Below are 287,416 nucleotides of genomic sequence, written 5' to 3'. Positions count from 1 at the left end.
TACAGGTCATATGGTAATTCTATGTTTAACTTTCTGAGGAACTACCAAACTGTCTTCCACAGTGGCTGCACCATTTCCCATCTTATCAACAGTGTACAAGTGTTTCACCTTCTCCATTTTCTCACCAATGCATATTATTTTCCTTTAAAAAAAAATGATGGCAGCAGGTGTAAGGGTAGTTCAGTGGTGGAATTCCCATCTGCCATTTGGGAGACCCAGGTTCAATTTCTGGCCCATGCACTCTCTCCCCAAAAGTAAAACAGAAACAAAACAAGCAAGACAAAACAAATGAAAAGCCACACCAAAAATTCAACAAATGGTACTGCAATAAAGGGGTACTCATATGAAGAAAGAATGAAATGTGACCCCACCATACAGCATACAAAATAAAAAATATCATGGCTATCCTAGTGCATGTGAAGTGGCATCTCATTGTAGTTGTAATTTGCATTTTAATGGCTATGTTGTTTATCATATTTTTTTATACATATTGGCCATTTGCGTGTTCTGATAGTTAGGTTCAGGTGTTGCCCTGGCTAAGTGATAGTGCCCAGCTGTTCTTTTGCTGTGGACTTGAATCATCAGCATGTGAATTTCATCTATGGCTGATTACATCTGTGGTCAGCAAAAGAGAGAGCCTTCCTACAATGAGTGGCATTTAAATTAATCAGCTGGAGGCTTAAACAGAGAATTCAGGAGAGAAAGAGCTCAGAGCCAACATAGACCCAGACACTTGGAGATGCAGAGAGGAAACACCCACAGAGAAAGCCATTTGAAACCAGAAACTAGGAGAGAAGGGCAGTCAGACATCACTGTGTGCCTTCCCATGTGGCAGAGGAAACAAGATGAAAGGTAGCTGCCTTTCTTTTGAAGAACTGTAAATTTGTGCAGTAGTTAGATTGAGGTGTCAACTTGGCCAGGTGAAGGTGCCTCGTTCTATTGCTGTGGACATGAGCCAATGGCATGTGAACCTCGTCTGTTGCTGATTACATCTGCAGTCAGCTAGGAGGCATGTCTGCTGCAATGAATGATGTTTGATTTAATTGGCTGGTGGTTAAATGAGAGAGCGCAATGTAGCACAGCCAAAGCAGCTCAGCATACCTCATCTCAGCACTCACAGCTCAGCCCAGGCCTTTGGAGATGCAGAAAGAAATCACCCTGGGGAAAGTTGTTGGAACCCAGAGGCCTGGAGAGAAGGCCAGCAGAGATCACCCTGTGCCTTCCCATGTAAGAAGGAACCTCAGTTGAAAGTTAGCTGCCTTTCCTCTGAAGAACTAATGAAATAAATTCCCTTTTATTAAAAGCCAATCTGTCTCTGATGTGTTGCATTCTGGCAGCTAGCAAACTAGAACAATTTGTAACTAAATAAATCCCCTTTATAAAAAGCCAAGCCGTTTCTGGTGTGTTGCATTCCACCAGCTTTAGCAAACTAAAACAGATTTTGGTGCCAGGGAAGTAAGAGTGCTGCTGCCTTTGTAAATACTGAACATATTGGAATGGCTTTTTAAATGGGTAAGGGGAGGAGTCTAGAGGAATTGTGAGAAGCCCGATGGAGAAAACCTAGATTGCTTTGAAGAGATTGTTGGTAGAAATATGGACACTAAAGATGTTTCTGTTGAAGCCTTAGATGGAAATGAGGAATGTATTGTTGCAAATTGAAAGGAAGGCAACACTAGTCTTAGGGTGGCATAAAATTTGGCAAAATTGAATCCTGGTGCTGGATGGAAGGGAGAATTTGAATTTGATGATCTGCATGTGAAAAATGCAGCCTGGTTTCTCCTTGCAGCTTGTAGTAAAATATGACAAGAATGGGACAAGCTGAAAACTGAACTTTTGGGTACAAAGAAACCAGAAATTGATGATCTGGAAAATTCTGGGGTTCCAGAAAATGAGACCCCAGGGAAAAGTGCTCCTTGTGAGGTTTAACCAAACATGGAACCAATCAACCATTACAGGACAAGCCAGGATTGGAGGTGAAGTTATTTAGAAAGGATTTGCTGAAAGTCCTGTTGTCTGATGGCTTTGATCACTTTATGCTACATGCCAAGTTAACAATTTTTTTGTAGACCTGTATAAATGGAACTACTGCCAGCCTGGATTTAAAGGGACAGAAAAGGGACAGATTGAAGGCTTTGAGACAGTCTCTTTTTTGTTGAGGATGAAGCACTCGGACCTCTAGCTGTTTTCAAGCATTTTTAGGGAAACATTGGCATAAAATAAAAAAATTATCTGTACATGACAAAAGACTTTAAATGGCCATGGATAACATTACTGTTTAATGAAAATGAAAATTCTAGTGAGAATTCTTTGCAAGAATACAAGGAACTTTGGTTGTTTCTGTGGCATATAACATTCCTAAGAATAACTGAAGTTTTGATTGATACACTATATTATTATCTAATGTCATGCAAAACAGCACCAGGACATAATCACAAAAGTGAGGACATTGACAAGTTTCTAGGAACTTCATATACTTTCTGAATTGTTTGTATTAATAACTCATCATTATGTTACTCATACAAACCTAACCAACAGAAGGTTGAGCATCTCTTTTACTTTGACGACACTTCCATGTAACTCAAAACATATTATATAAACCTGATTCTTTCTGGCACCTCTCTTTTTATAAGTTAAAAGAATGAATCCTTTGTCAATAGGAAGGCACATGGCGACATCTGCTGGCCTTCTCTCTCAGCTTCTGGTTTCAAACAGCTTTCTCCAGGGTGTTTTCCCTCTGCATCTCCAAACAACTGGGTTTCTGCAGGCTCTGAGATCTTTCTCTCTCATCTGACTTCTTTTTAGCCTCCAGCTGATTAATTTAAATGCCACTCACTGTGGAGTCCAAGCTGAGATTCCACATGAAAACTTCCAGCAAAGCAAACTTAAGAAGATCTATATGCTAATATCATCCTTGCTGTACCTATGTAAATAATCAGGCCAAATCTAAAAAAAAAGAAAAGAACAGCCTTATTTTATGATCAAGATGAATCTTTCTTTGGGATTATTTTTGATCAGAAGAAGGTGACCGTAGAGAGGAATTTTGTGTTTCAATAGAAATCTAGAGCACACTCCAGTGGGTCATCAGTTTCTGTTCCTGTTCATTTTCTTTGAGCTGTTTTGCATCTCACTTAAATTGCAGATAATTGGTGGTTTTGTGACCTACCTATAAATCGAACTGGATATTGTCAACTTGCACATATTGTCACCCCTTACCAATTTTTCATTTCTTGCAGTTTCCTTCAATAGCAGGCTATACTTCTCCAAACTTACGTTTCCAATTTTTTCCCCACCCTCCTAATTTGGTGACACTGAGCACTAAAACCCGACTTCCCAGACCCTTATCGGGTGTCTCGGTTGGTCGATAGGTGGCTCCTGCCACCGCATCTGAAGAAGTGCCACAAGATAGAAGATGAAGAATTGGAACCACGGGGCGGGCAGCCTCACGGACAGCATCAGCATCTTAGCCTCAAGAAGCTCAATGAGGTGGGCTGTGTAGTTAGAAGATTTTATCCTAAAACAACTGTCACACCTCTCAAAGGAGAGTCAACGGATTGTGCAGGGGCAACGCCTGCAACATTTTCAGGAGACTTCTTAGGGTGACCATCACTCGTCTTGAACAAAACAGAGACTGACAATGTCAGCAGTACCTGAGCTCTGTGGCCCCGGAAAACAACAAAGGTTAAGAAATCACCCCACCCACTATTTTCTGGAAAATGGCTTACTGCAAAGAACCACTGTTCCAGGATGCCTTCGATAAGATCACCAGTGCCCCTTGTTGAGCAGGACAAGGCCAGACACGGATCCTCGGCATTGCCACTCTTTGCCTCCTAAGTGATGAGCTGAACTGCTTGTCCCCACCAATCAATCAGAACAAAATGCTTGCTAATCGAACTGTGGTTAAGCTTCTCTTCTTGCCCCAGGCCGCTGGGTTTTAAGGGCCGTCCAGAAAATAGGCTGCGTCAGCACAAATATGCTCAGATCTATCTGATCAACACACCATTTCCTCCCACTTTCCCACAGGTAGTTCTTGCTATAAAAGAATATTTCTTTTTGCTTAGTTCTTGAGACATTTATGAACCTTGTGGTCAAAGTGTTTTCCCTATTGGAACAGCTCCTTCCCTCCACTGCAACTGTCACTTCCCTCTATTGCAATGGATCCTTTTTTTTAAAAATTTTTTAATTCTATTTTTTTACATACCAAAAAAACTCCGAACAAATGCAAACATTCCTATTTTGATCATTCCATTTTACATATATAATCAATAATTCACAATATCATCACATAGTTGCATATTCTTCGTCATGATCATTTCTTGGGCAATGGATCCTTTTTCCTTTTACAATAATCCTTTTCAAATAAAGTCTCTCCTTATGAAGTCTGTATTTGTTTGTTCTTTGTAATGCACACACACACACATATGACCCAACAATGTCACACAGCAAATATTTAGAAATTAGATCAAAAGAAAAAAAAAGATTTGGGGGAGACAAACATTTTATCACCAACGTTGCTCAGAATTGCCTGCACATGGTGCTAATAAAAGGCAGATTGACTTTTGTGAGTTGCAGAATTGCTTTAAATTATTTAGGCAATGCATACCCTCAGTACCAGTTCTCAGGTGGCTGCTCCCTCTGGCCCGTCTCTTAGTGCCACCACCTCCTCCCAGCACACATGCACCTGCTTTTCTTCCTTCCCATGCAATGGCCCAGGCTTATGCTCCCCCACCTCTAGCTGCCCCAGCAGGGACCCCATGATAGGACCGTACCCCACACAACTGCAGAGCCCTTGGCAATTTTCTCAGTATGTTCACACACCCGGGCTACATTTAGTCCCCAGACCACACTGTAGTCCCCGTCACAGTCTGATTAAGTGGGTACTACTGTGATCCCATTTTATGGAAGGAATAACTGAGGCTCTGTGAGGCTGTTATTTGCCCAAGTTCACACCAAATGCCGCATGGAGCCGGACTTGCACCCACATCTGGGCTTTTTCTGTCTCGGTGCTTCTCCCACCAGCTGCCTGCTGAGCCCTCAGGAGCCTCACTCAGTGGTGATTAATTTAGTGAAAGTAGGCCAGCATCGGTCCTTCTTTTAGGGGGTGCACGGCACTCATGTGCTGAGTCCCGGGGTGCAGGGATGGGCGGTGGATGTGTGCACCCTCTACCCCCATTGGCCCATCCTGTGGGCCACGTTTGCCAGATGAGCCACTTTAAGGCTTCTGCCTTTGGAGCAGGGTGTCCTCATCTCCCAGGAAGACACCCCATCCAGAGCCCCCTTCCTGCACTTTACTGGGGGGAAACTCAGGAAAAAGGGAGGCTTCTGGTATAGGGTTGCCAGATCTAGCAAATAAGAAACAGGGTGTTCATTTGAACTTCAGATCAACAATGAGCAGATTTTTTGTTATTATAACTGTATTCCATGCAATATTTGCATGTACTTACACTAAAAGTTGAATTTGAATTTAACTGGGCACATTGCATTTTATCCAGAAAAAAGGTAAAGGCACAGGTCCGATACTCAAGGAGCTTCTAGCTTAAGAGTGGACGAGGAGCTGGCTAGCAGAGGCCCCCAGTCCCAAGGGGATACAGTCCCTGTGCTGAGAGCTTACAGTCCGAGGACAAGGGGACAGGAGGAAAGCACAGGCTCAGCATGCGGGCAGGGGCTTAGCACCGGCGCCCCTAATCCTCCCTGGGTCTCTCAGGCCCCTCCCCTAAACCGGCCTGCAGTCTGCCTGTGCCCAGCACATAAGTCCACCTCTCTGCAGTCCTGGGAACCCACTAGCCAGCTTTCTTCAGATTATCCCAATAGACAAGAGGACAAGGGAGAGGGCAGAGAGAGGAGACTCTGCTTGGCCTCTCTCTTGTGCCCCGGAGCCCGGGCACCCAGTGGGCAAGAGCTGGGGGCACCCAACAGCCTGCCTTGGGGGAGGAGAGGGAACGAGGCCTTGGGTGGGGGGACAGGGTGCTCACAGGACACACACACTTGTCCACATCATCCGCACATGTGTACACTCATAACACACGTGTTCACGCTCACAGGGGCACCTTTACTATACACTAATTCACACACAGATAAGCCGGCCCACCCAACCCACCAGCAGGACAGACAGTCCCACACCAAGACACGCAGCCTGAGTCCACACAGCTGTGGGCTCACTGCATACTCTCAACCCTGGACCCAGCAATGCACAGATCACAGTTACAACAAACCTGTATGTGTGTTTCTCTGCTTTCTCTCCTGGTGTCTCTATCTGGGTATCTGTCCCTCCATAACCTTCTAGCTCTTTCTGGGTGCCTCCCCCCCCCCCCACCGCCCATCTGCCCCTCTCCCTGCAGTAAGGCTGAGAAGGGTGGGCAGCCTGGTCTCCATGACAACCAGGGACTCTACCCAGCCCCCCGGGGCACCATTAGCTGGAAGGAGGAGGTGCTGGGCAGCAGTGTGGGCTTCTGCCCAGGCCTTTCTCTGAGTGGGACTGGGCGTGAGGGCAGTGGAAAGAGTGGGGGGCCGGGACGAGGGACGGGGTGGCCATCTGCCCATGAGAGAGTGAGCTGCAGGCACCGCCCGAGCGCTCCAACCTGGCAGATGGGCCTCGCGGTGCCTGGAGGAACCGAGTGGGGGGCCAGCCTGGCCTGGCACATGCGGGAGCTCCCCTGGCCCCCAGCCCAGGCCTTCCCACCCCACCTTCACTCCCTGAGCAGGGCTGACTGAACCTGGGGCAAACCCTCTCCAGCTTCCCTTTGCTGGGACCCAAGCAGTACTGGGGGGGTGTGGGGTGTGAAATTGTGCTAAAGGGGGGGTCACAAAGCCCTTAACTATCATGCAGGCCCGGGACCCTTCATGTGCCATTGTCTTGGGGGGAAATGAGGCCCCTCCTGCACTTCCATTTGGACCCAATCCCTGGGGCCTGGGGGCTGGAGGAGACTATGCTAGCTGATGGGAAACCCAAGAGTGGGTAATTTTCCCAAGTCCCACAACAGGGTGAGGGGCTCAGGGGCCCAGGTTTCCCTGGGAGGTCCCGGGGACCCTGGCTCTCCCCTCACGCTGCGCCCCTTAGCAAGAACTCAGAGGGGGCGTCTAGGGAGGGCAGAGAGTAGAGAGGAGGAAGCCGGGTGACTGATGGAGGAGGGTGCTTTGAGAGAGGGGAGGCTGTGCACTGCTCCCATTTTCCCCCAAGAAAGAACCTGCAGGGCAGCTGCAAAGAGTGCATTTCGCGGAAGGCCTCCAGCACCCACAGGTCCCCCACAACTGATGCCCCACTTTCCGGGCAGCCCCAGCCAATGACTGAGCCTGGCAAAGGTGCAGGGGCCCGGCCGCTCCTGCCCGCCGCGGGACTCCTCAATCACGCACTCTCAGTTCAGGAGCTCTCGGTGGAGTCGGCAGAGACTTTTGTCAAATCTGCGTCGCGGTCTGAGCCTCCCCATGCCCAGTGCTGCTTCCTCCCTCCTTACCTTTCCCTGGCGAACACTCCCATAAACCTCTTGCACTCCTAACTCTATCTCAACAGATGCCCAAAGCCCTAATCCTCCTCCTCTCTCTGCCTATGTGTGCTGCAGGCACAGGGTTTCTTACCGAGCCCGGAAAGGTTGTGGGCAGCCTCGCCCTCTGGTGGAAACTCCTTAGAACTACACCTCCAGAATTCCGTGGCGCGGTCTCATTGGCACCTCTAGCTCAGACACCGCTTCCTGTGAGAACCTCACAGATCACTGTACAAATGGGGAAACCGATCCCCAGAAAAGAAAAGGATTAAAGATAGAAAAATACGTGATACTTCTTTATCAGCAGCCAACGCTGATTCCTCGGCTCCTCATCTCTAATCCCGTAAACTCTTCTCCCAGGAGCTGGCGTAGTATCAGCATTGCTCCCTGCCCCTCCCTTACCCTTTCAGTGGCCAGTTCCCCCTCGTGCATGCGTCTCACTTCGTCCCCTCTTCTTTTCTACACTGTCCTTCACCAGGACCACGGCACCTCTCCCTCACAGGCCCTTTTGGTCCATCCAGCTCTTTGCAGCCAGAGCAACTTTTCAGGCACACGAGCAGACCCTGTTCCTTTCTGACGTAAGGCTCTGCTGTGGCGGCCCCACCTGTAAGGTCCTACCTGTTGGGTCCCACCTCCCTCGGCCTAATTCCTCACCCTCATCCAGGTGCCCCCAAGCCCTCAAAGACTGCAGAAATCTCCCTGCTCCCACTCGGTGAAGCCATTTTCTAGGCATCCCCCACCTCTTCGCCCTTTGCTGGAGCTTTCTGTATTGACAATGGGTGCGTTCGTTTCCTAAGGCTGTAACAAATTGTCACAAACCTAGGGGTTAAAACGACACAACTTTACTATCTTACAGTTCTGGAGGTCAGAAGTGCAAAGTCAGTCTCACTGGACTAAAACTGCCGTGAAGCGGGGTCACTCCTGGAAGTCTGGGGGAGAATGCATTTCCTTTCTCTGTCAGCTTTGGGAGCTGCCTGCTATCTTGTTTCATGGACCCCTCCTTGGAATAGCCTCACTCTGACTCCTGCTTCAGTCATCGGAACTCCTTTTCTAACACTGACCCCCACCTCCCTCTTCTGAGGTCCCCTGCAATAACCTCAGACCTACCTGGCTACTCCAGGCTACTCTCCCCATCTCAGTTCCTTCTTTTGGTCACAGCTGCAGAGGTCCTTTTACCAGAAAAGTAACATATCCCAGGTTCCTGGGATTAAGAAGTGGGCACCTTTGGCGGGCATCATTCAGCTCCCCAAAAGCAGTAAGTTTCAGTCTGTGCTTTCAGAGAGTCCGATCGGGGCAGGGCCTTGATTTAATTCTTAAATCAAATCTGCCCTTTTTGAGATACCAACCAAGATTAGTAAGCACCTGGTCACTGACCCCCTCCAAAGACCACCAGAAAACACTGAGCAAGCAAAGCCCAAATTTATTAGTCCCGCTGCAGTGGGGACAATCCACCTTGCCAGACTCTCAGCAGTGTTTCAAATGAAGAAATTGGGGGAAAAGATTGACAGGGTTTGGGGGCCTGGGTTAAAGCAGATCTTGCAGGGCATTAGTCGGGGTTGGGGGAGCTCCTTGGAGCTTTGGATGGGTGGGCATAGGGGATGTGAGGATTTTGAAATGAGTTTTGATGAATTGTAACCTGCTGAGTCAGCTCGCTGTCTTCATTGCCAGGAGCAGCTCTTTCCTGGAGCAAGCAGCTGAGTAAATTTTGCTTGGTCTCAGGGTTACTTAACACAGGCGGGGGAATTGTGTTGATTTCAGCTCTCACTTGTGAAAGGGCTTCGGTTGCCTCAGCTTGCTCCCTGAAGCTGCCCTGCCCCCCTGCCGGATACTGCCTTTCCCCCTGCGGGGGGCTGTAGAGACCCCTCCCCCTCCTGAGAGGGGCCTGCAGGACCCACTGTGGGGCTCTCCCTCAAGGCTGCACGTTCAGCCCCCAGGCCCTGGCTCCTGGGGCTTCTTTGAGGGAGGCAGTGCCTGGATGCCACTGTCCCCAGGCAGGGCCACGACCTGCTTCAGCCCTCACTGCTGTGGTTCAGCCCAGGCTCAGGGGTCCCCACACCGCCAGGATACCCACCACAGGCCTATCACCCTGACGCAGCAGGAATTCTCAGACATCTGGATGCTCAAATGTAGATGCCCGGGCTCTGTCACCACAAGTATTAATTCAGTAGACCTAGACATGGGGCCTGGGAATCAGCTAAAATAGGTGTTCCAGCTTATGCAGACACGTGATCTTCTGGCCATACTTTGCGAAATAGTGACCAGGACTTCTAGAATGAATATGCATGCTTATGTTCCTCAAACGCTTTTAATTTGTTTGGGACAAGGGGTCCCAGGCTCCCCCACAGGCTGCCACCCGTCCTGCCATTGAGCGGAGGAGATGTACCAGTTTATTATTTTCCCTTATGCAACTGCTCTAGGCAAATCAATGTCCAGGTACTTTCTGCATGGAATTATGAATAAAGTTCTGATGCCCCTGAATTCTGACTGCTCATTGTTCCTATGTGCTGCTTTTCTGGGGAAGCAGAGGCCACAGCTTGCCCATGTCTACCTACTTGTGCTCCCCTTTTTAGGTACATAGATTCCCACCCAGCAATGGCACAACTCAGTACATAGTTACATTATATTTCCTGGACATTTATGTAAACTCTGTGTGCTTCAGAACGATAATGAAAACAATACCCCCTGCCTCCTAAGTCACCCACAAGTGCCCGGAACAGTGTCTGGCCCATAGTGAGTCCCCAAAGATGTCAGCTCTTTTGGTTATGATGTCTCCTGACTATTGTCAAGCCAGGCATAGCCAGGGCGCATCTATGTTCAAATCCCTGCATGCCACGTTCCAGATGTAAGGCCTTCGGGAAATTAGCCCCTGAACCTCAGCTCCCTCACATGCAACCCCCTCTCGGGCTTCTGTTTAGTATTTAACTTCATAGTATCACATCCGTGCACAGTGTTGGAGAAAAATGCAAGTGGGACAAAACCATTCATTGACCTATGTATTTCTGTCCCCCCATTTCAGTGAGGTGCTGGGAAGCAGAACCCCACGTCTTAGGGAATGCTTATGGCCAGACCAAAGCAGAAGTTGCCAGCAAGAGCCATGCCCAACTTCTTGGCTTTTGATTTCCAAAGCCGGAAGCCAGAGAAGCTATGGGTCTACCAGTTGTCCTTGAGAGAGGCCAAAGGGGGCTGCTTCTGAGGAGGGACGGGGAGGGGATTCTCCTGAGTGTTCTCCTCCCCAGGACGGGGAAAGTGTGGGTCCCTTGCAGAGGCCTCTGGGAAGGGGTCATCATCCATGGGGTGGCTTCATGCCCAGGGCTCCTTGAGCTTGGACAGTGAGGACGTCAGCAGCCACTCACAGGGCAAATGTCCAGCCCTGGATGCTGGCGAAATCCTGAGGAGGGAGAGGATCCGTCACCATAACCATAATGCACTTTTTTACCAGTCGGGTGGGGAGAGCTCCGCAGAATAAGGAGCATTTAAGGAGATAAACTAAGTTCCAACACACCGAGTTCATGGACTGAGATGCACTCTACTGTGCAAACAAAGCACGGGGTTGATTTTGGAGGCATGTTTGGGTGTTTTTTTGACCTCAATACCTCTGGCTTAAGCCACGTGGGTACTGACATTATAAACCTTCCACTTAGGGACACTGTGAGCAGGGTGGTCCTACATGGGAAGGAAGGCTCCCCCGAACACTTACACGGCACGTCAGCATGGGGAACAGCTGATGGGATGGGGGGCAATGGGTGGCAGCATTCTGGGTGGGAAGGGGGCTGGGGGGGTGGGGCACGACTTCCTACGACAATCGCGGCCAATGGTTCTCTGGAAGCCTGGTTGAGTCCTCCTGCCTTTTCCCCCTGAATCTGGGCAGGGTTCAGGGAAGCATGAGCCCACACCTTCCCTGGTGGTCTCAGTTCTTGTCCCTCACATCTGTTACCCTTTTTCTGGTCTCTTCTCCCTTCTCTGTCCCTGAAGCCCTTCTCATCTGTCTTTTCCATGCTACCCTGTGGCAGGCACTGGGGCAAGTGCAAGGGTCAATGGGCTGTGCGTGAACTGGATATCCGCACGCAAAAGAATGAAAGAGGATCCATATCTCACACCTTATATTAAATTAACTCAAAATGGATCATAGACCTAAACATTAGAGCTAAGACCATAAACCTCTTGGAAGAAAATGTAGGGAAATACCTTAAAGATTTTGTGGCAGGAGGTAGCTTCTTAGACCCCACACCCAAGTGCAAACAATGAAAGAAGAAGTAGATAAAGGGATCACCTCAAAACTGAATACTTTTGTGTGTCAAGGGACTTTGTCAGGAAAGTAAAAAGGCAGCCTACTCAGTTGGACACAATAACCGGAAATCACACTTCTGATAGGAGTTTAATATCCAGAATATATAAAGAGATCCTACAATTCAACAACAAAAAGACAAACAACCCAATTGAAAAATGGGCAAAAGACATGGATAAACACTTTTCTGAAGAAGAAATATTAATGGCTCAAAACATACAAAAAGATGCTCAACTTTACTAGCTATTAGGGAAATGCAAATCAAAAACACAATGAGATGTCACCTCGCACCTACAGGAATGGCCACTACCAAAAAAAAAAAAAAAAAAAAACCAGAAAACTACAAGTGCTGGAGATGATGTGGAGAAATAAGTACACTTACTCACTGTTAGTGGGTATGTAGAATGGTGCAGCCACTCTGGAAGGCAGTTTGGCAGGAAACTTAGCTTAGTAAAGCTAAGCACAGCATTACTGTATGATCCAGCAATCCCATTTCTAGGTATATATTTGGAAGAACTGAAAGCAGGGACACAAACAGACATTTGCACACGGAGCTTTATAGTAGCATCACTCATGAGATTTCCAAAACACGGAAACAACTCAAGTGTCCATCAACTGAGGAGTGGATAAACGAACTGTGGTGTATTGTACATATGATGCAAGGTTACACAGCTGTAGGATGGAGTAGAATCCTGAGGCATGCAACAAGACGAACTCACAAAATAAGCCAGAAACCAAAGGACAAATACTGTGTGGTCTTACTAATACGAGCTAACTAAAATGAGCAAACGCTATTAAATTCGAAAGCACAGGTTATCAGGAGATAGAAAATGGGCAGAGATTGGGCAACTGATGATTCAGGAGTACAGAATGTTCAGTAAGGTTCATTGTAAAGGTTTGGAGATGAACAGCACAATGCTGTGTGATGGTAACACAACACCAGAAGTGTGATCAGCAAAGCCGGAGTGTGAGTGTGGCTGAAAGAGGAAGGCTAGAGTCATGTATACCACCAGAAGGAAAGACAGAGGATAAAAACTGGGGCTGTATAACCTAGCAAAACCTAGAGTGGACAACGGGGGTAGTTAATTATGTAAATATAAGAGAGTTCTTAGATAAACTAGAACAAACATCCGCCGCTATTACAAGGTATTAATAATATGGGAAAAATACAATGAATGTAAACTAAGGTGTGGGCCAGCAGGGCCCAGCACGGGGAGGGTGCGCAGGGAGGCAGGAGAAGGGGAAAGCTAACTGCCTGCAGGGGACCCAGCTGGCAAGAGCCAGAGGAGGGGACCAAGCGGCCGTCCCAGATGGGCAGGGAAAAGTGCCCTGCTCAGTGTCTGGAGGCCTGGGCTCACTTTTTAATGCAAACCTCCAATTAGCTGTGCGACCTTGGGCCAGACAGCCTCTCCAAGTGCTCTACGGAAGGGGCTCCAGAGGTCATCAAGCCCAGTGGTTCTCCACCCTGCATGCCCACTGGAATCACCTGGGGACTTCTTTAAACAATGCTGATGCCGGAGGTCCTGAGATTCTGGTTTAATTGACCTGGAGACAAGACCCTGACATCTGCACTTATTAAAACGTTTCCCAGATGACACTGATGTGCAGCCAGGGTTGGGAACCACCACGGTCTAATCCACCCCCTCCTGTGGAGACAGACCCCGGGATTCAGGCTTATACGTTTTGAGTCAGACAGGCCAGGGCTCAAACCCCAGTACTGCCACTTCCTGGCCGAGGATGGGGGGACCTCCTTGTCTGACCCTGCCCCAAATGCCTGGGGCATCTTTCTGAGGCCTCTTCCCAGTTTTTGTGACCCTGAGCAGCTTACCTGTCAGCTTACTCAGCCTCTCTGAGCCTCGGTTTCCTCATCCAGAAGGTGAGAGGAGACCCTCTTCATAGAGTGGATGAGAAGATGAAGCCAAGTGATGCCAGTGAAATGCTCGGGCCCTGTTATTTGTGGATGAGGAGAGTGAGGATCGAATCCTTGACTCGTTCCCTTGGGGTCACCAGGTGACTTGGTGTCAGGTTTGTATTTGAGTCATCATCTCGCCAAAGCTCACTGCCCCCGACCCGCTCAATTTCCGTTCGTCGCGCCTCAGGTGTGGGGAGGGGACACCAGGAGCTCCTCTGTCCTAGCGAAGCCCCGGGCTGGTGAATTGAACAAGTTCCTCATTTCCAAACAGGTTCTTTGGTTTCTTCAACTTCCCTCTGCTTTGTTAAAACAATATCTGCTTATTGTGGAAAATCCAGAAAATTACAGAGAAGCAAAAAAACTAAACAAACAAAAACACGCAAGCCAATCGACGTTTCCTTTTGGCATATTACTTTTAAGTTCTTTCTTTGCACTTTTCTTGGCAGAGTTAAGTATATGCAATGAAGACAATTTTGCATGATATAAGTATTTTATCTTTTGAGCATTTTCTCACATTACTGATTTTGCTTTTTGCAAATCCCTTTTTTCTTAAGATCTTGTGCTATTTCTCCTGGGGGGGGGGGGGTCCTGAATCCTGCAGCTATTGCCCTGTTGTGAGCCATGCGACAGTACACATCTCTCATTATTTCCTTAGAACAAATTCCTAAGAGAGAAATTACTAGGCAAAAGGGAATCAGCATTTTTTAAACATCATATTCTCAAGTTGCTCTCCAGACACATTTCACTAATTTTCTCTCCAAATAAATATACTCACCATCATTGGCTATGGGGAGGTTTTGCAGTTTAATTGACATTTCTTCGATGCCTTGTAAAGATGAGTGTCTTTTTCAACCTGTTTCCAGCCATTTGCCATGGAGCCTTCCCAACCTCTAGCCCAAGACTGGGGTCACACCAGGTGCAGAGGGGACCCTGGCCCTCCCTTCTACCTGATAGTGGGGGGAACTGGGAGAGGCAGGGAGTCAACAAGTCTCCAGCCCAACATTCCCCAACCAAAGACGCTGCCTGTGTTTTCAAAGGGACTTTGGAATAATGGAAGTGGGGGTAGGAAGGCAGGGTCTTATCACCAGGAGCCTAGACAGATGCCCATGCCTCACAGATAGCACAATCACAGGGTCTTAGGTTCCGTATGCTTCTCCTGAGAAAAGGAAGGTGTCTGGACAGGAGGACTGCCTGGGGGAGGAGGTAAAGATCTGTTTAGATCATGGCAGCGTAGGTTCTCCACTAGTTTCCACATTGGCATCTCCTGATCTCTTGAGGATTTTTCTTGGGCCCTTGGCTGAGCTGGGATGGAATTTGTGCTCATTCCACGCTGAAGGTGGGAAGCCCTTGAGGAACCTTCTTCAATTGCCTCTGAGTCTTGTCTTCTGAGCTGCTCTGGCCACTCATCCTTACTCCCCAAATATGGCTGGTGGCACCACCCACTGCAAAGCCAAAATCTCTGCATTATTTGGCTCTTCTCCCTCCTTCTCCCCATATTCATGTAGTATCAGGCCATCCACCTGCTGAGCTCCCACACCCCCGTCGCCCCCTGACCCGTCACTATGAACTCATCTTCCTCCTGGATTACTGCTCAGCCTCCAGCTTGGTCTCGCCACATCCACTTTTGCTCCCTGCAGCTTTTCTCCATTCGGAAGCCAGAATGACCTTTCTAGGATGGTGATGTGGTCCACCATTCCCTGCTTATAATTCTCAATTGATCCCCATTGCTCTCAGGGAGATTTCCAAACTCCTTACTTTGAAAGGCTTATGTACCCTAGAAATATCATGTTTTAATCCTGATCCATCTTGTGGAGGCAGCCCTTTCTTTTAATCCCTATTCAGTACTGTAGGTTGGAAACTTGATTAGAGTATCTCTATAGAAATGTGATGCCCCCAATTGTGGGTACTAACCTTTGATTAGAGGAAGATGTGACTCTACCCATTCCAGGAGGGTGCTGATTAGTTTATCAGAATCCTTTAAAAGAGGTAGCACTTTGAAAAAAGCTACAGAGCCCATGCAGCCAGAGACCTCTGGAGATGAAGAAGGAAATTACCCCCAGAGGACCTTCATGAAACAAGAAGCCTGGAGAGAAAGCTAGCAGACGTCGCCGTGTTCACCATGTGCCTTTCCACTTGAGAGAGAAACTGAACTTCATTGGCTTTTCCCGAGTGAAGGTAACTTGGTGGTGCTGTCTTAACTGGGATATTTTTTATAGACTTGCTTTAATTGGGACATGTTCATGGCCTTAGAACTGTAAATTAGCAACTTATTAAATAACCCTTTACAAAAGCTGTTCCATTTCTGGTATATCACATTCCGGCAGCCAGCAAATTAACACACAGAGCTTGTATGAATCTGGCCCCTGCCCTCCTCTCCATCCTCATCTCTGACAGCTTTACCACCCCCACCCCCCACCCCCGCTATAACCCTCGGACCTTCTGCACCACTTATAGGGCACTAATTCTAGCTTCTGGCTTCCGCTCAAGTTGATTCTTCTGCCTCTTTGCTAAACTCACTCCTACTTATTCTTCAAAACTCTGTTAGAAGATATAGGCAATGTCAAGCAGGGGAGATTTCAGACTTCAGAACCAGGTAAACCTGAGCTCAAATCTCTGCTTTGAACCTTGTTAGCTGATGACCCTGAGCAAGTGCCAATTCCTCTCCACATCTCAACTTCCTCATCTGTAAAAAAAAAAGGGCTAACACTGCTCTCCTCATATAGTCATTTTTGAAGATGTGAGATAATGGATGCAACATGCCTAGTTCAGTGACTGATACATAACCAGGGGGAAAAAAATTAACTCTGCTATATATCACGTCCTCCCAGAAGCCTTCCCCTTCTCTCCCCCAGTAGGGATGAGCCATCTCTCCTGTGTCCCGCATTTCCCTGAGGTCTCCTCTTTCCTGGAGGACATTGTACCTGACTGTGCGTTTGCTTGCCTGCTGCCCTGCTAGGCTGGGAGGCAGGTACTGGGCTGGCCTATGCACGTGCCCAGCCTGGCATGGTGCCTGAAATGAAACCAGAGCTCACTGGACGTGTGTTGAATGAATGAATGTTTGAATGAATGAATGGCCCTCTCCCCGCCTTCCCTGGTCACCCAAAGACCAATAGCTGGAAGCTGTGATCCCAGCAAGTCACCAAGTTGGGGAAAACCTTAGAGTAAAGACCTGAGATAAGATCTAGGATGTTGCAATCAGGGAGCCTGACGTTTTGGGGTGGCTGAAGCATGACATTCTGTGATAAGGAATGAAGGAGATGGCAGGAAGTGAGGCAAGAAAGAGTCTTGAGCAGGCTTCAGGGGCCCCAAATATCTGCAGGGGGCAGTTCGTGATGGGGGAGGAGGTGGCTCCAGACAGCTGGTGCTGAAAAGACTCATAGGCACACACTTCGCACACAGCCTCCCTCTGATGGGCTGTCACCCAGGCAACAGATGAAGATGGTTGCCCAGCAACAAAGCCTCACCCCCAACCCTTCCTCCCCTGACCACTCCTGCCCCTGGGAGCTCTGTGTCCTTTCCAGATTGCTCTAGCATTTAGGAAGAGCACAGTTTCATCTGAGTCCAAATACTAACGGTAGCAGAAGAAAGGGGAGTGCTTTTGTGATTATTATGGTCAGGGATCTTGGCTTAGACCAGGAGAGCTGAGATGTCCTAGGTGAGGAGAGGGGAACAAGGGGGTGTTCTGGCCTCACTCTCTCCTAGGTGCTTTTCCTTTCCCATTTTTGTTAAAGTGAAGCAGGAAGAACATTTGCCTGGGAGTCAGGAGACCTGGTTTGGGACCTGACTCTGCCTCTCACTTGTTGGATGTTTTGGGCACATGACTTTCTCTCCACAGGCCTCAGTTGCCCTATCTGTCAGAGCAGTAATTGAGCAAGTGCTTACCGGGGTCCCTGCCCTGACGTCCTGTGACTCAGAGCCTCAGAGGGCAGAAAGCGGCAGGAGACCTCAGACCTCCAGGCTCCCTGATGGGTTCCTGCAGCCTCCTTCCACCCACTCTACCCCACACAACCCTGGGCACCTCGGGGTTTGATACATCAGGGTGGCGAGTGGGGAGCATTTGACTCTGGGCCTCACATGAAGGTCCCCAAATCTAGACTGTTGACATCATCACTAAGAATATAAAAAGTCATCATCGGGCAGTGCGACGGTGGCTCAGTGGCAGAGTTCTTGCCTGCCATGCTGGAGACCTGGGTTCAATTCCCGGTGCCTGCCCATGTTAAAAAAAAATAAAGTTATCATCATGTTTTATAAATGAAAAGCATTAGTGTGTAGTCATAAATATTGAAAATAAACTGCGATCTTTGTAACTCCAATTTGCCATTTTTCATTTTTTTAAAATATACCTTGGTCTAAAAAATTGCAAGTGGTCCAGGCCACTGGCCCCCCAGGCTCCAGGGGATCTGGGGGTCTGGGTGGCCCTCTGTGGAAGATGGAAGATGGCAGGGTCCTTCAGAGGGAGGATGGTGGTTTGCGAAGCGACGAAGAGACTTGCCCACTGGGTGATGAGGAGATGCTCTGCTGAGAGGAGGTGGCTGGAGGCAGAACCGGGGACAGAATGGCCCAGGCTTCCCTCTGCTCCCTCTACTCCCAGAGAACTGCTGAAGGGAAAGATGCCATGAGGGACGCCAACCTCTGCATGGCCCAAGAGAAGATCTCAAAGATGAGATAAGCTTCCTCCAGTGCCAGGCTGGGCCTCGGGCCCACAGGGAGAGACCTTGGGAAGCCACCTGCTGGTCCCCCAGCCCTCAGCCCCCGGACAGCCAGGTACCTGGGTGCGGTGGGCTGGGCGTCCCCCGAGCTGCCTCTCTTTGGGATCATGCCTTGGGTTCCCCCAGCTACATCCCTCTCCACTTTGGCAAATGACTGCTGGGAAAGGCTGAGAGAGGACCTCAGTTAGGCTGCCTAAGGGGCATCTCACCTGTGCAGTCGGGAGCTTCCTCTCCACCAAGGCACACGCTCAGCCTGGTTGCGGGAAGTCAGTTGTTGCAAGCTCTTTGAGCAGGCTCTACCCACCACAGCCCCCACTCTTTCCAGGTGGGAGGAGACTGGAGGTGTGGGGAAAGTAAGGGGGCCCCACCTGGGAGCCAGGGGTTCCTGTCCTGGTTGCAGGAAAGCAGTGCGCCCTCCTTGGCCTCAAGGTCCCCTCTGGAAAATGAAGGGCTGGGACTCTCCAGAGCTCCTTCCATCTCTGATGTGCTCTGGCTGCAAAGGGAGAAACCTTCCCGTGTTCTGAGACGCCCACCTGCTGGCCGTTCGGGGGTAAGACGCCGTCCTCGCCAAGGTGACCGCACATTCCCAGCACTCAGCCTCGACAGAAACGTGGTCGTGTCAAGTACTTTGTGCCCGGATCATTTCATTAGAATTTCTCAGTAATCTATGAGATGGGTGCTGTTTACATTCCAATTTTATAGATTATGAACCAAGCTTCTGAGAGGTTCAGCAGTTGCCTAAGCTGACCACGGGTGGGTTGGACAGTCCAGCAACGTCGTTCTGACCTCACAGCCCCTGATATTGCTGATCAGGCCCCCCAGGTTTTCAGAAAGGGACCCTGAGTCCCAGAGTAAGTGACAGAGCGGGGAGAGGACCTAAATCAACTGGAGAGAGAGAGCATTTCATCCCCGTGGTATCCTTTGAGCTTATTTTTGGGGGCTGTGTGAGTCAGACTGCATTTTCATGCTGGTAAGAAAGAAGCAACTTCAAATCCACCTCAGGCCAGTGGGTCTCACCGTAAACAATCCCCGGGTTCCCAGGTTCAACCCGAGGCCTGGCACCTCTCCCTTCTACCTCATGGCAGACCCCACCGTCTCCCGGGCATGACGACCTAGCACGTGCAGCCACAGCAGGAGGCAAGGAGCCTGCCAAGGTGCAGAGGAGCTAAGTGATCTGTCCACGGTCACCTGCAAACTCAAGGAGGAGCTGGGGCTAGGATGGCCCTTGTGACCAGCTCAGGGATTTTCCTGTCCCCTCCTCCCTGTGAGTCCCTTCCCCCTGCCTCAAGGAAGGCCCGAGCTGGTTCAGCCAGGGGCTAGCCAGGGGCAGAGAAATTGCTGGAAGTCCTTGCTCAAGGCTGCAGGAGATTTAGGTGCCACAAGAATAGACAAATTAAAAGCAACCAACCACAAAACAGACATAGAACCAAGCAGAGGGAGCCCAGATCTTAAAATGCCAGGAAGGGAGAGCAAACGATTTTCAAAATGCTAAATCAGACACTTAGAGAGTTGTGCGCTGTGCAGCAGCTGCCCTCTGGGGCGGACACCACGGCCCGCTGCGAGGAAATGTAAACAGATTCATATAAACAAAGACGGGAAGATAATATGCCAACATACCAACAGTGGTTATTTCTGGATGGTAAGATTGTAAGTGGTTTTTTTTTTTTCTCCTTGATTATATATCCTTAAATTTTTTTTTGCAAAGAACATGCATTGCTCATGCAACAAAAAAAAATTTGTAAATGGGAAGCAAGGAAGAGAGTATGTTTTATGATTTGGGGAGGAGAAAGAAAGATTTCTGAAAGAAACTACAGAGAGCATAAACCATAAAAGAAAATATTAATAAGCCATCCGTATAATAAACAAGGAATCAGGAAAACTCCTATCAACCAATAAGAAAAAGTTAAGTAGCCCAAGAGATAAATGGGCTAAGAGTTTACAAAAGCCCGAATAAAATCCCAGAGTGATTTGAACAGTGAAAAAAAAAGGGTGGGAGAGGGGGTGGGGGAAGGGTGGGGAGGGGGATGGGGGTGGGGGCGCGCGCTGCTTCCACTGTGGCAGGCAGCAGCAGACAGGAGAGGCAGCACGCAAACCCCAGAGGGCCACGCTGCGTGTTAACCATCTCCCCGCCAGGCCGCAGATCGAGACCCGCTGGCTTTGGGGAACCGACGGCCACTGGTGAAGCTGACCTGGGTCCGTCTCTAGGTGAGTAAAACTTCTTTCCATCAGAGCCTGTGCGAGTCGCGCTTTGGTTGGCGACCCCAACGCACATATTGGAGTGCCTCTCCTTCCGACTGACAAGGAGCTCTCAGATACTGCTGAAAGGAGAGTAAATTGGCAAGGCCACTTTGGACAGAAATTTGGCGTATGGTAACGTTGAAAGTTCCCATAGCTTGTAACTCAGCAGGTTCACTTTGAGACGGACGTGTGGAGCAGTGCTCCCCGATGTGCGCGGGAGGACCTCTCCTGCAGCCCTGAGCTGGGGCTTGCTTGAACCGCTGGTTGGAGCGGATGGAGCCCAGCATTTCCCGGCTCTGCATCCAGTGACATCATGCTGCTGGCTTGAAATCAGTCAATGCAGGAATATCTGCACCACAGAAATTAGTAAACACCACAAACCAAGGGTGGGAGATAAACCCCACAAAAGTGCAGGGATGTGCTGCTTCGGTAAGTTCTAGGGGGTCAGTGGTGAGAAGGTGTATTGAGATATCTCCACCCAAGTGAAAAACAGATTGCTGCATCTTGCATCCCCAACCACAACGAAGGAAGCCCAGCATCTGATAGGCCCCTTTGCCTTCTGGAGGGAAGACATTTCACTCCCAGGAATATCGCTACAGCCCATATCTTGGGTCCCTGAGAAGACAGACAGCTTTGTGTGGGGTCCTGAGAAAGCAGGGGCTCTACAGCAGTTCCAGGCCATGGTCCAGTCAGCTCTGCCTCTTGAGCCATTGTGGGGAAAAGATGCAGTTGGAGCTTACGGTGAATTCCAGTAAGGGAATCAAAAGGCTGGTCTCGGGGATTCTCGAGCAAGTCCATGCAATCCACGGCGGAGAATTTTACAACTTTTGAGAAATAGCTCCCGACATTTAGCTGGGCCCTAATCAGTGGCGTCTTTGATGCTTTTTCCTTCAGGGTTTGGACAGATTTCAACTCAAGTCCATAAGCTTCCCGTACCCAGCCAGTGAGTGGTCACTGAGGAAGGTACAAACAAGAGAGAGTTCACTCGTTCAAATATTGAGCACTCATATGTGCCAGGCATCATAATACTTCTTTCAAGCCTCACAATCCCTTGTAAAAAGGACCTATTATTCCTACTGTTTCAGAGGTGCAGATGATGAGTCATAGAAAGGTTGCAAAACTAGTAGGTTATTTAACCGCTGTGCTTACCACCTTCAACAGTTATTGAGCTCCCGCCGTGGGCAGGCACCAGAGGGCACACAAGGATGTGGAGGGTGTCACTCCCATCCTTGGAGAGCTGAGGATCAGTCTGGAGTGTGGTGTCTTCCCTGTTGTCCACCTGGGGTGTCACCTGCATTTGAGCCAGTGCAGGCTTTTCCTCCCGTGCTGGAGCCCCTTTGTCCTCTCCTCCGTGGCAGCTGGCCCCATGTGTCTGCGCACTCATGCCACGCAACAGCCACTTGTTTTTTTAAATCTGGTTCTCTCCGTAGTTTAGGGACGGCTCCTTGAAGGCAAGGACTGAGTCCTAGGCATCTCTGGGTTCCTAATTCCCAGCTCAGAGCCTGGTAAAAGAGAGGGGCTCAGTATAGAAAAATGACGGATGCCATTGGTGCTGCATGTTAACAACAGTTAACGTTTAGCCCGCATTTATGATCCTCCAGGTGCCTCAAATATTTTCTCTCCATTGCCTCTCCCAACAACCCTCTGAGGAAGGCACCGTCATCGTCTCCCCTTCCCAGGTGGGGAGACTGGCCCCAGAAGGACCACTAGCCAGTTGCTCAGGAGATGCAGAACCAGGATGTGGAGCCCATGGCCGGATGCCAGAGCCTCTGAGCAGTTGACTTTTTACACTGTGGCCCTGGACACTGGCTGCTGTAGAGCTTAAGGAGGCTTGGAGTGGGCTGCTTGGATCGCAGAGCTTGGGTCCGAGATGCCCCTTCAGCAATCAGAGAAAGGGCTCAAATGGAGAGGCTATTCCAGGCAAGGAAGTACATGGTTTGTGTGGTCTGAAGAGAGCATTTGGGTTAGGGAGCAGTGGGGGGCGAGGGTGCAGAGTGACAGTGGGCGTCATCGTGCTGCCTGGGCAGCCGTGGAGGATGGAGTGGATGAAGCCTTAGCTGGGAGGGTCACTGGCCATCACAAGCATGATGGATGAAGAGGGTGGATGGACATGCAAGGCAGGGAGGACAGGCGGGAGATTTCTACGATTGTCATGGGAAATGTCTACCGTTGTCTTGGTGGGGAGAATGGAAGCCTTGAGCTCAGATGCTGGCACAGGGGCTGCAAAGGAGGTGGTAAATTCAAGTTATCGCAAGGAGAGGCCCCTGGGAAGCAGACGGAAGTGCCTCTCTGGGAACCAGGGAGCTGCCCCTGGGAAATTGACATTGCTGGCCTCAGAGCCGCATTCTTTGGTTGTTCTCACAAGCCCCTGGGGTGGCAGGAGGAGGAAGGGAGGGGATGGGAAGATGGGGTGGGGGAGGGACAGCCCCTCGGATGCCCTTGTCTCTGCATCTCTGCAATGTCAGCTATGGGCTCAGACACCAAGATAAACAACTCATTGGCTTGGCCCAGACCTAAGGATGCTCTTGATAGAGACTGTGAATCAGCTCCAGGCTCCAGTCCAGGAGAGAAAGGCAGTTCCCAGCCAGGCGGGGGTTGGGGGGTGTGAACAGGCTATCCACTGCCCTGGAAATTTCTACTCCCATTGTCCCATTTTTACAGAGGAGAAAGCTGAGGGCTACAAATGGGACATGACTCGTTCAAGATCACAGAGCCAGCTAGTGGCAGAGCCAGTGTGGGGAATGGAACCTCCCATGTGTAATCCCACAGCCAACATGGGGAGTGACTTTTCCGGGTTACACAGTGCCACCCACTGCAGGAAGCCTTCCGGAGTTATCTGCACCAGTCCGACTTGACGCCTTTTGGATTTGCCTTGCCTTGGCAGCTAAGAGTTTTTCTTTGTTCTGCAATAAACTGTGACCCCCCCCCGGGAGAAGCTTGAGAAAAGGCATTTCTCATTAAATATGCTGGGGGAGCTGAGCATTACTCAACAAGTGGTACACTGATCAGTGAGCATCAAAGAGGGAGCAGAGGTGTCAGTGAGACTGCGCAACACACAGGTAATCATTAGGGCTGGTAAAAAATATTCCATTTCCCTCCTACTCTGCACATGGTAGCTTTGCACATCTCTGTCTTCTTGCAAGTGCAGAGACAATGAAATGTGGGTAGAACTGACATATGTCCCTCTTGAGCAGAAGCTTTAAGCACCTGAGATACACAATGAGATATGTCCCCTTCCTGCTCAACTACTGAGGAAGGAGGTGTTGAGATGGGGCCTCAAATGGCCTGGTCGCTTACCCACTGGACATGCCATGTGGGCCAGAAATAAACTCCTGTTGATTTAGGGGTGGTTGCTTGTTAGAACAGCTCAGCCTAGCCTGATCTGAATGACATAGAAATTTATACTTATAAAGCAGGGTGCTGCTGAAATAAAAATAACCTAAAAGATGCAGCACTCTCTTAGGGGTTCAGAGACAAGTGGTGGGGAAACATGTTGCAGGCTGGAAGGAATCATCCATGCAGCAGGAGAGAAGCATTTGGTAAAGCCATCCCCTGTGAGCACCTGCAAGGCAGGTCACAGGCCGAACGAAATTGTAGCTCTTGGGAGAGAAATTTGAAGAAAGAAAGCTAAGAGTGTGTATCACTTGCTGTTGGCTGCCACAAACATGTGAACTCAGAAATTAATTGGGTCCTCCACTTTTGGCCAAGAAGAATGAAGGGACTTGATTTACTGACCCACCTGAAACAATAGAAAGAAAAAAACAGCAGACAAAATAGATGAAACAAGACACTGTACACCCACAATGAAGGACAGTGATCCCTGAGATACAACCAACAACGGAGGCAAGTCCTCTGACTGCCCCAAACTGCTGCCTGGCGAGAGTCCCCGGGCTACGGTGCAGGGAAGAGGACACAGGCAGACCCCTCAGCAGTCTCCCTGAATCTCAGGAGACCAAGCAGCTGGAATTCATAGGGCAGAGCCCTGGAGAGCAGAGAACCACACAGGGAAAAATGCCAAAGTTCTGCAGAGAGCGCCTCAAATATTCCACCGAGTCCTGATCAGCACCTCCATGCAAGGAAACAACCTGAGCCAGGGAGAGAACCACCTGGAAGGATCACAGGGCACAGAGGCTAATGCAGAACTAGGAATGAGGCTTGTTTCCCAGCCAGGCTGGAACACCTCTTCATTTACAGGGAGTCGGGATGCTCAGAAGGCTCTTACCTCAGAAGTGGGGGATGATTAGGTCTAGATGATGTTATTTTGCTGAAAGCAACGTAACACCAGCACCGTGATTATGGTGCCACCTGTAACGACGTGGGTTCCTTTGAGTTCAGCCTATTGTCTTGGGCCATGTGATGAGCCAAGTCTCTCAAATGCCTGCAAAGCTTCTGCTCATATGGCACATTTGACGTCACTGTACTTTCACTTGATGTGAGCTCATCATTTATCTACCATATACTCTTCTGTCCTTGTTTCACTAGTCCTTAAAAATAAAACCGTACTACTAGTAGAAGTATTTTTCAAAGGAGTTTAAAAAAGTATCATAAGTTTATAAAATCTTTCATTTAATTAATGTAGTACATGCATACCTTTCTAATACTCTGTATGAAAAAACAGGAAATATGCGTAAAATGCTTCCGTGGCATACTAAAAGTACAGTGGGTATCTATCTAGAAGAAAAGCACTTTTGTGATTGCTTGAGTTGTGAATTAAACTAGTCACTTTTTTCATGGAACACCACTCTTACTTAAAGGAAAGACAAAGTATAGTTATTTAGACTTGAGAACTTGGCAGGCATTTTCTTTAAAATGAACAGAGTGAAGTTTGTCAAGGAAAAATAGCTGACAATAATTGTTACTGATGGCAAAATTCAAGATTTCACGTGGAAATTAGAATTTTGGAAAACTTGTATTTGCCACTATGAGACTGACAGCTTCTCACTGCATCAGCACTTTTCTTCTGTACTCAGTGGTGATATTAAGGAATATGTATGTATGCATGTATAATGAAATGCGTCAGCATTCTGAAGATCTGCATAACTCACTGAGCCAATATTTTCCAAATGATCAATGCCTGATGTTTCAAAACCATTCATGGTTAAAAGATCCATTTAAAGTGCAGGGATGATAAATGAATTTTAGTGTATTAGGGTGCGAAAGGGTCATTGATATGGTTTCAGATTTCTCATTGCAACTAACCTTTAAGAAACTGCCACGTGTTGAGTTTGGTTGTCCGGTCAAAGAAGACTATCCACAGTTATCTTAAGAATCTATAAAAATACTCCTTTTTCCAATGTGTTTAAAGTCAGATTTTCTTCATGTACTACAACCAAAACAACCAAACATTAAGGAGATTTCCACAAAAGTGAAACAATGCCACTCTTCTCTGTAATTTTAATCATTTTGGAAAACGTAATTATTTTCACAAAACCAGCTTAATACATAATGGTTTTACTGTTATTTTAAAATAAATGAACAAATAAGCATTTCAAAAATCTCTCCATTTTTTACGATGGTAATTATGGGTATATATCACCCATCTGTACCAGATAACAATCTATTTGACTCAACCCCAAACTCATCATTCATTGCCTGTTCTGCAAAAATGGAGATGGACTCTTTAAATATTTTCATTTGCCAACTGGCACAAAATTAAGCTTGGTCAGTAGAGATGTAGGAGGGACACTGCAACAAGAAGGGTTTTCCTTTAGTCAGCTCACCTGATCAGACCAGTTGAGACCTAGTTCCTCGAGATGCAACAGGTTGCTGAAGTGACATCTGGCCACTCCTTGGCCACAGTATGGTCAGTGACCACCCAGGGTGGGGAGAAGTCCTAATTTCTCCTCTTCTCTCCCACTGAGTCAAGGGAGGTTGGAAGGTGACAATAAAATTGACTTTGGTTGTACTTGAACTCTGTGAGTTTCCTTACTCTTGGTAGAGAGAGGCTTCTTGATTGATAGGAAATGTGAAGACGAGGCTGTAATCAAAATAACACAGACAGCAAGAACCAAGGTGGAGCCAAATCGATTGGGATGATGTGGGCTCTGATTGTGGAGAAATAAAGGGAGAGCTAGCCATGATTTACAGCTACTACAAATTCCTGCAGTGAGTGTTGGGTCAACACCCAGTGCCTCCTCACGGTCTCCAGCCCAGGAAGCACCCAGCACCAGCCCCGCTGCAGCTGAGATCAACAATTAGAGAGCATGCTGCATGCATCCAAAGACCTACCTCTCCCCTGGCTGCCACACCCTGTATAATTTTACCTAAGGAATCCAAGCATCGCTTTTAAAAGACTTGCAATTACTTTATGCAACTAAAAATTATTGGGGTAAAAAATCAAAATGTATAGTTTCTTGCCTTTGCTGCCTAATGGATAGTAACTTGAAGGAGATCAGCAGATTGAGTTTTGGGGAAGGATATAATGATATATTTCTCTGAACATCTGAGAGTAGCATAAGTAGACCTGTGGCCCCACTACCCTGGTATATGCAAGGCGTGAACGAGGCTCCCCACCTCCCACCAGACAGCTGAGATTCAGCACACACTGATGAAATGGAAGTTACTGAACTCGGACCATGTGCTCCATAGCAGGAGTTGGCAAACTTCTTCTGTATAAGGGCCAGATAGTAAATATTTTAGGCTCTGCAGACCACATATGTTCTCTGTAGCAACTACTCGACTCAGCCATCACTGTGTGAAAGCTGCCTTGTGCAATGTGTAAACATGGCTGTGTTCAAACACAAATTTATTTGCAAAAACAGGTGGCAGGCCAGTTTGGTAGTTTGCTAACCCTTGCTCTGAGACATAGTAGCCAGAGGAAAGGAAAGCTACTTAAGCTCAGAGCTCATCTTCTCCAGAACGTCTTTCCTCTCGCCCCCGTGTAGCTGCCGATACTTCCTTCTACAAATGTCTAAACTCCTTCTCCTGGCTCACAGGCTCCTTGTGGTCTCACCCCTGGCCTCATCTCTCTGACCCCCATCACCTCCCCCTTCAGCCTCCTAAGACACTGTACTTCCTCCTCTTAGCTTGGAGGGCTCTTTTCCTCCTCCCCACTGTTCCTTAGCTGTTTTATTTGTACTTATTTTAAAAATCCCAGCTCAAACGTCCATTCTTCCCTCATTAGCTCAGATTCCCTTGCCATGCACTCTCAGAGCAACCTGACTTGTCCTTTACAACAATCATTTGTAATTGTACATTCGTGTGATGGCATGATTAAGGTCTCTCTCAGTAGACTGTAAGGCCTCTGAGACAGTCCTATGTCTATTTAGTTCATTGTGATTGTATGACTACGTGTTAAGGTAATGTGAGTTGGAATTCCATGTGAGTGCTAGTATTAAGAACTTGAACTAACAGTGGCTTCAACAAGGTTGAAAGCTTGTTTCTCTGACTAGTTGAGGAGGTCAAAAGCAGGCAGTGCAGAGCTGGAATCACAGCTCCATTATGTGAGAGAATAGGATTTTTAAGTTATTCTGCTTCTCTGTACTCAGTTAATGGCTTGCATTCTCAAGGCAATCTTATGGTCCAAGACAGCTGCTGGAAAGCCAGTCATCACACCTGCAAAACATAGCATGAAGCAGGAGGAACGTAGGAAGGGCAAAAAAGGCCCATTTCAGATGTAAATTTCCTTCTAAAGACGATGTCTGAGAAGTCTCACCCAACAACTTCTGCAAAATCTCACTGGCCAGAACTTAGTCATCAGGCCACACCTAGCCACAAGGAGGGCTGAAAATGCAGCCTTGAAGTTAAAAATTGCAACTCGGAGTTGAATTGGGATTCTGTTACTAAGAATGGAAGCAGGGATATTGGGTGAACAACTACCTAGCAGCCTCTGCCACAAAGTTAAAAAGAAATCCTTCTTATAGAGTCAAATAAGGTCTTTCTGTCTCTCTGCTGCCTTCCACGTGCCTTGTGGTGTGATGAAAGCAGGCACCCTTGGGGTTGGATCATTCATAAGCCCTCAGGCTAGGCCACTGGTATTCCCTTCTTAGCTACTCACAAGGCCAGGAGATGCTGCATTCCCACTTATTGACATCCATCATGCATTGTTCATCTTGAGTTCTGCTCCCCACCACCCTTGAGGTGAGACTCCCTCTCCCCACCACCTCCCTTCCTTATCAAATGCCATTGATGGGCCATTTCCCTGTAAGGACTTTTATTGCAACTAACCAAGAGGAATAGACAAGGGATGATAGAGTCACTGGGAAGTGACCAAAGTTCTTAAAATCACGGAACCTTCTTACAGGCCACGTTCGAGAAAAACACAATGCTCTTACAAGCCACAGCTCTAGGATCACATTTTCACATGGTCAATGTTATAAAATGGCTCAACATTTGTAAAAATCAGTGTTGCCAGTCACGTTACTATAAGCCAACTTTCTAGATCCATGTACGATGTTCTTAGAGATGTAGCTTCTAGAATTACACAAGATTCCTAGAGACTTATGTAATCAAATAGTGCAACTTTGTAAAATCATTTATTAGCACTATTATAGGTCAAGTTTTGAAAATCATATACTATTTCTAGAGGTCAGAGTTCTAGAATTATAAAACATTCTTACAGATCTAGTATATCACTCAGACTTAAGTCAGGAAAATAGAAGATGTTGATGCATTATGAGTATGAGGGATTTTTAATCACAGAATTAGAGGCTCACCCAAATGTCGGAAAGGTTGAGGGAGTAAAAGGGAGCGCTGCCATGACAATCACTGCCTGCAGCCCCTGAGTGGGTGTCTCCAGATGCTCACCTGGAAGCAGCTGTGAAACTCAAGTGCTTCTGGAAAGTTCCCATTGAGTCTCTCAGCCCTGGCACTGGCGAGAGCGATTTCATGAATTTCAGCAGAAGATCCTTTCAACCTCTGATGTCTACCAACATTAATGTCTTTTGCTGTCTCTGGAGAATAATGGAGACTCCTCTTCCACCTTCCAAATCTCGCCTGATGCCTCTCATAGGCAAACTCTAATATAAATCATCCTTAAAGGAATTTTGACGAATGTAGTTCTTGGTTTCTCCTATTCAAGAAAGTGGCAGTGATGCTAAGTTGACAACAGACAATTTAGTATACTAAGGTGTCTGAACCACATAAGAGTCTTGCAAGCCATTATCCCAGAATGACAGAAACTGAGTCTTTAGAACCACCTGCTGTTCTTACTAAATAATCGAGTAGGCTTACTTGAGAGTGACACAAAATCTGAAATAAAAGTATTTCGAAAAGACACTTTATCTCTCATATCATGTGTCAGTGAGTGGGTAGGGGGTGGCTTTCCACTGTGTCAGGAGCTCAGGTTCCTTTCATTTCAGTGCTGCACCATTTGTGGCTTTCCTGCCAAAGTTACCTTATAAGTCAAGATGACTGCTGGAGCAGGGTCCCTGTCCCAGCCAGCAGGGTGTAGAACGAGTAGAGGGAGGGCACACCCTTCTCCTATGCCTGCGTCTCATTGGCCAGAGCACAGTCTCAAGGGTACACCCTGCAGCAAGAAAGGATGAGAAATTTTTTATTCCAGATGGCTATGTGCCCAGGTGGTCTATAACTAAGGAAGAAAAGAAGAATAGATAATAAGACAACCAGGCAGCAAATATCCCAAGATTGCATAATCACACTTCATAAAGGGTGAGGTTCTGAAATCACACCTTATTTCTGTAGACCAGAGACACTTACTCACACGACATTCTTACTGGCCAAGGTTCTGAAAAGGTGGCATGATTAGGCCACAGATTCCGAATGACATAAGATTCATATTGGCCAAGGTTCTAGAATTAGATAGCATTCTTTCAGACCAAGACTCAAGATTCACGTAAGAGTCTTACAAGCCAAGATTCAGAAGCACAAAACCCAGTAGACCAACCTTCCCAAATCACATGAGGTTCTTTTGATGAAACATCCGTTATTACATAGAATATGTATGGAACAAGATTTTTTTAAAAATTTATTTATTAAAAAATAAAGAAACAAAATAAAACAACATACATAATCAGTAATTCACAATTCATCACTTAGTTGCATATTCATCATTTCTTAGAACATTTGCATCGATTTAGAAAAAGAAATAAAAAGATAACAGAAAAAAAAAAAACGATAACAGAAAAGAAAAAGTTATACATACCATACCCCTTACCCCTCACTGTCATTGATCACTAGCATTTAAACTAAATTTATTTTAGCATTTGTTCCCCCTATTGTTTATTTTTATTCCATATGTTCTACTCCTTTGTTGACAAGGTAGATAAAAGGAGCATCAGACACAAGGTTTTCACAATCACACAGTCACATTGTGACAGCTGTATCATTATTCAATCATCCTCAGAAACATGGCTACTGGAACACAGCTCTACATTTTCAGGCAGTTCCCTCCAGCCTCTCCATAACATCTTGAATAACAAGATGATATCTACTTGATGCATAAGAGTAACTTCCAGGATAACCTCTCGACTCTGTTTGGAATCTCTCAGCCATTGACACTTTGTCTCATTTCCCTCTTTCCCCTTTTGGTCAAGAAGGTTTTCTAAATCCCTTGATGCTAAGTCTCAGCTCATTCTAGGGTTTTTCTCAATCCCTTGATGCTGAGTCTCCATTCATTCCAAGATCTCTGTTCCACGTTGCCAGGAAGGTCCACACCCCTGGGAATCATGTCCCATGTAGAGAGGGGTAGGGTGGTGAGAATGCTCATTGTGTTGGCTGGAGAGAGGGGCCACATCTGAGCAACAAAAGAGGCTCTCTTGGGGGTGACTCTTAGGCCTAAATTTTAAGTAGACTTGACCTATCCTTTGTGGGGTTAAGTTTCATATGAACAAACCTCAAGACTGGGGGCTCTGCCTATAGCTTTGGTTGTCCACACTGCTTGTGAGAATATCAAGAATTCAACTTGGGGAAGTTGAATTTCTCCCCATTCTCACCACTTCCCGAAGGGGGCTTTGCAGATACTTTTCCACTCACTAATCGAATCACTCTGGGATTCATTGGGGCATCACTCTGGACAGACCAGCAAAATCTCATGTCCTACCTGAGATTCCAAGTACTTATGGCGTTCAATCAAACTATCTACATAAGTTATATTAGGAAATGCACTAGTCAAAATATAAATTTTGTAACAAATAAACATTTTTTGCTTTAGTCTCACACAGAAGGTGACATTTTAAAATATTAATTACCATCTATTTTCAGTACCCTGCAATAATGACATTCCTTTGTTCTTCTTCATGCAAAAACATTATTAAAATTGTAACTTGGAACAAGATTTTTGACTCACACAAGATTTCTAGAGGCTAAGGTCCATAGATTCCAAAATTACACTCAATTTCTTGTAGACTAAACTTCCAGAATCATACAGTATTTTGGTAGAGTATGTTTATGAAATTACACAGTGGTATTACAGTAATATTCTCATGGCCAGGACCCTGGAATCACACATATTTCTTTCAGGCCATGTGTGCTGGTTTGAAAGGATATATGCCCCCTAGAAAAGCCATGTTTTAATCAAAATCCCATTTCATAAGGGTAGAATAATCCCCATTCAATACTGTATGTTTGAAACTGTAATCAAATCATCTCCCTGGATGATGTGATTTAGTCAAGAGTGGTTTTTAAACTGGATTAGGTGATGACATGTCTCCACCCATTTGGGTGGGTCTTGATTGGTTTATTAGAGTTCTATAAAAGAGGAAACGTTTTGGAGAGAGGGTGATTCGGAGAGAGCAGATAATGCTGCAGCACCATGAAGCCGAGAGTCCACGAGCCACTGACCTTTGAAGATGAAGAAGGAAAACACCTCCCAGGGAGCTTCATGAAACAGGAAGCCAGGAGAGAAAGCTAGCAGATGACGCCGTGTTCGCCATATGCCCTTCCAGCCGAGAGAGAAGCTGTGACTGTGTTCACCATGTGCCTTCTCACTTGAGAGAGAGGAACCCTGAACTTCATCGGCCTTCTTGAACCAAGGTATCTTTCCCTGGATGCCTTTGATTGGACATTTCTATAGACTTGTTTTAATTGGGACATTTTCTCGGCCTTAGAACTGTAAACTAGCAACTTATTAAATTCCCCTTTTTAAAAGCCATTCCATTTCTGGTATATTGCATTCCGACAGCTAGCAAACTAGAATACCATGTTTCCAGACTCATCTTTTTTGATGGTTCATGTTTTTATGGACGTGTTTTAAAAAACCAAGTTTCCAGATCACATAAGTTTATTACATGTCAAGTTTCCAAAAAATGCAAAGTTATGAACTGGCATAGCATTATTATAAGCCAAAATGGCAAATCACATATTATTCCTATAGACCAATGTTCCAGAATTATCCAAAGTTCTTTTCAAGCCATTGGATCCAGAATCACACAGCATTCCTGGAGGCTAATGTTCCATACCTACATCTGATTCTCACAGACGAAGTCTCCAGAATCATGTAACATTCCCAGAAGACCTGGGTTCTAGAATCCCACATCATTCTTTTAGATGACCTCCCTGGTCTCTGGTTCCTAAGTTGCCCACTGAGCTAGAAATTGAAGTTGACTGTATCTGCTTCCAAGTAAGGGGTCCCAAACATTGCCCCTCCAATTGACAATTATTCTATCTCTACAGATACCTCCAGCTGTTGTATAACCCATAAAGGATTCTAGAAGTGTTTGTATATTTGTGAAAGGCAGGACCAGAGTGAGTGGTGACATTATAAGCATAAGGAATTTTAATATTAATAATAATTAAGACAATATCTATTGAATGCCTAACTAATATCTAGATATCATATTTATATAGTAGATAGTCTCATTTAATCCTCAGCATTCCATAGTTAAATTATTGATATACTAAACATCATTAAAAGTTATCATTAATACATACATTTCATAGATGATAAAACTCAGCCTTAGAAAGGTTAAGTGACTTGTCTAAGGTCATACAGCTATGAAGACGCAGATTCAAAATTAGAACCCTGGTTGTTGTTTCCAGAGCTGTGGGGAGATGCCTCTAGAACCATGGGAGAGCAAGGAAAAGGCCATCCCAACTTTTGAGATCAAAACCACTAACTTTTAACAGGAAAATGATAAAAGGAGCTCTCTGCAGAAATGTTCTCTCCTAGGAGTGGGGAGAAGGTGAGCCCCAGGTTTGACTTCTCTCTTCTCACTCTAAGGTAGTGGTTATCATTAGTCAGCTGACATCTAGTGAGCCAGCTCTTCTGGATCTAGTTCCATAGTCTGCCTAGTGGACTGGTGAGTCAATACCAGGTTCCTCTTAGCCAGGTTCATTTGTTTATTGGTTCATGCTTTCAATCAATTTTTTTGTACACATATTACATGCCTGTTTAATTGTACATCTGTTCATCCATCTCAAATTCCCCCAGCTTAAATGAGAGTTTCTGAGTTAAAATTCAGCACAAAATTTTACTATTCCTGCCCATGAGAAAGCAACATCTTACCTTACCAAAACAATCAACTGGTAAACTGATAGCAAGGTATTAAACAACTGTTTTCAGACCTTGGTTAACAGGCACACGAGAGTATTACCCCTGAGAGAAGGGAAGTACATGAGATGAACCCAATGTGTGTAGCCACATTCGGGACTGTGGTGCTGGGAGGAAATCTCCAGCGGAGCACAGGGCTCTGGTTAAGTTGAGGAGACATCAGTGCTCAAGAATGGTGAGGAGGATGGGCACGTGGCTAGAGTTCTGGAGAGGGAGGACACATGAACTGCATCAAGATCCTCTTGAATCTTTATTGAATTAAAAGTTATTCAAGTTGTAGTAGGTTGAATAGTGTCCCCCCAAATTCATGTTCACTCAGAACTTCTGAATATAACCTTATCTGGAAATAGGATCTTTGCAGACATAAGTAAGTTAAGAAAAATTCATACTGTTGGGTCTGAATGCCAATGACTGGTGTCCTTAGAAGAGGAGGACATATAGAGACAGAGATGAAGACAATGTGAAGACAGAGGCAGGGAATGGAGTGATGTATCTACAAACCAAGGACCCCCAAGTATTGCCTACAACCACCAGAAGCCAGGAGAGAGGCATGGAAAGGCTTTTTCCTCAAAGCCTCCAGAAGGAACCAACCCTGCAATCACCTTGATTTCATACCTCTAGCCTCTAGAACTGTAAGAGAATAAACTGCTGTTATTTTAAACCAATCAGCTTTTGATATTTTGTTATAGCAGCCCTAGGAAACTAGGCACATTTAGGTTAAAACTCCCTGAGGTCAGACAGAGAACAACTATGGATTTGTAAATTGACTAATACTCAAGAGTTCATACAGGTGAAGAGATGTTTGTGCTCCAGCCAGGTAGAGTAGAAATTTCTCACTGATCACCCGGGGCACTCAGCTCCAGATCCACCCTAACAAAGATTTAAGTGGGCTTTGAGAAGATCAAGCTAATTCTTTGTCAGTTTGATTTCCTGACATAAAAATCCCAACATTCTTTACAAGAAGACATCAAAATATTCAACATCATAATATCTACAATGTCCAGCATTCAGTTAAAGATTACTAAGCATGCCAAGAAGCAGTATAGCATGACTCAAAACCAGGAGAAAAATCAGTCAATAAAGGCTGTAATGATTAAGTTCATGTGTCAATATTGCTAGATAATAGTACCCAATTGTTTGGTCAAGTAAGCACTGGCCTGATTGTTACTGTGTAAGTATTTTATGGATTTAATTGAGTGCATCTATGGATGATTACATCTCCAATCGACAAAGAAGACTGTTTTCAGCAATGAAAGAAGTTTTACACAATCAGTTGGGGGACTTTAAGGATAATTTCAGCAGTCAGAAAGAATTTCTATCCAAACTTCATCCATCCACCTTTTGCTGAGGAATCCATCAAACTCTTCACTTGATTTCCCAACGTGTGGCCTGCCCTTTGGAATATGGACTCACCAATCCCCACAGTCACATGAGCCAATTACGTTGATAAATCTCATAATATTTGCATACACATATATCCTGTCCTGTTTCTCTAGAGAACCCTGACTTATGTAGAGGCAAAAACAGAAATGACAGGTGATGGAATTGTCAAATAAGCACTTTAAAACAGCTATCATAAATATACTCAATGTGTTCAAGGATTTAAAGGAAAATATGAATATAATGAGAAGAAAATCTAAGGTTAAAAAATAACCTTATGAAATTTCAGAGATAAAGAAATACAATAAAACAACATGTGAAATGAAAATTTTGCATGGGATTAAGAGCAGATTAGAAGAAAACATCAATGACCTTGCAGACATAACAATAGCAAGTGTCTAAACAGAAACACAGGCATAAAAAGACTTAACAATAAATAAAAAGAGCTACTGTGATCTATGGGAAACATTAAGCAGTTTCATATACACATAGCTAAAATCTTGGAAGAAGGGAGAAGGGGCAGAAAAGTATTTAAAGAAATATTGGGCAGAATTTTTCCAAATTTGATAGAAAATATAAAACCACAAATCCAAGAACCTCAATGAATTCCAAGCAAAACAAAAACAGAGAAAAACAAAACAAGTTACGTCATGACCACATTGTTGAAAATTAGTGATAAAGAGAAACTATCAAAAGCAACTAGAGAAAAGAGGACGCTTTTATGTCAGACAAAAAAATGATAATACCACAGCTTCCTGTCATGAACTATGCAAGTCAGAAAACCGTGAAAGACATCTTTAAAGTGCTGAGAGAAAAAAACACGTCAGTTTTTTTTTAGAACTATAAATTTGTGAAAATTGCCTTCAAAATGAAGGCCAACAAAAGACTTTTCAGAGAAACGAAAGCTGAAAGGATTCAATTGCTAGAAGATCAACACCTAATGAGAAAGATTAGAGGAAGTTCTCCACCCAGAAAAAAAACTCATAACTGATTGGAATGTGACTCAATAGAAGTGAGTAAAGAGCGTCAGATATAGTAAATATATTCGCTAACAGAAAATGTTTTCTCTTATTTTGAAAGTTCTTTAGAAGGTAATTGAATGAATATGTAAGAATAATCGCAAAAATGATGGGATGGGGAATGAAAGTATAATGTAAGGACCGTACATTGCATGTGAAAGGCTGTAATTGTATTTAAAGGTAGACAATGATGAGTTAAAAACATGTATTGTAAGCCATAGAGCAACCACCAAAAAAATAAAACAAAGGGGTGTGCCTAAGGTTTCGGGAATGTTATCCTAGTGCGCGGAACCTTTGTAGAATCTTCTATAATGCCCTCAGTGTTCTTTAGAATTGGCAGGAACGGTTTTGGTTGGGATTTGGCAAACTCTGATATGTAGCAATGTCTAACTTCAGCTTGCATAAGGGTGATCTCCAGAGTAGCCTCTTGACTCTATTTGAACTCTCCCAGACACTGATACCTTATTTGTTATACCTCTTTTCTCCCTATTGGTCAGGATGGCATTGTTGATCCCATGATGCCAGGGCCAGGCTCAACCCCGGGAGTCATCTCCCATGCCACTAGAGAGAATTTCACTCCTGGATGTCATGTCCCATGTAGTGGGGAGGGCAATGATTTCACTTGCATATGAGGCCACATCTGAGCAATAAAAGAGGCCCTCTAGAAGTAAGTTTTAGGCATACCTATAGGTAGGCTAAGCTTCTCCACTACCTACATAAGCTTCACAAGAGCAAGACTCATGATCAAGGGCTTGAACTACTGATTCGGGTGTCCTTAATGTTTGACACAGTATCAGGGTTTCCTTGGTAGTAAAAGTGTAATAGTTCCATATTTTTTGCTTTTTGCGGGGGAAGCAGGGCATGGGCAGGCACCAGGAAATGAACCCGGGTCTCCAGAACGTCAGGCGAGAATTCTGCCACTGAGCCACCATTGCACTGCCCTAGTTCCATACTTTTTCTCCCATCCCTCAAGGGACTTTGCCAATACTCTTTGGCTATCTGCTCAATATACTATGGGATGTATCCAGGCATTCTATTAAGCTAAACAGGATTAAAGGCTCTCATTCTTATTCTGGGCTTCTTGTGTTTCGATTGTTTAAATGATCTATCCAGACAAGTTGAGTTAGATTACGTGCTATGGAAAATTTAGGTTCTGGACAAATTAAACCTTTCTTCCTTTGGTCTAAAGAGTAGGTGAAGTTCTAAAATACAGACAATGTCTTCCTTACCCCTGTGTTCTGAATTCCCTTACTCCCGCCCTGATCAGCTTTGTTCTTATCTCTAAATACCAGGTTGTGTTTATATAAAATAGCCTCTCAAACTCCAGAAATAACAATTGCCACTCTAGACTAAATGTGAATGCTACAAGAGTTTACAATCTAGGCCCTTGTTTTCTTATAAGTATTTATAAATGGGATACAATATTTGCTCCTTTGTTTCTGGCTCCTTTTGCCTCACCAAATATCTCAAAGGTTCGTTCACAATGTTGCATGCCTCCCAACTTTGTTCCTATTTGTAGCAGCCCAATATTTGACCATATGTATACACCATCGTTCACCAATCTACTTTTCAGTCAGTGCATCCTTCAGCCATCTCCATCCACTGGGCATCATGTATAATATGCAAAGTCAACAGTCCATCAACACTCTCAATTTTAGATAATTTCATTGTTCCCAAGAGAAAGATAGTCAATAAACATAACCTCACCAAATAGAAAATCCAAACCTTCCCTTAACTCTTGTCCCTCCCCACATTATTTATTCTTGTGTTGCTGTGGTACTACTGATGTTTTCCTGTTAAACATAGCCCATAGCATGTGAGAGCAGTTTTCTCCCTATACCCCGAACTTATGCAGTTTTTGTACAAGATTGGTACTTTTGCAGTAGTTCATGCAAGAACTTATTTATATTTGTAGTGTTAATCTGTGGGACACATGAGTCTATACAATCCACAGGGATTTAAAAAAAAATATATTAACATAAAATTGTGGGATACTGATATGGGAATGCTTAACAGGAAATTTCCAGCTTCAAATCCTTATTTTAGAAGGGGTATTTTATCAATATTTAAAAGTACTATCTTAAGAAACTAGAAAAGGAAGAGCAAATTATATCCAAAATAAGTGGAAAGAGAATAAAGAGCAATAATCAATGAAATTTAAAATGAATAAACAATTGAGGAATTTAACAAAATAGAAAACTGACTTTTTAAAAGATCAATAAGTTGAAAAATTTCTAGAAAGATTCATCAAAAAAGAGAAAAGATACAAATTCCTAATACAATGCCTGAAAGGGAGACATAATTATAATTATAGATAATTGTCTAGAGACAATAACAGAATAATAAAGGAAAATAATGAACATCTTCATGCCAATAAAATAAAAACTTGGGTGAACTGGCCAATTGCATGAAAGACACAAATTATTAAAGAACTAGAAAAATCCAACTCACCGTATATATATTACAAGTATTTGTTGAGTTTTGTAAATGTTGCCTCATTCTTAGAGTTGTTTGTGTTACCTGCTATGACCTAATTTCACCTGCTTTGACGGATGTGACTTGTGTCATGTGAAAAAACAAGAGCAAATAAAATGCTCTGGCTACTTCTTCCTAAGTTGGTAACCATATTTGAGCAAAATGCAATGAACAGAGTTATGCTTGCTTTCCATCCTATTAAATAATGGAAGCCTACTAATGAAAAATGCTGTATGTCCTGACTAATCACAGTTAGAGCACACCCAGAGAGTCAGGGAAGGAAATCCCAGCCTGCCGTGTCACTATCAAGACACTTCTCATTGAGCAAACACATATGCTTGGCTCCCTGTGTCACAGCAAACTATGACAGAATGCTTCAGAGGCCACCTGCAGGTGGTCGAGGTAGAGAGAAAGACTAGCTCAAACATTCAGGTTGTCTACCTTTTTTGGCCATTTAGCTTATAAAGGGAATAATTGTTTGTATTTATGTATGTTTAATTAAGTCATTTGTATGATTTCTTAGTTCTGCTTCTGTGTGTGGTTTTTGCTATAATCTGAGCAAAATTGAAATTTAAATGGAACTTGGAAACTCAAGCACAACACTTATATTCATTAAAAAAAATTTGAATTCACAATTTAAAAGCTCCCCTCCTTGCTAAAAACCATACATCCTCATATCCAGATGGCTTCACTAGCATATTCTAACAAATATTTAAGCAAGAAAAAATACTAGTTCTAAACAAACTCTTTCAGATAAAGGAAGGGAAGTGAACATGTGCCAACTCCTTATGAGATCAGAACACCCTATCCAAGCTACATAAAAACATCACAAAAACAGAAGACTACAGACCAATACCACTCATGAACATAGACTGAAAAAATCCTTACAAAATATAAGCAAATGAAATTGTCAATATTTTAAGGAATAATACACCATGCCAAAATTGGGTTTATTGCAAGAGTGCAAAGTTGATTTAATATTCAAAAATCAATCAATGTAATTCACTACATTAACAGAATAAAGGATAAAAACCACATAACCAATAGATGTAGGAAAATATCTGAGAAAATTCAATAGCAATTTGTGACTCAGATTCTCAGTAAACTAGGAATAGAAGAGAATTCCTCAAGCTGATAAAAAAGGATCTATGAAATTGTCTTTATTCACAGAGAAATAAAAATGTAACTTAGGAAAGCCTAAGGAATCTATTAAAACAAGTGGCTAAACCCAATAAGTGACCTTAGCAAGGTCACAAGATGCAAGTCAAATGTCAACTGAATTTCTCTCCTAGCAACAGCAGTTAGAAATAAAAATTTAATAAAATATACTTATTATAGTATCAAATAATAAGAAATACTTGGGATTAAAGAAGTCCTAAATAAATGAAGAACTATTCTATGATCATGGATTAGAAGAATTAACATTGTTAAGATGTTAACCAATGGCATATTGATCAACAGATCCAAAACAATCCCAATGAAATGCCAGCAGGTGCTTTTTTAAAAACATTGACAAACCCATTCTAAAATTTATATGGAAATGCAAAGGACTTAGGATAGTCAAAACAACTTTGAGAAAGAAGGACAAAGTTGGAAGACTCATACAGCTTGGTTTCAAGATTTACTATAAAATTAAAATCATCAAGAGAGTATGGTACTGGCAAAAAAAAGTAGTCATTTAAATCAGCAGAGCAGAATAAAGAGTCAAAAATACTCTCAGACATAAATGATAAATTGATTTTTGGCACATTTCAACATAAGGGTAATCTTTTAACAAAAATGGTACTAGAATAACTAGATATCCATGACGGCAAAAAAATAAACCTCAACTCCTACTTCACATCATACACAAAAATAAACCCCAAATAGATCAGAGACCTAAAGGTAAAAGATAAAACTCTAAAATCTAAAATAATAGGAGAAAATCTTTGTGACTTTGGAATAGACAAGGATTTCTTAGCTATGAAAGAAAAAGCAAAAACCATAAGAGTATATTTGTTACATTGGTCTTCATTGAAATGAAAAACTGCTTTTTGAAAATCATCATTAAAAATGAACAGGTAAACCACAAGCTTGGAGAAAATATTTACTTTACATATATCTGACCAAAATAAATTAGATCCAGACTATAAAAGGAACTCTTAAAAACCCAATCATAAGAAAACAAAACCCAAATTTAAATGTCTAATAATGGCCATATGGTTTTTGCCAAGGGAGCCTACTATATTCTGGGGAGAAAAAATGGTCTCTTCGACACATGGTGCTGGGAAAATGGGCTGTCCACATGCAAAACCATGATGAATCCCTACCTCACGCCATATCCAAAATAACTAAAAATGAACCAAGAACCTAAACATAAAAGCTCAAACTGTAGAACTCTTAGAAGAAAACAAGAGAAATCTTTACAACCTTGGATTTGTCAATGAATTCTTAGATACGACTCCAAAGTACAAGTAACCAAAGAAAAAACAGGTAAATTGGATCTTATCAAAATGAAAAACTTCTGTGCATCAAAGGACATTATCAAGAAAGTGGAAAGACAACCTACAGTATGGAAGAAAATAGTTGCAAATGATAGGTCTGATAAGCATTTAATACTGAGAATATAAAAAGAACTCCTCTGATGCATCAACAAGAAGACAAACAACCAAACTGTAAAATGAGCAAAGGACTTGAATGCACATTTTCCCAAAGAATATATACAAAAATCAACTAGCCAATAAGCATGTGAAAAGACACTCAGCATCAGTAGCCATCAGGGAAATGCAAATCAAATCCATAGCAAAATACCACTTCACATCCAATAACATGACTATTATTTTAAAAAGCAATAACAGAAAATAGCAAGTGTTGATAAGGATGAAAAGAAATTGGCACCTTCGTACATTGTTGGTGGGAATGTAAAATGGTGTAGGCGCTACAGAAAATTGTTTGGTGGTTCTTCAAAAAGTTTAACAAAAACTACCATAGGGCAGGGCAATTCCACTTCTAAGTACATACCCCAAAGAATGAAAAACAGAACCAGGAACAGGTACTTGTACACCAATATTCATAGCAGCATTATTTACAATAAAAAAGTAGAAGCAACCCAACTGTCCATCAACAGATGAATGAATAAACAAAATGTGACACAGACATGGTAGAAAAGACAAAAAGCTGGTGGCGATTGCCTGGGGCTGGTTGTTAGGAAGATTACAACCAGAAAAGGGCGTATGCAAACATTTGGAGGTGAAGCAACTGTTCTATATCTTGATTTCTTACTATTTATATGGGTGTAAACATTTGCTAAAAGTCACTCAACTATACACTTAAAATGGGTGTGTTTTACTGTATGCATCATATACCTCAATAAAGTTGATCAAAAAAATGCTTGACTGTTTGCCCAGCATCCCATCCTATAAATAATGCGAACAGCTTTGACCCTCTTCATGGGTTGCAATTTCTTTGCTGAGGACAGAGGTAAATTAGGCTGAATTCGAGACAGAATTTTAGAGATTTTCACTGAATGAGCATATAAAATAAATTGCATTCCTACTTTTTTTAACTGACCAGTGATAATTTATTTTCTATATGCAATACATATTTCCTTATTCATCAAGAAAAGGCATCCTAAAAATCTTACTTGTATACTGTTCTAGTTTGCTAGCTGCCAGAATGCAATGTACCAAAAATGGAATGGCTTTGAAAAAGAGGAATTTATGAAGTTTGCTAGTTTACAATTCTAAGGCCATGAAAATGTCCCAATTAAAGCAAGTCTATAAAAATGCCCAAATTAAGGCACCAACAAGAGGTTACTTTCACTCAAGAAAGGCCGATGAAGTTCAGGGTTTTTCTCTCAACTGGAAAGGTACGTGGCAAACATGACAACGTCTGCTAGCTTTCTCTCCAGGCTTGTTTCATGAAGCTTCCCTGGCCAGGGGTGTTTTCCTTCTTCATCTCCAAAGATCTCTGGCTGCCTGGGCTCTCATGGATCTGTGGTTCTCTTGTGACTCTGAAGTCTTTTCCAAAATGTTTCCTCTTTTAAAGGATTCTAGTAAACTAATCAAGACCCACCTGTAATGGGTGGAGTCACAACTCCATGGAACCCATCAATCAAAAGTTACCACTCAATAATTGGGTGGGTCACATCTCCATGGAAACAATCAAAATGCTCCCAGCCAGCAATATTGAATGAGGATTAAAGGGCAGGCTTTTCTGGGGTCCACCACAGATTCAAACCAGCACATACACCAATATTCATAGCATTATTCACAATACATATGAGGTGGAAACTACTTAAGTGCCTACTCACAGATGAATGCACAAACAAAATGTGGTATATGCGTAAAATGGAATGTTATTCAGCTGAAAAAAACAAGGTTCTGGAACATGCTACAATACAGAGGGAATCTTGAAGACTTCATGTTGTGTGATATGAGCCAGACACAATGAACAAATATTATTATTACACTTATATGAACTATCCATTATAGGCAAATTCATAGACAAAGTCGATTAGAGGTTACCGGGGCACAGGGAGGTGCAATGGGGAGTTACAATAAAAATAACCCATTTCTGATCCTATAACCCCAAATTATAGGTCAGTTCATCAAGATGCTGCCCTGCCAGCAATCCGACTTCACTGTCACCAGATTTACTGCCCGTTATTCCTCAGGTTAATTCTGCAAACCAAGAGTTTTAGAGAAAGCACAGAGACATCTTAAGCCAGGTAACCCTAAGCACGAATGCTCCCAGAGGCCAACATGACCCTCAGAGTTTGAACACCGGACTTATGGCCAAATCAGGCCACATGCCTTTTTAAAAAGTTTTATTAAAGGTCTTTATAAAGCAACATCCAGGCTCCAGCTGCCAAGGAAAGCTTGTGATGCAGCGGGGCCTGGCTGGGTCATGGCAGGTGGCTGTGGCTGCCCACCCGACTGCTGAGAGATGGCAGTGGTGGGCAGGATCTCATCTTTGGGTTCCATGATGTTCACACGGTCAGGCAGGGGCTCCTTAGGACCAGTCTTACTACTGGGGTCCCAGGGCAGCATAATCTTCACATTGACACCTGGCATGCCCTGTCTGAGCAGCACATGGTGCACGGTTGTATGTATCAATATAAAAGTTAACAGGATCGCTACTGTGGACCATTAGGCCACCCACAACCTCATGGATTTAGCCGTCCTTATCTACTTGGAGTTTCCCAGACACTACAAGCTTGCAGCCCTTGGCCCCATTCTCCATGATAAAATGCAGCATACCATAAAGGCCCTCCCCCCAAGCCCTCCTAGCAGTTTGTAACGCAGAGACTCTGCCTGGGCGATGGCACAGAGGTCTCCTGTGGCTACCTTTTCAGCATAAAGCTCTACACAGCGCTCAGGGAAGCCAAACCTCTTCTGAACTACATACAGCAGTCCACTCCTGGATCCACTGGCTTTTCTCACTGAGAACATTCTGTGCCCTGGTGGCCAGAATAGTGATCTCTGTCCTGGCTGCTGTAGTTCGAACCTCAATGCCAGAGTAGCCATCTTCAGCTAGTTCCCGAGTGACACTCACTCAGTTCAGCTCTGAAGATGCATCAGCAACAAACTTCCTCTTCCTGGGAATTTGCACCGCCATCTTGCTGCCGCATGCCGCTGAAAGGAAGGGAGCATTCCTGCCATTGAACAAGTGAAAAATAGTCTCCCCGAACCAAAATTCTCTGTCAAAAGGCAAGGTTAGTGTCAGCCAGTAATTTGCAAAGGCTTGTTGAGTCCTCGCCTGACCCAGAATGAGGGGAAGTTATCCTTTTCCAAATTTTGAGCTTACCAGTAATTTGCTTCAACATGTCTGTAGTCATTCTTTATTTTTTCAGCAATGTTTCACAGACAGCTCTTCTTTTCTATTCAAAATGCTTCAGAATTTACTTTGAAAATTAAGATCACATAACCTCCAGCCTTGGAATTCTGAGTGACTTATTTTAGAAATGGCTTCAGTTTACATGCCTGTCATTTTAGACCATAATAGATCCCATGAACTGTTAAATGATGTCAGTTTGCTTTATTTTTGTTATGTTCATTGGCGAAGCTGCCTGTCTGATAGGAGCAGATTTGGCTGACTTAGTTATGCCCAGATGTGCTTAAATGCAAGACAGAAGAGAATAAATACTGAGTAAGAGTTTTAGTAAATTTATGCTGTATTTCTCATAAATTCCTGTGGGTTCCTTTTGGCATGAGCATTTAATTTATCATCCTCGGATCCTTTCTAAATAAAATCTGATGCAACAGCTAAGGCCAGAGTCAGGCTGGGAGCCTCTGCCTCTGATGAGCTGTTGCAAAACAACATAAATCAATTCAAGTATTCCTTGAGCATCTATGGTGTGCTTAGACCTTTGGTGAGGTCTACAGAAAATTCAGGAGTTTCTGGTCTCTCAGAGCCAACAGAATAAAGAAACTGAATGGTGGCTAGTCTTTGAACCTGAAGAACCAAATATTAATTAAGGTTCTTCTAGTTAATTAGCAGAATGAAGAATTCATTTAGCTTCTTTGTTATACGAATTTTAATGGGCTTTAGTGACTTTGTTTATAAAATAAGAAAAATTATCCCTATGCATTCCACAAGATTGGGGTGAGGTTTGAAGAAGGTAATGCTTATGACAGCACTTTATAAAATAAAAATGCAATAAAAGTGTAAAGTTCATTTAATAGAAAATGATCGGGGAGAGATGTCTAAGTGCATAAAAGTATTTATGATTTATTTGCTTATACACCCGTGGAACAGCAAAAAGGGACTAGAGAAAACAATAGATTCAGTTAAATTGAAAGATATTGAAATTAGATTTAAAAAGGTCAAGATTTAGACTTCCTTGTTTAGCTATGAGGAAGCAACTTGCATCAGACTCAAGTTTTCACTACAATCAATTAGAAAAGCTGGATAGCATATTTTGTAAAATCTCTTTGGAGAGATTGTGGCACTCCCAAGGTAGACAGTATTCAAGAGGCCAAGATCCTGGGGGAAAAAGGAAGTTCTTTGAAAGATGTCAATATTTCATCATAACTCTCCCCCTCGGGACAGCTGATGAGTCTCGGTACAGGGTGAGAAGCTGAGAAGCCTGGCAGAGTTTACCCACAAAGAGAAAGAGAAGGCAGCTGAGCTTTAGGTCTCCTTGCAGAGCTGGGGAACAAAAATTATGGTTCCAGTCAGCCAAGGCAGCCAGGGCTTGGGGATGCAAGATCCAAAGACAAGGAGGCACAGAGAAGTAAGCTTCATAATCGGCAGTTTTCTCCTTGAGACATTTTTTGTCAATTCTTAGCTGGGCAGGGGGAGAGGTTAGGAAGCAAGGCAAAAGGTGGCTAAAAGGTAGAGTGCAGTTTTTGGCAGTTCCTTGGTCCCTAGGAGTCAAAATTTTGGCTTTAGGATTTGCCGAGGATGAAGAACTCAAGGAACACGTGGGGTTCTCAGCTGGGCCCACAGGACGGCTGTTCTATGAGCACTCTGCGGAAGATGAAATCTTCTGAAGACTGCAGCTGTTTTTTTCTTTTTTTGGGGGGGGCATGGTCCAGGAATCGAACCCAGGTCTCCCATAAGGAAGGTGAGCATTGTATCACTGAACCACCTGTGCACCACAGCTGAGCCTTAAAGCATTTCAACCCTTGATTGGACTGAGGTGGACAGTCGCTGCTCTAACTGCTTGCCAGAGCAGAGGGTGAATCCTCTGTAGAGGAAGACAATATCATCCAAACTCTCCTCAAGTTTTAATAGAATCCCTCCTGTAGTCAATCAAAACTACCAGACACACCAAGTTACGGGCCAAGAAGGAAAATACATTTAAAAAAAAGCCCTATAGATAATCTACATAACAGGTTATCAGACACCAGCTTTAACTGTATTCATAAAAAGGTATGACAAGACAAGATGGAATATTTTACCAGACAGCTATAATCTATACAAAGGAATTAAACAGGGGGTGCGAGGGTAGTTCAGTGGTAGAATTCTCGCCTGCCATGCGGGAGACCCGGGTTCGATTCCTGGCCCATGCACTTCCCCTCCCAAAACAAACCAACAAGCAAAACAAAAAAACAAACAAAAATCCAATAAATGGTGCTGCAATAACAGATACTCACATGGAAAAATAATGAACTGTGATCTCATGATACAGCATACAAAAAAAAAAAGGAAATAAACAGATATTCAAAAACTGAAAAAGAATGTAAGTCATAAAATTGAGTATTCAGTAGATGGTTCAATAGCAGATTAGAGCAGCTGAAGAGAATTAGTGCATTCATTCTTAAGTCATTAGAAAATTTCCAGTTAGCAGTTCAAAAACCAAAGAAAAAGATGGGAAATATTGAAAAAAGCATACGGGACACAGTGTAAAGTTAAAAAATACATAGAAATGGAGTTTCAGAAAAAAAAAAAAGAGAAGTCTAGGGTAAAGAAATAATGGCCAAAATTTTTCCAAAACTGACAAAAATCATCAAGGTAGAGTTTCAAGAATTGCTGCAAAGTTCCTACCAGATAAATACAAAGAAAATAACACCTGGGAATAGCAAGTGAATCTTTGAAAACCAAAGAGAAAGAGAATATTCTTAAGCCTCCGGGGTTAAAAGGTACATACCTTCAAAAGAGCAATGAAGAGGTGACAGTCAGAGGACAATGGAATGGTATCCACAAATTGCTAAAAGAAAAAGTTATAACTGACAACCTAGAATTCTATACCTGGTGAAAATATTTTCCAACAATGAAGACAAAATAAAGTTATTTCCAGATGTGCTGGTTTGCATCTGTGGTGAATCCCAGAAAAACCGTGACTGTCAATCCTCATTCAATATTGCTGGCTCACTCAGTATTTTTGATTGTTCACATGGAGATGTGACCCACCTAATTGTGGGTGGTAATGTTTGATTAGATCACTTCCATGGAGATGTGACTCCACCCATTCCAGGTGGGTCTTGATTAGTTTACTGGAATCCTTTAAAAGAGGAAACATTTTGGAGAGAGTCCCTTTTTAGAGCCACAAAAATGACGAGAGCCAGAGCCCACGCCGTCAAAGACATTTGAAGATGAGGAAGGAATACGTCCCTGGGGGAGCTTCATGAACAAGAAGCCTGGAGAGAAAGCTAGGAGATGTAGTGTTCTCCCCTGTGCCTTTGCAGTTGAGAGAGAGACCCTGAACGTCATCGGCCTTTCCTGAATGAAGGTAACCTCTTGTTGGTGCCTTAATTTGGGCATTTTTTACAGGCTTGCTTTAATTGGTACATTTTTATGACATAAGAAGTGTAAACTAGCAACTTAATAAAGTCCCCTTTTTAAAAGCCATTCTGTTTCTGGCATACTGCATTCCGGCAGCTAGCAAACTAGAACACCTGACAAACAGGAACCAAGAGAATTCAGTGCCTGCACTAAAATAAATACAAAAGGGAGTTCTTCAGTGAGAAGTAAAATGATCTCAATTGGGAAAAAGGATTCATAGGAAGGAGAAAAGAGCGATAGAAGGGTAAATATGGTGGTAGGTCTAAAAGAATATTGATTTTGCAAGATAATAATGTAATGTGAAGTTTGAAATAGTTATAGACTCAAAATGCATCACAACAGAATGGGTTGTTCTCCTCCCCACATCAGCCTCCCTCCTTCCCCATCTTCTCTCCCTCCTTTCTCCCTTCACCTTTCCTTTTTCTTTCTTTCTCTGTCTCTCATTCTCTATTTCTCTTTTTCATCTCTCCTTCCTTCCCTAAAAATAAAAAACTAAAAAACATCAAGTAAAATTAAAAAGTCAGTGTCTCCGTAACACTAGCCCCATTAAAAAATAAAAATAAAATAAAGTAACACAGAAAGCAGGAAAGGAGTAAATGGAGTTAAAGTATTCTGTGTTTCTAACTCTAAGGACTTATGAAAGCACTACTTTATGTTACATTTTCAAATCTATTCTAGGGCAATCTCCAAAATAATAACAAAATAATGTAAAAGTTAATGATATAGATGGGATAATGAAAAATATTTTATTCATCTAAAAGAGGGCAAGAAAAGTTAAAACGAACATAAAATCAGTAAGAAAAATTAAAAACAAAGAGTAAATAGTAAAGAGAGTAGATATAAACTGAAATATATTAGCAAAAGAACTAAAACTTCTAATAAAATGTAAATAAACTAGACACTCTATTAAAAGGCATGTGTGTGAGACTAGGTTTTCAAAATATGCTACTTATAAGAGACTCACTAAAATATTAGGTTGAACCATAGGAAAGTACCAGTATTTAGCCATTTTTTGACTTATAAAAATAGCAGTTTCCTATGGTTCAACCTGAAATGAGGACATGGTAAGGCTGAAAGTAAAATGATGGGAAAATATGCTGTTCAAATAGCAGCCAAAGGAAAGCTGTTGTCACCATACTAATATCGGACAAAGTAAACTTTAAAGCACAAAACATTCCTGATGTCAAAGAGAGCCACTCATAACAGTAAAGTGCCAACCCATCAGGGAGATACAAGCCTTCTAAATTTGTGTGTCCCAAATGACAAACTTCAAAATATATGAGACAAAAACGAGCAGAATTAACAGTAGAAATAGATAAAATCACAATCATCTCTTGGTAACTGATAGAACAAGCAACAAAACGAAAATCTGTAAGGATATAGAACAGTGCAATTAACAAAATTCACCTAACTGGCATTCACAGAGTCTGCTTCTAATATCAATGAAAGACACATTTATTTCAAGTGCACGTGAAATGATTATTGACATTGACCACGTGTTGGCCGATAAAGCAAATCTCAACAAATTTCAAATGGTGGAAATGATTCAAAATATGTTCTTTGACCACAGTGGACAAGATCTAGGAATCAATAATGAAAAAAATAAACAATTCCCAAAGGTTTGGAAATTGAGTATGAACACGTCAAATAATAAATGGATAAAAAAAAACCCAATAGAAATTAGAAAATAATACGATAGATCGAACCTATGCAGCTAAAAGCTATATGTAGAGAGAAATGTATGATTTTAAATTCATATATAAGAAAAGAAGAATGGCTGAAAATCAGTTATTGAATCATCCATCTCAAGAAATTAGAAAAAGAATTTTTGCATCTTCTCTTTGTGCCTGAGAAGATGGCTGTACAGCCACCCAAGTCGGTGCTGTTTGTACGTCTATATTGCCAAAGAAAACTTCACCACAGTTGGTTATATACTGTGTATGGCTGAAAGCAGTCTGAGACATTTGAATAGTAGAGGAAGTGAAGTTAAAAACTGCAAAGCAAAAATTGAACTACTTGGGAGCTATGATGCACAAAAACAATTTATCATTGAAGATCTCTGTTAGGAGAATGACTCCCACTTGAGGCTATGTACCAGCAGTGTCCTCAGTGCTGCAAAGCACTTTTTGAGAAGTCACAGTAAAGCTACATCCATCTACTGCTGAAGGCCAACAGTGATATACAACTTTACAATGATGTTCTAGCTTTTCAATCAGTGTGTTAAAAGTGTAGTATTTCCCAGCTCAAGGCCACAATTTTTCTTCAATTGGCTTGTTGTTTATCTTAAAAAATAACTGTAGATGGAAATCAACGTTGTATTTGGCAGAAGAATTAATAAAAAATCTTTTAGTCAGACAGTTTATGGGGTTCGTTAAATGTCCTTAAACAAATTGGACTTCTTGTCATGACCCAATTACAAAAATAGTGAAACAAAACAGTAGAACCAAAGTAAAATGTTTGTTTGTGCTTTGTAACAATCATTTCTTTCCAATGTTTAGCCTTAAGGTACTATCCAATGACAGCTAGCCTTCTAATATGCTTAATTATGATCTTAATAAATAATTAAAATATCACGTTCAGGCCCAAGTCAATATCTGAGCCCACTGAGACTTTTAAATAATCTACCTCTTTAAGTCCATATGTACAACTTGATGGCCAAAAGTTCTCTGTTCAACTCTACCACCTCTCTCTCTACCTCAGGGCCTTTGATTGAATTGCATTCCCCTAGTCATAGGAGTTCACAACCTTGATTGGAAGTATTTTGATTCACACATACCCAGAGTGCACACTTATATGTTAAAAGGATAGGAACAAGAATCATTTATGATATAAGTCTTTAGAATTATTCTTGATTTTTGTTTACCTAGTTTATTTCATGAGTAGGTCAACTTTTTCTCCCATTTGGACCACTTTGCCTCTGAAAATTTAATTATATCCAGAAAGGACATGGTATGCTGTTTCATTATATGCTCACTTTGACAAATGTGTCTGCTTTTTATGCACATATAACCCAAATGTCAAATATTATATATTGGCTTAGATGGGAAAAAATATTTTAAAAAGCAGGAGAAACAGAATTCTATTATGTTGAATTCCTTAAATAATATGTTCAGTGTTCTTCTATCAGTGTTTCATTTGCAGGAGAATATAAATAATTTCTGTGGACTTTGAGATAACTGTAATTTCAAATTCATTTGAAAATATATTAGAAAAAGTTGTTGTGCCAGTCTGTATCTCTTGTGTACCCAGAAAAGCCATGTCCTTTAATCCTCATTCAATATTGCTGGGTGATATCTTTTTTATCGTTTCCATGGAGATGTGGCCCACCCAATTGTGGGTGGTAACTTTTAATTAGATGGTTTCCATGGAGATGCATCTCTACCCATTCAAGGTGGGGTTGCTCACCGGAGCCTTTTAAGAGGCAACCATTTTGGAAAAAGCCTTAGAGCCGACACACCTAGAGACCTTTGGAGATGGAGAAGGAAAATGCCTCTAGGGAGTTTCATGAAACAAGAGACCAGGAGAGAAAGCTAGCAGACTTCACCATGTGTCCTTATAGCTGAGAGAGAAATTCTGACCTTTATTGGCTTTTCTTGAGTGACAGTAACCTCTTGCTGGTGCCTTAATTTGAACATCTTTATAGTCTTGCCTTAATTTGGACATTTTCATGGCCTTAAACTGTAATCTTGCAACTTAATAAATTCCCCTTTTTAAAAGCCATTCTGTTTCTGGTATATCGCATTCCGGCAGCAAACTAGAACAATTGTTTTCAGAATAAACTGGGGAATATAAAAATACAATTGAAGGTGCATAAGTGGTTCAGTGGAAGAATGCTCACCTGCCATGCAGGAGACCCAGGTTTGATTCCCGGACCATGCACTCCCTTAAAAAAAACAAAACAAAACCAGTGATGACACTTTGTTCTACAACTAATTGTTGTGATGTGCTTTGAAATTTATTGTTTAGTGTATATGTTATTTTTCACAAAAAAGAAAAAAAAGTCAGTTGTGATGATAAAAAATGCACTTTGAAATTTATCACATTTTTGTATATATGTTATATTTTACAATAAAAAATGTTTAAAAATGCAATTGAGATATAAAAAACAATAGCAAATTATACCCAATGTAATAGAAGGGATGAAATAGCCAATATTAATGAAATAGAATCTACGCAATAAAAAAAAAAATCAACAAAGCCAAAAATTGGCTCTTTGAAATACTAATGAAATTAATAAGCTCTAGAAAGACTCATCAAGAAATAAAGAGGGAGAGTACAAGTAATCAATGTCAGGAATGAAAGGTGAATATTTGAAATGAATTATACAGGCATATAGCAGAGTGTTTAACAGTGGAGCCTCAAAGTCCCTTGAGAGACTGGAGAAAGAATAAGAAACTATTAAACTTTCCCACCTGGGAACCCCTGATACTCTCTCAAACACTAGAACTCCCAAGTTAATAGGCCAAGCCCTTGATCTTGAGACTTGCTCTTAGGAAATTTATTTCTGTAGCAGAGAAGCTGAGCCTACCAATAGTTATGCCTAGGAGTTACTTCAGAAAACCTCTGTTGTTGCTCAAATGTGGACTCTCTTTCTCTAAGCCCAACTTTGTAAGGAAAATCATTACCCTCCCCCCATGGGACATGGCATCCAGGTGTGAAAGTCTCCCTGGTAATGCGGGAGAAGACGCCCAGGGACGAGCCTGGCGCTGGTACTATGGGATTGACAATGCCATCCTGACCAAAAGGGGGGAAAAGAAATGTAACAAAATAAGGTATTAGTGGCTAAGAGAGTTCAAATAGAGTTGAGAGGCTGTTCTGGAGGCTACTCTTATGCAAGCTTCAGCTAGGTATTGCTAAGTACCATGGTTTACCAACCCCCAACCAACATCATTCCTGTTAGCTCTTAAGATCAGTCGGGGCTCTATCTGAGCTCCTACAAAAGTTGCATTCACTAAGTTTACTTTTCAGAAACCTAAAACCTTCAGATGGTTCCTAGGCCAGAGAAGTCCTGAACCACAGAGGATCCAGTCTCTCCAAGAACATCAACCAGTTCCATTCCCCAATCCTCTCTTGTCAGTACCCTTTCTTAACATGAAAAAGTTGTGTTCTAGTTTGCTAGCTGCCGGAATGCAACACACCAGAGATGGATTGGCTTTTAATAAAAGGGGATTTATTTCATTAGTTCTTCAGAGGAAAGGCAGCTAACTTTCAACTGAGGTTCTTGCTTACATGGAATGGCTCAGGGTGATCTCTGCTGGCCTTCTCTCCAGGCTTCTGGGTTCCAACAACTTTCCCTGGGGTGATTTCTTTCTGCACCTCCAAAGGCCTGGGCTGAGCTGTGAGTGTTGAGATGAGGTATGCTGAGCTTCTTGGGCTGTGCTACGTTGCGCTCTCTCATTTAAGCACCAGCCACTTAAATCAAACATCATTCATTGCAGCAGGCATGCCTCCTAGCCGACTGCAGATGTAACGAGCAACAGGTGAGGTTCGTGTACCATTGGCTCATGTCCACAGCAACAGAACTAGGTGCCTTCACTTGGTCAAGTTGACAACTGAATCTAACTACCAGAATGGGCATAACTCATATATCTCTAAACGTTGCGAGAAAGATCAAGGGAGAAGGAGGAATTATAACAGAGAAATCAGGATTTAACAGATGAGTATGACCGCTGAATCATTGTATTGGTATTTCTTTTTAGTCTCCAGTGTCTTGGAGCAGCTGGAAGAAAAAACCTGAAATTGTGAAACTGTAACCCATTGGCATTGACATCTGTTCTATAATTATTTGTTAAAACGTACTTTGAAATTTATGGCTTTTTTGTATAGATGTTTTATTTTACAATAAAAATGTTAAAAAAAAAAAAAGAGCAAAACCTCTAAAACCAGACCACCTAAACCTTTCAGGTTTAAAATACAATAAATAATATAGAATTATACTACATGACACTTCTGGAAAATTTTTGGCCATTGTCTTTTCAAGGGTGGCTTTTGTCCCTTTACTCTTTCTTGTCCTTGAGGGATTCCGGTCACACCTTTCATGGCTGTGCTCGTGTGCATTTGTACACTTTCTGAAGAGTCGGCTGTCCCAGGCCTTTGTCTGTCCAGGCCATTGTCTCTGCAGGCTACTGGGACTGGGTTTCTCGGGGGCTCCCTCTGCAGGGGTGTTTGGAGACAGCTCTGGCCTTGGGTGACCATATTAGCAGCAGCAGCAGCAGCAGTTCTGCTGTCATGACAGCCCCCTCAGCCCTCCCAGCCCTCTAGCCCCCTTCCCCTCATTCCCCCCACAGGCACAGACCTTAGTCAGGGGCTCTCAAAGCCCAAAGCCCTGGGTGCCCTGCCTTTGCCTCCCCATAGCAGGCTCAGACCTGGAGCTGGAGAGCCAAGGAGGGTTGTTGGTTATCAGTGCAAAGGAAAGACGCCCAGCCCAGGCCCATCCCCCGAGGGGAGGTCATTCCAGGGCCCTGAACCACGGGTCTGAGGCCCCAGGTCCAGACTGAGAAAGCTCAGCGGGCACGACCTCTCCAAGGTTCACACTTAGAAAGAGGAGACCTCACTTTTGTTCAGCCATCCCCACTCCCGCCCCAGCGGGAACGAGCTGGAAGGGTCACCCCAGGAGTGGGGAGCCTCTGAACCCCTCGGCATGGGCATGGGCCACAAGTATGTTTTCCAAGCACAGCTGTGGCACGTGTCCAGAAAGTCCCTACTCTAGGGGAGACGGCAGGGCTTCAAGTAGAATTCCCTGGGCTCACCCCACTCCCCACGGGAACAGGAGACTGGACGCTGCTTTCTGGGAGCGAGGTGGGAGAATGCCCAGGGGAGGAGAGAGAAAAGGATGACAAGGGAATGGGGAAGGAGGACAAAATGGGGATGGAGTGGGCAGAACAGTAGGGAGGCAAAGAGGACAGAGAGAAAAGGAGAAAAGGGGAGAAGAGCTTGTTCCTACTTCCCTGACACCCACCTCTCATGTGCTGGCTAAAACTGATCTGTATTTTGTCAGGGATGTTGCCTAAAATCCTCAAACATGAAGCCCTAAGAGTGAGATTTCGAAACAGGGGCTCTCAGATGCAGAGGTGCAGGAGACTCCACTCAAGTCACAATTTGTAGGCCTCTAACTTCCCTGCCTGTGTTTAGGATTCATTCCAGAAAGCTGGAGCCCAACCCCTGGGCAGCTCAGAGCTAGAAACGGGAGAACCTTTTCCACTGTGTTTATAAAAAATCATCTGCTCTTCAAAACACCTTCTTTTCAATGAGGAACTTGAAAAATCCAGAATCACTCCCAAGAAAACAGAGCCACTCCCCCCAAATAAAACTGCCCCCCCTCCGCAAGCCTGCGTTCTCTAGATCACAAAAGCTTCTTTCCTTCCCTTGGATCTCAAGCTGAGACACCCCCTCCTCCACTCCCATGGCTTTGTGAGGACACAGGCAGTTTAAGGAGTATCATTGCAAAGTTGGGTCGGCCAAATGGATAATAAATCACGGTCCAACATGTATGGTTTGGCTCGGCGCCATTCTGGGAAAGGGGAATCGGGCAGAGGAATCTGCCCCCGTGGCTTTTCCAAGGCCGCAGTACTGGGCTTTGTCCTCAGACTCGGGAACTTAAGGCCACCTGTGACCTGAGCAGCAAAACCACCCCACACCAGGCCTCAGCTGCCTGAGAGAGAGATGGAGTGGACAGTCCCTCCCGGCCGGGTTGGAGAGGCCAGGCTACCAGCTGCAAAACAGACAGCTCGACACAGGTCCTCGGGCCAGCAAAGGGAAGGTTGCCTTCCAAGTGGAAAGCAGTCAAAAATATGTTGGAATTTGCCTCTAGAGTCATGGAATTTTTTTTTTAAATGTCCTTTTCAAACACATCCTTAGAAAAAATATTTAAAGGCAGGGGAAATTACTCAGGGCCTCTGCGCAGCCGTCGCCTTCCAGAGATTTCCTCCAGTGAGGGAAGTAAAAATAGAACCTGCGAGGGTTTGAAAACGCGAGGCAAACAGAGTTCGTATTTAAGACCCCAACTGGGCACGGCCACCCAAACAGGCAGAAAGGAGCTAATTATTTCCATTGCTGGGGAGGGAAACTGCGGCAATCCCCCGCGGCCCCTGGCGACAGCCGGAACACTGGAGAAAGCCCCAGGGGGCTGGGAGGAGAGGTCTTTCCAGGGACAGGCCCTGAGAATAAGCATCATTACTGTCCTAATTCTGTCACTGAGGAGGGGCAACGAAAGCAGGAAAAGAGAAATGGGAGAAAATCCATTTTGAAGATATTAAAAATCTCTTCCACTTATGCAGCAATTTGACCTTTTCAATATATTCTTCCACTCATTTGATCCTCAGCTACCCCCAGGCCGTGGGCTCAGTAAGAGATTTCATTTTCTGCAAATAAGAATGCTGGATAAGTTCAAACTCACACAAAGCTGTCGTCTGCAGGCCACAAAAGGTCCAGAAATCAGGAGGTCTGACCCCTGACCTGGCGAGGTTTCAGTGCCACTTAGTGGTTTTGCCCGGGCTTTGGAGTCAGGCAGGTTTGTGGTTAAATCTTGTCCCAGCCACTTACTGGCAAGTCACTTCTACTCCCTGAGCCTCAGTTTCCTCTGGCTTTTTTTGTTTGTTTTAATCAAGAAATAGAAAATATATACAAAAAAGCAATACAGTTCAAAGCACACTGCAACAATGAATTGTAGAACAGATTTCAGAGTCTAGTATGGGTTACAGTTCCACAATTTTAGGTTTCTCCTCCTAGCTACTCCAAGGGAGACTAAAAGAAATATCAATATAATGACTCAGTAGTCATACTCATTTGTTACATCTTACCTTCTCTGTTATAACTCCTCCTTCTTCTTTGATCCTTCTCCCAATCTTTAGGGGTATCTGGGCTGTGGCCATTATAACTTTCGTATGTTTGAAGAGGCTGTCAATAACATGGGGTAGGGAGATGGAACTATCTGATGTTCTGGAGAGGCTGGCCCCTCTGGGTTTCAGGGCTTATCTGGTCCAGGGACCCATCTGGGGGTTGTAGGTTCTGGTAAGTTACCTTACTGCATGGAGCCTTTGCAGAAGCTCAGATAGAGTCCTAGGTGTTCTTTAGGTTGGCAGGAATGGTTTTGGTTGGGGGTTGGCAAACCATGACAATTAGCAATAGCTAGCTGAAGCTACCATAAGAGTTGCCTCCAGAGTTGCTTTTCGGCTCTATTTGAATGCTTTCAGCTACCGATACCTCAAACCTCCATTTTTAAAGTCTGTCATGAGGATAGCATGAAATGATGTGTATGAAGGACTCTGCACAGTGCCTGGCAAGTAGGAAGCTAAATGATCCAATATGGTTATGCTGTGACGCCAACAGCAGGAGAATATTTCTGGAGGAGAGAAGGATGAGGTGTCCAGTGTTCAGGCACCAGTCCCGAAATAGGAGTCACGTGATTGCTGAGTCACGTGACTTTGGGTGAGTCATGTGATCCTCAGTTCTCAGTCTCTACATCTGTATAATAGGGATGACAACACATTGTGCCGCCAAGCGATGCTATGGGCTCCCCATCCCTTTTCCTCTTTCTGGGTTCCCAGTAGAACTACAGCTCCCTCACAGTTCGACTGGGGACCCCGCAACTGAGTTCCTCCCAGCAGGATGGAAGCAGTGGAGAGGGAACATATTTCAGACTTGTTCCTTACAAACATGCTCCTGATCCCACAGCCCTATTTTTTCCTTCTGTGGAGAAAAAGACGGTAGAGCTACAAGATGGAGGCAGCCTGGGTCCCTGAGTCCCTGAAGAGACAAAGCCACCATGCCATATTGATGTCTGAGGGGAGGGAGGAGAAAGCCTCTGCTGGGAGTGGCCACTGAGATCGGAAGGATTAGGTGTTGTTTTAGCACAGCCCATCTTATCCTGACTAAATACCGCCCCTGCTCATTTCCTAGGTTCTGAGGAGCAAATGGAATCTTGTCTGTGGACGGGCTTTGTAAATGTGGATGGGCTAGGGTGCAGTGCCGGGAATACCTGGCTCCCACAAGTGGTTCTCCTGGGCTCTTTAGCATGAAATGCCAATATTGAAGAAAGCTGCCATCTGGTGAGCAGGTGCTGTGTGCAAATCCCCAGGTGACACTCAGGAGGGCACCTGAGTAACGACCTGGGAACCACGCAGCCGTGAGGTGACGCCCCACACCTGATTTTCAGTGCCACTTCCCACAATTGACTTGCCCTCTTTGTGCCCCAGTATCCTCATCTGCACAAAGCTGGAGGGTTTAAAGGTTGGGTTAAATGGGAAGCTTAGCTCATAATTACGTTCCTCAAATATTGTCAGTGTTTGGCTGTTACTGGTGTTTCCTTTTGCAGAGCCTGCTTACCCCCAGACACATATCTAAGAGGAAGCTGAGCCAGGAATTGAGGCGTGTGCGGCTCCAGAACCAGTACTTGTCCCTCTGTGCTTGCAGCAGCACATGCCCCATGCCCCCGTGAGGCTCCAGGAGAGGACAAACCTCCTCCACCCTCCTCTCTATCACCACCACACCTGCTTTATAATAGCAGCTGACTGTTTCCACAATAATTTCCAACATTTTTTTTTCTTGCTCATCCTCACGGATGTGCTGATTCACAATTTACAAACAAGAAAACTGGAGTTGGGAGAGGGCAGGTGACTTCCCCAAGATCATCCGTTCTGTGGCGGGAGATACAGCAGCCCCCACTGGGTAGCACGTGGGGGCACCTTCAGGCTTGGGCCCCACGGCCCACCCGTCTCTTTCCGGGATGGTGCCTGGCTCTGGGTGAGTTGGGCAGAGCTGACTCCCAGCAGTGCTGTGGTGCTGTGTTGGGGAGCAAAGGGACAGGACCCCCAGGGCTTGGAAGGGAGGCGCTGTGAGGCGGGCAGGGCCCAAGTTGCTCGGAAGGATCTGCCGAGAGCACAGCTATACAGATGGCCGGAGCAGAGGCTACCAGGCCCAGGGGACAGGCATGGAGCACTCTGCTGGGCCTCGGGTACCAAGGGCTGCTCGTGGGGACCAGGCCGGAGCCGGGCCCACCTGGACTGCTCTCTGCTCCATGGCTCCACCCACCCACTGACTCCCAGCTTCACCACGGACACATCTCAGCCCGGGCCAGGCTCAAACCAGACGCAGGCTGACTCCAAGCCGCAGTCACAGGCTGACCATTGGCCCAGTCACTGACTCATCCCTAATTACACTTACGAGACCAACCCTGTACACGAGCCGTGCGTAAATATTGACCCCAACCCTCAAAGACTGCCCCTAACTCCCATGAATGACCCACTCGCTGACCACAGGCTGACCTCTAACCCCAGCCCCAGACTGGCTTATTCCACCCTGGCCAGCCTAGCCTTAGAGCAGCCAGATCTTGGGTTTGTGCCGTTGGTCATATAAGTAAGTAGAGGGTGCAGGGGGGCGGCCCAGTGCACCTCACTTTCGCTCCTAGCAGGGTCAGGACGGGGTCCTGGGTCATGTCTGCAAACACCCGTGATGGGCTGCAATTTGCACATCATTTCCATTTTGTAGTAATCGGCCCCTTCCTTGTATTACCATGTTCCGTCAATTCCAAGAAGCACGTTTTCCCCACATTTTAATATTTCTGAACTCAGGATGTGTCTGTCATCCAGGGAGCCTCACGAGTTGCCTTTGGCCAGGTGGCTGTCATGATATAGTTTACACATATGAGCTCGGCCAGGGATGTGCACACCGTGCGTTGTTCTGTACTGTTGGTACCACGTATGTTCAGTTTAATTACTCTTTGAAGTCTCTTAAAAAAAGCAAACAAAGAGGGACAACAGCAGCAACTATGATTCCGCATTGAAGCAAAAATCTGCACACACAAAGCCACAGAAGAGCATAGCAGATGTCAATGTGATATTAGTGGAGGAAATTGGAAGAATGAACATACATTTCCTAATTTGTTTCACAGTCACTACCAAATGCTTTACAAGATGCTAGAAAGGAAGACACCCACGTGTAGCTGAAGCTGGTTTGTGTTTTGTTATGGAGCTACCCGCCAAAGCGTTGCTTATCTCATGCCAGGTGATGTTACCGAAAGCAAGAGAAATTGCCAACTCCCCCCGCCCTCCGAATGGATGAACGTATGTTGGCCAAGGCATAGCCTTTGGGCACAGTGCCTGCCCCCAAGGGCATGTGGGCCTTCAGGGACAGTCATTGCTTTGCAATAAAACACACCATTATTAATATTTTTCGTCCATGTAGAGCTACGGATAGAATCTAGGAAAACCTGAATTTTATCACTCTTTCATTGTTTCGGTTTTTCCTCTGAACTGTTTGTGTCTTTTTGCTGCCTTTGACTGTTTTCCATAAGTACTGACAAATAATAGCTGGAAAAGGGGCCTCAAATAATCTCTAAACCATGTAGTCCATTTTAGAGACCCAGACCCAGAGAAGGGAAGTGACTTCCCCAAGGTCACACAGCAGTAAGTGGCAGAACCTGGCTTGAACCTGACTCTGAGTCCCTGGCTCCTGCCCTGAGCCCCCTGCCCAGCGTTGGGTTTTGCTGCAAAAGGAGGCTGCTCCCAGGGGGCGCTGCTGCCTGTTTGGTGACTCATGCTTCTTTCGGTCAATATCTCTGTTAGCAGTCCTGGTGAACTCGCTCTGATAAACTAGGGACAGGCTCAAAACCCATGTAGAACCACAACCCTGAGGGGCCTTATTTTATTCTTGGAGGAGAAGCTTGATTTGAGGAAAACACGTGGTGAGATGAGCTCAGCCAACTTCTTTAGGCCTGGGTAGCACTAAAAAGAAATTTTAGGCCTGGGATCATCCTAAAAGAAATCCTAATAGAAAGCAATAAACCTGCCTAACTCTTTTTATGAGGCCATTGTAACCTTGCTTTCAAAACTCTGTAGACAGTACAAGGAAAGGAAATTACAGACTATTTTACTTATTACCATAGTTGTTAAAATCCCTTACAAAATATGAGCATATGGAATTCAATAAAGTGCTTTTAAAATAACGTGTTGTGATTAGATTAGTCAGGATTCTACAGGGAAAGAGAACCAACAGGATATATATATAGTGAGACTTATTATAAGAATTGCTTCACGTGACCGTGGGAATTGGCAAGTCTGAATTCTATAGGCTAGAGAATTCAAGTCTGAATTCTCCCCAGGCTACGCAATGGGAGCTCTGATGACAATTTCAGTGAATTCCCCGGGAGAAACTGGGGTAGGGATGGAAATTATTCTTTCTGACTGCTGAGATCATCAGCTCTCCCTTTACGTCCTTCTACTGATTAAATGTGACTTCTCTCCTTGCTGAAGGTAATCTCCTTTGTTGATTGGCGATGTAATCAGCCGCAGATGCAATCATCTGACTAATGATTTAAATCCATGGACTATCCTCAGAGTAACAATCAGGTCAGTGCTTGCCGGACCAAACAACTGGACACCGTAACCTAGTCAGGTTTACACGTGAACTTAACCATCACAATGATTATGGAGGGCTTTTCTGAAGAGTGTAAAGATGGTTGAGTATCAGGAAATCTTACTACATTAATGCAATGAAAAAACACAAGTATCTCAAGATATGCTTTAAAAAGTATTTGAAAAGCTTAGCCTCTCCTTATGATAAAAATTTTCAGATACTAGAAATAGAAGGAAACTTCTTTAACTTGATAATGACTCTCTACTAAATCCTACAGGAAACGAACAAACAAAAAATCATTTAGATACACATCTCCCATATTCAGGTATAAGATAGGGATGCCTGCCATGACTATTATTGTGCAACTTAGTATTGGTCAATGCAATAAGATAAGAAAAAGAAATGAGGATTATAAGATAACTGTTGCAATGGAAGAGTTAAAACTATCACTTGTAGATAATCTGATTGTCTACAAATAAAAATGTACAATCAACAGACAATCTAAAAGAACTAACAAATATATACTTCCTCAAGATGGCAGGATATAAAATCAATTTACAGAATTCATAAGTTTTCCTCTAAATTAGAAGTAATCAACTGGAAAATATAGTAAAAAAATAAGCTTCTCTTCACCATAGCAACAGATCAGAAAATCATTTAGGAATTAATCAAGTGAAGAATTAACTAGACATTTGTGGACCAAGTTGCAAAAATGTATGACAAAGGTAAACACCCACTGGATGCGAAAGGTAAATCTGTAAAGCCTAAAGGATATCTTTTGACTGTGGGGTAGGGACTGATTTGCTAGACAAGGTTCCAAATGCACAGATCTTAAAAGGGGAAAGTTTTTATCCATTTACTTCAAAATTAGCAATTTTTATTTAATAAAGGGTATAATATCCAAAGTTAAATGGATGATAAACTGGGAAAAATCACTTGCAGTGACTAACACTGACTAAGTCTAGAAAGATACTTAAGGAGCTTCTGCATAGCAACAAGTTAAGACACTAACCAATTCCAGGTGAGACATTGGCAAAGAAGATAAATAAGCAATTCATGGAAGAAATATACCAAATGACTAAGAAGGATGTGAAGGAATTGCCGAGTCCATGGCCCTCAGAGAAGTGCAAAGTTAAACAATTATCACATGTCCCCTTATCCCCATAGAGCGGCAAGACTTGGAAGGATATACCAACCATTGTTGGAGAAATGGAGCCACAGGAGCCATCGTGCACTGCTAGTGAGAGTACAAACAGGAGCATCTTTCCCGAGAGCAACAGGCAACACTTAGTGAATAAACTAACAGACCAACAATCCACCTCTGGGTGCACCATCCAGGGAAATGCTCTCACAGGTCCATGATGAGTGAGGATGTTCATTCAGGAATGTCAGCAGCTACAGAACATCGGCGGCAGTCTTACTGTTGAACTTAGATGGACGGATGCATCAAATGTGGTCCATGTATACTGTGGAATCCCATGTAATAGGCAGGTGCAACCCACTGGATGTACACATAGCAATAGTCATAGGTTCTCTAAAATTTAGTGTTGCGTGGCAAAAGTAAGAAAGCGTGAGAGCAAAGGCACAATAACATTTATGAAAATTTAAAACATAGACAGCCCATAAAGGCATGGTATGTTTTCTCAAGACATGCCCATAGATATAGGGCATATATTAAATCTATTGCAGTGAGGGAGGGGAGCTGGAATAAGATGGGGAGGTGAATGCAAAAAGTAAAACAAGACAGGGGCAGTATTAGTTTTCTATTGCTGCTGTAACAAATTATCACAGATTTAGTGGCTTAGAACACATTGATTTATTAGCTTATAGTTCTGGAGGTTTGAAATCCAAAATGAGTCTCACTGGGTTAAAGTTCAGTTGTCAGCTCTTTCTGGAGGCTCCAGGGAGAATTGGTCTCCTTGCCTTTGCCAGTTTCTAGTCTACAGGCCGCCTGCATTCCTTGGCTCGTGACCCGTTCCTCCATCTTCAAAGTCAAAAGCATAGCGCTGTCACATCTCCTTCACCGAGGCTGCCTCCCTCATCACATCACCGTCCATCTCTGACTCTGACCCTTCTGCCCCCTCTTACAAGGACCCTTGTGGTTACACTGGGCCCACTTGGAAAATCCCAGATAACCTCCCCATCTCAGAATCCTTCACTTAATCACATCTGCAAAGTCCCTTTTGCTGTGAAAGGCAACATATTGGCAGGTCCTGGGGGTTAGGATGTGGATACCTTAGGGGGGCATTATTAAGCCTACCCCAGGGGTCTCTTATTTTAATGGCTGGATGATGGCAGGATGCCCTGAAGTGAAGAGAATCCTTTCGTCTCTCTGTAATTCGGGTTTTAAAGAACAGTGCTCTGAAGAAGTGTGATGTGCTGGGAGAGTATGTCTCTGGGTCTGTGTCCCTCTTGGAAGGTTCAGGATGGCTTTTCTAAGGGTGTGACATTTGAGCAGGTCTCTTGTGGACGTGAACCCCTGCAGCAGGGTTGGGTGTGTGACAAAGAGGTGGGTCGGGAGGTTGCTGGGTGCGAGCCTCTCTCAAGGCTCTCTGCTCCCACAGCTCTCTGCTCCCAGCCGGGCTGCCAAGGTGGGATCACTTGCTCCCGGGGCCCTCTCAGCAGCTGGAGGGGGGCCCTTCCTAGTCGAGCTGCTTCTCCTCCCTCCCGTCTTCCATGGGCTCTTTGGCAGAAGGTAACTTTCTTCATCCTTTTTCCTGTGTTCTCAACTTCTCCTCCTTCTTCTGTTGACCATGCAGCTTGTTCACATCATTCCTATTTTCAAAATGAGCAAACAACCCTCTCTTCCATTCCTCATTCTACTCCACCGTCTATGAATGCTCTCTCCTCTTCTCTCTCTGGCCCAAATTCTGGAAAGAGTTGTCCACACTCACGGTGCTTACCCCCATACTCCCCACTGCAGGCTGGCTTTTGCCCCCTCCCCCTTGTAATAAAACAGCTTTGCCCAAGATTGCCAATGGCCCCATTGTCGATAAAGTCTGGGGGGTATATTTCTTTTCTCATCTTGCTTGACTTCACAACAGCATTTGACACTGCTGGCCCTCTCCATCTTTTCAAATACTCCTTGTGTGGCTTCCTTGAAACCTCTTCCTGTGGTTTCCCTCCTCTCTCCCTGGCCACTGTTTCCTTTTAGTCTCCTCTGCAAGCTTATTTTCCTCTTATCATTCCTTCAAATTTGATATTTCTCAGGGTTCTGTCCCAAGCCATTTTCTCATCTCTCTCTTTGGGAGCATCTCCATGGCTTCCATTTCTCTTTCTATGAGAAAGATTTCCAAATCTGCATCTGCAGGCAAGTTCTCCAGGGATCTCAGGACCATAGATCACCAACATTCCATTTTCATGCCCCTCAGGGATCCCAAACTCATGGTGACAGAAATGCTATCATCTCTTCCTCCAACCACCCTGTGGCCATATCCCAAACCCTGGGGTGGTTCTTGCCTCCCCCTCTCTCCCTGTTCCCTACATTTAACCAGGCACCAAGTCTCCTCTATTCTTCCTCCTAAATGGTTTAGGAATGATCTAATTTTCTCCATCTGCCCTGCTGCTTTTCTAACCCAATTTACCGTCATCTCTTGACCAGACCATTAACGTTAGTCTCCTAACAACCCTCTTGATTCAGTGACAATGGCCATCATCTATTGAGCATTTACTCTGTGGCAGGCCCCATGTTAGGTCCATTGTCCACCTGCAGTCTCAGGAGCTTTTGCAAATGCAAAATGGACCATGTTACTCCTGACAGTTAGAATGAAGTCTGAATTCTTTACATGACACAATTCTAAGTTCATGAGAAAGAGAGATGAAAAGCAAATTTGCAAATGAGCTGATGCAATAATTGCAGCTTATGATAAGTTATAAATAAAAGACACAGGGTGATGAGATAGAGTAACGAGGGACCACTTTCCTAGTGTGGCCATGAACAGCCTTCTGAGGAGGTGACAGATACACTGAGGCCTAAAAAGTAAGTGGAGGAAGCCATCAGGGGAGAGAAGGAGAAAAAGCGGAGGCAATCACAGAGAGGTAGGAAGAGAGGGAGGGCATACAGCTGCCGACTAGTGAAAACCATAGCTTTTGTTCAGTATTCCTAGTTCCAGGCTTCCGATGCCATGAGAGCCAGCCTCCCTTTCTGCATTTGGGTTCCATGTGCTGCCTTTGTATCTCTCAACCCCTCCGCACCCCCATGCCAATCACCATCACCAATCTTTTTATTTGAGTTAATTTGAGAAACTCTGTTTCTACAAACAAAATGGCCTTGATTAGAACATCATCATTTAGGTCTCAGCTTAAGTGTCACTTCTTCCAAGAAGCCTTCCGTGATGTGCCTAGTCTGGGTTGGGTACACTTTTTCACAGACTCCATAGCACAGGCAGCACTTGTCATACTGTATTGCCACCATCTCCCCCACTAGAATGTAAACTCTGGAGAGCAGGACCATGGCCATCCAGCTCACCATCACATCCCCAGGGCTGGCACCTCATACACAAAACATTTCTGGAATGAATGAACGTTGACTTGATGAGTAAATGAGACCCTGTACCTACTGTACCTGCTTGCTCTTTCTTGCCTTACGTCACCTGCTGGGTTGGATTGTTCATTCCTGGTGTATCTGCCAGATACCACCCGCCTACAGGGGTGGACAGTAATGGTCACGGCATCTAATTTTTGTGACTTCAGACTGGTCCTGCCTAGCAGCCACCCAGGGGCAGTTGGCAAGTATGAGCACTGTGCAGTTGTCCCCTAACCCACCCTTGGAGGCTGCAGCCAGCGCTGTACACCCTGTTAGTCCACCTCATGTGGCTCCAATGATCCCACTGCATAGGCTCACCATCCCAAGGGGAGGGCAAATGGAGTAGCCAGCACCCTGAAAACCTCCTCTGCCTCCTGATCCAAGAGATTCTTCACCCAGACTCAGAGGTGGGGCAGGCAGGAGGGGGTGGCAAAGAAAAGTAGGGAAAAACAAATTCCCTCTAGCTGGATCTAATTTAGAAGCTGTGAGTTACTCTCACTGATGTCATCTGTGGGGGTGAAAACCAAGGGGCATCCAGCCTGGCCCCACGTTAACTGCTCATTAGGTTTGTAAAAGGGGACTTGGAACTCTTTCCATGACACTGTAACTGTGAGTGTGGACAACCATAGGAAGGAGCTGATATTTCTCTTGCTCTAGAAGTATTACTCCCCTCAAATTACTGGTGCTGAGGGGGTGGCTGAACTAAATTATATGTAAAGAAAATACAGGTATCACAGGGCCCTCGAACCAAAGGAGCACAAACTCCTGCAATTAATTGGCACACCAACAGTGGACACTTACAGTCACATGATCTCACTGATCAATTTCTCAACGTCTGTGTGGGTGGGAGAGCAGAATTGTATGCAGGCAGCTTTGAGAGCAGAGAGGCAAGTGGCTTTCTTAGAACTCACCCCAAAGTCAAAGGCGAAACTGAACTGTCTCCCAGCTGCCGTGGTCGCAGCAGCAAGAATTGGTTTCTCATCCATCCAGTAGAACTCCAGGCCCTGGCGACCCCCTGGAAGGTGGAAGAGGACTCAGTAGGCCTGGCTGGGACAGCCGGGATGCAGAGGATGCTGGGTGTCGGAAGTCAGAGGGCCACTGCACACAGGAGATGGAGGGCCAGCCTTGGAGCCTGCAAATGTCATTACCCAGAAAAGACGTGTCTGGCCGTCCGGACGCGCCAAGCCTTTTGATGAAAACCAACCTGCTAAGGCTTCAGGAATTTGCTGGCTGGCTCTGGAGCAGTCTCTCCCTCTACTTCTCTGGGGATGGAGTTTCCACTAGAACCAAGCCAAATGTGGGGCAGCCAGAGATGAAAGAGAGACGGTTCAAGGAGAGTGAGCTAGGAGGGGGGTGGGACAAAACCTCCGCGGCCTGGCAAGGGCTCCAGGGCCTTGGAGTGGACTTAACATCGACCTGAAGCGGGCAAGTAAAAATCCACTGGCGATATGCAGAAACCCCAAATTCGGTGGGGAAGAACGAGGAGGAAAGGTGCACGAAGACGTTAAAGGTGAGAACCGGGGCCTGTGAGCAGCGAGGATGGCAAAAGGTTTCCAGAAAGCCGTCGTGCGTTTTCCTTCCTCTAAGGACTTTGCTCTGTGCTTCTCCTGCTCTGAGAAAGCTCAAAAGCGTCCCCCTCCACGATGACATCTGTCCTTTCTCCAGAACCTCCCCGCCGGCCGGTGCAAAGCCTCGGGAGCGAGCAGGATGGTTTCCGGACAGCACCTCCCACGGGGTTTTATCCACCGCCCAGTAAACACTTGACCAGCCCCATGGCAGAGTCTCAAGGGTAAGCCCACTTTCTTCTCAAACCTGCAGCTTCTGTTTGTTCTCATCCCCCCAAAACCCATCCCCTCATCTGCTCAGAGCAGAATCGCACTCCTCACCCCAGTCCTGCCAAAAGCCTCAGTACCCTTCAGTGTGCTCTGTGATCTAGTCAGGTTAGTACAATCGCCGTCTCTCTGGTGTGTGTCCAGTTAGACAGAACCACTGCCGACCCCAGTTCACAGTCCTAAGGTCTCCCTGACTTTGAATTGCCCTCCCCTTCCCCGTCCCCATTTCCTGACTCCAAACCCTCCTGGGGGGCTGTGGTCACCCCCTCCCACAACCCACCTCCCGCACCCACACACTGCATGCTATCCTGCTTCCTGCTGGGTTGGTCAGTGGGAATGAAAAAGCATAGCCAAAGTGATGGTGTGTCACTCCCAGATTTGGTTATGAGACGCTATAGCCTCTGCTTTTGCAACTTCTCTCTTGGTCTCTGTCTCCCTTTTCTCTCTCTCTCATCACTCGCTCTGGCGGAAGCTGTGTCAGCCTGATGGAGAGGCCCACGTGGTGGGGAAATGGAGCCTCCTGCCAAGAGCCACGTGAGTGAGATTGGGAGTGGATCTTCCAGATGCGGACAAGCCTTCAGATGACTGCTGTCCAGCTGACAGCTTGACTGCAACCGCTAGAGAGAATAAATTTGGGGTAATTTGTTACACAGCATTAGGTAACTGATACAGGGGCCCTTGATTGGATGGGGGAGCTCACGCCTCAGCCGCTGCCTGTATCCAGCGATGGCAGCAGGCAGGGAGAGGAGACTTTACACAATCACAGGACTGCCTGAGAGGGAAGAAGGAGCCTCAGGGTCAGGCCTGTTTCTACCTAAAACCGCTGTCACCTCTGCAAGGGCATGCCCCAGCTGAGTAGGTGGGGCCTTTTCCTGGATGGGGCCAAGCTTCCCATCACATCTCTGTGGCTAAAGAACCCCTGTCACATGCTCAATAAATTGTAGCTGTTACTGTAAGTGACTGTGCCATGGTCTTGGCTCTGACCCCACTGGAGATGTCCTTTGGTAGGAAGGTGTCAGGTCTTGTAGATTTCAAAGGTCCAGCTGTTGAGAACACGCTGTGGGGGTGTGGCTGGCATGAGCTGAGCAGGGCAGGTATTAGATGCACAGGGCACTGCAGGTCGGGACAGTGAGCCTGTCTTCCAAGTTAGCAATGGGTGAGGGAAGGGAAGGCTGGGGTCGCCCACCTACGGGCAGGCCCACCAGGCCGCTGAGCACTGCAGAGGAGCTCACCCCAGTGCTTACCTGGTACCGTGAGGATCCTAACAGATACACTGCCTGGATCCATAGCTGTCCGTTGTCATGGGTGAAGGGGGCTAGGGGCTGTGGCCAAATAGAGATAGGGCCAAGTCTCTATTTGGCCACAGTCAAATACCAAATAGAGAGAGTATCTGGCCGTATGGATGGTTCTAGCAGTTCTATCTAATTGTCCAGCCTTAGAAAATATTCCCTACCACGCACCATGCAGGGAGGACCCTCTCAGATGCAAGTGGCAGAAACCCAGCTAGATATTGCTAGTTAATATTGATAACAGCCAAAGCTTATTAGTGCTTGCATTTGCTTTCTATTAATCAACTCACTCATCCTCATGCAACTCAATACCTGGGACCTGCACCTTGACTGAAGGGATCGTTCCCAAACCAAAGTTATATAGAACTAGAAAGAGGTAGGTGCATTCTTATCCTAATTTTGCAGATGAGGAGTATGAGGTAGAGGGAGGACTCACCCGAGATCCCCTTGTTGGTAAGCGGTAGAGCCGTGATGTATCCTAGGCAGGCTGCCTCCAAAGTGAAAATTGCAAAAGATCCCTCCTTCAGGTACGGTTGCATCCAGAAGCTCAAATAGCATCTCTGTACCCCTGTGCCCTCGCCATCTCGCAGCCTGGCTCATGGGTTGGCCTTACACTCAGCCAGACCTCTGCATGTGGTGGCCACTGGCAGCTCACGATGTGCTCCATCCCACCGCTCCAACACAGGTCTCAGAAGTGAGTCTCGCTGGCCTAACTGGGGTCAGGTGCTCACCTCCCAGCCACCCTCTGCGACCCAGGGGATCCAGTGCTCTAACGGGCAGGGCTGGGTCATAGAACCAGGCGGGGAATCAGAATCCCAGAAGCCTGTGGACTGAGAAAGCGGAGTGGGGAGCAGGTGCTGCACAGGCAAACACAGCCAGTATATCTAAAACAGATTTACTGCTAATGGTTTTCCATGGTAGGCAGGAAATGGGGTCTTATGACTCCATTAAGAAAGTTCTGGAGACACACACACACAGACACACACACACACACACCACCAACACAACCCAACACACAGGTTGCCACCAACTTAACACAAGGACTGTTTCCACTTTTGCTTACTACCTTCCAGGTCTTCTCCTCCCACGTCCGAGGGTTTTTAAAACTCAGTCACAGAGACTTGCACAGTTCTCCTGCCTGCTCGGAAGGCCTTAAAAGACAAGGGGAGAGCGTGGGGGTGGTGGGGCTGATTCTTCTCATAAAAGATGCGAAGGATTCCTGTCACTCTGGGCCTCTGTCTGCAATCCTGTTGTTTTCTGGGTGGATTTTGATTGGTTGGTTATTTTTATTCTTGACATTGGAATCCTGTCCTGTGGCTGTGTGGGAATGAGGGTGGGCTTTCTGGGGTGCTGGGTGCATGAGACCAGTCTGTCCCAGGCAGGAGCGCTGGCCCTGCCTCTCCTCGGCTCCTCGGCCCTCCACCCTGTGCCTCACAGACAAGTTTTTGCGGGAGGCGGGAGAGGCCCTTGCACCTGGGCGCATTCCGGGGCGGGGCGGGGGGGGGGGGGGGGTGGTCCGCCAGGAATCCCTGTGCAGATGGCAGCTGCTCACCCTAGGCCAGGCTCCTGGCAGCGCCTTTTACACATGCCCTTTCTCTGAAGTCTCATAATAGCCCTCTGAAATGGGCTCTATTATTCCTCTACCTCACCCTTGAGGAAGCTGTGGTACAGTTCCCTTAAACGGTCATGCAGTTAGGGGAACAAGATCCCTGATTCAAACTGCAGCAGGCAGACCCCATGCCCACAACCACTTCGAGAGGAGACAGCAGAGGTTACAGGGCACCGATTCTGGACCCAGACTGTTCAGAGTTAAATCCAGGCTTTGCCGCTTACTGGCTGTGTGGCTTTGAGCAGGTTACTTAATGTCTCTGTGCCTTAGCTTCCTCATCCATAAAGTGAGATCACTTTAGTACCTACTTCATAAGTAAGGTTGTTATGAAGGTATATAAGTTTATGCCCATAAAATGCTTAGACTCTGACAGGCACATAGTGTGTACTCAGTAAATGTAGCCATTCTTTTTACACTGAGGCAAAAGTCTTGAAAGAAGAGTGGGGCTTCACCAAGAGGACTAAGTGTCCAGTCCAGACAGGAAGGTCACTGGGCTTGGTACCGGGTTGGAGGTGCAGGAAGACAGGTAGACCCAGATGCAACAGGGACATAACAGGTATGTACAGTCAACTCTCAAACAAAGCAGACCACAGTTCGTTCTAACACTTCTTATAACGGGGTGGTCCCAGACAGAGGTGTAATTGCTGAATTCTAAGTGGAAATCTAGAAAGGCTTCAAGGAAGAGGCAGCTTTAGATTGGACTTGAACAGAGGCCGAGACCACGTGGGCAGATGAGGAGACATTTTAAGCAAAATGGTAAGGGGAGTGTGAGGTCCTGGGATGTGACTGGAAGGTCAGTGCCAGCACTGAGGAGGGGGAGGCGAAGAAGGAGAGCGCAGGAAGGATCCAGGGTGCCTGGCAGGGGCCCCCAGGAACTCAGGGAAGGGTTTAGTCGGGGAGGTGGCCTGCCTGGTGGCAGTGCAGCGTGCTTCTGACACCCCCCCCCCGTGGCCTGGGGCTCCCCTCCCCAGCTCTGCATGCTCAGGGCCGTGGCAGTCACAGGCCCCTCCACCGCCTCCTGGGTGGGCCGCACTGCTTGGCACAGGACCCCCGCCCACGCAGACCCCAGGAGGGACAGTGCTGGCTTCTCGCAGACATGATGCCTCTAGCAGATCCCTTCCCCGAACAAAGCCGGCATTTAGGGCTCACCGGGCGGTCTATGACTCGGGAGAGATTTTCCTGGAGAGCAGAAGCCCCTTTCTGTCCTGTCTGAAAGCCATCGGGGCTTTTGGAAAGGGTCTGGGCGATGGCATTTTGCCCTGAAAAACACTGCAAAGACCAGGAACGGAAAAGAATTCCGGTGAAGTCATTTGTCCCTCCCAAGAGCTGTTGAGGGCCCTGACGGGATTCCCAGGTTTCAGAAATTTGGGAAGACCTCGGGAAGTGGCAATTTCAAGTCAGAAACATCTGCGCCCAGGGGCCTGGGGGGCCTCACACTGGCCCAGGCGCCCCCCCTGAGGAACGGGGCAGGTGAGGTAGCCGAGCCTAAGGCCCTCCTTACGCGGATGCTCTTCCCTCTTCTGAAATCCCTTCAGGCCAACAAGGGGAGGGCATGGGGGGGCCTCCAGCCGCCTCCACTCTCCTTGCTAAAGAACCCGAGGCTATCCCTCGGGCTCCAAGGCCCAGACTTAGGGCCCCAGACTGTGCCATGCCCCCCCACCACCCTGCACTACCCAAGAATCCCAGGTCAACCAGAGAAACGGTGACCTCTAGCGGGTCTGGCCCTCCCCAGGGGATGCCCCAGGCTTTCACTACCTCCTGCCGCACAGCGTGTCTTGAAGGGCTCCAGGAAGCCCTTTTCCTGTCCCAAGTTATTCCTGCAACCTGCCACGGGCCTGCCTTGAGGGCCGAGGGGCTTTCATGGTCAGAGTCATAGCTCAGGCTCAGGTATTGTGTCTCCAGAAGGTTCGTCTTGCAAGGTAGACAGGTAATGCCAGAGACGGGGAAGAGGCCTGGGAGGGTTTGGCAAACTCAGGAACATAAAGGTGTTGGCAGAAACCTTTCAGCCAGAGTTTAAAACCTGGCAGGATGCTGAGAAGCAAAGAAGAAAGGAGTGGAAGAGAGAAAGGAAGCAGGGAGGCAGGGAGGTGAAATGAGGGAAGAGGTAAGGAAAGGCAGAGGGGCTGAGGACGAGAAGATAGGGGCAAGGAAGAGGAGAGAGAGTTGAGAAGGAGGAAAGGCAATCAGTGCATTTATTTCTCCCATTTGGAGAGGAGGATGGGGCACTGTCCTTCTACAGAGAGGTTCTAGGTGGCAATTCTCACCTCTCCATAGCTCTCATGTCTCATCTGAAGGCCCGAAAATCTACCCTTAAGTCTTTTGGTCTAAGATATTACGTCTTACTAATATAAGTATTTCTTATTAATATAAGTATTCCCAGGAAAATAGAGCTCATTAAGTCTTAGAAACTATTAATCCTGGGGCATACACTTGATTACCCATCCAATAGCTCCCCCACCCATGCACTCATGTGCACCCCTGACACCGTGATGCCCAGTATAGTAGCTGTCTGTTCATGACTGCCAAAGCCCTGGTTTTGTTCAAGTCCTCACCTGTGTTCTAGAAGGCGACACCCCGGCCCCACCCAAGGGGCCAGTCCATGCCCCTTGCCAGTATGTAGGTCTAGCCTGGGCTTGTGGTGCATCCCTGTCCAATAAAGGGAGCCTGGAGGAGGAGCAGAGAGTAACTTCTAGAAAAGCTTCCTCATTCATAAGAAAGGACACCTGGTGGGAAGTGTCCCCTCTTCGCCGAGCTCTGAGCTCCCTGTGCGATTCCCCTGAGCTGGTGCCTCCACCCTGCCTCTCGCTGATGGACGGTGACGTGAACCCTGAATCCCCCAGCTCTGGAGCTGCTGGGCTGCTGGTGATAGGATACCACCTATCTTCCTCATGCTTTAGCTATGAATTCTGTTACCTGCAGCCAAAAGTATTCCAAGAAATACAACAGTTTTTATGAAATCATTTCTGAGCTACCTTCAGAAGGCCGAGAGAGCTGTAGAAACGCCCGTGGGCATCTGCACGGAGAGGCAAATATTCCACACTGGCAAACGGGAGAACACTGAGCTTCACGTGAGGAGAGCTAAGAGCTGGGACTGGACCTTCCGTCAGCTCATGGCATGACCTCAGAGCCTCCAGGGTTGGTTTTCCCATCGGAGAAGTGGGGAGAATGATACAGCCTTCAGAGAGAAAGGGGGGCCGCTCTGAGACCATGGTTACTGTTGCTGATATTCGTAATAATCCCGTTCATTTGTACAGTTGATAAACCATTTTGGTTGTCGGATCCATAGAAGCCCTTTTGCCATAGGAGCTACTGTCCCCATCTCAGAGGAGACCAATCAGCAAGGCCCATGGTGGCTTAACAATTTCCGCAAGGTCATGGCTGGTGAGTGGCACAGTGGGGTTTGTGCCTAATGCCAAACCCAGGGCTTTGTCTCCCCTAACCTCTGAGGGCCTTTTAGCCTGACTTCTCTTCAGATTCTATCCAAATGATGGCTGTCGCTAAAACCCAGACTCTAGGAAAGAAACTCAAGTTGGAGAGGGGAACAGGAGCTTGAGAGGCCCGGAAATCTGGCCTGGCTCTACGTGAGGAAAGCAGGCAGGTGAGGGTAGGTGTCCACTGCATTGGGGGTAGAGGCGGAACATTCAGAGGTGCTGGGTATTTGGGGAAAGAATCCTGGCTGAGGCCTTGGGAGATCTGGGTTCAATTCGCAGCACTGTCCTTTCTAGCTGTGTGGCCTTATGCAAATCACCTAACCTCTCTGAACATCAGTTTCCCCACTTGTAAAATTGAAACAATAATCCTTGCCCATCCCATATTAAGAATGAGGTAAAATGAGATGTTTTTCAAGCTGTATAGCATTAAAGAAAATCAAGCAGTTGTTTTAAGGGGGAAAAGAGAGTTGAGAAAGAAGGCCCATATATATTGGGAGAAAAGCCACAAGAGCTCTTATAGGGTGAGTTTGCGTCCTGCTTTGGGGTCACTTGGTCTTGTCCCAGCACCAGGAGACACAGCAGCTTGCCTGGAAAATGCTGACAGAAAGCCGCAGCACACCAAAGGACAGCTTGTTAAAAACCAAACCGGTGAGGTTTGGTTCCCCATTAATGAGGTGTGATTCTGAAAGGGCAAGACCTGGGTTGATTCTGTAAAAAGCCTGTTGGCTTTGATCCCTTTTTTTCCCAATAAAATGCTGTTTTTTGCTCTCGGCCTCTCAAATTCCTAGACTGACGAATCAGTCTGGGCTGCCCACGGAATCTGAAAAGAATAAGCCTTCAAAAAACCACACTTGGGAACAATGGTTACCAGAAGTGTCTGGATCTCAGAGGGAAAACAAAACACTCTGATCCCAGCTCACCAGTGTTGCCCAGATTTCCTTCCACCACCGGACATGAGGTGTGGAGCTACTTCACTCTGTGCTTCTGAGGCTGCTAACTAGAACATAAAGACCTAAAAATAAAACTGACCAGAGGAATGAGAAGCTCTGTGCCCCCACAACCCGCAAGAACTGGCAGAAACATCTTTCTAACACCTCCAGAAAACAAGCAAAGGATTGCAGTAACAAGGCAAGTGTTGAATCAAGAAAAGGGCTACTTCAGAGCAGTGAGAATCTCCTGGTACCCTCGCCGGCTCCTCCCCATCCCTTCGCTGGCTCTGCACAGAATGAGCCCAGATACTTAGTGCAGATTTCTGGTCCTGCTTTCAGAGGGAGCAGAGTTACCATCGTGCACGGACTGGGAGCGTGTACATCTGTCTCAGTCTGGCGGTGTCCTGAGGGGCTCACTCTCCCAGAACTTGCCCGGCACGTGGAACACAGCTCATGGAGCAACTCTGAAGAAGTGGCCGCCTGGGCCAAGGGACTGTGGCTGTTGGATATGGACATACAGTGCAGAGCCCCAACCCGTGAGGAAACTGTTTCCTAGGGAAGAGGGGATATCCATATCCACATAAACAAGGGAATTCCAGGACAAGAGGCATTCTTTTTTATTTATTTATTTATTAATTTAAAAAATTTAAGAAACGAACTAAAACATTAATATGTGATCATTCCGTTCTACGTATATAATCAGTAATTCACAATATCATCACTTATTTGCATATTCATCATTTCTTAGAAGATTTGCATCAATTCAGGAAAAGAAATAAAAAGACAACAGAAAAAGAAATAAAACGAAAACAGAAGAAAAAAAAAGATTATACATACCATACCCCTTACCCCTGGGAGTCACTGATCACTAGCATTTCAAACTAAATTTATTTTAACATTTGTTCTCCCTATTATTTATTTTTATTCCATATTTTCTACTTGTCTGTTGACAAGGTAGATAAAAGGAGCATCAGACACAAGGTTTTCACAATCACACGGTCACATTGTGAAAGCTATATCATTATACAGTCATCTCCAAGAAACAAGGCTACTGGAACACAGCTCTACATTTTCAGGCAGTTCCCTCCAGCCTCTCCATTACATCTTGAATAACAAGGTGACATCTACTCAATGCGTAAGAATAACCTCCAGGATAACCTCTTAACTCTGTTTGGAATCTCTCAGCCATTGACACTTTGTCTCATTTCACTCTTTCCCCTTTTGGTCGAGAAGGTTTTCTTAATCCCTTGATGCTGAGTCTCAGCTCATTCTAGGATTTCTGTCCCACATTGCCAGGGAGGTCCACACCCCTGGGAGTCATGTCCCATGTAGACAGGGGAAGGGTGGTGAGCTTGCTTGTTGCGTTGGCTGGAGAGAGAGGCCACATCTGAGCAACAAAAGGGGTTCTCTTGGGGGTGACTCTTAAGCCTAAATTTTAAATAGGCTTGACCTATTGTTTGGGAGCTTAGGTTTCATATGAATGAACCCCAAGACTGCGGGCTCAGCCTATAACTTTGGTTGTCCACACTGCTTGTGAGAATATCAAGAATTCAACTTGGGGAAGTTGAATTTCTCCCCATTGTCACCATTCCCCGAAGGGGACTTTGCAAATACTTTTCTACTCACTGATCGAATCACTCTGGGATTCATCAGGGCATCACTTTGGACAAACCAACAAAATCTCATGTCCTACCTGAGATTCCAAGTACTTATGGTGTTCAATCAAGCTATCTACATAAGTTATATTAGGAAATGCACTAGTCAAAATATAAATTTTGTACCAAATAAACATTTTTTGCTTTAGTCTCACACATAAAGTGAGATTTAAAAATAGATGGTAATCTATTTTCAACACTGTGCAGTAATGACATTCCTTTGTTTTTCCTCATGCAAAAACATTTTTAAATTTTGTACATTTAGTCACTATTATTATACACTCTAGGCATTCCTAGATTATACCATCTCAATCTTTAATGTCTATCTTTCTTTCTGATTTCATTTATGCCTCCAGCCCTCCTCCATCATTCTCACATGCAGCTTCATTCAGAGACAAGAGGCATTCTTGAAAAGGATCAAAGGGAACCCTACTCTTGGCCTGTAGCTACTCTCCAAACTCATTGTATGGATAAGCTCTGAAGGAGAGCACTGGCACAGGTTAAACTAAGACTGGGAAAGGTATTTTTCTTCCTTCCTTTCTTTCTTCCTTTCCTCCTCTCTTTCCTTCTTTTTTGTTGTTGGTTTTAGCTCCTGGTATTAAGAAAAGTGCTGTCATAACACTAGATGGACAAAGGAACAGATACTTCAGAGTCTAAATTCCAGCAGTAACATATTCAAATATTAATATGTCCAGGTTTTAACAAAAGTTTACAAAACATACAAAGGAACAGGAAATGATGGTCCAGGCAAAGGAGATGCTCAAAGCCTTAGAAAGCATCAAGAGGCGGACTAGACCTGGGACATACCAGACAAAAATTATAAAAATGGTCTTAAACATGCTCAAAGAGCAAAAGGGAAACATGGACAAAGAACTAAAGGAAATCAGGAATATGATACATGAACACAAAGAGAATATCAATAGAGAGATGGAAATCATGAAAAGTCACCAAACAGAGCTGAAGATCACAGGAACAGAAATTAAAAGTCTGCTAGAGGGGCTTCACAGAAGATTGCAGCTGATAGAAGGACTCAGTGGACTTGAAGATTAGAAAGTTGGAAGCTTTCGTCTTGAGAAGCAGAAAGAGGAAAGAATAAAGAAGGGTGTACAGAGACTGAGAAACCTGTAGGACACATCAAGCATTCCACTACGTGTATTGTGGAAGTTCCAGAAAGAGAAGAGAGAAAACAGCAGAGGGAATATTCAAAGAAATAATAGCTGAAAACTTCCCAAATTTATCCATAGACATAAAAATATACACCCAAGGCACTCAATGAACTCCAAATAGGATAAACCCAAATGGAACTATGCTGCAGTGTATTATAATCCAACTGTCATATGCCATATATAAGAGAATTCCGAAAGCCACAAGAGAGAAGCCTAGTGTCACATACAAGGAAGGCTCAATTAGATTAAATGCCAGTTTCTCATCAGAAGCCATGGAGGCAAGAAGGCAGTGGGATGACATATTTGAAGTGCTGAAGGCAAATATTTTATTGATAAAAATTAACATATGAGCATTCTTAGCATACAAACATTCCATGCATGGTGTATAATTAGTGGCTCACAATATCACATAGTTGTGTATTCATCACCATGATCATTTTTTGAACAGTTGCATCTCTCTAGCAAAAGAAAGAAAAAAGAAAAAACTCATACATACCATATCCCTTACCCCTTCCTCCAATTGACTAGTAGTGTTTCAATCTACTCAATTTATTTTAACCTTTGTTCCCCCTATTATTTGTTTATTTTTATCCATATGTTTTACTCATCTGTCCATTCCCTAGATAAAGGAGGATCAGACGCAAGGTTTTCGCAATCACACAGTCACACTGTAAAAGCTATATCATTATACAATCATCTTCAAGAAACAAGGTTACCGGAACACAGCTCCACAGTTCCAGGCACTCCCCTCTAGCCAGTTCAATACATCATAAACTAAAAAAAGGGGGATATCTATATAACGCATAAGAATAACCTCCAGGATAACCTCTCAACTCTGTTTGAAATCTCTCAGCTACCGACACTTTATTTTTTCTCATTTCTCTCTTCCCCCTTTTTGTCAAGAAGTTTTCTCAACCCCTTGATGCCAGGTTCCAGCTCATCCTGGGATTTCTGTCCCACATTGCCAGGGAGATGTACACCCCTGGGCATCATGTCCCACATAGAGGGGCAGGACAGTGAGTTCATTTGCTGTGTCAGCTTAGAGAGAGAGGCCACATCTGAGCAACAGAAGAGGTTCTCTGGGGGATGACTCTTAGGCCTAATTTTAAGTAGGCTTAGCCTATCCTTTGCAGGAGTAAGTTTCATAGGGGCGAACCCCAAGATTGAGGGCTCAGCCTATTGATCTGGTTGTCCCCACCACCTGTAAGAATATCAGAAATCCTCCAAACGGGGAAGTTTCTCCCCAACCCCCCAAGGGGGCTTTGCATAGACTTCTTTATTCACTGTCCAAGTCACTCTGTGATTTATCAGGGCATCACACTAACCTAGATAAACCAACAAAATCTCATGCTGTATTCAAGATTCCATGGACCTGTGATGTTCAACTAAACTGACCGTACAAGTTAAATTAGGAAATGCACTACCCATAATATAAATTTTGCACCAAATAAACATCTCTCCCTTTGGTCTCAAACAACAGTTGAAATTTTAAAATATGGACGATATCATTCTTTACCCAGTCTCCTGATCTACCTTAGTCCTATTCAGATCACTTCATTTATATCTCTACTTGATGCCTGATGCCTTTTTCAACTTTTTAAACAGTTCCTGTATGGAGTAGTGCTACTTTCATAGCTTCAGAGCTCTAACTCTGAGTCTCAGGTGTAACAGAGATACCCAAATTTCTGGGAAAGACCATGTGTATACAAACAGCTCAGTATCTCAGAGTTTAGAATTAACAGCCACATCTCCTGAATATATGTGACTGCTGTAAGAACGTACAATCTAGGACCCTTTACAATAAGCCCCAGCCTGATAACCAATGCTCTCAACTTTAGTTCACCAAATTTTTATATTGTAGTTAGTCCATATAATTGAAGCATGATGATATTTGTCTTTTTGTTCCTGATATTTCATTCCACATACAGCGCTTAAGGTTCATTCACCTAGTTGAATGCCTCACAACTTCATTCCTTCTTGCGGGCACTCAGTAGTCCGTTGTATGCATACACTATAGTCCCCCCTTCCATTCCTGTCATTGTACTCTTAGTCCACCTCCATTCATCGTGGGTCAGGAATATGCCTCCAGAGACACCGGTGTGCAAATGTCCACTCATGTCCCCACACTCAGTTCCTCCAGGTCTATACTGAGCAACAGGGGTTCAGGATCACATGGCAACCCCACCCCTAGCCTCCAGTGGAACCCCCACACTGCCCTCCAAGGGGCTGCATGAACGCAAATATTGCTAACAAAAATTCTGTATCTGACAAAACTTCTTTCAAAAAATGAGGTAGGAATTAAGACATTCCCAGATAAACAAAAAATGCTAAGGGATTTTGTTACCACTAGACCAGCCCAACAAAAGTGACTAAAGGGAGTTCTGCAGGTTGAAAGGAAAGGGCTTTCTTTCAACATGAAGCTACATGAAGAAATAAAGTTCTTTGACAAAGATAATGACATGGGTAAATATAAATACCAGTTCTATTGTGTTTTTGGTTTGTGACTCCTTTTTTTTTTTTGCTTTGACTCAGGATCTAAAAGGCAAATACATAAAATGAAATGATAGAGTAATGGTTTCAGACCCAAAACATACAAATGTGCAATTTGTGGCAAGAACTACCCAAAGGTTGGGGCCGGAGGGATATAGGAACACGGTTTATGGATGCTATTGAAGTTGTTAAATTGGTATAAAAGGAAATGAGATTGTTATCGATTTTAGATGATAAAGCTTAAGCCCCATGCTAACCACAAAGATAATATCAAGGAATATGCAAACTCATAGAGACAGAAGGTAGAGTGCAGACTACAAGGGGTCTGGGAGCAGGGGTCGGTGGTGGGGAATGGGGAGTGTATTAGTTAGGGTTCTCTGGAGAGACAGAATCAACAGGGAACACTCACAAATATAAAATCTGAAAAAGTGTCTCATGTGACTGTGGGAACGCAGAGTCCAAAATCCACAGGGCAGGCTGTGAAGTGATGATTCCGATGGAGGGTCTGGACGAACTCCACAGGAGAGGCTGACCAGCCGAAGCAGGAAGAGAGCCTGTCTCTTCTGAATCCTCTTTGAAAGGCTTCCAGTGGTTAGATTAAACATCACTCATTGCAGAAGACACTCCCCTTTGGTTGATTACAAATGGAATCAGCTGTGGATGTAGCTGACATGATCATGATTTAATTCTATGAAATGTCTTCATCGCAACAGACAGGCCAGCATTTGCCTAACCAGACAAACAGGTACCGCCACTTGGCCAAGTTGACACATGAACTTGACCATGACAGGGAGTTTATGCAAAATGAAAGGAGGGTTTCTGTGCGGGTGAAGGGGAGTTAGAGGGATGGGCGGCGGGGAGTGCACTGCCAAACTGCAAATAATTAAGCACACTGAATGGCATGCTTGAGAAGGGTTGGGATGGGGAAATTTATGTTGTATATATGTTTCCGCAATTAAAAAAAGAAAGAAATTTGGGAAATAATTATTTATCAAATGCAATGCATAATACCAAACGGGATCTAAGAATGGAGGAGAAAAAGCTCAAAAGGGCATTATTAAGACATAAGAAAATACTTGAATTCAGAATGTAAGCTTTATATCAATGTTAAATTAAGTGAATATCTTGGTTTTGTAGAAGATCTGAAGCACCCGTTCAATGAATCTGATGTGTGCAACCTGCTCTCAAATGTTCAGAAAATAAATGATTATTAAATAGATAGATGATAGATAGATAGATAGATAGATAGATAGATAGATAGATAGATAGATATAGATATAGATAGATAGATAGATAGATAGATAGATAGATAGATAGATAGATAGATAGATAGATAGATAGATAGGGCAAAGATGACAAAATGTTAAAATTGGTGCATCTGGGTCTTTGGGAGACATGAGTATATTGGAGTTTACTGCATGGGATTTGTATTCATTTTGTTACTGTCCTGTAAGTTTGAAATTATTTCAAGATAAAAAGTAAAACAAAAAACTGACCAGATACAGAAGCTGTGTCCAGGCAGATTCTGCAGATCCCCGGCCCTGAGGAATGAATGGTCCTGAGAGAGCGAGTGCTGGCTTCCCCCAACCTGCTCCTCCACTGTTTCCTCGGTAGACGTGGGCACAGATGCCAAGGTCTGCTGTTGAGGAGGGACAGCAGTCAATGCGTCTTTCATGTGCCTTTACTTTTCGTTTTACTTCTAAGCAAAGCAGTGTACATACTGAGTTTTAACTCTCATAGCACCATAGCATTGATAACAAAACAGCAGTCTTCTAATGCAACCCCCCCATCCTCCAGAGGCGATCATTTTCAGCACTTGCAGGAGTGCCTTTAGCTGCATATTTCTTTGTAAAACACTTATAATTTTGATTCTTGTTTTTTCAATTTTCGATGTTAACCATTAACGGTCAAATATACAACTTAGCTCTCCTACACCTCTCCCCAAACCCCAACACACAAACTCATACACACACACATCCTAGATTCCCATCCTTTCAATATAGTATAACAATTTTAAATTAAATTTCCATTCAGTGTTGACATGCTTACGATTCTATCAATATTGTTTACAGCTGAACCACACTTACTATGCTTATATTTTCTTTCTTTTGAATAACTTTTGTTCTTTTTCCTTATTTAATAGTTTTTCCTCTCCCATTTTTTAAAAATTTCTATGAACCTGCCATTAACTTAGCCCCTAACTTTTTGCCAGAACAACAAATATTCCAATGAGTTAAATGCATCATGCAATCTTAGGTCCTCTTTCCGTGACCACCCCTTTTGGAGCCTCTGGTCCTCCTGCTCCAATCTGAAGTAGTTACTCTTTGTCATGGATCAAATTGTGTCCCACCCCCCCCAAAAGGTACATTCAAGTCCTAACTCCAATCCTGCGAATACAACTTTAATTCAGAAACAGGGTCTTTGAAGAGGTGGTTAGTTATGATGAGGCCGAGCTGGAGTAGGGTTGGGTCCTAATCCAAAAGAACAGGTGTCCTTATAAGAAGGGGGACATTTTCATCCTGACTGGTTCTGGGAAAAAGGTCACCTGGAGACAGGTAGAGATTGGGGCACCACACCTTGTGCAAGCCAAGGAATAGCAAGGACTGGCAGCCGACAGCATAAACCAGAAAAGGTGAGGAGGATTCTCCCCTTCAGATTCAAGGCAGACTCTGGCTCTCCAGACACCTCGGGTTCAGACTTCTAACTTCCAGGATGGTAAGGCAATAAACCTCAGCCACTCTTCATGGTCGTACTTTGCTACGGCAGCCTAGCGCCCAAATGCACTAAGCCTGTTGTAGACCCATGTACCATCCTGGGCAATAATGAGAGTGACAGGTATAAAGAAGCTTGAGAACAGCTGCCTTAGTGGCCAGGTGACACTGGTGGGAGCAGAGGCGGGCGGGCCAGCTGGAGACGAGCCTCTTGTGTGTTTTGCAGAGGAATGGAAGGTGTTGGCTGGAAAGTGAGGAGGTTATACTGGGTCTGTGTAAGGCGGGTCTGCTGGGATCAGAGAGTGGGTGAGCGCTCACTCTGACCACGGAAACCAGAGAAGGCTGCATGTGAGCTGAGCCTTGGGAGAGTAATAAGATTTCAATATGCAAAGAAACGGAAATTCCCAACCTGGTCTAGGGGAGAGGAAACTGCACGAGGAAGGGCGCAGAGATCTGAAAGTGTAAGGTAGAGAGGGGCTTGCGTCGCTAGATCATGCAAATATGGAATGGGCATGCTGGAGGTGGGGTGGGGGGAGCCAGGTCCCCTTTGCAGAGGGGGAGGGAGGATGTGCACCCACGGGGCACAGAGAGTGTGCACGCGGTTCTCACACGTGTCCTCATTTATTCCATTCTAATGGTCTCACAGGCTCTGACCGAGGAACATGAACTTTATCCTTTGCGAAAACAGAGCCACGGAAAGGTTTTAAGCTGGGGCGTCTCTCTGGTGTAGAACAGGCCAAGCAAGCAGAGGTGGAAAGAAGCAGATTCAGGAAAGGGGAGCTGAACTCAGCCGGGGGCTGGAGAAGAGAATCTTACCCTATGCAATGGAGTGTGCAAAAAAATGTTATTTTCTTGTCTGTTGTATTTACCACTGACTCCTAGGTGGGCTCAGTGCGCACATAGTAGGTATTTGGTGAATGAATGAATGAGGCCAGAGGTCTCCCTGGGCACATAATGCAGCCATTGCCCCAAGGGGCAGCTATCCATCCACTCGCACACCCGCAGACTTCCAGCCCCTTCCTAGCGTCCGTGGCCACCTGTCCCCACTCACCCCCGCAGGGGCATGCCTCTGTCCTGGCCCGGCACTGTTTCCTCTATGAACTTAGTTTTTCTCAGAAACCTGAAAAGAAGACTGTTTCCAACCCAGCCCTCTTTCATCCCTGTGCACATCCCCAAGGAGAGGGAAACTAAGAGCCCAGCTTCTGTCTCAGGGTGGGAGAGAACTCAGTGTGAAAATAAAAACCCAGGGAGGCTCTCAGCCTCTTGCCTTTTCCACAGCAGCAAGAAATAAACACAAATTAATTTCTCCTCCCTTAGCCCAGTGCCTGGCATGTGGTAGACAGCATTTGTGTTCTTTTTAATACTGCCGCTAACTGCTCCCTGAGGTCACCAGAGCACAGCATCCTTGGAAGGGGCCCTGTGGCCCCTCCCTCCCTCCCTCTCCAATCCCTCGGTCAGGGTTGGCACCCTCAGCCCCGCTGGCGAGGTCTCTACTGGCCCTGAGCTCCCTGCACGCCTCGGCTGCTGGGCCCTGGGCCCTGTGAGGTCATCTCTGCAAAGGCTTGTTTCAGGCACTCCCCTCCACCCGTCCAGGCAACGGGGCTGCCTGGGTGACTGATGGGTCATGGGTAGCGAAGGGGAACATCGCTCCTAGGGAAGGTGGGCGGCAGATTCAGCTCCCGTCACTGCTATTTCGTGGCTGTGTGTGACCTCAGCAGGTTAGAAACCTCTCTGAGTTTCAGTTTTTCCATCTGTACATTGAGAACCATAGTCCCTGACTGTTGAGTAGCTGTGAGGTTTCAAGGAACTAATGCACTACAAAGCAAAGAGACAATGCTGGTCCATAAACTGTATTTCTACTGCGCTGTGGTGAGATAAAAGTAGAAAATTGAAGGTAAGTGTTCAGAAACTTTTGTAGCACTTGGATGTTGCCTAGCATCCAAGCACGTGCTCACAGCAACCATCTCATTGAACAGAGTAGAGGACCAAAATATTGATTGTCATTGGACTAGAAAGACCTTAAAAGTAAAACAAAACCCCTGGTCCTTCAGCACCAGTAGTGTGGGAAACAGTACTGTAAAGAATTCAGTACCCAAAAAAACTGCAACTGTTAGGGTCAGAAGATGGGAATGCTCAGGGCAGTATCGAGCTTCGTATTTTTGTCCTCTCCCCCAGGCTGCCCCAGCTAGGTCTACTGCAACCACGTCCTCCCTTTCCTGAGACTTCCTCCATAGTGGTGCTGTGCTTGGAACTGGATTATCATCTTGACTCGGCTCTCCAGCTCCGTCCTCATCTCCAACCACCAGCTGTCAATTCCTGTCTCATCTACTGTGTCCCTTCTCTGCCCCTTCCCTCTAGCCCCTCTGGCAGCAGCAGAGTGCAGGCCTCCGGGTCACTCTTCCTGGTTCCAGAACTTCTCCACTCACCTCCATCCTCCATGCTGCCCTCCAGAGGAAGGTGTTTTTGTTTGTTTGTTCGTTTTTAATAGAAGCAAATGTTTTGCTTGAGAATAGTTCACACTTGTAGGAAAGTTGGAAAAATAGCACAGCAAGTTCCCATACCCCCTTTACCCAGGTTTCCCTATTATTTACATCCTGTGGTAAAACTCATGAGCCAATACGGGTAAATTACTATGAGCAAAATTCCCTGCTGATTCGGATGTCATTCGTTTTTCCCTAATGCCCTTTTTCTGCTCCATGATCCCATTCAGGATGCTAAGTTATGTTTAGCTATCATGTCTCCTAAGCTCCTCTGGTCTATGAGAATTTCTCGGCATGGGGAGTATTTTAAAACAGATGACATGGAATCTCACTCTGAAAATTCCTTTATTGGCTCCTAATTGCCAAGACCCAATAACCTTTCATGACCTGGCTGAATCTCTTGAACCTTCCATGGCCTGGCTGAACCCTCTTTACCCACTGTATCCTCCAAGCTCCCCAAGGCCAACAGATAGACAGCTCCAGGTACGGCTGGGTTCTGGCCACTTTCCCATTCTTTATGGCCCTCTTTCCTTCTCAGTCCACAGAAGTCCTTCTTGTCCTTCAAGAACCAGCTGGAACAAAACCCCCTCACCTATCCTCATCACCCAAGCATGGCTTCCCTGTGCTTACTCTTCATGCCTCTACTTAGCACTGATTCTATGCAGCTTCCAAAACGTTCTTCTCCCTAGGTGCAAACTCTCACCAGCTGGTGCTATCATATTGTACATCTGTCAAGCACTCAGAACAGTCCCAGTTATGTTATATGGGGCAAATGCCTTAGCCTCTCTGTGACTCAATCTCCTCATCTATAAAACGGGGCAAAAAATTACATATCTCACAGGGTAAGGGCTAAAATAAGCAAGGTACGGAGAGTACATCACTTAGTAAATGCTCAGTAAATGGTGTTATTTCACTCTCGCTATTATTCCTTTGTATCTACCGCAGTGCCCTATCCAGAGTAGGCACATAAAAGGCAATCAAGAATTGAGATTATTTAAAGCCCCATTGCTGTGCCAAGATTTTTAGCAAGGACTTGCCCCCACACAAAAAAAGGGCAATGCCGAACCCATTGGAACTATTCATAAATGGTGGAATTTTAGGCGCCAGTGGGAAAGATATTTGGGAAAAGACATTTCCTGTTTGTGCTTTAAGAGTTACACCCGTCTGTGTCTGACTCTGAACCCTGGCCTTGAATAGAACTACCCTGGCCCTGGGGAATTCTCACCGACTCCACAACGATACTGCTGGAGCCCATTCCCAATCTAACAGTGTAAGCAATTGTCTCTGGGGTGAAGTCACCCAGACAGTACGGAAGTCAGCTTCTAAAACTGACATGTGGCCCTGTTTGGGCAGATACAGCAAGCAGGGTTTCAAATAGCAACCACATACTGCTCTCACAATATTAACAATCAGGGGTTGGCGGGAAGGGGCTCTAAGACATGATCTCACCTGCAGGGTCTTCCATCGCCCAACCCAACTGGAAGCCACCCGACAAAGGAACTTGGGAGATGCCAACCCTAAGTGTTAACCTTCAAGAGCCACATAGTGGAAGGGACTTACCCACACACAGTTATCATCCATCCATCCATCCATCCATCCATCCATCCATCCATCCATCCATTCCATAAACATTTGGAGCATATCTTCTCTGGACCAGATCCCATGCTATTATGACAAAATGACCGTGTGATTCTGCAGTGAAAAAAAAAATTCTGCCAGTCACAGGGATGCAAGGACATCCCCCCAATTCTTCCCAGGCAGCTGCATCTCCTTAGCCCAGAGTCAGGGTGGCTGAATTTGCTGTGGAAGCCTCAGGAATTGTGCTGGTCAATCTACAGTGGAGCCTGGGCTACTGCATCAGGCACTTTTCCTTCCGGCAAAAGCTGTGTCTCCTCCTCAGTTATTGGTCTGGTTATTCTCCCTTTCCACCCCGCAGCCTATTATCCACCTTCCCCTGTGCCCTTGAAGGTTAACACTTTGGGATGGCATCTACCAAGTTCCTTTGTCGGGTGGCTTCCAGTTGGGTTGGGCGATGGAAGGCCCTGCAGGTGATTGGAGGGTGGGGCAGGAAGAAGTCGAGAGCTTTCTTTCCTTCTCTCTTGCTGCTCCAAAGCCCCTATCTTTGGCAGCAGTTGCTCCCTTCACAGTTCCCGGTGGGTGGCTCCTCTCCACTTCTCTAGCTCTACCAGGCTCCATTAATGGGTTTCCTTCATGGTCTCTTCAGCCCTCAGGATGGAAACATCTCTCTTCTGATGCTATTGGTTCTCTTAGCCCCGACTCTGTAAAGAGTCCTTTACTGAAGTCTCTTTAGTTGAATCCACAGGGGTGCATTTTGTTTCCTGTGGACCTCGGACTGGCACAGACACCAAACCCCCACATGCCCCCAGCTCAGATGTCTGTTCTCATGGCCACCTTTGCATCTTCTTACAGCAGTCCTGGGACCATCTTGTATGAGATCAGCCAGCACCCATCTCAGGCAAAATGGCAGCCTTCAACCTGAGGCTGGAAATCCAGCCACCCACACCCACGTGTGGAACTCACTGTGCACCTGGTCCTGTGATGGGAGCTGGGGGTACTGAGGGAGACAACCATTGCCCTTGGCTTCCTGCACAAGCTCCAGAATCAAGAAGCAGTAACTGGTAGATAAACATCATAAGGTCGTGTGAGCTGGACTAAATGTTGGGCTTGAAGGAGTTCCACAGAGGAGGGTGTGTTCTGGGTTGGGATGATAAGGAAATGTTCTACTGAGGACGTGGAAATGCACCAGTTAGAATACTTTTAGTGACTAGGAATAGGAAACCTAACCCAACTCAAGGGAACTTATTGGCTCATGAAACTGAAAAGCCCAGCGGTAAGTGAGCTTTAAGTACAGCTTTCTCTGGCTTAGTTCTTCAGCAGTTCTCTTGGCTTAGCCCTCCTTGGTGTCCTGGCTTCATCTTAAGGCTTGTGGACCTCACTTGAGCAGCAATTGGACTACTTGTTTCCACCTTCCCATCTCCTACAATCATGAATCAGAGACCTGGGTTTTGTGCTCTATCATCCCCTGTGCCTCTGTAATGTTTTGTCCCACTCCTGCAAGAGCTCTGAGCAGGTTTATCAGCATTGCCTGTGAATATGTCTGTCTCCCTGATGGGCCAGCAAGGAACAATGCATAATCTTTCAGGGCAGTCCGAGTTCCAAGGGCAATGCCTGGCCCACATTGGGCGGTAAGTGAATATTTGTGGGTGGTAAATAGATATGAATAGAAAGACTTGCTAAAGCTGAGGCTGCATGTTGGAGACTAGTGGGAGAGAGAAGATTGGACAGATGAGTGGACCCCAATTGTGAAAGTTTGGACATTCTGTGATAGGCAGTATGGAGTCATATTTAGTTCCTGAGCAGGACAGTAGCAAGATGAGTTATAGAAAAGTCAGGTAGACTGGAAAGGATAGTACCTCTGTGACCTTGATAAGTGATTTAACTTCTTCAGAAAATAGATAATAATACATATCCCACAGGGTTAGCATGAGGATTTCACGAGATGATGTGGGAAAGCACTAGCTTAGTGCCAGGTATGTAGCAGGCATGAGATCCATGGGAGTTCTTGCAATGTCCAAGGAGGGGAGGGCCTGGGGACAGGACCTGGCCAGGACTTGGGTGCAGCAGTGAAATGGGATTGCAGGCCTCTGAGAGTGGGGCCCTCCTTTAATTTCTCCCCCTCTGGGGTTCTCATTTAGCTCACCCTTGTCTTGGACTCTAACCTTCCCCTATCATCTCTTCTCCTCTCCATCCTCCCTCTTCACCTCCTTCATAGCTTATTTCATAATTTAAAACTATTTGTTGCTTACAGGTTTCATAACTGCCTCCCTTATTAGAATATAAGCTTCATCAGGACAGGGGCCACGTCGATTGTATTCACCACAAGAACTCTAGCACCCGGAGTAGTGCCCAGCACATGGGAGGTGCTCAAAAGATATTTGCCAAATAATGGGGTGCATGGGTAGTTCAGTGGTAGAATTCTCACCTGCCATACAGGAGATTCCAGGCCCAGGCACTCAAAGAAAAATTTAAAAATCGAAAAAAGGTGCTGCAATAACGGGATATTCACATGGAAAAGAATGAAATGTGGACCCCCCCCCCTCCACGCAGCATACAAAAAATATCTATTTGCCAAATACATGGATGAAAATGCTGCATAAGCTCAATATACAAAGACTGGTAGCGATGTGTTTAGGAGGGTTGCAAAGGGCTGGATTCAGCGACTGTAGCGATGGGGTGGGCTTGGGTTTGAATCTCAGCCCTACTTCTGAGCAGACAGCTAGCAAGGTGGTTTAGGGACAAGGCAATCCCTCTGCAAGCCTCAGTTTCCCCATCTGCTTCACAAGATTGAATGAGATAGCACTTAATAGAAAGAACATCTGATTTGCCCGCCACACAGAGGATAATCTAAGGAAACACTTTGGTTATGTTTACCTTCTGAGGTTCAGTTTGTTCTTACAAACGTGGGTAGCTGGATGTTAGGGAAGAAGAAGGGATGGGAAATAGGCTCCAACCAGTGGCTCTCTGAAAATCCCCTATTGTCACGGGCCACCGAGAGATGGGGGTGTTTGGTACCACAGTCGATCCCGACTAACACAGGGCCCCTCTGGGACTCTGATGAAAGCTTGACCCTAAGAAACTGTTTATACACACAAGAGTAAGAACCTCTCACCGTCAGTATCATAAGATATCATGTATGTCTCCGAGAGCCTTGGTCCCCCACGGCCCCGACCGTGGTGCTGGGTCAGGGGTCGTGACGTTTCCCGAGGCTGAGATGGGCACGGAGGGGAACTGACCCTGTCACTGCAGGGCGAGGCCTAGCGTTGTGCGAATGCACCAGCAGTGGGGGTGGGCTGGGAGGTGAAGTGAAGAGCCTGAGCCCGAGTTTGTTTTCTGAATGCTTTCCTGAGCCCAGGCTTGTTTTCGGATGTTGTCGGCTGCCAGCTCCTTCATCACCCCTCCCAGCGTGACGACATCTTGCTATCACAGGGCCGTGGAAGAGGGGGTGCCTGTTGCTATTATGAACAAACACTGCAGAAACAATCCACTCGCATGAGTGTCCAGGAGCACATGACCGTGGGGGGAGCTCAGGCTGTGGGATGGGGAGGGGCACTTTGAGGTCAACGGGAGCCTTCCTGGGGGGCACCTCCGTAGGTGGGAATGGGCGACAGTCATTGCCAAGGCCACGTGGCCCAGGCCAGAGGGTCGCCACTGCCAGACAGTACTGGGAGCACGAGGGGCTTTGCATTCTGAAGAGTTGGTGCTCTCAGCCCTGGGTCACACATTCCCCTCTGGCTGGACAGCAGCTGCTCCAGGGCCAACTGGTGAGGTCAGGCGCCGCCCAGTGGATCTTTTTGGCACTTGAGGGTGTGACCTGGAGAGTGGACAGCGAGGGGTGAAGAAAGGACCCTGGCCTGGGACTCGGGACTCCCGGTTGGAATCCTGGCCTCACCATCCACCTCCTGAGTCACCTGGTGCTGCCACCTTTCTCTGTCTGGACGCTGGGATGCTCAGCTCCAGCTTTATGGGGTCCCACGCAGAGGACTTCCCCAGGCCCAGGTCAGGGCTGGCTTTTGGGGTGTCGGCTGCTGAAGCTGGACCACCTTCTCTGGTCACATGCTCACAGCCTCCATGCCTGGGCAGGGGCCTCTCGCCACAGAGGGGCTGCAGGGGCGCACGCAGGCCACCGGAAGCCTCCAGGCTCCTAAAGATCTCCCTGACCGGTTATTGTTACTCAGTGCGGGAACAGCTGGCCATACATGTGGCCGGAAGGAGAGGTCTCTCTAATCCCAGCAGTGGCGACAAAAGAGCTGAGGTTCCACCATCACAGCCTCACACCCTCAGGATGATGCTGGGTTTCCTATCAAAATGCAGCGCAGAAGTGGCTTCCGAAGCTATTATCAGTGTTGTATAGCTTAGTGTGAACTGAATAGGTCCCGCCCAGGAACCAGCTGGCTGGGAACAGATTGGGATAAAAGAGAAGAAGGAAACTTGGATGCCTGGAAGAATGGAACAAATGAGTGTGGGAGCACAGTAATAGCATGGGTAGTACCAGGCACTGCCAAACTGTACTCAATATGATATAGGTATACATCCCAGCTCTTCATTTAATTCTGACGACAGCCCTATGAGATAGGTATTATTGCTATGCCATTACCACTTTACAGGTAAGAGCACTGGGGCACAGAGCAGTTATGGGTGCTGGCCAGGTGTCATTGCCCTTGCAGACCCACCCCACCCTCCTGTGTCATGCCCTGTGCCCTATGAGGCTGGTCTGCACAGTCAGCCTTGCCCTAACCCCCTCCTCCTCTGGCTTCTAGGCACTTGCCCAGGCCAGGGAGGTAGGATTATTCCCAGCTCCTTCCCTGCCAGTCCTGGTTTTGGAAGCGCCACCTTCCTCTTCCTATGCCATAGCTCCCATCCTCAGCCTCTCCCTCACAGTGCAGCTTCTGCCTCCTTCCTGTGGGTCCTTGGGTGCTGCCCCAGCCTCGTTGGTTCCCTTAATCTGTACACACCTCTGTGAATAGTTCCATCAGTAAATCTGCTCAGTTAGGCCCTATGGGTGAACTCTCTGTTTCTGGTGGGACCCTGCTCAAGAGACTGAACTAGTAAGAGGCAGAGCCTGGGTCCAAACTCTGATCTGCTACATGCCTCTATTCACTGAAGGTCAATGTCATGGGAAGCTGCTGCAAATCGGGGTCTCTGCACGTCACTCTGTAGAGTCAAATCCCTCAGGGCTTGGGCCGTAGAGTCAATATCTCAGGTGAACAAGGCGTCTGTGCCATTATACACCAGGTGGGCTCAGCTCAGCAAGGTGCCCTCGCTAGGTAAAGTTCCCAGACAGGAGACTGACCCAGGGTCTGGAAGATTCCTGCCACTCAACTTGGCACTTAGCCCCCCACCGAATGCTCTTTGAATGAAATGGTGGACACAACATCGTCACACCATATAAGTTCTCTGCCCCCAACTGTGCAAGCACACATACTTTATTTCTTAGAAATTATGATGAAGCTTGAGCTATATGGAGAAAGGGCCTGTGAAGATGTAGCAAGGTGGTGCAGACCCACAGGTAGGGAAAAGCTTCTACTAAGCCGGTTCTGAAATCATGGATGAGTTCAGATGGTCCTGAAAGTCATCTGGTATACCCCCCTGCCCCTGGGCACCCTCTGCTGAACCAGCCCAGGCAGGTGGTCATCCATTCTCTGTCCCAGGCTAGAATCCAGCCTCCCTGAGAAGCCTCCCTGGACAGCCCAGCTCATCGACAGAGCTCTCGTCATCTTTCAGACTCAGGATGCATGGATTTTTACCAAATCAAAAATCACTCACTGTTTTCTGACTGGGAACCCTTGGCAGGGTTCAGTGTTCTCTTCGCTATCTGTTGACAAAAGAACACACCCCTAAAGCATAACCCTTAACACATAACCCAATTGGCAAGGTGCTGAGGGGATGGCCATGGTGACCTCTGCTGCTCTTTCCACCTCAAAGCACAGCAGATCATGTCAAAACTGGAAATGGTCCTGAGACCATTCAGTCCAGCCTCACTCTGGAGATGGGGAAACTGAGGCACAGCTCTCCTGGCTCCATGTCCAGGAGTCTTTCTCTGACCTCGGCTTTGGGCACAGAGGGGAAATATTTCCATAGGAAGTAGCCAAACATGAGGTTGGCAGAAGAGGTCAGCTCTCAGCTTCCTCGCCGCCCCCACTGACATTCCAAGGCTCCTTGGCTGAAAGCTTTCCTTGGAGCCTAAAAGCTGGTAATTAATTAGGAGAAGTAGGTGTGACTCATGAACCAAATGCTGTTTTTGTTTTGCCTCCTTAAAAATCTCAACTATCGGCTATTTTTATTTCAGAGCCAGATTCACTTTTGTGGCTTTCTTTCTCCTTTCCTGGAACTCTTTGCCCCGTTGCCGGGGGAGCCCCAGTCCCCCTCCCAAGCTGCCATGAAAGTGACGGAGTGTTGATCAGGGAGAGACCTGGTGGGGGGAGCTCACTCAGCCATGCGGCAGGCAGGACTCGGCGTCCGTACCCTTCACCTCATCCTGCAGCCAGCCCCAGCAGCCTCCCCTGCCCTTCGGGGTTCCTGTCCTAACTGACCCTCAGCCAGCCCAGCCCATAGGCAGAAATTCTTAAGAACATTTGGGTCTTCTGGAGACCCAGGACCTGCTGTTCCTCACTCAGACCCCAGCTTGGCACCTGTCCCCCAACAAGGCTTCTTCTAGTAGCCGTGTCCCGGCTCCACTCTCCCCAGCCTCCAAGGGCCTCCTGCCTGAGGCGTCAGTGCCCGCATTCACCCTCCAGGGACTTCCAAGGTCACGTTCTAGTTTTTATTTTTATTTTTATTTTTTTTGGTTTTTAAAAAGGGAATTTAATATGTTGCTAGTTTACAGTTCTAAGGCTGAGAAAATGTCCCAGTTGAAGCAAATCTATAGAAATGTCCAATCTAAGGCATCCAGGGAAAGATACCTTAATTCAAGAAGGCTGATAAAGTTTAGGGTTTCTCTCTCAAGTGGAAGGGCACTTGGTGAATGCAGTCTGAGTTTCTCGCATCTGGAAAGGCACATGGCAAACACGGTGCCATCTGCTAGGTTCTTCTGGCTTCCTGTTTCATGAAGCTCCCCAGGAGGCATTTTCCTTCTTCATCTCCAAAGGTCACTGGCTGGTGGACTCTGCTTCTCATGGCTATGTCATTCTGCTTTGCTCTCTCTGAATCTCTTCTTCTCCAAAATATTTCTTCTTTTATAGGATTCGAGTAAACTAATCAAGACCCAAATAGGTGGAGACATGTCATCACCTAATCCATCTTAACAATTGCTTGATTAAATCGCATCTCCAAGGAAATGATCTGATTACAGTTTCAGACATACAATGCTGAATAAGGATTAGAAGAAACGGCTACCTTTACAAAATGGGATTAGGATTAAAGCATGGCTTTTCTAGGGTACATACACCATTTCAAATCAGCACATTCCATCCTCTGGACCCTAAAAAAGGCATGTTTTTCTCATATGCAAAATACGTTCATTCCATCACAATATCAGAAAACTTTAAAGCATTTCACTAACAATCAAATGCAATATAAGATTAAAACCAGTATAAAGTCTCATCAAAGTTAGATACAAGCGTGGTCTGTACTCAGGCAGATTCTCCTTTGTCTCTGGACTTTTTTTTTTTTTTTTTTTTTTATTAATTAAAAAAAGAATTAACAAAACAATTAGAAATCATTCCAATCTACATGTACAATCAGTAATTCTTAATAGCATCACATAGTTGCATATTCATCATTTCTTAGTACATTTGCATCGATTTTCTTAGTACATTTGCATCGATTTTAGTTTTTATTTTAATCAAAGTAAAATACAGACACATTCTTTTAAAAAATAGTTCTAAAAGACAATGGAAAAACTATAGCACCCTGTCCCCACAGTCTTCTACCCAGGGGCACCAACTTCCAATTCTCTTAGCTCTTACTTCTGGTTTGGAGTCCCGTATTTTTTCAAAAAAAGAAATATATGTGTTTATACTGCTATTTCTTCTGTTGTTGTTTTTTTTGACAGACTCTCCTGCTTTCCCACCATAGAAGTTTTTTTTAAAAGTATTTTATTAACAAATTGTCACATACATACAGTACATACATGGTGTACATTCAATGGTTCACAATATCATCGCATGGTTCTATATTCATTATCATGATCATTTTTAAGAACATTTGCATCACTCCATAAAAAGAAGTAAAAAGAAAAAACTTGTATATCTTATGCCCTTAGCCCCTCCTTCTCATTGACCACTAGTATTTCCATCTGCCCAATTTATTTTACCCTTTTAACCTCCTGTTATTTATTTATTTGTACCCATATTTTTTTAAATTTATCTGTCCATACCCTTGATAAAAGGAGCATCAGACACAAGGTTTTCACAATCACACAGCCACATTATAAAAATTATACCTTTATACAATAGTCTTCAAAAATCAAGGCTATTGGAACATAACTCAATAATTTCAGGTACTTCCCTCCAGCCACGCCAATATACCATTAACTAAAAAGGGATATCTATATAATATATAAGAATAACCTCCAGGATAACCTCTTGACTCTGTTTGAAATCTCTCAGCCACTGACACTTTATTTTGTCTCATTTTTCTCTTCCACCTTTTGGTGAAGAAGACTTTCTCAATCCCTTGATGCTAAGCCCCAGCTCATCCTGGGACCCACATTGCCAACCCAACTACCGCTGGGAGTCATGTCCCATGCAGGGGGGATGGCAGTGAGTGCCCCTGCCAAACTGGCTTAGAGAGAGAGGCCACATCTGAGCAACAAAAGAGGTTCTCTGGGAGTGACTCTTAGGTATAATTTTAAGTAAGCTTAGCTTCTTCTCTACAGGAATAAGTTTCATAGGGGTGAAACCTACGATTGAGGGCTCAGCCTATTGATTTGGTTGTCCCAACTGCTTGCAAGAACATCAGAAATTCTCCAAATGGGGAAGTTGAATATTTCCTCCTTTCTCCCCAGTACCCCAAGAAGACTTTGCAAATAGTTCTTTATTTCCGTCCAAATTACTCTGGGGTTTATTGGGGGCATCACACTAACCTGGACAAACCAACAAACACTCAGGCCTTTGTCAAGATTCCATGTACTTATGGTGTTCAATTAAACTGACCATACAAGTTAAATTAGGAAATGCACTACCCAAAATATAAATTTGTACCAAATAAACATCTCTTCCTTTTGTCTCCCACAGAAGGTGAAGTTTTAAAATATGGATGATATCATCCTTTATCTTGTGTTCTGATCTACCTTAGTCCTATCCAGATCAGCTTCATTCATATCTCTACTTGATGTTTGATCACTCCTTCAACTTTTTAAACAGTTCCTGTATGGGCACTCCTGACTTTCATAGCTTCAAAGCTCTAACTCTGAGCCTCAGGTGTCCCATAAATACCTGAAGTTTCTGGGAACGACCAGGTTATAACAAACAACTCAGTATCTCAGGATTTAAAAATGACAGATAAACTCCTGAACATATGTGACTGCTGTAAGAGCTTACAATCTAGGACCCTTTACAATAGGCCTTCACCTGACGACCAATGCTCTCGACTTCAGTTCTCTGATTTGTACAGTATAGTTAATCCATATGAGTGAGGCATGGTAATATTTGTCTTTTTGTTACTGACATTTCATTCAACATACAGCTCTTAAGTTTCATTCATCTAGTTGCATGCCTCACAACTTCATTCCTTCTTGCCCTGCTCAGGAGTCCATTGTAGGTATACACCAGAGTTCCCTCTTCCATTCCTCAGTCCTTGTACCCTTAGGCCACCTCCAACCACCGGCACCATAAACATCAGTGTGAAAATGTCCATTCGTGTCCCCACACTCAGTTCCTCCAGGTCTATACTGAGCACTGGGGGTTTCAGGATCATACCGTAGTAGTTTTGGAATTAACACTTTTGCATGGGACTTTCTGACTTCCTTTGCTTCCAGTTTTCCAAAATCACAATGTTTAGCCAAATCAGTAAGCAGTGTTCCCATTATTGTACCCATGTAGAAATTGCTCCTGATGGGACAAGCAGCAGTTGTGTTCATTGCCTTTTGCACATGACACTTTCCCCCCTGGAGTTAATCACTCTAACCTGCCCCGGGCTGGGCCTCCTCTGACTGTCCTTCTGCAGAAGGATGGAGGCAGTCACACAGACAAAGGTCTGTGCCCACTCAGGAGCACCCTCTTCTCTAGAATTCCCTGCTCAAAGGGTCCCACGCCTGCACCAGGGACTTACCTCCTGTCCACCTCTCTTAAGGAGAGTCCACCCAGCTGGGGACACAGCCCTAGGCCCTAGGAGTGGCCCAGGGTGGGGGTGCCTTCTGGAGGGGTGTGAATGGAGCCTGAACCTGAAGGCCAAGGATACACAGGCACCTGTGCAAGGCCCCTCGTGTTGCAGGGTGTGGGGCAGACCCCAGCTGGGGGCAGGATAAGACTTAACGATTACTTTCTCGTCTGCCTCCCACACCTCCAGTTACTTTGCTTTTTGTATCTCCATAGCCACTTCCCTCAGTGTTCCAAAAAAGCTGTCAAATGTTCGTCAATAATTTCACCAAATGCTCAACCACTTCAGATCATCATATTTATCCATTCTGCTGCTTTCCCTCTTGGGTGAAGAAGCTAAAGAAGAGTCTCTCAACCTGTGCTGGTTTGAAAGGATGTATGTCCCCTAGAAACGCCATGTTTTAATCAAAATCCCATTCCCTATTCAATACTGTATGTTTGAAACTGTAATCAGATCATCTCCCTGGATGATGTGATTTAGTCAAGAGTGGTTGTAAACTGGAGTAGGTGACAACATGTCTCCACCCACTTGGGTGGATCTTGATTAGTTTACTGGAGTCCTATAAAAGAAGAAACATTTGGGAGACTAAGAGATTCAGAGACAGCAGAGAATGCTGCAGCACCACGAAGCAGAGAGTCCATAGCCAGCGCTTTGGAGATGAAGAAGGAAAATGCCTCCTGGGGAGCTTCATGAAACAGGAAGCCAGGAGAGAAAGCTAGCATATGATGCTGTGTTGGCCATGTGCCCTTCCACTTGAGAGAGAAACCCTGAACTTCATTGGCCTTCTTGAACCAAGGTATCTTTCCCTGGATGCCTTTGATTGGGCATTTCTATAGACTTGTTTTAATTGGAACATTTTCTCGGCCTTAAAACTGTAAACTAGCAACTTATTAAATTCCCCTTTTTAAAAGACATTCTGTTTCTGGTATATTACATTCTGGCAGCTAGCAAACTAGAGCACAGCCCCTACTGTGCACAGGCCATTGGCAGGTGCTGAGGAAACAAGCAATGGGGACACATGTCTTGTCTTCCTGTCTTGCAATCTGGTGGGGAGGAAATGTGGCTGGGAGGCAGCTTTTTAGTGCTCCAAAGGTCCCAGCACACACAGAGGCTGGGAGGGACCCAGATACTCAGAGAAAGACAGGCAGATGGGGATACAGGTATAATGGTTCATTCTTGTGGATCCATGGACTTCTTCAGGTGAAATTCATTCAAACAAATTGAATGGGGAAATAAGACAGATAGAGACAAGCTCCTTATGGAAGCCTGGGGGTGGCTCAGAGCCCAATTTGAAAACCTCTTGTCTAGGACATTACATGAGTGTGTTTACAGCTATGTTGCCTTTTTCTGCAACTAGAAGCATCCAATAGCAATGCCACTTTTTGCCTGTTGCCCATAATGAACTTAAATTAAGCCAAGGGCTTCAGTTAGTGTGGGATAGAGGTTCTCTGCCTCTACCTCAGCGGCAAACAGTTAACAGTAGATGTGAGAATTGGCACCGCACTGAGGAGTATTTCATCAGGGGAGTCAGACCTGTGCTCCTTGAGTCATGTCATGGAGACAACCACCCACTCCAGAAAGCATCGGGCAGCTCCGTCTGTTCTCCGTTCTCACACTCATACATTTGGGGAGCATCAGCATGTGCACAGTTGTTTTTTAGGTGCTCAGTCATTTGCTAGGTGCTTGGGACTCCATGGTAAAACCAACATGTGTCCTGAAGTCCAGTAAAGGAGATAAGACAAGTGCCACAAGAAAGATATTGGTCAAGTAGTATGGGAACTCGGAGGTGGGAGAAAGTCCCTGTCCCACCCCCGGAGAGAGAGTCGGGCAAGGCTCCCTGAAGGAATAGCATTTGAGCTAAGCTGTGGAGGCTGATGGGATCTGAGCCTGAGAAGTTAAAGGGAGTGTTTCAGGCCAAGGGCTAGGCCATAGGCTAGGTGGGGAGGGCAGTGGTGAGGATGCACCCCCCCCCCCAGAAGCTGCCCTGTCCCATCTGAGCAGCACCAGTTCTGTTTCTAGTTTGGTAACTGCCAGAATGCAATATACCAGAAACCAAATGGCTTTTAAAAGGGGGAATTTAATAAGTTGCTAGTTTACAGTTCTAAGGTCGAGAAAATGTCCCAATTAAAATAAGTCTATAGAGATGTCCAATCTAAGGCATCCAGGGAAAGACACCTTGGTTCAAGAAGGTCAGTGAAGTTCAGGGTTTCTCTCTCAAGTGGAAGGGCACATGGTGAACACGGTCAGGGTTCCTCTCTCATCTGGAAGGGCACATAGCGAGCATGGTGTCATCTGTTAGCTTCTTCTCCTGGCTTCCTGTTTCATGAAGCTCCTGAGGAGACATTTTTCTTCTTCATCTCCAAAGGTCACTGGCTGGTGGACTCTGATTCTCATGGCTATGTCCTTCTGCTCTGCTCTGTCTGAATCTCTCATTCTCCAAAATGTTTCCTCTTTTATAGGACTTCAAAAACTAATCAAGACCCACCCAAATGGGTGGAGACACGCCTCTACCTAATCCAGTTAAACAACCACATCTCCAAGGAGATGATCTGATCACAGTTTCAAACATACAGTATTGAATAGGGATTATTCTGCCTTTATGAAATGGGATTTTGATTAAAACATAGTTTTTCTAAGGGACATACATCCTTTCAAACCAGCACAAGCTCTCAGTGCTCTCTATATCACTTGGTACCGTTTTCCAGTGTTCGCCACGTGTACCTCTTGTCCTCTCAACTTGAGCAATGGCACTTTGAGACTGAGAATTGTTTCTTCCTTTTTTCTTGCATTGGACAAATGGCTGCATGGAGAGGGTATGTAATAAATGCTGGCCTGCTTCACTTATTCCTTCAGCAGATGTTTTTCGAGCACCTACAATGTGTCAGCCCTTTCAAGGCACTAGGGTTCAGCAGTGAAAGAAAGAGATGCTACTCCACCCTCAAGGAATAGATGCTGTAGTGAAAACCTGTAGGCACAGGCTTTGGCTGCCTGGGAAGTTGTTCCCCAATTTACCCTGAAGACTGAGAAAAACTTTTTAAAGGGTTCTGACTAGAAACCAGTTGGGTCTTGAGTTCTAATCTCTGCTTCCTCCTTAGCTGAGGAATTTAGGGAAAGCTATTATTTCACCTAAACCTGTATCCTCATTTTTAAAAATGGTGTTCATAAGCTTTTCTCATTACACCATTGCAGGACTAAAATGGAACAACCTGGAACAAGTGCCTAGCCTGGTCCCTGGGCCGGAATGGGCTCTGTTCCTTACATTAGCCCCTTCGCCTGCCCCACTTTGAGGTCTCCGTTCCCTCCCTCATATTTATAATGACTGGTCCAGGCCAGATGAGCTGCTCTCCAAGGCCATATTCTATGATTCCAAAATTTCAAAAACGCAGGGAGGGCAGTGGGAGGGCTGGTGTGTCATTCCTCGCAGTAAGTCAGCCTCCATAAGAAGTCACTTGCTTCCCCGGCGCTCCTCACGTTTTCCTTTTATGTGCCAAAAGGTCGAGGACCCGCCAACTCCCTAAGCCAGATGGGCGGCTTCTCCCCGTGTAAATGGCTTTACCATCCGTGAGTGCAGATTAACCGTCCCAGGCAATCTCTCATGGAGGAAAGCAGTCTCTTTTATGCCGACCCTGTCTGGAGAGACAGACAGCAAGTGAGAATGGCTAAAAATATTTAATTTTCACATGCATGTGTGGTGGGGGGGGCCCGAAAGGGAGGGGCTGGGGGAAAGGGAGGGGGGCGTTCCAAAGTGCTCTGGATTTCTATCCACACTTTACCTGGAATATGAGAAATAAGATCCCAAAAGTGGCAGCTCCAGCCGCCATCCTGTCCAGGATTCTGAAATGTCCTCCTCCTCTAAGCATCCAGCCTCAAGGCACAAGCCCTCAGTTGTGGACGTTGTAAGGGCCCAGCCCAGAGGCCCTCAGCAACCAGCCTCCAGCATCCTGGGGCTTTGCTGCAAACAGCTGTGACCTGAGGCTCTCAGAGCTTGCCCTTGGACAGTGGAACAGCCTCAACACAGGGACACTGGCCATGGGAGGAGATTCCCCACTCACCCTACCCCGCAGCCAGTGGCTGATGGGTGTGGGGAGGCCATGGTGTAAGTCACACGTGACAGCTCCCCCCGCCGGATCCAGGTTGAGTGAGGGACTTCTGTAATCGCCTGCTTGCTTGGCTTCCTCCCTTTCGAATCCTGCTTTGCCCACACCCTTACCAGTTTTCTTGGGAACATAAACCTAATAAACCTAATAAAACCTAATAAACATAAACCTCATAAACTTGCACCCGAATCCTTGGCTCCAGGTCTGCTTCTGGAAGAGCCCCGCCGAGGAAGCCCTTCCTCCAGGAGCCCAGCCTGACTCCCGACCTTTTCTGCACATTCTTAGTGAACAGGACTCCTCATCCGGTGCCTCCGATCACCGCTCCACACGGTCCTGTCCTTTTCTATAACCGTAACTTAGTGATTCTCCAAAAGTGCACCGGGATGGCCTGGGACATTTGTAAAAAGGAAGAAATCTGCATTTTTGATCTGCTGCCCTGCTCCTCGGGTTATTCTTATTCATGCTGTATTTTAAGAGCCTTTGCCTGGGCAATTAGGGAAGTATTCCATATCTCTGTTGCCAGACCTCAAGGTCCTTGTAAAATGATAACTATCTTGTTACATTTTTAAAAAATTTTTATTTGTACAACGGACAAGCACATACATTTTTAACATACAAACATGCCATACATGGTGTACAACCAATGGCTCACAATATCATCACACAGTTGTGTATTCATCACCATGGTCATTTTTTAGAACATTTGCGTCACTCCAGAAAAAGACATAAAAAGAAAAAAGGAAAAACTCATACATACCATGCCCCTTACCTCTCCCTCTCATTGACCGCTAGTATTTCCATCTATCCAGTATATATATATTTTAATTTTAACATGCGTTCTCATTATTATTTATTTATTTTTAACCCATATGTGTTCTAGTTTGCTAGCTGCTGGAATGCAACACACCAGAGACAGATTGGCTTTTAATAAAAGGGTGTTTTTTTTGTTAGCTCTACAGAGGAAAGGCAGCTAACTTTCCACTGAGGTTCTTTCTTACGTGGGAAGGCACAGGGTGATCTCTGCTGGCCTTCTCTCCAGGCCTCTGGGTTCCAACACCTTTCCCCCGGGTGATTCTTTTCTGCATCTCCAAAGGCCTGGGCTGAGCTGCGAGTGCTGAGATGAGGTATGCTGAGCTGCATTGGTTGTGCTACATTACGCTCTCTCATTTAAGCACCAGCCAATTAAGTCAAACATCATTCATTGCAGCAGGCACGCCTCCTAGCTGACTGCAGATGTTATCAGCAACAGATGAGGTTCACGTACCATTGGCTCATGTCCACAGCAACAGAACTAGGTGCCTTCACCTGGCCAAGTTGACAACTGAATCTAGCTACCACAATATATTTTACTCATCTATCCATACTGTAGATAAAAGGAGCATCAGACACAAGGTTTTCACAATCACACAGTCACATTGTGAAAGCTATATCATTATACAATCATCTTCAAGAAACCTGGCTACTGGAGCACAGCTTTACAATGTCAGGCACGTCCCTCTAGCCTAATATACCTTAATCTAAAAAGGGGAGATCTATACAATATGTAAGAATAACTTCCAGGATAACCTCTCGACTCTGTTTGGAATCTCTCAGTCACTGACACTTTATTTTGTCTCATTTCTCTCTTCCCCTTTTCGGTTGAGAAGGTTTTCTCAATCCCTTGATGCTGAGTCCCAGTTCATTCTAGGATTTCTGTCCCATGTTGCCGGGGAGGTCCACACCCCTGGGAGTCATGTCCCACATAGAGAGGGGGAGGGTGGTGAGTTTCCTTGCCATGTTGGCTGAGAGAGAGAGGCCACATCTGAGCAACAAAAGAGGTTCTTTGGGGGTGACCTTAGACCTAATTTAAAGTAGGCTTAGTCTATCCTTTGGGAGGATAAGATTCATATAAATAATCCCCAAGGTTGAGGGCTCAGCCTATTGATTTGGTTGTCCCCACTGCTTGCAAGAATATCAGGAGTTTTCCAAATGGCGAAGTTGAATTCTCCCCCAAGAGAACTTTGCAAATACTTTTTTATTCACTGTTAAAATCACTCTGGGATATATTGGGGCATCACTCTGGACAAAACTACAAAATCTCATGCCTTATTTGAGGTTCCATGTACTTACGGTGTTCAATTAAATTGTCCATATACGTTATATTAGGAAATGCACTAGTCAAAATATAAATTTTGTACCAAGTAAACATTTTTTGCTTCAGTCTCACAAAATTTTAAAATATGAATTACCAATTATTTTCAACACCCTACAATATTGACATTCCTTTCTTCTTCCTCATGCAAAAACAGTTTTTAATTCGTACATTTAGTTACCATCATTATACACTCTAGGCATTCCTAGATTCTACCATCTCAGTCTTCATCGTCTATCTTTCCTTCTGTTTCATTTATGCCCCCAGCCCTCCTCCTTCTATCATTCTCACATTCAGCTTCATTCAGTGTTCCAACATTATTGTGCTACAATTGGGAACCATTGTGCTATCCATTTCAGAATTTTTACAATCAGTCCTGTTGCACAATCTGTTTCCCTTCAGTTCCAATTACCCAATATCTACCCCATTTCTATCTCCTGATGGCCTCTGTCCTTACCTGAAATTCTCCAAGTTCATTCATTAATGTTAGTTCATATCAGTGAGACCATACAGTATTTGTCCTTTTGTTTCTGCCTAATCTCACTCAGTATACTGTCCTCAAGGTTCATCCATGTTGTTACATGCGTCATGACTTTATTCTGTCTTACAGTTGCATAATATTCCATCCTATGTATGTACCACAGCTTGTTTAGCCACTTGTTTGTTGATGGACATTTGGGCTGATTTCATCTCCTGGAAATTGCAAGTAATGCTGCTATAGACATTGGTGTGCAAATGTCTGTTTGTGTGCTTGCCCTCATGTCCTCTGAATAGATACCTAGCAATGGTATTGCCAGATCATATGGCAATTCTATACTTAGCTTCCTGAGAAACAGCCAAACTGTCTTCCACAGCGGTTGTACCATTTGACATTCCTACCAACAGTGGATAATTGTGACTCTTTCTCCACATCCCCTCCAGCACTTGTCACTTTCTGTTTTATTGATAATGGTCATTCTGGTTGATGTGAGATGATATCTCATTGTGGTTTTGATTTGCATTTCCCTAATAGCCAGAGAAGTTGAGCATCTTTTCATGTGCCTTTTAGCCATTTGCATTTACTCTTCTGAGAAGTATCTGTTCATGTCTTTTGCCTATTTTGTAACTGGATTGGCTGTCTTTTTGTTGTTGAGTTGAACAATCTCTTTATATATTCTGGATACTAGACCCTTATCTGACACATTGTTTCAAATTGACTCCTATTATGTAGGCTGCCTTTTTACTTTCTTGACAAAGTTCTCTGATGCACAAAAGTGTTTAATTTTCAGGAGTTCCCATTTATCTATTTCTTTCTTCAGTGCTCATCCTTTGGATATAAGATCTAAGAAACTGCCTCCTATTATAAGATTTATAAGATATTTCCCTACATTTTCTTCTAAAAGTTTTATGGTCTAGATCTAATGTTTAGGTCTTTGATTCATTTTGAGTTAATTTTTGTATAGGGTGTGAGATATGGATCCTCTTTCATTCCTTTGCATGTGGATATCCAGTTCTCCAGGCACCATTTATTGAAGAGACTGTTCTGTCCCAGGTGAGAGTTGGCTTGACTGCTTTATCAAAGATCAATTGTCCATAGATCAGAGGGTTTATATTTGAATGCTCTATTTGATTCCAGTGGTCAGTATATCTATCTTTATGCCACTACCATGCTGTTTTGAACACTGTTGTTTCATAATACGCCTTAAAGTCAGGTGGTGTGAGACCGCCAACTTCATTTTTCTTTCTCAGATATTTTTAGCTATTTGGGGCACCCTGCCCTTCCAGATAAATTTGGTTATTGGTGTTTCTATTTCTGAAAAGTAGGTTCTTAAGATTTTAATTGGTATTGCATTGAATCTATAAATCAATTCAGGTAGAATTAACATCAACTATATTTAGTCTTACAATCCATGAACATGGTATGTCCTTCCATTTATTTAGGTCTTCTGTGATTTCTTTTAGCAATTTCTTGTAGTTTTGTTTGTATAGGTCTTTTATATCCTTAAATAAATTTATTCCTAAAGATTTTATTCTTTTGGTTGCAATTGTAAATGGAATTTTTTTCTTGATTCCCACCCCAGAGTGCTCATTAATTGTGTATAGAAACACTACAGATTTTTGAGTGTTGATCTTGTAACCTGCCACTTTGCTGTACTCATTTATTAGCTCTAGTAGTTTAATGTGGATTTTTCGGGATTTTCTATATATAATATATCATCTGCAAATAGTGAGAGTTTTACTTCTTCCTTTCCAATTTCAATGCCTTATATTTCTTTTTCTTGTCTAATTGCTCTGGATAGAACTTCCAACACAATGTTGAATAACAATGGTGATGGTGGACATCCTTGTCTTGTTCCTGATCTTAGGGGGAAAGTTTTCAGTTTTTCCCCATTGTGGATGATGTTAGCTGTAGGTTTTTCATATATTCCCTTTATCATGTTGAGGAAGGTCCCTTCTATTCCTGTCCTTTGAAGTGTTTTCAACAACAAAGGATGTTGAATTTTATCAAATGTCTTTTCTGCATCAATCGAGATGATTATGTGGTTTTTCTTCTTTGATGTGTTGATATGGTATATTACATTAATTAATTTTCTTATGTTGAACCATCCTTGCATACCTGGGATGAATCCTACTTGGTCATGGTGTATAATTCTTTTAATGTGCTGCTGGATTCAATTTGCAAGAATTTTCTTGAGGATTTTTGCATCTATATTCCTTAGAGAGATTGGTCTGTGATTTTCTTTTCTTATAGTATGTTTGCCTGACTTTGGTATGAGAGTGATGGCTTCATAGAATGAGTTATATAGCCTTCCCTCCCTTCATTTTTTTTGAAAAGTTTGAGCAGGATTGGTACTAATTCTTGAATGTTTGGTAGAATTCACATCTGGTCCTGGACTTTTCTTTTTTAGGAGCTTCTTAATGACTAATTCAATTTCTTTACTTGTGATTGGTTTGTTGAGCTCATCTATTTCATCTCCAGTCAATGTTGGTTGTTCATGCCTTCCTAGGAAGTTGTCCATTTCATCTACATTGTCTAGCTTATTAGCATAAAGTTGCTAATAGTGTTCTGTCATTACCTCCTTTATTTCTGCGGAGTCAGTGGTTATGTCTCCTTTTCCATTTCTAATTTTATTTCTTTGCATCCTCTCTCTTCTTCTTTTTTCCGTTCTCACTAAGGGTCACTAATCTTATTGATTTTCTCATAGAACCAACTTCTTGATTTTGTTGGTTTTCTCGATTGTTTTCATGTTCTCAATTTCATTTATTCCTGCTCTAATCTTCATTATTTCTTTCATTTCACTTGCTTTGGGGTTAGTTTGCTGTTCTTTCTCTAGTTCTTCCAAATGAACAGTTAATTCCTCAATTTTTGCTCTTTCTTCTTTTTCGATATAAGCATTTAGGGCAATAAATTTCCCTCATAACACTGCCTTTGCTGCATCCCATAAATTTTGATATGTTGTGTTTTCATTTTCATTTGCCTCGAGATTTCTCTTGCAATTTCCTCCTTGGCCTACTGGTTGTTTAAGAGTGTGTTGTTGAGCCTCCACATATTTGTGAATTTTCTGGCCCTCTGCCTATTATTGATTTCCAACTTCATTCCTTTATGATCTGAGAAAGTATTTTGTATGATTTAAATCTTTTCAAATTTATTGAGACTTGGTTTATGATCCAGCGTATGGTCTATCCTTGAGAATGATCCATGAGCACTTGAGGAAAAGATGTATCCTGCTGTTGTGGGCTGTAATGGTCTATAAATGTCTGTTAAGTCTAGTTCATTTATTGTATTATTCAAATTCTCTCTTTCTTTATTGATTCATTGTCTAGATGTTCTGTTCATTGATGAGAGTGGGGAACTGAAGTCTCCAACTATTATGATAGATGTGTCTATTTCTCTTCTCAGTGTTTACCTCATGTATTTTGGCTCAGTGCATAAATATTTATGATTGTTATGTCTTCTTGTTGAATTGTTCCTTTTATAAATACACAGTGTCCTCTTTTGTCTCTTTTAACTGTTTTACATTTGAAGTCTAATTTGTTGGCTATTAGTATAGCTACTTCTGATCTTTTGTGATTGTTGCTTGCATGAAATATCATTTCCAAACCATTTATTTTCAACCTATATTTATCCTTGGGTCTAAAATGTGTCTCCTTTAGACAGCATATAGATGGGTCCTGTTTTTTAATCCATTCTGCCAGTCTATATCTTTTGATTGAGGAGTTTAATCTGTTAATATTTAGTGATATTACTGTAAAAGCAGTACTTTCTTCTACAATTTTGTCTTTTAGACTTTACATGTTACATCTAATTTTTCTTCTTTTTACCTTTACTGGTAGTCTTCATTTCTATACTCTTCTCCACACCTCTCTCTCCTGTCTTTTCCTATCTGTCTCTAGTGCTCCCTTTAGTATTGCTTACAGAGCCAGTCTCTTGGTCACAAATTCTCTCAGTGATTTTTTGTCTGATAATGTTTTAATTTCCCCCCTTATTTTTGAAGGAAAATTTTGTGGATATAGAATTCTTGGTTGGCAGTTTTTCTCTTTTAGTATCTCATGTATGTCATATCATTGTCTTCTTGCTTCCATGGTTTCTTCTGAGAAATCTATGCATAGTCTTATTGGGCTTCCCTTGTATGTGATGGATTGCTCTTCTCCTGCTGTTTTCAAAATTCTCTCTTTCTCTTTGACATCCGACGTTCTGATTAGTATCTTGGAGTATGTCTATTTGGATCTATTCTGTTTGGGGTATGCTGCACTTCTTGGATCTGTAATTTTAACTCCTTCATAAGAGTTGGGAAATTTTCAGTGATAATTTCCTCCATTAGTTTTCTCCTCCTTTTCCCTTCTAGGACACCCACTACACATATATTTGTGCACTTCATGTTGTCATTCAATTCCCTGAGTCCCTGATCATATTTTTCCATTCTTTTCCCTATGTTTTCTTTTGCTTGTTGAATTTCAGATGTCCCATCCTCCACTTCACGAATCCTATCTTCTGCCTCTTGAAATCTAACATTGAAGGTTTCCATTTTTTTTTTTTATCTCTTCCACTATGCCTTTCATTCCCATAAGTTCTGTGATTTGTTTTTTCAGACTTTTGATTTCTTCTCTTTGTTTGTTCCTTGCATTCTTTATATCCTCCCTCAATTCATTGATTTAATTTCTGATGAGATTTTCCATGTCTGTTCAAAATCCTGAAGTAATTGTTTCAACAATTCAATTTGAATTGTTGGTTTGTTCCTTTGACTGGGCCATATCTTCAATTTTCCTAGTATGATCTGTTATTTTTTGTTGGCTTCTAGACATTTAATTTCCTTAAGTAGTTTATTTTGGAGATTGTTTTCACTTTTTTACCTAGAATTTTCTTGCTGCATGATTTTGTTGTCTATCCGTTCTTTTGACATTCAGTTTAGCTATTTTAGACCTCTAGCATAGAACAGATCAGAATTTTAGTTTTCAGTTCTTGTTTTCTTATTTCTTGCCCTGCCTGTATGGTACCTTTTTTTCTAAAATCCTTGGAGGGTTTACTTAGGTATTATAGACCCCAGTCAGATTTTCACAGACCAGACTGGACTCCTCTCAGGAGAAAAGAGTCATCTGTGTCAATTTTCCCTGAGGATGAGACCCAGCAGATTGAAAAACTTTCTTAAGAAGCCTCTAGACTCTGTGTTTTTCCTATCCTGCCCCGTATGTGGCTTTGTCTGCCTTTGGGTTCCACCAGCATAAAATGATGTGGTACGTTTAACTTCAGCAGACTCTCCTTGCTTGGGGTGTGGTTTAGACAGACAATAGGTTGTAGTCTGGCTTTAATCCCTTCAGTTTTCCAGACCCTAGGGTCTGAATTCCTTGAGGGAGGGATTTTACCTGAGCTGGGCCCCACCCTTCTCCTAGGGAAGACACAGCCTCCAGGGAATTTCTTCCTTTCACCTGACCATCCTCTTTGTCTTTCAGACGAGCTTAATTCCACCCTTGCTTGGAGCAGTTGGAGCCTGAGAAGTCTTGCAGTTGTATCCAAAGGGTAGTCAAGCCATAGAAACACAGCCACAAACCAAAAAAAAAAAATCCTTTTCAGAGCAGGACCCCTGTACCTTGCATTTGCCGATCAAGAGCTTAAGAGCTTAAGTTGGTATGTTGCTCTATGTATCTCCAGGTCCTTTGTGCCCCCTCCTTTTCTTCAAAGCCCAGACCCTCTCAAATATTTTGTGCTGTCTGATCCAAAAAACCTCTGTTTCTTAGCATTTTTCTTTTCTTTTTCTGTCAGCCCTGCCCCCTCTACACTGGGACAAAAACCAGCAACCTCAGCTTTTATTCAAGATTTAGCTGAGCAGGGTGGTGGGTGCTATGTTTAGTAGTCAGAATCTGTTAACCAGTTCCACAGTTGGAGCTTGGTTGCACTCAGCCTCTGCTGCTGGTAAAGTCTCTTTCTTTTCCTCTCTGGGAAGCAGCCTGTGGGGAAGGGGTGCCAGACACAGCTTGGGGAACTCACGGTTCTGAGTGGGCTCGCAGCTGGTCCAGCTTGTCCAGACTGGTGTATGCTGTGTGTCCAGTCATTGATGTGGCCCCAGCAGTTGTTCTGTAATGTTCCTGGCTATTTACTAACTGCTCTGCAGGATGAACTAAATTCCACACCTCGCTAAGCTGCCATCTTGGACCTATCAATCATCTTGTTACATTTTGTGCAAAAAGCTTTGATATGCGCCAAATTATTCAATTCTCCAAATCACACCATGTGCCATGAAAAGTGATTATCATTCCCATTGTGCAAACAAGACCCTCATTCTGTGGGTTGTCTTTTTTTACTTTATTGATAATGTCCTGTGATGCACAAAAGCTTTTAATTTGATGAAATCCACTTTATCCATTTTTTTCTTTTGTTGCTCTTGCTTTTGTTGTAATATCTAAGAATCCATTGTAAAATCCAAGATCATGAATAGCTTCTCCTATGTTTTATTCTAAGAGTTTTATGCTTTTAGCTGTTAATTTCAGGTTGTTGAGCTATTTTTGAGTTTATTTTTGCATAATGTGGAAGTCAGGGGTCCAATTTTATTCTTTTTCAGGAGGAAATCCCATTTTCCTAGGATTAGCTGTTGAAGAAATTACTCTTTCCTCATAGAATGGACTTGACACCCTTGTCAAAAACCAATAGATTCTGTAGTTTCAGTTCTATTCCACTGGTCTATATGTCTATCCTTATGCCAGTAGCAGTAAGTGGGTTTTTAAAATCTATTTATTTTTAAATACTTTCAAACTTACAGGGTTATTACAAAAATAATATGAGACCCATACAGAAACCCCCAACACACCCCTACCACCCAGATACCCAGATCTCCCAATCTTAACATTTTGCCACATTTGCTGTATCATTCTGTCCACCTATGGCTATCTATCATTGATCTATTTATCAGTCCATTTTCTGAACATTTGATTATAGGTCATACACATCATGCCCCTTGAACACGTAATACTACCTATGCACATCCTAAGAACAAGGCTACTCACTTATGTAACGAACTTAAGTACAGTTTTTAAGTTCAAGAAATTTCGCATTAATAGAAAACTTACAGTCTCTATTCCAGTTTTTAATATGTTCCCAATAATGTCCTTTTGAGCGTCCTTTCCTCCTTTGTTAGATCCCATTCAGGATCATTTACTGCATTTAGTTGTCTTTGTCTCCTTAGTTGTTCCTTCTTTTTTTCTTTTTTAATTGTGGGGACAGATACAACATAGACTTTCCCACCCCAACCTCTCCCAAGTAAACCATTCAGTGGGATTTATTTATCATATTCACACTATTGTGGTGCCCTCACCACCTTCCATTACTAAAAGTTGACCATTTCCCCAAACAGAAACCCTATACCTATTATGCTTTAAGTCTCCACTATCCTTGCTACCCCCTAGCAACATGTTCTTTAATTTCTGTCTCCATAAACTTGCATATCCCTGGTGTTCTAGTTTGCTAGCCGTCAGAATGCAACACACCAGAGATGGATTGGCTTTCAATAAAAGGGGATTTATTTAGTTAATGTATAGTTCTTCAGAGGAAAGGCAACTAACTTTCAACTGACATTCTTTCTTATGTGGGAAGGCAGAGGACAATCTCTGCTGGCCTTCTCTCCAGGCCTCTGGGTTCCAACAACTTGCCCTGGGGTGATTCCTTTCTGCATCTCCAAAGGCCTGGGCTGAGCTGCGAGTCCTAAGATAAGGTATGCTGAGCTGCTTTGGTTGTGCTACATTGAGCTCTCTAATTTAAGTACCAGCCAATTAAATCAAATATCATTCATTGCAGCAGGCATGCCTCCTAGCTGACTGCAGATGTAATCAGCAACAGATGAGGTTCACATGCCATTGGCTCATGTCCACAGCAATAGAACTAGGCACCTTCACCTAGCCAAGTTGACACCTGAATCTAACTACCACACCAGGTATTTTCTTTGTAGTTACCATGGGGATTAAATTTAACATCCTCAATCTTTAACAATATCATTTGTTTTGATACCAACCTAACTTCAGAAGTATACATAAATTATGTTCCTACAACCCTCCATCCCCCACCATTATGTAATTCTTGTCACAAACTGCATGTTTGTACATTATGATCCCCAAACCATGATAGATCACTACAATTTATGCATTCACCTTTTAGATCCTGTATAAGTAAAAGTAAGGAAAAATGGAGATATTAATTGATACAAACCAAAAATACAGCAGGACTAGCATTTATATTTACCCATGTTTTTACTCTAATTGAAGATCTTTATTTTTTCATGTGGCTTCCATCTATTGCCTATTGTCCTTTCCTTCCAACCTGAAGAGCTCTTTTTAGCATCTCTTCTAGGACCCTTCTAGTGGTGACAAAATCCCTCAGCTTTTATTTATCCAAGAATGTCTTACTCTCCTTCATTTTTGAAAGTCTGTTTTTCCAGATACAGAATTCTTGGTTGGCAGTTTTTTGCTTTCAGCAGTTTAAAACGTCACCCCACTGCCTTCTTAACTTCATGGTTTCTGACAAGAACATTTAGTCTTATTGAGGTTCCTTTGTACATGATGCATTGCTTCTCTCTTGTGGCTTTCAGAACTCAAAAGCACATTAAAGATCATGGTGATGAATATGCAACTATGTGATGATATTGTGAATTACTGATTATATATGTAGAACAGAATGATCAAAAGTTAAGAATGTTTGCATTTGGTGTTTTTTGGTATTTTAAAAAAAATTTTAATTAATTAAAAAAAGGACATTAAAGGAATTATACACCATGATCAAGTCTGATTTATCTTAGATATGCAAGGATAGTTCCACATAAGAAAACTGATTAATGTAAAAAGGGGGATATAAGAGCACATGATCATCTCAATTGACACAGAAAAAGCATTTGACAAAATCCAGCACCTCTTCTTGATAAAAACACTTAGAAAACTGGGAATAAAAGGAAACTTGCCAACATAATAAAGGGCATATATGAAAAACCCACAGCTAGCATCATATTTAATGGTGAAAGACTAAAAGCTCCCCCTCCCCCTTTTTCTTGCCCACTGTCACCACTGTTATTTGGCTTGTGCTGGAAGTTCTAGCCAGAACAATTAGTCAAGAGAAAAAGATAAAAGTCAATCAACTTGAAAGGAAGAAGTAAAACTTTCCTTATTTGCCGATGGCATGATCCTATATACAGAAAATTCTGAAAAATCCACAACAATGCTCCTAGAGCTAACGAATTCACTCAGCAAAGTGGCAAGTACAGGATCAAAATCAATAATGTTTCTATACACTAGTAATGAACAATCTGAAGAAGAAATCAAGAGAAAAATACCATTCACAATGGCAACTAAAGTAATCAAATATCCGGGAACAATTCTAACTAAGGATGTAAAGGACTTATATATAGAAAACTATAAAACATTGCCAAAGAAATAAAAGAAGACCTAAATAAATGTAAGCACACTGTCTTCATGGACTGGAAGACTAAATATTGTTAAGATGTCAATTCTACTTAAAGCAATGTACAGATTTAACACAATCCAAGTCAAATTCCAACAGCCTTCTTTGCAGAAATGGAAAAGTCAATCATCAAACTTATATGGCAGGTAAGGGGGATTGAATAACCAATAGCATCCTGAGGAAGAAGAATGAAGTTGGAGACTCACTGCTCCCAAACCTAAAACTTATTACAAAACCACAGTAATCAAAACAACATAGTATTGGCACAAAGACAGATAGAGAACCAAATTGAGGGCTCAGAAATAAACCTTCACATTTATGGCCAACCAATTTTTGACAAGGGGGCATTTCCCATGAAAGCTGGCAAAGAACAGTCTCTTCAACAAATGGTCCTACAAAAACTGAATCCCCAGATATGAAATAACTAGAATAAACAAACTCAGCACCAGAATCTAGAATATAGGTTACTAGGGCATGGGATGGGAATAGGAAATTGGAAGTTAAACCTTAAAATGTACAGAGTTTCAGGTGAGCTACGGTGGTTCAATGCCATGCCAGAGACCTGGGTTCGATTACCAGTGCCTGCCCATGCAAAAAAAAAAAGTATAGAGTTTTTATTTGAGATAATGGAAATGTTTTGGTTTTGGTAATGGATATTGGTGATGGTAGCACAACATTGTAAATGTAATTAACAATACTGAATTATATATTTGAATGTGGTTAAAAGGGAAAATTTTAGATTATATCTATGATACTGTAGTAAAAACTTTTTTTTTTAAATCCAAGGAACTACACAATACAAACAGTGAACTCTAAGTTAAACCATGGACTATAGTTAATAGTACAATTATAAAAATAAGCTTCCATTAATCGTAACAGATGCACAGTTTAATAACAGGCTGGTATATGGGAACCTCGTATTCTGTGCATGATTTTTATGCTTTTTCTGCAAACCCCCAAATTCTCTAAAAAAAGAAAAACCACTGAGGAGGGTACTAAGTAAAGGCCCATTTCAGTTATGAATGCAATTTCAAAAATCCTGAACAAAAGATAGGCAAACTAACCCCACAAGGTAAAAGTACATAATGTACCATGACAAGTTTGGGTTCATCCCTGGAATTGAGAATGTGGTTTAAATCAGATTTTCTCAACCTCGGCACTAATGATTCTTTATTGTAGGGACTGTCCTGTGCATGGTAGGGTGTTTAGTACACCCCTGGCCTCTACCCACCAGATGCCAGTAGCATTCCCCTATTTGCAATAACCAAGAAATTTTCTGGACATTGCCAAACACCCCCTTATACGAAAAATCATCTCCCGTTAAGAGCCACTGATTAAATATTAGGAAATCTATAAATGTAATAAATTTCATAAATAAATTAAAGGAGAAAATTATATGATCATCTTTAAAATGTGAAAAGTCATTGATGGAATTAACATAATTCAATGACTTTTAAATCTATTGGGACTAGATGAGTACTTCCTTAGCTTGCTAGAAGGCATCTAAAGGGAGAGAATTCTACAAAAAATTCCCTCCTAGATATTTACTCTTAAAAGGGGAGATATCAGAAACATTCACCCTTTAACTTTTTGTTTGTAAATAATTTCAAACTTATGGACAATATACAAGAATAAGAATAGTATAAGAATACTTGCATACTCTTTATCATTTGTTCACTCTCTTGCTCTCTTTCTGAACCATATGAAAGTACATTTTATACAACACAGTTCTTTAGCCCTAACTACTTCAATATGTATTTCCTAAGAACAACTATATGTAACTACATATATGGTATCAACTTCAGTAAACTTAACAATGATACTATATTTGTATTTAATCTATCATCTGTATTGGATCAGTCGACCTAACAATGTCCTTTGCATTTTTTCTTCTTTTCAGTACAGAATCAGGGCATGATCAGGTATTACATATATTTATCACGTCGCTCAGCCTCTTAAAATCTAGAACAGTTCCTCAGTCTTTTTTTGCATGTCTTTTATGACATTGACATTTTTGAAGAATATAGTTGTTTAATGTAACATTTGTCATTTTGGATTTGTCTGATGTTTCCTTGTGATTACATTCATGTTAGGCATTTCAGACTGGAATACCAGAAAAGTAACGCCGGGTCCTTCTCAGAGTATCCGAAGGATATGTGTTGTCTTCTGTCCCTCACTGATGATGTTAGTTTTGATTACCCAGTCTAGGTGTCATTCAAGTTCTCCACTGAGGAGTTACTTTTTTCACTCTTGCAAGTAATAACCAGTCTGTGAAGCAACACTGTAAGACCGTGCAAATAGATAACTCATCATCTCAAGATTTCCCCTGGGTCTTGCATCCATAGCCGATGCTCGCCTGGCCCGTCTTTCCTCTGGCACCCCCACCACATTCAACAGTCAGCATGCTGCCTTCTACATTCTAAGCAGCTGCTCTTCCTTCTCCCCGATGCACGTCCGTGTGCATGTATTTGTTTGTGTATTTATTAGGGTGTGGACTCAAGAATTTCTATTTTCTCAATGGTTCCTTTCCATTCCAAGTTATTTGAGTGCTTAGATGATCTTAGATTTGCCCCGTGGGAACCCCTTCAAGCAGGCTGTTGTGGATCCTTGGAAAAGATGTTGAGGAGAACCAGGGTCACTGCCCAGGAAGTAGAACCTGAGGCTTTAGAACTTTAGAAACAGACCCAGACAGAGGTGAGTCTGGTTTTCAAGGCCCCAGAGGGAGCTGATTAAGCCCAAAGTGGCTCTTTCTCCACGCTACCTCCCAGGACAATGCGGAGTATGGTTGGAAATCACAAGTGGCGGAAGCAGGGAGAACTTTAGATCTGCTGGCTCTTCCCTGAGGAGAGGGAGTGAGCAAAGGAAGCAGCACCACCCTAGTGCTTGTACCAGGAATGAGCATGGTCTTTGGGAGCAGAAGGAGCTGGATTCCCATCTCAGCTGTATCTCTCACCAGCTCTGGAGACTTCCTGAGCCCAGCATAGTCATGATTTTATTCTCCATGAGTGAGGATGGAAACTCGGCCTCGCAGTATCCCTGGAGCACTGTCTGGGAGGGTGGAGGGAAGGCTATACATCGAGAGTCGGCTATACATCGACTCTCAGTCTGGAGTCTCAGCCCTTCTGGGCACTAAAGAGCCCCTCTGCTCCCCTGGCCTAAACTTACACTAGAGCAGAAGCTCCAGGAGGCCTGGCGTTGGCCCTTACCACCACAGCTTCCTTAGCATCTAGAACAGTGTCTGGTAACATAGCTGGTGCAAAATAAATATTTATAGGCAGATGAAGGGAAAGATTATGCTGCAGAATATAATTAAAATAAAATGTTATTGTCAAACATTACACCACGCCACGAGGCTAGCTGTTTTGGTTAAAATGACCTCCCTACTATAAATAATCTGGCCTCAAAAATGTGTTTTCCACTCTTCAGGAGGACAAATGCCAATTCAGTGCTATTTGAAGATCTTCTCCCTTGTTGGTGCTCTTATTACTAATTCGCGATGAAAAGGTCAACTGCAGACTAGAAGTAGAAAGCTGGACTGTAATGAGCTTGTCACAGGTCTTCTGCTCTGATGTCAGAAAACAGCAAAAGCTCTTTCCTCTATACTTCAGATGTCCCAACCAATCCCCCCAGCAGTCTTTGAAGTCCGAATCCACCCATACTTAACACTCTCACTATAGCAAAGGATGGAGTGTGCATAAGTGTGTGTGTGCATGTGTGTGAACATGTGTCATTCTGCGTGTATGTGTCAGCATGTGTGAGAGTATGTGTGTGTGTGTGTGTGTGTGTGTGCGCGCGCGCGAGAGAGAGGGAGATTTCCTTAACCCATCCTTTTACTTGTGCCTCTAGCAAGCCCTGGAGCTGAGACGTCCACTCATCCCATTTGTCAGGACCGGAGCCATGGACCCATGTAACCACCCATCTGCAGACGTGATCCATAATCCTAGAAAGTAGAAATTATCATTCCTGTTTTTCAAGGGAGGAAATGGAGACTCTGAACAGTTTCATCATTGTGCTGAGGCTGGGATTCTAACCCAGATCTGCCCGACCTCAACACCTGTGTTTTAAATACAACTTCTCCATGAGATAGAGCTGCACCTGTTGGTGGGATGTCGAGTCTCAGGCTGGTAACTCTGTCAGGTGGGAGGCAGACAGGCCTTCTGCACTGGCAGGAGTATGGGCCATGGGTTGACACCTATGCACAAATGCCCAAATACACTGATGTTGACACACACGTGCATGCATGCACGCACGCACACGCTCACTTTCTGACAATGCACACACAGGTCCTTCACACACCTGCCAAGACCTGAACCATCCACAGCCTTCAACTCTGTCGTGTCTTCCTCTCTGTGCCCTATATGACCTCTATCAGGAACTCCTGGGCCACAGGAGTTTGACACCAGGGAATGCAGCATTTGCTCCCCCCAGGTTGCAAATACCGATGGGGTGCTCTCCCTGTGCCAAGCAGGGTGCTAGGTACTGGGGACAGAGTAGTGAGTACAGGTGACAAGCTCCCTGCATTCATGCAGCTCACCATCCAGTGGGGGAGACGGACACTAATCAAGCAACTTGCAGATGCACACACAGACAATTGCACTGTGACTCTGCTGTGAAGGGGAGATCCCTAAGATATGACCCTGGAGGGCTGGAACTGAGCTGGCAGGAGAGTCTTGGGGACACATGGACTGGGGTCTGCAGGATAAACAGGCACTGGTCAGGAAAAGGGAGAGGGAACAGCATGCACAGAAGTCCTGGGGCAGGAGGGAGCCCAGGGGAGCTGAAGGAAGGCTGCTGAGGCCCCAGCAGAGAGAAAGGTGGGGTGAGGCCAAGCAAAGCTGGAGGGTAAGTGGCAGCCCAGGCAGGGCCATGGAGGCATAATAGTGACGCTTCCTTAAAAGCAGCAGGAAGCCATGGATGGGTTTTTAGTGGGTGCAGAAGTGTCAGAACCAGATTAACATTTCAGAAAATGTCTGTGGCTTCAAGGTGAGAAAGAGATGAAGGGAGGGAGACTAGCAGGGGTGTGCCAGCGCTGCTGGGAGGAGTCCGCACGGTCCGGAGGAGATGATGGCCGCACATGGCATGGACTTTCAGGAATGTTCAGCCTGCTCCGCAGGTCTGAGGGTCCAGGAAGGGACACTCCGTTTTCTGGGCACCTTACGAGCAAAATAGGCACCCAGGGATAGCACGAAGTCCCGGCTTTACCCTCCTAACAGCCGTCTCCTCTTTGGCTTAGCACAGGCATTTTGCAAAATGGTGGGTGATGGGGAAAGGGTGAAAAACGGAAGCAAGTTCTCCAGTTTCTGGGCCTCCTTCCCAGTTCTTGTGGTAAGTGCCCTGCACAGATTGTCAGATTGCCTGGCAGAAACCCCAACTCGGGGGCTTTGGGGAGAAAAAAATGCATGATTCAGTCCATGGGATGGAGCCAGAAAGCTTTGCAATTGATGAGGGAGGCAAGGAGGAAGGTTGGAGGCATGGATTCCTCCAGGCAAGAGACCTCTGGAGAGGAGGCCAGAGACAGCAAGGAGGCCAGAATGAAACTGGCCAGCACCCCAGGCATGCCAAGCAGAAGGCGGGCTCCTATGCACCACTTCCTGAAGGCAAAGCAGCTCAGCCTGGGAGCCAAGAAATAATAAGATAGAACTGATAGAGTGACTGATTCAGCAGTGGGGCTGCTCTTGGTCCGGGCCCAGCCTGGAAATTACAGGCCTGGGTTGCAGCTTCCGGGACAGCTCCTGGAATCAGGGGCCTGCTGGTGACTGTGGTCGGCAGCCACGAGGCCCTGCCATGCCTTCTGGGGCCGTGGGCCTCTTGACTGGGGGAGGCCCAGGCTGGAGAGCTGACCCCACGAGGCCCTGCCAGGGTTGAGCCAACAGCACAGACACCAGGACAGCTACAGTGACTGGCCTGACATCTGCAAGCAAGGATGGTGAGTTCAAAGTCTCCACTCACGGTGGTTGTGGAAATACAGGTTTGCCTGCATGTTGATCGTCATGGAATAAAAGAGACAGGAAGTAGTTTTCTAATTCTAGCTCTGCCCTTGCAGCATGGCTTTGGAAAATTCACCTCCCCACTCCGAATCTCAGTTTCCCAATCTGGAAATGGAGAATACAGTAACCACTCTGGCTCCCAAGACTGCTGTGACAGCCAAACTTCAATACTCTGGATAAAAGCAAGATTAGAATGTAATGACGAACGTCCACTGGTATCTGCCATGTTCATATTCCATCTGCCTTTCCCTGCTGTGTGCTGAGGACTGTTCACCCTATTTCAGAGCCAAGGAAGCTAGAGGCTCAGGAAAGTTAAGCACTTTGATGAGACCAAAAAAGATGGTGAGTAGCAAACCTCCAGCTCTTTCCACTGGCCCCCAGGCTGAGGCTTCCGCCAACCGCCCCACAGCTGACTGTGGGCTACTTCAGAGCCCATTTGCATTTAAAGAGGTTTTAACCAAATATTAGTCCTGAAATCCAGAACCAGAGACAACAATCGCCTTGTTGATTTTCAGACCTAGAAGCAAGCAAGACTGCGAGGATCAACTTATACCAACCTCTCCATGAACTATAACCAAATAAAATATCTGGAGCTTTGCCCCCCTGAATCTTTGAAATAGGAGTAGCAAGGCTAGGCTTGAACTTGTTCTTTGCAGAGATCCCGAAGTAGCAGGAGCTTTAGAGATCAGGTAGTTGCCCCCTCATTCTAGAGAGGGGGAAACTGAGACCCTGAGAAGGAGGCACGAGCAGTGTCACTTGGCCAGTTAGAGGGAGGATGAGGCCTTGGGTCTTCCTTGTTTTCTCTGTGGTGCATTTTTCAAAATGAGAGCCACCTGGCAAGTTTGTTGCTTGAGATTGGACGAGCTCAGAAAGGGCGGGGCTGATGCTTTTAGAACCCCCCCTCCCGGCAGATCACAGAGAGCCCTTGCCTTTACCAAGGTGTTAAGGGCGCTTCAGATGTGCTTCAAGACACACTAATTGTTCTATTTCATCCTGCAAGACTCTCAGCCCCAACATGCTGCACTGCGTCTGGGGGGCTCTCCAACAACCCCTCCCTCTCATGCCTCCATTTCCCGCACTGCCACCACCTTTTCCACGTATCTGATTTTTACTCTTTTTTTTTTAAGTCAGCCACTCTACCTGCTCCATGAAGCTTTCTCCAGGTTCTCCAGCTCTCAGTCCTCTTTCTCTTCTCTGCACGAAGATAATAATAATAATGATTATTATTATAACTAACATCAATTGGGGTTTAATGCATGTTAAGAGCCATGCCAGGAGAGTGACAGAGATCATTCATATAAATCCTAGGAGGGAGGTGCTCCTTATATAACCATTTTGCAGGTGAGGAGACTGGTCTGGAGAGGTTAAATAACTTGCCCAGGGTCACATGACCTGTCCATGGCAGAGCTGGGACCCAAGCCCAGGGCAGGCCATGGGATCATGCTCTAACCATTGAACCTTCCTCTGGGTGCAGCTCATTCGACCTCTACCCCTCACCAAGCAGCTTATTACACCCTGTCTCATTGGCTTCTGTTCATGAAACCTGGGCCAGTCCTGTCTGAGCAGCTAGACTGTAACCTCCCAAGGGAACAGGAGGAAATACCTGCTCCATTTCCCTCTCCCTCGTTCCTGGAGAACTGGGCAGAGTCGGCAGTGAGTAGAGACCATCCTTCCCTCACCTCTCAGAGAGGAGGCTGTGTTGCTAGGAGACACGGGGCAGACTTGTTGTCCCCAGCCCAGGCTGCGTGGGCTGTCAGTCTGATATTAAGATGGGGTCCCTCATCTTCAGAAGATGTGGGTCTCTTTTGATAGCAGAATAGTGGGCTCCTGGTGTTGGAGTTCTCCTGGCCAATAGAATCTCTCTCTTTCCTTCTCCCCTCTTGTCTTTCAGCAGCAACCTTCATGCTCTCCGATCACCTCTGGGTGTTTTGAAGGACGTGGGATAGCTCTGTCTTCTCTGCACATTGACAGCTCTTCACTATCCCACAGCCCAGTATCCCCGCTTTTACCTGGCAAGTCTGGACAGGCTCATGCCCTGCTATGTGAAGGAAAGAGCATCTTCCAGCCACCTGGGCATTTTCATCTCCAGGCTGCAGTATTTCCCCCCAGATGGGGTATCATCACCATCTTGCCATCAGGGAGCTCGAATGACTTCACCCGTGTCCTGCACAGTGGTCACCAGTGGGATGGCCGGTGCTGGGGTCTCAGTGACCTGCTGCCCCAAGAACGTAGATCAGGGCAGAGAAAGCCAAGTTCCCTTATAAGACAGACTGGCTCCCACGTGGGCAAGCCTGGCTTGTATCCTACTGGAAAGGTCTAAAGAGAGAGTGCATAGGTTAGACAGGGAGGGACTGCCAATCCCAGAAGAGTGGAGAAGGGGGCATGCCCAGACCAGCGCTGGCAGGGTGCAGGGGTGAGGAGGCACTGGCCTATGGGCTGGCAGGATTTCCATCAACATCACAAAGTCATGCCATTCAATCTCTAGTCATTCATTTATTCATCCAGCACAGCTGTATCAGACACTACTCTAAAGTCTAGGGTTCATCCATGAGCAGAACAGATGAGTTAGTTTCCATTGTAATTATCATAATGGGTAACTTTTGAAACATTTTTTTATTACAAAATATAACAGATATACAAAGCAAAGAAAGAAAAAGCAATGGTTTTCAAAGCACACTTCAACAAGTAGTTACAGAGCAGATCCCAAAATTTGTCATGTGCTACCAGCCGCCATCTCAGATTTTTCCTTCTAGCTGCTCCAAAACACTGGAAGCTAGAAGAAATATTAATATAGTGATTCAGCAGCTGTCCTTGTTTGTCAAATCCCATTTTCTCTGTGATACCTCCTCCTTCTCCTTTAATCCTTCCCTCAATCTATAGGGATACAGGCAATGCCCATTCTGATTTTTTTCATGTTGAGAAGGAACATCCACATTAAAGGATAGGGTGAAGTAATTAATGATAATCCTGGAGAGGCTGGTCCCTCTGAGTTTCTGGATTTATCTGCCCAGGAACCCTCTGGGAATGAGAGGTTCCAGGAAGGCAAACCTAGTGCATGAAACCTTTATAGAGTCTCAGTTCGAGCCCTAGGTGTTCTTAAGAGTCAACAGGAGTGATGTTGGTTGGGGTTTAGTTAACCATAGCAATTAGCACTGTCTCACTGAAGCTTTCATAAGAACAGCCTCCAGAATAGCCTCTGGACTCTGTTTGATCTCTCTTGGCCACTGATGCCTTACTACATTACCCTCCCCACCATGTAAGACTTGACATCCAGGGGTGAAAGTTTTCTGACAACTAGAGGCAGGTCTCCCTGGGATGAGTCTGGCTCTAGCACCCTGGGAACAATACCCTCTGGACCAAAAGGGGGAAAAGATGTATCATGATGGGTAACTTTATTTTTAGCTGTGTGGCTAATTGGCATGACCTGTCTCCTCGGTTAAATTGAAAGCTCCATCCTGTTCACAGCTGCACCTCCCAGTGCCCACGCAAGGGAACCTGGTACACAGTACAACTTGATAAATATTTGTTGATTGGAGGAAGGTCACATTCTCACTGTTGAGGCAAGAGATGCAGGGAATTATATCAAGAAACTCTGAGGATCCCAGCCTTGTGAGAGGGGTGTCTCTTCAAGGTGATTGACCTGTGAGCCCACCAGGCTCTTCCTACTGGAGAGCAGGGCCCCATTCAGTTCCATGTCAGGAGGAGAACATGGTGGTCACAGGGCCCAAAGACTGCTCACATTGCAAGTTAATAAGGTAGCATTTAGGTTTATCCCTGAGAATTGTCTGTTATATGTTTTATTCATGAGGCCCTGTTTCACCCCCTCTCCAGGTAGAGGTTCCAGGTGGAGTTTCCAGGTGGAGGTTCCAGGTGAAGGTTCCAGGTGGAGGTTCCAGGTGGCGGTTCCAGGTGGAAGGAGGCGAGGCCCTAACAGCTTTGCTGTCTGGGTGTCCTGGCTGAGAGCACGGTAATAAGCGCCTCCTTGAGGCTTCCCCAGAGACAGCCAGCTGCTGGACTCCAGAGCCCTGCCTGGCGGTCCCCCTGGGAGGGCTCCTTTCCCTTTCAACGTCCGCATTAAGCCTAGGTACATCATTGTTCCCTGGTGCTGTGCCCGAGAATTGCCTCTACTCATCTGTCACCTCTTCAGAGCTGGAGATGGTCCAGGCACAGAGGACTCTGAGAGCTCATCCAATCCAACTCCCTGACTTTATTATTATTTTTTATTGTAATCTATAAATACAGGCATGCACAAGAGATATGTGAAGAGTTTATATAATCATTAAAAAGAACACCATGTATATGTCATGCAAGTTAAGAAATGAAACATTACCAATGCGGTAGAACTGCCCACCCCAACCCGTCATAACCTCCCCCACCCCACCCCACCCCATCCCACCCCCACTACATGTAGCCACTGTTTTGATTTGGGTTAACTATTCTTTACCTTTAAAATAGTTTTTCCACCTAATATATTTTATTATTATTATTATTATTAAGATATAACTCACCCCCCAAAAATCTAAAGCAAAGCTACTAGAGCTAATGAGTACAGCAAAGTGGCAAGGTAAAAGATCAACAAGCAAAAATCAGCAGTATTTCTATACTCTAGTAATGAACAATCTGAGGAGGAAATCAAGGAAAAATTCCATTTATAATAGCACCCAAAAGAATAAAATATTTAGTAATAAACTTAACCAAGAACATAAAAGACCTATATGCAGAAACTATAAAACATTGCTAAATGAAATCAAGGAAGACCTAAATTAATGGAAGAACATGCAGTGTTCATGGGTTGGAAGACTAAATATAGTTAAGATGTCAATTCTACCCAAATTGATTTATAGATTCAAAGCAATACCAGTCAAAAATTCCAACAACTGACATTGCAGGAAGAGAAAAAGTATAATCAAACTTCTTTTGAAGAACAGGGTGCCCCAAATAGCTAAAAATATCTTGAGAAAGAAAAATGAGGTGAGAGGTCTCACACTAACTGACTTTAGAGCATATTACAAAGCTATAGTGTCCAAAACAGCATGGCATTGGCATAAAGATAGATATATTGACCAATGGAATCAAATTAAGCATTCAGAAATAGACCCTCTCATCTATTAACAATTGATTTTTTTTCATTATCATGATCATTTCTTGGAACATTTGCATTTATTCAGAAAAAGAAATAAAGCGAAAACAGAAAAAAAAATTCATACATACCATACCCCTTATGCCTCCCTTTCATTGATCACTAACGTTTCAAATTAAATTTATTTTAACATTTGTTCCCCCATTACCCATTTTTATTCCATATGTTCTACTCGTCTGTTGATAAGGTAGATAAAAGGAGCATCAGACACAAGGTTTTCACAATCACACAGTCACATTGTGAAAGCTGTATCATTATACAATCATCTCCAAGAAACATGGCTACTGGAACACAACTCTACATTTTCAGGCAGTTCCCTCCAGCCTCTCCATTACATTTTGAATAACAAGGTGATAACTACATAATGTGTAAGAATAACCTCCAGGATAATCTCTCGACTCTGCCTGGAATCTCCCAGCCATTGACACTTTGTCTCATTTCACTCTTCCCCCTTTTGGTCGAGAAGGCGTTCTCAATCCCTTGATGCTGAGTCTCAGCTCATTCTAGGATTTCTTTTCCATGTTGCCAGGAAGGTCCACACCCCTGGGAGTCATGTCCCACGTAGACAGGGGGAGGGTGGAGAGTTTGCTTGTTGTGTTGGCTGGGGAGAGAGGCCACATCTGAGCAACAAAAGGGGTTCTCTTGGGGGTGACTCTTAGGCCTAAATTTTAAGTAGGCTTGACCTATCCTTTGTGGGGTTAAGTTTCATATGAACAAACTCCAAGATTGGGGGCTCAGCCTATAGCTTTGGTTGTCCACACTGCTTGTGAGAATATCAAGAATTCAACTCAGGGAAGTTGAATTTCTCCCCGTTCTCACCATTTCCCGAAGGGGACTTTGCAAATACTTTTTTATTCACTGTTCAAATCACTCTGGGATTTACTAGGGCATCACTCTGGACAAATCAACAAAATTTCATGTCCTACTCAAGGTTCCATGTACTTATGGTGTTCAGTTAAGCTGTTGAACAATTGATTTTTGATAGGGCAGCCAAGTCCACTCAACTGAGACAGAGTAGCCTCTTCGATAAATGGTGCTTGGAAAACTGGATGTCCATATGCAAAAGAACAAAAGAAGACTCTTATCTCATACCTTATACAAAATTAACTCAAAATGGATCAAAGACCTAAACAATACAGCTAAGACTCTTAGAAGAAATTATAGGGAAATATTTTAGGAGGTAGTTTCCTAGACCCCACACTCAAAGCCCAAGCAATGAAAAAAGAAACAGATAAATGAGAACTCCTCAAAATCGAATACTTTTGTGCATCAAAGATTTTGTCAGGAAAGTAGAAAGGCGGTCTACTCAACAGGGGATAATATTTGGAAACCATATTTCCGGTAAGAGTTTAATATCCAGAATATATAAAGAAATCCTACAACTCAATCACAAAAAGACAAACAACCCAATTTAAAAATGAGCAAAAGATACGAATAGACACTTTTCCAAAGAGGAAGTATAAATTACTCAAAGGCATATGAAAATATGCTCACCTTTACTAGCCATTAGGGAAATGCAAATCAAAACCACAATGAAATATCATCTCACACCTTCTAGAATGGCCATTATAAAAAACCCCGAAAAGTGCAAGTGTTGGAGAGGATGTGGAGAAATGGATACACTTATTCACTATTGACATGAATGCAGAATGGTGCAGCCTCTCTGGAAGGCAGTTTGGTGGTTCCTCAGGAAGCTAAGTATAGAATCGCTGTATGATCCAGCAATTGTATTATTAGGTATTTATTTAGAAGAACTGAAAGCAGGAACATGAACAGTTATCTGCACACTGATGTTTATAGTGGCACTGTTCATGATTTCCAACAGATGGAAGCAGCCCAAATGTCCATCAATGAATGAGTGGCTAAACAAGCTATGGTATATACATACAATGGAATGCTATACATCTGTAAGATGGAATAAAAACATGATACATGCAACGTGGATGTACCTCAAGGACTTATACTGCACAGAATAAGGCAGAAACAAAAGGACAAATACTGTATGATCTCACTAATATGAACTAACTAAAATTAGCAAACTCTAAGAGTTAAAGTTGAGAACACAGGCTATCAGAAGATAGAAAGGAAGTGGAGATTGGGCATTTGATGCTGAAGGAGTGCATAATGTTTAACAAGATTGATTGTAAAGATTCATAAATGGATAGCACAATACAGTGTGATGGTAGCACAATATCATATGTATAAAGAACAAAGCTGAGTGTATGATAGAAAGAGAAAGGCTAGAAGCATGTATAACACCAGAAGGGAAGACAGAGGATAAAAGCTGGGACTGTATAACTTAACAAAAATTAGAGTGGACAGTGATGGTGATTAAATGTACAAATACAAGAAAGTTTTTATATGAGGGAGAACTAAGGAATCTCATCATTGCAAGATGTTAAAAATGGTATGGTGTATGGAAAAAATACAATTAATGCAAACTAAAGACTATAGTTAACATTATTAACATTGTTAATATATATTATATATATATATATATATATATATAACTATAGTTAACGTTGTAGCATCCTTACATTAATTATAACAAAGGCAATATACCAAAGCTAAATGTTAATAAAAGGGGATATAGGGGATATGGGATTTTTGTTGTTGTTTCTTTTTCTTCTTTTCTTCTTTCTTTGCAGAAAGAAAGAAATGGAAATATTCTCACATAGATCATTTGGTGAATGCATAACTATATGATTATATCGGGAGCCATTGGTTGGATTGTATGGTTTGTGAATACAAGTGCTGGAGAAGATGTGGAAAAAGATATACCTATTCATTGTTGGTAGGGAAGTAATGGTGCAGCCCCTCTGGAGGGCAGTGAAGTGGTTCCAAGGAGGTTAAATATAGGGTTGTCATATGATCCTGCAATCCATTATTAGGTATATACTAGGAAGAACTGAAAGCAGGGACATGAATAGACATTTGCAGACTGGTGTTTATGATGGCATTATTCATGATTGCCAAAGGATGGAGGTGGCCCAAGTGTACATCAACTGATGAGCAGAAGGTTGAGCTGTTGTGTATACATGCATGGAATATTGAGCAGTTGAAAGAAGGCATGAAGTTGTGAGGCATGCAACTAGGTGAATGAAACTTGAAGACAGTGCGTTAAGTGAAATAAGCCAGAAATGAAAGGACAAATATTGTATAGTTTCACTAATATAAACTAATTATAATGAGCAAACTCTGAGAATTGAATTTGAGAGCATAGTTTATCAGGGGATTGAAAGTGGGCAGAGATTGCACAATAGATGATTAACAAGTACAGAATGTTCAATAAGGCTCAATGTAAAGGTTCCTAGATTGTAAGCTCTTACAGCAGTCGCATCTATTCTTGAACGTTACCTCTTATCTCTAAATTCTGAGATGCTGTGCTCTTTGTGTATAACCTGGTTGTTTCCTGGAACTTTAGGTATTTGTGTGGCACCTGAGACTTGGAGTTAGTGCTCTGCAGCTCTGAAAGTCAGCATTACTCCATACAGCAACTGTTAAAGAAGCTAAAGAAGAGATCAGACTTCAATTAGAGATATGAATGAAATGGACCTGGTTAGAACTGAGTTAAATCAGAATACAGGGTAAAGGATGATATTGCCTATATTTTAAAACTTTAACATCAGTGTGAAACCAAAGGAAGAAATGGTTTTTTGTCCAAAATTTAAATTTTCTGCAGCACACTATCTAATTTAACCTGCCTGGTCAGTAAACAACCTAATAACATGGAACCTAGAATAGGGAATGAGTTCTTGGTATTCTGTACAGGTTAATGTCATACTTTGATGCCATCTAGAGTATTTGGGGCAGAAAATAAAAAGGTTTTTGCAAAGTACCCTTGAGGGACTGGGGAAAATGCAGAAATATTAAACTTACCCACCTGGGGAATACCTGATATTTTCACAAGCATTAGGGACTCCCAATTTACTAAGCCAAACCCTCAATCTTGAGGCTTGCCCTTACAAAATTTATTTCTGCAATGGTAAAGCTAAGCCTACTTATAATTATGCTGAAGAGTCACCCCCAGAAAACCTCTTTTGCTGCTCAAACGTGGCCTCTCTCTCTCTAAGCCAATTCTGCAAATAAATTCACTAACCTCCACCCACGTGGAACATGACTCCCAGAAGTGTAAGTCTCTCTGGCAATGTGGAACATGACTCTCAGAGATGAGTCTGGCCCTGGCATCATGGGATTGGGAATGCCTTCTTATCCAAAAAGGGGGAAATAAATGAAACAAAATAAAGTTTCAGAGGCTAAGAGATTTCAAATAAAGTTAAGAGGTCATTCTGGCAATTACTCTTATGCAAGCTTCAGCTAGATATTGTAAATTGCCACAGAATGCCAAGCCCCAACCAACAGTATTCCTGAAAACCCTAGGCTCTATCTAAGACTGTAGTAACATTTTACTTAATAAAAGTTTATTATTTCAGAAACTTAAGGTCTCCAGATTGTTCCTATGCCAGATAAGCCCTGAAACCTAGAGGTACCAGTCTCTCCAATCAGTTTCATTCCTCTACCCCATAAGGTCAAAACCCCTTTCCAGCACAAAGAAGTTAAAATGATCATGGCCTGGATATCCCTGAAAACTGAGAGAATCATCAAATGAAAGGGAGGAGTTATAACTGAGAAATTAGGATTTAATAAATGATTACGACTACTGACTCATTGTACAGATATTTCTTTTTAGTTTCTCGTGTATTAGAATAGTCAGAAGGAAATACCTGAAATTGTTGACCTGTAATCCTGTAGTGTTTATCCTTGATAATGATTGTATAACTATGCAGCTTTTACCATGTGCTCATGTGATTGTAAAAACCTTGTGACTGACACTACCTTTATCCAGTATATAGGTGCATGAAAAAAAGTAATAATAGTTAGGGAATATAGGGAAAATGCCCCCACATAAACTATGGACAATAGTTATAGTACAATGTTAATAATATTTCATCAATTATAACAAATGCAACTACTATTAAAAATAGTAGAATTACAAAGAAGTATTATCAATTGCAAAAAATTTTCCACATCAATGCAGGAGTTGGTAGTGTGTGAGAATCCTGTATTTTATGCATTATTGTTGTAAACCTACAACTTCTCCAATAAAAAATGTTTTTAATTAAGAAACTATATCATTCATCTACCATAAAATTCACCCTTTTAAAGTGTAAAATTTAGTGATATTCAGTATATCGAAATGGTTGTGCAACCATAGCCACTATCTAATTCCAGAACATCTTCATCACCTTAAGAAGAAATCTGTAGGGCCACGGTGGCTCAGCAGGTAAGAGTGCTTGCCTGCCATGCCTAAGGACCCGGGTGCGATTCCCGGTGCCTGCCCATGTAAAAAAAAAAGAAGAAGAAATCTGTACCCCTTAGCAGTCACTCCTCATTCATCCCCTTTCTATAACCCCTGCAATCACTACTCACTTTTTTACTCTATAGATTGGATTGGCCTATTCTCAACGTTTCGTATAAATGAAATCATATAATACATGACCTTTTGTGTCTGTCTTCTTCCATTTGGCATAACGTTATCAAGGTTTATCTGTGCTGTAGCCTGTGTCAAATTTTTTTTCTTTTTTATTGCTAAATAATATCTTGTTGTATAAATACACACCTTTTATTTATCCATCACTAGGTGATGGACATTTGTACCTATCCATTCATATGGTGATGAATAATGATGCTATCAACATTCATATACAAGTTTTTCAATTCTTTTGGGTATGTACATAGGTGCAGAATTGCTGGATCATGTGGGAACTCTATGTTGAACATATTGAGGAAAAGTCATCTGTTTTCCAAAGTGGCTGCACCATTTTATATTCCCTGTATGAGGGTTTTAATTTTTCCACATCCTCCCTAACCCTTAGTATCATCAGTCATTTGGTTATAGCCATCCCAGTGAGTGGGTAATATGTATTTTTAAGCAATGTATTTCCACATGCAAAAGAATGAAGTTTGGACTCCTACCTCATACCATATACAAAAGTGAGCTCAAAATGGCTTTTAAAAACATCATGGACTATAGTTAAATAGTACAATTACAAAAAATGTTCTTTCATTTTGCATATTGTAATAATGCTAGGTGTTAATAGTAAGGAGTATATGGGAACTATATATTTATGTACGATTTTTCTTTAAACCTATATCTCTGATTTTAAAAAAAAGGAATGAAGTACTCATATATGCTACAACATGGGTTAATCTTAAAAGCATTATGCTGGATAAAAGAAATTAGACACTAGGTACTACATATTATATTATTCCATTTATATAAAATATAAATGCAGATAAGTCTGTAGAGACAGAAATTCATTAGTGGTCATGTAGGGCTGGGGAAGGATAGAGGGATTGAGAGGTGACTGCTAAGGGGCAGGGGTTTTTCTTTTGGAGGTAAAGAAAATGTTCTAAAATTGAGGGTGGTGATAAATACACAACTCTCCGAATATGCTAAAACCATAGACTGTACACTTTGTGTGGATTGTATGGTACGTGAAAATATCTCAATAAAACTGTTTTTAAAAAAGAAATAAGCAATATGTTGCTTAGTCTTGACTATTTATAAAAATGACATAAATGGAACTATGCTGTATGAATCATTCCATGACTCATCTCATTGACTCAGCCTTGTTTTGACATACATCCATGTTTTAAGCAACTATAGTTGGTTCATTCCGTTGTTTAAAGATACCCCAATGTATTTATTCAATTGTTGATGGACACTTGAGTTGTTTCCAGTTTGGGCCCATTAAAAATAGTTCTTCTGTGGTTCTCTAGTGGGTCTATGAATACTATTACCATATTGAAGGTGAACAAGGTTGAAAGGGGCTGCATAGACCTATGCGCCCACTGATTAACCCTAGAAATATAAATAAGTTCTTGCAAGAACTACTTCAAAGGTATGATTCATGTACAAAGAGTATTTAAGCCCAGGATACAAGAGGAAAGCTGCTATTGCATGCTATGGGCCGTGTTTAACAGGAAAACATTAGCAGTACCCACAGCAACAGCAGGAGTAAATACTGGGGGGAGGGACAAGAGTTAAGGGGAGGTTTAGATTTCTTATTTGGTGAGGGTGTGCTTATTGGTTAGCCTTCTCTTGGGAACAATGAAATTATCTAAAATCGAGAGTGTTGATGGACTGTGGGCTTTGGGCATTATGCATGATGCCTAATGAATGCAGGTGGCTGAAGGATGCACTGACTGAGAGGTATATTAGCGAACAATGGTGTACACATATGATCGAATACCGTGCTGCTACAAAAAGGAACCAAGTCATGAGGCATGCAACATTGTGAATGAACCTGTGGAACATTTCGTGAGGCAAAAAAAGAGCAATTATTGTATGGTCTCCTTTAGAAATTGCTTATAAGAAAACAGGGACCTAGATTGTAAGCTCTTATAGCAGACACATTAAGTCCAGAGTGGTAACTATTATTTCTGGATTTCGAGAGGCGGTTTTATATATCTATAACCTAGTATTTGGAGATAAGAACAAAGCCGATCAAGTTGGGGTTAAGGTAATTCAGAACACAGGGATAAGGAAGACATTGTCTATATTTTAAACCGCACCAACTGTTTGAGACCAAAGGAAGAAAGGTTTATTTTGTCCAAAACCTAAACTTTTTGTAGCATATAATCGAACTCAACCTGTTTGGATAGCTCATTTGAGCAAATGAAACACAGGGAGCCAGAATAAGAATGAGGGCCTTTAATCCTGTAAAGTTTAATTTAATGCCTGGATACATCCTAGAATATAGTAGGCAGAGAATCCAAAATTATTGGCAAAGTCCCTTGAGGGATGGGAGGAAAAATATGTAACTATTAAACTTTGCCATCAGGGCGTCCTCTGATACTGTGTCAAAATTTAGGGACACCCAAATCAATAGGTCATGCCTTTGATCTTGAGGCTTACTCTTGTGACACTTATATAGGTAGCGGAGAAGCTTAGACTACCTATAGGTATGCCTAAGAGTTACTTCTGGGAGACCGCTTTTGTTGCTCAGATGCGGTCAGTCTCTCTAAGTCCAGCTCTGCAAGTGAATTCAGTGCCCTCCCCGCTATGTGGTACATGACATCCAGGGGTGAAAGTTTCCCTGGCAATGTGGGAGATGACTCCCAGGGATGAGTCCAGCCCTGGCATCATGGGATCAACAATGCCATCCTGACCAAAAGAGAGAAAAGAAGTATAATTAATAAAGTATCAGTGGCTGAGAGAGTTCAAATCGAGTCGAGAGGCTGCTCTGGAGGCCACTCTTATGCAAGTTCCAGTTAGACATTGCTACCTATCATAACTTGCCAAACCCCAAACAAAACCATCCCTGCCAATCCTAAAAAACACTTAGGGCATCATATAAGATTCTACGAAGGTTCCATGCACTAGAGTAACTTTCCAGAAACCTACAACCTCCAGAGAGGTCCCTGGACCAGTTAAGTCCTGAAACTTAGAGGGTCCAGCCTCTCCAGAACATCAGATAGTTCCATCTCCCTACCCCATATTACTGACAGCCCCTTCCAACGTGAAAAAGTTAGAATGGCCATAGCCCAAATACCCTGAAGAGTGGGATAGAAAGATCAAAGGTGATGGTAGAGTTATACAGAGAAGATAGGATTTAACAAACGAGTATGATTGCTGAATCATTAAATTGAAATTGCAGTATCTTAGAGTAGCTAGAAGTAAAAACCTACAAGTGTGGAATTGAAACCCGCACGAAACTCTGAAATCTGTTCTATGACTAATAGTTGTGCTGTGCTTTGAAATTTATTGCTTTTTTGTATATATGTCATTTTTCACAAAAAAGAAAAAAAATTGTGATGATAAACAGCTACTTATTCCTTCTAGCCTCCTATATTCTGGAGCAGCTAGAAGGAAAAATCTGAGAGGACGTTATGATAGCCCATGATAAACTCTGGGATCTGTAATCTGTCCTGTAACTACTTGTTGAAGAGTGCTGTGAATATTATTGCTTTTTCCTTTCTTTGCTTTTTATACATGTTATATTATACAATAAAAAAGTTCAAAAAATAAATATTGTAACATCTGTCTTTTGATTTGTAAGTCAGGTGACTTTACATTTACGGTGATTACTTATTTTTAGAAAAACTATTTTTCTTATATTATTTTCCATTTGCTATTTATCCTGACTTTGCTTCTTTTAACTTTTTTACTCTTTTTTATAACAAATTTTTTTTCTCTTATTGTTTTGTAGCTTGTGCACTGTGAGGGTTTGAAACTATGGTGGACCCCAAAAAAACCATGTCCTGTAATCCTCATTCAATATTGCTGGGTGGGAGCATTTTGATTGTTTCTATGAAGATGTGACCCACCCAACTGTGGGTGGTAACTTTCGATTGGATGATTTCCATGGAGGTGTGTCTCCACCCACTGAAGGTGGAGTTGCTTGCTGGAATCCTTTAAAAGAGGAAACATTTTGGAGAGACTCCCTTTTGGTAGAGCCACGAGAAAGCCAGCAGACACATGTTCACTATGTGCCCTTCCAGCTGAGAGAGAAACATTGAACTTCATCGGCCTTCTTGAACCAAGGTATCTTTCCCTGGATGCCTTAAACTGGACATTTCTATAGACTTGTTTTAATTGGGACATTTTCTCAACCTTAGAGCTATAAACTTGTAACTTACTAAATTCCTCTTTATAAAAGTCATTTCATTTCTGGTATATTGCATTCTGGCAGCTAGCAAACTAGAACATATACTCGGTGCTCATTACGTTTTAAAATCTCAGACTTAAAAAAAGTTAAGTTAATCAAAATGTCAAAAAAAAAAAAAAAAGAGGGCAGGCCACGGTGGCTCAGCAGGTAAGAATGCTTGCCTGCCATGCCCGAGGACCCGGGTTCGATTCCCGGTGCCTGCCCATGTAAAAAAAAAAAAAAAAAAGAAAAGAACCAAACTGCTCACATACAAACATACAAACATTTATTCAAATGTTCCTTGACACACACATGTAAAAGTTTCTTTATCTAGGAGTGGAATTTCTGAATCATAGGGTTAGTCCGTGTTCAACTCTACCAGGTAATACCAAACCATTTCATCAAAATGGTTTCATCAATATTTACTTCCACCAGCAGTCAAAGAGAGTTCCATGGCTCCATGGCCTCACCAATACCTGGTATTGTCAGACTTTAAAACTTTTGCCTGTCTCACAAGCATGTAATTGTATCTCAATGTGGTTTTAACCAATAATCAGGAAATAGCAATCTGAGTCAATTTATAGGCCATATGTATTTCCTCTTCTATAAAATGCTGGTTCATATATTTTGTTTATTTTTCAATTTTTTGCTTTTTTTGTTCTTGTTGTTTCATAGAAAATATTTATATATCTGGATGTTACTCAACCCTTTGTTAATTTTATATGTTGCAATTATCTTCTTCCAGTTTGTGCCTTGTCTTTTTACTCTATTGTATCTTCTGATGAATGAAATTTCTTAATTTTAATATAGGTAAATTTATCAATCATTATCTTTATGATTTACACTTACTGTGTCTTAGTTAAGAAAGCTTTCCTTACCCTGAGGTCATAAGGATATTTTACTATGCTGTCTTCCAAAAATTCTATAGTTTTTCCTTGTATATTTAAGTCTTCATTCTATCTGGAATTGATTTTTGTGTACTTTGTAAGGTAGGAAACTAACTTCACTTTTCTTCCACTTGGATAACCCATTGTCCCAGCACTAGGCTCAGCAATGTCTGCTCTGTCATAAATCGTTTCTACATGTGCGAGGATTGATTTCTGGACTTTCTATACAATTTCATTGTATTAGCCTTAGCTAATGTATTAGTTAGGCTCCTCTAGGGAAAGAGAACCAACAGGAAATATCTGTAAATATGAGATCTATAAAGCAATCTCACGCAACTGTGGGGATGCACAAGTCCAAATTCCATAGGGCAGTTGTAAGCTAGCAACTTCCAATCTTCTGAGGGAGGTTTTTCATGAATTTCCCAGGAGAGGCTGGCTGGTTAAAGGAAACAGAAATTCTTTCTCCTAACTGCTGATGTCATCAGTTTCCTTTTACAGTCTTCCATTGATTGGATTAACTGAGCTAAGCACAGTCTCCTTAGTTGCTTGTAGATGCAATCAATCATAGATGCAATCAATTTACTGTGACTTAAGTTCACGAAATGTCCTTGCAATAACAGTTAGGCCAGAGCTTGCTTGACCAGACAATGAACTGCACCATCACTTGGCCAAGTTGACACATAAACCTACCCATCACAGCTAATATCATACTGCCTTAACTATCATATCATCATGATAAGTCCTGATATCTGGAATAGTAAGCCCACCACTTGGTTTGTTGTTTATTTTTTTTAAATGAGAGTGTCTTGGCTATTCTTGACCTTTTGCTCTTCTATATAAATTTTAGAATCAGTTGTGAAGTCCCCCAAAATAAAAAACTCACAACTTTTGGGATTTTAATTGTAATTGCACTGAATTCACATACGAATTTAGGGAAAGTTGACATCATATTAGTATTGAGTCTTCTCCAAGAACATGATCTATCTCTCCACTTCTTTAAGTCTTTTAAAAATATTTTTCCATAAAGTTTTATAGCTTTGTCCACAAAGTCCTAGTCCATCTCTGATAGGTTTATTACTAGATTCTTTGTGTGTGTGTGTGTGTTGTATTTTTTAAACTTTTTAAATGATGTATAAAATACATTAGAAAAGAACATATGCCATAATTGAATAGCCCCCCGAATGGTCACAAACTGACCCCACACCAAGCAATAGGGGCATTAACTACATCCCCGAATGCCCCCCGAATGCCCCCTGCCAGTCACTAACCCTTAAGGGTAAGCACTAACCCAGCTTCTGACAGTACAGGTGGATTTCAACTGTTTTGGAGTGTCTGGTAAATAAAATCATAAAGCATATGTTCCTTGGGGGTTGGCTTCTGTCACTCAGTTTCATATGTCTGAGATTTATCCATTTTGATATGTGTATTCTACCTTCATTCTCATCACAGCACAGCATTGCATGTGCTTATATAGTGATTTATTTCTTCATTCCCATGTTCATGAGCATTTGGTAGTTTTCATCCTGAGCTGTTATGAATGGTGTGGTTAAAAACACTCTAGTTTGTCTTTTGGAAATAAATTCTGGAATGGAATTATCAAATCACAAAATGTCTACATGGACAAATTTAGGAGACACCATACACCAGTTTTCCAAAACGACTGTACCAGTCTACATTCCCATCAGCAAGGCGAGAAAGTTCTGATTGCGCCTCCCCTTTACCAACAGCTATTTTCTGTCTTTTCATTTTAATGTTCTGGTGGGGGTGAAATTGTATCTCCTTGTGTGTTTTTGTTGAACAGTTTTATCCAAATATAACTTACGTACAATAAAGTTCACCCATTTAAAGTGTACAATTCAATGGCTTTTAGTATATTTACAGTTTTACAACCACCACAATAACCTAATTTTAGAATACTTTCATTGCTCCCAAAAGAAACCTTGTACCCACCATTAGCAGTCACTCCTCATCACCCTGCTCCTGCTTCTCCCCATCTCACTTCATCCCTCGGCATCCACTAATCTACTTTTTTTCTCTTATAAATCTGTGTATTTGGACATTTCCTATAAATGGAATCATACAATTTGTGGTCTTTATGACTGGTTTCTTTCACTTAGCATCATGTTTTCAAGTGTCATCCATACTGTAGCACGTATAAGAATTTCACTCCTTTCATTGCCAGATAATATTCCATTGTATAGATGTACCACATTTTATTTAGCCATTTATCAGGTGGTGGACATCAGTGTTGTTTCCACCTTACGGCCATGATAGATAATGCTACTGTGAATTTTCATGTACAATTTTTTGTATGAACATATGTTTTCAGTTCTCTTGGGTATAAACCTAGGAGTGCAATTGTCAGGTCATATGTAATTCTATATTTAACATTTTGAGGAACTGTCTAACTGTTCTCCAAAGTGGTTGCACCCCTGCACATCCCCACCGGCAGTGTATAGGTTTCCAAAGTCTCCATAGCCTTGCCAATACTTTCTATTGTCTGTTTTTTTTATTACAGCCATCTGGTGTATTTCACCGTGGTTTTGACTTTCATTTCCCTAATGACTAATGATGTAACCATCTCTTCTTGAACTTACTGGACATTTGTTTATCTTCTTTGGAGAACCAGCTATTCAAATCATTTGCCCATTTTTTAGTTTTTGTATTTTTTTATTGAAGCAACATATATACAACTCAAAATTTCCAATTCAATGGTATTCATTATTTTCATAAGTTGTCTTCATTATTGAGCTATGAGAATTCTTTCTATATTCTGGATACAAGTCCCTTACCTGACACATGATTTGCAAATTTTCTTTTATTTTGTGAGTTGAATTTTTACTTTCTTGATACTGTCCTTTGGAGCACATTTTTATCTTTATGAAGCCCAACTTATCAATTTCGTCTTCTATCACGTTTTTCATATCGTATCTAAGAAATCATTGAAAGCACAATCAAGAATTTTATAATTTTAGTGCTTGCCTTTAGGTTTAATCATACACTGTGAGTTAAATTTTGTGTATGTATGAAATAGTATTAGTTAAGGTTCTCTAGGGAAACAGAACCAACAGGAGACACCTGTAAATATGAGATTTTATAAAAGTGTCTCATGCAACTGTGGGGATACACAAGTCCAAATTCCATAAGGCAGGTCACAAGCTGACAGCTCCAGTGAAGATCTTCAGTGAATCCCCCAGGAGAGACTGGCTGGCTGAAACTTGGAGAAAGATTCTCTCTTCCGAGTTCTTTAAAGCTTTCCACTGATTAAATTAAATGCCTCTAATTGCAGAGGATACTCCCTTGACTGGTTGCAGATGTAATCAGCCATGGATGCAATCAATGTGGTGATTATTTAATAAGCCAGCCTTCAGGTTTATTAACCAGCCAGGAAATGTTCTTGCAGTAATGGTCAGGCCAGTGAACCAGCTCCGTCTCCTGGACAAGTTTAGACAGGAACCGAACTATAACATAATAGGTCCAAATTTACTCTGACTGTACTTTTAATTTGCATTTCTCTGAAGACTAAGTTGCCCACTTTTTCATGCATTAATTGGCAATTTGGATATACTCTTTTTGTGAAGTGTCTATTCTTCCAGCATTTTGCCTATTTTTAAATCGGGATGTTTGTCTTTCTTTCTAAGTGATTTGTCAGATCTATATATTCTTTTCTCTCTTTCTCTTTGCATCCTTTAAATTACCCTTAATGGTACTCTTCAATTCTGTGCCCTCCTCCAGACCTCCCTCTCCTGTCTTTTTTTTTTTCAGTCGGCAGAACTCCTTTTAGTATTTTTTGTAGGGCGAGTTTCTTGTTGACAAATTCTTTCAGGACTTCTTTGTCTGTGAAAACTTTAATCTCTCCCTCAGTTTTGCAGGACAATTTGGCTGGGTACAGAATTCTTGGCTGGAAGTCTTTCTCTTTCAGGATCTTGAATATATCATACACTGCCTTCTCGCCTCCAGGGTGCTAGTTGAGTAGTCTGAACTCAGTCTTATGTGGTTTCCTTTGTATGTAGTAGATTGTTTTTCTCTTGCTGCTTGCAGAATTTTCTGCTCCCTTCAACATTTAACAGACTGATTAGTACGTGTCTTGGGGAAGGCCTATTTGAATTGATTTTGTTTGAGTTCATTGGGTTTCTTGGACTTATATATTTATGTCCTTTATGAGGGTTGAGAAGTTTCCCCCATTATATCCTCAACTGCTCTTCCTAGCCCTTTACTCCTCTCTTCTCCTTCTGGGACACCAGTGATTCTTATATCTGTGTGCTTTGTTTCGTCTATCATTTCCCTGAGATCCAAATCAAATTCTTCCATCTTTTTTACCATTTGCTGTTTTAAATCTTTGAAGCCAGTTATCCTGTCCTCTATATTGTTTATTCTTTCTTCTGTCTCTTCAGATCTGCTGTTGTGTGCTGCTAGTATGTTTTTTATTTGGTCAACAGAGTCTTTAATATCTGTGATATCTGCTATTTTTCTATTTATTCTTTCAAATTCCTCTTTATGCTCTTATATCGTCTTCTTGATCTCCTTCACGTCATTTGTCATCCCACTTATTTTATTAAGTAGAGTTATATGAACACCTTTGTGGTTCCAACATCTGTGTCTCCTCTGCTATTTTAATTTCATCGTTAAGCAGGGTTATATCTGTCTGCATTGTGAAATTATTAGTGACCTTCTGTGGTTTTCATCGCATGTAAATATTTTGATTGATTTACTTTGAGAGTTGATTTCTTTTAGTAGTCTAAGGCCTTGTGTTTGCAGGATGGATGTGCAGCAGGGAGCAGGGCACAGCATGGGACACAACAGTGCAGTGATTCATTTCAGGGCAGGTATAGGCGCAGGTTGGGGATGTTACACTGATGTTTGTGAACGTGGGCTCAAGGGAGGATGTAGCTGTACGTGTGCACCGGTCCGGAGGTGAGTAACCCTGGTGTGCACTGGTCTAAGGCATGGGACCCTTTGTGCGCCTGTGTAGAGCTGTGACAGCACGTCGCTGTTGTGCCTTCTTTTGTTGGGGGCAGATGTGACCCAGTTGCGCGGGTTAAGCCGGAACCGTGACGCAGGGCTGTGCGCATGCGCAATTCTAGGACTGCCATAAACTGAAGTTCCCAGAGCTGAGGGACATGATTGGGGGCCATGTGCATACATGGGACTAGGAGTTCCATAAACTGATTCGCAGAGCTCAGGGAGGGTGGGGTGAGGCTGTGGGGCTTTATGGGCTGGTGGGGGGGAGGGTAGCCTGGGTATGAAGGTTAGTGCCCATAGCCTTTATGCACTGGTGACAGCCTGCAGGGAACAGGGAGAGGGAGGTAGTGCTCGGGAGGGGTGCAAGAGAGGTGGGTTGGGCTGCACTTGGGGTGGGGGCGGGGGGGGCAGGTATGCATGCTAGGGGCGGGGGGGGGGGCGCCAGGGTGTTTGGAGCCCGGGGGATGGGAGCAGGTGACCGGGTTTGGGTGCGTGGGGCGTGGGGTGGGCCAGTAGTCACGGGGCTGCGCTGGTGATGGTAGCAGCGCCCAAGGAACGTGGCCTGGCTTACCTCCTAGTCCCGGTTTCCCCTTGCCTGCACTCCCGCAGACTCTGCACCTCCACGCCAGACTCCAGCTTTCTGCCTCTCAGTTCCTTGGCCTCTGCAATCAGGGCTGCCCTATGTGGTGCAGAAGGCTCTCCCAGGTCAGTTGCACCCTCGAATCGCCATCTCAGTCACCCTCCCGTCCCTTCTTTAATTTTTCCATGGAACAGGGCTGAACATGAGCTATTCTATTTGGTCATCTTCCTGGAAGTCTTTCTTAGTAATTTGTAGGAGTTCTTTATATATTCTGAATATGAGTCCTTAGTTGGATAACTCACTAAAAATATAGGATACATTTTTACACTTGCTGGTGCCTTTTGATAAACAGTAGCCTCATTTTTAATGTGTTTTGATTTATCATTTTTTCCTTTATCATTAATGCTTGCAATTTGTATTTCACTGAAGAAGCATTGCCTACTCCAAGGACATAAAGATTTTCTCCAATTTTTTCCTCCAAATTTTTTATTCTTTTGCTTTTTACATTTAGATCTACAAATCCTCTGGATTTGATTTTTGTGCATGTGTAAGGTAGTGAACCAAATATATTTTAACATGTAGATATCCACTCAACTTTACACCATTACAGAAAAGATAATCCAGTTTACAATGTCTACGCTGTCACCTACAGTGTTACTTTTAACATAAATCAGGTGACCAAATATGCATGGGTCTGTTAATGGACTCTCTAATCTGTTCCATTAGTTTATTTAACTATCTGATACACATTTACTATAGCTTTATAATAGTTCTTGTCTGGTAACGAAAGACCTTACAGCTTAGTTTTTCTTGAAGACTGTTTTAAATATTTTAGATTGTTTGTATTTCCACGTGAATTTTAGAATCAACTTGTCTATTTTCACCAAAACACACATACACAGATATTTTACTGGGGTTATATCAAATTTATAGATTAATTCAGGGAAATTGACATTTTTACAACATTGATTCTTCCAATCCATGAACATGCTATATTCCTCCATTTATTTGGGCTTTTTCAAATGCCTCTCAGTAGTATTTTAACATTTTCAGCATAAAGATCATGCACACATTTTGTGAGATTTATTCCTAAATATTTGATGTTTCTTGATATTGTAAATTGTGTCTTTTTAAAATTTAATTTCATCCCTGTTGTTTGTTATAGAAATACAGTATATTTGTGTATATTAGCCTTGCATTCAATGCGCCATAAACTTGCTTATTTTAATAGTTTAACTGAAAACTATTTTTGGATTTTATAGGTAAACGTTCATGTCACTTGTGAATAAAGAGAGTATTATTTATTCTTTTCCTATCCTGATGCCTTTTCTTTCTTTCTCTTACCTTATAACATTGGGTAGCCACTCCAATAAAAAAAAAAAAACTGGAGAGCAGTGCTAACAGCATCCTTATCTAGTTCTTGATCTCAGGGAGAATGTTCGCACTGTTGCACAATTGAGCATCATGTTTGCTGTAGCTTATTGTAAATACTCCTTAGCAATTTAGGAATGTTCCCTCCTATTTCTAATTTTCTATGAGGCTTCATCATAAATGGATATTGAATTTTGTCAAAGCATTTTCTGACTCTATCAAGATGATTATATGATTTTTCTCTTTTTTTCTGTTAATGTTGTGAATTAAATTAATTGATTTTCAAATGTTAACCCAAGCTTGCATTCCTAGAAAAAAATACCAAATATTATGCTGTATTATCTTTTTATTTTATATATTGCCAGGTTTTATTAAGTAACATGTTGCTACTGTGTTCATGAGATAATTTGGTCTTTTCTCTTTTTCTGCAATCTTTGTCAGGTTGTAATATCAAAGTTGTGCTGGTCTTTTAAAAAAAAAGTTAAGAAATGTTCTATATTTTGTTATCTGAAAGAATTTGTATGAGATTTGGTATTATTTTTTCCATAAATGCTGGAAGTACTCACCTGTAATCTGGAGTTTTTTCTAGGAAGATTTTAAGTAACCTATTAAATTTCTTTGATATTGGACCATTCAGATTTTCTATATCATCTGTCAGCTTGGATTAATTGTATTTTTTTAAAACTTTGTCCAATTCCTCTAAATTTTTAACTTTATTTGCATAAAGTTTTCATAATATCTTCTTATTTTTCAAATCTGTAGGGTCTATAATAACATCTACATTTTCATTCATGATATTGGAATTTATGTTCTCTCATTTTTTTCTTGATTAGTCTTGCTAGGTAGCTGTCAATGCTATTAATCTTTCCAAAGAATGAAATTTGGGGGTTGTTGAATTTTTTTCCATTGTACACTTATTTTCTCTTTTTATTAATTTTTACTTTTATCTTTATTATTTCTTTTCCTCTACTTCCTTTGCAATTATTCTGCTAGGTTTTAAAAATATCTGTGTTGGCCTAGGGTGTTGTATAGGGTTCTGCAGGGGTTCCATGCAGTGGGGTGACTTTCCTGAGGCCTGCAGTCTCCGAATGGGCCCCTGGACCGGATCGTCCTGGGGTGTGGGGGTCAGCCTCTCTAGAGCATCGGCTAGTTCCATCTCCCTGTCCCATGGTGTCGACAGCCCCTTCCAGCATGAGGGGCTGGAATGGGCCTGGCCCAGGTGCCCCGGGGGCGGGGTGGAAAAGGGCTGGGGGGGGTGGTCGTGGAGTTGTGCAGAAGGGGTGGGGTTTGGCGGATGGGTATGGTTGCTGAATCATTGTATGGACGTTTTTTTTTTTGGTCTTCGGTGTCTTGGAGCAGCTAGAGGTGGGGGCCTGGGATTGCAGAATTGTGACCCCTGCCAGTTGTTGCCATGTACTTTGAAATGTACTGCTTTTGTGTGTGTGTGTGTTATTTTTCACAGAAAAGAAGGAGAAGTTTGATTGTGATGATAAAAATATGATAATAATTGTAATAAAAAAAGAAAAAATCTGTGTTGGACATGTAGAATGTTAAATTTTTTTCTTCTTTTCTAAGGAAATAATCTAAAACTATAGATTATAAACGTTTTAACTTTATATGAAAAACTTCCTACAAGTTTTATGCATAGTATTTTTATTATTGTTCAATTATAAGTACTTTAATCTCCATTTTGATTTCCTTTTGAACTTTGAGTTGCTTAGTAGTGTGAGACATTGAAAAATTGAAACGTATGGAGTTATTTTATCTTTCTGCTATTTATTTCTAACATCATTGCATTGTGTTTAAAGAACATGATCTATAAAATAGCAATTCTTTGAAACTCATTGAGATAAGTTTTGTGACCTGGCCTATAGTCAATTTTCATATAAATGGTCCTCGTGTATGCTTGAAAGTTTCTTATTCTCTAATTGTTAGGTGCAATTTTCTACATATATGTCTATGGGATCAAACTTGTTTTTTTAATTCTCTTGCTCTCTTGTTACTGGAAGAAATATGTTAAATATATATATTTCTCTATATATTTTGAGGGTCTATTATGTGCATACAAATTTAGAATTTTCATATTTTCTTGGTTAATTTTTCTATTTATCATTGTACATAATCCCTCTTTAACTCAAAATCATCTTTTAGTCTTAAAATTCATTTTTGTCTTTTGTTAATATTAACTAAAATTATTGATATTGGTTAATATATGCCCAGTACATTTTTTCCATACTAAGACTTTTGATCTTTCTTTTGTTTTAAATAGCCCCTGATAAACAGCATATAACTGGCATTTCTCTTTTTAACTTAATCTTTCTCTTTTAACTTGAGTTTTGTCCATTTACATTCATTGTGGTTATCAATATGTCTGGATTTACTCCTAATATCTTATCATGTACAGTTTCTTTTTCCTACTTTTTGCATCTTTTCCCCACTATATTGTTGCTTTTTTGTGTGTTTCCTGGGGGTTCTTTTCCTTTTTCCCTTTACTTTACTAAAAGTTATATGTTTCGTATCTATTTGTTTAGTGATCACCTTAGTTATTTTTATGTGCACACTGAACTTAACAAAGGCTAGAGATAGTATTTTTTGAATTTCCTTTAATGGGGTCTTTTGGTTATAACTCAGTTTTTGTTTTTTGGAAAATATCTCTATTTTACCCTAATTTTTGAAGTAAACTTTCACCATGTGAAAATTCTAAATATCAACATAAAATTCTATGTTGGTAGCTATTTTCTTTCAACCCATTGTTACTGTTATGTCATTAGCTGACAATCTGATATTCCTTTGAGGATGATTTGTCTTTTCTCTCTAGCTGCTTTTAAGATGCGTTTTTGATATGTCTAGATGTATGTGCTTGTGCATACATATGTGTGCATGTGTGTGTGTTTATTCTCTCGGAATTAACTAGGCTTCCTGGATGTTAGACTCATATGCTTTCAAAAAGTCTAGAAAAGTATTAATACTCATCTCTTCAAACACTGTACTTCCCTATTCTCTCTAGTACATCTTCCTGTAAATCAATTCAAAATATATTAAAACTTCTCATTCTATTCTCCATGTCTCTTAACACCATCACCAACACCCACTTCCTTTCATATGTCCCTAAATGACATATTGGCTAGTTCTTTGAAATTGTTCTCTAATCTACAAATTCTCTTGCTAGCTGAGTCTAATATGCTTATTAACCAATTCATTTGGTTTTTAGTTTCAGTTGTTATACCTTTCATTTCTGGACTTATTTGATTCTGTTTCAAACCTGCTACTTCTGTGTCCATATTTCTAAACTACTTTTTATTTTTTAACATGTGAAACTTATTCATCCTGACAATTCAAGCATATGAAGTCCCTGTGGATCTGTTTCTGGTATTTGTTGTTTCTGTGAACTCTACCTTTTGGTGTCTTATTTCCTTGTGTTTTTTCTTTTTTTTTTTACTATAAACTGCTCATTTTCTTTGGAAATATATTTTGGGAATTCTTTGAAGGATGGGTTGATGTTTAGACAGGATTCACACTTGTTTCTTCAAATCTAAGACTACTTAAAATTAAATTCTCTATTTGAGATTTTGGGACCATATCAGTTAGTTTGAATTTGGAATGCAAATGTACTTGAATGTCAGCTCATAGTTTTGAATTCTCAGAGATATTTTTCCACTCTCTACCCACAATGAAGATTAAATGAAAAACTAGTTTCAGTGTTTTACCCTTATTAGCAGTTTATGACTTATTCACCCTTAACACTGCAGGGTCTCCTGTTCTCTCCTTTTTTTAAGTCATAAAACAAAAGTTCAACATCCCCAAGTTTTAACAGAAACCCACAATTCAAAAGAGAACTATAGCACCAACTTACATCCAAGGGCTTCTGGTTTCACCTCATTTGTGATTCCTTACCTTTACGCCAGCCCAGAGGTGTACTTAAAAATATTTTTTCATCTTTATACAGCATTATTAATTGTTTCATTTGATAGAATCACTCATGGTATATAGTCTGACATAATGCAGGAAAAGAAGACTCCATCACTTTGCAAAAGAGGAGAAATAAGGCCCAGTGAGAAGAAAACAGCTCATAGCCACACAGATGTTAACCGTGTCATAGTCCATGAGTCCATGAGTCCATAACCATCACATGAGTCCATGGAGAGAGTTGTTCATTGAAAGACTCCTGGTGCCATGGATGACCTGGAAGGTCGTTCACTGTATTTGTTTGTGAAGCTGCTGGAATGCAATATATCAGAAATGGAATGACTTTTATAAAGGAAAATAAGTTACAAGTTTACAGTTCTAAGCCATGAAACTGTCCAAATTAAGACACTAATAAGAGGTTACCTTTACTCAAGAAATGCTGATGCCATCCTGAACACCTCTGTCGGCTGGGAAGACATGTGGCTGGCATCTGCTGGTCACTTACTCCTAGGCTCCATTGCTTCAGCCTCTGTTCCCTGTGGCTTCCTCTCTAAGCATCTGTGTTAGCTCCTCTAGGACACAACTCTGGGTTCTGGCTTGCTTAGCTTTTCAAGGGAAGGCACATGGCGACATTAACTGCTCTCTGCCTGTGTCTAGGCATCTGCTTTCTCTGTCGGCACTCCCAGTATCTACAAATATCCCTGTCTCTGTCAGCTCTGAAGCAACTGTTCTCCAAGTGTTGGTACCTGCTCTTACAAATGTCTGTGTCTGTATCTGCATCTGAGGTTTCTACAAAATGTTCCCCCTTTTAAAGAACTCCAGTAAACTAATCAAGAACCCCCTTGAATGGGCGGGGTCACATCTCCATCTAATCGAAAGGTCACACCGACAATCGGGCAAGCCAAAGCTTCATGGAGATAATCTAATCAAAAGGCTTTCCACCCTACAATATTGAATCAGAATTAAAGGATATGGTTTTTCTGGGGTACGAAACACTTTCAAACTAGCACATTCATCACAGCCTCTGGGAGCAGCATGGCCAGAAGAATTCCCTGATTTATGGTCAGGGAGGATCAACTATCCTCCAGAACCCTGCCATTTTTCCATGCATCCCATTTCCTTTACTACAATTACAGCTGCACTGTGGATGTCACCATCTTCAAAATCACAGAAGGGTCCTACCCCTGACAACTTGGTACTTCCACCTAGTTGGAAATAGAATCATGAGCTTCTTCCCAGTTATAGTAGACTACAGAAAATGTGCCTTGACTCTTCTCCTAGCATCCATTGATATTTGCTATATCAATGACACTTGTTTCCGCTGGCCTCTCTTAGCTCTCTACTTCACACTCAGCAGTTGCCATCTGTTTCTAGCTTCTGTCCCTCAATATTTGGTGGCCAGCCAGGTATTGGTCTAGGTGTCTGGAGGAGGAAATGCCAACCTGGGGGAGTGAGGAGCCACCTTTAGCTCCTGAACACTTCATTGTCCTTGCTTTCCAGTCTCTACCCCCAGGAAGAGCAAGTAAAAGAAAGCTGGGCACAGCTGAGCACTCAGGCTCGTGGCCTTTATCATCCTGAGAGCTCATCATTTATTTGCTGAATGTTTACTTTATATAAGGCCATATGCTACACTCTTATGCAGAGGTTCACTGTGCTTGTTTGAAACTGTTGTGTGCCCCAGAAAAGCCATGCTCTTTAATCCTCATTCAGTATTGCTGGGTGGCATCTTTTTTATTGTTTCCATGGAGATGTGACCCACCCAATTGTGGGTGGTAACCTTTGATTAGGTGGTTTCCATGGAGATGTGTCTCCACCCGTTCAAGGTGGAGGTTGTTTGCTGGAGCCCTTTAAGAGAGAACCATTTTGAAAAAAGCTAGAATGCTGACACAGCCCAGACAGCTAGAGATCTTTGAATATGCAGAAGAAAAATGCCTCTGGGGAAGCCTTATGAAACGAGGAGAGAGAACTAGCAGACATTGCCATGTGCCCTCCCAGCTGAGATAGTAACCCCGAACTTCATCGGCCCTTTCTTTGGAGTTAAAATATGTTCCTCTGGATGCCTTAATGTAGACACTTTCATGTCCTTAGGACTGTAAACTTGCAACTTAATAAACTCCCTTTCTAAAAGCCGTTTTGTTTCTGGTATATTGCATTCTGACACCTTGCAAACTACAACCATCACCTAATTATCATTGCAACCCTGAAGTTCAGAGGGGATAACTCAGTTGTCCAATTTGAGCTTGGTTTCAAACTGAGCTTATCTGATTCCAGAGACCACACTCCTAACCTCCTCATGGTACTTTACACCTAGAAGCACTTTTTAGATGATGTAGCTGAGTATTTTCCCTTTACAAAGGAGGAAACTGAGACTCTGAATGGTAAAGCCATTGGCCGAAGGTTACACAACTTGTCAAGAGCTTGGCCCTTGATCCACTCACATTCTTTGGTCTGGACAGTCTGAAGTCTGTTCTGTTCCAATCATCCTCCCTGTAGGAACTTGGGTGATTTCCTTGATGAAATCAATCTATTTTGCCCCATAGAGAAGAGAGAGCACAAGCCATGAGAGAATCCCACAACACTGCCCCAGTGAAGCTGTAAACTCTGCTGGACTCCAGATACACAAGTTCAAAACAGTCCAGTGTCAGGAGCTCTCCTTCACATCTCTGCATACGTAACTGGAGGAAGAGGCAAATTCCCTGCCTCCCTCTCTGGCTACCCCACCCCCACCTCCTGCCAGCTGCCTACCTGCTGTCTACCTGCAAGGCTGTGTTGGGCCATAAGTGAAAGTATTAGGTGCCGCTGGATTTCCATCTTCCCTTCCAACCTTGGCAGAGCCCCTCCAGATCTTTAGGCAACTTTGGAGAAAATTGCAAAGTTGATCTGAAATCCTGTAAGTATGGAATAAAATCTGCAAGTTCGGAATAAAAACTAAAGCTAGGGTGGGCCACAGTGGTTCAGCAGGCAAGAATGCTTGCCTGCCATGCCAGAGGACCCAGGTTCAAGTCCCGGTGCCTGCCCATGTAAAAAAAAAAAAAAAAACTAAAGCTATACCAGATTGCGGTACCATCTAATTGAAAGATGAGATCTTAACTGGGGAAACGTTGGGCTTCCCAAATTGAGGAAATGTGTCAAACTCCAAAGGCAGTCAAGGGAGCAAGCCATGGCCTTTTCCTTCTGCTGGGTTTTGTTAGTGTTTTTGCTGCTGTTTCATTTCAATTTCCTCGTAGAAACAATTATCCAAAGAAACTGGTCCCTGCCCAGAAGGAAGTATGTAGACCAGCAGGATGTGTCTAGTGTTCATATGGGGCTGGGGGTGGGGCAAGTGGGGGGTAGTTAGGGAACAGCTGTGGTTCCATTAAGTAAAGGGTACCATGAGACACTATGTTCATAAACATATCCTCAGGCAAAACTGGAGGGGACCCCCCAGACTGCGTAATCCAACACCTCATACTACACTAATGAAGAAACCAAGACCTGGCAAGGGCAAAAGTCCTGTGCGAGGTCACATTCCCCTGAGTGGCCTCTACAGTTCAGGAGCCTGAAAGAGTCTCCTCATGCTCAGGGAGCCTTGGCTTATTCAAAGTCTGTCGACTGTCGGCCAGGAATCCTGATGGGAAATTCCACTCCCGTGTGGAACAGAGGGGTCAACTGCCCCAGCGGTGATGGGGGGAGGGAACAGCAGATATTTTAATGGCTGCTCTATGGATGTACCCAGTGTCTTTACAGTCCAATCCCCACCTCAGGGGTTCTTCCCTTGGTCCGTCCTTGGTCCTGACCACTTTGATAAAGCACCTATAACAATCTCCTGCACCCAGATCATGTCTCTTTCTTCTGTCAGACTGTGAAGGTCTGAAAGGTCATCTTCATATTGTCAGCACCAGGCATTCAATATTTTCCAGATGAATGAAAAAATAAGAGGGTGGATGCATGCACAGATAAGATGGGCAGGTGGATAAATAAACCAGTACTTTCCCAATGAACAAGATCTCAGTTCTGTCACAATGTTGTAGAAAGAGTCTAGCATCTGGAAACAAAAGATGGGTGTTTAAATCTGAACACCCATATGACCTTAGACCATGCCTGGTACATGTTACTCACTATGCTCCATTCTCTGTATTAAGTGTTTAACCCACATTGCCTCTGTCAAAACTCCCAAATGACCAACTCATAAATAACCAATGAATTAGACAAGTATTAGAGTACTGGTCATAATTGCATCCTTAGAGCCTAGCCCTACACCCAGAGTTCATTGAGTGAATTTCTTAGTCTCAGTTTTGTCCTCTGAAAGATCAGAATAACAGTCTCCATTTATGCTCATAAAGTCAGCTTATCCAAGAGGTTAAACTCATTATCTTTGGAACCAGACTACCTGGGTTTAAATACAGTTAGCTACTGCTATTATTTTACGGAGTTATTGTGATGAACATGTTAGAATGTGCATGAAGAGAGTAGGGGAATTGTCTGGGTGTCTTCCCATCTCGACAACCAACCCCTGCAATGGACACTGCTGGCTGCCTGCCCAATGACCATTCTACCCCCTTTCTTCCTCCTTCCTACAGGAACCAGAGTTTTGTTTAGGAGCTGACTTCTCCCACCCATGACTCAAGAGATGACAGCCCCACCCACAGCTTTAGGGACAGATTGTGACTAATCTAAGCCCACCATGGTAATTTCATTCTCTCTGCTAGTGATTGGTATAGAAGTGGCATGTAGCCCAATTCTGCCCAATGAACAATAAGGAGAATTCTGCTTCTGGGAAGTTATCCTTTCTTCCCATGGATGTTTCATAACTGGATAAGACAAATGGAATTACAGCTGCCATCTTCATACCAGCTCAGGGACAATGAAAAGGCAGAGGCAGAAGAGGAGCTAGAGTCATAATGATCTCTGTCTGACATTGCCCCACCTTTGTACTTCTTATTCTGTAAGGGATAAGACATTCACTCATTATTTAAGTCCATTTGGGTCTGGTTTTCTGGTACTTGCAGACAGAGCATTACAATTGCTATAATTCTCCTTGTACTTGGCACCCTTCTCCCTTTTCCTATTGCAATTGATTTTTCTCAATCAATTTTCCTCTCAATAGCTCATCACATTTGAAGTAGCAAGTTTTTTTACTTGTCCTTCTCTTGCTATAGACTTTAAACTTTGTGAGATAAGGGAGCATATCTGTTCTGCTTGCCATTGTATCATCAGGGCTTGGATTAGTGACTGGGACATAGCAGGCACTCAAAAAATAATTTGTTAAATAAATGAATGAACCAATCTCCTTGTTCTCAAGGTGTTATTAGGAAAGACTGAATGCAATTATCATTCTAGGAGTGCTTCTTTTGAATAGGAAATTTTAGGAGATTCACCAGAAGATTGTTGCTGAGTTTTATGAGATATTAAATACCATCCTAAGGAAATGGCATAGCTATATTTTGTGTTATACTTCCAATAATGGCAGGTTGACTAAACTTGATCAATTCTTCCTCTAGGGATCTAAAATACTAGGCAAAAATATTCTCAAAAATCAGCTTGGAGATATGGAAAAGCTATCAAGGTAGTAGAAACTGTCAGACCGAAGTCTGGAAAAAGTAAGAAGCCTAGAGAGGTGTCTGGCATTTGGGGTTGCTTTTGTCCTCAAGGCATTTAAAAATCCAGAATATGCAGCTGGGAGCCTGGGAAGCATTTTTTAAATGTTTGGGGTGAGAGAAAAAAGTTGTCATTCAGTGTCTGCCAAAGTGAGGATCATGGTAAACTCCTAGCGGTTTTGTTGGGGATCCCAAAAAGCTACACCCTAAGAGTAAGAGGGAACTGTCAATAAACCAGCCCTCACAAGGACTGCAACTCAGCTTCCAAACATCCGAGTATTCAAGAAAGCTCAATCCCTAAAGCATCATTAACCTTTTTAAGGTGATTCAAATGGTCCAGGAGCTTAGCAGAAGCAAATAAACCTCTCTGGAAGATAACAAAATCCAAGTTCTAAATTTGCTTTATTTAAACAATTTTCAAGTACAATGACCTTTGCACAATCAAAGATAATGGGTCACAGGTGGAGATAAAATAACATAAATGAGAATCAGAAGAAGCAACATACAATAGAAACAGACTACAAAACCTCCAGATATTAGAATTGTCAGACACACACTTTAAAATAATGATGTTTGCTATGTTCAGGGAGATAAAAGATGATTCACATTTTTAATAAGTGCTGGTGAGGCTGTCAAGAAATTGGACCTTCATGCATTGCTGATGGGAATGTAAAATAGGGTAGCCACTGTGGTAAATAGGCAATTATTCAAAGACTTAAACATATTAATTACCAGGTGAACCATCAATTCCACTCCTAGGTATATGCCTAAAAGAATTGAAAACAGGGACTCGAAAAGATACTTGCACAACACTGTTCACAGCAGCATTATTCACAATAGCCAAAAGATGGGAACAACCTAACTATTCATCAACAAACTAGATAAACAAAATGTGGTATATGCACACAATGGAATAGTCATAAGAAGGAACAAAGTTCTGATAACGTGCTACAACATAGATGATCCTCGAAAATGTTATGCTGAATGAAATAAGCCAGATACAAAGGGGCAAATACTGTACAATTCCACTCACGGAAAATATCCAGAATAAGCACATTCATAGCAACCAAAAGTAGATTTCAGATTACTAGAGGCTGGAGAGGGGAGAATAGAGAGTTATTGCTTAATGGGTTCAAAGTCTCTCTTTGGAGTAGCAAAAAAGTTTTGGAAACAGATAGTGGTGATGATAACATAACATTGTGAATGTAATTAATGCCACTAAATTGTACACTGAAAACTTGTTAAAATGGCAAATTCTATGTTTTGTATACTTTACCATAATAGAAACTTAAAAATATACTAATAGAATATTAGAAAGAATCTAGTAGAAATTCTAGAATGAAAAAATGAATCAAATTTATGTCTCAAATGATGAGTTTTGACTTAGCTAAGGAAAGACTTAGTAAATTGGAACATAGGGCAGAGAAAATATCTAGAATGAGTCATAGGAAGAAAAAGTAATTGAAAAAAGAGAAGAGGGTAAGAAACATGAAGGATATAGTGACAAAGTTTAACAAATGCTTAATTAGAGTCCCAGTCTTAAAGGAAGGAGAAAATGCTATGAATACAATGTTTCCCAAACTAATGAAAGACTTAAATCCAGATATAAAAGAAGCTAAATTTATCCCAGAAGGATAAATAAAAATAAACCTACATCATAGTAAAATTTCTCAATATCAAAATAAAACGAAAAATCTTAAAGGCAGCATCAGAAAAAAAAACACACAGGAGCAATGACTAAACTGAAAACTGACTTTTCAATAGAAACAACAGACAGAACACAATGTTCCTTTCAACGTGTGAAAGAAAAAGAAGTGCCAGTCAAAAAATTCTATGGCCAGAGAAAGCATCACTCAAGAATAAAAAATGCATTTATGCATTTTCATACAAATAAAACCTGAGAAAAATTAACTCCAGAAAATCCAGCCCTAAAGAAAACATTGAATGACTTCTGGCAGAAGGAAAATAATCCCATATAGAATGTCAAGCCAGCCAGGTAAGGCAAAAAAAAAAAAAAAAAAAAGTTGTAAAGATGTAGATAAATCTAAATATTGAATGGGTACAAATAATAGTAATCAATAAAGTCTCATAGGTTTAAAATAGAGCATTTAAATTCAGAAGAACAATTGTATATAAATCAGGAAGGTGGCATCTGAAATGTAAATGTTCTGAGGCCCCTGCCTTGTGTGAGAAGATAAAAAGCATTACTTACTATTAGACTTTCATAAATTAAGGGTGCAATCTGGAATCTCTATGGTAATTTTTCAAGTCTCGCAGCTGTCGAAACAAATACCATACACTGGGTTGGCTTAATAACAGGAATTTATTTGCTCATGGTTTCAGGAACCAGAAGACTTGCTTTCTCCTGGGTCCAGAGCTCTGGCTGGATGGCAATCTTTGAGGTTCCTTGGCTTTCCATCACATGGCAATGCATGTGGTGACGTCTTCCGTTAACTTCTGGCTTCTGGTTATTCCCCATGGTTTCTCCTTCTATGTCTAATTTCTTGGTTTATAAGGACTTTAGCCATATTGAATTAAGGCATGCTTTCGTTCAGTTTGGGCACACTTCAACCAATAACATCTTCAAAGGGTCTGTTTATAAATGTGTTCACATCTACAGGACCGGGGTTGCCACCTGAGCATGCCTTCTGGGGCGTAACATGATTCAATCCCCAACAGTAATCATTAAATAATAGCAAATGAGTTTATTTCTTCCATTCTAACAGAGACGGGAATAATTACAAATAATCTATCAAAAATAAAGCAAGAAAAGAGAGAAAAAAAAACATAAATCAGACAGGACAAATAGAAAGAAAATACTAAGACGGCAGATTTAAACTCAAATATAGCAATTAAATTAAATGTCAATGGACTAGATGCTCCAATTTAAAAACAAGATTAACAAATTTGACTAAAAACAACTATGTGCTACTTACATGAACTATATCCAAAAAACAAAGGTGCAATAAAGTTGAAAGCAAAGAATGGAAAATGATATTTCATACAAAAGTCAAAAGAAAACCTCAGACATAGTAAATTGTAAAGCAAAAAGCATTATTAAAGATAATGACACTTTTTAACAATAAAATGCTTGAATCAATAAGAATACGTGACAATTCTAAATTTGTATGCACCTGACAACATAGCCTCAGAATATATTAAGATAAAGTTAGCAAAATTACAAGGGAGCTATAGAAATCCATAATTTTGGTGGGAATTTTTTTTTGTTTTTATCTTTATGTAAAAAAAACACCATGTACTTATTACATGACAGGCATTTTTCAAGCAAATTACACGCATTAACTCATTTCATCCTTACAGTAACCACGTGAAATATGTACTCTCACTTAATAGGTAAGGATTCTGAGGCACTGAGAGCTGAAGTAACTTGCCAAAAAATCAGAATTAATGATTGCAGGGCTGAGATTTGAAAGCAACATTCTGGCTCTGCAGCGTGTTTTTTTTTTCATGGGCAAGCACCGGGAATTGAACCCCGGTCTCCAGCATGGCAGGCGAGAACTCTGCCTGCTGAGCCACCATGGCCTGCCCCTCTGCAATATGCTACTTAAATGTATGAGGTATATTAACACTACTCTCGCAGTAACTGACAGAACACACAGGCAAATCTCAATAAGAGAAGGTTGAGTATTGTTATATTATTGTCTATTACATTAGTTCTCCTAAACCCAGAAGTCTGGTACAGTTCTGTTCAGTGATGGATTATTGTGAGATTGAAATGAAATCCGACATGTTTTCAAACTGGAAAATGCTACAAAAATATTAGTTCTATTATTTGAATCTTATCCTCTTTTTTTTGGTGATTTTATTATGTGTTTGTGATATCTGCCTTTTATTATAATGCTTTCATATCCCTAATGCAAAAAGGTAGAGTATAAACAATTAATACATAGTTTTTGTTATATCACTGTTTATACTGGTGAGTATACAAATGTTTGTGCAAATAGAATCCAATTTAAACTTAGTAAAGAATCAATTATCATTAATATTTTAAAATTTCAACTTATTTGTGAGACCAAAGCAAAATGTTTATTTGGTACAAAATTTATAGTTTGACTAGTGCATTTCCTAATATAACTTATGTAGACAGCTTAATTGAACACCGTCAGTGCATGGAACCTTGAGTAGGACATGAGATTTTGTGGGTTTGTCCAGAGTGATGCCCTGATAAATCCCAGAGTGATTTGAACAGTGAATAAAAAAGGATTTGCAAAGTCCTCTTGGGGGAATGGCAAAAAAGGGGGGAAATTCAACCTGCCCATGTGGAGAATTCCTGAGGACATTTATTACACAGGTGGGACACCAGTCTTTTCTGGTGTTCCACCTGTATAATATACTTTTTAAATGCTCTGTAGTCAATTTTTGGCAGACATTGTTCAGCAAGAGAAAACCATTCATGCTTTTACAAAATTATTATGCTTCCATAATTAAAACTGGATGATTTTCAATAGCACTTTCTTTTCCAATGTAATCATGTCCCTTTAATGTTCTCCTCAAAATATGTCACTTCTTAGGAATTTTCTAAAACAACAATCTCCAGTCTAAGAGGTTGAATGACATGGATTCAAAATACATTGATGAAGGAACTGGTTAGCCTTTAAAGATTTATATTCCTTCATTTTGATGTGTTAAATTAAACTGATGTCCCAGAGTATGAAATTTACCAGAAAAATCAGATGGTATCTGATCTGATATTCTCACAAGCAGTGGGGACAACGAAAACAATAGGCCGAGCCCTCAATCTTGGGGTTTGTTCATATGAAACTTAAAACAAAGGATAGGTCAAGTCTACTTAAAATTAGGCCTAAGAGTCACCCCCAAGAGAACCTCTTTTGTTGCTGAGATGTGGCCTCTCTCTCCAGCCAACACAACAAGCAAACTCACCACCCTCCCCCTGTCTACGTGGGACATGACTCCCAGGGGTGTGGACCTTCCTGGCAACGTGGGACAGAAATCCTAGAATGAGCTGAGACTCAGCATCAAGGGATTGAGAAATGAGACAAAAGTGTCAATGGCTGAGAGATTCCAAACAGAGTCGAGAGGTTATCCTGGAGGTTATTCTTACGCATTAAATAGATATCACCTTGTTATTCAAGATGTAATGGAGAGGCTGGAGGGAACTGCCTGAAAATGTAGAGCTGTGTTCCGGTAGCCATGTTTCTTGGAGATGATTGTATAATGATACAGCTTTCGCAATGTGACTGTGTGATTGTGAAAACCTTGTGTCTGATGCTCCTTTTATCTACCTTGTCAACAGACAAGTTAGAACATATGGAATAAAAATAAACAATAGGGGGAACAAATGTTAAAATAAATTTAGTTTGAAATGCTAGTGATCAATGAAAGGGAGGGGTAAGGGGTATGGCATATATAAATTTTTTTTCTGTTTTCATTTTATTTCTTTTTCTGAATAGATGCAGATGTTCCAAGAAATGATCATGAAAATGAATATGCAGCTATGTGATGATATTGTGACTTACTGATTATATATGTAGAACGGAATGATCAAAACAGGAATGTTTGCGTTTGCTTGATGTTTTTTGGCATTTAAAAAAAAAAGAATCAATTACCATGGTCATTTGGCTTGTCTTTCAGGTCACATGGTGCACGTCTCTGAAGGCTTGCTGAAGGACAGAAGGACCAGAGAGCTAGTGTGTGACCATATGCAAGTCACTGATCTTCTTTGGGTCTCTATATCCTCATCCAACCAGTGGAGACAATCATGCCCCCTCTACACTGCCCCCACCCAAACAGGGCTTCAGGGAGGGCAGTGGGAGACATAATTGGGAAAGCCTTTTGAATTATATACGAGGCTAAACGAATATCAGGCGTTGTTAAGAATCTTAAATGGTGCAGATAACTCAACGAGTCCATTTTATTCAGTTTAATATGTTGGTAACAATAAAAGCCAACATTTATTGAGCGCTAGCCATGTGTCAGGCACTGGGCCAAGCCCTTTATAAGCTGCATTTCATCTATTCCTCACAGCCACCAACCCAAGAGGCAATATTACAAAGTGGTTGAGGGTACCTACTCTTGAGCCAGGTTGCCTTGTAGCCAGATACAGGCTCCTCCACTCACCAGCTGAGTGTCTTTGAGCAATCTATGGCCCTCTCTGTGGCTCTGTTTCCTCATCTGTGAAATGAGAACAAGGCTAGCACTAATTTCAAACAGTTGTGCTAAATACTCAGTGAGTTAAGATAAGTTGAGTATCTGGAACTGAGTCTGGCCCTTGGTAAGTGCTCTGTAAGAGTTTTATCAATTTCATTTTATAGGCAGTGGAATGATTATAAGTGGCAAGTTACCCAGCTGATGAGGGGCTGGGCTGGGATTCCAACCTACGTCCCTCTGACCCCAAAGCCAACGTGTTTAATCACCACTCTCTCTGCCCCGACAGACCCCTGAGCAACTTAAGGGGCCAAACAGCCATTTGCAGATCATGTTTTGAGACTCAGCAAAAACCAAGGAAGCTGCTGTCTCCATTTTCCCTGCAACAGCCCTCCAGATAATGACTGATTTGAGGACTTCGCTGAGGAGGATGTTCTCAAGAGGCCTTAAGCTCCACACTTGCATCCATATTTTTCTCACTAATGCTCAGCAGAGAAAAACTGCCCCCAGAAGCATTTGTTACCCAAACATCATCAACTGAAACATCCATGCTCACCATGCCCTCCCCTCTCCTATCACCAGTATCAAGTGGCCTCCGTCTCCAGTTGCAAATTTCTTTGGAATTGTTTATTTCTGGCACATGCGTGAGAGTAAGCAGCAGCAGCTGGAGCAGTCTGGGGATGGCCTCCCCTGTTGGAACAGGAGGCTGGTCCCCTTTGCCAAAATAAGTGTGGACAAGCAGATCCTCTGAACAGGTAGCCACCGGCGTTTGCCCACAGGGAAGAGGTCAGTTTCTCAATCTGGATACCTCCCACCCTAGTGCCTGGTTTCTGGTACTAGTGGTAGAGGGATGTATTATCCTTTTACAATTCTGGCCTTTGGGTTTAGTGAGGTTGGCTGCAGGCACAGATAGTGGGTTTCGTCATTGGCCATATTGACACGAACATTTTTATGGTTTTTCTTGAGCTGTGCTCTTCTGTCTTCTCTTCAACTTTCAAGATCGGTTATGCAATTTGCGGTATTCAGAAATCCCTGCATGCTCCTCCAGTCTGAGGACATCAGCCCAGCTCTCAGCTACATGGGGAAATGGGACACGCTCATTTTTATGGCCCTCTCCGCTGCCATTCTGAGAAACTGCTTCATTCTCTTGGGTCCTTCTAAATGCATGAGAGCTGGTGTTCCTAACCGACATTCCATGCAAGATTATCTCCCTCTTCTCTTCCATAATAAAGCTCCTACTCAATTGAGGGTGCTCAGAGAAGAAAGCAAGGTGATAAATAAGTTCACATTAGGGTGAATGGCCGATATAGCTGGAATTGGTTCGTCTGATGTCCAAGGAGAATTTTTTTTTCAAACACTGTTCCTGGAGCCAGAAATTCAAACAGCAGTCTGGCATTCCCAGACATTCCAGGTGCCTGCACAGATGTGAGAAAGTCTGGAAGCAGTATAATTAGAATGTTTTGGAGGCACTGCAAGTGCTCTACTCATATTCCCTGGATTCAAGTCCTGTCTCTACCATCTTGCCATGAAACTCAAGGCAAGTTGCTTCATCTTTCTAAACCATGTGCCTTGGGTTGGTTTAGTTTTAGAGGGGAGTTGATCCCAGGGAGCAAAGGCAAGGAAACCAAGAAGGAAGACAGGGAAGGAAGTCAATGCAGCGTCTACCAGTAAGCAGGTTACTGTGGGCAACTGGGGCTCAGTATCCCTGGGGACCTCTGGGAGAATGTGTAGAACATGCCTCAGAGACGTCCCTCAAGAGGGGTGGGAGCTGGGAGGGTTATCTACCACCTCACCCCAGCATTGGCTGAGGGCTGCCCCCGTCAATTCCCCAGCACCCCCAGCCTGATGAGAAGGCTCTAGAGGCCAGAGAACACTTTGGGGATTGCAGTTGGAAGGTGCAGGATCTGACACTTACAGGACTGGTGAGAGCTGAGGGAATGTGGGTGGAGTATGCCTGCTAAGCCATCCATTCTAAGAAATCGAAAGCTCTGCCCTAGGCTGGGGGTTTGAGGGGGCTTTATGGAGCCCTCAGCACAGGGCATGGTCCACAGGCACAGGCCTCTTGATCAGTGACGGTGGCTGATCCTGTGATTCGTGTTCCAGGGAAGCTGAGCACTAGCTGGATGGGAGGACATGGTTTGTCTAAGAGAGAAGTGGGGAGCAAAATAGGAAAGCCAGGCGCAAGACCCATAGGTGACTATCCCCTTATTGCAGCACCATTTGCTGAATTTGTTTGTCTGGATTTTTGTTTGTCTCTTTGCACGGCTGGGAATCGATCCCGGGTCTCCCGCATGGCATATATAAGATCTTGAACAAGCAGGACACAGATTTGATCCAGTGAGCAGGAGAACTGCTAGGGAATGGGGGGTGAGCAGAGAGCAGCATCTGCATCTACATGGAAGCTCAAGGGACACCCATGAAAGCACATGACGTCTTGGGGGGCGAGGAGAGTCTGAAAGACGATCCATGAGGTGGTGACTCCTCCACCACACAGCCTTTCCAAACAGGATGAAGGGCCACAGGCTTCTGTCCACCTCACCAGTTTGAGCACAAACCTCCCCCCTTCCCCTCTTCCAATCTCACTCAACACCTCCGGGGCTTTTCGTTACCTAGCACACACAGGCTGTATGTCTTCTATGGCATTAAAAGTCCCTCACAGCAGGGGGTGCAGGGATAGTCCAGTGGTAGAATTCTCGCCTGCCATGCGGGAGACCCGGGATCGATTCCCAGCCGTGCAAAGAGACAAACAAAAATCCAGACAAACAAATTCAGCAAATGGTGCTGCAATAAGGGGATAGTCACATGGATAAAGAATGAAATGTGACCCCTGCCATACAGCACACCAGAAAAAAAAAAAGGGAAACAAAAAGTTCCACACAGGCCCCAAATTATTTTTCCACCCTTATCTCTTCACCACTCCTCTTCTCCCCAAAACTAGGGTTTGGTGGTCAGGGATAATAATAAATTGCTTTACAGCCTCCTTGGAATTTGATTTCCCACAAACTAATGAAAATGCTGAAATCGTAAAAGTTTTAACTGGCCTTTATGTAGCCAGCGAGTCCTTCAGGGGCTCTGCCTCTGGCTTTGGAGACCAGGCCTCATGACTCCTGCCCCTTAGGCATCATCTGAAAGTGGGAGAAAGGACCATGAAGAACCAACACTGCTCATGGAGATAATGGAAAGTGGTATCTTCAAAAGTCGCAGGGTAATCTGTATATATGATGTTTACTTATGGGAATGTTTTTCTTCCTCAATATGGATTTGGATTGTATTGTATCTGAAGAGTATTGGTTATTGCTGGTGCATGTGTGTGTGTGTGTATGTGTGTGTGTGTTTCCCTCAAAACTTGCAGAGAAAGGGACCCTATCTGCATATCACTTCCTCCTACTGATGGAGAGATTCGAAGTTTGACCAGATTCGAAGACCAAAGAAGTGCCCCCCAAGTGGCTCTCTCAGGAGGAGACATGAGGCAAACTGCCTTTCTCCAAACTTACCAGGGGTATCAGACCCTTGAATGGGCAGGAACCTGAAACTTCGGTCAACTCTGTTCTTACAATTTTGCCACCCTAAGTGTCCACCATTCCCTGGACTCAGCTTGAACTGTATATTTCTGTCCAGACTCTTGTATGTTTACAGTTTCCCCTACTTAGAATGCCCTTCTCCACTTTCCCTCTGAAAAACTCCTATTTCCAAGGCCCAACTCCAATGTTACCTCTTTCCTTTCCCCTCCTCTCTGCCTCCCTGGCATTTTGTTTGAATTTCTAGTATAGCTCTTATTAGTGTACAATTTGCAATCCAGCACTGAAAAGTGATGAATCCCGGAATCTGGAATCAGGCGTTTCCAGGTTCAAATATTGGGTCTGGCTTTTGCCAGTTCTGGGACCTTATTCCCTGAACCTCTCAATTTCTTCATATGCAAAAGACAAATGGTAATAGCACTACTTCATAAGATTGTCTTGAGGATTAGAGGAAATGATATAAGTATCCTACACAATATAAGTGGTCAATAAATAGAAGTTGTTGTTTGATTATTATTGTAGATATTTCCCTTCTCTCCTAGATTAGAAAATTCTTGGGGAGGCAAGGGCCACATCTGGTTTGTCACTACATTTCCAGCTTGATGCTCAATAAATACACCTTGTTCCCTTGTGTTATTGTTTGCAAGCTGCCAGAGCGCCATATACCAGAGATGAAACAGCTTTTAAGAAGGGGAATTTATTAAGTTGCACATTTACAGTTCTAAGGCTGTGAAAATGTCCAAATTAAAGCAAGGTTATAGAAATGTTCAATCTAAGGCATTCAGGGAAAGATACCTTGGTTCAAGAAAGCTGATGACGTACAGGGTTTCTCTCTCAACTGGAAAGGCACATAGCAAACATGGTGACATCTGCTAGCTTTCTCTCCTTACTTTCTCTTCTTGCTCCATGAAGCTTACCCAGGGGTGTTTTCCTTCTGTATTTACAAAAGTCTCTGGCTGCGTGACTCTCATGGCTCTGAAGCTTTTTCCAAAATGGTTCCCTCTTAAAGGGCACCAATAAGCAACTCCAACATGAATGGGTGAAGACATACCTCCATGGAAACCATCTAATCAAAAGTTACCACCCACAATTGGGTGGGTCACATCTCCATGGAAACAATCAAAAAGCTCCCACCCAGCGGTACTGAATGAGGATTAAAGGACATGGCTTTTCTGGGGTCTACAAGAGATTCAAACCGGCACACCTTGCCAAACTGCCCCCTTGCCCCAGCCGTGATGCACTGCGGGAATTCTTTACTGTGCTCCATGTTTTTGTTTCACATCATGATGCTGCCCTGAGAGTTGTCCGAGGTCCATCTTTGTCCTCATACACTCCGATTGACTCCTAACTTTCAAGGTCTCTCCCTGACATCCCAGCTGAGCCCAGGGCTAGGACAAAAGTCTTGGGCTGTGCCGAGGATGGAAGCTGCTGCATTGCCTCCACGTTGAGGCAGCTATTCTTCAACTGTCGTCACTGCGACTGTCACCTCGGACATAGCTCTTCGCGTCTGAGCCCGTGTCAAGTGTTGAGCTCACCTAAGCCCCTCAGAAATGGTCTCTGAACTAGGGTACTGGCTGATAGCTCCAGACATTTAAGGCAATTTTTATTTTCTCATCCTGCGATACAATATTTCTTCAAAGGGATGTTTATCCATCCTGCCTGTCTGTTTGTGTTGTGGCCACACTCCTTCCCTTTGATATCTTGACTCTAAATGCTGTGCATACTTGTGGCTTGAGAAATGGAGATCACAAAATAGTCTACGGGATTCAGTTTAGGTTGTATACAGGCTCAATTCTGGTACAAAAGCCAGTCACTGACCTTCAGCAGAAGGAAAGAGACTGGGGTTCAGGCATTGGGTTAGGGAGACTGGTGTCACCCACCTCACCCTGATATCCTGCTGTGGACTCTGAACGAGAAAGTGGCTGAGGTAGGCGTAAGCTACCAGAGTAAACACATTCATTCTAGGTTAACCCACCTTGCTTTGTGGTCCAGGATAAAACTCACATAGTCTCTACTTAGCCAGCCAGCCACCCCAGGTGCTGGGGGATAAGTAGTGAACCGAACAGAGACGCTAATGGTGTTTTAAGTCTGGGCAGGGAGAGAAAAGTTAATCAAATAATCACTACAGCTGAAGTCTAGTTTCTCTACCAAGTACAATGAAGAAAAGGTGCCAGAGAGAGACAGGGAGAACCAGGACGTGTCTGGGAGCCTGATCTGTGGGAGCAGGGGGCAGGAACAGGGATGGCTTTCCTGAAGAAGTGACACAGAGCCTCTGCTCCAGCCAGACCATCCCACACGTGCTGCCTGGGCTCTCTCCTCTGCTGGAAAGGCCAGCGTCCACACCCATGGGTTGTGGTCCAGGGCCTGATTTAAAGCTCATGCAATAAGTGTGCACAGAATTTAATTGCCAGTGGTTAGAAGGACTGGGAAGGAAGTTGGCTGGGTTCCTAAGAAGAGCCTCATTTCTATGGTAAAAGTGGGCACATGGTCTCCTGCATGCCTTGGAATGGCTGGGGGTGGGAATGGAAGGGGATCTGCATTTATTCCAGCATCAGAAGTGTGAAGTCTATGCTATCTGAACCCCCGTGTGCAGGGAGGCAGGGGGTGCCTCAGAGGGGACTTTTGCGGAGCATCCACTCCCTCTGCCCAGGGGAGGCCTGAGTCGCCAACTGTGTCCCCTGCATTACCTCAGTCATCCCTGTTGGCTTCGTGAAGCTCGTTCTTCTCCACAATGGGAATATAAACCACTCTCCCTGAACAGGCTTTGGAATTTGATGGCGGTGGCGAGGAAGGAGGCGCTACGGAGGTGAGGTGGCTCCCAGGAGCCGTTCTCTGGAGTTGCCTCCGAAGGAGGAGATCCGGTGGTAGCGCCGAGGCCGCCGCCTGCCGCTTGCCCAGGTGGCAAAAGAGGGGCCTGGCGCGACTGCAGCCGGGGTGGTGTCCGGGCGCCCCTCCCCGCCGCTCGGGCCCTCCCACTTCCTCCCAACGAGCCGGGGCTGTCAGGGAGCCCCGCGCGCCGCTCCCAGTGCCGTGCAGGCTGCCGCTCTGGCGCGCTGCCTCCCGCCGCCTCCCCGCACCCGGCACCAGCCGCCGCGCCGCGGGCCATGGACCTGCCCAGGGGCCTCGTGGTGGCCTGGGCGCTCAGCCTGTGGCCAGGTAGGTGACCCCCCTCCCGCTCGCCTTCCCCTGCCTCTGGACGCCCCTCCCCGACCGCCGGCTGCCAGGAGCGGGACGCGCGGTGCGCCTCCCTGGAGCGGGCATTGGCTGCTCTTGGGGGACGTGGATCCCCAGGGAACGGGCCGGGTCTAGCGGCTCCGCCAAGTTCCTCAGGAAAGGGAGGCGCAGGGGGGCGACTCAGAGTCACCGGAGTTTGGTGTGTGGGGGCAGAGTGGAAGAGGCTCGAGTCGAGAAGAAGCGCCGAGGGCCGGTGGCCGCACTGGACGCCCTCGGCTGCTTCCAGGGGTCACGCCGGGGTTGCCCGCGCCGCCGCCGGGGACTTTCGGGGTCTCCGAGCGCCGAGGGCGCGCTTTCCCGGCCGGGGAAGGAGACTGGACGCGCCTCGGGCGGGCCGCCTCGGCTGCTCTGCTGTCAGGCGCCGGGAGAGCATCCCAGAGTTTGGAGGGCGAGGCGCCGCGGCCCCGAGAGGCCTGGGGGAGGCTCCTGGAGCCGAAAGCTGCCCAGCGCCTCACTCCGGCGGGTAACCGAGAGAAGCCCCAGGGGGTCGGCCGGGTGGCGGCGGTCGGCCTCCCCCGCCGGGCCGAAGGCGGCGGAGCGCAGCCTGGCTGTCCAGGGCGACGTTACCGGATGCTCGATGCAGGGACAGGGCATCATCCCTCAGTCTGGTCTCGCAATTATGCAATTATCCATTAATCCGGGGAGGCCGTCGCTGTCCCCGAGGGGCGCGCCACCGCCTAACGCACTCCAGGTGTCCGGGCGCTTGTGGACCTCGGGCCGGTGGGGTGCGGCCCCCGGGAGCGAGAGAGCAGCCCGGGGCTCCCGGCGGTGAGGCTCTCTGGCCCCGCGCTCCCCTACCAGGCGCCCCGGCCCCACGCGCCACGCGGGGATCGCCGCCCACGGCGTTGTTCCACCGACAGCAAAAACTTATGAGACCCCTCCTCGGCGGAGCCCGGCGCACCCTCGGAAAACAGCCCCCTCTTCGGGCACTGGCTGGAGGAGGACTATGGCTTTGCCTTCCCTAATGCCAGGGACAGGCGGGGGCTGGGGCCAGTAGAAGGGATCAGCTGCGGTGGCGGTGGCGGCAGCTGGAGAGGAGCCCGGCAGGAGCGCGAACAGGGCCCCCGCAGCCTGCGCTCACTCACCCCAGGCCAGGAATACCACCGGAAACAAGTGGGCCCTCCTGTTGGTCTACAGCCGAGCTGCTGGGAGGGCCTGTAGTTGAAAGGGCCTCTGGTCGGTGTTGCTCAGTTGGAATCATAGAGCCACAGTTGAGAGCAAATGCTGATGCATTAAGTTGTGGGGTGTTTTAGAGGGCTGCAGTGAGGCGATGGGGGGACAGATTGACCAGGTCAGGATATATCTAGAAACCAGCTATAGAGGGAGGCCTAACCCACTCAAGGTGCGTTAGGCAGAAGGGGAGATAACTCCAGGAAGCGTTTTCAAATCACTAGGAGATCCTGCCACAGGGAAAGGGAATTCACTCCTGTGTGACCCCAGAGGCCCAACCAGGATGAATGGGTGAACCCACCAGAACCCAAGATGAAGTGGTCTTAGACCTCAGGGTCTAAGGACAATTGGGACCTCAGAAAGCTAAGAGTGGAGGCTTTGGAATCAGACCTGGGTTCCAATTCTGGCGTGGTGGACTGCTAGCTGCACAACCTTGGGCAGGTCATGCAACCCCTCCAACGAGTTTCTTCATCTGTAGAATGGAGATAGAAACTTGGAATTCATAAAGACGGTGGGCTGATTAAATGAGGCACTATAAGAAACACACCTAGCACAGGGCCTGTAGTACAATAGCATTTAATGAAAGGTTGTTGCTCAAGCAGGGGGTAGGAAGAGGGGACATTGAAGGACCTCCAAAAACACAGGATTTGTGAATCATAGCTCCCTTTATATGGAGAGTTCTGTATGGTCAGTTTGGGTTCTTGAAGTATAGGATTCATTAGACATATCAATCAATGTTAGACGGGCATCTGCTTGCAAGGTGCTGGGGGTGAGGACACAAACATGAAGGCAATCTCAGACATGCCTGTAGCTGAGAATAAGGCATCGCCAAGGAAAAGCTAAATAGAGGCACAAGGGAATGAATGGTGCAAAAGAGATGAAGGGCTAGAAGTTCAAACAATAGAAGTTTAGATCCAGTAGGATAAGCGAGGGAGGCTTCCTAAAGGAGATATAATTTGAACTGGGCCTTAATGGATGTGTAGCATGTGGGCAGACCTTAAACTGGGACTTTCCATACTTTCGAGCGCTATTTCCTAGGACTAGAAAAAGAGCAAAAAGTCCACTATTTTAAAACCACAAAGCTGACCCTAATCCTGAAGATTGGAAGGGTCTCAGGGGGTCACTGGCTCCAGGGCAGGACTGACATTTATCTCTCATCGGAACATCACATCCCTGGTAGGCAGCTGACTTGCTGGTGGCAGCCAGTTTGGCTGGAAGCAGACCTAGCCCCCTGCCGTGTCACAGGTCAGCTTGGGGATGAGCCCTCACTGAGGCCAATATGAACTCAGTTTCTGCCCTTCTGGAACACCTGCCACAGGGTGAGCGTGGTAGTGGGGTGGGCAAAACTATCAAGAAGGCACAGAAAAGGAATAAACAAATCCAAATACTTTTATAGTTGCTGTTCATCGAGAGCAGATCCATTGACCAGAACTTTATGATCATAACACATCTAGATAGGGGTCGCATAAGAGTGGTTTAAAAAAAAAAAAAACAGTCCTTACTGAGCACCTGTTACCTGCCAGCCCCATAAGGACACAGAGGGGGAGCAGACACAGAGTTGGGGTAGAGGGTATATGTCCTGGAGTCACAATGCCTATGATGGGTCTGGACTTTGCCAGTCATGGCACTGGGCACTTGGGCAAATTACTGACCGACTCTGTGCCTTGGTTTCCTCACCTGCAAAATGGAGATAAAGATAGAACTTACAAAGTTATTACAAAGATAAAATATGCCAGGGTACATCAAGTCTTCAGAAAGTGCCCAGCACATTCTGAGCCCACCGTGAGGTGATCTTTCTTCTCCGTCTTCATCTTCATCATCATCATTAGCACTCAAGGTGTTTACCATTCAGTAAAGGGATCTAAGGATGTAGCTTTTAACTCAAGTCCATAAGTGAAGCCTAGAGAAAGTGCTGGGGTCCTAGGGCTCAGATGAGATATGCGTGCTAGAGCCCTAAATACACCTAGATTTTTCTAGCCCTTCCCCAAAGATCTAGCCTAAGATCTTGATCATAATGGGAGCTCAGGGAGTTTTTGCTATCAACATGTTCTCAGTGTGGGTATTTTGTGGTGGTGGAAAGGAGAGGGCCCACTCCTCTCTACTTCACCCTGCAGCTCTGTGGACCAGCGTCCTGTTCAATGGGGAAAACTTGTATGGGCAAAACACAGTGTTTAGGCTCCACTGAGATGCAAAGGCTGGAAAGGTCCAAGCCCTGCTCTCCAGCTCACAGGTGGAGCAGAGGAGATGAAGTTTGTCACTTGTGTCCCCTGCCACCCACTCTGCTGGAAGCTTATCAGCCAAGGCCCTAAGGAGCTTCTGGATCCTCCAAGACCACATGCAAGCCCCGGGGTCTAAGGAGAGGGGAGTGGAGTCTCACCCTCTTTCTACTTACTCACTGCACCCCATCTCTATTCAGCCACACCGAATCCCCCCGAGACGGGATGTCCATTTCCTTGCCATTCCCATTTTCCCCCAGCCCACCCACATTGGGCCTCCAGTTCCCATCTTGAGGAACTGTGTCTCATCTGAATCTTGCTCTCTCTGAACCTCTTTCTTTCCCCTGTCTGTAGTGAAAGGCCCTCTTTCCTCTCCCAGCTATAGGGGAACTTCCTTTCCATCATCTTCCCCCACGGTTTAGGATTAAACTGTGCTGTGAGCTGGCCTGGCTTGGCTCTTGCTATGTAGAAGGGAATCAGAGAGATTTTTTTTTAATTCTTTTTTCTCTCCCTGATGCCTGACTTTGGAGATTATTGTCTCATCATAGGCTTCAAGATCTTATTTTGGGAGTCAAGGTTGAACATTGTTTAGTGCATTTGCAAAGAGAAAGGAACCTTTACCCACCTTCCTAGGCAGTGACAGCCTCCTGCTGACTCAGGCAGAGTCATTGTATTAGTTTGCTAAAGCTGCCAGAATGCAATATACCAGAAACAGACTGGCTTTTATAAAGGGGATTTATTAAGTTATAAGTCTACAGTTCTAAGGCTATAAAAATATCCAAACTAAGGCATCCAGAGAAAGATACCTTGACTCAAGAAAAGCCTATGCTTGTCACAAGGTAAAGCACATGTGTCTGTGGTCCTTGTTCCTTTGGCTGGTGTCTGTTGGTCCTTTTCCCGGTTTCGTTGCTTCTAGCTTCTGATGCCAGTGGTTTCCTCTCTAAGCATCCGTGGCCATCACTTAGCTCCTCTTGGACACAGCTGTGAGTTCTGGCTTGCTTAGCATCTCATGGGTAGGCACAAGGCAACATCTGGGCTCTGTATCTCCAAGCATATGTGTCTAGGCATCTGCTCTCTCTGTCGGCACTCCAAGCTTCTCCAAATGTCTGCATCTTTGTGGGCTCTGAAGCAACTGTGTCACCTTGGGCTTCTACATTTCCAAAGTCTGTGTCTGGGTCTGCATCTGAAGTTTCTCCAAATGTTTCCCCTTTTAAAGGACTCCAATAAATGAATCAAGACCCACCTTTAATGGGCAGAGTCACATCTCCATCTAATCAGAAAGCCACACCTACAATTTGGTGTGTTACATCTCCATGGAAACATTTCAATCAAAGGGTTTCCACACTATGATATTGAATCTGGGTTAAAGAGAAACTTGGCTGCCCCCACAAGATTGGATCAGAAAAAAGACACGGCTTTTCTGGGGTACATAACAGTTTCAACCTGGCATAGTCAGCTATAAAAAATGCTTTAAAAATTCACAAATGAATATTTTAAATGGGATCTCTGCTGCTCCTCATTACTTAATGCCCCCACCATCACCACCCTGTGACCTCGGGCCAACTCTGCACCCATCACTACCATCAACTCATAGCCACACCAGCCACACCCTCAACTTGGGGGGCTTGCAGTAGGGAGGCTGCCACAGACAGCACCCACCCCCATCATATAAAATCCACAATGAGTTCTTAGTTCAGTGCCTAGGGGTTTGTTAACAGCCAGGGGAGGAGGGGAGGAGGGAGACTGGAGTTGTAACCAAAAATAAATGAGCTCTGGATACTTCTATAGAGTGTTTCCATGCTGTGTACTGTGACCTATGTCACAAGATGTGTGAAATCCCACCTGAAGTAGCAAGGTCAGCGCAGTCAAACCCCCAGGATCCTCTCCCTCTCCCTCCCTGCCCCCATCTCTTGTTTCCTGTTTCATCCAAATGCTTATTAAATGGTAATGATCACACGTGAGCTAGGGAGCCAGCTTGCCTGGATTCAAATCCTTTCTAGCTGAGTGACCCTGGATAAGCCCCTCTGGACCTCATTTCCTCATCTGTAAAATGGGGGGAATTACAACTTCCAGCCGCTGTGCGGGTTAAGTGATTCATACATGATTCATTTGTGTAACGTGCTTAGAGCAGTGTCTGGCACCCAGTAAGCTCTTGGTTAACAGTAGCAGTTATTACCCATCCCACCATTTGCTATTTGATTTATCCCAATCCCGTGCCAAGCATTTTCTCACATCTCACTTCAGCCTCGCTGCAGCCGCATGAAGTCATTACTGCAATCACCAGGTTACAGGGCAGGAAAGGGAGACTCGGAGAAGTCAAATGGCTCGTCCAAGATCATGCCAACAGACCTTGTATATTAAGGGATTTGCTGACCCCAAAGCCGATGGCTATTAATCCATGCTTGGTATTCTTCTGGAAACGGGCCTTGAAAGTACAAAGTCAAATAAAATAGTCTTGCTGAAAGAGCTCGTCTTCGGGGAAAATGAGACCAGTGTGCAGACGGCCATGCTGACAGGGGACCCAGGCCCAGGGATGGTACAGCTTGCTCCTCAGCCTCGGCTGCCGGTTCAGATCTAGACAGTGACTCCTCCATGCAAGGTACTGGCTTAGTACAAAGTGGTCCTCACATCTTGCCTCATTATGTGGGAGCGTCTCTCCCTTGCTTGCTCTCCAGCTCAGAGCCAACGAGGAGTCTACCACTTGCCTCCAAGTGCTCAATAACTCTGGGACACTCTGACTGTCTAGGGGCTCGCACTCTAGTACATTCTTGGGTCCAGCTGGGCACTCCCCCTCCACTGCCATTCCCTTAATCAAAAGCTACTCTTAATCAAAATCCATTCAGAGCTAATGAATGGATTCGTGCCAAGCAGGGTGAATGAGTGGTGACAACTTGGTGTGTCTTACGCAGTGGGATCCGCATTTTAACAGAGACATGCCTTGAGCCAAAGGAATAAAGGGCTGATGAAGGAACTTCAGACATGGGATCAGCCAGTAGAGGAAACAGCTGGAATAGGAGGACTGCCAGGCATGATCCCATGACTCAGCCCCCTATTCCATCACTCGTCAGATGTCCCTTGCCCCAGTCCTAGTTAATGATGGGCAGCCTCGTCCTGTAGGAAGAAGCCAGTCTGTGGCTTGGGTGACGCTGCTCTAAAGCGGGCAGAGGTTTCTCCACGTGGCATGTGGGGCTAGTTAGGCAAGTTGTTATGGCAACATGCTCCATAATTCTAAACAGGATGACACAGAGAAGAGGTTCCTGCCTCCGCAGCTGTGGCTAACAGCTTTCTTCCCCCAGTAGAATCACACAGTGGGTCCAGGCTTCCAAAAGCCCCGCCATTCCAGGCCCCTCTGAAGCTGTTATGAGTGTTCAAGCAAAGGAGCCACCTGACTCAAGATGGGGCCCTGAGAAAGCAGGCTGGCTGGGGAAGGGACACTCCAAGGAGGGAGAGGGGGCTGGCCTGAGGCCGGAGCTGGGGGGCCCCTGCTCAAACTCAACCTCACCGTCCCTTACCCAGAGGACCTCAAAGCCTCCTACCTGAACTCCCACCAAATACTCCTTGACTTTATCCATCCAGCACTCTCTCCAACAGCAGCTAAAGTAGGCTCAAACACAAACCGAGTTGTGTAGTCATCCCCTCCTTAAACCCTCCATGGCTCCCCACGGCCGCGAGGTTGAGTCCCCAGCCTGCTCTTAGGACTTCCCTGTAGCAGCATGGGCACCCCCCATGGCACCCCCACGAGACTGAGCTTCTCTGAGTGTCCATGCGTCGAGTTCTGCCTGGCCTTCACACACTGTTCCTCTACCCCATCCCATCCTCCCCTTCCTTCCTTCAGACTGCCTTCTACTTTTCCTCAGGTCTCTGCCTGAGCACCGCTTCCTCCTGAAAGCCCCACCTGACCCCCTCAATCAGAGCTCAAGTCTCAGCTATGTGGTCTCAAGAGACGCTGTACTTACCCCAGGAAGTCTTGACCATAACTGCCTGAACATCTCCCCCTACTGGATGGTGTGCACCATGAGACCAGGGTTGACCTCTGTATCTCAGCAGTCACAGACAGCCTGACATAGTAGCTGCTCGGTTAATACAAATTGAATGAATGAAATCAGTTGGTCCAAGTAAATGGAAAGATATTTAAGGGCAGGATAGATGCCTTATATTTCTTTGCACGTGCGCCCCTAGGAGGCCCTAATAATAGACCTTGGAGCCTGGCCCTGTGCTAGATACTCTGGGAGATAAAAGATGAGAAGAGATAAGTCTTGTCCTTCAAGGAGCTTCTGGTTTAGTAGGAGAAAGAAAATCTCTGGATAAATAACTACAATACAAGGTAGGAAGCAATAAGGACTGCGGGAGAGCTGCTGATAAAGGACTAAAGGATTTGAGAGGTGGGAGCAATTATTTGTAAATCCAAGAAAGATTAGGTCAGCAGCGAGCAGAAGCAGGTAGAAAGTATAGCTGGGCAAACTATCATTTGGTCGACAGGAGGCCTGGAGTATGTCCATGTGTAGCTGTAAGAATGGGACGGTGGGCCGAGACCACTGAGAGGGGACCTTAATGCCGACTTAAGCATTTGGATTTAGCAAACTGGGAGCCACTGAAGGCTTTTGAGGGAGAGTAGTGGCATGTTCGAATCTGTGTTTTGAGATGTGAGTGCAGGGTGGCATTGGATGTGACAGGACAACCACTGGCTTGAGTAAGTGTGAGTCCCGCGCAGGATGGGGCCTCCTGTCCCCTGTCCGCGTTCCAGACCCCAGAGGAGTGATTCATGCCCCAAACTTTAAACAGCCAAGATTCTGATTTTAAAAGGCTGTGAGAGCAGAAGAAACCAACGAGAGGGACAGGCCAGACCACAAGCCAAACGTCAGCTGTGGAATATGCTTGCTGCTGCCGGCGGGGCCAGCCTGGAGCAGAGATGCTGGCAGGCTCAGCCAGAGGCCCTGCCGATTGTCCTGAACTGGTGGCAGTTGTTGACGAGACTGTCCCTGCTCTTCCCTGTCTTTCCAGTGTGGATTTGTCTGCCTTCTAGCATAGGGTAAGCCCAGTCCCCTGCCACACCCCAGCCTGCAGGTGCCCCTGGTCCCACCTCATCCTCCTGGTGAGAGCGCTGGCCTCCCTTCAGTCGTTCCACCTCTGCTAATCCAAGACCAGGAGGCACAGAACGGTCTGGGGGCTGCATGTGGGGGCTCCAGAAAGGCTACTGTGACTTATGTCAACTGGTCCCCCCGGATCTGCCCTTTTCTCTTCAGGATCTTTCAGCCAGAGGGGTCCTGTTAAATGTAGGTCAGATCATGCTGTGTCATGTCTCTGCTGCAAACCCTCCGAGGCTCCCCCTTTGCCTCTGAATAAGAGGCCGTGTGTGTGACCTGGCACCCACTCCCTCTCTGACTTCACCTCTACGCCCCTCCCTCTTACTCACCCCACTCCACCCATCGGCCTCGGGGACGCTCATCAGGCATACAGACCCCACGGGTCTTCGTACTTGCTGTTCCCTCTGCCTGGAAAGCTCTTCCCCAGATCGCTTCTCTTGGGCCTCTGCTCCATCACCCTCTTATCGAGGCCTTTCCTGGCACCCATAACTAAAATGTCCACCTCCCCCTGTTGCACGTATACACATAGACAGTCCTCCTATCCCCCCTCCCTGCTTCGGTCTCTCTGAGGCATTCAATATTATCTAATATTCCTACCTATTTTATTAATTCACCCTGTGCATCTTTTCCAACAAAATGTAATCTTCACGAGAACAAGGATTTTTGTCTGTTCTGTGTACTTGTGTCCTACCCCAGAGTCGAGAACAGCGTCCGACCAGAGTAGGTACCTAATGAATAGCTGTAGAATGAATGACCCAATCAATGAACATCTCCCACCAGCCTGCGGCACACGCCCGAGACCCCGGGACTCAATCCAGCACCCTCTGAGTTCAGCATCACCCTCTCTCGAGTCACCGTTCTTAGGATCCAGGCACGTGGGTGGGCTCGCCTCGGGTCTCGACACTCCTGTGCCCATTTGTCCTTTCCAGGCCAGAAGAAGCTGGTGGCACTTGAGCCTCGCTTGCAGATGGATGGGCCGAGGAAGGTTTCTGAGGGGCAGGAACGTGTTTGGAAGCAGGGAGGGCCTTAGAAAGTGGCAATTCTGTTCGCAGCAAGCAGCATCCCGTGCTGTTCTGCATTATTTGCTGTGACTCAGACAGGAGACATGGAAAAGGCTGTGATTTTATACAGTGAAAGCTGAAGTATATAATGGACTTCCCGGGAAACAAGGGGGTGGAGCAGTTTAAAGTGCCTCGTTTCCCACAAAAGACTAGTGATTCAGACAAAATCCATGCACTGCAGAACGTGGCTCTGTCATTTAGTACCCAAGAAGGAGCTAAGAGTGCCCTGGGAAGATGATGAGAGCTGAACAGTAGATCCCAGATTATAATCCAATCATCAGGAACCACCAGACTGGAATCCATCCTGGCAGCTCAGTGGTGAGGTGGAAAGACTGAGTCTGAGCCCCTCTCGTCCACATGAGGGGCACATTCCATTGCTATGGGTTTGATCACCAGACCCAATATTTATTAAAGGTTGGCAAGTCCATTTTCTGCTTGGAATGTGTAATGGAAATTAAAATACCTACCGGGGAGTATTAGTATGAAAAATTACCAGACAAAATGTCTAGAGGGAGGCATCTCACAGTGACTATTGGCTTGCAACAGGGATACCTGCGAACCTTCACGGACAGCTTCCATGAGTAGGCTTTGGTACAAGCATGCTTTTCATCCTCTCAATAGTTCTTTGAGGTGGGAAATGATTACCTCCCCATTATAGAGATGTAGAGATTAAATAACTTGCCCAAGACTGCCCAGGTGATAAAATCACAGACTGGGCTTTGACTGCAATTCTGAGAGGCTCAGTGGCTTGGTTAAGTGCTGTTTGGGCCCAAGATCACACAGCGGCTGCTAAATGAGAGAACCAGAATCCAAACCCAGAGTTTTCCAACTCAAAAGCCCTGCTTTCCTGCTTCTCATGGGCCGCCCACATAACTTTGGCCAATCTGTGTAACACCTTGTCTACTTTCACTTAATAATTTTCTTTGAATTGGACTCTAAATAGACTCATTCTTTCTCCTTACCCCCATCCTAAACAACCGTTGCTGTGGAATCTAAGTTGTGATTTGCCTGTAATTTTTCAATGCCCATTAAATAAACCCAATAAGAGTCAAGTTTTAATGTTCACGCTTGTGAACTGTCTAAACTCTTCTCACCTGCCAGCCGTGGGGAACACAGGGTCACACACTGAGCGGCCCTCAGGAAGGACAGGCCTCCCCCACGTCCCCAAAACTGAAGTGTGACAGGGGGTGGGTTAGGCTGGAAGACTTTTTTCATGAACCAGACCTAGCTTCTATTCACCTCTGGCGTGACTCCTCAACTTCCCTGGCTCTCTCTCCTTGGAGGTTTGATCACGGGCCCCTCAAGGGAGTCTGGAGAAGCTGGAAAGTGTCCAGAAAGCAGGAGTGGCCATTTTCTCTCTTGCTTAGCCCACCCCAGGGTGAGACCCAGGGAAGCATTTTCTTACCACCAGTAGCCAGTCCCCTTGTTCCTGGCAGCACCGTTTGGGTTGGCAGTGGCCCTGCTGAATTTCCCCAGTGCTGACGGGGTGGGGCCAGGAAGAGGGGTCTGCCCAGGGTTCCTGACACATACGGGGACAGGAGTTTTTAGGTGAAATCGGAAACCAAAAGCCCCAGATCAAAGCTTTGCTGAGCATGGGCCGGCCTGGAGTGGGGGGCTGGGGAAGAGTATGATAGGGCAGTGGGAAACCACTGGGGGCAGGAATCCAAATAAGCCTGTAATCCCCATGAAAGAAGGAAACCCCGGATCTCCTGCCTAATAAATGTCTTTAGTGGCTGTAAGTTAAAGTAGCGGGGAGCAGGTCTCTTTCTCCAGTCTTTGGCAGCTCTGAAAAGGCCTCCTCTTTCAGGAAGCCCTCTTTAACCACCACCGAAGTGGCTCATATTCCCCTGGGCCGCTCCATCTCCTCTCATCAGCAACATCCCCACTCTGCAAGGCTACCTGGGCCCCTTGGGCAGTGGCACAGTTTGCTTCCTTTGCTCTTTCTCTTTCTAGGCATAGCATCTCGTCACCCTGCCCTACCAGCAACACACACCCTCTCAGGTAGGGTCTTGACACTGCTTCAGCCAGTTCATGCCAGCTAGCACCCCCTGTTGTTCAGACACTGGGTTGCTCAGCCTGCTTGGCAGGAAAACAACTAATAAACTAATTCACACCGCTGAACGCATGGCTGGTCGCATGTTAGACTTACTACCTATACCACTCCCCTTATTGGTTTTTTAGGAGCGGCTGCTTGAAACCAGCTATAAATTAACCAACTTAGGCCTTTCTGGGCCAACCCCAAATGTTATAGTTATGGAAACCAAAGCCTGAGGTGTGGATTACAACCCCTGCCCCCCCCCCCCCCCCCCGCCGCTCTCTCACACACACACACACACACACACACACACACACTAACCGGACCCTCCAGCCAAGCTTGGGGTGAGGGAAAAGCCCTGGACTGCAAATGAGGATCCCTCCTGGATCAACCCCAGGCTCTGATACTAAATTGATACTTAAGTCTTAAGACTTCTGTTCAATCACTTCTAAAATAAATTTTTGGCCTTCGTGTTTCCAAAGGCCTTTGGGGGGGGCTATGCTTCTGTGTTTTCGTGAACATTCGCTGAGCCAGAACCTCGGCTCTGATCATAAAGCCAGATGTCACATGAGAAAGATGTTGACAACAGGAACTTGACTGTAAAACAACTTCATCAAGAGCATGGGTGGACTCAGTGCCAAGTCGGTCCTTCTGCATCCACTGGCCCATGAGGAGTCCTGGATCTCAGGGCCCCAGGAGAGGCCTCAGCACCCACTGTCCCCTAGGAGGGCCTTTAACCCAGTCTTAACATCCAAGTCCCCTCCAGATCATCCCAGACAAGTGGCCATCCCCAGCTGGCATACCTCCAGTGATGGGGAGCTCACCACCTCACGAGGCAGGCCTTTGTTTTCGAGCAAAGGCAGATGGTATCATGATGGTATCATAATCAACTCTAAGGGCCTAAAAGTGGCAGTAGACATTTTGAGAGAGCTTTGTAACTGTGAGGAACTGATACGTACTGAAAACCAGAAAAACTGCTGCATAAACACTCAGGGGACCCAACCACGCTTCCACTCCCCAGAATTCCTCCATCCCCACCTGGCCTAGCCAATGGCTTCCAGTTAACTTGGGCTCTGCTGGATCTCTGTTGGGCCCCGTGTAACCAGAGAGCTTTTCAGATGGGTGTGAGTATATCCATTGCAGGGCGGGCCCCCAGGCTTGGAAGGGAAGGGCCCCCACAATTCCTTTTTTTAGTTTGCATTTCAAAGGGCAGTGGTAGACTGGCCCTGCAGTTCCCTGGGTCCTCGCTGCCCTGCTTCCTCTGGGCCAAGGGAAAGCCCTGCCACAAATTGCATGCCCCGCGCCCTGCCCTGCTCTTCCTTTTCCCAAATACTCCCTGGGCTGGAGCTAACCCCAGAGGCACAGGTCTCTTGATCTGTATGCCATGGCAAGCTTAGAAGTTTGAAACCAAAACCAAACACTGTCTGAGCTCTTTGAATTGGGTAGTTTATTAGGAAAAGGAGGCAGTTGCTGTCCACTTTGGCTCCTTTGAAATGGTCAGTGGCCAGAGTCAGAGAGGGCAGGGCCACCAGTGCAGCCGGGCAGGCTGTGCACCCCATAAGTCATTGCTCCAATGGGAACAGCACCCCTTGCAGCTGTAGTGGGGGTGAGGTGAAGGAAGTGACCGCAGTGTACGTAGTGGGCTTTTTTTTCAGGGCTTAGAGCTAGAGCATCTCATCTACTGTGTGTCATTTGCAGATGAGGACCCTGAGGCCCAAAAAGAAGAGGAAATTGGCACAAGTTCACAAAGCCAGTTAGAGGCCATCCTGGGATTAGAACCAGGGCTTCTGAAGCCAAATAGAGTACTCTAAATTCTCTCCTTCCCTGACACTCAGAGTCTCACATTCCTCCTGAACCACTTCTGAGAATGGGAACAGGGGAGGAGTGTACCAGACTCTGGAGGCCTCAGTACTTCCATTCATTGTGTTCCTATTTCTTTCTGTGCATATTGAGCACCTACTCTGTGCCAGGCATTGTTCTAACCACTGAGGATAAAGTGGGGAGACGGGCAGACACAGTTCCTTCCAGTGGAGTCCTGGTCAATGTTTCATGACAGATCCTGGCTCCGGCTCCTGATTTTTTATCATTTGCCAATTACTGTGGTATAAACAGTCCCACCATGGCCAATTTCAGGCCACCAATTCGCTCGACCTCAGCGAATGAGGATGGCTGCACACAATGGGCTCTCGTGAGCAGGCTCCAGCTTGTCACTGGAACTCACACTCCAGTGGGAAAAGAGACAGCGTCCAAGTAAGCAAATAGTTCTTACAACCCTCTATAATTATTTTAGCTGTAAAAGAAATAAAGAAGTTGCTATGAGGGAGAATAATGAGTTCCCTATTCCATGGTCAGAGAAAACTTCGCAGAGGCCATGACATGGAAATTGCAGAATGATGAGGAGCCAGCCAAGCAAAGACTTTGGGAAAAAGTGGTCCAGGCAAAGAGAACAGAAAGTGCAAAGATTAGAGTGGGGAAGAGCTTGGGATGTCTGAGGAACAGAAAGGAAGGCAACAAGGGATAAGGAGGATTGCACAGGACAACCTAGCTGGTCCCGGGGAAGGTTCTGGAGTCTATTCTCTTTGCAATGGGAAAACCCTGGAGAGTTTTAAGCTGTAAAGTGCCAGTAACTAACTGGCATTTTCCAAAGGTCACTCTGGCACTGGGAAGGGCTGAGCTCAGAGCTGAACAAAAATTGAGGGAGCAGCTAGAAGGCTCTTGCAAAGCCCAGCCACAAAATGATAAGAATGTCTTGATCTGAGTGATGGCAGAGAAGAATGAGAGGAGTGGATACAATTCGAGAAGACTTTGGGGCTAAAACCTGCAGGATTTGCTGATGGGACTGAAGGAAAAAGTATGAGGAGAGACTTCCGAGCTCCTAGGGGCAATCCCACTTCCTGAGGTGGGGAATCTTGGAGAAAAGCAAGTTGGAAGCTGGAAGGGAAAAGCCAGCCATGCAAAGTGTGAGATCCTTTGCGACATCCAGGTGAATATGGCCCCAGGCTGCAGGACGATCAACCAAGGGGCTTGGGGGCAGCCTGACTGTGAGCGGGGGTCTAAGCTGGGGACTGTCCCTGTGCTCGGCCAGACCCCGTCCTGGCGAGATTCCCACGGGTATATATATGTGGTCACATCTCTTGGCTCCCGTTTTCCTCACAGCTTGGTGTGTTTTCATATCCTTCAGAGCAGCTCTTGAGAGCTTCAAGGAAGAGATCTATTTTGATCAGTTTTCCTGGCTAGAGAAAGAGCAAAATGATACGAGACAGAAAAACACACTGCCTTTCAAAATACTGTGAGTTTGCTGTCGAATGAGGTGATCTATGTAGTCTTTGAAGAAACGAGACTGGTGTCCAGGGCTGGGAGGCAAAACAACATTAATGACAGCAAATTTCTGCTTGGCGTTTGCTGTTTTCAATTTTTAGGCCTGTTTTCCATGAGCTTGACAGCTGCTTAACCAGCACATTGGCAAACTCCTGTTTGCTAAAAACAACAAATACTTGCCTTTGCTTTGGCTGGCGATTCCTTGCTCTCTCCTCTCCCCTTCTCTAAATGGCAGTAGTAGTGAGGAACCCACCCGCATCTGGCCCTTGTTAGGCATCCTGAGAGTGGCAGCAGAATCTCCCTGGAAGGTTTGGGGAAGTTGTGGAGCAGAGCGTTACCCGGGATTGGGAAAGGTCGATCCTTGCTTTGTACGTGCTCCCAGGCCGATCCTTGCTTTGTACGTGCTCCCAGGCTGATCCTTGCTTTGTACGTGCTCCCAGGCCGATCCTTGCTTTTTATACGCTCCCAGGCTGATCCTTGCTTTGTGCGTGCTTCTAGGCTGATCCTTGTTTTGCACGTGCTCCCAGGTCAACCCTTGCCTTGCATGTGCTCCCAGGTCAAGCCTTGCTTTACATGTACTCCCAGAGTGATCCTTGCCTTGCACGTGCTCCCAGACCATTCCTTGCTTTACACGTGCTCCCACCAGCCAGAAGAACTTGGCACGTAAGCCAGCATTTCAGTGAAAGAGGCCAATGACTTCAAGGCCACCCTTTGCACATGTGTCTACTTCACATGTGTTGAGTCCCTACTGTTTGTAACACTAACCTAGATGCCATGGGGGTACAGGTGCAGCATATGGCTTGATTCTTGTCCCCCCAGACTCTCCACCCCAGCCGGGAGGGTGGGGTCAGGAGGCAGAAGAGCCTGAGAAGGAGGATGGGGGGCAGTGTGGTGAGGGAAAATCTATGCCCCAGGCTCCGCCAAATGGGTAAGTACAGAATAGGGGGCAGAAAGTAGGAGAGGAGACTGGGGTGAGAGTGAAGGTGCTTCTTTTGTACAGAGAGTAGATTAGAAGCCACTTGGGAAGACCAAATAAGATCATGGAGATGGTGCCTCAATGGCAGAATTCTCACCTGCCATGCTGGAGACCTGGGTTCGATTTCCGGAGCCTGCCCATGCCAAAAAAAAAAGATCACGGATCTGAAAGCTCTTCACAGTTTGCACCTCTGCTTGAGGTGAGGGTTTCCTCACCTCTGAAGGTTCTCAGAGCTAATGTGGAGCTTAGAAATCATCTAATGACATCCAACCCCATTCATGGTACACATAAGGAAGCTTTCTGATTCCTGACGTATTCTTCTTTCTGTCATTAAACATTCAAGAGGACACCAATGTCATATTGGCCCCGGGTTCCTCTTCCAAGGGAAGGGGGACATTCTGGCCCTGCCTCGGACTGGCTGGAGCCGAGATCAGCTTGCTGCCAGAATCCACAGTGGGTGTGGACTGGGATGTGCTGTTTCCCAAATGAGATCATTTCCCTGAGAGATTCCCCTAAGAAAAGGGTGGTGTGCTCAGATCATGGGGAGAGATGATGATTTTCCTTGGAAGTCTCCATGGCTTAATTCCCACTTCCTGCCCTGCTGTGGATGTAGATGTAGATGGCCCTTCAGATGGAAACCACCATCCATCCCTCGAATGCCTTTCCCTTTTCAGGAAAGAAAGGATGCACACACACGCACACGCACACACTCACACGCACACACTCACACGCACACACCACCCCAGATCCCCCAAGCAGCAGTGTTTTGAACTATATGGAGGCCGGGGAACCCCAGGATATAAGTCTCTATCCTGAGGCAAGGTTCCCTTTTGCTTCTCCAACAGAAGGAAGGAAAAGGAAGGAAGGTGATTGGTTGGTGATTTGGCAGTTGGAGGAATATGACGAAGTAAGATGGTCTCCATAATGTCCTACTGAATTAAAAAAGCAGGGGGATAATGACCAGATATCAAAGAGATGAAGCTGCAGCCAGAAATGCCGTCATTCTGTAAAGAGGTAGGATGCTGATGAGTTTCTTAGAGAAGCTAAAAAACAGGGTTGTCTTTTGCAAGAGTAAAGCAGAGGGACTGGGCTCTCTCCTGGGGAGACCCAAGTTTAGGGAAATTTGCTCTAAAGCACCAGGGGGGCATCAGAGCTTGGGTTTAGGAGCTGGCCGAGCATCGCCAGGCCTGCCCCTTCCATCAGGGCCCCCACCCTGGCAGGAGGGCAGGTCCCGCTGTGTGCTGAGGCCCTGGGGGTGACTTGCAGCTCACTTTCACAAGTGACTTGAGGCTGAGAGACAATGATATTGGAACTGAGTCCTAGAGGGGGAAGAGGAGAGTGGCCTCAGTCCTGGAAGCCAAACTGATAGAGATGTGGAGAGGCAATGACCACCTGCCTACCCACCTGGGGTGCCCCCAAGGCACTGACCTCCCTGCTCCTTCCCTCTAAAGACAGATAGATTTGGAAATGAATCCAGGGAACAGAAGAGAACATTGGAGCTGTAAATGTTTTAAATGTTTAAAACCGATGGGGAGTTCATGTACCAGGGCGATTAGAAGAAAAAAACTGAGGTCCACCCACCTCATTTTATATAAGGGGAAACCGAGGCCCAGAGAAGGAAAGCATCTTTTATAAGGTTTGTGGTAGAAGCCAGAGGAGAAGCCAGGTCTCCCAATGCCCAGCCCAGTTTAGCTTCTCACAGCAGCTCTCAGGAGATGGACATTAGTCTCCAGTGTCCCCTATTCTGAGGTCTAAAACCAGCTGTCCCCCCACACAGGTTCCCAGAGAAGCCCATCCCCTTGGCCTTTGGCCTTGGCATTCTGCTCTCTGACCAGTTTTCCCTTCCAAGGCAGTCAATGCCCCTATTCTCAGAAGTCCCCAGGAAGAGAAAAGCCTCAGCCATTCCAAGGCCGCATAGTCCATGTCCTCAGCCTGGTGCCCCCAATTTCTGACATGTCTATTCAGTGGTGCCTCCACCCACCCACCCACCCACTCAGCCACTCCTTGCTGAGGTTTCAGCAGCACAAGTCCAGCTCCAAGGCTGGGCTGGGCTTTCTGTGGAAAGGTGACCACATGACCTGGACCCCCACCAGTGGCCTGTGCCTCTCTGACCTCTGGGTGTGCCCTGAAGCCCCAGCCAGGGAAGGAGGGCCCTGCGGCCAAGTCTCCATGAGTCAAGCAAGGGCAGAGGGACCCGGGAGCTGGGGCCTGGCTAATGTAGAACATCATCAGGAGGATGATTTCCTTTATTCCTCTCCTTTGGCTTGTTGATGCAAAATATTATCATTTTTGCCTGGAGAATTCCCTTCCTGAATGTGTTTGGCTCAGGCCAATATTAAGATGAGCTTGCATTCCTCCTGGCTGGCCTCAAATTCTAAATTGTTTGCAGAGATTCCAAACAGATGCTCGTGTGCCGACAGCTGGAAACTGGCTGTGTGTTTGCCCATGAGAACCGTACTGACATGTGCCGGGGATGGGATTTAGGGGTCAGAGAGCTGAACTCTTTCATTTTACAGATGGAGAAACTGAGGTCCAGAGAGTCACAGTGAGTCTCCATGGACAAACTGCCAAGTTAGTGACAAAGCGGAGACTAGAAACCAGATTACCTGACCCTGGTCCAAAGTTCTCCCAGCTGCACTTTAGGTTCTTCTGACTTATAAACATGTCTGTCGGCCCGCCCAGCCTGGCTGCAGACTCCTGAAAACCACATATCTTACTATCTTATCCAACTTAATGTCCCCACTACCTAGCATGAACCTGGAGCATTGGAGACCCTAAATGGGAGTTTATTGAGTTGAAGGGCCATATAGGGGGTCATAGAGAAGGAGCAGTGGAGAATTAAGATGGACATGAAGAAATACTGTTTATCTTGGACAAATCGCCATCCCTCTCTAGGCCTTAGTTTTCTTACTTATAACAACAAGCATCTTAAACCATATCAAGTGGTTCTCAAACTGCATTCCAGGAAACCTTAAGGTTCCAAGGAAATATCTCGAGGCTGCCCCTGGGGGAGGGGACTTACTCTCTGTCCCTACCTCTGACCCCAACAACAAACTCTTGTATTTACTTTTATCCGTAAATTCCACCCAAAAATGTAAGATTCATTTCAGAAAAACAGTTTGGAAGCCTCTGGACCCTTTGATCTCTAAGATTGCTGCTTGCCCTTAAAAATAAAATTCTAAGTTATCCCTCCTTAATAATGTATTTGTTACACATCACCTTTGACCCAGAGGGAAACTGTCTGATGGAGAGTTCATGTACCACGGCGATTAGAAGGGAAAAAGTGAGACGAAGGAGGGCCCTCGTGCTATGGGGGTTCTACTGGGGCACAGAGCCTGCGCCAGAACCCAGAAGCCATGCTGAGTGGCAGTCCGTCTGTCAGTTTGTGCCTGTCATTCCTGGATGAGGCAGGACAGCCTAGCCATAAGGCCTGGCATGCATGGCTCAGGTAGGAAGAAGTTACAATTTACTAGCTTGGCCACACTTCTCCCTGAGAGAAAAGGTCCAGACCCATCCTTGCCTCATATCAGACTTTCTGGGTGAGCTCTTTAAAAAGGAATGATCGGTTACTACCCCAGAAACCATGAGTCCCCACAGATCTCCAGCCTCCATTGTTCTTATGCTTTTGTCTGGTCACTCTGTCCCTCCCTCTTCTGACTGTCCATTATTTAAGAGCCAGTCTGTTCTAGTTTGCTAGCTGCCAGAACGCAAAATACCTAAAATGGAATGGCTTTTAAAAAGGGAAATTTATGAAGTTGCTAGTTTACAGTTCTAAGGCCATGGAAATGTCCCAGTTAAAACAAGTCTATAGAAATGTCCAATCTAAGGCATCCAGGGAAAGATACCTTGGTTCAAGAAGGCCGATGAAGTTTAGGGTCTCTCTTAAGTGAGAAGGCACATGGTAAACACAGTCAAAGTTTCTCTCCTATCTGGAAGGGCACATGGCAAACATGGCATCATCTGCTAGCTTCTTCTCCTGGCTTCCTGTTTCATGAAGCTCCCTAGGAGGGGTTTTCCTTCTTCATCTCCAAAGGTCTCTGGCTGGTGGACTCTGCTTCTGGTGGCTATGTCATTTTGCTCTGCTCTCTCTGAATCACTCTTTCTCCAAAATGTTTCCTCTTTTAGAGGATTCCAGTAAATTAATCAAGACCCATGCAGATGGGTGGAGACACGCCTCCACCTAATCCAGCCTAACAACCACTCTTGATTGAATTACATCTCCAGGGAGATGATCTAATTATAGTTTCAAACATACATTACTGAATAGGGATTAGAAGAAACGTCTGCCTTTACAGAATGGGATTAAGATTAAAACATGGCTTTTCTAGGGTACATACATCCTTTCAAACCAGCACACAAGCTGTATCAGTTATCTATTGCTATAACAATGCTGTGTAACAAATAGCTCTCCCCACCCACCCGATCTGAGTGGCACACAACAATAATTGATTATTTAGTTCACATGTCTGGGGTCAGCCAGGGCTCAGTTGACCTAAGCTAAGCTCATCTGAGTAGCTCTGCTGGTCTCACTGGGTTTGCTCATGCATCTGGGAGTAGGGTTTGGTGGGGGTGACTCAGCTGGGGCAGCTCTTTCATCCTCTTCCTGGGATCAGTGGGCTAGCCTGGGCAAATGCTTCCCACATGAAGGCAGAAGGGCAAGTGATCAAGGAGAAACAGACTATGCCTTCCTATGGCCTAGGCTTGGAACTGACACACTTTCACCTCTTCCTTGTTTAATTGGCCAAAGCAAGCCATATGAGCCAGCCCAAAGTCAGAGGGTAGGGAAATAGACTCTGTGCCTTTAGTAGGAGGAACTGCAAAGTCACATGGCAAAGAGCATGGACACCGGGAAGTGAGGACTTGGGGCCAGCAGTTAGGTCTACCACATGGACTCAGGAATGGGGTCACCTGCTTACATATCCCAGCTCTGCCACCCACTAGATGAGTAACCTGGGGAAAGTTACTTAAACTTTGTGCCTCAGCTTCCTCAACATGATAACACCTACATCATAGGATTGTTGTGAGAAGTAAGTGGGTTAATACGTTAACTGCCTCATACGTGGTACTCAGTAGTGTTTGTGGTTATGGTGAGGCAGAACCGAATTTTCTGCTTTCATCTGATACATTTCACTCACCACCTCCTATGCCCCATGTCCTGTTGGGATGCGAATAAAGAGATCAATGAAACTCAGTCCTTGTCCCCACATTGCTCAGAGTCCTGGGATGGAGAGAAGATGTGTGCCGTTAGCTCTGCTCATTTAACAAGCATTCATTAAACACCCTCCATGTGTGGTGCTTCATGCAGAGTTGCTGCCCCTGCAAGGCTCACCTCCCAGTGTGATTCCCCTATGTGCCCCAAGGAACCCCTGGGAAGGAGCTGCACACGTTCACCACCAGCCTGGCAGCTCTCAAGGGCCCCACCTGCCTGGGCGAGTGTGTACTTCCTAAATCTCCTGTGAGTGCAGCAGGCCTTCCCCGGCAAGGTCCCCGCTTCTCCCAGAGTCCAAGGCCTGCTAAGCATGGACGGCCTCTTGTCCAGTGGAGACCTTCTCCCTTCAGCGTCCCCCGGCCCCTCTCTTCTGTCTCACTGGTGCCTATTACGGGGCTCTAGACGAGGGCCCTTGGGCCTCGCCAGCAATGCTCCAGACCTGGCATGGTCTTCTTAGATGCCTGTCTCTGAAACGATGGCCTCAGGGCCCAAATTGGCTGGCCACAGAGTGAGAAACAGTTATTTGCTCAAGCAGAAGGGACAGCGATGCAGATGATGCAAAACAGCCAGCCATTTAAAGCTCATTTCTTTCTGTCTTTGGAAAGTATTATTTCCTTCCAAAGCAGTAGGAGGCCCACTTTTCCATTTCTTTTTTGCTTAGGCCAGTTTCAAGGTCTTTTCTCCCTTTCCCTCTCCTGTCCGGGATTTGCTTTCAGATGCGAAGGTTCTTGGAGCCCAAGTAAAACTGGGAAGAGGGAGCTAAAACCAGAGAATTTGAGTAATATTTCCAGCTCCCACCATCCAAGGAAAATAAAAGCTCTTGCTCACACAGGTATGTCTGCGACCGAGAGCATGGGCCGAGGACAAGAGCTGAGGCCAGGTCCTGGAAGCAGCAAAGCCCCAGAGAGATCTTTGCTCTTAGGTTCCAGTGGCTTCGTCTTGCTGTCATCTCAAATCTGGTGATTCATCCAGTCCTTCCAAGTCTGGGAACTCTGTCCCATCCTTCTGGGATATCTGGTCTCCTGGGTTCCACCTGTTCTGATCGGGGATTCACCAATCAGTTTTCCAGTGGGCGTGGCACATGGGATGGGCAAATTTGGAAGAAGAAGGAAAGAGTCGGAGGAGGACAAGCCTGGAAGAGAGCCTTACAGCGAGCAACTCAAGCCTCTCAAGAGAGTTGGTAGCTTGATGGAGACAGGGCAGGGTGGGCGAGGACCCACGAGGACTTGGAGTTCGTCTCTTCCACTTCTTAGCTGTGTGACCTTGACAAGTGACCTAACTTCTCTGTGCCTCAGTTCCCTCATCTGTAGATTGGTCATAATAATGTATTTCAAAGAGTTGCCATAAGGATTAAATGAATTTAGAAGAGTGCCTGAAACATAGTAAGTACTATGTTCAGGTATGCTTTATTATTATCATCTAAATGGTAGGTGACTGTTAGTCCTTAAGTCAGGGAGCTGGGAGGTAAACTAAGGCACGAAGAAGCCAAAACACACAAAAAGAACCAGACCAAAAAGAAGGAAGAGGACGAAGAAGAAACCAACAAGTTCTGAGAACAGATTCTCAGAAGGTGAGAAATTCAGCAGGTAATTCTATCTATATGGCACAAGTTAAAGATTAAAGCATAAAAAGTCACACAGAGATATTGCCCTAAATAGCTTATAGCCTGCTAAGAAAGCAACACAGGTGTGGAAACAATGTAACCCAGGGGAGAGAGTGACAGAAGTTATGAGCAGCCCAGGCCAAGTGCCATGCAGGGCCAGATGGAGGAGAGATGGAATCAGAGTTGGGCCTTGAAGTTTGAGAAGAAGAGAGGAAAGGCATTCCAGGCACAAGGAACAGCACGGGCAAAAGCACTGAGGCAGCTCAGAGAACAGGGGACCTTGATTACGTTCAATTCAACCAAGATTTATCAAGCACCTTCTATGTACCAGGCATTGCCACAGGTGAGTGATCCAATCCAGGGTTGTCAATCACCCATTGAGGTAGATACTATTGCTCCCATTTGATGGATGAGTAAACTGAGAACCAGAAAGGAGAAGTAACTGGCCTCAGGTCACCCATTTGGTGAATGAGTGCTGGAGGCAGACTTCTAACCAAGCTCTCCCTGAACTTGAAGCTCTCACCATGCCTGAACCCTTCCCTGAAGGAAGCTGGTGGGAGGGTAGGAGAAGCTGGGCATTTCCTGATAGCCCAGCTTGGGCAGGCTGGCCTCTCCTTCCCTGACTCTGCATTCAGCCCAGGCATGCCTGCCTACCACCTTTCACCCACCTTGTTCTTCAAAGCCTGGATCACACTTCCGGAAGCTTCTCTGGCTACCTCAGCCCACACCTTTCACTAATGGCCACAGCATCATGGCCAAAGGGGAGCACTCACTCTCTGTGTGGTCTCCTGTGTTGTTCCTCCCAAGCCGGACTTTAAGCCCCCCAGGGCCGGGCCCCACTCCAGTCGGGTCTTGCTCCCCACCCAGCACTGATCCGGCACACCCCTGTGCCAGGTGCTGGATCCAGCCGAGAACAAACACACACGTGAAGCTGTGGTCCTGACGGGGAGCCAGATGCCATCAAATATATGTAATTGCCTATATAAAAATGCTACGAATTATGAAAATCTATAATAACTAACTTCATAAAGAAAAAGCAAAGTAACCAGCCCAGGGCAAAGCGCCGGAAGCGATGAGACGTTCAGCAAGACCTGACTTAAGGCATCAAGGAAACGTCCTGGGGCCGGGGGCTGCGACTTTTGGGCTCAGATGTGGAGGTCGGTGGAAAGCCCGTTAGGGGCTCAGCACAGGAAATGCTATGTGCAAAGGCCCCAAGGCCGGAGGGGGCGAAGTGCATCTGGGGAGCAGAAAGAGGGTCCTGGCGACTGGGCTTGTAGGGAGCCAGAGGCAAACTGGGACACGTCAAGGCTGGGGAGGCTCAGAGGTTCTTGGGGCCATGCAGGGGGTTTTGGACTTTCTCCCAAAAGCCTTGGGAAGCTGTTTGGGGGCATACAGGTGAAGCAAGGGAGAGTCTGGTCAGACTCACATGGCCTCCCTGGCTGCAGTGGGGAGGGACCAGCAAGGCACAGAGGCTCAGCCGTGCCCCTGAAGTGAGCGTGACCACTCCCCAGGGGCTATGGAGATGGCGGGGGCCGTAGACATGGGCTGGCCAGTGTCCCTGGCAACTGGGACTGTGGCTGCCTGGCCTGGTGAGTGGAGTTTGAGAATCTGTGCACCCCAAGTGATACTCAAGCTCATTGCCATGGTTTCAGCCCCTTCTTGGGACTGGTCTTTTAGAAAGGACAGATAAGAGATTCTGAAAAAGGGGGCAGCTGCTGGTGTAACGTTGGCCGCAGTCCATGAGAAGGCAGCCCAGGAATTGTGGGGTTTTCTCCTCCTTTGTCATCCATATCAAGGGCAGAAAAGTGGCAAGCTGCCCAGCCAGGCTCCCAGGGCCTCTGAAATTGGCCTGCTGATTCCCATCAAAAACAACTTTGTTTTGTTTTGTGGGTGTTTGGGGCTCCTACATCGCAGAGAAGAGGGCATTCTCCGAGCATGAAAGGCATGCCCATCGAAGGAACAAGCCAGATGTCTCACTGGGAGCCAAGATCAGAGTGCTGAACTTGATATCATTTTTAGGAAATCCACTCCCTGGTTGGCTCAGTTTGGTCAGAAGCAACTGCAGACTTGAGGGGTTTGGCCCCTTTCCTGCGGCCTGATGGCCCCAGTCCTGTCCCGAGTGAGGCTGGGGCAGGGGTGCTGGGGGAGGCAAGACTAGTCCTTGACAGAAACCCAAAGTAGGCTCCAGGTGAGGCACCTGAGCCCCAAAGGAGGGCTTCAGCCACAGTAGGAGCACTCTGCTGCCTCCCGTTTGCTTCCCATTTGCACGTCGCAGTTGGAACCCAAAGGCAGAGGAGGTGGGACCTGAGGCAGGTGGGAAGACCCTCTCTCTGAAAAGAATCTCCCCTCCTCCCAATGGGTCCTCCCTTTGAAGGGCTGATCTCCCAGAGAGGGGTACCAGCACCCAGCACTCCACCCTATTCGCTTGCTCAAATATGCTCCCAGTTGAGTGATCTGAGGCCAGTTATTTAAATGCCTGTAGGTATGATAAGATCTATTTCACAGGGCTGGCGTGAGATCTAATTAGTTAAAGTTAGTGTCTAGATACCTAGAATAGTGCCTGGAATATACCAGTACTCAGTAAAAATTCCTTTCTTCCCCCTTTTCCTCACAGGGTGGGGCAGAGAGAGTCCAGGCCAAGTGAGGTGCTGGTCTCTAACCGCTCAGTCAGCCCCTATTTGTTGGCCATGTGCCCCCAAGCTTTATGCACGGCCCTGAGAATAGGGCAGTGAGAATACAGCAGTGTCTCACCTCACTTAGAGAAGACAAGACCATTATAAAATATCAGCCGCGTGACAGTCAACAAAGAGATATGCAACGTGCCTGTGAGAAATGCTGAGAGGAAGAAGGAAGCAGGGTGAGAGGCATGGGGCCATGGAGAAGGCCTGGCAATAAGATGGCCTTGAAGCAGAGAGGGGACGGCACAAGGGAGAGAGCCTTGCAAGCAATAGGAAAGGTAAAGGGAGTGGCCAGGGCAAAGGCGCTGAGGAGTGAAAAGAACACACCTTCAAGGGCAGGAAACAGGAAAGCAAGGGAACGGGGCTGGGCCTTGCAACGGCAGGAAGGAGTATGACTTTGATGCTGAGTGGCGTGGGAAACCCTTGGACGGCATTTCACTGAGGAGTGAGGGGGATCTGACGGATTTTGCAAGGGTCCCTTTGGCATGGAGACATATTCAGAATCTCTTATCTGTCCTTTCTAAAAGGCCAGTCCCAAGAAGGGGCTGAAACCATGGCAATGAGCTTGAGTATCACTTGGGGTGCACAGATTCTCAAACACCACTCACCAGGCCAGGCAGCCACAGTCCCAGCTGCCAGGGACACTGGCCAGCCCATGTCTACGGCTCCCGCCATCTCCATAGCCCCTGGGGAGTGGTCACGCTCACTTCAGGGGCACAGCTGAGCCTCTGTGCCTTGCTGGTCCCTCCCCACTGCAGCCAGGGAGGCCATGTGAGTCTGACCAGACATAAGTACTTGCTGCAACTGCCCTTTCTTGTACCCACAGGAGGCATTGTTCATTGACCAAACTACTTACTCTTCCCCACTAAGCCTAGATTGGACCTCAGAATCTTTCTTAACTCAGTGCCCAGACAGCACTGATAATCAATCAACATGGATTGGTGAGATAACATATATCTGGCCTCCCTACTATAGGGTTTTCAAGTTTTACTTCTAGGGACTCTGATTCTGTGACTCCAACGGAGGAACTTCTGGAAACTCTATCAATTTGCTGGGAAAATAAAGGAAGTGTGGAAGGAACCCTTTGCTTTTGTACAAGAGGCCTTATTCGAGTAGGTGCCCAAAGCACCGCCCTTGGACACTCCAGCTGGGAGGTCAGTGTCCAGGGAAAGGAAAGTTCATGGGGACACACCTGGGCCTCAGGGGCTTGAATCCCCAGCTTCTTGCTTGCTGGCTCTGTGACCCTGGCATGTCCATTAGCCTCTTTGCCCCTTTTCTTTGGGAATAACCCCTTTGCTGCTCATGTCCTAGGGTTGTCATGGAAATCAAATATCATAACGTGAATGTTCTTTGAAGTTTATGAAGGGGCAACAATGATACCAGTTCCATTCTGCTGATTGATTTTGACATATCTGAAAGCTTTGGCTCGTGGCGGGATCCCCACCCCTTAAATCCCGGAGTATGGTAGTGCTGTTAGTGGTGACAACCAGGCAGAGGTGGGGCTTGAACAGGTAATGGGGCCACATATGCCTCGTGGGGGGAAGGAGTCACAGAGTAGGCACCCAAGGTCCTTGCTCTGAGGCTGCCACTGACCCACAGTGGACCTGGACAAGTCTCCCAACCTCCCTGGGGGTGCATCTGTGTCTTCCAAGGGTAGCTGACACTCGCTCACTCCCCCGAGAGTAAATGATGCCATCCAGCTGTGACTGTTGTTTCTTATGATTTGACCCAAGAATGCCTGTATAGGCTTGTTAATGCTGCCGGGAGGCAATATATCAGAAATGGGTTGGCCTTTATAAAGGGAATTTGATTAAGTTACAAATTTACGGTTCTAAGGCCATAAAAATGTCCAAATTAAGACATCCAGAAAAAGATACCTTGACTCAAGAAAGGCCAATAGGTCTGGAACACGCCTGTCAGCCGGCAGGCACGTGGCTGGTACCTGCTGGGGTCTTTGGCTTCTGCTTTCAAATGGCTTCCCCGGGGGCGTTTTCTTTCTGCCTCTCCAAATGTCTGGGTCTCGTGTTGGCTCTGAAGCAACTGTTCTCCAAGCATCTGCATCTCAGGTTTCTCCAAAATGCTTCCCCTTTTAAAGGACTCCAGAAAACTAATCAAGACCCACCTCAAATGGGCAGAATCACATCTCCATCCCATCAAAAGGTCACACCCACCAGTGGGTGTATCACATCTCCCTGGAAACAATCCAAAGTTTCCACCCCACTATATTGAATCAGGATTAAAAGAAACATAGCTGCCCCCACAAAATTGGATCAGGAAAAAGGACATGGCTTTTCTGGGGTGCATAACAGCTTCAAACCAGCACAGTGGCAAAGAGGGGCAAAGCATGTGGCTCAACGGGGCTTCCTAGCATGTAGGATGTGGTTCATTGACACGTGATTTAACCGAGCTGGAAAGGCTCTTGGGACCAGGTGACGGGTTATGGGATTTGCCCCTGCTCTGCTCAGCTGCCCCAGCCAAGCAGCGGCCCCGACTGAAGGCACAGGGCTGTGCAGACAAGCACAGAAGTGGGTTGTCCACCAGCAGCCCTGGGGGTGGAAGTCAGTTCCCTGACTCTTTAGCAGGCAGAGATGAGAAAAGGAGGGGGAGAGGGAAGAAGAAGAAAAGAACGAGGGAAAAGAAAAAGCAAAAGGAAGAGAAAAACAGAAGCCGCAAGAAGCAGAGCTGGAGGAAGACAAGGTGGAGTGGGAAAGGAGCTGGCTGCTCAAAACCAGCACTGAGCAATCAGGGGCTTGAGCCTTCAGGAGCAAGGAGGGGCCAGGGAAGGGGCTGCGGGGAGCCCAGGGTTCTGGGAAGGGCCAGGACTAGGGCATGGCTCCTCAAAGGAGCCACTGGAAGGACTCACTCCGGCCCCTGGGGCTGGGAGCCATAAACACCTGCAGCTGTGGGGCCCCCTGCTCCTGTGCATGCCTCTGTGGCCTCGCTCTGTCCGGCAAACCGTGGGCTCTGCTAGGGCAGGGGCAGTGCTTCCCATCTCGGACTCGAGCCTAAGAGAGGGTTTGTGTCTCTCCCACCAGACTGTGGGTTCCTGCGTGGACCATGTCTCCCCCAATGTACTCTGGATCCTGGAGGACAAAGGCTGTCTCTCCCTCAAGAGACAGGGGACTCTCTGGGGAGGGTCTGCGTCTTCCCATCCAGCCCAGTCTCCCTGAGAGCGGATTTTACGCAGCCCCTGTGAGACTCTAGGCTCTTCCAGAGCAGGAGCTGGGCCTCTCCGGCCCTGGACTATAGCTGTCACCTCATACAGGACTCCTCAAGGCGAGGGGACCAACAGCCTGCACTGCAGGTCAGCTGCGGAGGCGGCCCACACCTCCGCCACCTGACTCCCCTGCTCTCCTCCCCTCCCCGCCCCAGGGCTCACCGACACCTTCAACATGGACACCAGGAAGCCCCGGGTCATCTCCGGCCCCAGGACGGCCTTCTTTGGCTACACGGTGCAACAGCACGAGATCAGCGGCAAGAAGTGGTGAGTGAAAGCCCCGCGCCATCCGGCTCCCGGCCCCGCGCCCGCCCGGCCCCGCACCCGCCCAGCCCCGCGCCAGCCCGCGCCATCCTGCGCCCAGCCCTCCCCTTCCCACCCCTCGGCCGGCAGCGTCCCAGGCTGGCCCCTACCCACAAACGCTCCCATTCGCAGTGACTTGACCCCTTGTCCCTGCAGGTCAGAGACTGCAGAGGATCTGCCCCTCACTATGAAACTTGGGCATTTTATTTCTCAGGCCCTTAATCTCATCTGTGAAATGGGGCAGCATGGGGGGCAAGTAGCCGCTCCCAACCCCTCTCGGGGCCTCAGGGGCCTTGTGTCGTCAATGGGGTCAGCTGCCTGGAGCGGCGTTGGGCGGCGTCTCTGAAGGGATGGATGTGAGTGTGCTCACGGGGTAAAGCACAGGCAGAAAATAGGGTCAAGGGGAATGAGGGTGAGACTGAGTGGAGGGAGAGGGCCAGAAAGAGCCCAAGGACACTCCCAGGGCAGGGGCAATCAAGCAGAGGGAAGACGCCACCTCCTATTGTATTTAATAACCGTAGTGAGTCGTATTTTACATTATAATCCACTCATTCCAGTTATACAGCTCAAAGGGCTGTTAGTAAATTTGCTAAGTTGTGCAGCCATCACCGTTTTAGAACTTTTTCATCACGCGACAAGATGCCTCATGCATATTTACTCTTGTCCCCGTTCTCCTCCCTCTGACTGGTTCTTTTTTTTTCAATATTTTTATTGACAAAACAACATACAAACACATTCTTAGCATATGAACATTTCATACATGGTTCACAGTATCATCACATAGTTGTATATTCATCACCATGATCATTTCTTAGAACATTTGCATCACTCCAGATAAAGAAATAAAAAGAAAAAAGGAAAAACTCATACACACGGTACCCCTTACCCCTCCCTCTCATTGACCACTAGTATTTCCATCTACCCAATATATTTTAACCTTTGTTCCCCCTATTTTTTTCTATGCTCCTTACCACTCCCTCTCATTGACCACTACTATTTCAATCTAGTCCATTTATTTTAACATTTGCTCCCCCTATTATCTGTTTATTTTTTTATCCATATTTTTTACTCATCTGTCCATACTGTAGATAAAAGGAGCATGAGACACAAGGTTTCGCTGATTGGTTCTTAGCTGACTGAAGAAACAACCAACCAACCTTCCTTCCTTCCTTCCTTCCTTCCTTCCTTCCTCCCTTCCTCCCTTCCTCCCTTCCTCCCTTCCTCCCTTCCTCCCTCCCTCCCTCCCTTCCTCCCTCCCTCCCTCCCTTCCTTCCCCCTTTTAGAAGCCCTTGCAGAGTCAAAGGAACACATGAACACTGTCTATACATATCCTACACTTCCACTTCCCCAGCCCAGCCCCTGCCTACCCTCCCCAATCTCTCCCCATTCACCTCCCACTCCACTTTCTTATGCTCAACACTCCAGCCAGATTGAATTATTTCAATTTTTTCCAATTCCTCAGGCATTCTTTGCCCCTTCCCCTCTCATCCCACCCCCTCCGTCCAGATCTGCCTAATTCTCTCATATTCTTTTTATTATTTTTTAAAGGGATATCTTATTATCTTTCTATCAAGCTAAAACTTATGTACGGTAAAGTGTAGACATTGTAAATGTACAGTTCAATGAACTTTTACATAGGTGTACACCCATGTAAACATCACCCAGCTTACGATCTGAAACATTTCCAGCTCACCAGAAGGCCCCTTTGTGACCCCCCACCCGGTCAGTGCCCCTCCAGAAATAACCACTACCCTGACTCCTATCACCATGGATTAATGTTGCCTGTTTTTTGAACGTCATATAGTTGGTGCCATCCAGTAGGTGCTCTTTTGTATCTGACGTCTTTTACTCAACATTATGCCAATGAGGTTCAACCATGTTGTTGAATGTATCATGCTACATGCTTTTTCATTGCTGTGTAATACTCCATTGCATTAATATACCACAGTTTATAGATATTTGGACTGTTTCCAGTTTAGGGCTAATTTGAATAGAGCTACTGTTACTATTCTTGTACATGTTTATAGATGGATCATGCACTTATTTTTATTGGGTATGTATATATATACTGAGGAGTAGAATTGCTGAGTTAAAGGGTAGGGGTATGTTTTACTTTAGTAAGAACTGCAAAGAATTGTTTCCAAAATGGTTGAAGCAATTTCAACTTTCTCTAATAGTATATAAGAGACGGTTTCCATGTTCCCTATCCTCACTAACATTTTTTATTCACATCGGACTTTTTAATTTTAGCAATTCTGGTGGGTATGTACTGGTATCTCATTGTGGATTTAATTTGCACCTCTCCAATAACCAGTGATGCTTAACAACTTTTCAGAAGTTTATTGGCCATTTTGCTATGCTCTTTTGAAAGTGTCTGCACAAGTCTTAAGCCCATTTTAAATTCTCTTGTGTGTCTTTTTCTTACTGATTTAGAGGACTTTTAAATATATATTCTGTATACAAATCCTTTGTCAAATAGATGCAGTCTTCTTCCAGTCTGTGCCTTGCCTTTTCATTTTCTTAATGGTGTATTTAGATATACATGCATTCTTAACTTTAATAAAGTCCAATTTATCAATCTTTTTATGGTTAAGGCTTTTTGTGTGTCCCATTTAAGAAATCTTTACCTCTCCCAAGATCATGAAGATCTTCTCTGCTGTTTTCCTCTAGAGAATTGATGTTTCTGCTTTCTCATGTAGGACAATGACTCATCTCAAATTAATTTCTGTGTGAGGTATGAGATAAAGGTCAAAGTTCGTTTTTCCATATGGATATCTGTTTGATCCAGCACTATTTATTAAAAGACTATTTTCTACCACTGAATCTAGTGGCACCTGTGTTGAAAATCAGGGAACTATATATGTGTAGACCTTTTCTTAGACTCTATTCTATTCATTTTGTCTATTTATTTAAATTTACACCAGTAAAAGCTGACTTGGGTACTGTAGCTTTCAATTAAATTTTGAAGTCAAAGACTGTGAGTTCTCCCTACTTATTCTTCTTTTACAAGACTGCTTTGGCTAATCTGCGTCATTTATATTTCCATTTGAAGTTTAGAATCAACTTTTCAATTTCCTCCAACAAAACTTACTGGAGGGATTTGGATTTGGATAACATTGATTTTTTTTTTTTATCAACTATGGGGAAATGAAATCTTAGTATTGAGTCTTTCAATTCCATGAACATGTATATCTCTACATTTATTCAACTTTTAAAATTTTTCTCAATACTGTTTTGAAAATTTCAGTGTAAAAGTCTTGCATACTTTTCATTAACAACAAAGTATATAAATGTTATTAAAACAGAATATCCTTATTTCATTTGTCAAACTTTTATGTTAGTATATAAAAATACAATTGATTTTGTGTTATACTTACATTTAACCAGCAACTTTGCTAAATGTGTTTATTTCTCATAGTTTCCTTGTAGATTCTTTTGTATTTCCTATGTATACAATCATATCATCTGAAATAGCTAGTTTTCTTTCTTCTTTTCCAATATTAAAGCTTTTTATTTTCTTGCCTAATTGCACTGGCTAGAACCTTTAGTACAAAATTGAATAGAAGGAATGACACTGAACATTCTTTTGTTATTTCCATTATCAAAAGGTAGACCTCAGTATTTCATAACCAAATAAGGTATTAATCATCAATAGAAAGACTCAATATTGTTAGCATGTCAATTCTTCCGAACATAATCTATAGATTCAATGCAATCCTAATCAAAATATGGATGGTGACAAACTTATTCTAAAATTTATATGAAAAGGCAAAAGACCCAAAATAGCCAACACGATATTGAAGAAGAAAAACAAAGTCAGAGGTTTGACACTACCTGACTTCAAGACTTACTATAAAAGTACAGTAATCAAGGCAGTGTGGTGTGGGTAAAAGAACAAGCTGTTAACTATGTTTTATTCATTTGTTTGTTGTAGAACTCTTCAGATTAAGGTAGATTTATTTTATTCCTAGCTTGCTGAGTGTTTTTTATGTGAACAAGTGTTGAATTTTCTCACATGTTTTTTCTGCAAAGACTTAGACGATTATATAGTTCTTCTCCTTTAATCTTTTTAAATGGTTAGTTATATTGATTGATTTTTTGCGTGTTTTACCCAACTTGCATTCCTGGGGCAAATCTCACTTGGTCACCATGACTTCAAATCTGTCTGTATACATAATCTAATTGGATTCTACTCGCTAATATTTTGTCAGGAATTTTGCTTCTATGTTCATGTGCTACATTGGCCCATAAATGTCCTTTTTCCGTAATGGCCTTGTCAGACTTTGATATCACAGTTATGCAGTCCTCATAAAATGTTTTGGAAAGTGTTCTCCCTTTTTCAGTTCTCTGGTAGAGTGTAAGGTTGCTATTATTACTTCCATAAATGTTTGGGAGAATCCACGAGTGAAGCACCTGGGGTGTTCTTTGTGGGGAAATTTTTAATTATAGATTCAATTTCTTCAAAAATAATCGACTATTCAGATTCCTTATTGCTTCCTGTGTTAACTTTGATACATGTTTTTCATGGAATTAGTCCATTTCATTCAAATTTGAAATTTTATTGACAAAATATTGTTCATAATGTAACATTATCTTTGTAATGCCTACAGGAGGTAGTGATTTCCTCTTTTTCATTCCTTTTACTGATAATTTGTGTTGTCTCTTTTGTTCTTGATCAGTCTTGCCAAAGTATATCTATTTTATTAATCTTTTCTCAGGATCAACTTTGGGCTTTATTGATCGTCTCTATTGAATCTATCTTCTGTTTCATTGATTTCTACTCTTTTTTTAAAAAATTATTCCTTCCTTCTATTTTTTGTATTTAATTTGCTATTATTTTCCTAGCTTCTTATACAAATTGTTGATTTTCCAACTTTCTTTCTTTTCTAGTATATACATAAAAGCCATACATTTCCTTCTAAGTGCTGTTTTAGCTTCATCCCATGAATTTGTATATTTTCATTATCATTGATATTAAAGTAAGTTTTAATTTCCATTATGATTTCTTTTATGACCCATGGGTTACTTAGAAGCACATTGCTTGATTTCCAAACATTTAGAGATTTTTTAGTTATCTTTCTGTTAAAGATTTCTAATTTAATTCCACAGTGGTCAGATAGGATACACTGCATAATTTAAATCTTCTGATATTTGTCAAAACTTTCTGATTTAAGATACAGTCTATTTTAGTAAATTCCCAGTGCACGTGAAAACAATGTCTGTTCTATGGTTTATTAAGTATTTTTCTATATATATCAATTAGGTCATCTTGCTAACTGTGAGGTTCAAATCTTCTACATCCTTGCTGATTTTTCGTCTGCTGTCAGTTTTTTGAGAGAGATCTATTAAAAATCTCTAATTATGACTGGGAATTTGCCTATCTCTCCTTTTGTTTCCATCAACTTTTGCTTTATATATTTTGGAGCTATGTTAATTAGGCACATACAAATTTAGGATTGTTGTAAGGCCCTGTTGAATTGACCCATTTATCATTATAAAATGTCCCTCTTTATCGTTCAGAATATTTCTTGCCTTAAAGTCTACTTTGTTTAACATGAATATGAACAGAGTTGTCATTTGGTCAGCTTGCATATAGTATATCTTTTTCCATCATTTTACTTTCAGCCCTTCTGTGTCCTTATTTTTGAAGTGTGTCTCTTTCAAACAGCAAATAAATTTTATATCCAGTCTGACAATTCTTCCCTTCTAATTGGATAATGACATTTAACAAAATAACTAACATAGTTGGATTGAAGTTAACCGTTTTACCATGACTTCTGTTTGCCCCATCTAGCTTCTGTCCCTTTATTGCTCTTCTTTGACTTTCTTTTGGGTTATTCAAGTATGTTGTATTATTTCATTTTTCTTCTCTACTATTAGCTTTGTAGTTATACCTTCTTTTTTCAGCTTTTTAGTGTTTTCCTAGAAATTACAATATGCATTCTTGAATTATTAAAATCTTCTTTAAATGAGTACTTCCTAAACAACACAGATACTGGCAGCAGTTTAATTCTAGTTATTTGCTACAGTTTTTGTAATATTTTGGCATATATGTTACCTTTAAATATGTCATGAATTCCACAAGACATTATTATTATTGTGGTTGCTTTAAAGTGTCAGAATTTCTATTTATTCTGCTACTTATCCTTTGTGATGCTCTTCACATTCTCCTACAGTATTGTCATTTCACCTGTTATCATTCATTGTCCTTTAGCCAGAAATCCTATATAGGATTTCTTATAGTAAAAGTCTGCTGTCAATGATTCTTTCAGCTTTGGGAGTTGATTTTCTATTTGCTTGCTTGTTTTGTCTGAGAACCTCTTTATATCATTTTCATTTTGAATATTTCAACAAGGATAGTATGCTAGGTTGGCAGTTTTTCTTATAGCACTTTAGAATGTCATCCTATTATCTTCTGGCTTTATGGTTTCTGTTGAAAATGTCAGCCTTCAGTTTCTTGTTGTTCCTTTAAATGTAATATGCCAGTTTTCTGTGGTTGCTTTCCTGTTTGTCTTCAACTTCAGCAGTTTGACTCTGGTGTACTAAGTGTAGGTTACCTTTTAGTTGTTCTACTTAAGAGTTTCCTAAATCTGTAGGTTGGTGTCTTTCATCAGATTTGGAAAATTCTCTACCTTTATTTTTTCTAATTTAGTTTCTGTCCCATTCTTTCTGCTTAGACTCCAATTGTGTGTATGCTGGTTCTTTTCATCATGTTCCTTACATCTCTGGTCTGTTTTTATTCCATTTTTTCTCTATGTATGGGTCAATTTATACATTTTCTATTCATCTGTCTTTAATTTAACTTACCCTCTCTTCTGTTGTATCCACTGTACAGTTAAACCAATCCAATGTATTCTTAATTACAGATATTTTTATTTTGCCATTCTTGAATGTGTCCATGTGATACATTTTTATAGATTCTAATTCTCCATTAAAATAATCTTTCTCCCATTCATCCATCTTTTACACTTTTTTCTTCAACATATTAGTCTTAGCTATCTTGAAGTACTAGCTGGCTAATTCCAATTTCTGGATCATCTCTGTTTCTGCTTCTATTGATTACTTTAGCTTATGATTATCAGTCACTTTCTCCTGATACTGTGCCTCTTTCTATCCTAAATGTTGCGGATGACACATTATAGAGACTCTGCATGAGTCTCTACTGACCTTTAAAGAATGCTAAATTTTGGTCCAACAGGCAATTAAATTAATGGTGAAATCACCTAGCTATCTTCAAGGTTTGATTGTGGCCTTAGTTAGGGAAAGGCTAATTTATTTCCCCATTACTCCTAGAGTGTGGTCCTTAATCCTAGGGCATGAATTTTTTGAGCTCCCAACCTCAAGTCTAGGGCTTTCACTAAGGTCTACCCATTCTGGTTGGGCATGAACCCCGCCCCCCAAATCTCTCCATTTATGGGCAACCTCTTATAAGTGGCTGCAATTAAAAGATAGTTATTCGGAATTCTCTAGTTTGAGTAAATTCTTGCAACGTTTGCTGTAATTTGTGATACAACTGTGCCCCAAACTGTATTTTTAACTAATAGACAATTTATTATGGCACATCAGCATGATTTCTGTTTAGATAGTATGCCACTACATTCTGTTAATCATTAAGTGTAACTGAATTTCTTTTGCTTTTATTAAAAATCTCAAATTTCAAATCTTCCAAATAAAACTTTTTAAAATAAAAAAAAAGAGAAGTCTCTCCTTCAAGTGGCTGTTCTCTGATGGGCCCATAGTCTCATTCTCTGTATGCACAGCTCAAGAGTAAGCCAAAGACATGAGGGGAACGTTTAGCAGATTTGGGGGACTCTTTTTGCATGCATCTCTTTCTGCTACTCTGCCCTCTACCCCAACTGTAGCCGACTTTGCAAGCCCAAATCTAATCACTGTTTCTTGTACTCTATTTCCCTGAGCCACAAAAGGAAAATGTCCTCAGAAAAAAAAACAAGGTGATGTGGTATCAACTCCTAAGTTTCTCTTCTCTCAAAGATTGAGCTTTTTTTTTTCCTTCAAAAATTCCTCTTTGCTTTATTAGTTTTTTTAACTTTTTTTTATGGCATGGTATAACATATATACAAGCAAAGAAATAAAAAAGCAACAGTTTTCAAAGCACTCTTCAACAAGTGGTTACAGGGCAGATTCCAGAGTTTGTCATGGGCTACCATGCACTCTCAAGGATCGAGCTTTTATTGGTGGCTGTCCAGTATCTGAAAACAATAGTTTTATGTATTTTATCTACCTTTCATAGTAACTCATGGCTGGAATTGAAAGTCCTCTTTCATATTTTTTATCAATTTATATATCATTTCTATGAGAAACCTTCTCTGACCATCCATTCCCAGCAATAGATTAGCGACCTCCACAGAACTCTGCATATCCTGTTTCATAGCATTTTTAAGCTGAATAGTAACTGCCTGTTTTGTTATCCCTCTTCCTGAATTCTGGTTAGCATACCGGGCATTTGGGAGATGCTCAAAAGAACATACTTTGAAATACTGATTGAAGGATTTGAACCTCTCTCAACAAGCTCAGATACGGGATTTATGGCATCTGTGTTCTTTATCTGCCATGAATGGTTAAAATTTAGCTGAACTGACTTTTCCCTGAAAAATTTATTTTGACCAGTATTTGTTTATTAGGCATCTGCTAATCAATTTTACTAGGCTCTGCAAAATATTGTTATGAGTTAGACCAGATGAGGGAAGCAACACTAATGTCCTTGAAATAATTAAAATGCAATACAAGACAAAATATGAGCTGGTGTTAATTATGTTCATCTTTGTAAGGCAACTTTCTCCAAGAAGCCTTTCTGGATCCTTCCTCTAGCCAAAAAAGACCTCCTCCTCCCTGAATCCTCTCTGATGGCACAAATCACTTCCCACCCTACGTTGCAGTTAATTTGGCCCCATGACCCATCTCTCCTAGTGGCCAACCTGCTTCATCTCCTTGACATCTGAGAGCAGCCAGCACAGCATCTTGCTCACAGCAGAAATAGCTGGAGTTGAAAGGGAGAAATCCTTATGCCTGGAACCTCTGGGGGGCTTCATAGAAGAAGGGCATTTGAATAGGGTCTTGAAGGTTGGGCTTAGATGAGCAGAAAGATATGACAGAACCAACCCCTGGTTGTTCTTGCTGATCCAAGCATTGCCGGAGCTAGCCAGAGCACTGTGGGAGAAAGCTGATGCTAGAGATAGGCAGAGTCACAGCCACTGTGGTCATTTGACCTGAGCATGCTCACTGTCACAACGGGGCTGATGGGCCCAGGGATCCCCAGAGCCACACACAGAATGGACGAGAACCCATAAGGCCTTTTGGGAACTCCTACCCCTATTCTATGGACCCCACTGCAAGTCCTACTTGATTGCTTCCCTTCCTGCTTCTTTCCTTTCCCCCATTTTCCCTGGCCTATGGGCAGCATTCCAGGAATTGTATTCAGACATAGGGTCCTGTGGATTGGGATCGTAGGAAAAGAAAGGCTGATGACAATGTCATTTTGGGATCCACTGGCTATGCACAACCCTGGTTGTTTTGGCTCCATGCAAGCAGGCACCTGAAAGGAAGAAAAAGAGCAAGGGTTTGAAGTGCAAACACTGTGCCACTTGGAGGCAGACTTGGGGACACGCCAGTGGGAAGGAGCATCAGTGCCTGCCATTCCTACCCCAAACTCCAGGTCTGAACATTGCCTCAGAAAAAGATCCACCCACTGCCTCTACACTGGCACCACAGGCCATATCTAATTCAATGGGATGCAGCCCCTGCTTATAGGGCTGTGAACCTCCTTGATCAATGGCTTCTTGACAAGGGCACCTGGACCCTTGTAAATGGCTAAAGGATGGGCAGAAATTCCTCGGGGGAGGGGATGCCAATTGATTTTCTTAACTCTTCACCTTCTACTCACCTCTCTCCCAACTTAGAACTCAAACTAGGCAGAGTTGACTGTACACCAACTCTTAATACATCTTGAACAGTTTTTCACATCTTGGTCTTAGTAACAATAACAGCACACAAAAAAAGGAAAAGAGTAAACAAATTCCTCTTGAGCTTAGTGTTCTCCGCCTCTTGTGTATTCTCAAAGAAATTTAATCCACATGACTCTAATGCATTTACATTGAAATCTTTAAATCGGTTAGTTTTTAGAGGACATGTGCTGTTCCAGAATCTCCGATGCAGGGTGTGCAGAGGGTCTCTCAGAACCTCTGGTCCTCTGGAGCAGGAAATCACCTGGGGCTGAGAAAAAAAAAACAGACCTGAGTCCCCCAAGTTTCCACTTGGCCATTGAAGCTCTCACCCCTGGAGAGAGAGAAGCCACCTCAGCTTGCAACAAGGCCAAGCCTTTCTCCTCCTTCCCTCAAGTTCCCTCAAAGGGCATCGAGCAGGAACTGGATGGCCCCCGGTGAGCTCAGGAAGGGGCCACTTTGGGAGTCTAAGGGCTTTAAGAACAGGAGGGGTCTTAGCGTTCTAGGGCTGCCACAACAAACCACAAACTCAGTGGGTTAAAACAACAGAAACCTTGTCTCCTGATTCTAGAGGCCAGAAGTCTGAAATCAAGGTGTCAGCAGGGCCAGGCTGCTTCTGAGATCTGTAGGCAAGAGCCTGTTCCATGCCTCTCTCCTGGCTTCTAGCTTGCCAGCAATCCACGACATTCTCTGCCTCCACTATCACAGGACGTTCCCCCTCTTTTGTATGTCCTCTCCCCTTCTCATAAGGACACCAGTTATATTCGATTAAGAGCCCACCCCTGTTTTGTTTGACCTCATTTTAACCTGCCTAATTCCATCTGAAATGATCCTATTTCCAAATAAGGTCACATTCTGAAGGGCTGAGGATGAGGTCTTCAATATACCTTTTCAGGGGACACACTGCACCCGCTAACAGAGGGCCATGAGGAGCTCCCTGAGGTATAGATTCAAGGGCACAAGCAACTTGGAAGTAGAATGGTCCCTGTTTTGCAGGTAAGGCAACTGAGACTCAGAGATAACATAGTTAATGTCACAGCCAGATCTGGGGCCCAGATCAGTTTTGCAAACTACCACTCACGCCCACCTCCAAGGGACCTGTTAGGCCCAAGAGAGCACAGAACAGAAGCAGCTCCTCTTCAAGGCCAGCCTGGGACAAGCCGTCTTCCTCCACTGTGCCCTTACCACCCAGTATACTGTTGGCCCTGGGTCAGCTGAGGCTACGGTGTCTGATTCACCCTGGGGCCCAACAAACTAGGCAGATTCCCAGAAACGGGTGGAAAAAGCAAGTGCCAAGCCCAGCTGCAAAGAGAGGATGTATGATCACAGAACCCTTATCCCAGGTGCCAAGTACCAAGAAAGGGTGCACAGAAAGGGCCACAGAAATACACCTGAAAGAGTTCATTTCCAATTTGGCAGGACTGGGTGTTCGAGGGAATCTGGAGCGTGTCATAGAGGAGGTGGCTTTTAGATGTGCAGAGTGGACATGGGCGAGAAGAGTTTAACAGATGGAGGGAACATTGTGGGTCAAGAGTACAGAGGCTGAAAACCTTGTGGTGGAGAAGGTTCAGAAACCAGAGCACTGAGGCAGAAGACTGGGTAGGGCAAGAGGCTCTTGAATTCCAAGGCAAGGCATTTGCATCTGCATGGCAGTGAGAGTCACTGAAGATTTTAGACAAGAGAGTGGTGCTCCAGACATAGAATTTAGGATAACCACTGTGACTGTTTTGTGGAGGAGGGAATTGAGGACGGAGACCCTGGAGATGAAGAGCCAAGGAGGAGGGCTGTAGAAGTCTAAGGGAGCAGTGGGGATGCTCGAGCCAAGGGGAGGGACCTGAAGGAGGGGCTTGCTTTGTGAACATCAATAGTTTATTCATTCAATTAATATTTCTTGAGCACCTGCATAAGGTGCTGGGAATTCAGTGTGATCAAACTTGCAAAGTCCTTACCCTGATGGATCTTTACTTTTAGTGAGGTAAAAACATATTAATTTGCCCATTGTCCGTCAGATGGTGACATGTTTAACGGAAAAACACTAAGCAGGGTAAGGGGGCTTAGGAGGGTGGATGGGGTGAGAGCTGCCACATTATACAGTCTGTCAAAGAAGGGCTTAGTGATAGGCTAATGAGGGTCAGAGACTCAAAGGCAAAAAAGGAATCTAGCCACATGGATATCTGAGAAAAGAGTAGTCCAGGCAGAGGGAATGGCAAATGCAAGGGCCCTGAGGTGGGAGTATGCTTTGGAATGTTCAAGGAACAACAAAGAGACCAGTGTGTCCTGTGTGAAGGACATAAGGGCACAAATAGAAGGAGGCAGGGTTGTACATGCAACAGGATGATGGATGACTGGAAAGAGAGTGGTATTCTTAACGGAAAAGCAAAACCCAACAACAGGGGGACATGTTTTGGGGGAAGAGGTGAGTTAAGCTTTGGACCCCTTGGTTTGAAGTGGCCAAGCGTTGTCCACGTGCAGATGGTGGGCCGACAGCAGCTGGGGACACGGCTTCAGTTTGGCAGGGAAATCGGGGCAATTTGCACACGTGTATCAGGAGAACCGCATTCCACAGGTGGAAGAGGACCAGCTCAGAGAGGAGGGACAGGTGCTGGGGAAAGAACCCCTGGATGCCTGCAGTTGTGAGTGGGAAGGAGGAGGAGGAGAAGCCTGAGGGAGAACAGTCAGAGGCAGCAGTAGAAGGGGGTGTTGTGTCCCAGAAAGCAGTGAGAGATTGTGAGAAAATGCAGGGGAAGAGGAGCCAGCCCTAGGAGCGCCCCATTAACTCTCTCAGAAGCCCCCTGCAGTGCAGAGCAAACTTTTACCAGGACTACAGCCTTGACACGTAAGGAAATGTTACTACACAAACGTAAATACACAGAATAATTTAGAGTTCTTACAAGGATTCATTGTAAGGCACGTAAGGTGCCTGGAACTACGACTCTAAAGCAGTGATTCTCAAACTTTAATGTACATCAGAATTCCCTGGAAGACGTGTTAAATCAGATGACTGGGCCCCACCTCCAGATTTCCTGATTCAATAGGCCTGGAGTGGGAGCAGGAAATTTGCATTTCTCTCAAGCTCCCAGAAGCTGCTGATCTGGGATCCACTGTCTTCAGAACCACACAGCTAATGACAAAAAGAAAACTGCCTGAACTGTGCAGATGTCCCACGTGCAGGAAAATGGGGACATTGGGAGCCCAGAGGCAGACGGAGGTGGGCTGCGAGGCAGAGGGAGTGTTTATGAGATTGCTCACACCTTGTTACTACGGTGCACTGAAGTCCCCTCCCGTGCTCTTACCCCTTCCTCTGACTTCTACTCTTCTTGTGCCTTTTCCCTTCTCTTTGCCCATCTTCTCTTCTGGTTTCCAGATCTCCCATCCAGCTCCCTCCTTTCTCAATGCTCTTCCCCTCCTCCTCCTCCTCCTCCTTTCCCCCCTCCCCCCCTCCTCCTCCTCCTTTCCCCCCTCCCCTCCTCCTCCTCCTTTCCCCCCTCCCCTCCTCCTCCTCCTCCTCCTTTCCCCCCTCCCCTCCTCCTCCTCCTCCTTTCTCTCCCTCGTCCCCAATCCTTCCGCTCCCCTCCGGACTCCCTCACGAAGCCTCTTGGTGGCTGAAGAGGGGGATCTTGGGGTGGCTGAGTCAAGGGGAGGCTGCCCTGTCCCCATCGACCAACCCTCCCTCTCCAGTCTTCCTACCCCCTCACCGCCACCCAACAGAGGCCGCGAGTCCTCTATTTGAAGCCGCCAACGTTAATGTTCTCCTCAGCCCAGCTGGTACTCTTGCCTCCCGGGTAGCGTGGACACCGCCCGGGCTCGGGGAGATTCCACAGCTGGGGGCCAAGGGGAGCATGCGCAGAGAGGGGCGAAGAGGAGCATGCGCAGAGAGGGGCCAAGGGGAGCATGCGCGGGGCGGGACCAAGGGGAGCATGCGCAGGAAGAGGCAGCCGCCGCCACGGGGAGGGGCCCCGGAGTCAAGAGAAACTTGAGAACGCGAACTTCGGTTCCTTGAATGTTACAGGAAGAGGTTGGATGTGCTATCTCTGGGCAGAACCTTGCCAGAGCCTGGGTCTCCTGAACTCTGGGGTATCTTGATGGGAAACAGGAGCTTCTCTTGGGGAAGCTGGCACGTCTGGAACATATTCCTCATCACCCTCAGCAATGCAAGGAAAGACTTAGTGGCTCGATTTATCCAAAGGCGCAAGAAATCCGAGACAGCCTTCCCATCTCTTTGAAGGATTCTTTTGGATTATTTTACTGCAACTCAGGGCTTGTGTGGTCAGATGCTGAAAGGCCTGTGTGTTTGGGTGTCCTGAGTGTAGAGCTTGAGGCACTCGGGAGGGAGACTCAGAAACCTTTCAGGCTCGGAAACAAACCCTCCACTCAGGCTAAGTGTCTGCAGACCCCGCCCCACCACCCACCTCTCAGAGGCGAGGCTCCACACAGAGCACAGGCACGATCAGCCCCCTAAAATGGACAGGGATTGGAATGGACCTGCCTGACACTCTATTGGCACCTAGTCTCTTCCCCAGAGGCCTCTCCGCAGAAGCAGTGTCTTCTACCGGTGGAGACCCCGGGCAGGTGGGATAACTTCTCCGTCTGAAGAAGGGCCACCAATGCCATGGTCTTCAGCAGACCCCGATTTGCAGAGGCAGAGGTGGGCTGGGGAGGGACACCGTGGCTGGAAGGAGACCCCCGAGGCGTGGATGGGCCAGGCAGTCACAGGGCTGGGCTTAGCCTTCAGGGCTTCCCCAACCGTGGCAGCATCTCCTCCCTGCCTGGGATGGGTCTTAGAAATTATTTATTCCCCTCCTCCCCCTTATTTTACTGAGGAGGAAACTGAGGCCTAGAGATAGAAAGGGACAAGACAAAGGCGCACAGCAAGTCTGCGGCACAGCCAGGACCAAAAACCCAGACCTCCCAACCCCCAGTCCAGTGTAGGCGCCCTTTCTGCGATACTTGCACCCAGCTCAAGTCTTAGGTGAAAACAGCCAAGGGTTTAGTCCACCCTTCCTCCCCCACCCCTCTTTCTGGGTCCCATCTCTCCAGACTTGCTAAATGGTATCTACCTAAACTAAATTCTAATTTGGATAAGGCACTAATTCACTTTAAATAACTTCATGTATTGACCTTTCCAGGTAACAAGTTTGCATTTTCACAAGGGTCTTCCATGACTAAATCCAGAGGACCACTGACCGCAGGTTGACTGGAAAGGTTCTCCATGATGAACAAGTCCACAAACATTAACTGCTGAGCCCGGGTCCAGTGGCGATGCCCACCGGCCCTACCATTCCGTCTTCTCCCAACCCCAAGGCTCCCCAACCTCTCATGTGCAGCCCTTTCCCATGGGTTGTAGTGGTATCCCAAGATGGTCACAGACCTTTCGTCTCAGCAGAAAGAAGGAAGACACATCTGAGGGAGTCCTTATTCACTGCAGGGAAAGTCTAGGCTTCAGAATTACACAAACCTGGCATCACACTTTCCAAGCCATGGGAAAGTGAACACATCCATCCACTTTCTGGACCACAGTTTGTTCATCTGTGAAATGGGTATGGTAAAGGCAACCCCAAAGCGTTCTAATGATGGCTATATAGAGGATGCTGTATACAGTGTCCACCATGGGGCAGATGCTGGATGACTTAGTTCCCTATGCTTTCCTCGCCCTGGAGGAAGGCTGTGGCATCCGAGGAGAGGCTTCCAGGAAAAGGGCCCCCGGGACCCAGTGTCTGGTTAGGACAGGGTGGCAGCTCTTATTTGAGTCTGTCCCTCCTCAGTGGCAAGGAGGCCCCAGCCAGTGCCAGTGGTCAAGCCTGGGGCAGCTGTGGCCTTTGTTGCCATGGAAATGGTGCTGAGGAAGATCCTTGGCTCTTTTCCCAGCTTGGACCGGCGAGAGCAGGCTCCCAACACCGTAGCACATAAACACCCTCTGCTATTTTCTCTTGGAACAAATAAAATCAGGCACCATGATTGATCCTGGTTGAAGGATAAATCACTACAGAAGCAGAGTCCAGGATAGGATGAAACCACCCAGTGCACAAGAGATAGAGAAAGAGAGAGAGAAAAAACTGTACTCATAGGGCAATGTTGTCCCAAGGCCCCAGGCCAAGCTGCCCAGCAGACCCTGGCAGGCAGTCCGTGGACAAGAGAAGAGCGAGTTGCAGAGGACTGGAAGAGTGGAAATCTAGACATTTGGATTTCTCACTGGCAGGAGCTGGGGCACCATCAGACCTCCAAAAACTCAAAACAGCACTGAGAGGGGTCAAGGAGAGCTATGCATGTCAGCCCAGAACCTAGGGAGAACCCATGCATTGAATTACAGACTGCAAACAGCCCTGAAGCCCCTTTGCATCTCCCAGCCTATTTTTTCTCTTCCCTTTTTGCTTTCTTATCCTGTTTTTTTTTTTCTTAATGCCAAACCAACCCAGGAAAGTCCTAGGTCTTGAGGAAGGCTCACCTCTGAGCTACACACAAACCTAGACAGAGCTGGAGCCAAAACTAATCCCCAAGGTGGTAACTGTCCTTGAGCTCTGAGTGCTGACAGGCAGGGGGCCAAGCATTGCATGCTTTGGGGGTAAGGTGCACAATCCTGGAAGTGGAAACATTGAAAGCAAAGTCTCCTGGTTACTAACCTCCAAGAAAGAAAACAAATTTAATTTGGGCAGCCGAGGGAAGCCAGAATGTTTTGCCAATTCAGCATCTTCTCTAGTCACCCCCGCCCTCCCTGCAACCCGTGGGCACTTTCACCATCCCACCTTCTCTGAAACCAGTGTAGTTCATTCTGTGACTCACAACATCCTGAGTCCAACACAGGAGAGGGAACGGGAGCTCTTGTCATGAGGTGAAGAATAAACTATGTTGAAAGTCATTCCATCTTGAGAGTGTCTTTCAATAATTTCAGAGGCTTGAATTTTCAAGACTGGTACTCATGAGTTCTTAATTGCTGCTTGGAACTTTGTCTGCATTTAGCATAACTGACACAAGGGGGCGTGGTGCCTCCTGGTAATGGTTCCTTTATCCAAGCTTCTCATAGACTTCATTAATTCAGGGCCCCATGAGCTTCCATTATTAGGCATATAAAATGTAAAAATGGAGCTCTTTATTAAAACCACAAAGTGCAATGTATGTATTTTATGATTATATGCGATTAGAAAAATAAGTCAATATGCTATCAATGCCTTTTCTCGCTAATCTTAACTGTGCTCAATCACTACTGAACCTACCCCTTATTTTCCCCAGGCTTCAAGAGAATACCTCCTTCTAACTTTCCCTGACTCCCCTTCAAACTCTTTCAAATGGCTCTTCTTCTCTTTTGGAAACTTCTGTTCCACACAGCTGCAACACTTAAATACACAGCCAGTGGCAAATGCTTATTATTGACTTGAGGTTGTCTTGACAAGGTTTCTGACCTTTTTCTATTGGAATTCCTAAATCCAAGGAATGAATCATTGCTCGCCTGGTTTAGCTGTGATGCGTAAAGGATGAAATGAGCCGGCAATGAAAAGAGAGATGGAGAAGGAGTTGTGGAAGAAAAAAATTAAGAGAAATATACAATGAAATGGGGGAAAGGAGGGAAGAGAGTAGAAAATGAGATGGAGAATAAAGAGCTGTGAGAGAGGGAAGAGGGAAGGGGACTGTGAGTCCCGAAGGGTAGGGCTGGCCTTCTACTCATCTTTGTATCTTCAGTGCTTGTCACCAGCCCACAGAAGGAGAGAGAGGGAAAGAGAGTAGTTCTAGATATCTGGGTATAACCCAAGCAAAACATCAGGGAAGCCCAAAGCCGGATGTTGTTGTAATCGAGTCTGGGGACAATGGTATCTATATGGGAGAGGTTGAGGCTTCCTGCCCTTTTCTTACCCCTGCAAAGCTTGGAAGGACCTGGCCAAAGCAAAGTCAGGCAGGAGGGCAGGGGGTAATGCCTGGTGCCTAAAGCAGCCCCAGGCTCACCCTGTGACAGCCTCGCCTCCCTGCCCTGTCCCCTCTGCCTTTTCCCAACTGGTTGAACCCATGACTTTCTCCAGTGAGGAGTTTTCCAAAATGTGATGACACACTTCATCCTTCAATGGTTCAAGTTAGTCCATGGCCTTTTTGTTTGTTTATGGCTTTGCAAAATAATAACAATTCTGCAACAGCTGTTAGTCACAGTCCAGAAGGGGAAGGAGGAAAATAAATCTGAGCTTTGAATTGGATGGAAGGTATTTTGAAGGATTCTGCATATCAACTGATTCATGGATGCAGCCTAGGGCTTCCCTGATGGAAGATGACTTCTTTCTTCGTGTGTGTGTGTGTGTGTGTGTGTGTGTGTGTGTGTCTATATATATACATACATATATATATATATATATATATATATACATACATATATATGCAATATAAAATTCATCGTTTTAGCCACTTTCAACCATATGATTCAGTGGCATTAATTGCATTCACAGTGTTAAGCTACCATCTCCACCACCCACTACCAAAACTTTTCCATCATCCCAGACAGAAACTCTGCTCTTGTTATATAGTAACTCCTCATCTCCCTCCCTGCTCCCCTCCCAACCCCTGGTAACCAGTAATCTATTTTCTGTCTCTATGAATTTGCCTATTCTGGATATTTGATGTAAGTGAACTCATACAGTGTGTGCCCTCTTGTATCTGGCTTATTTCGTTCTGCATAATGTCCTTAAGGTTCATCTGTGTTGTAGCTTATCTCGGAACTTCATTCCTTTCGATGGTGGGATATATTCCGCTGAATGTCTACACTATGTTTTGTTTCTCCATTCATCCATTGATAGACATTTGGGTGGCTTCCACTTTTTGGTTTTTGTGAACAATGCTGCTGTGAACATTGGTGTACAGGTATCTGTTTGCATTCCTGCTTTCAGTTCTTTGGGTCTATACCGGAAGTGGGATTGCCTGGTCAAATGGTAATTCCAGGTTTAATGTTTGAGGACCTGCCAAACTTTTCCGCAGCAGCTGCACCATTTTACGTTCCCAGCAACGAGGGATGAGGGGAGCATAAGACTCTGGCTTGGGCATGCCCTGCTTTCCTACAGTCCATCTCATTCACAGAGCTACGGAGAGGACCAGGTAGGAGAGGAGCCACAGAGCTGCCACATAACCAGCTGGGTCACCTTGGGTGAGTCACCCAGCTTCTCTGTGCTGCAGTCTCCATGGCTTCAAAATGGCATTGCTGTCTCTCCCACAGGGTTGTTCTAAAGATAAAATAAGTTAATGCCGGTGAAAGCGCCTGCCGCTTAGCAGACTCCTCTAAGTCATTCGTGCGTGCACGCCTTACATGCGTGTTCAGATCAAATGCCTCAAAGTAGATAAACATATGACACAATGTCTGTTAACTCTTTCTTGTTCGGGCATCTGCCCTCAGTCCCTGTGTGAGCTGTGTTCCGTTATATCACAGTGTGGTGATCATCTGATGTTTTCATCCAGGGGTTTCCCAAAGCTGGCTGCAGAACACAATCACCTGTGAAAGTTTTTAAAGTTATAGACTCCTCAGCCAGACCAAGACCTACAAAATCACAATCCCTAGAGATCGGACCTAGGAATCTATATTTATTAAAACTGATCAGCAAATTTTTAGTTAACAGTTAAGGCTAATGTCCAGCCAGATTCCAGAACAACGGACTGTCCTTTGTAAGGGGTCTGGGGGTTCTCACTCTGATGAGTGAAACTGACAGGTTTAGGAGGCAAAAGAGTGAGAAAGAAGGAAGGTAGACTGGGAAATTTAAAGCAGGCGGGTTTATTTCTGCGCTCCCGGGATGAGCTCACCAAATCCAAGACGGAGGGAGGTGAGTCTGCGCCTGAGTGATGGCAGGCAGTTTTTAAGCAAGCAGGTCAGGTGACGTCCGGAAGGGGCGAGTCCCCGGAAGTCAGGTGTCCTGAAGGGGCAGTTCTCCGGAAGTCACGTGTCCGGAGGGGGCGGGCCCAGAAGTCATGTTGGGAGGGGCAACACAGCCTCTGCAGCTCCAGTTGCAGTGCCCTTCCCGGTTCCCCCGACGTAACAGAATTTCCCGGCTTACCTTGGGAGTGGTCCTTGGCGCCTGCAATCTGCAGGGGAGCCCCAAGGAGGCACCCTGATTGGGGGACATTGCAATGCTCAGGGCCGCTTTCAGTAGAGTTCTCTGGACAAGAGTGGGGGTTAGGGAGGGCAGTCGGGACCTCAGGGAGGCATGGATGGAGAGAATGGCATGGGCCCAGGTTAGGGATGATCCCGCCGTGAGGATGGGAACTGGGCTGGTCAACTCTGGGTCCATTCCCAGGCCCTGTCAGTCTCATGCACAGTGCATTAGAAACATTGCACCTGTGTGCTGGCACCATGCGGGACTCGGGGGGCTGTCTGTCCTCCCCACGGCCCCCGGCCCTCCTCCACGTGGGTGGCACCTCCTCGTCCTTCAGGGTCCCATCCTGGAGTCACCACCTTCCCCTGTGGCCAGGCGAGTGGCCTTCCCCTGTGCCACCACCACACCTGGGCATCCCCCTCGCTCTTTGCTTCGCTTGGCTCACCTGGGGATAGATCAGAGTTAACCAGAAATAGGGCAGCAGGCCCGTGACTGACAGCACCTGTCCTTTCACCTCCAGGCCTTCTTTTTTCCTCTATTCCATAAATCCACATGGCAGCTGGAAAAAAATCATCACATGGCTGGTGATGAGTGTTCCAGAAACTCAGCCCCTACCTGGTGCTGTGATTTGAGGCAAATCCTGACATTCTCTAGGCATTTCTCCTGATATTTCTTCCCCAGTCAAATGGGGATCCCATTCCTTGCCCAGGCTCCTCCTGTGGCTGTGGGGAGATGAGATAAGCTGTTGGGTGTGTACATTCATCACTTAAAAGTATTCCATCTGCCCAAGATGAAGAGCAGAGGATTCCAAGGCCCCTTCCCCTGCTACCACGAAATAGCTGAGGACTGTCAGACTCACACATACCAAGAAATCAAAGTTATACATTCCACTGAGAAACACCTGTCCAAACGATCGCTGTGTTTATGTTTCACTTTCGAGGAGAGAGTTTTTACAAAACTGGAAAGAAAAACGCTGAGCATGACTTGGAAAAAATAAGTGAGGGCTTCTCAGGCATTTTGAAAGGAAAAAGGGGGATTTTTACACTGTCTGCCGGGCCTCTCTGGTGGAAAAGCAGACCACCAGCATCTGCCAGGGGAGAGGTGAGCCAGGGGCACTTTCAGGTGGTCTGTCTGCAGGTGAGGCCTGAGAGTGCTCGGCCCAGCTCTGATCCCAGCAACAGCGCAAGAAACAGAGTGAAGCCTCAGCTTGTCTTGGCAAAGCAAGCGACATTTCCCTCCGTGTGTTCATTTATTCATTCAACAAACTATATTGAACCTTGACTGTGTTCTGCCCTCCAGAGGCAAAATATCTAGAGGAGAGAAAAGACATGGACCAGAGAAACACAAGCAAAGCCCCAGGCTAACTGGGAGATGGCTTCCGGCTGAAAGATAAAGGGAGAGGTACTGAGGGGTGGGTGGAATGGGGACCGTCAGCGAGCTGGGCCGAGAGGACTGCACGAGCAGAGGCAGGAAGGAGAGAGTGCAGGGGCCATTGAGAAAAAGGGCAAGCAGTCCCCCCGGGGCTGGCTACCCTTTAACTAAATGGTGTCAACCTGGCCACTTTTATTCTTCTCCATCAGTGGGTCAGGTTCTTCTCTTCCCTTCGTATGGACTGAGAACTCCTTTCGCAGTCATCTCCCCTCCCTCCTTCCTCTTCTATTCTAAGTATTTCTGCAACTTAGGAAAAACTGTTTGGATGTAAACTGAGGTGGAAACAAAAGTTGCCAGGAAAAAAAAACAAGAGCGCGGAGCTTGTGAAATGACAGGCCGTCATGATGCTTGTCAGCAAGCCCTGTGTCTGAGATGAGAGCAGCTGACTCCACTTCCAGCCTTCGGAGTAGCATGGGCTCTGTATCAACTATTTTCATTGCCCCTCATTGCTACTTGCACATGGAGGCTTTTTATACAATAATATTGATAAAAGGCTTGTGTAACGGGAAAATTTTTGAAAAGCACCTAAGCATCTACCAATAGGAAAATGACTGGAATAATTTAAATATCCATCAAAAAGGAAATGGATAAAAAAGACAAGTAAAAACACTGTGCAACCACTATAAAGAGTGAGACAGAGCTCTACTGTCTATATATGCCCAGCATCTGAAGGCCTAGGACAAGGAAGCAAAAAAAAAAGGCCCACCATCTTTTTTTCCCACCTTCAGTTCGCTCTCCATAATTGAGGGGCTGTGCACATGTGGATACCCCCACCTGTACACCAGCTCTGTCTTCCCCCCCTCCCCCAGGTCCAGGGCTGCATGCATTGTGGGTGGTGTGATTTGCCATCAGAAAAAGGATTTTGGTGTGCCTGGTACCAAGCGGAGGGGAATGGGCTCTAGGTGGGCCTGTCCCCTGTGCCCCCCCCCCCGGGATTCCTTACCCTTTAGGGAGGGGAACCCAGGACAGAGTATCAGACGGTGAGCCTAAAGGTGGTACCAACATGGAAAGATGTCAGTGTAAGTGGGAAATTACACTGTTGCAGAATTCTGTATGCACAACGATTCCATTTTTAAAATTCACTCCAAAATGCCTGAAAATTGTCTATGCCCCTTGCTACTAATGATGGTTACCTATAGAGAGCCAGATCAGAAAGAGGGAACTGGCTTTTGTTTTTTCCCACTGCCCAGTTCTGCCCTGCAAACATTGTACAACAAGCATGCATTATCTTTATCATCAAAAAAAATGTGAATAATACATCTTAAATAAGTTTGTCCTTTTTTGAACCAGTTAAAGTTGGTATTTCTTAAATGTTTTATTATGACCAACAAAACGAGCAAACAAGCCCAGCCCGGGACCATGTCTAGATTGTCAATTCCCAGCTGTAGGGAAACTTTTTGGGGCAGAGTGCTTGTTTCCCTTGTCCTGGGGGCCTTGTACCTGCTTCTTTAGGAGAATCTTCAAACGAGAACTCCCAATCCTGCCTGCCGATCGGGAGCTTTAAAGAAATTCCAGATTCCTAAACCTTGTCCCAGACTGACTGACACAGAACCTTCTGGAGGCAGTGTAACCAGGACCCTGCTGGCCATGGGGGCAGCCGAGCCCCAATCCAGTTTTGTTAGTCTCAAAACTAAAAGAATTTAAAGATGCGAGGGCCAGCAGGAATAAGTAAGAAAGTTTATTAGAAGGGAAGTTTATCGAAAGGAGAGAGTACACGTTAGAGAGGTTAACACGGGTCTGCCCAACGGAGAGACGCACTGAGTAGAGAGGGCCAGCTTGCTTTATAGGAAAATTTTGTTGGTAGCAGGTTTCCATAGTAACCTTTGAATACTAGGTGTTGTGTTTGTTCTCAGAGGAGATAGCTAGCAGAATCCATGGTTTGTTGTCACATACCTAACATTCTGGCCCCAAAGCAAACTCTTAGTTAATAAGGAAGCGTAGGGACATAAAGATTGTTAACCATTTGCCCAGCACTGGATGTGGAGTCCCAGCTCTGAACCTGACCACTGTCTCTCTGCAGCCTTGTCACATCTACATTCTGAATCTCTTATTCCTCTCGTGGAACCAAAATGCAAACTGCCCTTCCAGCCTCAGAGCTGTCCCAGTGATCAAAATCAATGCAATCACAGGTGTGAAAATGATTGCTTATAATGGAAAGGATAACAATAAAACACTTTTAATTAAAATAAAAACAAAATGGATCATCAGCGAGAATTGGATTTCCTGGGGTGTGAATTTCAGGCTTCGAAGAGGAAGGCAATGAGGTTGGTCAGGGAGGGGATTGAACCCACATCTTGCCTCTCCTAGACAGGTCGTTTGGGTCTCTGCACTCAGTATGTCCCCAAGAGGCAGCTCCATCAGTTGTTTTCCTCCTCCCTTCCCTAAGCATCTGATGGCAGAAAAGTACCCAGGGCCCCAGGGCTAACCCTGTCTGAGCCAGCTAAGCTGCTCACAGCTGCTTCTGCAGACCAGCCTGGAGCCCCAACTCTGCCTCTGGTCTTCCTGCCCTCTGTGACTTGGGGGCACCTGTATGCCAGTCTAGCTCTGCCCCCACCTGCTCGGAGACCTCGGACCCAGCACTTCCCTGCTCCAGGTCTCCGATGCCTCCTGGTATAGGACAAGGCTGGCCTGAGAAACCTCCACATTGACTCCCAGTTCTGCAGGGCCAGTCACCAGGTAGCCAGAGACATCTACAGCGCAGGGGACCCTATCCGAGCAGCTGGTGTTTGTGGGATGCGCATAGAACAAAAGGCTTTCTGTTCCCACAAGACTGAGCCAGGGGACAGTTTTATGCATTTACCATGTCCCAGACGGAGCTGGGGATATGAATCTGCTCTTCCCTCATTGGTCTTGCTTTCCATGTACCTCACTGCAACATAGCTTGGCGATTTATGGGACTTTTAAGGGTAATTTTAACTATGTGCTTTTTCTTTTGCCTCACATACTCTAAACCTTAGAATGTTTTTCTGTTATAAATGCCTAAAACTCAACTCAAAATGGGCTTATATAATAAACGCTAGTTAATGCTCATATATCTGAAAAACACAATGATAGTAGGCGTCAGGTGTAGTTTGATGAGTCCCTCAGCCCTCCCCCTGCCCATGCATCGTCTCACACCCCTCACAGTCACAAGGTGGCTGCCAGCAGATCCAATCCTTATATCCACACACGATGGCATCCAGAGGAAGAGACCACTATGGACCCTTACATCCCAAGGAGAAGTTCTGAGATGCACTCCGATTGGACTGGCTGAAGTCATTTACCTGCCCTGACTCAGCCACTGCCACCAGCCTAGGATGAGATAGGTGCTCCATCCATAGAAGTGGGTGTGGAACCAGATTCCTTGGATCCTGAAAGAGAAATGGGGACAATTGGAAATGTGGGAACTGAAGCCAGGGAAGCAATCCACATTGACTTGAGGAAGGAAGCTGGGCCACTCCATTGAATGTCTGTGCATGCAAAGTACTCAAGTTTCTCAGCACCCACTTTCCCAGCTCTGAATCTGGGGGTTTCTCTTGGGCCTAAGGCACAGCCACAAGTCCCCCCAAGCAGCAGCTGCTGCAGGCTAGCAAACAGAAGGTCAGACCAAACAATGAGTACCTCTTTTCTGAGTGCCCTCAAGACCCCCTCAGCTGGTGCAGCAGGGCAGTCACAGCTGTCTCAGGCTGCAAGGGGCTTGTGGCACTATAACACTGGCCAGGCCAAGCAGCACGGATTAAAGGCTGGTTTATGCAGAGAGCCTGGGGTAATCAGAGAAGGCTTCCTGGAGAAGGTAGGCATTTATGGTAGTTCTTAAAGTGATGGTCTTCAGAGGAGAATGTGCAGGGGTGGTGCCAGACAAAATACGGGGGCGCAGAAATAAAGTGATCCCAGTTCTATTTAGATTTATATTTTATTGGGAAAAAGTCGATAGAATTGCAATTATTTCACACACAGATAGACAGTGGTGCACTGTTATAGTTTACATATAAGTTTACACATATTGGGGGTGCATTTCACCCTTTTTCCTGATAGGTGTGTATAATTTAAGAAGTTTGGAGACCTAGCCTGCCTTGAAGAATGGATCTGAGAATAAGCAGATGGGATGAGGGCATGTGGGACCCTGTTGGTGTGTGTAGGAGGGGTGAGGGGAGGTCCAGGGGGGGTGGGGAGCCAGGTAGGAGGGAGTCAGGGGGCCCAGCACCCAGCAGGGCCATGTCCAGTCTTCCTCAGGGTGCCCTCTCCACCGCGAGCACCCTCCCTCACAAGGCAACTGCCAGGGAAGAGGCTGCACAAAGACCTGTGCCAGTGCCCTGTTGGCAGCAGCAGCCTGTTCTCTGCGCCCCCGCGGGAAGAATGCAGGAGTCCACAGCTGGTGACTCATGGCTGGCAGCCCTCGGAAAGGGCCATTGATCCCCACAGCCTTTGGGGTTTGCCGTGCATGCAGTCGGTATAGGGTATGCAGTAAGGTATAGGATATCCAGCCCCCGGGAGGCACAAGGGGCCCTGAGGCCTCAGATGGCTACAGAAGGCTGAGATCCCAGGAGGAACCGTGGTTGCCAGGCCCCAAGAGAAATTGGACTGGCCTCTGTGGTGACGCAAACATTTCTCCTGCGCTTCGGCTGTTACTCACAGGGACTGAATCATACCCTCAAAACCTCAAGCCCAACAGGCACACATAATGCCCAGACCCAGGGATGGAAAGGGGCACTGACCCAGACCCCCTCCCTGCCTGGCAAAGACATATTTGGGGCAGCAAAGAAGAAGCTGTGCCAGAACTGCAGTCCCAGCTCTGCCACAAGCTAACTGTGGGGTCTGGGGTCGGCTTCCAACTTGGGGCCTCAGTGTATGCACCTGTGACATGGGGCCGGTAAGCCCTGCCTGCCGCCTCACGAAGTGCCAAGAACCCCCAGAGAAATGAGGTCCTGGGGGACAGAGGTGAAGTGGAGGGAGCAGCCTTTGTCCTTTGAAAAGGACAAAGTCCAGGCTTGTAGCAAATTTGAGGTCACGGTGACTTGGCGATGGATTTCTGCCAGATTGTCTCATTGGGGCCACCGCCAGCACACGTGGCCCATGGGAAGTTACCGTCTCACTTATCTAGATGTGGTCTTTGGCCTCCCAAGGCCTTTGCCATCCGTGACTTCCCACACTGACCCTGCCCAGGGTGCAGGGCAGGAATTGTTCACATCGTTTCGTAGCCAAGAAACCCAAGGCCCAGGAAGTTAAATGACTTCTCCGGGCCCCACAGCAAGGCAGTGACAGAACCAGGAAGAAGACGCGGTCCTGGATTCTCAGCCTAAGGGTCCTCCCTTGCATTCGGGACCTTCCATGTAGGCCTCTGAGGCCTCAGAGCTCCACTCTGTAAAAGGGAGTTGTCACGGGGCGTCCCCTTGTCAGGGCATTGGAGTGTTTTCTAGACCCACAGGCGTGGCTTGTCCAGAAAACAGCCATGGTGGGTTTTCCTCTCTGGAATGCACAGTGTCTGCTTCTCCCGAAGCCCCTTGAAGGTGTTCGTCAAAGGCGCTCTGTCCAGAAAGCACCACCCACCCTGGAGGGCAGGCGCCCGAGGATGACTGTCCAGGCAGGGTGACCTGGACAACCGGGCAGCTAGAAAAGCAAGCTCACGGCCCCCGCCTCGCTTACTGCCCTCTCTTTTCTTCACTGGAAAGAATGAAGGGACCTTGACCACACAGATCGCTTGTAGAATTAAGTAGTCAAAAATCACCATCGTCTAGACAAACAGATTTTATGGGTCCCATTAACTCCTGCCAGTCAAAATAAGCATGCTTAATAAGGGGATATATTTAGAATCTGTCATTATCTGGCTCCCCAGGGGGAGAAACCCCAGCTCTTATTTCACAGACTCTTAATTTCAAACAGAGCTCTGTTTACTTCCACTTCAACCCAACCCTCCTTCCTGATAGCATCGAGAGGGAACAGGGGATTCTCTGACCCCAAGAAGCCACTAAGTTCTGGGTCGCCGGACCTCCAATCCATCTTCTCCCAACCATCTGAAGTCAGAGTGACAGCATCTGCGTCAGTCCGCGTTACTAGAGACAGGGAAGCTGCTGGAAAAGCAGAATTTAAAGGGCTCCAGGAAGGTCTCCTTGCTTCCCAGGATCTCACCTCCCCTGTGCCCCGAACCCACCATCATCTATGCTTTATCCCTGAGGATCTGGAAGACCCCAGAGCTGGTGGAAGCTGAGGGCCCTCTGCCCAGAAGCGTCCAGCTGTCCCTGGGAAGGGCTGCTGCTCTTGAGTCATTACCGGCCATTAACGTGAGCAGAGCAGGCCATCGCCCGCTGACAGCCAGACTGGCCCCCAGAGGCTAAAACGTTCTAGACATGCCCGAGGCACGTGGCACCGACGGACTGGGCAGGCGGCGCTGAAGGGGAATGTTGCTTCTTCAGGGTTTGCTTCAGGTCAGCGCTGGGGCTCCTGTCACCCCTGTGTGCCTTTTTGGGCCACCCTCACCAGTGGGCAGGAGATGAGGTGCAGCGGAGGGCTTTGGGGCACTCTAGTGGGGTGCTAGGGGAACCCCAGCCCTTCAGCCTCAAAGGGAAGTGAGTCCACAGTGTGCACGTCCACAGGGTCATGGCTTTTTCATCCAGGGCTTGGCTGGCACATGGCCGGGTTAGAAAAGGAGTGGCAGCTTAGCCTTCCCTAGAGTATGTAATGTAAAAGGTACAAGCAAGGAGTCTTCCTCCCTGAGGGCTGCCATGACAAGGCTGACAACAACAGCCATTTATGCTCCCACAGCTCTGCAGCTCAGAGGTCCAGCCCCAAGGTGCCAGCGGGGCCACATCCCTCTGACAGCTCTGGGGATGAGTTCTTCCCGCCTCCTCCTGGCATTTCTTGGCTTGTGGCTGCACAGCTCCAACTCTGCCTGTGTCTTCGTATGGCCTCCTCCTCTTCTCCCCGTGTCTCTCCTCCTTGTGTCTCTTATGAGGACGCCTGTCATTGGATTTAGGGCCCATCCAGGTAAACTCTTCTCGAGACCACTAATTTAATTACATCTGCAAAAGACACCTTTGTCCAAATGAGGTCACTTTCACAGTTTCCTAAGGCAGGGACAAGGACATCTCTTTTAGAGGGCCATCGTTCAACTCACTACACAAAAGCCCCGACCAGGTGGCAGCCCCTGCCTGCTCTAAAACCCCACTGGTCCACCCTGCACAAAGAAGGAGTGGCTGAGGAGTGGTGGGAGACTGTCATATGAAGGTAGGCATGAGGCAGGACAGACGGCCAAGACCCTGCAGCTCCAAAGCCATACTGCTCTGCTACCTGAGCCACCACCCTCTCATCTCGAGACTGCTAATTTAATCACACCTGCAAAGGCCCCTTTGTTCAAGCAAGGTCACGTTCGTGGTGACGCCCCCCCACCCCCACCCATTTATTCTCTTAAGGAATTCATTCTAGGATGTCAAGACCCAACTCAGGCATCACCTTCTCCATGATGTCTGCCCTGCCCACTCAGGTGAAGGACGCCCCTTCCCCTACCAGGGATTGCCTCTGTCCCCTTTGTCACAGGGTCTTCTGCAAGGGCCCAGAACAGGCCATCACCCCAAAAGCCCAGACTCCTTCCCCAGGGAGGCGAAGGTCTGAACCTGAGGACCTGTGAGCGACCACTGCCCCCTCCAGCCCCGCTTTCTCCTCGACACCACCCGTCGGCATTGTGGCATCCTTTGCCAGGAAGGCTGACCCCCACCCCCCACCCCCAGCATCTTCCCTTTTCTTCTCCTTCTCAGGCTGGTTGTGGGTGCCCCGCTGGAAACCAATGGTCACCAGAAGACAGGAGACGTGTACAAGTGTCCGGTGATCGACGGGAACTGCACCAAGCTCAACCTGGGTAACTGGGCAGGGCCGCTGGGCTCTTGGCAGCGAGGCCAAGTCACACCCTGGGCAGGGCAGGCGCTGACACTCAGCCCCGTCCACGGTCACGTCGGCGCCCCACAGCCACCCCACGAGGTGGCCCTGCTGGTACTGCTGCCGCCGTTTACAGATGTGGAGGCCAAGCCCAGAGACAGGAAGCCCCTTTCCACAGTCACACAGCTTGTCAGGGCCTGGCCGGCCCTCAAATCCAGAGCCCCAGGCCACAGCACTCTCTCGCTCATCCTGATTTTGAGATAATAACGATAGATAACATCCGTCTGTCTTGTATGTGTCCACCGTGTCCCAGGCACAGTTTTCAGTACTTTTAGATATTTTGACTCATTTAATCCACATCAAAAAAAACCTATGAGATTTAGCCATTTAACGGATGAGAAACGAGGGTCTCGGGAGGCCAGGTGACCTGCCCAGGGCCACCCAGCTAATTAGGAGCAAGGTTTCCAACTCCGTCTACAGTCACATTTGCCACCAGGCAGCTCGGCCTTTCTGAAATGCAGAACTTCGCTCCTCATTGACGAGGCTTCAGGCCCGCCCTGGAGCACGGCGTGGGGGTCGTGTGAGCAGACTCAAGCCCTTGTGTGCGCGTGCACGTCTGCCGAAGTGTGTTTGCACATGTGTGTGGGTGCACGCTTGTGCCTGTCCCCTAAAGCACACACACTCACCCACTAAAGTACTCCCAGTTTGTCTTAAAGGTCAGACAGTGGCTGGCCCATCCCTCTGTCCTCAAGAGGGAGCAAAAGTTCCCTTTGGGCTGAGAAACCGTGACTCCAGGTCCTGCCTGCAGGACCAGCTTTCTGCAGGCCCAGAACCTCTTTCAGGAGGGGGAGCCTGTACCCTGGTGCAGTAGGATAGGGTGGGATGAGCCTCCCTAGAGAGGTGGGGGGCGGGGGGTGGGGTAGGCAGCAAAGGCCTGGGAGATGGCAGTGCTTCAAGAGATAAGCCATAGATGAAAAGGGCCACATCAAAGAGAAAGTCCAAAGAACTCGGATCCCCAAGGCGGCCAACTGTCCCATCACGTGGTGCTAGCTGCTCCCGCTGGCTACATCTGCTTCAGCGGTGTGGGTGGGAAGTTCAAAACCCAGCACAGCGGGGCCCAAACTTCAGTGAGGAAAGAGTGTAAAAAGGGAGGCAGTAAGCCCCAAGCGGTGGCTCATGGTTCCCAGCCTCCACTGCCTTTGTAGAAGGCTGGCTTCCAAAACAGACCAAGCCAGGATTCTCCTCCCAGCTGGGTAGTGTCTTTACTGTGTGTCCTTGAGGAGCTCATGTCCTCTCTGTGAGCCTCGGGCCACTCATATGTAAAGTGAACAGGGTGGACTCATTGACCCCTGACATCCATCCTGGTCTAACATGTCCCCCAACCTTTCATGAGCACTTAGCATGTGCCAAGCATTGTGCTAGTTCCTAGGGATGCCGTGGGAACAAGAAGCTAAGCACCCTGCCGGGAAGGGACTACTACAAGTACACAAGTTAGAAAAGCAGCATAATTTCAGCTAGGGATGAATGCTGTGCAATAAATCAGAGATCTGTGATAAGAGACACAAGTGGTAGAGGAGGTGGGGACTGGGTTCCACCTTAGCAGGATGGGCAGAGAAAGCCTCTCAGGGAAGGAAATGTCTCTGACAGTGAGAAGGGGTCAGGTTACCTTAAGGAGGAGCATTCCAGGCAGTGAGGAAGCAGGTGCAAAGGCCCTGGGGTGGGAATGAGTGTGCTCCTTTGGAGAATGGAAAGACGGGCCGTGGGACGGGCAGGAGTCAGGGAGACGTGGTGAAAGATGAATAGCTGGAGGGCACCTGGGCACTGGGCTACAGGGACTAGCTCCTGCCTCAAGTAGGGATATGGCACATGAAGCAATCATTTCCTTTGCCCTATTGCTCTGGTTGCCAGCAGGGAGCCTATTACCCTCCTAAGGAAGGAGGAGCCCCTGCTGACAATGAGAGATGTGAAGCCCTCAGTCCCTGGGAAACATTCCTGAGCTGGGGCATCAGCCCAGGAGCAGGGGGTAGCCATGGGGAAATACTCGTCAAGAAGCACTTCATTTGAGGAGCACCCCTTTCCCTCCCGCTGAGGAGAAAATGCGAGGCAGCGAGACCATCTACCAGTGCTTCCACACGGTGGAAATCACAAGGCTGGGAAGCCTGAGGCTCGGGTTTTGCTCTGGCCTCTCCAGGCATGAGCCTCCCCAGGCCAGGGGTGCTGTCTCCCCCGCTCTCTGCAGAACACTCAGTGGATGGCAGTCATTTATTCGCCTCCGTATGGAAGAGCCTACTCTCTTCTCAGCACCCAGAAGAAGGCTGGTTTGCATGGGGAGGAAGGGCTTGTGGAAGACGACGTGACTCTGGAAGGCAGGCGCCGTGTGAGGGGTTCGTGCCCTGGGACACGAGGAAGGAGTTGTGTCTCCCCTTCACGGAGGGCTAGATGGGCACCGAGGGAGGCCCGTGACCGCCCCAAATCCACGAAGTCCTGGCAGAAGCAGGACTCGAACCTGAGTCTCTCCAAACCCAATTGTCCCAACTAGCACAATTCCCTAAGGACTTTAGTCCCTGGAGTAGGGGAGAAGCAGAGGAGGACGGCATGAGATGAGAGATATTCCCCTTCAATATGTGGAAGGCAGAATTCTCCAAGCCAGTGAGGGGTAGAGACGGCACGATCAAGGCTGGACACACCTCCTGCCACAGCCCTGCCAGCTGATGGGCAAACGTCAGGACCCAGCGGGCCTGGGCTCAGGTCTCCACTGCCCTTACCAGGAAGTGACCTGTAGCACGGAGCTTCTCTGCGCCTCAGTTTTCTCATCTCAGTAATGGAAATGGTGATACCTGAGCCGGGCACCCCACCCCGCCCCCAGCCGAGAGGAGTTCACAGCAGGGCACCTGAGCAAAGTACTTTGTAAATAGTAAAGTTCCCTGGAAAGATCAGAGCTATGGTCGTTGCTTTCTCTCTGGCCGGTGTCTGGACAGACAAAACAAAACAAACCAGTCACTCTTAGCACAGCCAAGGGGGGCTGGATTTCAAAAGAAGCTGTACTAAAAACCAAGGGCAACCGAAGGGATAAAACAACAAATACAGCTGCCCTCCCCCACCCCACAGCCCACATTAGCAGTCGTGGGTCTGAAGTTCTGGCCTCTCCCTGGACGGTGGCTGATGCCCCACTCCCCGCACCCGCCCGGCCCTGCTGACCTGTGTCCCTGGAGACCACGACAGTTTTTCACACTTCCAGTCATGGATAAAGCTAAATGCAGGCCATTCCAGGTCGAACTCTCTCCAGCCCCTTCAAAACTACTTCCCTCCCCATCCCCCAAGCAGGAGGGATGTCGCATCACAGCCAGACGGACGACGGACGGACGGACGGACGAGATGGGCTCGCTGAGCTCACTGAAATGCCAGCTTTCTTCTCCCGACCTCTCCCCATCCCCCTTTCCACACGCGTGTTCACACAAACCCAACAAGCACACCAACACACTTCCCGCAACTCAGGGTGCTTCCTGCCCTTCGGTGGCCTGCGGGAAGGGCACAGCAGAACTTCTCACTGCCTGGTCCTTCCACCCCGTTGGCTGAAAACCCTGCTCTAAGCACCTCCCTTGGCGGCCAACCACGAGATGTGGCTTTCCGGGACAAGGCCTGGCACCTCTGCAGGGCTCCTGTTAGCTGGCTCTTCACAGCACCGGACAGAGAACTCATGACCACGTGTCAGTTTATCAGAGGAGCAGAGAGCGCGGAACGGACCTGCACATTTGGATGGAAAGTCGGTTTGAGGAAAGACATGGTGGGAGCAGAGGACGCCACCCTAAGTGGGGCACCGTGGATATTCGGGGTGGGGCCCAAGGGGAAGGTTGGAGACCAGCTGGCTGGAGGAGGAGAAAGCTCTGGGCTGGGAGATGGGAGACTCTGCCATGTGCTTGCTGTGTGACCTTGGGCAGGTGGCTTGACCTTTCTGAGACTCGGTGTCCTCGTCTCCCACGGAGTCGTGAGGAAGCAGTGAGACCGTGTCTGGGTGAGGCCTCGGGAAACTGTGCTGCGCTGACGTGAGGGGCGAGCGAGGGGCCCCGGAAGGGCAGGGAGAAGCGGGATCCCGCCTGCACCCGTCCTGCTCCCGGCGCCTCAGGCGGTGGGCAGCAGCAGCAGCAGCAGCAGCAGCAGCAGCAGGAGGCGGCACTGGGCGGAGGGTGGGGCGGGGAGGGGGCCGCAGGCTGAGCATCTCCCTTCCACCCCAGGAAGGGTCACCCTGTCCAACGTGTCCGAGCGGAAGGACAACATGCGTCTCGGCCTGAGCCTCGCCACCAACCCCAAGGACAACAGCTTCCTGGTAAGAGCCCCCTGCCCCCACCCTCTGCCCCCCCCCCCCCCGCAGACCCCAGCGGGGGGTCAGGAGAGGCGTGGGCGTGGCTGACACCCACACTGTCCTGACGCCCCCGCACACGTCGCCGCGCACAGGAGCGGTACCCTCGGGTTCCGTTACAAGCGGCCCCCTGCTTATGCCCCTCTGCATGGTTTCGCCCTAAACCGGGGGGCCCGGGAAGGTGTGGGGGGGGCAGGTAGTACAGGCAAGACCAAGTATTGGACCCCTTTCTGTGCTCCGGCTTTGATTAAAAAGGCAAAGCACATCACACACCTTAAGCAGACTTTGAAGAAATGTTACAAATGAGTGAAAACAGATTTGCTGCTACTGAAGGAATGAATGCAGAGCAGCAGGCCGTCTGGACTGCCCGTGGTTCCCTGTTTTGTTTTTAAAGAAGTCAGGCCTTTGTGAGAAAGAACAAGAGGAGAGTTTGGGCTGAAGGGGTAGAAATCTATTCATTCAATCCACAGGATGTTTCAGCACCTGCTATATCCTGAGCCCAATGCCAGGGCATCCATCCATCCATCCATCCATCCGTCCGTCCGTCCGTCCATCCATCCATCCATCCATCCATCCATCCGTCCATCCATCTGCCCTTCCATCCATCCATCCATCCGCCCTTCCATCCATCCATCCATCCATCCATCCATCCATCCATCCGCCCTTCCATCCATCCATCCATCCATCCATCCGCCCTTCCATCCATCCACCCTTCCATCCATCAACCCATCCTCCCATTCTTTTTTCTCCCCCTGCTTTCAAAAATAATTCACAGCAACTTTAACAAAGGGCATAGATGAAGCAAAGCCTTTAAGATATGGGTGAATAAAATTAATTAAAGAAGGAGGTTGGGATTAGAATCATTACTTCCTAAGTGAAACAAAGCACACAATTTAGCCCTGAGTTTCCTATCAGCCAAGGCAGAGAAGAAAGCATGGGACTGGGCTTTCATATTAGATTCTGAGAAGAACTTCTCATTCCATCATTAAATGAAGGGCTGAGGTCAGCATTTCTGGTAGCAAATTTCACGAAAAGAGTCATTCTTTTTTCTTTCCCTGGGAAGAACCACAGGCGTCTCATGGGGACCCAGTCTCGGACATTCACCCGGTAGGGACCAAGATCAGCCTTGGAGCTGATCTATCCAGGTCCGAGGTGGAGGGGCCTCCCCAGGTCCGCGGGGTGTTGGTATTTGTTGACGACAGTGAGTAACAGGAAGGGGCCAGGTAGGGAAGAAGTCACAGCCCCAGATGACCGACAGGGAACGGGGCCTTGCAAAAAACAACAGAGTAGGACTCCAAGATTAGTTTTCATCCATTCCACCTGAACAGAGGGAATGGTACCTGTTACAGCGAGAGAGTTCAATTAGACTTGAAGAAGGCCCTCTACATCCTGGAGACACCGACACTTAGATGGAGGTTGAGTCTTGAGTCACGGAGGTTAGGGAAGGGCCCAAGGCCATTAGGCCTGGACCCTCCCTGAGACCCCCTCTGACCGGTGGTCTTCCCTGTGCTTCACAGGCCTGCAGCCCCCTCTGGTCCCATGAGTGTGGGAGCTCCTACTATACCACAGGGATGTGTTCACGGGTCAACTCCAACTTCAGGTTCTCCAAGACTGTGGCTCCAGCTCTCCAAAGTAAGTGGCTTCATATCCACAGACTTGGGCCAAGCGGCTGACAGGGGAAGCTTGGGGCTCTGCAGAGCAGCATCACTTGGACTCTAAGCCTGACCTGCCCCAGCTTTCTGGGTGACATGTCCCCTCTCTGTGCCTCTGCCCACCCTCCCCAACAGAGTGGTGGCAGGGGCCAATTGAGCTGAAGTTATGAAAAGAATCCTAGCAGCAAGGGAAACCCGCTGCAAATCCACCCTGAGCGTGGAAGAAAGAGGTTGCAGGGCTGCTGCATACAGCTGGCAGGCTGTGCAAAGCACAATTCTGGGGGCACGGTTCACATAGAGTTCAATGTGAGTGGCATCCTCTGATGTGATGCAATGCAGTAGCCCTGTAGATTGAAGGGGGAGGGCCAAGGAATAAAGAAATCTTCCCGTTAACACTTGTGCCCAACCCATGCTCCTGGGAAGCTGGGAGTTCTGTCCTGCCTGCCCAACACTTCAGGGAGCCCAAAATCACCTGCTCACTCCCCACCCGCCAAGAAAACCTGGAGAAAATAATCCTTAGACCTTGCCTCCCGCAATGCCAGACAGTTTGGCCCCAAGCCTCCTCCGGCTAAATATCACCGCCCAGGCAGCTGCAGCCCGTTTTGTAGAGGGTGAGGGATTAGCACCTCGGGTGTGCTGGCAGCCTCCTTCCAAAGCACGGCGCCCAGCGGAGAGGGAGAGATGCTGCTTGGGAGAGGGGGAGAGCATCTTCTTTGGGGCTAGAAATTGGTCTTCTTTGGGGGTGAGGAGGTGTTGATTCTGTTCACACAAAATGGCAGAGGCAGAGGTAGTGCCAGCGGCACTGGAGAAGGCCAGAGGTCAGGACACAGGAGGGTTCCACTAAGGACCACGTCACCACCCCCTACAGCTCCTGTGCCCTCCCTGCCAAGGTATGGCTGTCCTCTCCTGGCTGACCATCAGCATTGCCCTGGGAGCTTTTCAGATAGAGATTCCATGGCGCCCCCCCAGGAGGTTCTAATTCAGTAAATCTGAGATAAACCCCAGGTGCATGCATGCAGGTGTGTGTGTGTGTGTGTGTGTGTGTGTGTGTGTGTGTGTGTGTGTGTGTGTGTGTGTGTGTGTGGCGGGGGGCGGGGGTAAGCACCCCAAGGAATCTAGTATTCAGCAATGTTTAGCAACCACAGACCCGGAGCAAGTTTCTTCCCAAGATATCTTAAGAAGAAAAATCCAAAATTGTAAGGAAGGAATCAGCAATATATGTAATAAATACAGTCTAAAAGTAAAACTGGCTCCAAAAAGTGGTCCTCGCCACCAGGTTATATGCTCCTCCCAGACAAGGAGTTCTCAGCTCATTTACTCCCGAGGCCCCTGCACCACACATGTAGTGTGTGCTCCGTCCACACACACTGAGCTAAACCGAACTGTAGAAGGATAAGTCTGTCCGCTCTGTCAGCTCTTCACACCCTGTACCCAGTGCGGGTGGACAGGTCAGAGCCTCTCCTGAAGCAGAAGTACTTTTATGAAATCCTCTATCAAACGCCAAGCCTGTCACGGGCCCTGGACTCCAGGCCACCCCACGTCCCTCTCTAATGAGTACTGACTTGGACACTTCACCTTTGCAATGCGAGAATCTCTGACATAGTTAACACACAAAAGGCACCTGCTGTATCGTCATAAAGTAGCTTTTCTAACAGCATGAACATTTCCTGGAAAAAATAAGCAGATGCCAGGTACAAGGTGCATGCAGCATTTCCAAGTGTCCCCAGTTGTTCACCAACAGAAGGGAATTATTGAGATTTTAAAAGAGATTTCTTTACATTTGTATGGTACTGATGTTTCATTAGTTTACTTGTTGGTTTCTATAAGTCCTTTTCATTTGGCATTCATATGCACAAATACATAGAAACCAACCTTTATGCTAGCCTAACAGAGGCAGAGATAAAGACAAGGGAGCTTGACCTGATAATGTCATTACCACATTAACTAAGCAGTTTGTCTAAAAGAATTTTTTTTAATCGCATCAGCTATAATTTATTGAGCATTTTCTTTGTGCTCAACCCTTTGGAAGCATCATCGCACTAATCCCTCATGACAACCCTCGACTATCATCATGCCAATTTTACTAAAGAGGAAACTGATACTGAGAGGTTAAGGGACTCGCCAAGGTCACTTGGCTCTCGAGTATCAAAACCAGGGGGCAGCCAGGCACCAGATTCCACCTTCCCAGCCATGCACCATACTCCTTCCTAAGAGTGAAACGCATTCCTCTGGGCTGACAGAGGCAAAGACAAGCATGTCCTTCAGAGTCAAACATCGGATCAGGAGCTACTGCTTTGGGCAGTGCTGGCTTCCTCAGAACCACTGGCCAGCTGATGGTGGTCATTCCCTGATTAGGGGCAGAGGCAGTCAGGATTGCATTTGAGTTTTGCAAACAGCCAGCACAGAGTGATGGAGCAGAGCTGGGATCCCATGAGCTTATCATTCACATTGGAGAATGATTCTCCCAAAGGAGAAATATCCAGCCTGAGGATGGCTCCCGTCACAGGGAGTTAAACACAGGGAGCAGAACCATCCTTCTGTCATCCTCTGGACAGTCATCCGGAGAATCATAGATTGCAGAGACTGTCTCCTTGGGCAGCTGTGACCGAGTCCCCCACTTCCCAGGGTGCCAGACCTACATGGACATCATCATCGTCCTGGATGGCTCTAACAGCATCTACCCCTGGGTGGAGGTTCAGCACTTCCTCATCAACATCCTGAAGAAGTTCTACATCGGTCCTGGGCAGATCCAGGTGAGCATCTCCGGGGCGCTTTCCTTCTCCCCCAAAGCAATGACAGCTGCTCTCTTGGCATGTGGGGCAGTGTCTTTGCACTAAGTAGGTGTAGGTGAAGGAGCCGGTGGTCAGGAGGGCAGCCAGCCCCAGAACCCTGCAGCCTGGGACACTAGGGTCTAATGGGCAGCAACACCACCGGACAATGGGGGGAGGCCTCACTTGAAGGGTCAAACACTGTTTTTGGGACAGATGCCACCTAATAAGAAAGACACTGAGCAGCTAGAGAAAGTGAGAAGGAAGACAAGAAATGTTGAGTCGGCACTAGAACTCTGTTGAGTGAAGCACAGAGGAAAATGGGGCCTGCTGATCTTGGAGAGAAGACTGGGAGGAGCTAATAGCTGCCAGCACATATTTGAGATGCTGCCTGGGTAAAGAGGGGGTAGATTTATTCCATATTGTTTGGGCATGCCAAATGAGGACCAGTGAACGAAAGTAAAAAGGTGGCAGATTTCAAGCCAATCAAAGAAATGCCGTTTTGACAATTAGAGCTGTTAAAAGTGGGGTGCCTCTCGAAGTAACAAGTTCCCCACCAGTGGATGACCATCTTTCAAGGGTCCATGGGTGGAGATCTGGCATCAGGATGGCCTCTGTACCTAAGAAACGGTGTATGCCCATTCAACAGTAATGGTTTATGATTCTCTTCCAGGGGCAGGCCATTAAGACTTTTTGGCTTGTTTATTTTGAAGCTACTAATACTGTCGATATTTTATCGACCTAGAAGGTGAAAGATCCTCTTCTCTTTTAATTAAGATTTAAGAGGTCTTAGTCATTCCTGGCACTTGGCCAAACCGACTTCTCCTTAGCAGTAGTTGTTCTCCCGGCACGGTCTTCGGCCCTCCACACCCCTGAACCACCAAAGACAGGAAGACCACTCCATGGGACTCTCGCCACCAGAGATCTAAGTTTCAGGGGGTCACGAGGTTCTGTTTCCCTCTCCTCTATCGTGCAGGTCGGTGTTGTTCAGTACGGAGAAGATGTGGTGCACGAATTCCACCTCAACGACTACAGGTCTGTAAAAGATGTGGTGGAAGCCGCCAGCCACATTGAGCAGAGAGGAGGGACAGAGACCCGGACGGCATTCGGCATAGAATTTGCTCGGTAAAACAACAACAACAACAACAAAACTTCAGACACTTGTTCAAGTTATCTATTGTGGTGTAGCAAACCATTCCAAAATTTAGTTACCTTCAAACGATAATTTATTAAGCCCTCAAAGTTCTGAGGATGGACTAGGCTCAGCTGGATGGCTCTCTCTTGAGTTCTTTGACCGGACTGCAGTCTGGCGTGGGTTGGGCCTGTTGTCATTGGAAGGTCCCCCTGGGCTAGATGTCCAAGACAGCTCACTCCCGGGGTTGGCTGTCGATGCTGGCTGTTGGCTGAGAGCTCAGTTGGGAGCCTGGCCAGAGTTATTTGACCCGAGCTCCCCCATGAAATCCTATGGCTTGATTTTCTCACAGCAAGGCAACTAGACCCAAGGGAGGGTCCCAAAAGTGAGTTTTCCAAGAGACCCAGCAGGAACTGCAAGACTGCCCATAACCGAGCCTCAGGAGTCCTAGAACATCGCCTGTGCCACATTCTATTGGCCAAGCAAGTCAATAAGACCAGTCCAGATTCAAGGGGAACAGAATTTGCATCTGTTTCTTGATGGAGGAGTGGAGGGTCACATTGCAAAAGAGCATTTGGGATGGGGCATGTTGTTGCAGCCAACTTTGGAAAATACATTCTGCCGCTAAAAAGTCCATGGGGTCCATTGCTGCAAAATGCCTGGTTATGCGTCTGTCATTGATGCAGTACGAAAGAGTGAAATTTAGCCACTGAAGTTGCAGAGTAAAGAGACAGACTCTTTAAAGTACACACCAAACCACATTCATTCCAAAGAATATGATCTCTGGAAATTGTCCCCATGGAAGGCTGCATGCTTATTCCACTAATGCTGCTGTGGTCCCAAACACTCTGCTGACCAGCACCGAAATCAGCCAATTTTAAAGGCGATTTCCAATATCTTTTAAACTGAGGCTTAAACTCCTATGATAACCTTATCCAGGGTGTTTAGATTTTTAAATGTGCAAACTTTCCACCTATGACTGCAAGTTCGGCTGCATTCATTGAGCCCTCAGTCCCGTTACCTTATAATCCCACCTCACATAGTGAGGGCCAGCTGATGTGTTTAACAGATTTCTACAATGTAAGAGCTATTTAGTAATATTATTATTTCAGGTGGTCAAAAGATTAATTTTTTTTCTGACCTCACAACTCTATGGTTAAGTCACTGCTCAACTCGTGTGTTTCTGTTTACTGATAAAACTAGTCCAAGCTTTTCCTAAATGAGCATTCCTCCAAGCAAAGATGCACTCTTGCTCCTTCTTGCTAGGAATGGGCATTTGGCTGCTTTGCCATCATTGGGGGTGCACTGGCTGAACCCCTGAGACTTCCTGCTGGCCCTTATGAGGTGGGGCCAAGGAGGTAGCCACTGACCACTGAGCTATCACTTTCTCATTGCAAACCTAATTGCTTCATACGAGGGTGGAACCCACTGTTTTGGTGTCTGTTTGCAGCCCCCCAACCCCATTACACGTGGGTGACTCATCAGTTAATGACTCATCAGCACTATTGAGAGCAGCTTCTTCCTCAAGTTTAGCTTGCAACTCTCATCTTCTCAGCCTACCAAATTCACATCCCAAATGACAGCCTTTGCCTTTTAAGGTGAAAGGCTTTCTCTCCTCACTGGATATTCTGTGTACCTACTAAGTGCAAAGGTCCAGGTCATGGACCGGAGGGCTACCTGCGCCCCTGGTCTTGAGCCTGATGGGGGGGCTTGGACAAGCACTCGGCCTAACCCAGTGAGGAGTGAAAGAGCCATGCCGAAGGAAGACTGCCAAGAGGGGCGGCATTTGGTCTACCCTAGGAAGACCCATCAGATTCCAGCAGGGACAGATGGGGCAAAAATGTTCCACAGAGAGAGCCATGTGGATAAGGGCAGAGGATAAGGGAACTCAGGAACTTTAAAGTATATAACCATGCTCCTTCCACTACAGCATGAGGTTCCTGCTGGGGGTGGGTGGGTATGGGCCATGTGGTTGGAAAGATGAGTTGGAGCCAGAGTGTGAGGGTGATGAGGTTTTAGCTAAAAGGAGTAGTGGGTAGCCACTGAAGGTTCGTGAGCACAGGAGTATCATCAGATGTCATCACATAACAATACTATCACTGTTAAGAAAGTGGACCGGGAAGCCACACATGGCTGGGAATGGGGAGGCCTGTGACGAAACAGGCTTGGCAGTCCATGAACACAGGTGTGATCCCACCGGTGTGAGTACCTTCTCCCACGCTGCACGTATTCATTGAGCACCTTCTACGTGCCTCGCTCTGTTTGAGGCACTAGGGATAGATCAGTGAACAAACAAGAAAAGATTTGCCTTCATGGAGCTGACTTTCTAGAGGGGGAGGCAGACAATAAACTAATAAGTAAAGTAAAAACATGGTATGTGTGAAGGAGATCAAAACTGGGTAGAAAAAGTGGAGCAGGTTGGAGAGAGCCTGTATTTAATTAGCATTAGCAGGGAGGTGAAGAAAGCATTCACCAAGAGGCTCATTCGACAGGAGACTGAAAGGAGAGGAGGGGGGTTGGCCAAGCACCCTTGGGGGAATGTTCCAGGTGGAAGGCATAACTCAGACAAAAGACCTGAGAGGGGAACGTGCCTGCCTGTTCCAGAATCGGCATAGGGTCCAGTGTGGGTAGAGTGAGCAGGAGGGGAGGGGCTTGGAGAGATAATGGGGTCAGATCATGCAGGGCCTGGGAGGTGGGGGGTGGGGAGAGCACTGTAAGGACCTGGGCTTTTCCTGAGTGCAGGTTCTGAGCAGAAAAGAGACTTTGATCTAACCTACATTTCAGTGGGATCACTCTGCCTTCCAGGTTCATGGAACCTGTTGTGAGCATAAAGCTCTCGCTGCTTTTAGGAATTCATACTCTAATTTACAAAGGAACAAACACAAGTCTCTTTACAAAATTACAGTTTAAAGTCTGATGATTCCTGCAGATAGTCACACTATTCCATTATATGGAAATGTGATCCTGAGATTTTTCTCTGCTCCATATATTAAAAAAAAAAAACTATTTTTCCCCTCCCACGCTTTTTTCCATGGAGTTTTACTCCCAGGCCTGGCCCTTCAGTGAGGTCATGGAAGCATCTAGAATTTTCTTTGAAATGAGCCTTAAATCTCAGATTTGCTCTAGTCACATCGAGTGTGCCTCTAAAGCCCTTTAATCCACAGCTCATATTAAAATTAGATTTTTGTAAATCAGCATATCCAGACTATTGTAGGGCCGCTAGGAGACTGGTAGACAACATTCTTCTTTGAACTAGGAGCCTGAAAGCATTCTGAACTAATTTATTCCAGGTCTTGTGAGTTCCTCAGCATCCAAGTCTTTCACAGCAGCTTGTCATGTCACAAGAGATACCGCTGTCACCAGAGGCTGTGGCATGGTAGACTGTGACCCGGTACAACAGAGCTTACATCTGCAGGCTGCTCTGCCTTATCCCGGGGAGCCACTACAGAGCCCAGTAGCAACATGAATTTTAGGTCTTTACTAGAAAATTCTACCTGCTGGGCCAGACCGTGTCTGTATTTCTCCGAAACACACAGATGAAAGGAGAGCTTGGCCACAGAGTCATCAAGACCAGTGATGGCTCAGGAGCTGGGTTTTCGTGCTTTGTAGATGGGCTGCCAGCTGCAAGAGCAATCTCTGCAGCCCTGAGGGTGAACCTCCCGCCATGTCGTCCCAGGGGCTCGACCGCCCAACAGGCGGGCCGCGTGCGTGCTTGAGGCATTGGGAACAAATGAAAAGCATGAAAGAGAAATATTTATGATATTTAATATTGCCCCAAATAGAATCCAAGTAGTCCTCATGGGAGACACAGAGCTTTGCCAGCTGTCGTCACCCATGTTTTGTGGACTGTTGCGATTTGAACGTTGGATTACTCTGGCACATCCCCTTAGGGAAGTGGGTTCTCAGCTCTGGATGTTCATTAGAACTTTTGAAAAATGCTGATGCCCAGGCTGCACCCCAGAGAGTCTGATCTCATGGATCCGGGGATTCCATGAGACTCTCCCTGGGGATTCTAATCCAGCTGGGTCTTTAAACCAGTAATTTAGGGCCTCTGGAGGTCTCCATCTGACCTCGTCTGTCTGCCCAAAGCAGCAAGGTCAGGACACTGAAGGACCTTTTTAAAGTCGCTTTTTAAAAACGAGGAGATACAAGACGTTTCCAAGCAGCTGGTGAAGGAATAGTCTGGGCTTCTCCATCCAGCTACTTCTCTGTATTTATGAGGTTGGGCTGCCCAAGGGGACTCCATCCCAGTTTCTGTGGCCGCCCCCATCTCCACTTCTCTCTTACAAGCCTTCCCTGTGCTCGGGTTCCAGCTCGGAGGCTTTCCAGAAGGGTGGAAGGAAAGGAGCTAAGAAGGTGATGATTGTCATCACGGACGGGGAGTCCCATGACAGCCCAGACCTGGAGAAGGTGATCCAGCAAAGCGAGAGGGACAATGTGACCAGATATGCTGTGGCCGTAAGTCCCGTCTCACCTCCCTGCCCGCTCCCTGCCCTGCACCACTGCCTGCCTTCTAAAGGCTTTGCCACCAATCCCTGGAGACTCCAAGGGGGCATCTTCTGGCCAGTGCACCAGGCTGTCCCATGGAGAGAGCCTTAAATCCAGCCTCTCTTCACGTTGTCCTTTTCTAAAGAGTAGGCCGAGGCCTCTCTCTGCACTGCCCAGGCCGACCCACAAAAGCCTTGCTTTGTTGTTTGATTTTCTTCTCCCTTTCCAAGGAGTTCCTAAAACCTCAGAAAACTAGAAACCCCCTACAACCTGCTCCCCCCAGAACCGCTGCTCACAAGAGGGGCTTCTCTTGCCCCTCAAGGCGTTCGCCTCCAAAATCCAAAAGAGGCCTGGTGGAAGGCGCGGCTGGGTTGTGGCTCGCAGTCTGTGCTAGGTCCTGGTTTGTCGTCCCTGCCCCTGTTCCCTGGCAGGTCCTGGGCTACTACAACCGCAGGGGGATCAACCCAGAAACGTTTCTAAATGAAATCAAATACATCGCCAGCGACCCCGATGACAAGCATTTCTTCAACGTCACGGACGAGGCAGCCTTGAAGGACATCGTCGACGCACTAGGGGACAGGATCTTCAGCCTGGAAGGTGATGGGGCATGCCGGGGGGCCCATGCCCCTGGGCTCAGCCAGGCAGCCTCCAAATGGAATGGCTGAGCATGAGTCCTCTCTCCCTGTTTTAGTTTGTAGAAGCTGCTAGAATGCCATATGCCAGAAACAGAACAGCTTTTTAAAAGGGGGATTTTTTTTAAGTTGCAAATTTACAGTTCTAAGGCCGTGAAAATGTCCAAATTAAGGCAAGGCTATAAAAATGTCCAAACTAAGGCATCCAGGTAAGATTCAAGAAGGCCAATGATGTTTGGGGTTTCTCTCTCAGCTGGAAAGGCACATGGTGACATCTGCTAGCTTTCTCTCCAAGCTTCTTCAATGGCTTCCCCAGGGGCGTTTTCTTTCTTCATCTCCAACTCTGTGGCTCTGTGGGCTTTCTCTCCTCTGTCGTCTTTAAAGTTTTTTCCAAAATTGTTCCCTCTTAAAGGGTTCCAGTAAGCAACCCCACCTTGAATGGATGGGGACACATCTCCATGGAAACCATATAATCAAAAGTTACCACCCACAATTGGGTGGGTCACATATCCATGGAAACAATAAAAAGATCCCAGCCCACAAAATTGAATGAGGATTAAAGGACATGGCTTTTCTGGGGTCCACCACAGATTCAAACCAGCACATTCCATTAGTGCCAACATTTGGACGTTACCTAGTGCAGGACATGGGCTCTGCGTTTTACAGATAACCTCGAAAGGTGGTTTTGCTGATAGTCCCCTCATTTTACTGCTGAGACTACTGAAGCTCCGAGGCATTAGGTGACCACTCAAGCTCACGTGGCTTGGGGAGAGGGTGGGGCTTGAACTAGGGTGGCAAGCTTAAAAGATTTTGCGTATTTTGCAAACATAAAATGCAGTATTTGGGAATACTTACATCTTAAAATTATTGTTTGTTTATCTGAAATTCGAATTGCATGGGCGCTCTTTTATTATAGCTGATAACCTTGACCCCACAGCCTGAGACACTTATTCCCTATGCTTCGCCAAAAGCATTTTTTCACAGGGTTCCTTTCAGTTGCCTCTCTCCCTGTGATTTAAGCCCTATTTTTTTATTTGCACAGGCCTCATTTGCATCCTGTAGTGGAGCCTTTCTAATGACGGACATATGGAAAGATAGCAAAAAAGAAAAGGCAGGCAGTGTTCCAGGGCCTGAGAAGTCTGCAGTGCTCTGGAAATGAGGAGATACAAACACACACAAAAGAGACAAAAATGGCCCTCATAAATGAATAGAGAGCATGAATGTGACCTTGACACTCACACCAGAGCTTAGATCCAAATCAGCATATTGCTCCTCAGAACAGTCCCGTTGGCTGACAGGAGCAGCGACTGGGAGGATGCGTTCGGGGCCCTCCTTTGTGGGGAGAGGAGCTTCCACATACATCGGGTCTTTCCTGCAAATATGCAAAATGGACAAGTGTCCCTCCGAGGGCAGAATTGGTGTTTGGGAACCGTCCAAAGGCACCTAGAGCCTGAGCTGGTGAACGACAGGGGTGAACAAAATGTAGAATACTTATCTCTTGCTAAAAATGGAGACTATTTGTCTCTGTACGCTTTGCTTGGTTGTCTGCCCTGATTTTAACAGCTTTAACAGGACACATGCCCTGTAATAGAAGTTGTCTCAAGCCTTTTCCAGAAGCGAGTGGGTTACAAACATTAAGCCCGCCTGTCACGTGGAAGGGGCTGGGGGCCCCTCAGTGTGCTCGTGCTGGGGGGGGGCTCAGACTCAGGGCCCCCTCCGCAGACAGCCGCGCCCCCTGAAGGTGCCTCCTAGCCGCAGGAGCTGTGGGTGAGCCTCAGGTCTGCCTGTCCCAAGCCTTCGGGCCTGCAGCTGATGTCTTTCTTTCCCTCTGTTTTAGGCACCAACAAGAACGAGACATCCTTTGGGCTGGAAATGTCACAAACGGGCTTTTCCTCGCATGTGGTGGAGGTAAGTGCGGATTGAGGACCAGCCCCTCCCATGCTCGCTCACTCCCTCTCACTCTCCCCAGCTCTTTAAGGCAATCATCCTTCCTTTCGCAGATTGTCTTCTTTTTTTTTTTTTTTTCTGTATGCTATATGGGGCCCAGGAGGTGTGTGTGGGGGGGGGTGCTGTCACATTTCATTCTTTTTCCATGTGAGTATCCCATTACTGCAGCACCATTTTGGCGAATTTTTGCTTGTTTGTTTGTTTGGGGGCGAAGTGCACGGGCCGGGAATCGAACCCGGGTCTCCCACATGGCAGGCGAGAATTCTACTACTGAACTACCCTCGCACCCCCACAGATTGCCTTTTATTCTCTCTCCCTTTTGTGGGGTCTCTCTCCCGACCCCCACCCCAGGGGCTGGAAGTGGGAACTCCAGGTCTCTGTTCGCTCTGCAGTAACTTTGAGGTTCCAGTCAGTTCACAGAGCCTTCGTACAAAAAGCAGGTCAATGCGACAAAACCAATTGTATGTGCCTCTAATAGGGTCCCTGTCCGGGACAGCCTGTGCATGCCAGGGCACCTCCCCGGGTCGACGTTACAGGGTGTACAGATGTCCCAGATGTGCTCACGGGTGGCCTGCATGGGCCTCCCCTCTGGGCAGACTCTGCATCGGATGACAGAGGTCCCGGGGGCAGGGTTGGGGGTGCTGGCCCATGGAGGGAGGGAACACAGGGTCACAAGCAGCACATCATGTCTGGGGCTCAGAACCAGCAAGTCACTCACCCTGTCTGAGCTTCACTTGGTTCTGGCTGGTAAGCTGGAAAGGAAACCCCACAGTGTTGCCAGAGGAGTTGATGTCTGTGAAAATGCTTTTTGACCTGTAAAATCCTACCTAGGAAGACCTCGTAGGGAAAGCTGTTAAGTGTCGGTGTCAGGACACACTCCCCACGAAGACAGGCAGCCTAGGGTGTGTGTGTGTGTCCTGCCCACCTCCTACTTTTCCAGGAAAGGTCTGTGGGTCCATCCTATCTATAAATCACTTTCATTATCCCGTCGAATTCTCCTAACTCTTCTCGGAGGTGGACAGGGCGGGATTCCTTGTTCCTAGAGGGAGACCCTGAGCCCTGGAAAGGTGGAGTGATGTGCTGAAGTGCTGCTAGCAGGAAAAATGTCCGTCTCGTGCTCTTCCCCCACTGAGCAGCCGCTCTGTGAGCAGGAGCCAAGGGGGCATTGTTGGGGGTTTGAGTCAGAAATCCCGAATTGGAGGGAAGGGGGGAGAGATGCACAACATGAGGCAGGCAGATGGACGGGAAGGCAACTCACGCTCAGACTTCACTGGGCTGCATCTGGGTGATCGCATGACCCCTGTCTTCAATACGACGAGATGAAAATGCAACTGCTCTATCATCATCATAGTAGTGGTAATAATAGGTTACATTTGCAGAGCACTTTAAACTTTTCCAGAAAATTCCTGCACCTCCTTTCATGCTCACAACATCCCTGCAAGGTTCGCAGGTGATAACTCCCGGTTTCGGTGGTCACAGCAGCAAATCTTTTCAGTGCCCTCTCTGTGCTGGGCTCTGTGCTAGACGCTGGGAGAGATGCAAAGGCCAGAGCCCTGCGCTCGGGAGCTCAGGGCATGAGTGTAAGGGGCCAGGAAGCCCATCCAGAGACGAGGGCACCCATTCACACCATTCCCAGCTCCGGCAGGACCAGCTGTGGCCTCCCAACGCTGGGATCAGAGCTGATGAGAAAACGTCCGGAAGAAAACAAGGACATTTATGAGTCCTTATTAGATTTAACCAGTCTAGATTTAATTTGTCAGCTGCTGCTATGTGCACGGCTCTGTGAAAAGCCCCAAAATGAACTGGAAATGATTTCTGCCACTGGGAGTCAACTTGCAAACAATCAGGAGCAGCAGATCTCAAGGTTTGTCCTAAGGGACAAAGAATGCAGTAGCTGCAGGCAGGAGAGCGGCAGAAGCTGTGCTTGTAGACTGCAGGAAATCTGCAGCTGTCCAGGGTCAGGGACGTCGAGGAAGAATGACTGTCCCACCATCTCCTTTACTCACCCCATAACCATTTTCTGGACATCTTCCTGTGTATTGAACTCTGCACCAGGCATTAAGGATGGAACAAAAGTTGAGGGAACATTTCAGCTGGAGCAGCTCACAGTGTAGTTGGGGAGAAAGATTCTTAAATAAGTCCATTCCCGCTCCTGTTTCTAATGATGTGATCCGTGTGTGTCCAGGAACGGGGAACCTAAAGGGAAGAGGAGGCTCAAGAATTTGGGGAGGCTTGAGATGAGCCCTGAAAATGGCCCAGGCAGCTCAGTGTGCTGAGGACATTGAGGCCTTGCAGGGTCACAGGGCTCCCCTGTGGGAAGTGGGGACCCAGGAGCTCAGAGCCCCTGCTTTCTATTGAGCCAAGGTCATGTCCTGCCTTATACATGTGCCCAGCTCTTTTTCTGTCTCCCCCCAGAGGGGACCCCGATTGCCTCTCCCCCATCCTCTGAACACAGACCCCAGCTCTTCTATCACCCTGGCTCTTGTTAACTGGGGCAGTCACCTGGAAACTTTCATCAGCTGGGATGTTTAAAGAGACAATGCTCAGGTGCACAGGTGGTTTAGTGCCTAGAATGCCCGCCCCCCCATGCAGAAGACCTGAGTTTGATTCCCGGACCATGCACACAAAAGGAAAAAAAAAAGACAGCACTCGCATTTGAATCCTAAGGGGGAAGATAACACTGCAGAACCCAAAGGGATGATACAGTGGCAGTGGGCTGCCGGCGCTAAGACCAACCATTGCGTTGCTTTCTTAGAACAGAGAGATCTTGCGATGCCAGGCTGCCACCGCCATCAGTTGCAACCATCCTGTCCCTGGGAGTCCAGCTTCTTAGCTCTCAGGGCTGCTCAGACCTCTGTGGCAATCAGGGGCAGGTGGGCTCAGCCTTTCGGCTTTGCTCTAAGCAGATCCCAAGGTAGGGTGAGTCCATCTTCTGAGCGAGCTGCCAGCCCCATCTCCTCGGGAAATACTCACCGATGGCCTCAGATATCCACCTCCTGAAAACGTGATGAAGAAGCCTTCAGATTTCCTGGGCCTTTTTGGTTACTTTGAAAGGAAAGTTTCCTGGGTGCTAGGGAGAGGGCCCCAGTGGAATGTTCTCAGATGTCAGAGGAAAGGCCCAGCTCACCGTCCCTGGGTTTGCTACCAAGTTATTTAGCAAGAAAACCATTCTTCTGTTCAGCAAGTGTAAAAGCAATGAGGGAAAGGAAGGACCAGATTCCAAGGCAGGTGAGAAGACCCCAGGTATCACCCAGCCACTCATAAAGTCCAAGGCCTCAGACCACAGGTATTGCATCCCAGGCTGCTGATGGAAGGTCAGAGCCATTGGAAAAACCTGGGGAGCTGGAACCATCCCAGAAAACAGTCTCTTGATTTACAAAAGGGGAAAAGAGAAGATTCCAGAAATTGCCGTCAGGAAGGCTAACGATGGATCCCTGGTCAAATCTCAAAACAGATGTTTTAAGCCGATGTTTCCATTAGCGTTTAGAAATGAACACAGAGATCACAAATTGCTGAAGGGGCTTCTGTTAGGGCTGGCTGCCTCCTGAGGTGGTGACCTCCCTGTCAAGCTGGGTAATCAAGAACATGCTGTCTGAGTCTGCCAGAAAGCTTGTGGAAGGGATGCGTACCTCAAAAGTGGGCTGTGAGGGCAAGGTGTGGAGGGAGGAGGAGGAGGGCTACAAATAAGAGATGCCCTTGGGTGACAGAGCTGTCACGGAACTTCTCCAATCCAAGGGCTTAGCTGAGAAAATTTCATATTTACTTTCCTACAGCAGCGTCCATAAATCTCCCCTGACAGAAAAGGTTACAAAGGGAAGGAGTTCTATGGGGGTGAATTTCATCTACACAAAAACATTGGTGACTCACCAGAAATGGGAAGAGATCATTTTTCCTTGAACCTAAGGATGAGTGAGGGCTGTCTGTCTGGCACTTCGTCCGGCAGGACCAGCCATCAGGTAGAGTTTGGGACAGGTCCAGGTCAAGAAGCAACCTGCCTCCCAGACCATTGTCCCCACCACCCTCCTGTGCCTCTTGGGTCTTTTCACAGGCCTCCTCAGGCAGGCGACTGGATAGGCAAGATTATTAGCTTTTACCTAGGGTCCTTAGCTGTTGAAACCTTAAGGTGTAGTCTTTCCTCCGAGTTCTGCATTTGAACTAGGTTTGCAGTTCTGGTTCAGTGAAAAATGAAAGAAATTGATTCATATTGGTGAGACGAGGAGTTGACATCTAGAGCACAAAAACCCTGCCTGAGCGTCCTGAAATCAGGTCCTATCGCCCTAAAAGCCTTTTTGGTGACACTGAAAGGAAAGTTCCCTTGGCCCTGGAGAAGAAGGCACAGCTGTCCCAACCGCCCCACCCCCAGGAGGCCAGGTAGCCAAGGTTTGCAAGGATTGTTTGCAAGCTGTCTCCTGGTGGCAGGAATCACATCTGCTCATTTGGTCCTCCTGAGCCCAGTGCCCTAAATCCTGGGTTCTGCCTTCCTGAGACCTCTGGCCAGAGACTCCCAACTTTCTGACTTGGAGGGAGCAGTCAGATGTTTCCCACTCCCTAACAGTGTACTTTTGCCCTCCCAAGTCTTCTCTCCAGACCTTCTTGAATTTTGAGGGGCAAGGCTACAGAAAGAGGGGGGCAGTCTGGCTCCACCTGCTGGTGAGAGAGGAGGAGACCCCCTAGAGGGTGTGAGCAGGTTTCTTAGTGCCCGAACATACTACCGAGAGGGTGGATTGTGCTTTAACTAGTTACTCTGATTTGTTATTGGAAAACTTGTTTTCAACAAGTTCAAAGTGGAGCCTGAGGAAGGGGTGGACGCCAGGAAGTTTAAATGGGCTGTGGACAGGAAAGACCCCCGGTGGGCTCTCAACCCTTCTATGGAGGGGAGACCCTCACCACACACCATGCTGGAAGCTGGCAGCTGGGTGGGGGGAGGGCAAAGGCACACTGTCTGGGGATGTTGTACCGTTGAGTACACATCTGTCACACCAGCTTGGCTGTGAGGTCTCATTTTTCTTCAATTCCCAGCCTCCTCAGGAGTCTCTAAGGATGCATTAATGAACGGAAAAAGCCACCTTGTATCAAGTACTAACTGACTGCAAGCCCAGTGCTTAGCAGTCACAGTGCTAGTTCTCACAACAAAACCACTTTTCAGCTGAGAAACCTGAGGCCCAGAGAGGGAGGTTAACCTGCCCAGGGTCACACAGCTAGAATCTGGAACTCAGGAATGTCTGACTCCAGGATTCATGCTCAAACCGCTCAACCAGGGCTTGTTGGCCTTAGGACTATTGACATTTTAGGTGAGATAATGTTGTGTTGGTGGGAGGGTAGGGGGAGAGCAGCTGTCCTTTGCATTGTAGGATGTTTGGCTGCATCCCTGGCCTCTACCCACGAGATGCCAATACATTTCCCTTATTTTCCCCCTCCCACAATTGTGACAACCAGGAATGCCACCATGCATTGCCACATGTCCTCTGGGGGAGAGAGGCAAACTCACCCCCAGTTGGGAACCACTGTGTCACCCCAGGCTGTGTCCAAGCTGGGGTCTGTGGCCATGGGCTGGCCTGAACACTGAGTTTTAGGAGATGTGGTCACCCACCCAGAAAGCATTTGGTATGGCTGGGAAGGCAGGATGGATGCAGGGGGTGGTCAGAGGGCAGCTATGGGCTGAGCTTGCAGGATCGGGCAGTGTGTGCAGCAGGCCCCTGGGGAGGGTATGGAACTGGCCAAGCCAACTTCCTCGTTGCTACACAAAGCTCCAGGAAATTCAGCTGTGCAAACGGTCCACGTGTGCAAGGCCACCCAGGCACACCCTGGAGATAGCCGCTAGGAGCCTGGGTGGCCTCAGAGGAATGGAGGCCATGAGTCAGGGAGCCAGTGCCAAGCTACCAGGGCATGGAGCGTTGCTCGCCCCCTGAATGCCTGAGGCTTGTTTCCAGCTGGGCTTCCTCTATCAAGGCTTTGGCCCTTGGTGGCCCCTCGGTGGCAGGGTCGGCCTTGCCCTTCTAGATTTTTTCCAAACGCAAAATGTCTGGGCTTCCACAGCTGGGAAAAGCATGTTGGCTGAGGTTTTCTGGGGTCACCTTCGCTGGCCCCCTCAGCCCCAGCCCACGCCTCGCAGTGCATCCTGTCACCAGTGAGGCTCTCCCTGCATCCCCCTCCCCACAAACTCACTCTCAGGAAAGGACCTCCAAAACTGACTCCCACTGGGGAGCCAGGACTGAAGCCACTGCAAAGGTTAAAACAGCAGGGGTCACCCAGCCCAGGGCTGCCAAATCCTGATGGAATTACCAAACCCCCACCCCATGTGGTGAGCCAGCATCACGGGTCTCCTCCAGCTGTGTCCCAAGCACCTGGGTTGAGCCAACCCTTCTTGGCACATTGCAGAGGCTACCTATCATCTGCAAAGATGAAAATTCATCTTCAAAGGCCCCTCTGTGAAGTGAAGCCGCCTGGTCCACAGCTGCAAACTGAACTCAGCAGGCAGAGAAAAGGAGGAAAAGAAGAGAGTTCCAACAGTGCTCTCCCCCTAGCCGAGATTCAGATGGGAAAATCCCAAATGGGATCCATACAGGGCTCTGGGGAAGCAGCTGGGTTTTTTCTTCTCTGCCTAACCCTCCCACCTGGATGTGTTCCCAGCTCTGCCTCTGACATGCTGTGTGGCCTTGGGTGAGTCACTTCTCCTCTCTGAGCCTCATTTTTCAAGTACAGATAAAGAACATCTTCCTGCTGCCTCACAGGGCCTTGGTGGGCCCAGAGAGGTGACTGGATGAGAAAGAATTCCACGAAAAACGGAGCACACCCTAAGTGCGAGGCAGTGACTTTGCCGACAGCAAGCACTTGAGGCCCTGGGCCCCCCTTGGCCCAGGCAGGTTGTCAGAGCTTCCCAGCTGAAGCCTGCACCCGCCCCCAAGTAGCAGGAAGAAGGCTAATTAGAAAGTGCAACATTAAACATAACCAAGTGTATCAGGCTTCCCCAAGACCAGCTTTATTTATAGTTATAAAAATATTGACCAGCAAACTCAAAATAGGTGTTACGGATTTTTTTGTTTGTTTGTTCGTTGTTGTTTTGCATGAGCAGGCACCGGGAATCGGGCGAGAACTCCGCCTACTGAACCACTGTGGCCTGCCCAAGTGTTATGGTTTTTTAAGCTTTTGATAAAAACAACTTCACTCTTTAAAAGTGACACCTTGGAAATGAGAAAAGGAAGCACAGCTGCCCCTTCCACCAACCACAACAAAATCTAGTGCCTGGTGACCCTGCCTGTGTTTGGTTAAGGCTCTGATGGCACCAAACTCAAAATCATATTTTTCAACTTGCACCATTGCTTAAGGGCAGGGGAGATTGAACACCTCCAGCCTCAAGTGGTAGGGGAACCTCAAACCCAGCCGACCAGCCAGGCTCAGGGAGCGGTCACTGGGAGAGAGAGGTGACTTCCCCAGCTTGTGCTGGGGTACAGACAATCTCCCCCCAGCCCCCTAAACATCAAGTTCACCCAGGAAGAAGCCCCCTCCCAGCTTTCTCTACCCTCGCCAGGCCCCTCCCGATTGGCCCCTGGTAACCACCTCTTCTAAGTGCTTGCTGTTTGTCTTTCTGCACCCACTAGTGTGTGCATTGTTTAAGTTGGGGGTGGGGGTGGGGCAGGTTGCCGGGGAGGAGCAGAAAGCATGTCAATCCAATACTCCAGAAATAACCCTGGAGGCAGTAACATGAAAGCTTCCCCTCCGGGAGTCAGAGGTTCTCACCTGCGTGCCCAAGCATTGCAGCATCCTCTTCTCCTGAAACTGGTGGCTGGGGTGGGGGTGGGGGTGGGGGTGAAGCAAGACCTTCCAAGCTGCTATCCTGGGGGCGTTTGCTGTTGTGGACATGGCCCCTGGCTTACCTGTCCAGCCTCATCTCAAGCCTCTCTTCCCCTTCCCATTCAGTGCTCCAGCCCCACCAAACTGCTTTCAGTATCTCGAAAGCAAAAGCTCTAAACTCTCTCCAGCCTCAGGGTCTTTGCACAAGCTCTCCCTGCCTCCAGCCCTTCTGCATTCTGAATTGTCATATCATTCAGGTGTCTGGGTGAACATTTACTCAAAAAGGCTTTTCTGGGCCACGGTGGCTCAGCAGGCAAGAATGCTTGCCTGCCATGCCAGAGGACCTGGGTTCGATTCCCGGTGCCTGCCATGTAAAAGAAAAAATGCTTTTCCCCGCCCCCATTTCAACCTAAATTAGACCTCGCTGTGGTGTTCCCTCACCACGTTTTTCACAATGTTTATTTATGTATTCATTTGGCATCTTTGAGCTCTATGGGGCAGGGACAGTATCTCCAACATCAAGCAATTGGTGGCACAAGGTAGATGCTCAGTGAGTTTTATTTTTTTAATTTTCATATAACATTTATTTGATCGTAAATAGTTCTTACTTTTTGAAAAAAAGTATTTTTATTATAAACAGTGAACAAACATACAAACATCCTTGACATGGCTACAATCAATAGCTCACAATGTCATCACATAGTTGTGTATTCATCACCATGATCGTTTTTTTGAACATTTGCATCTCTCCAGCAAAAGAAAGAAAAAAGAAAAAACTCATACATGCCGTACCCCTTACCACTCCCTTTCACTGGCCACTAGTATTTCAATCTACTCAATTTATTTTAACCTTTGTTCCCCCTATTATTTGTTTATTTCCTATCCATATATTTTACCCTGTCGCTCAGTGAATTTTTATTCAAGAAATGCACGGGTTGAGTGAATCCAGCCAAAAACTAAAGGACAAATACTGTATGGTCCCACTGATGTGAACGGACATTCGAGAATAAACTTGAAATATGTCATTGGTAACAGAATCCAGCAGGAGTTAGAAACAGGGTAAGACAATGGGTAATTGAAGCTGAAGGGATACAGACTGTGCAACAGGACTAGATACAAAAACTCAAAAATGGACAGCACAATAATACCTAATTGTAAAGTAATCATGTTAAAATACTGAATGAAGCTGCATCTGAGCTATAGGGTTTTTTTTGTTTTTGTTTGCTTGTTGGTTTGTTTGTTGTTGTTGTTTTTTACTATTACTACTACTTTTATTTCTTTTCTTTATATTAACATTTTATATCTTTTTCTGTTGTGTTGCTAGTTCCTCTAAACCGATGCAAATGTACTAAGAAACAATGATCATGCATCTATGTGATGATGTTAAGAATTACTGAGTGCATATGTAGAATGGTATGATTTCTAAATGTTGTGTTAATTTCTTTTTTTTTTCTTTCCGTTAATAAAAAAATAAATAAATAAATAAATGAATAAATAAAAGAAATGCACGGGGAGCAGGATTTACACACAGGGACACAACTCAGACACTGCAAAGGAACGCTGACGAAGGCTGAAGGCAGAGGGAGCACAGCTAGAAGGAGTATCAGAAAGAAGTATCCTAGAGGGGTTTTGAAACCCAAGGGTGATTGGAGATTATCACCCTGGATTTGGAATTTGTTCCTAGCATATTCCTTCTTTCCTAAAATCCCATCCTTTTTAATGCTAAGAATGAGATGGGGTCAGAAGGTCTCCTCAGCTCATCCAAAACGAAGAATCCAGCTGGAAGCGTAGGCTGCTGAATAAAAAGCCCGGGAGAAGGTGCCTGAGGTGGATGGAGCAGCTGGGGGCGGGGGAGCAGCTGGGGGCGGAGGAGCACCTGGAGGGCGTGAGCTGATGTGTATCCCCTCTCATCGCCAGGACGGGATTCTCCTGGGAGCCGTGGGTGCCTATGATTGGAACGGAGCTGTGCTGAAGGAGACCAGCGGCGGGAAGGTCATTCCGTACCGCGAGTCTTACCTGAAGGAGTTCCCCGAGGAGCTCAAGAACCACGGCGCATACCTGGGTGAGAGCCCGGCTGAGGTGTGGCAGGCGGGTTGGCGGGGGGTGGGGCTGGACCACAGCCCCCGGAGCCCACACAGGGCGAGGGGCCTCTGTGCATGTTCCGAGCGGACTTCGGTTCCCCACACTGCAGAGCAAGTCCAGGCCCTGGGGGCTGCTCCCTCTTCAGCCTGGCGCCTTGTACACCCATCTCCGGGCCAGCATGTCATGGGCTCTCCATAAATACTAGCATAAGTGACAAGCTATTTGCCCACACTTTAAATGCGACTCCGTGGATGCTTCCAGACTCTAGGTCAGCTGTGGCTGCATCTTTAAAGCTTTCTGCCCTGACTAGGGTTTTAGCATGCAAAATGCTTTCTGAGCCTGCCTCCCCAAGGCATCAGGCAAGCCGAGGAGAAACTCAGGCTCATTTTTATTTATTAATGGTCACAATCAAAGCAGAAGTCGCTTCTTATTAAGCACTTTGGAAATGGACATGTAAAGAAAAGTACAATTCATTGCTGTGATTGTTACGCTGACCCACTGGCTCTGCAGAGCTGGCCAGGCACGGCTAAATCCCATCCGCTATGGCGCGTTCCTTTCTAAAACGGCTGAGCCAGCAAGGGGCACGTGTCCAGGGCTTCCACCGTCTTTGGATCTTTCTGAATTTCTGGACCAAGTTTTCCATCGACTACTACCAAGTTACTCATCATTAACCCCTCCTCAGACCTCACTCCTCCATGGGCTTGGGCCCTCCAGAGACGGCAGGGGTTCTAGCCCCATGTCCGTCCTCTCTTGAATGCTCCCTCCCATCCCTACCCTCGTCCGTTAGCTCTGCAGCCACACAGCCTGCCTGTGAGGCTGCCCACGCTGGACTTAACCTATTTTCCATCCCCAAGCCCGGGACCCTCAGCTGCTAACAGGACTAAGACGGTTTTCAGGACCACCCTGGAAACTCCAGAAGTGTAAATCCCTAGACATTTCCCTACAGTGTCACAGTCCCAGGCTTTGAATTCAATTCAATTCCATCTGTATTAAACCTGGGCTCTGCAAACAGCACCTGTAATTGAAGTTATTAGAGTCCTGCCCTCAACCTGCTTCCCCACCAGTGGGGGAGCGTGACATGGGCACAGAAAATTATAACACGAATGAGTTAAGAGCTCAAATAGAAGTACAAATAAAGGAGGGAGCCGTTAGATTCTTAACCTTGGCAAATGCTCAGATGCTAGGAAAGATGTCAGAAGAACGAAGTATAACACCCCCTTTAACCAGAACTAATTATTATGCATTGTGCTTCTCCCGTGAGCTCGGCACTCTGTCAAATGGAAGGAAACCAAGCCAGGGGCATGAGGCCCAGGTGCCATGATGCTTAGAGGACAATGGCCCTGGTGTCCATGTGGCTAATTCCAAGCGAGTGGGAGAGACCATGTGGGTGGTTGTGCTCCATGGGCCGACGCTCTTCTTATGCAGGAGCTAGAGCCTACACCAGGTCTCCAAGGTGGTTAGAAGCTCCAAGCAAAGGGGAGAGGCATGGGGTGTCGCTGGAGGAGAGGGGAGGAGTGAGGAATAGGAAGAGGAGAGCAGATTAGAGAGACTGCAGTAGAAGGCCCCCAGGGCCAGGTTAAGGGGTTCTGGCTTTCTCATGCTGGCAGTAGGGAGTTCTTGAAAGTATCAAAGTGAAACAGCAGCATTTGAATAGCCACCCCTGGTCTGTTAGAGCCAATCTCCTCCTTCTTCTCCCAGAAGGACCTGGCGGGGTAGAGCCAGGTTTAAGGACCCTCGCTGAAGCAAGCTGTCGTGCCCCCACCACGGTCACTGCCTTGAGTGGGAGTTCTAAGAGAGTGCCTTCTCTCCTCCTTCCTCCAGAGTCATCCAGCCAGGGCAGTGTCTGAGTTAACACTGGGGCAGCTAAAAGGTTCCTCCCAAGGGAGACACTGGGATGTCCCAAGGGAGACACTGGGAGGCCTGGCTTTCAGCCTCCACCCTGAGGAAGCGGTGTGGACTTCTGGCCCCAGCTGTGCCCCGCCCTCTCACCAGGCCTTCAGGGATGCTGACCCAGCTTTCAGAATGGCCTCGCCTGCTGGCCAGAGAGCCATGTGGGAACTGAAGCCACCGCCTGCAGACAGCTAGGAAGCAGGAAGCTCTCGAAGCTGCTCTGAGAGCTTGCCCACACCTGACCCAGGATGCTCGGCCCCTACGCCCACCTCACCATCCCTGTCCCTCCTTCTGAGGATGCCCAAAGACCTGAAGCCAATTGAGAACACTGTCCATAGAAGAATTCTTTACTCACTCCGCAAGGTTAACAAACTCCCACCACCCCTTACATTTACATTTGAGCTAAACACACTGCCATGTTCACCACCCCCTAAGTTCCGGTCCTAGTGACATATAAAGCCCCATTTCCCAGGATATGCCTCTGAAAGTCTGACACATTGTGTCTGGAGCCAGAGTAGCCCACCCGACTGCACCACCCACTCCTGGCCACTGGAGCAGCTCATCTGGACACGTTGCAGCCCCTCAGGTAGCAACCAATGGAAACTGAGTGACAGTGTTACCTTACACATGCACATGTATGCACACACACACGTGCACACACACCCCTGCACACGAGTACACATGCACACACATACACATGCATTTCTGCATGCACACTGCACTCATGTATGCGTGCACACAACTTCACACACATGTACGTACTTATGCATACACACATGCATGCGCGCACACACACACACACACACACATGCACAGGCAGCAGAAGGAGACATCCATTCCCCAGAAACAGCCCAGAAACTGCCAACAAAGCCTCCCACTCATCTCAAACCTGGGATCCATTTTCCGAGATCTGGTTATCATCTGGCAGAGAGTGGAACTCTCGGATACTGTGGGCTGAATACACCTGCTGGGAGCCCCACTCTCAGAGGCGCTGCCTGAAGATGCCACACATCCACCCCCTGGGTCCAGGGTGGGAGCTGTGGGGCACTCAAATTTCAAAGCAACCCAGCAAAGCAATCCTGAGACTGTGGATGGGCAGACTCTCCAAAAGAGCCCACTAGGTTTTCATTCATTTCCTGTTTTTCATGGTGTACGTACGTGTAAGGCTGAGAGGGACCTGGGGATCTCCCTCCTTTGAGTCTGCAAAACTTTGGGATACAGGAATCCCCTAAGACCCCTGTGAAGTACCCAGAGTGGAGCAGTTCCTTACACTTTTTCAGCCAACACTCCACTTGTCAGCAAGCCCTATGGCTTGGTTATAGCAATACGGAGGACCCTAGTTGATCTTCAAGAGAAGAGACTGGTGGCAACCAAAACCAAAGTCTGTCCAATATAAAATGAAGTGTGGATAGAGTTTTCCCATCTCCCTCTCCCCCACTTCCCCTGCCCCTCACCATACGCTTGTGAGGTGGGGGTAGGGGGTGGGGGTGGACATTCCTTGATCAGCCAGGTCTTCCAGGGGCCTCACCTGGCTTCCTTTATTCCTCCCAGCAGAGGGTGGAGTGAGTGGGATTCTCCCACCCTGGAATCCCTCTCCTGAGCCCTGCCTCTTCCTAACCTCCCCAGCTGTCCCTGGGAATTACAGCTCTGCATTATTACATCTGCTCAGCCTTCCCAAACCCTATTTCCACCACTGGCCGACTCCAACACAGCTGAGCCAAGCACCCCGGCCCCGGCAAGGTCAGCCGAGGACGTGGCACCCGAGACCAGCCTGTTTCCTCCCGTGGCAGGGTACACAGTCACTTCGGTGGTAGCCTCCAGGCACGGGCAGGTGTACGTAGCTGGAGCACCCAGGTTCAACCACACGGGCAAGGTCATCCTGTTCACCATGCACAACAACCGGAGCCTCACCATCCACCAGGCCCTGCGGGGAGAGCAGGTAAGGGGGGGGTGGCATGGGGAGAGGCGGGGAAGACAGCCGACACGGTAAAGACAGCCAACCCAGGCAGAGACTGGGGGTTCACCAGAGTCTGGAGTGGTCTCTTCCTTCTGAACAGGACTGTCCCCAGACCCAGAAAAATCCTTGCTGACCATCTACCTCATTCACACCAAGATCAAAGACCAAAGGTGGCTGCAGGTGTGGTCATTTACTGCCCTGAAGCAGCCTTGGAGCCTGGGCCATCCTCTTTTTAGAAAGCCAGGTCCCTGCTACAGCAGGAGACCCTAGGGGGATGTCTTGCCTCCACTTCACAGACCTCTGGTCCCTGGTGCATTCGCTCCTCCAGCCACCTCTTCGGTGCAGACCGATGTGCCTGATCACCAGTTTCTCTCTGGCCACATTCTAGAGTGCAGGGCTAGAGGGACCATCTAGACTTCGACTCCCTAGCCTGGGCATCCTGAAGAGGTGCTCCTTGAGCCAACTTCATGCTGCCGGAAGCCTGGCAGGAGTCATGCATCCACCCACAGCAAGGCCCCAGGGGTTCACCAAATGCCAACTTCTTTCCTCCTCCTGGAATGGTAACATTGCAGAGTTGAAACGTTACCAGTGCCAGGTTCCAACTGGGGGATGGTTGGCAAGCAGACTGTGTGGCTAGGAATCCCGTGTTAGCGTGGTCATTGTTTTAGTTTCAGCATTGCTAAAGCAAATACCACGCAATGGGTTGCCTGGAACAATGGAAATGTATGGGTTCACACCTTTGAGGCTAAGAGAATTCCAAAATCAAAGTGTCATCAAGGTGATGCTTTCTCCCAGAAGACATTGTGGCATTCTGGGGCCGGCTGCCAGTGACTCACGGTCATTGACTCCTGTGTCACAAGACACTGTATGTGACGGTCTCTCCTGGCTTCTCTCTTCTCTCGTTCCTTGACTTTCACCTTCGGCTACTCCCTCTGGCTTCCTCTCTCTCTCTGTGCCCTTCCTTTATAGGTCCTTCAGTTATAGAATTAAGACCCATCCTAACTAAACTGGGCCACACATTAACTGAAGTAACCTCATCAGAGGGTCCTAGTTACAAGGGTTCACTCCCACAGGAATGGATTAAGTTTAGGAAAATGGTTTTTCCAGGGTATATAGGTCCAAGCCACCAAAGTTATGGATGCAAACCGGAAAGCAATGATAAGAGTCTCGGGTGGTGAAAAGGTCAGGAAACAGGGTTCTGACCCAAGCTGAGGCCCTGAGAAGCAACATACCTTTTCTAAGATTAAATGGAAGATTCATGGCTGGGTCAAGTTGAGAATCCAGGCCTCTTGACAGGACTTTCTTGCATTAAGCCACCACGTCCTGACCCCTAAACCAAGCCTCAGCTCCTCCTGGCTTTGGCACCCAAAGCACTTGGGCCTAGCTGAGCCCCAACCAGACCCTTACCTTCCACCCCACTTCTCCTGAGCCTGGGAACAGCCCCCTCCTCTGCGTTTTCTTCTGCCTTTGGCCTATCATCATGAGGACAAGCCTGTCCACAGCTCTAACTTAAATCCCTCTAGCCACAGGGGGCCATGATCCCCCATTCCTCATCCTGTCTCAAGGGTACTGGCACAACTCTCTCTTCCAGCCTCGCTCCCACCCGCCCACACCCCTCCTAAGGCCAACTCTTTTCCGGGAATGGAAGGCTAGACCTTGAGAGCTGCAGGGAATGTGCTGATGAATTTATGACATTTTTCCTGCCCGGTTCCACCTCCAACATCCTGAAGAGAAACCACAGTGCTGAAGGCAGCTAAATGAAGTGAATTCCAAATCACCGTGACCCACATAGCTGAGGCCACATATTTAGACAAGTCTCTCCTTCCCTCTTCCCTTACTTGCCCTCTGTGTCTGTCTCCTGTTACTTTACATAGGCACATCTCTCTCTCATATTCATTATCTCCCTTTTCTCACCTATATTTTTATCTTTCTTCTGAGTTAAAAGCATTTAATGCTTGAGAATAGATTTCTTCTGAAAGTAACCAAGCCCGGAGATGGCTGGGGAGGGACAGTCCTGAACTCTGGTATGAGACAGACCCAAGTTCCTACCCAGGTTAGCCAGGACCAGCTCTCTGACCTTGGACAAGTGACTCAGAACCCCTGGACCTCAGTTCCTTCCCCTGTAAAATAAGGAAGATGATCTCTCCTAAGGTAGGGTGAGGATCACACGAGCTAACCCGAGGCTGCAAAGCATCTCACGTGGGGTCTGATCCTTTTCCTAAAGCAGCCCAGTGGTTCAATAAGCATTTATTAAGTACCTCCTATGTGCCAGGCATGGAGCTCGGGCTTGGAAGGGAACATACCTGACGCTGTCCCCACACCCCTGAGGCTCCCCATGGAAGGAGCAGGTGCTGGCCGCAGGGATGACTTGGAGTGGAATGGGACAGCCAGGGACGATCCTAACAGCTGAGACCTGAAGGGTGGTTAGAGAGAGAAGAAGAGGGGAGTCCAGGTGGGAGAAAAGCAAGTGCAGTGGGAAGTGCAGAACCCAGCCAGGGTGTGGAGTTTCTGGAGATGAGAAATATTTCGGCATGGCTGGATTGCAGCAGGGGCACAGAGAGAGGTGAGACAGAGGCGAGGGAGGGGAGGGACGGGTCCAGCAGGGTCATGCTGAAGAGTTTGGACTTTATCCTGAGAGCCAGAGAACAGTACGGTCGGCCGTTAGGCTCACTCCGGCAGCCCCTTGGGGATGGATTGAGCGTCCAGCCTGGAGGCAGGAGGGGCCTTTGGAAGGTCCCTCGCCTAGAGAAGATGCAGTGGAGGAGGGAAGTAGGCGGATTCCAGACATATTGGGACATAGCAGACAGGACCTGCTGGTAGATTGCAGGAGGGAGAGGCGCAGGGTGGAGACGGGAGGACCTGCGGGTTTGGCGGGTTGGGTTTTGATGGTTTGGGTGGGTGGTGACCTCAATGAAGTGGGTGCTTCAAACACTGCAAAGAAATCATCGCGGGCCGCGATCAGAAATGCTGACGTCGGACTCATTTGGGGCATTAAAAGTTGAAAACATGCTAAAGTCCCAACAAATCAAATACATTATGGTACATGCATAAATTGCAGCATTATGGAATTAACAATGATCATTTGTAGAAAAAATATACTACGTCATGGAGAAATACTCATCATACCCTGTTTTAGTAAAAAATCAGTACCCAAAGTGCATATATAGTATGATCCCAACTGGTAGGGAAAGAACTCATCTAAATGTAAATAAATAAATACACACACACACACACACAGACATAGAAAAAGGCAACACACCATAGAGAAAAAGCCTAGGAGAGAATACACCAAAATGTTAAAGGCAGTTATGGTTAGATGCTGGGAGATTCCTCTTCATATGTTTTTGGTAGAGTCCTCATATTTCACCATTATAATATATCACATTTGTAAGCAGAATTAATGACCATGGATAAAAATAAATCATGGGGAAAAAGAGGAGGGAGGCGAATAACTGAAGGAGAAAAGAAGGACGGGTGGAAGGGCGGTCTGACAACGGGCGGTGCACTCCAGGGAGAGGCAGGCAGGGCACGGCAGGGTTTGCCCGCCCGAGCCTCGGGGCCGCGGGATGTGCTGTCGCTCCAGGCTGGGGGCCGGGAGAGGGGGGTCGGGGGGCAGGGCCGGGGGACGGGGAGGGGGGGCAGCGCCGGGGGGCAGGGCCCGGGGGGTCAGCGCCGGGGGGTGGCAGGGCCGGGGGGTGGCAGGGCTGGGGATGCGGAGCCGGGGGGTGGCAGGGCCGGGGCGAGGGGCCAGGCTGGATGGGGGGCCCCACGCGCCTGCCCTCCCTGCGCGGCAGATAGGCTCTTACTACGGCAGCGAGATCAGCTCGGTGGACGTGGACGGCGACGGCGGCACGGACGTCCTGCTGGTGGGCGCGCCCATGTACTTCAGCGAGGGCCGCGAGCGGGGCAAGGTGTACGTCTACCACCTGAGACAGGTACCGCGGGCGGCCGGCCCCTGCCCTCCCCTGGGCGACCACGAGGGAAGCTGGGTGGCTACGAGAGGCCCGTGCCCCCTGCTGGCCCCGGCCGTGGTGGGGGGCGGGGGGTGCGTCTGGAAATAGTGGGCTGGGGCGGGGCCACCGCCGACCCCGAGAGCCCCCACCCAGGACCCCGCGCCTGTCCCCGCGCCGGTGCTGCAGGGCCGCTTCGTTTACAACGGGACGCTGAAGGATTCCCACAGTTACCACAATGCCAGGTTCGGGTCCTCCATCGTTTCGGTGCGAGACCTCAACCAGGATTCCTACAATGACGTTGTGGTGGGAGCGCCTCTGGATGACAACCACGGAGGGGTCGTCTACATCTTCCACGGCTTCCGAAGCAGCATCTTAAAGAAGCCGAAGCAGGTAGTGCTGGCCCTGGGGAATGGAGGCCGCCTGCGAAATGGCGGGCGCCGACGACCGAAAGTGCCAGCAGCTCCAGCTGCTCATATAATTTGGGGCGTTTTTTTTGGTGACCTCGCACAGAAAGGGATTTAGATATATCCTAGCTGTACTTGCCGCAAGTGCGATGGGTGTATTTTGTCTTCAGGACCTCCCGTCACCCCTTTGGTCACCCCCTCCTTGCTTGCCTTTATCTCCTTCCCCACCACCCCCCAAAAAAGCCTAGAGTCCCATCTCATTCTCTGCCCTCACCCCCCTTGCAGTCACACAATTGGCTGCAAGTGAACAAGTATTTGGGCTTGTTCTTCTCTGGAAATGCTTTATGCTATAACCTTTCCCTTCAAGCTTGCTCACCTCAAAACTGGCCCAAGCCCCATCCCCTCCGAGTTATTAATTTTTACTACATAGTTTATCACTAAGAAAGTCTAATAAAAATGCAGAGCTTAGACGGGCTCCTGTATTAACCCTGCCAACTAGCGTATGTGTACCCTGTGTGGGGAACCGTTTTGAGGCACTATTGTAATCCAAAAGAACGGTAGCAATTGCAGGTGTTGTACAGACCAGGAGAGGAGGTAGTTTTACACTAAGGAAGCTCCTGGATCGTTTCAACCTTCTCTCTCCATGGCTCCCAGTTGTATCCTCCTCTTAGGGTCTCACTGCCCTGCCCTGCCCGGCCCCATCCTGGCAGTCCACATAGTCAGCTTTTCCTCTCCATCCCCCTGCAGAGAATTGCCGCCTCGGAGCTGGCCTCCGGCCTTCAGTATTTTGGCTGCAGTATCCACGGGCAACTGGACCTCAATGAGGATGGGCTTGTCGACCTAGCGGTGGGAGCGTTTGGCAACGCCGTGATCTTGTGGTTGGTCTCCCAACTTTACTTGAGGCTTGGGCTCTCCTGAGGGTGCAGGGCTGAAGTGCTAGGCTTCAGCTCTTTGTTCCTTGCCTTTGACCATCATCAGCAAAACTCACCCTGCCCTTAACTCACTGTAATTGCAGTTTCCTTTTTATAGAATCACGATAGGTTATCTTGGAGTCCAAGTCCTTTTTCTCAATGGAATGCTAGGATTTTAGACCAACCTGGTGTCAAAAAGGCCCTCTTAGAATTTGTCGTAAAAGTCTTGGATTTCTTCTACTTCAGCTTCTCAAGCCAATTAGAGGGACAGACCGAGCGTATTCTTACCAGCTGGGAGGATTTGCCTTCTCCCCTGGTGTGAAAGAATGTTTATACAATACAGAAAATTTCTTTCCACCCACCCCCTCTGACCTCTTATTTCCTTTTTTCAGGGCCTCATTTCTGCAGCACCCCATCAAATATTTCACATACATCTGCACTTAGGGTCTCCTTTTAGCAACAGCCTAAAGCTAAAAAATAAAAATAAAACATGCCTGTGATACAAACTGCTTTCTGAAAGAGTCCACATATCTTACCACATATTGGCTAGGTTTTTTTTTTTTTAGCCAAAAAATTAACTTGATCTCTTCTTCATAAATGTTGGTTGTTGTCATAAATATAAAAACGGAAAGTAAATTTGTAAAATAAAGAAAAAACCTGTTCAGAGTCCCCTCACCTTAACATGAGCTCTGTTAGCATTTTGGTATATTTCCTTTCAATCCTTTTTCCCTTATATATCATTTTACACAAATGCAATCACATTTTTCATACAACTTTCAAAAGACATTAAACAGAGATGTAACAAGACTTCACAGGGGGAATAAGGAAAGAGAGGATATGGTCCCGGTTCTCAAGAATATTACAATTCATTTGGGGAAGGGTCTGGGAATGGGTTCCCTAGAAGAAAGAGCCAGAGGCAAAAAGTTCAGTGTTAATACTTTGGGGATTGAGAAGCAATTAAGAGAAAAAGGGCACTGAAGCAGGAAAGAACAGATACACAGGAGTTCCTTCCTGGGTTAGGCACAGCTTCTCCGTAAATGCAGCTACTTGCTCAATACCTCAGGATGTCTCCAGAGAAGTGCTACAACATCTCTGCTTCTTGCAACAGTGCATTGTAGGGAGGGGGCAGAAGGGAGGGCTCCTTTATCCTCCATTTTCCATGGCCAAAGCACTAGCTTCCCCACACTTCCAAGTGGTATCCCCTGCCCCCTCTAGGCATTACTGGGGAAGCCAGGGTCTCTGCAGTCCAGCTCCACCAGTGCAATGACATGGTCTGTCTCACAACTGAGGGTGCTTAGGTAAAGCTGGGGCTTTAAAGCCAAGGTAAAGATTTTTGCAATATTGGATCCATAGTTACACCAAGTTGGGTGACCAGAACCCAGAGGGGATAGACATGGCCCTAGCAGGTTTGGGGGGTGACACATAAACTAAGTCCTTTACAGGAGATGAGATACGCTCACACATCATGCAAAATAATCAGTCTTCTGAAAGGATTTGATCAAGCTCCAGCTTTTGAGGTCTAGATCTTAAGACCCCTAAACAGGGATGAAACTGTGAGCCAGAGCCCCCTGGTCGAACTGATACCTATCAAAGGCAAGGAGGTGGGGTCGAGGGGTGGGTTTCTCTAACTGAGGCATTTAAATGACCAATTCCTGAGACACCGTTTCAAAAAGAGAAAAAGCGTGTTGCTGGGTGTGAAGCAGGAGATCAGATGGCCTATCAGCCTAAATATCTGTCTCCTTGAACTGCAGTAATTCTAATAGTTTTATAGTTTCAAAAGATGGCAAGCTTTAGGGTAATGAGCATAGTGGCTCAAGATGAGAAAGCTAGAGATGATCTAATTATTGAGCATGCACAGATTGATTATATGCTAGTTTTGTCTAGTAAGATAGTTCAGGAATTGGGGAGAGTTAGTTCTGGGATGACTCAAGTTCCTTCATTAATAAGCATTAAGGGCTGTCTTTGTGATCATAAGACTCTAAAGTTGTAAAAGAGGATAAAGGGGTTATAAGTGGGGCCAGTCACGAGGTTTTTACAATCATAGGAGAAGGGTTATATAGTTACACAATCATCATCAAAAATCAAGGCAGCTGAGTTACAGATCAGTAACTTCAAGCCTTTCCTTTTGGTTATTTTACAGAATACAAGAAAGTAAGAAAAGCATCTATGTAATGATTCAGGAATCATAATCGTTTGCTAATCCTTGACTCTCAGTTACAAAGCTCCATGGTTTTCAAACATGACTGCCCATTAAAATCACCTGGGAAGTTTTTAAAACTTTCGTTGCCAAAACTTTATCACGATTAAATTAAGGACCAATTAAAGCAGAATCTCCAGGGGCATGCCTGGGCACCAGTAATTGTCTAAAACTCCCCAAGTAGCTCCAATGGGCAGCAAGTTTGAGAACCACTGCTGTAGCCTCTTATGTCTGCGCAGCACTCTACACTTTCAAAGGGCCCTCACTCATCACCTCCTTTGATTCTGATTTTCACAATTCCTCCTCGGGTTGGTTGTCTGACCTACACAAGGACCAGTGAGGAACCGAGAGAGCCAGGATTCAAATCCACCCTTTTCCCCCCATGGCACAGAGGAGGTACCATTCGCCCTCGAATCTAAGAACAGTGTTAGCACAGATAATCATGTTAACACTCTGAATCATCAAAATCACACAACACGTATCTTTTTATATGAATACACAGTTTGGAAAGGCACTAAGTTTCTTTCCCTAATTATGCTGGACTTAGACCAATATAGGAGTAAATTTTAATTTCCTTACCCACCTGGATGGGGAAGCTGTGAAACAGTAACAAGTTCTCTACCTTGGCTGCACATTGGAATCCCCTGGAGCTCTTGGAAGCCTTACTCTTCAAAATGTAATCCATGGACAGTTCCTAAAGCCTCATTAGAAATGCAAAATCTCTGCTGACCTATTGGATCAGAATCTTCATTTTAACATGGCCCCAGGGCATTTGAAAAAAATATTAAAGTTTGAGAAGCACTGCTTTTGAAAATATTGATGCCCGAAATCCTGCTCCTATCTCCGGACACTGCTTTAATTGGCTTGGGGTGCAGCTTGGGCATCAGGATTTTTCAAAGCTCTCCAGATTATTCTAATGTACAGCCACTGATGTAAAGGTGACCAAGGAGACAAGAGGAATCCAACATAGTCTGCGGCAAATACAGTCCCTAGGGAGATGCTGAGTGACCGCCTTAGGGGAAAATGAGGCTCCCAACCCCACATCCACCTGTGCACGCTTTTGCCCAACTCTTTGGCATCTGGAGACTACATCCTCTCTGCACCCACCCCACTTCACCTTGCACAGGTGGTTTTGCAGATTCTGCTCCCCACTCCCCAACCAGGTTCTCCACCTCTCCCCCTTCGTCACAGCAAAGCAGCCTTGGGCCCCTGCCCCACCCCAACTCACCCTCTCTCAATCTCTCTCTCTCTCTCTCTCTCTCTCTCTCCAGGGCTCGCCCCGTGGTTCAGATCAATGCCAGCCTCCACTTTGAGCCACCTAAGATCAACATTTTCCACAGGGACTGCAAACGCAGCGGCAGAGACGCCACCTGCCTGGCTGCCTTCCTCTGCTTCATGCCTGTCTTCCTGGCACCCCATTTCCAAACGGCCACTGTCGGTAAACCGGGCCCTTCCCCTTCCCCTGCCCCCCAGCCGCCCCGCTGCCCCTCCCACTGACTTTGCAATCGCTCCATTTCAAAACCTGGGCTTTTGTTGAAATGAGCTAAATGGGCTGTAAACCCAGGTCATTCCTGGAGCCTCCTGTGATGACAGGCAGATGCCCATTCGATGCTCTACTTCCAAAAGGCAAAGAGAGGATGTCATGCCTGGGGGTGGATGGCAGTGAGCGAGGGTGGCCAGGAGGCAGAGGCAGGGGAACGAGCAAATAGTCTGTCGAGGTGCAGAGTTTGGATCGGAACGGGGGACTGAGAGCAGTGACGCAGAGTGGGGCGCGGAAGCTAAGGGGTCAGCCGGGACCCAGAGGAGCGTTCCGGCCCAGGAGTGCGGCAGGCAGGGAGCTGGGAACCAGGGGGTCAGGCAGCTGAAGGTTCCGATGGCAGTGGTCACTGCTCGTGAGTGGGCATGTGTCTGAGCAGGGCAGGCTCCCCCCAAGTGCAGGCCACCCCAGGAAAGGACAGCTGCAGGATCTGCAGGGCCCATGACCCAGTTGGGCTGACCCTGAATTGGCCCAGGAGGAGGTCTGATCAGCTGATGAAGAGAAGAGGTCCGGGGGAAAGATAAAGGCACAGGCAGGCCCATGCCCTTCCCTTTCCATGTCCATCTATGAAGGGAAAAAGATACAGAGCCTGAAGCCCTTAGAGGGCTGGCTGGGATACAGGAGAAGATGTTGAGCCTTTCCCAGGATTAGCCAAAGGTCATCCTCATTGAAAAAAAGGACGCTGCAGGCCGTAAACCCCAGCACAAAGTCTTAGGTTAGAGGACCCGGAGGGAAGGGCCCAGCCAGCCCCTCTTCAGTGCGGGTAGGAGCTGTGAGCTCCAGAGGCTATGACCCTGGTCAGGCAGGAATCCCAGAGCCAAAGGTGGGGCCAGGGAAATGAAGGCAGAGAGGCAGGGGTGTGTCGACTCCAGCCAGAGGCTTACACTGGGCCCTATCCTGTCTCCTTCTTTTCTGCCTTATTCACTGTCCCTTCCATTTCTCTCTCCCTTTTCCCTTCCCTCTCAGTCCCATCTTTGCTTCTCCTCCTTCTACCTCCCTCTGCTCTCCAGTTCCTTCCTTTCCCCCTTCTTCCTTCCATGGCTTGCTCTCTGCATGGGAGTTTCTCACCCACTCTGTTTGGGGAGAGCAGCAGTTCGTTCCCAGCTATCCAGCATGCTCCCTGGAGGAGGAAGACTTCCTAGAGGCTATTTTAAAAGAGTGTCTTGAGTGGGAATGCAGCTCTACCTCCATGGCTTCCTTGTTCTCTCCGCCCCTCCAGGCATCAGGTACAATGCCACCATGGATGAGAGGCGCTACATGCCCCGGGCCCACCTGGATGAGGGCGGGGACCGATACACCCACAGGCCTGTCCTGCTCTCCTCTGGCCAGGAGCACTGTGAGCGGATCAGCTTCCACGTCCTGGTGAGCCTGACACCCCAGCAGCCCCGGCCGGCGGGGGCCCAGCTCCTATGGGAAGCGGACACAGAGCTGGCAGACATGCCTGCCATGGAGAGAAGGGAGCCCAGTTGGTGCCAGTCTGGTTCTGAGCACCCACTGGACTGCAGGAGACCAGCGGGGGGCAGGGCCCTGGACCTTGGCCACTCCGCATCCCCACCCCACATCCCAGGAAAAAAGGACACACTACCTACCACCTCAGATCTCAGATGCCTGCAGTTTCTTTAGAAAGGGATGAAATTCTAGGAGGGTTGTGAGTTCAGTGAGATCAAAAGAGAGAAATGGGGTCAATCAGGGAGCGATGTCTGGAAGGGCACAGAGAGAGGTCAGCCAGACAGAAGGGGGGATCAGTAGTGTCACTAGCAAGTTTGTGGCCTGCTGCCCTATTTTCAGCAAAGACAGAGGGCAAGAAGTTTGCCGCCATCCAGAAACACCAAATGCCCAGGCCACAGCTCCAGCCCCTGAGACACAAGCAGAGGGGGCACTCGGAACATGTCCGGTCCATCTGTTCAGTGGCCAAAGGGCTATTAAAGTGAGCAGATATGAGAAGTCCTGACGTCTGCTTGTGTATTCGTCCCCTCTGATACGTCTGGGCAATGGTTTCCTTTAGTGGTTCTCAGAGTGTGGTGCCCAACCCGGCAACATGAGCCCCACCTGGGAGCTTGTTAGAAGGGCACATTGTGGGGTCCCCCACCCCAGACCTACTGAATCAAAAACTCTAGGAGAGGAACCCAGCCATCAGTATTTTAATTAAACCCGCCAGGTGATTCTGGTGTAGCCTACAGTTTGAGAGCCTTCTTCATATACAAAGAAGCCACTTATGTCAGGAACTGTTAGATTCCATGGAGAAGATTGTTCAGGCAACTCTGAGCACCCCTTCCATTTACCATCTAATACATAGGACCTGCCTGAAGCACCCCTACTTCATCCACATGTTTATCCATTCACCAATTCAACATATTTATTAAGCTTGGGCTGGGTCTGTGCTAAGAGGCTTCTGGCCCATTCCTAGCTTGGAAAGAAAGACTGATGCACAATCAGATGGTTCGAATGCCATGTGAGAAGTGGTAATAATGGGTGTGAACAGAGTGTGGGGCTGCCTGGAGGAACAGGTGGGTGGTCGGTGCTGCCTGACTTTGTGGAGGCTGCAGCCTTGGGGTTATGGGGACTGGGCCTTGAAGGATGCTCAAGAGTTCGGTGAAGGATCCAAGCAGCTAGACTGGCATAAGCTGAGCCAGGGGGCCCTTTCCATGTGGTGCACTCTTTTCAGTTATGGGCCCCCCAGGAACCTCCATCTACCCGTGGATGATAGCTCCTCTAACCCCAACGTGTGCTTAGAGCCAGGAAGGCAGCTGCCGCTCAGGGAGGTGGAAGTTCTATCCCAGCATGAGGGATCCTGCCAGAAACTGATATCCCCGCCTCACTCCTGCCCTCATCTCCTCCCCGACAGGATACCGCTGACTACGTAAAGCCTGTGACCTTCTCGGTGGAGTATTGCCTGGAGGACCCCGCCCACGGCCCCATGTTGGATGAGAGCTGGCCCACCACCCTCAGAGTCTCGGTACAACCTGGCATGTGGGGCACACAACTCGGGCACACAGTGGGTCTCTGCCCTGCCTCCTCCCCAGACTCTACACCTGGAGTGTGAAGAGTTCAGAGAGCTCCTCCCCTGCTACACCCTGTCCCCAGAAAACCCACAACATGGCACTTTCCCTCCTCCCCTTGTGCATCATGCTGGAAGTTAGCAGAACAGTTTCCCTTAGAGCTGTACCAGGTGTGAACCTCTGTTTGAGGTTCCCCACATTCCCAGCACAGGGTGAGCACTGCGTGGATGCTGAAGAAATACATAGAACCAGAAGGTTCTCAATCGCCCATCTCCCTCATTTACCGATGAGGATACTGGAGGCCAGAGAGGGCAATTCAAGCACTTAGCATCTGGGCCAGGCCTAGAGCTAGGTTGTCTGTTTGTTGAATGACTAACTGATAGACAATTCCCCAGCCCACTAAGTATTCCAAAAATAAGAGACTTTTTTAGCCTCATCTTAGGCTGTGGCCCCGCTCCTCACCCCATTTTCTAATCTCTGGCTCTAGAGCTATAGAATGTTCTGGTATCTACAGCTCAGCCACTCCTTGCATGTGCAACTCCATATAAATCCCATTCAAAGAAAATGTCAGATAGTCATCAGTTGAGTCTGAGCTGTGCTGGGAAAGCAGACAAAATTTATAAAATATTGGGATATACTGTGAAGTTGTTTCCTAAATGAAATTCTTAAGTGAATTTAGGAAACAACTTCACAATATACCCCAATATTCTTGAAACCGTGACCCATGAGTTCCATTCTCTGAAAGTGTCTCTGTGAACACTATCAAGCTGAGGCGGAAAACAATTTCAGAGGAATTCAAGTTCTTGTATTTCTCCAGTACCATGAAGGGACTGTAGAGTAGGCAGCAAGGCTTCTTAAAATCCCCTCTCTTCTCTTATTCACACCCACCAGCCCCCAAGCTCCCTGGACACCCCTCTGCCCACACCTCCCAACGCCCCCACCCAGCCCTTGTCCTTTACATCTTCCCCTTTCACTCCTGATTCTGGGTCACAAAAGCCTAAGGGAGGGTGTCTTAAAATGCAGTTCAAGCGAGGGGAAGAAAGTAGGTTGAAAAGCTGGAATCTTTGGCAATGAACTAGGAGAAGGAGAAAACGGGCACACTAAGTGTTCCAGTTTGCTAGCTGCCGGAATGCTATATACCGAAAACGAATGGCTTTTAAAAAGGGGAATTTAATAAGTTGCTAGTGTACAGTTCTAAGGCTGAGAAAATGTCCCAATTAAACAAGTCTATAGAAATGTCCAAACTAAGGCATCCAGGGAAAGATACCTTGATTCAGGAAAGCCGATGAAGTTCAGGGTTTCTCTCTCAAGTGAGAAGGCACATGGCAAACACAGTCAGGGCTTCTCTTTCATTTGGAAGGGCACATGGCGAATATGGCGTCATCTGCTAGCTATTTCTCCCGGCTTCCTATTTCATGAAGCTCCCCAGGAGGCGTTTTCCTTCTTCATCTCCAAAGGTCGCTGGCTAGTGGACTCTGCTTCATGGTGCTGCAGCATTCTCTGCTCTCTCTGAATCTCTCTCATTCTCCAAAATGTTCCCTCTTTTATAGGACTCCAGAAGTTAATCAAGACCCACCCAAATGGGTGGAGACACATTTCCCCCAATCCAGTTTAACAATCACTCTTGATTGGGTTACATCTGCAGGGAGATGACCTAATTACAGATTCAAACATACAGTATTGAATAGGGATTATTCTGCCTTTACGGAATGGGATTTAGGTTAAAACATGGCTTTTCTAGGGGACATACATCCTTTCAAACCACACTAAGTTATGAGTATTTTTCCTGTCACGATAATTACAAAGCCACTAGAGCAAATGAGTGTGTGGTATTTGCTGTACGAGTATTTTAAAGCCCAGATTACTATGAAGGGTAATCGCTGCTCTCCAGGAGCTCACAGGGAGTGCAGCTCTGACATCGATGATATCAATGCAGGGTGGTGATAACAGTCACTGGGGAGGAGGCTGCCTAAGCTTAGAGGAAGTGTAACCAAGCAGCCAGATGGGAGAGGGCATGGGGGGCTTCCTGGAGGAAGTGGCTTTTGGCTGGACCTTAAGGATACACAGGACTGGGACATGCAGAAGATGGGCTTTTATCCCAGGAGAGAGTGTAACCAAGGCATGTCAGTGGGAAGCAAAGGAAAGGTACATGTAAAGAAAAAGTGAGAAATAACATTGAAAAAGATAAGCTGGGGGCATATTATCGGGGATAGTGAATAGCAGCTACATTTCTAAAAAGCTTGCTAATCAGGATTTCTAGCCCTCAGCAAATTAGAAACATTCTTCCCATCATTCATTCTGCAAATTCTCATTTAGCGTCTACTGAACGCCCAGCACTGGTTCTAATACCGTAATGTCTGGCCTCTTGGCGAATGAGCCATCCCATATAATTGAGCATAACAGATGCAATTATTCCTCTTAATCAACTGGGTAGAAATTTTTCTGAAGGTTCTTATCTCGTTCTCAAACTTCTCAACCACTCTGCTGGAGGAGGGTTTTATTGGAGTCTTGAGCTCGTCAGATTGATCATTAGTGCCAGACGCAGCGGGGCCCACAGGGGCCACGTACGTGACTTGAACCCCGTCCTTCACTGAAGCACCCCACTTCACCCCACGTTACATGGCCTGGCTGTCTTCACTGCTGTCAGCTGCCCTTCTGGCTGTTGTTGCATTGTGCCTGCCTCTAGGTGCAAATCTGCTGTGAGATGGAGTTGCCGAGTGGCGTGCTTGATGGAAACACGTTCAATAAGAGGGCGTGGACTGAAGTGAGCACTCAGAGCTCTCCCCGTGGAGACTTTGGGAAAACTTAACGGATTTGAGATCTGCGTAGCCTTTGTAACACGCGATTCCCCACTCCTGGGTTCTGGCTGTGTTCTTGGTAGGAACAGAAGCTGCCCCGCAGCTCCAGACCATCCCCAGCTGCCTGCTGAGCGCCCCTCTCACCTCCACCTCCACATGCCCCAAAGTGGGCTCCTCAGTTTAACCCCTCCATAAGTGAATGGCAGTACCATCCTTCCAGACACCTAAAAATGGAACTCAGTCAACGTCCTGCCCCCCTTTTTCCCTCAGCCCTGATTGTGAGGTCCCCAATCTGTTCTCCCCTCCACACCGTCACCATTGCCCACGTGGCTGTGACAGCGGCAGCCTGTGTCCCTGCCACTAGCCTCGCCCCTTGCGCTCCATCCTCTCAGGCAGCCAGAGGGAACTTTCGACACGCAGTTTCTGGCAGGACACTCCCCTGCTGAAAGCATTTGGTGATGCCACTGCCCCTCCCCATGATCGCAAGGCCCTGCAAGGGCCCCTGCCCACCTCTCCATCTCTTCCACGCTTTGTGTCTCTTCCTACAACAACACTGAACTCCTTGTGCCGCTTCACGCCTCTGCACCTTTGCACAAGTTCCTCCTTCCTCCTGGTGCCCCCATCCCCCTGGTCCATCCCGCTGACTCAGTCACCCTTCAGATGACCTCTGAAGCCGTCTCTGATCACCTAGAATCCAAAATAACCATTTCCTCCCTGCGCCTCTTTGTTCCTCGTACATATTCCTACTTTTTGCACCATTCACACTGTAATCTTTGTTTGCACATCTATCTTTCCCATCAGCTGAGGGAAGGAGCTGAATCCTCATCGTCCTATTCCCCTAGTACCAAAGACCTTGCCTCTGCACCGCAGCAGGTGACCACCGACCGCCGCCTGGAATTGCTCTGCTGGAAAAGTGGGGTGTTCTGTGCTAACAGCTCAGTCAAGAACTGAAAGGGACCCAGGAGGAGCTGGGTTTTGAGCCTTGCTTTAAGGAAGGGAATATCTATGCAAAAGCATGAGAAAAAGCAGCATGTGTCTAGGGAAGGGCAGATACGACAAAGCCCCTTCTACTGAGGTAGAGAGAGAAGGCGGCGTGCTGGGGGTTCAAGAAGGGTCCCAACTCTCGGGGGTGGGACCCTACCCCTGACTCTTCCTGGCCCAGGTGCCTTTCTGGAACGGATGCAATGAGGATGAGCACTGTGTCCCCGACCTCGTCCTGGACGCCCGGAGTGACCTGCCCACAGCTATGTGAGTTGGCTCCTTCCCGGCCCTGCCCTCTCTCCGACCCCCCTAGGCCCCTCCCTCTCTCCGCCCCTTCCCGGCCCCACCCACACTCCGCCCCTTCCCGGCCCCGCCCACGCTCCGCCCCTCCAGGCCCCGCCCTCTCCCCGCCCCTTCCAGGCCCCGCCCTCTCCCCGCCCCTTCCAGGCCCGGTCCTCATGCCACCCCCTTCCTTGGCCCCGCGCTCTCTAGGCCGGGGCTGTTCCTCACGAGTGGTGAGGGGAGCCCCGAGTGCGGCCTGCTGGTCCTCGGAGCGCCCAGACTAGCGGACCTCTGAGGGCCGTTGGCCGAACTTCTGGACCCAAAGCTAAGCAGAGACTGAGCAGATTGACCACATCCCCTGGGGAGAAACCCACTCACGCACGAGGGAAACAATGAACAATGTCGCGTCTTGAATTTATATAACACATTTCCAAATCCGTCTGTGCTCACCTTGAATCCCACTCTATGGGAGAAGACGTAAATCCCATTCCATGTACAATAGCTAGAAATAGCACATCCAAACCTTGTAGAATGATGACGAAGCAAATATCCCAACCATCTAGGCTAATGTCCCCACATTCAGCTCTGTGCTTCCTAAAGGGAGACATGATGAGTGGGAGGTGATCAGTGAGGGGTGGGCTCCGGGGAGGGCACGAGCTCTGTGCTGGGGAGACCAGGGGCCCGTGGTGGAGGACGTGGCCTTGCAGGCTCAGCTCTTCCCAGGTCTATCGGTGTTCCCTGTCCTGTCCAGGTAGCTTCTCCCCCGGGCAGGAGCCAGATGGCTGCCCCAGACCCCTCTGTCTACGCTGACCCCCCGGGCCCTGCACCACCGCGTCTGCCTAACCCCTGGTGGCGCCTCTCCCGCAGGGAGTACTGCGAGCGGGTGCAGGGGCGGCCGGCGCAGGACTGCTCCGCCTACACGCTGTCCTTCGACACCACCGTTTTCATCATAGAGAGCACGCGGCGCCGGGTGGCGGTGGAGGCCTCGCTGGAGAACAGGGGTGAAAACGCCTACAGCACGGTCCTGAACATTTCACAGTCAGCGAACCTGCAGTTTGCCAGCTTGATCCAGAAGGTGAGATCTCAGCTACCTGCCCCGGCTGCGGAGGGGAAGGATGGGGGAAGGCAGGAAACCAATGGCCAGGGCAGGACCTGGCTGCAGGTTTCAATCACGGGGAGCTGAAGCCTTGGCCCAGACGTCTCCCCTGGAGGTTCTTATTGATTTGGTCTGGGGGCTGATGGCCTCAGTCTGTTTGGAAGCTTCCCAAGTGATCCCAACCTGTAGCCAGGGCGGAGAACCACCACTATCCGAGCATCTGAGAACTCTGTGGGATGGGGGGGTATCATTTTGTCTTCTTGGCCCCAGTCAGGGCCACAGACACCACCTTCTGCCTCTAGGTTTTCTCAGAAAGGTCCTTCTAACAAGAATTGGCATTTACTCCCTGCTTTAAAACTTCTGATGATTCCCAGTTGCTTCCACAATAAATTCCAGATTCCTTATTGTGATGTTCGAGGGCCTTCCCTGCTTTGCCACCTGCCACTTCTCCCCTCATGTCCACACCCCCCAGCCTTAGTCCCAGAAGAACAGGGGACCTTAAAATGAGGCCCAGAGAAGGAGAAAGGCTTTCCCAGGATCACACAGCATGTTGGTTCCAAAGCAGGACTGGAACTTGGAGCACCCTAGCCCAGGGCCCCACGCATAGCAATCATAGAGTGGGGCTGTGCTGGGAGACTCTGGGAGCCCCATTCCCTGCTCCCAGGCAGCTAATGGTGGCAACTATCATGGGGGATTTGGGACAAGGGCCTTAATAAACCCTTCCACAGACCCCCAGGACAAGGTAAGTCTGTTCTCTGTGTTTCTGGGTTACAAAGTCATGCAAGACCCCAAAAACCTCACTTCCTAGCTGTTCTAGTTTGGTAGCTGCCAGAATGCAATATACCAGAAACAGAATGGCTTTTAAAAGGGGGAATCTAATAAGTTGCTAGTTTACAGTTCTAAGGCTGAGAAAATGTCCCAATTAAACAAGTCTATAGAAATGTCCAAACTAAGGCATCCAGGGAAAGATACCTTGATTCAAGAAGGCCAATGAAGTTCAGCGTTTCTCTCTCAAATGAGAAGGCACAGGGTGAACACAGTCAGGGCTTCTCTCTCATCTGGAAGGGCACATGGTGAACATGGCATCATCTGCTAGCTTCTTCTCCTGGCTTCCTCTTTCATGAAGCTCCCCAGGAACTGTTTTTCTTATTCATCTCCAAAGGATGCTGGCTGGTGGACTCTGCTTCTCGTGGCTATGTCGTTCTGCTCTGCTCTCTCTGAATCTCTTATTCTCCAAAATGTTTTCTCTTTTATAGGACTCCAGAAACTGATCAAGACCCACCCAAATGGGTGGAGACATGTTGTCACCTAATCCAGCTAAACAACCACTCTCAATTACATCACATTTCCAGGAAGATGATCTAATTACAGTTTCAAACATACAATGCTGAATAAGGATTAGAAGAAATGGCTACCTTTACAAAATGGGGTTAGGATTAAAACATGGCTTTTCTAGGGAACTTACATCCTTTCAAACCAGCACACTAGCCCAAAGGATCCTTTCCAGTCCTTCTGATGGAAAGATGTGCAGTCAATCAAAAATCCAAGAGACTGGATAAGTGGAGAAACCACAGGCTTTGGAGTTTGCATTCAGATCCCAGCTCCACGCCACTTTCCAGCAGTCTGAGCTTGTACATCTCTGGGCCTCAGTATCCCCACCTGTAAACAGGATGATAAGTCCTGCACTTGGGGTTGATATAAAGCAGGACTGACACAGCATGTACATGAGCACCTGCCCATTCTCTCCACAACCCCTCGGTCACTGAGTATGTCCCCCAGGGCTGCTCTGTGCCCTGCCCCTGTGCTTTCCACACTGCGAGCAGCCACCCCGAGCCTCGGTACCTCTGTCCTCCCAGAAGCCAGAATCTGTCTCCAGGCTTAACATCAGAGTGGGGGTAGGGTCTCCAGACCGGGTCTCGGGCCCTGCCAGAGTGCCGTCCATGACCAATGCCTTCCACCCACCCGCAGGATGACTCGGACGGCAGCATCGAGTGCGTGAACGAGGAGAAGCGACTCCACAAGAAAGTCTGCAATGTCAGCTACCCTTTCTTCCGAGCCAAGGCCAAGGTGGAGGCCGGGGAGGCACAGGGTGGACATTGGGGGGTACAGGAAGAAAAGAGAAATGGAAGTGAAAAGGGGGAGCACCAGAGAAGGATGAGAGAGGCCTGGGGTACCTTTTCTGTATATTAATTTTTGACCCATAAATGACGTTCCAATGACCTAATTCGCCAGCTATCCCCAGGGCTGGCAGCCCACGCTGCATTCTCCAGGGGGGGTGCCTCCCACTCCTGCCCCCTCCCCCATTCTCCCACCACATCTTGGCCAATGCCACTGTCCTTTAACCTAAAGTTTTCGGATTTCCAGCCTCTTTGTCATCATGCTGCTATGGGAAAGGGTGGGGAGAGAAAGTAACACCCACCCCCTCACCCAGCACCTGGGTGGAGAGGATGAAGAGACTCTAGATTGCAGGAAGTGTTTGGCCGTCCCCCATGGGCAGTGGGTGCTACTGAAGGTCTGGGAGCAGAAGACCTGCTTGTGAAGCAGGAAGCAGGCTGGCGGGAGCTTGGGTCAGGAGCCGGGCTGGATAAGAGCAGGGAGCTCTCGGGAGGAGGGCCTGCATGGCTGGATCAGAGCAAGGTGCTCCAGGAGGAGGGCCTGCATGGCTGGGTAAGAGCAGAGTGCTCCAGGAGGAGGGCCTGCATGGCTGGATAAGAGCTGAGTGCTCCGGGAGCACGGCCTGCATGGCTGGGTAAGAGCTGGGTGCTCCGGGAGGAGGGCCTGCATGGCTGGATAAGAGCTGGGTGCTCCAGGAGAAGGGCCTGCATGGCTGGATAAGAGCTGGGTGCTCCAGGAGGAGGGCCTGCATGGCTGGGTAAGAGCAGGGTGCTCCAGGAGGAGGGCCTGCATGGCTGGGTAAGAGCAGGATGCTCCAGGAGGAGGGCCTGCATGGCTGGATAAGAGCAGGGTGCTCCAGGAGGAGGGCCTGCATGGCTGGATAAGAGCTGGGTGCTCCAGGAGGAGGGCCTGCATGGCTGGGTAAGAGCTGGGTGCTCCGGGAGCACGGCCTGCATGGCTGGGTAAGAGCTGGGTGCTCTGGGAACACGGCCTGCATGGCTGGGGGAGGGGAGGAAATGAAAGAAGGCATGAGGGCTCCTTGTAGGAGAGCCCCCCAAACCCCACCACCCAGTGGGGAATAAGTCGAGGCTGTGGTTTTCAGGGTGAAGCACCAGCAAAGTTCAGAGCTTCTGCTTTGAAGCTGCCCGTCCACAGCTCCTCCCTGGGAGAATGGGCCCCTGAGCACTCTTTGGAAACCTCAACTTGAGGGTCAGACCTGGAGATGGCAATAGGGATCTTTCCAAAGCCCCCAAGTAGGACGGGGAGGAAGCAAGAAGGGTCAGGTGCTGCAGAGGCACAGCCAGGGGACCCACAGGCGCCCTTCCAGGGCCGAGGGCAAGGGAAGGTCAGGGTCCGAGTCAGCAATGTGGTGGGAGGGCAGCTGGGCAAGGAGGCAAGCACCTTATGTAGCCTGCGGGGTAGCCTGGGGCAGCCTCCACCCTTCTCCAGCCTGATGGCCCCCACCTCCCCCCCCACACGCACTGACAATCTCAGGAGCAGGGGAACAGGTGGAGGTGGTCTTACTACTCGCTTCAGGCCCCCGCGTCCTGTAGGACAAGGTGATGCTCATCTCCTCTTCCTACTGTCAAGCCCCCCTGTGCCCCCAAAACCCTACAGAAAATGTCTGAGGTTGGACGTTGCCCATGTTAAAAGCAAAAAGAAGGAAGAAGGAGAGGGGCTGGCCCCGCAAACACGAAGCCCCATTGCAGGGGCTGTTTTCTTTGGCTGAGTCCCCCCTCAGCAGCCCCCCAGCCTCATCCGGTCCTACCCCCCCCCCCCAACACACACACACACACACACAAACCATTTCGGGGAGGGGGGGCAGGGGGCGGGGCGAGGAGCGGCTGATCCGGGCAGCGCACAGGTGTGCAGTTCCCAGCTGCCCCTGCTCAGGTCACTTTTTCCTTGCAGGTGGCTTTCCGTCTAGATTTTGAATTCAGCAAATCCGTGTTCCTACACTACCTGGAGATCAAGCTCACTTCGGGCAGGTCAGGGCCCCGCCCCACTCCTTCCCCTGTCCTGGGCCCTCCTGTCCCGCTGTCCTGCTGCCTTGCTGTCTCAGTCCTGCCACTGGGACTGCCCCTCCCACCACCGCCCCCTGTCGTTCACTGCCCAAACCTGGGAGGGCCCCTGGGGCAGTCGGAGAGTATGGGCCGACCTGTTTACCTGCCATGCGCCACTCTTCTTCCATCTTGGGCTGCTTGGAGGTGAATAATAACGTCAGTCCCTTCGCTTTAGACAGCATTCTATACAGCAGTTATTATTTTAAAAAAAAATTACTATTATAAAGCTCAGTTAGTCACCCAGCAGCCCCTTAAAATATGCAAGGAACAGATTATTGCCTCACCCTTCACAGATTATTGCCTCTTACCCAGGGACAGGTAAGAAAAGTGAGATGCAAAGAGGTTGAGTGAATTTCCAGGGACACACGACATCCACCAGCCCACCTGAGTGCCGAACACGAGTTGTCCTGCTCCGTGTCCTGTGTTCCTTCTTGTTCACCTCTCCCCCTTGGGAAGTCTTTCCGCTTTCCAGAGACCTTTGCTTACTTTACTTTGTGGGTCGGACTGTCTGTCCATCTGTCTCCCAGGCCTTCCTGACAGTTCATGGTGCTCAGATGTAAAGGAAAGTACATTCGACAGAACTCTCTAAATGCACATTCTTGGGCCTTTCCAAGGCAGCAAAGTGACCTCAGGCCATCCAGCAGGAACAGTAGGGGCTGCCCCTCCAGACAGCTGGGAGTGACTTTCCTTCGTGGTTCAAGGATGACCAAACCACTCTCTTGTGGATTCCTAATTGTCTTTCCTGTGGGGAGAGCAGGCAGGCTTTTTCCCTCAGGCGCTCTCTCCCCTCCATGAGACGCCACCAGCACAGACAGAATGAGGACGCTAAGAGAGAAATTCCCATGGGCAGCTGCTGGCCAAGCTGGGCTCAGCCTTTCAAATGCAGTCCAGTCTTCCCCTGACGCCACCCAGCCCCAGTGCTCTACACCTATAAAAGGGGCAAGGAAAGCCAGTGTCATCCATTGCCCCGCCTTGGAAAGTGAGGCCCTTCCTCCCCTAAGGAGGTACCTCGGGCTCCCCCAGTTGTCTGTTTTGTGCTTTTCAGCCCTGGATGAGCGAGGCCGCCCCTGCTGCAGTGAGCTGGCCGGGCCACGCTGGCCGAGCCCGGTGCAGGGAGGGCTGGCTCCTGGCTGACTGCTGCTGCCTGGCTCTCCTTGCAGTGACAGTGACGAGCAGGAGAGCACCAGGGAAGACAACACGGCCCTCCTGCGTTTCCACCTCAAATATGAGGCCGACATTCTCTTTACCAGGTGGGCTGGGGGAAGGGGGCCACGGAGGAGTGAGGCTATGATGGGGGCAGCCTCTGGTGGGCCTTAAGAGAGTGAGAGGTCCCAGGGCCCCAGCCCTGGGGGACTGTGTGATGGAAACCCAGTGTGTCCCTAAGGGTCAGAGCGGTGGTCCCCTCATCCCACAGTGGAGCGCGGGAGTCGCACAGAGGAGAATACACAGGCCTGGCCCCTGCAGTGGCAAAGGGGTGACAGGGGAGTTACCCACCCCAGACACAAGCAATAAGTAGGTCCTTTGTACATAGAAAATTTACAAACAGTACCAAAACCCACTAAAAGTCTATCTGCTTTTTGTTGTCACCTTGCACCAGCAATTCTAAACAATGTCAGCGATAAAATATTCCTCCCCACAAGGCACATGGCTCCACTTTCCACCCCGCCTGGGGAGGCTGCCAGCCCCCAATGCTCTGAGAGCTTCCAGGTGGATGAAGAAGTCAAGATATGGCAAGCACACAAAAGCACACTCAGACCCTCCCATGACCATTCCTAGAAATTAGAACCTTCTATAGTGCCCACTGGGCCAGTTCATGCTCAGAAGAGGCCACATCCCTGGGCAAGATGGCAGGGCAGGGATGGCACATAATTGGGTCTTCTGATTCATGCCCCACCCCACCCCACACACAAAGCACATATTGCTGACTGATCTCAGCATTTACCTCTGCTAAGCCCAAATGAGACTTCAGAATCCTTCCTAACACAACACTCCAGGCAGCCAATCAATGGACAAAGACGAAACCTATTTTTCCTGGTCTCCAGGGAGGCAGGTACATGCCCGACCCTTCTTTTGTTCATTTATTCTTCCAGTAACTTTGAGCTCATGTCAACCCTGTCCTCTGTCCCAGCAGGAGCAGCAGCCTGAGTCACTATGAGGTCAAACCCGGCAGCTCACTGGAGACATATGATGGCATTGGGCCCCCTTTCAACTGTGCCTTCAAGGTAAAGCTGGAGAGGAGCCAGGCAGAGGGTGAGGAACAAAAGTTAAAGACCCACTGTTTGCGGGGAGAAGAATCTGGAGTTATTTCTAGTGCCAGGGGTTCACCCTCAACCCTGCCACCCACTCATTGTGTGACTTTAGACAAGTCACCCCCCCACCCCAGCCCTGGGTCTCTTAGTTCGCATGTGGAAAATAAGGGGCTTGCACTGGGCCTATCAGTGAGATTAGGTTTGCTAGCATAAAGTGTTGGAAATATTTTTTTAAAAACAGTGGTTCACAAAGGTTAAAATAAATTGAGTAGATTGAAATACTAGTGAACAATGAAAGGGAATGGTAAGGGGCATAGAAAAAAATAGGGGGAACAAAGGTTAAAATCGATTGAGTAGATGGAAATACTAGTGGTCCATGAGAGGGAAAGGTAAGGGGTATGGTCTGTGTGAGTTTTTTCTTTTTTCTTTTTATTTCTTTTTCTGGAGTGTTACAAATGTTCTAAATAATGATCGTGGTGATGAATATATTACTATGTGATGATTATTGTGAGCCACTGAGTGTACACCATACACAGAATGTTTGTATGTTGAGAATGTTCATGTTTGTATGTTGTTTGGGTTTGATAATATAAAAAAATTAAACGTGCAAACAGAAAAAAAAAAAAAACAGCAGTTCAAACACACCAGGATTTCTTCTCTTCCACGAAGGAAGCCCAGAGTTGGCAGCTTCACAAAGTCACCCAGGACTGGTTCTCCTTCTTTCTTTCTGTTCCACCATCCTCAGCATGCAAGTAACAGCCTCACTGCTCAAAATGGCTGCTGTTCCGGCCATCACATCCTCATTCCGGGCAGGAAGAAGAAGGAAGGCGAGATGAGCATGCTCACTCCCCATTAAGAAACCTCCCAATGTCTCTCTAAGGGAGGCTGGGAAGTGTGGCTTTTCAGCTTGGGTTCTGTCACTAAGGAAGGAGGGGAATGAGATTTAGGAGGCAGTTCTAGCAGTTTCTGCCACAGTGGACCCAAGCTGTCCCTCACCCCTGAACTTTATGAGTTTATCAGTTTCTCCCACAGCTGAGTTCAGAGTTGGGAACAGACAGACACCTAAAAACTGGGCCTCAGACATGCTGCATAACTGGCCACGAGAGATTTAGTAACCCACTCAAGGTCAAGCACGCAGCTCATAAGTAGAAGTAGCTCAGAGTTATAGCGCTGGCCTTTCTGATTCTAAAGTCCTGGCTGTAGCCACTCCTGCTTTGGTATAGGATGTGTCCTGGCTAGGATTTGAGCTATCACACACTCACTATATCCTTCATTCATTAGTGATTATCTCATAATAAATTAATTGCCGTCCCCCTCTCCACCCTTGGCCTCCGTTCAGAGTGTCCACCAATGCCAGGCAGCATTTCAGGGCTGAAAATGGAAGCAACCCTTGCTTTCCGGCATCTTGGCCCCCCGCCGACTTGTTCTCAGCCTCCTGTAGCCCCACGCTGTCCTCCACGCAGTCCCCAGCCCGACTTGGCAGAGCTTTGGCGCGTCCACAGTGAAAACCCAGGGGCCGTGAATGGGCTCCGTTTCCTGTCCCCCAGAGTGCACAGAGACCCAGGGGCAGCGGGTGAGGTTGCGCTCCCCACGGGGCTGGGCGAGCGCTGCGGACCTCATCCTCCGCCTCCCGCAGCTGCCTGGGTGCACTGACACCTCCGCCTCCCCGGCCACAGATCCAGAACTTGGGCTTGTTCCCCATCCACGGGGTGATGATGAAGGTCACGGTCCCCATCGCTACCAGGGGCGGCAACCGCCTGCTGATGCTGAGGGAATTCCTCACCGACCAGGTACCGGGGTCCCAGGAAGGCCCGTGCAGGGGAGGGGCCCGGAAGGAGAGTGTCGGAGCCCTTGGTTATGTCCCCGAGTCCCTCTACCACAGCTGCCTTCTCCCGGGTGGGCCTTCCCTGGAGAGAGAAGGGATGCTGAGCCTGCCAGAGCTGTTTGTGGGGCCGTGTCTCTGTGCAGGGGAACACATCCTGTAATGTCTGGGGGAACAGCACCGAGTATCGGCATGCCCCATCGGAGGAGGACATGAGTCGTGCCCCACAGCTGGTGAGAACCCCCCACACACACACTTTGCGACGGCCCTGGGGGGTGGGGGAGGCACTCCCTGAGCGTCAGGGGCTCCTTCTCTCCAAACCCACTAGTCTGTCAATAAGCACTTACTGAGCCACTGCATGGGCCCAGCCTCAAACCAAGGAGGGACCGAATGTGGGAAAAAATGCTTCCTGCCCTGAGCAAACCCGCTGCTTCTCAGGAGATGGGGGAGGCAGGCAAAGAGTGCTGCTGCAGCCGGGTGACAAGGCTGGGATCCGTGCCAAAGAGTGCCGGTACGAACAGACAGCCAACGGGGACAGGGGGCCTGCGCCTGGGTCCACAAGGGCCGGTAGGACACGGATCAGCAGAGAGAAGAAGCTGCCAGCCAGAGTTGCACCGTGGAGACCAGAGCAACCGGGCTTGGCTTGGGTTGGATGGCTGGCCATGGCGGCCGGGCCCTGGCTGGCCCCGGAGGTGGGAACAGGGAGAAATTTCAAAGCCTTCCCCAAGGCATCTGCTGGTCTCCAGGATTATGTTCTCTTGGGCACTCTGCTTCCAAATACCAATTTCTGAGATGTTTTCACTCATCTTTACCTGAACACAAAATTGAGCTGGTTCAGTCTCATTTCCCCCAAACAAACACCTCACACAAAGCATTTTTTTGAGTGCAGTGTACTTTCCTGAAGGTGGGGAGTTGAGTGAAGTTGGGGGCAGGGCAGCAAGACAGCAACACAACTTCCGACTATTAAACTCTATCTGTGCAAAGATTTGTTTGGGCTTTCTATTAAGAGACCATCTGAAAGTAATAACGCTTTTTGTTTTTCCTTTCGGTCCCCATATTCAAATGTCCTCTGGCTAAGACCTCCAGGAAAATGGAAAAATGGAAAGGGTGACAGTCTCGCCTTGATCCTGATTTTAAACGAAGTGTTTTTAATTTTTCGTTATTAAATATAATGCTGTAGATATTTCATAAATACCCTTTACTCAGATTCAGGATGTTCCTTGGCAGTTTTTTTTTATTATGAATGGAGGTTGGATTTCCCAACACCCCCTTCAGTGACTATTGTGGCTACCGTATTAATTTTTGCCTCGAATCTATTTGTGTGGTGGTGACATTTCTAGATGGTCTAATGTTGAACCAGACTTATGTTGCTGGAACGTACCTGATCCGGTCACGATGCTCCCCTCGGATGGAACGTAGGCCAGACCCACCCATCCTTAGCCTGCCCTTCAGCCATCCCCTGGCAGCCCCAGCCTTCCTGCCTCCCACCCCAGACCTCTCCCTTCATCTCCTGTCCTCGGCCCCTTTGCCTCCTTCTCGGCAGCAAACCCCAGCTGGTCAAGCAGGGCCTCTGAGCCATCGCCTGTGGCCCAGGCTCCAGCTCAGGTCACAGCTGGGCTGGCTGACCCCCTGCTCCCTCGGAGCCCCGCTGCTCGCATTTGAGCCCCGTCTGCTCTTTCAGAACCGCAGCAACTCTGATGTCGTCTCCATCGACTGCCACGTGAAGCTGGCTCCCAACCAGGAAACCAGTTTCCGCCTGCTGGGGAATCTGTGGCTGAGGTCCCTAAAAGCAGTAAGTAAGGCACCTGGACTAGACTGGAAGGAAGAAGGGGGAGGGGTTCCCCAGGTGCTGGGGAGCCTCCCACCCGGCACTGCTGCTTCTGACAAGGGCATTGGCCACACAGCTCAAGTACCGGTCCATGAAGATCACGGTCAGTGCAGCCTTGCAGCGGCAGTTCCACAGTCCCTTCATCTTCCGCGAGGACGATCCCAGCCGCCAGGTGAGCCCCTGGGGTCCAGGCCCCAAGCCCTCTCCCCTAGAGTTCTCCCACACCCTTTGCCCATGTGCTCCTACGGGAAAGAGACTGGCAGACCCCAGTGGTTAGACCCACCAGCAGTAAGCGCCCCACCGAGTAGAGTGAAAGCAGATAAATGAGCCTTTGGGGGCAAAACTGGCAAGGGGACAAAAAGCAGAAATGCCCAGAGCTGCCTGCCCCTGGGCCTCCTGCGGGGAAGGGTTGCTCATTGATTGTCAATCCATCGATTGACAATTGATTATCAATCAATTGATAGGATTGTCTCTCCAGCTGTGAAGCAGTGTCCTTGGGCAGGCTCGTGACCAGTCCCTGGAATGAGCATCCCGGCCCCTCCTCCATTCCATTCACACCTCAAATCTAATGAAATGCAAGGGATGTGTGCAAATCTGGTGTGAATTTGAAGTCCAAAGCGTGCAAATGTCTCAACTGGGACTCTTTTGTAATTGGGTAGAGACAGAATGTCAAAGATCAAACTGGCTAGAATAACGATCCAGGAAACGGGGGAGCTTGTGGGAGGTGCTCTCCTGGGAAAATGAGAAGTTGGGTGTTGAAGAAAAACCCAGCCCTCTGAAAACACACCAGGCGCTCAGGGCTGGGACACTGCTGCCCTCCACTGGCCATGTCCCAGTAGCGCCGGCCTGGGCTCAAAGCGAGCATTCGTGTAGCAGATGCCCAGGAAACTCCCCACCTGAGGGGCCAGGGGGCAAAGTAGACACGGTCAAGGAGCCAGACCTTAATAAAACAAGCAAACAAATATTAATCACAACCTGGGTCAGGGTATTCGCAGCGTAGCAGGTGCAAAAGCCCCAAAGCGGCTTGGGTGGGACCTGCCCAAGGAGCCGTTTCCATTCCTTCATTCATTCAGCATTTATTGGGTGCTGTTCCTAGAACTCAGTCACACAGAAGATAGAGATGAATTAGGCAAACAAGGGACAATGACAAAACACTGTGGGTGCAATCAGAGGGTGGGCACAGCCTCTGTGGGGAGTCAGTGCAAGGATGGCTAAGGGAAGCTGTCTGGGGACGGTGCATTTGAACTGAATCTTGGAATTAGCAGGCCGCTAGGAGAGGGGAGCTATGTTACAGGCACTCCCACCCCTAAGTGCCGCTCTGCCCCATGCTGATGTGTGTGTTTTAGGTGAATTCTTCTAGCCCCCACCACACACCTCCCCAAAAATCTCTCGTATATTCTCCAGGTGACTCACTTCTCTTTTAGAAATCCAGAAGCCCAAAAATTAAGCCCTGTGGTGCTCCACTCTGTGCTAGGGGCAGGGGTGTGGGTAGGGAAGCAGAGCAGTGCCCCAGCCTTCAGGGATAGAGGAGACATACAAGGGACCTGCCAAGGGGTTGAACCGTCACTATGTGCCAGGCACCGTACAGACACTTCACATGTCTTACTCCACTTATCTCACTCCTCACACTTTTTCAGATATGGACACTGAAGCTGTGTGAGATAAGGCAGAAGAGGGGAGGTGGGTGAAGATGCAGCATGAGTCATAGGGTGGAGAACCAGGACTCCATCATGCTGTTGCAAGGTGTTCGCTCATTCAGTCACTCAGCACTCAATTAGTGAGCACTTACTCTGTTCCAGGCACTGTTCCAGGCCGTGGGGATAGAGCGGTGAACAAAACAGACAGAGCCCCTGATTTCCTGGGGTGGATATTGTAGATGGGGATAAAGGCAATAAATATAAATATATATCGTGACAAGTAGTGATAATGGGCTATTCAGAAAAAATGCAGGCATGTACGGGTGGGGAGTCAGGAGGTGCTATTCATACAGGGAGGCTGAAAAAAGCCTCTCCATCAAACAGAGACAGGCCTGTGAGTCATGTAGATATCTGGGGGCAAAGCCTTGCAGGCAGAGGAGACCGTAAATAGAAAGACCCTAACAGGGGCATGTTGGAGGCCAGGTGGCTGGAGGGCTAGAGCAGAGAGAGGAGACCGGGAGAAGAGTTTTTAGGACAAACCAGATGGTACAGTCCCTCACAGGCAGGGCAAGGACTGTGGTTTTTCACTCGGGTGAGATAGGAAGACAGTGGGGGCATCGAGCAGAGCGGAGACTCCTCACTGTTTGAAAGGACCCCTCTGGCAGCTGCACCAGGAATAGACTGTCTTGGAGGAGCAGAGCGGGGAGGTTGCAGCCTTCAGCTGCACCCAGGCCAAGGAGGTAGCCCTGGAGGTGGGGGGAGTGGCTGCAGTTTGGGTATTTTAAGTAAATAGACTTTGCCAATAGGTTCCTTACGGTTGTGAAAGTGTCCGTAATAAATAGGTTTCCGGCCCAAGCAAAAGGAAGGAAGGATGACGCCGCCATGTGCTTTGATGGGGAAAGAGCAGGTTGGGAAGTGAAGCGCAGAATCTGGGGTTTGGGTTGGGGGGGGCCTGTGAAAGATGCCAGGTGAGCCAGGAAGGCAATTAGTTAGGAGTTGGGGATTCAAGGGAAAGTCCAGGTGACAGACACACGTGGGAGTTGTGAACCTGTAGATGGCTGAAGTCGCGGTCTTGTCTCAGGGCCGTGGGGTGACGTGCACCGGCCCTGGGCGCTTTTGCCTTCGAGAGCCCCTTCCTCCATAAAAAAAAAAATTTTTTTAATTTTATTTTTCAACCTCATTGGTATAAAGACAAATATAATCCAGGCTCGATTATATTCGTTTTTCTTCTGAATCTAAAAGGAATTTAAAAACATTTTCACGGGCCCCTAAAAGTCCCGTGGGCCCTTGGGCGCCGTGCCTGCTGCTCCTAATGATCAAGTCAGCCAGAGTTCACCCAGGGCTGAACGAGGCCCAAGGACCGAACCTTGGGACATTTAGAGGTTTGGGAGATGATGGGGAAGTGTCAAGACAAGTGGCCAGTGAGCATTCAGGGAAAGGGGGTGTCCCAGAGGCCGTAGGCAGAGAACGTCTGCAGGAGGAGCCAAGTGACCAAGGCCACATTAGTCGGGGGTCCGCTGTGCAGGGGGCTGGGGGCTCTGAGGCCTGCACGGGCCACAAGCCACCCGTGCCCCCGGTATCTCCGGGGGCCAGCAGCCCCTGCTCCCCCACCCCGCCCGGGAACAGTGACACGGTGGCCTCCACGCCTCCCCTCACAGATCACTTTTGAGGTCTCGAAGCAAGAAGACTCGCAGATCCCAACCTGGGTCATCGTGGGCAGTTCACTGGGGGGCCTCCTGCTCCTGACCCTGCTGGTCCTGGCGCTGTGGAAGGTGAGCGCCGGCGGGGCGGGGGCGGGGGGAGCGGCCTCTGGGCTCTGGGCCTCTCCCCATGCTCCCCACCCTGTGCAGCCACAGCCCCCAGCCCCCCACCCCCACCGCAGCAGGCAGACTGGCCCGGCCAGCAGGGGGCGCTCACACTGTGGCTTCCACCTTCGTGGGGGACACCGGCCCCTTTGAGATCGGACAGCTAGGGCTCCCCTTATCAGGAAAAAAAGCAAGCTTACCCAACTGCACAAGATGTCTCCGGCAATGTCAGTCTGTTAGGGAACTCCCCAAAGTCCTTTCTCTGTCTCTGAGAGCCGGGTTAAGAAGCCCTGCCCTCAGTCCCCTCCTGTCTCAGGTGAGGCCGGAGAAGTGTGCTGGGGGGAGGCGGTGAGGTGCCGGCAGGCAGCCTGACTCTGGCTTGCCGCCCACAGCTTTGTCCGCTCTGTTGCAGCCTCCCCTTAGCAATCAAGTGGCCCACTGTGCACTGCCCCCAGGAGGGCTGAGGCGGGGAGGGGGCGCGGTGACCGTGGGCTGGGGGGGCGATGACAGTGGGCTGGGGGGGCGATGACAGTGGGCTGGGGGGGCGATGACAGTGGACTGGAGGGTGCGGTGACAGTGGGCTGAGGGTGCGGTGACAGTGGACTGGGGGTGTGATGACAGTGGGCTGGGGGGGCGATGACAGTGGACTGGAGGGTGCGGTGACAGTGGGCTGAGGGGGTGGTGACAGTGGACTGAGGGGATGCGATGACAGTGGACTGGGGGTGCGATGACAGTGGACTGGGGGTGCGATGACAGTGGGCTGGAGGGTGCGGTGACAGTGGACTGAGGGGGTGGTGACAGTGGGCTGGGGGGGCGATGACAGTGGACTGGGGGGGCGGCGGTGACTGTCACCTGGGTGGGGAGGTGGTGACAGTGGCCTGGGGGGAGAGGCGGGCTGGGGGGGCGGTGACCGTGAGCTGGGAGGGGAGGTGGTGACAGTGGCCTGGGGGGTGAGGCGGTGACAGTGGCCTGGGGGGGAGGTGGTGACAGTGGGGGGGGGCGGTGACCGTGGACTGGGGGGGCGGCTGTGACAGTGGGCTCGGGTATTCAGCCCTGCGGAGGGTCAGGGGAGGGACAGCAGGAAGGCGAGGTAGGCCTGGTGCACCCTTGTCTGCCCAAGACGGCTCCCTTTGCTTCCCCACAGCTCGGCTTCTTTAAAAATGCCAAGCGCAGGAGGGAGCCCGGCCTGGACCCGCACCGCAAGGCGCTGGAGTGAGGCCCTGGAGGAGGCTGCGACTTGATGGGGACCAGGACAGGACACGGGCCAGGTGCTGTGCAGGCCAGGTCTGTGAGGTCGCCAGCTGGCTTTGCATCTGACCTCATCTCCTGAGAGGCCACACCTGCCCCCTGTGGAGGGGACTCAAGCTGGTCTCCCGAGGGACTGGCCCACTGGAAAGCCCTGACGCCTCCGAGGGATTCCAAGGGACACCACCCATGCCCTACCCCATGGCCGCCCCCAGGCCGTGGGGGTGGCCCTGGGGGGGCGCGTTTGCTGCCCCCCACCATCATGGTGCTAGGACTTATAATCATTCCCATCTCAGAAGAAACCCAGCAAGGAGGACTGTAAAAACAAACCAACCCCACACACGGCTCACCTCCAGTTCCGAATGGACCCCAGAGGACAGCGGGAGGCTGGGTCTGAATTCTGAAACCTCGTCCCCTCCCCCTCCCCCCTCAACCATGGCTCTAAAGTCCGACCCCCACCCCCACCCCACCCCCATTCCCATGAATGAACCCAAGCCTAAGGGCTTGATGGTGACAGCCACTGGGCAGGGGTGAAGAAAGACTGGGAGCTGCAGACATTGAGACAGCCTGGCAGGTGGGGCCTGGCACAGGGGCGCTGGCCCTGAGATCGGGGACACCATGGCTCTCTGCCCAAGCAGTCACACTGCCACCACCCATTCTCCCCGCCCTGCCGGCTGCCCCCAGCGCCCCCAGGTACCTCGTGGGAAGCGCGTGGGCGATGCAGTCCCCAGGCCTCTGCGTCCCCTCTCCCGGTGTTCCCGCTGCAGCTGCCCTGGGAAGCCTCCCCTTCCTGCACCAGTCCTACACACGCACTGCCCCCCATTCCTCCATTACGTCCATGTGCCCGGGAGAGGCAACAGCCGCGCTGTTGAGGGGTCCTCTCTGGAATGCACTGAATAAACCCCGTGCAGGGACCCCTGGAACCTGTGCAGCCTTTGCCAATGGTCCCAGCGGGTCAAGTGGTACTGCCGGTGACGGCGCCCCAGGGACAAGGGGCAGGCCTGGTGTCCAGCAGAATAATTTATGCCTTAGCCTTGTTTTGAGGTACAAATGAGAGGGGGGCACATCAAAGACACCTGTCCCCCTGTAGCACAGTACGGCCTTTACTGTCGTAAATATTTTTAAGAAATTAAAAAAAGGAAAAGCGTGTAAAAACACCCTAGTGCTGACGTCCCATTCCGCGTCCCAGGCAGCCACATTTTCCCTAGAAGGAGAGCAGACAGCGGAGGGGCTCTGGCTTCCTTGTCAGTATCTGTAAATGTTGGGAAGGGCTTTGCCCACTGTTTGCTAGCTCCAGCATCCCCGCCACGATTGCCTGGTCTCTGCTCACCGTCCAGTGGCAGAACACTTACTCCCTCCAAAGGCCCCCTTCCACCTTTGGCCAGTTTGGATGGTTAGAACCCAAACGTTTCCCTGTGGCTTCCACACCCCTTAATTTCAGCTCTGCCTTCTCAGTACTGACCCTTCACCACCTTTATACACAGGCTGCTCTTAAAATAAGTTGTCTCGTTTCTATTTTTGTGCCATTGGCTTCTTAGGATCCCAAGAAGCCGGAAGTAGAGCTTTAGAAGTTATTTGGTCTTATTTCTGCATACATGAGGACCGTTGGAACCAGAGAAGTTAACAGGTAGCCCGGGGTTCCAGAGCAAAATCAAGACCAAACCCAAAGACTGCTATCTCCCAAGCCAGACTGAGTCATCCTAGCCCAGCCTCAGAAGAGCTTAGTAAAGGAACAGAAAGAACTGATGTAAAGTAACTCATTATGGATTCTTTTCACCCCTCAAACCCTGAAACCAAAATCTGAGTACCAAACCCACTTTTCCTTCTAAGAGCAGAAGCGGAAGGAAATTCAAATCATGTTTCTCCATTTCGGGCACCACCCTCATGAGGGGATGATCTGACTAAATGAGAATCCATGAACCTACACTCTAAATTGCATTGTTGATTTAGTACCCAGTCCTCAGTCAGACGTCATCGGATCTGAGAAATCTGTGAGGATGTGTTTTATGTGAAACTTGATTTTTAGAGGATGGCATTCATATTTTAAAAAAAACTGCCATGTGCAGCCATTCACAGGCCAAAAAAAATGTCTTCAGGTCAGATGGAAC

General features: G+C 46.5%; 1 protein-coding gene, 3 long non-coding RNA genes and 1 pseudogene across 9 annotated transcripts; 2 read left to right on the top strand and 3 right to left on the bottom strand.

The window, feature by feature from the left end:
• Nucleotides 1-24,847: 24,847 nt before the first annotated feature.
• Nucleotides 24,848-30,336, bottom strand: LOC143655213 (uncharacterized). 3 transcript variants are annotated; one of them, XR_013162114.1, is made up of 5 exons: nt 30,249-30,336; nt 29,954-30,085; nt 26,340-26,596; nt 25,819-25,942; nt 24,848-25,103 (listed from the first exon to the last, which is right to left on the bottom strand). It is a non-coding gene; the product is annotated as an uncharacterized LOC143655213 (long non-coding RNA). The 3 variants fall into 3 exon arrangements; XR_013162115.1 differs by lacking the exons at nt 24,848-25,103; nt 25,819-25,942 and adding an exon at nt 29,365-29,629 and having other exon boundaries at nt 26,003-26,596; XR_013162113.1 differs by lacking the exons at nt 24,848-25,103; nt 25,819-25,942 and having other exon boundaries at nt 26,003-26,596.
• A 2,535-nt stretch (nt 30,337-32,871) lies between these two features.
• LOC143655212 (uncharacterized) lies at nt 32,872-68,783 on the top strand. Its single transcript, XR_013162112.1, has 3 exons — nt 32,872-33,136; nt 67,691-67,814; nt 68,330-68,783. It is a non-coding gene; the product is annotated as an uncharacterized LOC143655212 (long non-coding RNA).
• On the bottom strand, nt 43,761-44,538 carry LOC143656553 (small ribosomal subunit protein uS3 pseudogene; annotated as a pseudogene).
• A 95,594-nt stretch (nt 68,784-164,377) lies between the features above and the next one.
• ITGA11 (integrin subunit alpha 11) lies at nt 164,378-285,755 on the top strand. 4 transcript variants are annotated; one of them, XM_077128340.1, is made up of 30 exons: nt 164,378-164,458; nt 193,259-193,370; nt 222,573-222,673; nt 226,923-227,014; nt 228,565-228,679; nt 231,325-231,452; nt 232,444-232,592; nt 236,913-237,057; nt 237,519-237,684; nt 239,557-239,627; nt 249,375-249,519; nt 253,220-253,368; nt 257,181-257,321; nt 257,526-257,729; nt 258,491-258,621; nt 262,123-262,289; nt 263,608-263,750; nt 265,234-265,344; nt 269,348-269,433; nt 270,316-270,523; nt 272,513-272,611; nt 274,571-274,647; nt 275,883-275,972; nt 276,854-276,944; nt 278,648-278,761; nt 278,940-279,026; nt 280,475-280,585; nt 280,698-280,793; nt 283,917-284,030; nt 285,208-285,755. In XM_077128340.1, exons 1-30 carry the CDS (start codon nt 164,407-164,409, stop codon nt 285,277-285,279), a joined length of 3,567 nt encoding a protein of 1,188 aa, XP_076984455.1. In that variant the 5' UTR covers nt 164,378-164,406; the 3' UTR covers nt 285,280-285,755. The 4 variants fall into 4 exon arrangements, 2 of the variants coding, with proteins under 2 accessions (XP_076984455.1, XP_076984454.1); XM_077128339.1 differs by having other exon boundaries at nt 276,851-276,944; XR_013162453.1 differs by lacking the exons at nt 280,698-280,793; nt 283,917-284,030; nt 285,208-285,755 and having other exon boundaries at nt 276,854-276,972.
• LOC143656314 (uncharacterized) lies at nt 200,203-207,223 on the bottom strand. The gene is made up of 3 exons (XR_013162451.1): nt 207,053-207,223; nt 203,308-203,636; nt 200,203-202,959 (listed from the first exon to the last, which is right to left on the bottom strand). It is a non-coding gene; the product is annotated as an uncharacterized LOC143656314 (long non-coding RNA).
• Nucleotides 285,756-287,416: the final 1,661 nt, after the last annotated feature.

The sequence above is a fragment of the Tamandua tetradactyla genome, chromosome 14 (genome assembly GCF_023851605.1).
Source record: "Tamandua tetradactyla isolate mTamTet1 chromosome 14, mTamTet1.pri, whole genome shotgun sequence".
Classification (NCBI taxonomy): domain Eukaryota; kingdom Metazoa; phylum Chordata; class Mammalia; order Pilosa; family Myrmecophagidae; genus Tamandua; species Tamandua tetradactyla.
This window is presented reverse-complemented; position numbering and strand designations above follow the sequence as displayed.

Bases quoted from the DNA above. Each gene is read 5' to 3' on its own strand.
- ITGA11 (XM_077128339.1), top strand. From the start codon at position 164,407: ATGGACCTGCCCAGGGGCCTCGTGGTGGCCTGGGCGCTCAGCCTGTGG. The intron at 276,945-278,647 runs GTAAAGCTGGAG...CCCCGGCCACAG, and splicing joins CTTTCAACTGTGCCTTCAAG to ATCCAGAACTTGGGCTTGTT. The intron at 279,027-280,474 runs GTGAGAACCCCC...CTGCTCTTTCAG, and splicing joins TGAGTCGTGCCCCACAGCTG to AACCGCAGCAACTCTGATGT.